This window comes from Pleurodeles waltl, chromosome 2_1, assembly GCF_031143425.1.
Source record: "Pleurodeles waltl isolate 20211129_DDA chromosome 2_1, aPleWal1.hap1.20221129, whole genome shotgun sequence".
In the NCBI taxonomy this organism is placed as follows: Eukaryota; Metazoa; Chordata; class Amphibia; order Caudata; family Salamandridae; genus Pleurodeles; species Pleurodeles waltl.
This window is the reverse complement of record NC_090438.1, coordinates 352,299,642-352,587,999: the sequence shown is the minus strand read 5'-3', so window position 1 is coordinate 352,587,999 and position 288,358 is coordinate 352,299,642. Positions and strand designations below refer to the sequence as shown.

Sequence of the window (288,358 nt, the reverse complement as noted above, 5' to 3'; positions counted from 1 at the left end):
TTGGCCCAGAATATTTCCTGCTATGCGTCTAACAGGTGCACCCCATCCTGTGCAAAATATTCCAGGTGCCTTGATCAGGCCATGCCTGGTGGCTTCCCAGCTGTTGGCGCTGCAAAATTTGCCAATGGCACATTGAGCATTTTTGGGGATCTTTCAAGGGCGATGGTGGACCAGGTCCCTCTCCACATCTGCTTGGGCACAATCTCGGAACCAGCACCTTTTTTGCCCAGTAGCCTAGCTGCACCAATTAGTCCCTCTCTGATCTTCCCCAGCAACTCTTTCCTACCCAGCTGTGCCCGGCACAATCTGGCCAAGGCGTCTTCCAACTGGCCCCAGCATATACCTAGTATTCCATCCCATCTTATTGTTGTGTTGACCAGCCCGGGCCTCTGCATGCACCCCCACCCCCACCCCCAAATCTCCACCAGCCTTCGGTTATTCACACAATTTAGTGTCCTACCATCCATACAGTCTTTCTCTGCCCTCCTGTCTAAACAAAATGATGATAGGTTGGTTGAAAGCTTGGTGGACCCCTCCCCTCATCTCAATAAATTCCTATAATCCATTGTTTTGAGTTTTTTTAATTTGGGGGGTTAAGTGTTGGCTTGCTGTGAGAGCTTTACATAATGCTTGTAGGCTCCTGAGTGCCATCTCCCTATCTGTTTGATGCCGTCCTCTGACAGCCCCCACCTGGCTGCTGTGGTCACAGCCCCAATATGAAAAGAATGAGTGCCAAACTCTGCTGCTGGCAGGTCTGTCTATGTGAGAACCATCCTCAGCACTGCCTTGAATTGATATATGCCCAGGCAGTCCTATTCATGTGTTTGTAGAGCGGACCTTCTCCTGGAGGTCTGATTGCCCAGTATTCCTTCATCCACTGCACCAGGCATACTCCCTTGTTCGACACGCCCAGCAGTTTTACCAAAGTACTTTTAACTTGCTGGTCAGTCTTGGACCTCCTCAGGATTACCTCCACGCTCTCAGGAACCAGCTGTACGTCTTGAGCATGTATACAGGATACTTCCGCTTTGAGCTTCACTGAGGCCACCAATTCGCTTACTGTGAAGGCTCCGAAGAATTTGCCAGTTCGAATGCCACCTTGAACAATGTGACCTCTGATATGTCCCTACATATTTCGGGCAGAACCTCAAATATACAAGTCAGTGTGTCACACACTATGGGTGTTCTCTTGACCACTTTCATTCTTCCCAGGCACCGCCAGACTTTCATTGCTGATTTCAAGTAATCCAATGCTGTTGGGTTCACCCTGGTGGCCAACTTTGTGCAATGGGCTATTGCTGCAAGGTGCGCTTGAATCCGAGATCTGGTCTTGTGTTGATCAAAAGCCCATTTGATGATGCGCTCTACCACTTGGGTGGTGTCCTAGCTGTTGTTGAAAGATTTCAACCCCATAACCTCCTGTACAGTCTTTTGGTAAGCTACATACCTCATGGCGCTCTTGGGTGCCAAAGCGTGATATACACTAGCTGGGACAGGTCACACTTGCCGGAGACCACAGCTCCATCGGAAACTGAGTCATGTTCCTTTCTGCTGTAAGAGCCAGCGCCCTTAACTTATCTATCTAAAAACAAGATAGTGCACCCACTTGAGCATTATTGATCCCCTGAACGTGCCTCGCCCCCAGTTCCAGGTTGCGCGCTAAGTGCAGCTGCACCAATCTCCTTATTAGTCTCAGCACCCTTGTGCACTTGGCTGCCCCTGTATTGATGGCATGCACCACTACCTGATTGTCTGACCATATGGCCAACTTCAGTTTACAGAGACTTGCACTCCAGATCGTCTGAGCCCGTATTATGGGAAAAAAGCTCCAGGAATGCTACATTCTTTGTTATTCCTGCCTCAGCCCAATCCTGAGGCTACTTCTTGGTGCACCATCTGTCTCCCAGGATTTCCCCAAAGTCCAGGCTGCCTGCAGCGTCCGTGTGCAGGAGATTTCTTTGTTGTATACCCATCCTTCCCTCTATACGAGTATTCCATTGCAGCTTGTTAGGAAAGTTAACCAGGTTTCGACATCTTGTTTTGCCAAATCTACTGCGTCATCCACTGATGCATAGTTAACTACGCAATCCTCAGGGTTAATAGAGCCATTGACAGATTCTCCTTCTGGGAAGGACAGGTGGTGAGGTGAATTAGTCTATACTGGCCCTGCTCGTTCTTGGGTACCACCCCCAGTGGTGAACACATTAATACTTCTGGTGTCCCCATTGCCAAAGGGCCTTCTATCCTGCCCAGCTGTTTATCTTTTAAGATTTCATGCCCACAATCTCTGGGTGCTGTAGGGCTGAGCGCAGGTTCTTGGTTCTCCTTGACCTGACTTACTTGGACACTGCTATCCTGAAACCTTTATCGAATCCATTGCATAGCAAACAAGCATCCGATTTATTATTATACTGGTTAGCTAGCAACCTTAACCTGTGTGTATTGCGCTAGCTGAGCGCTCTCCCATTCAACTCCTGTACTGAGACCCGCTGAGTTATTTCTTCCTTGCCCTATCTCTCTTTTCTTTGTCACTTATGCCTCTTTTGTAGTCGACTGCTGGCTGCCCCCTCACCCCTCCCCCCCCCCCAAAAGGAGGAGCACACATGCCTGGCCCCTTGTGCACTCGTCCTTCTCATACGTGTATCATACTGGAGGGGAACCCTTCCCTGGTGCTCCTCCTTTTCAACCCTGAAAGTGTTTCTGCTTATGAAAGGATTTCTGCTTCTCCTGGTATCCCCTGACCTGACCCATCCAAAAGGGATAATCCTGCTTCCCAGCCCCAAATCTGGCTTCCTTCAAAGCTGCAAATGGGATTTAGGGACGAACAGTGTACAAGAGAAGCAGTGCTTGAACCTATACTCGGTAACCATTAAGTACACCAAGTTAAAGGACAGTGTTATTCCTTTGCTATATATAAAGCTGTCATCTGCAGTTCATGTACTGGCCAGTACAAGCTGTGAGAACTTTCCTACTAATCTAGACGCTGTGACCATCTGATCAAGACATCGTCGCTGAGGTAAATGTAAATCATCTTTCAGGTGGCCTAAAAGAGTCAGGCAGTGGTATATACTGGCCCCATTTGCTTTTACGCTCTATAACCCAGCCACAAAAAGGCTTATTTGTACTGCCATATGATTTACCAAAACTATGGACAAACAGAAACTAAATGTTGCCTAGAGAAGTGGATTTTTTTTTTTATTTTTTTTACGGGGGGGGGGGGGGGGGGTGGGGGTGAAATTGACTAGGTACTAAATTATATTGATCTACCCAAATACATTTGACCAGCTTTATACCACTTAGAGTCAACACTGATATTTTTACCTTTGAAAATCATGGTATCCATACTTCAATTATGCTCTGTATTGATAACATCAAAAGAATGTGTTAAAGTTAAATTGTTCTCGGGGTTTTTAATTTTGTTCAGTAATTATGATGATTAATATTCTCTTTTATACATGAATACACATATAGACCGAGCTGGTATAATTGCAATTGAAACAAATTTGATGATCAGAAATGTGTTTATTAATATTTTAGTTATGCCACATTTTCATAGAAAACACATTTTAAACAAAATGGATGCCATGTTATGATTGCATTTCTTTCGATGAACGTTTCCCTGTTCTCTGTGACTTGGAGCATGTGTCAAGGTCTCTTCTGCTGCTTTCTGTTGGGATAACTATTAATTCGCTGAAAGTCTTATTGTTCAAATGTTTCATATTAGCTAGAACAACTCTGGAGGACATTAGCATACAGGTTGTTGAATACGCTTTTCAAACAATGGGATGATGTGCGAGTGTTAAAGTAATGATGTGTATTTTACTTGTGCTCTCATTTGCTAAAAAAATGATACTTTTGCTCACACCACACTGATCTCGACGTTTTTCTAATATGTTATGCAAAATGTGTGCATAAGAATCCCTTGATTTTGAGGGTGAAACAGACATGTTTTGGAGACTTTGAGAAAACTTTCCTATGCTGTTAAGGATGCCGCCTAACTTTTTTTTTTAACTTTGCTGCTCATTTGGTAATTAGAATAACTTACATACAGTTTCATCCCTGAGTACTCATGGTATTCACACAGTGTTATACATTTTGAAATAAAACTTTTCTACTTTACTTTGATCTATAACTCAATTTTTGAGTGGGCCCCATTACTTTAGAATTGTATTTCCTTTGCTAATCGATGTTTAGGTGGCGTTTTAAGGCGCCACTGAATCTGTGTGGGAACCAGAAGAGGTTTTAGGGGTGTCTATATTTTCAGTGTTCTCTCTTAAATGTCCTCAGTGACCTAAGTGACTGCCCTGTGGATTCATGCCAAGTTAAATCCTCTTCAAGTGACAGAGGATAGGTTTCCGATAAAAGTATTGAGGTTGCCAGGTTCTGTATCTTAGGTTCATCATCAAGAGCTAGGTTTGCCTGTTCCTGAGGACATGATCAAACAGGTTCCACTGGCATTGTGGACATCAGTTTGGGACAATCAAAATGCCAGTTTCACCGGATTAAATCTGCGTGATTTGCTGAACATTATTGCCTGATGCCACGGCATGATTACATTGTTTAGTGTGTAAGGTAGCTGGGCTATATGGATGTCACTCTGATGACGGCTAACTTAACACCAAGAGACAGGCAGGAGATATAAGTGTAGGAATTAAGGAAGCTATGTGTAAAGGCATAAATACCCTGACAACCTCACCTACCATAGGCCTATAGCTGAGTGGATTATTTAACTTTCAGGATTTTAATACTCTTTGTTGGTTCAAGATGAGCGTGACTTCAGAAAGGTTTCACTTCCCAAAAACCAGGACCACATACAAACACACAGCTTGGTGTGCACGTGATTTCCTATCTAACAGGATTTGCGTGTACAACTGTTTTTTGCTTTTCATTTGCAAAACCCAGAAAGATATCCCTTAGCCACATTGAGTGTACAACAGTTCATAGAAACTGTCGAGCAGATTTATCGGATCCTTTGACACTGATCTTAAGCGCAGTGTTCAGATCCAGTGAATTGTCTCTGGACATTACTAACTATATTTTTAAATCGGAATACAAGGCCTCCATTCCACTGCTGCATCTCTTGTCCAATCATATAGACAAGGGGCTGGCAGGAGGATGGGGCACAGTAAGTAGCACCACTTGTACAGAGGCATCAGAAGATCCAGGATCTATGGGAGCAGAAAACTGAAGTTGAGGTGGCTGTTCCACTAATGGAGGCAAAGAAGGAGGCCAAAGGACAACAACCATTGCCACATCCACCAGAACCCCTAAACAGTCATCAATTCAATGCTGTAGGAGCTGCATAAGTTCCCATACAGTTGTCATCAGACCTTTAAAAAAAATGATTTTAAAGCACCATCAATCTGCGAAAACACATTGGTCAACCTGAAAAAAAATAATCGAAAACCAATTTCTATCCACCCACTGTGACACTCTTACCACCCTGGCGCAAATTAATGCCAGACGAACCGGCCTGGAACAAGGACATTAAACTCTCAACTAATTAAAAAAATAACTATAGTTGGGACTAAGGAGGGTTAATTGGTTCATGTTGAGGCAGGGTTTCCTCAATTTTGATAAGAAGTGGTATATTGTGGATGAGGTATGAAGGGAGTGGGTGTGCTATGGGCGGGACAGTTGGTATCAGCGAGGCAGTGAGGTTGTTTGTGTGGATAGGATAGACTGTGTATTTATGGATAGTTGTATAGTAATTATAGATTAATAAATGTATTTTTTCTGTGTAAAAAGCCTGTTTTATTGCATTGTAATGTAGCATTTGTATAGCACTTTACTATTCCCCAAGAGGCACAAGTGCAGTTTCTGGAAGCATGAGTAAGTAGACTCTGAGTTTGTTATGCATTTGTTTTAGTTTGTCGGTATGTAGTGTAGACAATGTATGTTAGCTGTCATGCAAGTAGTTTGGAGGAGTGCTGCAATCATGTTGCTTCTGGGTGACATGTGAATATCCTTAAGCATAAGGTGAAGCAGAGAGTTCTGAGAGATAACTGCCTACATTACTATACTTACTGCCTTCTAATGGCTATGTAAGAGAGGTTTATCCCTATAATTTTGCTTTGTAAGTAATGTTTGGGTTTATGGTCTGGTAAGGTTTCAAGTGTTAGTGTGGATGTTCCAGCCCTGTAAGGGTAGCCTGGGAACGGCAGAAAGAAACCTAAAGTCAATCACTGCAACAGTAGTAGTAGAATGTCACCCAATGGTTACAAAGTTCTAGTGGATCACTTTGTATCAGTTAACCCACTGTGAACTCCTCAACCTCACTCCAGTGGTTACTAGCTCCTTGGCTTCACCCAAGTGCAACTGACCATCAAAGTGCAAGGTAGCTTCACCTGCATTCTTCCCGGAGCTGAATTGGCCAAATGAAATATTATGGAATCCAACTAGGAGTAGAAATGGTGTCACCCCCAATGTCAGAAGTTACTCGGCAAAAACAAGTGAATTGGTGTGACCTCATCTATGCAAAGAATTGCAGTTAGGTTTAGGAAAGAGAGTAGAGAGTGTCAGGGGGATGAATTTAGACAAGGATCTGACTATGAGTAGGGTACTTACCACAGGTGTCTTAGGCCAAAGGCCCTTCCTGGCCTTAAGGCACATACAGGAAGGCACCACAGAAAACTGTCCAATGGCCAGGAGAGTGACAGGCCTGTCAGCCAGGCATATTCAAAATTAAACAGAAGCACGAGGTGCAGTGCATAATCTGCGTAGGTAGTAGGTTAGGTTGGTTTTATTAGATAGAACCTATTCGCTTCACTAGGTTATTTGCCGAATCAGTGGAAGAGCATTTGCTGTAGAGTGGTTAACCTAAGACATGAGCCAAATACCAGCATAATCAGTGGTATCCCATTTAATAAATAATATAGAGACCTTGAACAAAAACCATGCTTAGGACATAGAACACTAGATTTTGTATCACTCCAAATATTCATGTGAAAAGAGTGCAGTGACAGAGAACATAATCTATGTGATATAAATTAGTAGTGGCATTTCAACCAAATAAATTAGGGTATAGTGAAAAGAGTATTTCCTGGTCAATAGAGGGGCAGGTGATGTGAAAGGGTTCATGTAGCTGTACCTTTGAGTCATAGAAGAAAGCTGAAATTTAGCAAGCATCAAGCACCAACAAACGGTGTTGAAGCTTAACGATAATCTTTACTGCTTTCATTTCTTTCATGCTGTTAGTTTTAGAGAAATCCCAAAGATTTTTAAATCAACATTTATTTTCTAGATATAGGGGGTTATTACAACTTTGGAGGAGGTGTTAATCCGTCCCAAATGTGAGGGATATACCACCAGCCGTATTACGAGTTCCATAGGATATAATGGACTCGTAATACGGCTGGTGGTATATCCGTCACTTTACCGTCACTTTTGGGACGGATTAACACCTCCTCCAAAGTTGTAATAACCCCCATAGTCTTTATCTGATTTGTAACACAGATCGTAAAAACTAGTGTCAGAAATTGGGTTATTAGCTTGGGTAGAAGGACCCCTTAACAAGTCAATAGGCATAACCTTAGACCAAAACACAGTCATTAGTGAATCTCTCCCCAACACCTGGTAGTTTTGAACAAGCAGAAGGCAATACCCACTCAATGCAGTGATGACAATTTTAAAGTCAAGGAAAGAACACAATAAAATTACAAGACGAATGCAAAATAGACGAGAAAGTAGAACAAGACACAAACATGATTATAAACTGATAAGGGGAACTGGAGATTTTTTTTGTTTCGAGGCAAACAGTGCATTGAAAAATTAAAGCACCCTGGACAAATATCACTTTGCAGTTCAGCAGGAACTAGACATCATTTCAGGTCAACCAAGCTAGAGAGAAGTTCAGATGCACCAAGCAGGTCATCATGCCAAATCTTTTACCTTCAGTCTTAGTACTTTTTAAGGATGTCAAAGTCATAAAGCAGGGCAACTTCAAAAGATGAAGCCAGTAAGGGTCCTCAGAGTCAGTTATGTAGTTGTGGAGTTGAACTGAAGATGCTGGTTTTGGCTTCAAAGCTCTGAGTGGGACAAAGTTGGATTTCATAGACACAAAGGTTACTATGCTGCTGCAGCCAGGCAGAGTTCCATGAATTCGGGCACTTTTCTTTTTCTTTTTGCAAAGTCACACTTAACCTATTTTCAGCACAGCAAAAAAAGCTCTGTGTGGGGTGACTCTGGTTGCCTTGCCAAATGTTGGTGTACCTCCCTGGTAAAACCTGGGCGCCTTGCAACTGTCCTCTAAAAGCAGACAAAATGTATCATTTTACTACAGCACTTGGATCATGGTTTTAGGCACCAAGTCTCTCTCAAGCTAGGGGTCCTGTAGGATCCACTTGTCAGTATTCAGCTGGGTCTTGATGATGCCAGGAGTCCTTTCTGCTTTTCGTTTCCCCGGAGAAGGCAAACAGGAGGTCAGCCACCTGACCAATGGTAAGGAGGTTCTGTTCCCTGGGAGCTGACAGGATTCAGGATTGCTTACATCTTTCTTCCAGCAGGGCATTAATCTTCAGGTGCAGTCCTACCAGGTAAAGGAATGATTGAAGGAGGTGGTAGTGAGGTGCCATGATTGAGTAATACTTATTGAGTAAAAAGACTGTCCAAGTTCCCACCCTCTTTCCACCTCCATTTACAGCAACTGCTCTTCACTTACCTTTCAAAATTACAAAAAGCCCTACATTCAATATGGCTGACCTTTTCTTCCACCAGGTGGGTTTCTCCCTCACTCTGTACCATTTCCCTATTTAGATGAGTTAACCTCCCATCTGTCAGGGTCCAAATTGGTTCTCCTCCTTGATGGGCTTGGTGTCTAAAGATCTGGGGAGACCCTGGGAGTAAATGGGAGCACATCAAGTAATCTCCACCATTAAGTAGTATTATTAAGGATACACTTTGTTCTGCTAACTGCTCCTTTTCCACTCCTAAAGTGAAAGCAGGGCTAATCCATACTCAGTGGCCAGTTGTTACCAGCACCCTTACCTTCCTTGATCCACAGGTCTAGCCACTGTCTTTCCGAGGGCAGAGTCGTTAACTCCAGCCAGGAATGAGGATGGAGCCTTTGAGGGTGAGACGAATGGAAAAACTGGTTCTAAGCCAAATTGTGCTCAAGCAGCACAAAGTACATTTTTATAATGCTACTTTTCAACTGAAATTATCAAAAATCTGATTTCATCTTTAAATTAGATTTTGAAAACTGAATGGAAAATAATTATTATTTTTGCTAGCATTTTAACAGGCAGAGATGTGATTTACGATTTTGAATTACAAGGTCTGTTCCTGGACAATGTAGCCTAAATCTACATAGTGAAAGCAGCATATACACATTCCACCACTTGAGGGCACACTATTTCAAATATGCAGCGAGCCCCTTTTTTATGGGCGAGCAAAAAGTGCTCCGTCCATTCTGTAATCTCTCTTTGGGCTTGAAACCACACCCATGCCACTTCAGTCACTTACATTGGTTCGTAGGCTTGCCTTTTAAAATCCGCTTGCTTTCATTTGTGAAAGGCATGCATACGTCATGCCTTTTCCGGTGTTTAGCCCACCTACACAGCACCGGTAAAGTACCAAAAACATACGAGGCTCGATGTTTTCAGCCTGGAGTCCAGACTACTTTATCTGTTTATTTTCCATGCACCGCGACCGCGCTGTGTTTTACATTGCGCGATGGCGCTGTGTTTTTGTTTTGCTTTACGACGCTAATAGCTCTAACTCGAACAAATGCGAGACCTGTTGCATTGAAAATGCTTGTTATACATATATATTAAGAACTGTGCCCTGCGTGCTTTCTAGAAGGTGTATGTGGGTGGTGGACATACATACTGCAGTTCAAGTATGACATTTAACATCCATGCTATTCGTGGATTTTCTGAACCACTTACTTCCCCTTATAGGAAAATTAAATAAATCAATTAGGGGAAAACAATTTCAACAGTACCACTTTAGTGTCCGAGCACACACTCTGTGGCACTGAATGGCAATGTCACAGTGCACATATTCATTTTACCAGCAAAAGTAGGGTCCAGAAAAAGTTTAAACAGCTAAGGTGACCGTGCAAAAAGTGGGCATGGATTCTCTAAACCAGTCAATTATATTCATTGGTAGAATACAAAATAATAAAAACAATTCAAGAATTATGCACAACTTTGCAAAGCAGTAATAATAACGTTCAGCACCACCTCATGAAACGCATTATAGTAAGACACTGTTTCAAATTAATTTAGTTAAAAAATATGGTCAAAGCTGCTTAGTCCATATCAATATCAGCAATCAGCATATTCACATATTTGTTCCCTAAGACCTCAAACTGAGAGCACCCTAAGAACAGATGAGCTGTGGTCTCCTGCTCTGCATAGCATAGCTGACAGAAACGCTTATCCTTGAAACACCGTTCCAAGTTCTAGTTAAGGCAATAAATGGCATCAGACTCAATTTTAGAGACATAAACTACCTCCTATCCTTTGTGTCAAGCCTATAGTATGGGTTCAAATTCCCTAGATTGGAACTGCAATCATATATAAGGTGCTTTCGAAGATCAACACCTTAAATGAGTTAATATGATTTAAATAAGGAAAAACAGAATGCTATTAACAATACTGAGCACTGCATATAACAATAACAAAGTAGACTAACACGCAATCGTAGTTGCACAGTCATAGGTCAGCTATGGGATTATCATTGAATTAAAAACTACAACTGAGCATCAGATGATCCAAAGACCATATCTGTGCTAGAAGCAAGATAGCACCCGTATTCTTGCCTATTGCAAAACTGGCTCCTCTGTCCACTAAGACGCCAAGCAAATGTAGCATCTAGAATGATGCCAACGTAATGATAGCCAAACATTCAGCAAGAAATTGATCTTAGCAAACACTATTTCTTGGTTTGGGAGAAGCTGACCCATATGTAGTTGTCTTTACAATAGCCAGGCGAAGTAGTACTAGCAATCTGGTACAAACAATTCACGTACAACGCAGTTTCTGCAAGTACAAAATTAACAACTGGTGGTGAAACCCTCTCCATTTTCTTTAGTACTCCAGGCAGTGACTTGTAACAGCTTCCGACAAAATTGTTAATTTTAATCATGATTAATCTTTCCACATTTTGTACACTGTTCCTTCTGTTATTATGAACTGACTCACCTGCACTGAATACACATTTTGAGAAAACACTTGCTGCAGGAGGTTATATTTTATTGCGGCCTGCTGAGCTTTAGTCATTTCTCCATGTCCCTATGTCAATGCAACAATGGCTTTTGATCCAGTGGAAATATTTATTTCACCAAGGTATGCTGGTATAGATTCCCGTTGTTGTTAATTTTACAAAAATACAGTCTGTTCACTTTCATACACTTCTGAGATTGTTGCTAGCTCCAGGACTTTTTACTCCATCTCAAAACTTAGGAAGGTGATACTCAGGAGAATGCTACCAGTAATTATGGGTGAGCAGAAGGTGGGTGTGTCACTGTCAGGGCTGCTGTTGGAATAGTTTCCAGTTCTCTGGCTTACAATACTTTCACTTTCATGTGCTTTCACTTTCTCTGACAAGGGAATAAGACAGCCAAGTGCTGTAGTACAGGTTCAGAAAAGTGCTATAGGTGTACTCACCAGAACCCGCTATCTCTGTGTACAGCTGTAATTTGTCTACAGTAAACTTCGCACATGGCCACTCCCACTCAAAATACACAACTTGCGCTTGAGATGTCTTGGAAGTTAACGGCCACAGTTTTATTCACATCTTTAACATCATTTGAAATCTTAATGCCCCAAAATCGGGGCAACCCGTACTGTGAACAGATCATAAATCATTTAAGCAAGTTAATTAGGCCATAAGCACTTCTACACCGGGTCATAAATCAAACCATACATCATTTAGGCAAGACAATTCAGCCATGAATGCTTGGACACCTGATCATAGTCAAACCACAAATCATTACGCCATAAATCAACTGAGCAGGCACATTTATGATGATTAACAGTCACTTTGAGCCTGTCTCAGTCTCGCGTTTATTGCTGATGATTGGGGTCCTTGAACTGGAGCTTCACTGTTTTGTGTCGGGGGAGGGGCATCCCACCATCTCTACTTTAGGCCCAACTCGCTGCCTTGGATCAACCGGTGTGTTCTTTCAACTAGCGGGCTGGGCTCTGAGTGCTGTGTTGTGCACGCCTTCCCCTCTTGGACCACCTTACCCTCCCATGAGACATCCCAAGGTACGTACCAGGTCATACGTACCAGGTCTGCCACCCCACAGTGGCCTTTCAACACTCCTTACACTCCATTAGCTGCCTTTTTATTGTCACGCTGCATGCAGGCTTATGTCCTCAGCAGCTCCCACAGTCTCGACAGTGTTTACTTCACTGACAACTGGCTAGGGCTCTGACCACCCAGAGGTTGGTCCAGAATACTTCCAGCCCTGCATCTGTCAGGTGCACCGCATACTGTGCAAAATATTCTAGGTGCCTTAAATTGATCAGACCATGCCTGGTGGCTTCCCAGCTGTTGGCCCTGCAAAATTTTGCCACTGGCGCATTGGGCTTTTTTGGGGATCTTTTGTGGACCAGGCCCCTCTCAACATCTACCTAGGCACAATCTCAGACCACAGCACCTTTGCTTTGCACAGTAGCCTAGCTGCACCAATTAATCCCTGTCTGATCTTCCTCAGCAACTCTTTCCTATCCAGCTGTGCCTGGCACAATTTGGCCAAGGCGTCCTCCATTTGGTCCCAGCGCATCCCTGGTATTCCAGCCCATTTTAATGCTGTGTCGACTGGCCAGGGCCTCCGCCGTCCTCTGACAGCCCCCACCTGGCTGCTGAGGTCACAGCCCCAGTACGAAAAGAATGAGTGCCAAACCCTGCTGCTCGCCGGCCTGCCTTGGCGAGAGCCATCCCCAGGACTTCCTTGAATTGGTATCTGCTCATGCAGTCTGCATTCATGTGTTTGTAGAGTGGGCCTTCTCCTGGGAGTCTGATTGCACAGTATTCCTTCATCCACTGCACTGGGCATACAGCATTGTTCGACACGCCCAGCAGTCTCACCAAAGTACCTTTCCCTTGTTGGTCGGTCTTGGACCTCCTCAGGATTACCGCCACACTCTCAGGACCCAGCTGCACGTCTTGAGCTTGTTTGCAGGATACTTACGCTTTGTGCTTCACTGAGCCTTGAACAAAGTGACCTCTGATGCGTGTCTACATATTTCGGGCAGAACCTCCAATATATAAGCCAGTGTGTCACACACTATGCATTTTCTCTTTTCCACTTTCATTCTTTCCAGGCAAAGCCAGACTTTCATTGCTGTTTTCAAGTAATACAATGCTGTTGGGTTAACCCCAGTGGCCAGCTTCGTGAAATGGGCCATCACTGCCAGGTGTGCTTTAGTCCAGTATCTGGTCTTGTGTTAATCAAATTCCCATTTGTTGAAGCGCTCTGCCACTTGGGTGGTGTCCTGACTGTTGTTGAAGGATTGCAATCCTTCCAGAGCCCACAGCTCCCCCGGAAACTATATCTTGTTCCTTTCTGCTGTGAGAGCCAGCTCCCTGAACTTATCCATCTGAAAACAAGATAGTGCACCCACTTGAGCATTCCTGATCCCCTGAACGTACCTCACCTTCAGTTCCAGGCTGCTCGCTAATTGGAGCTGGACCAATCTCCTCAGTAGTCACGGCACCCTTGTGCACTTGGCTGTCCCTGTATTGATGGCATGCACCACCGCCTGACTGTCTGACCGTATGGTCAAGTTCAGATTACATAGACTTGTACTCCGGATCATCAGTGCCACTATTATGGGAGAGTTCCAGGAATGCTATGTTCTTTGTTATTCCTGCCTCAGCCCACTCCTGAGACTACTTCTCAGTGCACCATCTTCTCCTAGGATTCCCCCAAAGTCCAGGCTGTCTGCAGCATCCCGGTGCAGGAGATTTCTTTGTTGGATACCCATCCTTCCCTCTATATGAGTACTCCATTGAAGCTTGTTAAGAAAGTTAACCAGATTTCTAAATCTTGTTTTGCCAAATCTACTCAGTCATCCACTGACGCATAGATGACTGCACAATCCTCTGGGTTGATGGAGTCATTAACAGATTCGCCTTCCAGGATGGACAGGTGGTGAATTAGTCTATACTGGCCCTGCTCCTACTTTGGGGCCACCCCCAGCGGTGAACACACTAATTCTTCTGGTGTCTCCATTGCTAAAGGGCCTTTCTATACTGCCCAACTGCTTTTCTTTTAAGATTTTCATGCCCACTTTCTCTGGGTGCTGTAGGGATGAGCGCAGGTTCTTGGTTCCCCTTGACCTGGCTTTCTTGGACACAGGAATCCTGACACCTTTTTCAAGTCTGTTGCATAACAAACATGAATCCACTCTGTTATCATACTAGTTAGCTAGCAACCTTGACCTGTGTGTATTGATGGGGGAGCGAGTTAGCTGAGAGCTCTCCCATGCAACTCCTGTCCTGAGACCCAGCTGGTTACTTCTTCCTTGCCCTATCTCTCTTTACTTTGTCTTTGTCACTTCTGCTTCTTTTGCAGTCAACTGCTGGCTGCCGCTCCCCTCCCCCCCACCAAATGAGAACACACATGCCTAAATTTGTATGCCTGGCCCCATTTGCACACTTCCTTCTCATACTTGTAGCATACTGCAGGGGACCCCTTCCCAGGTGCTCCCCCTTGCCAACCCTGAAAGTTTTTCTGTTTATTAAAGGATTTCTGCTTCCTATGGTACCCCTTGAACTGACCCTTCTGAAAGGGATAATCCTGCTTCCCAGCTCCAGATCTGGCTTCCTTAGCTACCATCATTTTATGCATGGAGTTGGATACGTCCTCTTCATCCCACTCCATGTCAGGGTGGGCTTGCATCTATATTTTAAAGCTCTTGCCATAGTCAAGCTATGCTTCATCTGATCTGTAAATTGCCTGTAGCCTTGTGAATCTTAGATTCGTAGAGCTACATGTCTTTCACGCAATGGCGGAATTTCTCAACAATGACACAGGCCATTATTCTAAAGGCATCCCGCCAGTTATCAAAGTTCCTCTCTTTCTTCACCCATGGCCTTTCTCTCCTATCCTCTTCTTTCTTGTTGCATGGGGCGAGATCTAACCCCTCTATCTGAATTTCTGGGAAGGAGAAGATATTATGAATTCTTTGCATTAGATGCACTATTTCACTGCCAGCAGGATTAGACTTGCTAGCCCTGTGGCCCTCGTTACCATGTACGGATAACCCAACATGCCCCTCTTGTACTCTTCTGATGCTAAGTCTTTCCCATCTTGACCTTGGGGGTTTCCCCCTGGTTTGCTGCCCCATGCTTCAGTGGGAACTGTCTGTGCCATGCTTATGGATGGAGACTCTTTGCTAGCACCCTTTGAGGCAGTTGCTCATGATGCTGCATTTGAATGGCTTGCACCTGCCTCATCACCCCCAGCGGATCTGCCCCACCCACTTGTGGCAAACAGCAATGGCACAAAAGATTTCAAACAAGCTTGCACAATCATGCTTATCTGCTCACCATCTGCTGGGCGCAGCTTCTTGCGTGGGCTGTGTGCTGACTCCTCTGGTGTCTTTGGGTTGTCGCCGCCTCCTTTCTTTTTTGCCAATCTTTTGCCCTCCCTGCTGGTGACACGGCAGCTCTTCTTGGGGCCATCCGCTTCATAGCTCACTTCTCGTTGGCCCTCACCGAGCTCATCGCTGTCACAGCTGTCATTGGGTTCTTCAGTGCTGCTTTGGCTGGTCCTTGCGCCTCTTATTTGGGCTAGCAACCACTCTTTGTTATGTGTGGTGGCCGCTTCTGTTGCTGCCCTTATTATTTTTTCAGTAATAGTGTTTCTCAAGGTTAAAGTCTGCAATGCAAAAGGTTAACATACTGCATATAAAAACAATGCATGAATTATGCTCTTGCATAAAGGCTGGGTTTTTGCATTTTTGTCGCCAGTAGAGTGCGCACTGTCCTGATGTTGACAGTACTCCCCCTCCCCCAAACGCGCTCTAGGGCCTGGTTTGCCTGGGACGATGAAAACGCCTCACTAGTCATGGAGCATGAACGTCAGATGTGGAAACCCATGAGTTACTTTCAGGACCGTAACCTTTCCAAGAGATCAGATACCACGGATTACGACCTCTAAATTTGGAATCCAACACCTGTTTAATTTCGTATTCCACTTCCTCCTGTACTAGAACTGGATCTGGTTCAGGAGGGAAGTATGGAACACCGGATGAATATGCAGTGACCGGGGCAACTGCAGTTTATATGTCACTGGATTAATTTGCTGGAGGACAGTGTAAGGACCTATGAAATTGGGATTACACATGTGCTTTTTCTTGAAGTCTATGGGGGTCATTCTGACCTTGGCGGTCCATGACGTCATGGTGGAGTGCGGCGGAAGCACCGCCGGAAAAGGGGAGCCGGCGGATTCCCGCCAGTTTCCCGCCGGTTTCCCGCTGGCCCAGGGAACCCGCCATGGCGGCGCTGCTTGCAGCACCGCCATGGGGATTCCGAGCGCCTTCCCGCCAGCCTGTTTCTGGCGGTGTCCACCGCCAGAACCAGGATGGCGGGAACGGGTGCCGTGGGGCCCCTGGGGGCCCCACAAAGATTTAAACTGTCTGCTGTGCAGACGGTGAAAATCGCGACGGGTGCCACTGCACCCGTTGCACCCCTTCAACTCCGCCGGCTCCATTCCGAGCCGGCTTCATTGTTGAAGGGGCTGTCCCGCTGGGCCGGCCGGCGGTCTTCTGGCGGTCGCCCGCCGGCCCAGCGGGAAAGCCGGAATGGCCGCTGCGGTCTTTCGGCGGGAACCGCTTGGCGGGCGCCGACCACCGCGGTCAGAATGACCGCCTATATGTCTTGTAGAAAGCCACACTTTATCACCTGGTTGATACTGAGGTCCTTCACAATGTTTCTTGTCATAGTGCTTTTTGTATTTTTGTTTAGCCTTTTCTAAATGCTGTTGAATAGGTTTCTGGGTTTGGTGGAGGTGTTGAATCGTTTCCGACACAGCTGGTGTAAGAGAACTTTCTTGAGGGATCGTGATGGGCAAGGTATCAGGATGATAGTCAAACAAGCCAAAAAAGGGTGTGACACCAGTGGAGGTGTGAAACGAGTTATTGTAGGCTAGTTCAGCTAGCCAGAGCATTGATGTCCAGGAATGAAGTGCTTTCTCAGCGTAAGCACGCAGATATTGCTTCAATGTCTGATTCAGTCTCTCAGTTTGGCCATCTGTTTGAGGATGATGGCTAGTAGATAGCGTGGATGTAACTTGGAGCGTTTTGCACCACGTTTTCCAGAAGTTGGAGGCAAATTGCGATCCTCGATCGGAGAGAATCATTTTCGGCAGCCCGTGATAACGGACAACTCTATTCGGTAGGATGGTTGCCAGTTCACTGGAGGTGGGCAATTTCTTACAGGCAATGTACCACCACAAGGATTACTGAATGTTGTTGAACCACTGGTAGTCCTGTAATGAAGTCTAAAGAGATGTGTTCCCAAGGTCGACGTGGAGGTGGGAGCGGATGCAACAAACCTTTCTGTTTTGAAGGACTTGTCTTGATGCGAGCACAGACTTCGCAGTTAGTGACCATTGTTTTGACGTCTTTTGTCAGAGTAGGCCACCAAAAGTAGCGTTGGATTAGTTCAAGAGTTTTAGGAGTGCCTGGGTGACCTGCCGTAGGTATAACATGCAACCAATGAAATGCTAACTTGCGAAGCTTGGTAGTGGGCACGAACAAACGAGCGTCATGGAAAGGTAGTCCTTGCTTGATTGATCTTTTGGGATCTGCTTGAGCCCATGCCTGCCATTTCTCAATGGTGAAGGAATTACGGATATCTTCAAAGAAGTCTTTGTTTTTTATGATGCAGAGGACTTTGTCTGGAGCAATGGTAGCTCTGGAAGGCTGGATTGTAGGCAACGTGGTAGACTCTTGGTGGGACAAGGCGTCTGCTTTGCGATTGTCTTTACCATGACGAAAAGTTACCACAAAATCGAACTCGGCAAAAAACAGCATCCAGCGTAATTGCCTAGGAGTCAAAAGTCTAGCTGAACTCATGAACTGGAGATTGCGATGATCAGTATATACTGTGATAGTGTACTTGGCACCCAACAAATGGTGTCTCAACTCTTTAAAAGCATCACAGATCGCCAGAAGCTCTTTTTCAGCAATGGCATAGTTCTGTTCGGCTTCGTTCAGCTTTCAAGACATGTAAGCTACAGGATGAAGTTGGCCAGTGTCTTTACTTTGCTGTGACAAAACTGCACCAATTGCCACATCTGAGGCATCTGCTTCAACTATGAATGGACGATCCACATAAGGGTGAGTCAAGACTGGGGTAGCGGAAAAAGCTTCTTTCAAAGTTGAAAAGGCTCGGTCAGCTTCTGGAGACCATACAAATTTTTCTTTCTTTCTCAATAACTTGGTGATTGGCGCCACTGTTTGAGAGAAATGGTTTATTAACCTGTGATAAAAGTTTGCAAAACCCAGGAAGAACTGTACATCTTGAACAGTCTTTGGAGTGGGCCAATCAGATAAAGCTTGTACTTTCTTTTCTGCCATGACCATACCTTGAGGGGTAAGGATAACCCCTAAAAACTCAACCGTGGTAACATGAAACTCACACTTGGTTAGTTTGCAATATAAATGATGCTTTTGAAGAGCTGTGAGAATCTTCTTGACATGTTGTACATGTTCGGTTTCATTGTCAGAGTAGATCAAAGTATCATCGATATAGACTATTGCAAATATGTCAAGATACTCTCTAAGGACGTCATTCAGGAAAAATTGAAATGCTGCTGGAGCATTGCACAGTCCAAAGGGCATGACGGTATATTCAAAGAGACCATATCTAGTCTTGAACGCAGTTTTCCATTCGTCACCTTCTCTCATTCCGACTAAATACTAAGCACCTTGTAGATCGAGCTTAGTGTAAATCTTTGCTTTTTTCACTTGATCCAACAAGACAGGAATCAGAGGCAAGGGGTATTTGTTCTTGATTGTGACCTTGTTCAAACCCCTATAGTCAATACAGGTTCGAAGGTCCCCATTTGCCTTAGGGACAAAAAACAAAGGAGAGGCTGCAGGAGACTTGGAAGGGCGGATGAAGCCATTCTCTAAGAATTGATCTAGGTACTTTCGTAAGTGTTGATTTTCATGTTCTGACAAGGCGTACACACGACAGCTAGGGAGTATTGCACCTGGAGTTAGATCAAATTGGCAGTCATAAGGTCTATGAGGAGGCAAGGTTTCTGCTTCTTTTTCATCTAATACATCTTCATAGGACAAATACTGCCTAGGCAGCTTTACTTCTTTCTCCGCTGCATTGGCTATGTGAGAGTTGCAATTTTTGGCGACTTGAGACGTCTGGAGACATTTCTTATTACATAGGGCGGAAGAGAACACAACTTACCGTTCTGCCCAGTTAATCTCAGGATTGTGATGAGTTAACCATGGTAAGCCAAGGATAATTCCATACTGAGGAGCATGGATCACGTCAAAGATGAGCTTCTCTTCATGTTTGGTTCTTTGATTTCCCCCATCACAGATCACCGATAAGGAGACAGTCTGAAGAGTTACTGGGCCTCCAGTCAAGAGTTTTCCATCTACTGCTTGTATTATCTCTGGATTCTTCTTCTTGGTGCATGGGATCCCCCATGCACGAACCAATAGGGCATCAACAAAGTTCCCGGTAGCCCCAGAATCTATGAGGGCCTTCTTGAAATAGTTATTTTTCGTTACTTTAACTTTTATGCCCAGCTCGAGATGTCTAGACTATGAAGGGTCCACGGTGACACCCAAGAGCAACCCTTCTTTACATCGTGGGTGATTTAGTTTTCCGGCTCGTCTTGTACACTGACTGCAAGTTTCTGGACAGGACCTCATTTGCTCTTTGGCTTGATTGGACAATCTTTGGCGAAATGACCCTTGGGCCCGCAATAAAGACATTGTCCCATTCTTTCTACGTAGGTCCTTTTCTTCTTTGGTCAAAGGTCTCCTGATAGTTCCGATTTCCATAGGTTCCGGAGTTCTCTCTTTCTGGGTTCTTGATTCTCTATGATCGTGAACACACCAGGAATATTTCTCAGTCTTTTTGCGTGTTCCCCTTCATTCTGCTAGACGATGATCCAGTCTCAATACAAGGTTTATTAGATCTTGACAATCTGTAGGCTGCAGGTCTATCTGGCAAGAATGTCCTTTAACTCGTCCTTGAGTCCTTTGTAAAACAAGGCCGCTTGCTTTTCTTCAGGCCAGGATGTCTCGGCTACCAGCCGATTAAAATTAGCTAAGTAAGAAACTAGATCCTGGTTACCTTGTCGCAAGTCTCATAGTTCACGATCTGCCGACAATGTCACTGTTCTTCGATCAATCACTCGTTCAAACTCACGAACACAATTTCTCAAATTGTAAAGCAGGGGACTGTCTGTACACCCAAGAGGGATTGCCCAGGTGGCTGTGTCCCCAGTCAGGTAAGATAACAAGAAGGCCACCCTGGATTGGGCATCAGGGAAAGTGTTTGGTCGGCAGGTAAAATGTAATTCCACTTGAACCAAGAAAGATTGCGCTTTCAAGGGATCGCCTGAAAAACCTAGTTCTGGAGGAGCTAGGGGAACAGCTGAGGGAACGTTGAGGGAAATGTTCGTAGGAGGATTACCTCCAGAAGGAGGACCAGGCCAAGACACACCGAAAGGACTTTGTTCCTTCTTTTCTACCCTTTCCTGCAACTGACTCACTCTCTCAGCTAAGCTGGCTGCTATATCCTTTGATGACACTACTTCTGCTTGGAGCTGCGTGATAACCTTGACTAGCTCGTCCAATGTGGCCATGTTGAGAACACACGCAAACCAGGAGGATAATAAATTTGTGGGCTAACTATTCTGTCAGGGAGACCAGATCCTCAGGGCCTGCGCACGTTCCCAACATGTCCACCACTAGACAGCTCCAAAACTCTGATAGAAATATTACATAGCCTGATAGAGTCCAAGTGGGGGAAAAGGGGATTAGGTAGGGAACAACTGGGAAGGAGACCTGTAGGAAGCAAAAGGTTAAACAACACAATATCAAGATATAACCACATTGACTTTCAATAGACTATGGTTCTAAGAGTTCTCATACTGTAATCATGGATAACCTTAGAAGTGACTATAACTAGACCTCAAGGAATCTAGATACCTGGAAAAAATCAAGAATGGGTTAGTACAATGTTTCACCTGAGCTTTTCATGAAATATCACATACTATCTAGAAATACAAGAACCTTCTGGAATAATGTTTCAGAACAAACATTGCATTTTTACATGAGGACAAAAGGATATCTGAAACATTCCCTGGAAAACAATAGGAATTGTATTAGGAACTTAATATGCACAAAGAATGTCAAATTTTTTAATTAAGCATCTTCACAGGAAATCCAAAAGCTCAGGATAAATGTGTGCACCTCAACAAACACAACACACCAAAGTTTTAATTGCCATGAAATGAATGTGCGCACTGTTGCAGATCTAAAAGTCAAGTTTTACATTCTGGAAATGAATCACGCACATTGCCGATTCGAACAAGATTATCCTAATGCCATGAAATGATCGCGCACACTGTTGCCGATCTTAACATCAAGTTTTAAATGAGGGAAATGAATCGCGCACAGTACCGATTCGAACAAGATTATGAAAATGCCATGAAATGATCGTGCAAGCTGTTGCTGATCCGAACATCAAGTTTTACATGCAAGAAATGAATCGCGCAGACTGCTGATTCAAACAAGAATATGCAAATGCCATGAAATGATCGTACAAGCTGTTGCCGATCCGAACATCAAGTTTTACATGCGAGAAATGAATCGCGCACTCTGAAAGTTTCACCAGTAGGCCCAAAACTCAAGAGTCTTTGAGAATCGGGTCAGGGTCCCAGCCCAACCTCTGCCTTACCACCATGCTCAAGGATCACCACTATATTGCAGGGCAGGCCTGGAACATCAAGGTAGGCCTCCGGAACAGGAGCTCAGGAAGTTGCTGCTGCTCTGTACCGGGACCTCTGAATAGTGAGCACATGGAGCTGGGCTGGCTCCCTTATATAGAGTCTGGCCCAGCCCACAAACCACACCCAGTCATGCTGCAGAGAAAGCTTCTAGAAGGTCCTAGAAAGGGACCACACCCTAACACACCCAGTAAGTCTGCAGCAATACCTTGCAAATGAACAGTTATTGCAAACATCATCAATAGTGTTTTTCAAGGTTAAAGTCTGCGATGCAAAAGGTTAACATACTGCATGAATTATGCTCTTGCATAAAGGCTGGGTTTTTGCATTTTTGTTGCCCGTAGAGCGAGCACTGTCCTGATGTTTACTCTTCGGTTGCAACATGCTGCCTGGTTCTGCCATTTATACAAACAGGTGGTGTAGGAAGATGGCTCTGTATATGCTTTATCAAAGTGAGATATAGGCCCTCATTATAACATTGGCGGTAAATCCCACTTACCGCCATGCCGACTGCTGCCAACATAACGCCGCTGCGACGGATAACCATCCAAGCATATTATGACACACACATACCAATCCGTCACTATACAGCCACACACACAAGTCCGCCAGCCCAAAGGTCAGTGATAAACTGGCGGTAGCAAAACCCACACCATTACGCCAACAGAACTACACCCACAACATTATGACCCACGAATCACCAAGGCGGACACTCAATGGCACTGAACCATTGGCGGTACAAACCACTGCGCTCAAAATACACAGACACATACAAAACTAAACCACATTGGACAATTCAAACTACAGACACCTGACACACATACACATACACATACCACACCCACACCACTATAAAACACACACCCACATTACCCACAACCATTTACAACTACAAACCATTTCCACAAGAGAGAGTTACAGCAAGAGCACCCACACAACCAGAGCCACATAACACCATCAACTATACACCATCCACGCACCTTACATCACACACCCCAACACATCACCCCGCACACCCTCACCCATACCACTCACAACAACACCCCAGGTTCTCAGAGGAGGAGCTAAGGGTCATGGTGTAGGAAATCATCCGGGTAGAGCCACAGCTATTTGGATCACAAGTGCAGCAGACATCCATTGCCAGGAAGATGGAGCTATGGCGGAGAAACAGGGTCAATGCCGTGGGACAGCACCCCAGAACAAGGGATGACATCAGGAAGAGGTGGAACGACCTACGGGGGAAGGTACGTTCCGTGGCAGCAAGACACCAACTAGCTGAACAGAGGACTGGCCGTGGACCCCCACCTCCTCCCCCACAACTAACAACATGGGAGGAGCAAGTCTTGGCAATCATGCATCCTGAGGGCCTGGCAGGAGTAGGAGGAGGACTGGACTCTGGTAAGTCAAATCTCTATTACTATCTTCCCCCCTACCTGCATGCCATCACAAAACCCCACCCTTACCCTCACTCCCATCACTTTACTACCTCCCACATACCCCACCATCACAACCCACTCATCCCAATACCAAGCCCTGCATGCAACACCAATGCATGGACACCCCTCACAGAACTGTATGGACACCTATCCCCACTGCATGCACACTGGAGAGAATCACCTAGCCCATCAAATAGCAACTCACACAAAGGCAAATCTGCCAGGGCAACAACAACCATAGAGGGAAACGCACCCAAGCACAATATGTCACACGCAGAAACAATAACACCACAATTATATCCCCACAGGTATCCCAGCCAATGTCACTGGAGAAGAGGTTCCAGCAACATCCAGTCCCCCCCCCCCCGAAGAGGCCCACAGTGATGACAGCAGCTCTGGTCGCCTGGATTTGGATGACCAACCTGGCCCACCAGGGATCTCCGGACAGTCAGTTACCCAGGCACAGTGACACACCACCACAGAGCCTCCCTCTTCAGGAAACACCAGCACCCAACCAGCGGGCCCATACCTCTGTCCCCAGGACACGTCAATCAGCAGTGTGTCCACCACTACAGGGACCCCAGGCCACCCCACAAACACAGGATGATCAGGGACCTGGGGTCAGTGGCCGTGGGCACACGGTTCAGGGGACAGAGGCACAGGACAACAGGGAAGCTGGGAGGACAGCTGTGCGACAGGGGGAGGACAGGCCAAGGGAACCGGCTCGCCAGGAGGCACTCACCACAATCCTGGGAGCATACCAGCATTCCCAGGATACGCTGGGCCAGATACTGGAGAAAATGCGGCTGCAGGAGAGACAGTACCCGGGGATCAGGGAGGACTTGAAGGACATCAACACCACCCTGGTCTCTATTGTAGGGGTGCTGGCAGACATGGCCAACACTATGAGGGAGGTTGTGGCACACCACCGGGCCCCTGACACTAGCCAAACCGATGAACAGTCCTCCACCTCCGCTGCCACTAGTGGACAGGAGGCCCCACCACATGACCAACAAGCCACCAGCACCCCTCCTCCTGCAGAAGGAGAACCACCCCGCAAACATTCCCTGCCATCCAGGCAGAAGCCAGAGACTATTGCCAAGACCCCCCCCCAGGAAATAAGACTCTCTTGATTGTCACCCTTGTGTCCCACTCTGTCACCCTGTCCACCTTGAACTGCCATTGCTCCCCTTCCTATTCCCCCTTGGACAATACACCTGTGATACAAATAGACTGGAGTCCATCCTGGACTTTCCTCCATCATCAATCCAGCCCATTCCACTACCCCCTCTACTTCTTAGCACTTAAATGAACACCCTTTGAAAAAATACAAGTATGGAGTATGTCAAATGATTTAAGTATGTATTTGTTTATCAAGGTTTAAACAGTGCAATTCAGCTGTACAGTAATGTATACATAGGAAAGACCTGTAGTTCGCTTCCGTCCACACACCAGGAGCAATAATGGGGCACAAATATCTGCAAATAGAGATGCCAAAGGGTACAGTGAGTGGCCATAGAAGTGTGAAAAACAGCCTGCCAGTGACAATGTCAAACACTAAACTGTCAATTGAATGTGATTTTACACTGTCTTACCTGTGTCTCATTGGAAGTATTGACGAATTATTGCGCTTCTGTTGTCCTCATCCTCAGCCTCCTCATCTTCACTGTCCACAGGGTCCACTGCTGCCACAAGGCCATCTCCAGCCTCCTCCTCCTGCAGAAAAGGCACCTGGTGATGAAAGGCAAGGTTGTGCAACATTCAGCATGCCACGATGATCTGGCAGACCTTCTTGGGTGAGTAGCACAGGAATCCACCTGTAAGAAGGAGGCAACGAAACCTGGAGGCCAATAGATCTCTCTAGAATTCTTCTTGTTCGCCCATGTGCCTCATTGTAACGTTCCTCTGCCCTTGTCCTGGGGTTCCTCACAGGGGTCAGTAGCCATGACAGGTTGGGGCAACCAGAGTCACCTGTAAATATCGAGGGACAACTGTTAGCTGCACACTAACCCTTAGAGCCCACACCATACCCATACACGAACATATACTGGGTGGGAACCAGGGCTCACCCATTAGCCACACCCTGTGCCTCTGGAGTTGAGCCATCACATTTGGGATGCTGCTATTCCTCAGGATAAAGGCATCATACACAGACCCAGGCTGTGCCTCTGGAGTTGAGCTATCACATTTGGGATGCTGCTATTCCTCAGGATAAAGGCACCATGCACAGACCCAGGATACTTTGCATTGACGTGGGAGATGTACTGGTCCGCAAGGCACACCATCTGCACATTCATGGAGTGAAAGCTCTTTCGATTTCTGAACACCTGTTCATTTCGCCGGGGTGGGACGAATGCAATAAGTGTTCCATCGGTAGCCCAAATAATGTTGGGGATATGTCCCATTGCATAGAAATCCGCTTTTACTGTGGCCAAATCCTCCACCTGGGGGAAAACGATGTAGTTGCACATGTATTTATTCAGGCAGACAACACTCTGGTCAGCACTATTGAGAACATTGGCTGAGACATTCCTGCTGCCAAGCCGACTGTCACTTGGAAGGAGCCAGTTGCCAGGAAACGGAGCACTTGCACAAGAAAGGGGATTGCGGTGGGGTGACGGATAGCAGAGATTAGGTCAGGCTCCAATTGGGAACACAGCTCCGTGATTGTGGCCCTGTCAAGTCTGTAGGTGAGGATAATGTGCCTGTCCCCAATTGTTGCCAAGTCCACCAGGGGTCTGTACATGGGGGGACATCTCCATCTCCTATTCATCCGCAGTGGTTGCAAACTATGGAGTAAAATAGTGAGCAGCTGGTCATTATCTCAACATTCCAACCACTACAGTTCTATGCATGTTGTGATTGTAACAGTATTTTGTTGGAGATGTCCAAATGATGCATTTGTGTACAGTGACACAGTTAGGATTCATGGCCGCTCCCCACCCCCACCCCCCCCCAAAATGGCGTCCGCCTGTCCTGTATGGAGGTAACGTCCTGACATTGTGCGCCGTTGCGGGAGGCGGTGGAAAATCACTGTGCAACTCCTCATTGGGCCCTATGGGGTACAGTAGCCAATGGTGATGTACGCCGGCGGTGACAGTATGCACCGTCGCAGACGTCACCGCCATTTTCTATCTGTTCACTCACTTGCTACCTGACCTTCAACAGGAGAGGACCTATACAGCATGTGCTGCTGTGACCAGTGTCTGGAACTGACCATGACTCGTGTGACTGGGGAAAGGGCCCCTGCCTTCTCCTCGGTGGCGTTGGAGTGACTGGTGGATGGGGTCCTACCCAGTACCGAATGCTGTATGGGCCTCCAGACCAACAGGTGAGTACACCGTGAGTACGATGCATGGAGCATGAATGCAAGGAGTGCTGTGTGTGAAGGTCTCATGTAGGGGGTGCGTGGTGGATGGGCCCTGGGCAGTGTGCAGCATCTATGGTGGGCCATGTCTGTGCTAATAGGGATGGGAAGGGGCATGGTGGGCCATGAGTGTAACAGGCAGGACGGTCGAACTAATACCTTTCTGTGTGTCCATTTCCCTGCAGGTCAGTGCCCATCTAAAGAAGGGTATATGGCGTGCCATCGCCAAGGACGTGCGGACCCTGGGGGTCTACGGCAGGTGGAGCACCCACTGTCGGAAACAGTGGGAGGACCATAGATGCTGGGCACGGAAGACCGCAAAGGCCCAGCTGTGGATGGCCTCCCAACGAGGAAGGGGTGCACGTCGAACCCTGACCCCCCTGATGGCCTGCATACTCTCCGGAGATGGATGGGCACTTGGGGGCATCACAGCAGCCACAAGGGGGTGAGTACACTGCCCCAATATATAGCTTGTGTCTGGTGGGGTGGGATCATGGTGGGTGCCCCTAGGCTAGGCCTGGTATTGCAGGATTGGTCCCATGTTGGGCAGGGTTCTGATGTGAAAGTACTCCAACCAAGCTAGTAGGCATCCACTACTGGGCAGGGGTCTGTGGGTCTCAGGTATGCTGCAATTGGCATTAGGTGTCCCTATCCATGGCCTGGTGACTAGCATTGTGACTGGTAGTGCATTGCCTAGTGCGTAGGGCTGTTCCCTGTGTGTGTGTCGTGTACGCCAATGGTGGTGCTGTTGGCGCCATTGACCAAGTGTATCCTTTGTGTCTCCCTCTCCCTTTCTGATTTGTCACCCTGTCCTTATGTGCATTAACATCATCTGGCGGAGGAGCAGAGGCACCGACGACGGAGGGAGCTGCATCCCACAGGACCCAGGATGCCAAGTCCACTGACGGTGAGGGCACCAGTGGGACGGAGGGCGAGGGGAGCACCACGGCAGAGACAGGAGGGGACAGTTTGGACACAGATACCTCCTCTGATGGGAGCTCCCTGGTGGTGGCGGACACTTCTGTGCCCACCCCAACTATAGGTACAGCTGCCACCCCTGTACCATCACCGCCCTCCCAGCAGCCCCTCAGCGAGTTTCCCGTGCCTGCTCAACCAGGAGGGTGGGCATCTCCTTCGTCCCAGGCACCTTGGGCCCTGCCCCTGTTAGCCCTGCTGCCCTTAGTGAGGAGGCTACTGACCTCCTGAGATCCATCTCTGTTGGGCAATCAACCTTTGTGAATGCCATCCAGGGGCTGGCAGCCCAAATGCAACAGACAGATGCATTCCTGGAGGGCATTCACACTGGCATGGCGGCCCAACATAGATCTATCCAGGCTCTGGCCTCCTCTCTAATAGCAGCCATTGTCCCTGTTTCCACCCTCCTCCTCCAACTTCCTCTACCCCACAACCCCAACCTATCCCAAGCACACAGTCAGACCAGCATGCACCCAGATAAACACACAAGAGTGGACATGGCAAACACAAGCACCACACTTCATCCCACAGGCACTCACACAAACACCATCCAGAATCAGACATACCACATCCACTGCCTCCACTGTGGCCCCCTCCTCCTCGTCGCCCACCTCCCTCCCAGTTTCGTCTCCACTCACACCTGCATGCACTACATCCTTATCCACTACCCCATCACCAGCACACCTAACAGCACAGGCCCCTCACTGGCAGTCACCACCCCCACTTCCATGCTCACGCCCCCTGTGTCCTTTCCCACTGGGTCTATGCCCCCTCCACCCAAAGTACACAAACGCAAGCACTCAGATACATAACCGCCATCCACCTCACAACAGCATCAAGCCCATGCACCTGCACCCAAACACAGCAGACAGACACCTCCTACCACCACTCTCTCTTCCTCCACTCCCAAACCATCTCCCTCTTCCCACTCCAATGTCCCTAAGAAGCTTTTCCTCTCCACCATTGACCTCTTCTCTATCCCCACCGTCCCTCACGTCAGGCCAGAGCGGTCAAAACCCAAGCAAGCACCTCAGCCACCCAGTCCACGGGCACTCCAGGTGGGGAAGGATCCCGCCCACACGCCAGGCAGATGGACAGGGTGCCAGCCCTAAGTGCGTCGAGGAAGGGCAAGGAGTCAGCCCCAGCTGCAGGATGGAAAGGCAAGGAGTCAGCCCCAGCTGCAGGACGGAAGGGCAAGGAGGCAGCCCCAGCTGCAGGAAGGAAGGGCAAGGAGGCAGCCCCAGCTTCAGGAAGGAAGGGCAAGGAGGCAGCCCCAGCTTCAGGAAGGAAGGGCAAGGAGGCAGCCTCAGCTGCAGGAAAGAGGGGCAAAGGGCCTGCAAAAGCAGGCAGTAGAGACAAGGGACCTGGTGCAGGGACTCAGTCAGAGCCCCCACCACCAACCATGGTGGTGCAGCAGTCTGAGGCTGCATGGGAAGGGTTGGAGCCTCATCCTACCACTGCCAGCACCGCCACCTGCACCGCCACCAGCACCACTGCCAGCAGCAGCAGCCCCAGTGAACAGCCGTCCAAGGCTGCAGGGAAAGGGCTGGAGCCTCCACCCACCACTGCCAGCACCACCAGCAGCACCACCACTACCACCACTGGGCAGCGGTCACCGCCGGCAGACAGTGTGTAGCCCTGCGTCCATGGGCTGTTGTGCAGCCTGGCCCCAGCAAATCCTGTGGGTCTGACACCCAGCTGAGAGACTGTGACCTTGCACTCCCTAAGATCTGCATCACTCGGCACAATGCCCCCTCCAGAACCAGTGGAAGAAGTCATCCACTCACCCCATCCTCTCCAGGATGAAGCTCACTGGCCACAATGCCCCCTCCAGAACCAGTGGAGACGCCATCCACTCACCCCATCCTCCCCAGGATGAAGGTCACTGGGTACATTGCCCCCTCCAGGACCAGTGGAAGAAGCCATCCACTCACCCTATCCTCCCCAGAATGAAGGTCACCGGGCACAATGCCCTCTCCAGAACCAATGGAAGAAGCCATCCACTCACCCCATCCTCCCCAGGATGAAGGTCACCGGGCACAATGCCCCCTCCAGAACCAGTGGAAGAAGCCATACACTCACCCCATCCTCCCGAGGATGAAGCTCACTGGGCAAAATGCCCCCTCCAGAACCAGTGGGCAAGTCACCCACTTGAGAGACTATGGCCTTGCACTCCCCAGGACCAAGTACAGGGCCTGTTGCCCCCTCCAGGGCTAGTGGGCAAGTCACCCACTTGAGAGACTGTGGCCTTGCACTCCCCAGGACCGAGGACAGGGCATGTTGCCCCCTCCAGAGCCAGTGGGCAAGTCACCAGCTTGAGAGACTGTGGCCTTGCACTCCCCAGGACAGAGTAATGGGCATGTTGCCCCCTCCAGGACCGTTGGCGTTGTGCCATCTTCCGGCTAAGGTGCCCCCCAGTTCCCCATCCCCCTGAGGTGCCAGGCTATTTTCGACCTGATGCCCCTGCAGTGTTCTCTCTGTATTGTTGCAGGAGTGAGGTGGGACCTTGGACTATGTGATGTGGCCCTGTGGCCCACGGACATTGAGGACTGGGCAGTGTCCCTACATTTGTAAATATATATATATGCTTGTTGATTTGGATGCACGTATTGCTACTATATTTTTCTTATTACACTCACTTTAATCAATTCATTTTGTCCTTGCATTATTCCCGAGGGGTGCGGGGTGAATATGTCATGTTTGTGCATCTGCTTGTGTGTATGGTGTTGGGGGTGTTGTGTGTGTGTGTCACTCTCTTTTTCCTCCCCACCTCCCCTGTGTGCTAGGCAGCAGTACTCACTGTGGTAGGCTTCGCCTGCGTTGGTGTTCGTAGTGGAGCAGAAGGTAGTAGAGAATGGGGAACACTTGCAACTCGGGCTCCATGGTGGCGTGGTTCTTCCTTGAGTGTCCGGAGGTGAATCGTTTCCCTTCTGTGCACTGTTTCTGCCAGGCTTTTGATGTCATTGGTACCGCCCCCCAAGAAGATGGCAGATTGGTATTTCATTATACATTGGGCGGAACATTGTCTTCCGCCTGGCTGTAGGCAGTTACCACTGTGGTGCCTGTTGATTTTGCCCTGCCGGTCGGCGCTTTAAAGTGGCTGTCTGTCTGAGCGGTTTCCGCTGTGGTCATAATTTCATATTTATTACCGCCGGCCTGTTGGCGGTATAACCGCCACTTCATCACCAACCGCCAGGGTTGTAATGAGGGCCATAGTGTGCACAGAGTCCAGGGGTTCCCCAAGGGCTTAACAGAGGGTTGTATGCAATTTTCAAACATTTCCTGAGGGGTGAAGAAATGTTAGGTTGTTTTACAGGTAAGTACAACACTTACAGTTTCAGTCTCCAGGTTTTAGGAAGTCCACCGGTTGGGGTTCAAGTTAACCCCAAACACCCACCACCTGAAACACGGGGCGGGCCGGGTGCAGAGGTCAAAGTTGAGCAAATTTAACATGGGTTTCTATGGAGACAGGGGGTACTCGGAATCAGGCCTGCCTGCAGGTAGCTGCGGCTCGGAGGGCAGACCAGGGGGATTAGAAGAGCACTGAAGGGGCCACAACTAGGCACCAAACATACACCCTCAGCAGCACAGAGGCGGCCAGGTGCAGGGTGCAAACAGGATGTCGGGTTTTCAATGCTGGTCTATGAAGAGACCCCGGGAGTCACTCAGAGGCTGCAGGCGAGGTCCAAGGGAGTGTCTCTGGCACACCACTGGTCGGATAGGGAGGAGAGCCTCCTGCTGAATGTTGAGACACTGGGGGTCGGTTTCTCCAAGGCCTGGGGGCTGCGGGTGTAGTGTGCCTTTAGGCGTTGGTTATCTTCGTCCAGAGCTTTGTGGTCAGGGGGGATCCTTCCCTCTGCAGGCATTGTCGAAGAGGGGTGGAGAGGTCAATCCAGAGTGGGCACTTGCTCCTAATTGCCTAGGGACCCTCTCTTGCTCGGTGGACCACCTGGATACGGGCCGTCACGCAGCTAGAGTGAGGTGGGAGTCCTTGGTCGTAGGTTTCTTCGGACAGAGCTGCTGTCCTCAGGAGTTCTTGGTCCTTTTGGGTGCGGCAGTCTTCTAGAGTTAGTAGAGGTCGCAGGGCTCACATGACACATCACTGGTCTTTTTGAAGGTTCTTTGAAGCAGGAGCCAGGCCGGTAGGGCTGGGGCCAAAGAAGTTGTCTTCCTTCTTCGTTGCTGGGGGTTTCAGCTAAGCAGTCCTTCTTCTTCTTGTAGGTCACCCGGAATCTGGTGAGCTGGGTTCAGGGAGGCCCTTAATCCTAGTTTTAGGGGCGTGTTAGGGGTCAGAGGGCAGTAGCCAATGGCTACTGTCCTTGAGGGTGGCTACAACCTCCTCGAGCCCACTCCCTTTGGAGAGTGGGGGCACATTCCTATCCCTATTGGTCCCTGTCCTCCAAAGCAAGATGGAGGATTATGCAGGGGGGGGGGGGTCACCCCAGATCTGGACACCTTAGGGGTGGTCTCTCCTTCCTGTTTTCCCTAATTTTCCCTACGGACTTGCCGCCAAAACTGGGGCTTTGTCCGGAGGGCACTGTAGCCTGAGGCTTGAGCCTTTGAGGCTCACCGCCAGGTGTTACAGTTCCTGCAGGGGGAGGTGTGAAGCATCTCCACCCAGGATAGGCTTTGTTTCTGACTACAGAGTGCCCAAAGGCACTCCCCCCATGTGGTCAGAAACGTGTCTGAAAGTGGCAGGCTGACACAGACCGGTCAGTCCTACACTAGCAGTTGGGCTAACATACAGGAGAATCTCTAAGATGCCCTCTGTGTGCATTTTTCAGGAAATCTCACACTGGCATCAGTGTGGATTTATTGTGCTGAGAAGTTTGATACCAAACTTCCCAGTATTCAGTGAAGCTATTATGGTGCTGTGGAGTTCGTAATGACAAACTCCCATACCATATATTCAATATGGCTACACTGCACTTACAATGTCTAAGCATAGACTCGGAGACTGTAGAGGCATATTGCTCATGCAGCTATGCCCTCACCTGTGGTATAGTGCACCCTGACTTAGGGCTGTATGGCCTGCTAGAGGGGTGACTTACCTATGCCACAGGCAGTGGTTTGTGGGCATGGCACCCTGAGAGGGGTGCCATGTTGACAGTCTTTTTCTCCCCACCAGCACACACAGGCTGCAAGGGAGTGTGTATGCCCTGAGTGAGGGGTCCCTAGGGAGGCATAATACATGCTGTAGCCCTTAGAGACCTTCTCCGGCCACAGGGCCCTTGGTACCATGGGTACCTTTTACAAGGGACTTAACTGTGTGCCAGTGCTGTGCCAATTGTGGAAACAAAGGTACAGTTTTAGGGAAAGAACACTGGTGCTGGGGCCTGTTTAGCAGGATCCCAGCACACTTTCAATCAAAGTGGGCTCAACACTAGGCAAAAGGTGGGTGGGGGGTAACCATGCCAACAGTGGCACTTTCCTACAGGTCGCATTGCCGACTGATGGCTGTCCCTGTTGCATACTGTAGCTTGATTTTTGCTAATGCGGCTGGGTCACTTCGCCCTAATCAGGGCTGTCCCCAGTCGATTCTGGCTTCTTTGATCCCACAGTGTGGTCTGGGTCACGTCACCCTCTTTTGGGGTGTACCCAGCCACCTACTGTATTGCGGAAGGGGCTCCTTGCTTGTCCTCTAAGTCAAGGTGATTGGCTACTCCCCATGCCCCCGCACAGTAGTCCTAACCCTGTTGACCATGTGTTCTTTAAACTTACGTGATTAAAGAAAGTCCTTAATGCCACAGGGGTGCTCCCCTTTTCTAACTGCTAGACTAACCAAGCGTCCTTAATGTCCAGGTGAGGCTTCACTGCCCAGGGGTAGTTCTCTTTTATGCGTGTGTTGACTTCAAAGTTATAAAATGCCTGGGGAGCTGATTCCTTCTAGTGAGCTTGGGATCGGACCAAGGTTATTGGAACTAGCCCAGGGCCGCTCCCCCATCATGCTAGTCAGCAAAACATGTTGACGCCAAGAGGCCGTTCCCTTGGGTGCGCATGGACCCGAGCAAAGATAATCACCTTAGCCAGGCACCGCGCTGCTGCGCGGTGTTTGTTTTTTGTGTGCTCCAACCACGGAACGTTGCTATAGCCACAGACTCGCACAATCAACAACACTTGCCACTTCCACCTTATCGCTGTTTACTTTGTCTGCAATGGCTGCGTGGAGCAGGGTCCTCTTGCCAGGTCTGCCCACGTATACTACTGCTAACCTCCCGCTCCGCGGTTCCTTCTTGAGTCCTTTATTTTGCAACTCCGAAGACTCCTCCTCAGCATCTAATGCCAGCCACTATCCCTCCAAGAATCCGACAACCGCACTCGACCTGATGCATTTCCCCTTTAAGGACGTCCTCAGGTGGTGCCTCGATCTCCACCGCCTTCCTTACAAACACCAGCCCTTGCCAAGCCGCAGTGCTACCGAATGTGTGGTCCTCAGTGGAAAGCACATTGGGAGACCTGCTGCTCCAGGCAGAGTTAGTTGCGTCACTACAAGTGTAGCGGTCCTCTGCTTGCGATCTCAACTTGCCACGGAGATGATCACTTTTGCTGAGCCGGGTTGCGACGTCCTGTCATCCAAACTTCACTGCCAGCCTGCCAGATGGTCCTCTTCTCAGGTATGCAGTCTTCGATGTCCATCAGTCATCCAAGCCAAAATAGAGGCTGGCCACCACGCTTGCCCTCACTATATATAGGCTTAGTGCCCTGTGGGCACAGTTCAAATAATGCTCGCCCCCCCCATTGGCCAGCAATTTGCACCACTTCCTGGCCTTTTGGTGCCCTAGTCACCCTCATCTTGCCAGAGAAAAGGTGCAGGGGTGCCATTTCCACCCCCCACCACCACCATTGTCCCTTCATTCCTCGGGACCAGATGGTGCCGGGCCTTATCGCTGTTTAACGCGTTGGCCCCTTAAGTCCTCTTTGGGTGCAGGCCTCTGCTGAAACAGCCAACATTTAAGTAACCCAGTAGCGTCAATATCCTGATTATGTTGTGTGCTGAAAATGTAAAATATGTACTTCCAGGGTGTCAGAACCTCCAGTAGCGAAGGAATTAATGTGGAGGCTATTCTGTTCACTGAAGCACCTTCAACTGTTTCAGGGTTTTAAGAGACTGGCTAAAATGAGTACAAATCATAGGGCAGATTAAAAATGTTTCATGGACTGCTGTTTACTTTTTGAGTGGGGTCATGTACAACACCTCAAGCAATGGGCAAAGCATCTGGCACACTATTGGCAATGTTACTGGCATTGTCAATGACAATAAAACCTAACTTACAAACGACTAGGTACTAAATGTTCTGCAACTTTGTTATTGGATTCCCTCAAGATATTGGCAGCTATGTATGCTTTCTCCATTCTGAGAACTGTAATTGAGGCATACTGACAAATATGTTCTGTGACAGTGCAAATGGAGGTTTATCTTGTGGTCAGGTGAGTTCAAAGAGACAACAGTGATGCATATGAAATCTGTACCCTGACCACTGATCCACATCTGTTGTCAGGTGGATGGTGGGAATTGATGTCTTCATCATTGCGTTTGCAAACAAAAGTAGCATTGAAAAGTGCAATTCAAGCATAGTAAAATTGGAGACAGCCCTCGAACGTTCTAGAAAGCACTTTCTTTCTGCCGAAAAAAAGCAGAATGTTTGAGTCAGCTTCCACTTACATAAAAGGGCCACTAGATGGTTCATTGATACTTCCTTTCTAAATACTGGCTGAACAGAGCCTTGACAGTGGTCTAGTCTTTGCTGATACTAAACAAAACCTTACTGAAATTGTAGTGACTAGGTGTACATTATATGGAGTGGCATGTTCCCGGCACCAGGTACATGTTGAAGATGAAAAATGCTAGGGACTGGAGAGCCTGGCGTCCTCCCGATATCTAGATGTGGAGCTGACCCTCTTCTTGCATCATGTTATTCGACTTCTTTTGGATTTCTGGATTGTAAATCTAAAGCAGTAGCTAACTTTTTGATGCTCATCCCATACATGTGCCAGTTGGTGGATCATTTGGTCCCCTATGCATAGATTTTGCCTAGCATCCCACGACACAGAGCAAGCGGTACACACTGAAATGTGCTTATGGTACGTGTGAACGTCAAATACATCTCAAACAAGAGATATCCCGCTATCTAACTGTGCTAAAAGTACATTTGTTGTCAGTGGGTTTGAGGTCATGAGTGCAGCTGGGTTCACAATACATGTAGCAATTGTTTGTGTTGTTGCTGATGATGTTTTCTTTTCTGCAGCAAAAATGGGCCCAATAGGTATAGCAATTACTGTTTTCGAAATAGACATTCTTTCAGTGCCCCTCTCATCCTTAATAACAACTCCATCTTTAGTACCATCAGTACTATTGTCACTGATAGAGGCTTTTCCAAAACCTCCTTCAGACATCTGCACCTGTCACCATCATCTGAAGAGTGCTTGAAAAAACTGAATGATTTGGGATTATTTTCTGGGAGAAAATGGTGAAGAGGGCAATCTTGTTGAAGAAACAACCCTAACTTCTACTGCTACAATACAGGTGTACTTTTTTCTCCCACAACTGTTTGTTGGGACTCTTCTCTGCCGCCCACGATTTGCTGTAATGCAGCAGTACCTGAAAGAAGTGGGTCATTTTATGACAAATTATGTTATATTCCATATTCTCCCATATTGATAGTGGTCATTTTGGAAGTGCCCGAAACACTGGGCACTTTCTAGCGTTACATCAAATTTATAAGTTAGAATTTTAAATGCAGTGTTCAACTCCACTAGAGTAAATTCGTTCATTGACAAATGAACTGGTTCTCTGTCACTTGCTACATGCAGGCAAAAAGAAGAAAGAAGGCATAGCGATGCAATACATAAAATAAAATACAAATGTATGCAGTACAGTACTAGTCATGGTGCCTTGTATATTATTACACATATATACATGTTTTTCCAAATACTGTATGATTACAAGAACATGTGCAAGGTTTTCTTCATAAAAATCAATGTAATCCTACATGCGCCGTTAGGAAAAAGTACTGACAAAAGCAGCACTAAAAACAGAACGATTAGGATTTATTATAACCAAATGAAAATACAAATTTTTTTCTGAAAATGACATTTTCATGCAGATTACTTTAAAGGTGTGTATACATGTACCATAAGATTGTTGTCTTGGTCTTGAAGGCTGGATAGATGGCCATGATCAACACTAAATTAGTCAATGTGTATGTGGTTACATAAAGATGTAGTCATCCTAAACTGATAATAGAAATAAACATCCATAAACTGTCGAGAAATGTGGCTCATATCTTTTCATTAAAATAAACAGCCAACACGTGTCCCGCAGACTTTCGTTTTGCTTTTTCATGATTGTCCCAAAAGATTTTTTTTTTTTTTTAACTTTCTTTATTGGTATTTTTATCACATCTGGCATCAGTCATGATTGAACGTTACAATAACACAAAACATAACAAGCATTGCATTTCGGTCACTTTCAGAGGCCGGAGCATGGGCAAGGGGAGTGCATGCCATGCTGGATCACGTAGCCACCAGAGCTGGGGCCCTTGCTTCGCAAAGCACATCAATACCCAGGTGACCCAACGACCACACATGGAGTCCACCCTGCAACACCGTTCGTCAGCAAATGTTACAATCATAGATAGAAATACCAAACAATGGTGTCCACACATCACTCCCCCTCACTTGAGCTGTCCAGAGAATTACACTCATCCCCCTCTGTAAAATCGTGTAGTAGGGACCCACAGAGTGCCACAGCCTCCGAGGCCCCCACATCCCCCCGGGTATTACGCATATGTACTTCCGCCACCATTCCCCATTCAAGGAGATCCATCTGCCATGATGCCTCCCGGGGCACCCAAGCACTCATCCAGCATATGGCCACTCGTCTCTTGGCTAACAGCAACGCTAGTTGGGCCATTTTGTGATGTATCTATCATCCCATGGGTCTAGGTACCACTCCCAGAAGGCAAGCCTTCGGGGTCAAGGGTATCGCTATGCCAGTCCCTTCTATTATCTTCGGAACCACCTGTTCCTAGTATCCCTGAACCCCTCCGCATGTCCAGGCTAGATCAGGATTTATTCGATTAAGGTGGTTAGGGTCACATATGCGTGGTGTAAAAAGTTAAAGTGGAGCAACTTAAATCTGTTATTACAGGACACTTTCTTCACCAACATACACGCTTGTATCCAGTCCGCATCTGCTATAGGCTCCTCCAACTCCCTTGACCACGCAGCACGTGCCACACTGGTATAGCACCTGATCACCTCTGACAGCTTTTTAGAACAATTAAATGAGGTGTCCCCCCTCTCCGCATAGGAGCAAGCCTCCCAGCACTTGGGATGGTTGTGGAGCAGCTGGGAAGCCAACCCAGACCTCTCAGGCCACACTTTCCAACTTGGCATACTGCAGAAACTGGCCTGGCCCTACCTCAAAAGTTTCCTGAGCCTCCGGGAATGCGATGAACACCTCCACGGGGTAAAGATCCCCACCAGTCTGGCAGCCATCTGCTCTCCAGCGATCCATAGACATATCTGCGTCGATCTCCCCAAATGGAGCAAGATACCAGATGTGCAGCTCCCTGTCGAACGCTGCTCTACCCCACACTTTACTCACAAACGCCTCCCAGACTGCCCCGATCCGCCTCACCAGATAAGGAGCTCCCTCCATTGACCTTCCTCCTCTCACCAGTAATTGCACCAAGGAGGCACTACCCAACATGCCAAGGAACAACCTCTTTTCCCAATTATCTTATACTGTCATCCATTGCGCCACATGTTGTAAATGGGCCGCATAATAGTAATGCTGCACATCAGGCAGGAGGGCGAGACCACCATCCTCCATGTATCGTTTAAGAACCAACAATGTCACCCAACTACGATGTCCCGCCCAGACCAGAGAGATAAACAAACTAACTTCCAGAAAACAGAGAAACGGATAGGGAACATGGCATTCTGAATCAGATAAAGGCAGCGCAAGAGAAAAAACCATCTTCGCCACAGCCGTCCTACCCATCACCGACAAGGGGAGTCTACTCCAAAATGCCACTAACCCCTCGAGATAGGTCATAATCTTATCCTCGTTGAGGCGTCTATGTTTCACCCATATGTGCCACCCACATACCCAAGTATCGAAAACCTTCCAATTCCCAGCGGAGGCCCAGCTCAGGCAATCGATCAGTGGTAACCCCCAGCAAGCTACCCATTGGAAACAGGAGTGACTTCCCAACATTTACTCAGAGACCCAAGACCGCGCCAAAGGCCTCAAGGAGCTCCAGCAAGACCGGTTCTACCCGGGAAGGGGTATGGACATATAGCAACAGGTCATCCATGTATAGAAAGAGAACATGACCAGAATCACCAAGCTTAATAACCCATCTTTCCATCTTCCCACGCAGCAAAATGGCTAATGGCTCAATAGAAAGGTATACAAAAGGCGCACCCAAATACAAAAGACAGGACCAAAACCCATTACCTGCAGCACAGCCATAAGGTATGGCCACTCTACTGTATAAAAACACCTTTTCCAAGTCGAGTGATACTAATGTCAAGTCAGAGGCCCAGTCCATTGTTTCGTGTAATACATGAGTGAGTCTACGAATGTTAAGTGTGGTACTACGGGCAGGCATAAAGCCACATTGATATTCATGGACCAGTGTGTGAACCACCGTCAACAGTCAGATTTCCAACACTTTGCACAATATTTTTACATCCGTATTGAGCATAGTATGGGGCCTGTACGAAGACAGGTCGGCCGCATCCCTTCCAGACTCGAGTAACAAACATATAACCCCCTCCCTCATCGTACGCAGTAGTATCCCAAGCCTCATTAAAAAAATCAAACAATTTCCCTGTCAGTGTGGCAGAATAAGCTTGATAAAACTCTGCAGGAAATCCATCCCTGCCCGGGGCTCTGGATCTGCTAAGGGCCTGAATAGCCAGTCTCAGTTCCTCCACATCTAGCACCCTGTCCAGTTCCTGCACAAGCTCAGGGGCCAACTTGGGCAGCCCAACTCCATACGTAACCCCCCCAATCCACTCAGGTGGACCTGCCACCCAGGGCTATACACTCCATGAAGGTGGTCCACAAATACCTCCAGAACATCCTGCTGATTAGTTACAAAACCCCCATTCAGTGTGCAGACCTGCAGGATAGGGAGGACGTCCTGTTCCAGTCTCAATATCCATGCAAGGAGCTTCCCTGACTTGTCCCCCTCTCTATGAAGTCACTGACGATATGCCCTAGGCGTGCACCTGTCTAATGAGTCCCATGCCAACTGCACTTCGTGCTGAACTTGTAGCTTCTCCTGTCGCACTTCCTGTGATGTCTCCCCAGAGCCCTGCACAACTGTAAGCCAGCGTTCCTGCACCCCAAGGTCACCTCCAGTCAGCACCACACTCCGCATGTCACACCCACATTGGCCCCTCACATGACAGCCTTAAGTGCCTCCCCACCCAGTGTCTTGGTGGTCGCAGACTGCCAATTAAACTCCAGATAATCCGTCAGCGCACTTGCATAGCCTCTCCATATGCTGGATCTGATAAAATATCCGGAGGCATGCGCCAGCTGCAGACATGCCACCCAGGTGGACCTCACTGCAACGCCAACAACGCCGGCGCGTGATCAGATAGGAACTGACTCAAATGTGTCGCCTCCAGCAAGGACTGCAAATCCATGCCACTCACTAATATACGATCCAGGCGACTATAAGTGTTATGCGTCAATGAATGACATGTCAATTCCTGACCCTCTAGATGAAAATCCCACCAGCTATCCCTGAACACCAAATCACACATAACTGCTGCGAACAAGGTCAACATCAGCGGTTTAGTGCCCTGTTGGGGAGGGTGTCTATCCGTCTGGCCATCCATAGCACATTTGAAGTCCCCTGACCATATGATCGGTGTCCCTAATAGCCCTCCAATATCTCTTTTAAATGCATGAAGAATAATTCATCATCTATATTGGGTGCGTAAGTGTTAAGCAGTATAACCTATCTACCATCTAGCATCCCATGGACTAACACATAGTGACCCTCCACGTCTGCTTCCCTATATGTGTGTCTAAGGGGCACCCCAGGTGCAATCCAAATGGCAACCCCTCTTGCATATGAAGAGTACGTTTTAGAGTAAAGCTGCCCCCTCCATTTCTTCCCCAACCGCTGAACCTCCTCCACTACTAAATGGGTCTCCTGTAGGTAAGCTATTTGTATTTTATGACGGCAGAGGAATGAATGTACCCTATAACGTTTAGAGTAGCCCTTCAAACCCCGGACATTGGAGGTCAAGATGTTTGTGCATTTCGCCATAATGATCAGCGATCCTTTCCCAGCCCGAGTGAGCTGTCCCACCGCCCTGAATCATCATCCTCCCATGCCTCTCCAGATATCAGAGATGTGTATGAATTCACGCATGCACTGTATGAACACACACCCTTCTTAAACCTAGGAGCAGTATGAGCCAAGTCAAAACACTCAATACCCCCGCCCCCATCCCCGGACAGGCAGCAAAACAAAAAATGAAACAATAACCACTGCTCATCCATAAAGTACCATGCTGTAAGGACCCACAGCCTAATCCCATCCCACTGAAACATGGCCTACCACTAATAGTGGAGGGAGGCTGCCACGCCGCCAAACCATATAACGTCCCATTTGTGCTCCCCTCCTAGAGCTCCATATCAGACAAAAGAGAACAGATAGAAGAAAAAAGGAAAGGAGGGAGAACAAGTCAGAAACATGGCGTGCATATTACATCCAGCAGTTGTACAGTCAAGTGCCAGTGTCTACAACCATCGCCCAGTCTGCATCAGCTGACTCCATGGACCCAATTGTCACATCCTACTGTGTCAGAGCCATCTTCCTGGATTTCGACCCTGGTCCGATTCGCCCCCTCTCTGGGTGACAAATCCAACTGTCCGGAGGCCTACAAAGACCTCCATATCGACCTACGGGCCACTTGTGTAGTGCCATCGTCCTTCCTCCGGGGTCTCACTCCCCCACGAGGTACCTTGTCCCATATCTACAGCCATTTCCACACATCTTCTGGCATACCAAATAAATGGGACTTGCCACCATAAAGGACCTTTAGCCAGGCAGGATACAGCAGCATATAGCGTACGTTCAGGGCTCGCAGCTTGGCCCTGACCTCCAAGAATCCCTTCCTGGATCCCTGTATTTTGTTGGTGTAATCCTGATATATTGAAATCTTGTGACTGTTAAAGTGAACTGACTCCATTGCCACAACTGGCCCGAAGGATGCAGTCCCTGTCTTTATAGTTGATTATACAGGCTATGATGGCCCGCGGGGGTGCCCCGGGCTGAGGGAGATCAACCAATGCACGGTGCGCCCTTTCGATTGCAAATATTGGAGACAGTCCAACTTGTTTGAGCACCTCCGCACCCAACACTCCACAAAGGCCTCCGTGGACCACCCCTCAGCCCGCTTCGGGAACCCATTAAGTCAGATGTTATTGCGGCGGGACCTACCCTCCGCGTCGTCCTCTCTGTCCTTGAGGGTCCCAGCTTTGGACGTAACCTCCGCCATCTGTCTCTGCGGTGTATCCACCTCCGTCCGCAGCTCTGAAATAGAGCCCTTCGTGATGCGCACCCTGTTGGATACCTTCCAGAGGTCTCCCCGGAGGAGATTGACCTCGACTACCACTGATTCAATCTTCCCTTCCAGGGCGTCTCTAGACCCCTGAATCGTCACAAACAATTCAGCTCTTGTGGGCTCTATGACAGGGGTTACCAACCCCACATCAGTCCTGCGCCCAGTCAGGCACGTCTCCTGTTGCCCAGACAGAGCTTGGGTAGTGTATAACTCCATGGCATTGCCCTGCAATGGTCGCTTGCTCTTACCTATCAGTGGGGGCCAAAATGGGCGCAACAGTCAAGATTTGACAGCAGGAAAAGCCACAGGGGGCAGGAGGCAACCCCCACAAGTTCAAAACATCCTGGCGACCACCTGTAGTCCGCAGTTACATAGTGTCACCCCTTTACCCTTTGAAGGGGTCTATTGGGGACTGGGGTCCGGGCACACCCAGAGGGCCCAGTGTCTCCTCCCTGCCGCCGGTAATGTTGGCCACTTAGGGACCCCCCAGGCCAAAGCCAGGCACCATCAGGGGCCGCTTCCGGCAGTGTTTCAGACCTCAGGCCCAGAGTGCCAGCCCAGCCCAGCACAGGTTCTTCATTGTTCTTCAGGCCCCCCAGTGGGGCCCTCATCCAGCACGCTCACCTCAGGGGCCCCAGCGCAAGCCCAGGCCGCAACAGGTCTGGGCCGCAGCACCCAGTCGGGCCTCCACTCCAGGTCCCAGCTGCTGACACCAGTTAGGGCCCTCTGCACTCCAGCATCACGCAGGCGCACCCGCACTCCGGGCCCAGATGAACCAGGCTGCGCACTGTGCAGCAGTGGGAGACTACTTCTCCCACCCCTGCCGCACTCTCCTCTGGCACTCCCTCCTCCATGCTGCTGCACTCACTGCCTTCACTCCACATCCCTGCTGCTGACACCAGTTAGGGCATGCCCCCAGCAATCTGGGAGCCCCGCAAAATCACCTGGGGGGGGGGGGGTAGGAGCAAATAACGATCCATCACATTGTGTGCAGTTGGGCAGGTTTAATGAAAGGATTTTGTTGAGAACGTGGGAGCCTTTCAAAGGCAAGTCCTGTCGGCCATCTTGCATGGCCACCTTCCCAAAAGATCATTTTACATCACAAAAAATATAAAAGATAAACATAACAAAAACAATTCACAAGTTATAGTTACTTGAGAAAACTAACTATAAATGGTGAATTTCTACACTTTGGTACATTTAAAATGTGAGCCTAACTATAACGTCCCTGCAACCTTTGTTTTGTTAAGTGAATTTATATGGGTTTTTTTAAATTCTATTTCCCAACTATAATGGCCCTGTAACCTTTGTCTTTTTCAGTGAATTTATATGTTTTTTTTTTTTTTATGTAGAGTAATTTTCATTAATATGTGTTAATCCAACCACCGGCGTGCACTGCCTTTGGCCGGGAGAGGCTGGAGTTGGCCGGGAGAGGCTGGAGTTGGCCAGCCAACACCTATAACAACCTAATCCCGCTCTACCCATGGCCTTCTGCTATGAGCAGCGGGGGTTGTCTGCAGGGCCTGGCCTGAGGCCTGTCCCTGCGGCCAACCCCTATACCAACCAAACCCTGCAAGGCCCTCCTTCCCCAGGCCGATCTTGACCCCGGGGACCACATCCCCCTGGACTCAGCCCAAACAATTCATTTTGGGGGGGGTGGAGGCTGATCTATGTCCTGGCGATGCCATACCTTGCGGCCCAGCCTAATTATTATCATTTTATTTTATAGGGGAAGGGGTCGTGGTGGATCCTACACACGTTTGGAGAGGCCTAAATATTAGGCAGAAATGTAAGAAGTTTTTCCCCCTGGAGAAGGAGGTGGATGGGTGTTACAAGGCAAAGCAGGGTTCATGGAGGAAACTTAGTCCAGCCCAGGGTATCAAAATGCATTTCGACAAGGCCTGCAAGAAATGGGCACAGGAAGGGACTTGGCACAAAACCGATATTACCCACCAGAGGTCTGTAAGGGTAAAGGTCCCACACTAAACAATTTGAAACAAAGGGAGTCAGTTTGGCTGCACGGAGCACACTGCAGAAAGGGAGATGCACCACTACACTAAAGGCAAGACTGGAGAGCAGGGTATGGCATAGAAACAAGGAATACTGGATCTGCAAGGGTCAGTTCCAGTGATCATTGGCAGAGAAAAGCAGATACATTACAACTGGGGTAGGTAGTGAACACCATCCCCCACACCTATCTTTGCAATATCATCATGAGAAACAGCGTGAACAGACAAAACCTACAGCGGCCAAAATCACCAGCTATGGCAGCCAACAGAGTGACATTGGCCCTAACAGTGAAAAATATGTTACAGAAGCCCACAATGCAGAAATGGACTACACAAGAAAAAAACAGCCTGGGACGGAAAAGCACTAAGACCTGTGGTTCCCTTGGAGCAATGATATTCATCAGCTAGAGCCAAATTGAGTAAATCCTGTAACACATCAAAATAAAAAGACACAATAGATTTTAAGATTCAAGACAAAGCATACACTGAATTCTGAAAACAAATGTATATCATCCAAAACACATACAAAAACAAAACGTTTTGTTCAAAGGTAGGTGTTCCTTGTATTGGTACAAGTGATTAAGGGTTCAAAAATATCTGCATGACATTGACCAATCTCCAAATAGGAAAAGTGAAGTATCTATTCCAGCATATTTAAAGGGATCCTTCTAGGGAACTGATTAAACATGTCCAGGCTCCAAATGTATGCAGTTATTGTCCAACAGAAAAAGTAGTAACATTGACATTTCAAAACCTAAAATCAGGTACGTCTTCACAGACAAATGGCAGCATCCTCTATTTCAGGTAAGTTGATTTGTAAAAAATTAAATGTGACTCAAAGGAGCATGCAACGGGAATCAGGAGTAGTAGAATTAATTTCAATTTCATAAGATAGTTAAGTGTTGATGGAACAGTATCAACCAGAAATGCCAATATCTGTGTAAAGATCTGGTTCACTTGATAAGTAATTGATAAGTTTAAAAAATCTCAGTATTTAGAATAATCAACGGCAAGTTACCCAAGGACAGGTTAACTCATTTTATCGAAGGACTCAGTTTTGTGCCATGTATAGCTCAAAACACGCTATAAGGCCAGGTGGCACCAGAGGCACACCCCTAACTGACACAGGTTGCAGGAAACTACCATATTTTGCATGGTGTACCCCTAAACTTTTGCCCTGTCCGTTTTTGCTGGCTGCAAACCTCTGTGTACTTTACCCATGCTAAGCAGTAGTAAAGTGCCTGTATTCCATCTTTTAATGTGGTTGAATTGACAAAACCCTAATTGGCATTTCATACTTACCTATAAGTCCCTAGTATATGGCACAAAGTGTTTCTAGGACCTGTACTCCTTGTCTGAAGCCTCTGGAGGCTAATTTGCATTAGCCTCTAGCTTCAGCCTTCTGACTGCTCAGGTCCTGATCGAGGTGTGAAACCTGCTATCAGAGCAGAAATAAATGCCTGGGTGTGGGGAGGTGTTTCGGTTCCTCTGCCAGGATGATCATTTAGAGAGTGCCCAGGAATTTAATGTACCTCAATGGGGCCTCCCATGTAACAGGCAGATGCCATTATGGCACTTAGAAGGATGCCTTCCTTTGCTCCCCCAGTCAGCCAGGCTCAAATCTCTGTCAGGTGGGAGCTGCCCTAAATCTGGTTTGAAGTGATCACAGAGGAGAGGTTACTCATTTTCCACACCTTAACTCTGGGGAAATGACACACGCTCTGCACATGGGGAGAAGGATTTCACCATCTTGGATTTAGGCAGCAAAGGGCACTGTGAGCTCGTTTGTGGTAAGGCACACAGTAAATGCTGCAAAAGTGGGCAGAGTAACTCCTGGGATATTTTACCCCATTGGTTAAAGAGGAGCCAGGAGTCACCCCACCTACAAGCTGATGAAAGGCATAAATGTGGTATCCCCAGCCTAGTACCTTCTTCAGAACACTACAGGATCAGAAGAAGATCAGAAGTGGACTGAACCTGCTGTCTGTGATCTGGGAAGAGCCTTGAAGGAGTCAAAAGTATCTGACTGGCAAGTGGCTTTCCTTGAAAATTTGAATTCCTTCTGCTTTGATGTTTTCCAGCGGCTTTACTGGGGCCTTGTAAATTGACAGAAGTGATCAAACTCTTCCTACCGTAAAACGACACAGAGGAGGTGAATGCAGGGGTGCTTTGGGATACCATAAAGACATCGGCACATGACATTTGAAAGCAACATCCACAGCACTGAACACAGCTAGAAAAGAGTAACTCCCCCACTAAGATGCCCAGGAAAAGGATACCAAACTTTTTTCTGAGAAGCTTGCTGCAGGCGTTGTTGAATACTGACATAGTATAATGCCAGGGTGTCTAGTTTTGATTCCACCTCATGCTTTTCTTCACTCACTCTACACTTCCTGTCCCCATCTTATTCTTGCATGTTCCCTTTTACCTTTAGGTTTCTGTTTACAACTGTTTTTCTATCCTTCACTTACATCACCTTTCTCCCTTTTTCATTTTTTTCAATCGTCTTCTGGGTCAAAGGCAAATGATGAAACATTTTAACTCCGGGTCTCCAAAAAGGAGTATTGAAACTGTCCATAGGCAGCCACTTTTACATATTATGCACAGCGTCTGTGATGATATCAGAGGCAAACCAGCACAGGGAAGTGATCACCATTCGCACCAACTTATAGTTTGTGAAACGGGGTGAGATTTAGTGGAATTTCAGTCTTTTTGTTTTTAATGAATTACTACAACATTGCCCAAACAGCACAAAGTCAAGTGAAATAAACTGAAAAACAATCAAAGTTGGTGATACCAGCAGAACCTTTATAAGCTTCGACCACCAGCCATACTCCTTACTAATTATATTTACTCCAAATTAGAGATCTAGCAATTGAACAGCAATCATAACACTGGCAATCAGACGAAAAGAAGGTGTGCAAAAGGTGGAGTCTATTAAAATTGACTAATCCAGTCACTAAGAGCTTCTACTAAATTCAAGGAGTACATCTGGGGCATCGACGCCCAGATGTTTCAGCTTATCAGCCCTGAGCACTGATTTACAATTTCATTGACAATACCGGCCACTACTGGTACAGATTAAAGTTGCATATTTTAATTTCCCACTGGTTGCAATTTGGGAGACATCCCACTACATCCTGTGAATACACGGTTATAGAAGTAAAATCTTGCAAGTAGAAAAATGAAGTGTAGGCGTTCACCAGGACTTTCAACCAAAGGTTTATTGGAATGATAAATTCATTGTTAAATATGCAAGCAAAATATACTTTGCAAGTTACGAGAATATAGTTTTATTTGCGATGTAGGAGAGGCTGAAGTGAAAGGGAACCCAGTCACCCAGAACCTTCATGAACATCCACACCTAAGCTGGCAATGGACCTTCAGTGATGTAAGCATTAGAAAAATACAGTTTGAAAATATTACCTATATAATTTTAATACCCGAAGATAATGCTCTTCACATGTCTTGTACTTAGATATACTATGTGTTACATGGATAGGTAAACAAATACAGAATCACGTGTTTTAAAAATAAACCAGGAACACAATAAGTTTGCTTTCTTACATTATTTCCTATTACAATTTGGCCGATGAATAGTAAATAAAAAGTTGGTCACAGTGGCACATAATCCTCACTACCACCTGAAAAGCAGATAAACCAATCCAATGGCAGTGAGTCTATCAACTATAACTTTCTTGGTCTAAAAACTACAGAAACTTGTTAAGGGTTTACGTATTAACCATATAACAAAATACTGACACATAAGGGCACTATATTTTAGTGGCGTTTAGCTCTTTCAGAGGCAGGTGGTATGACACCGCCTTCAGTCCCATCAGCCCTCCTCTGGTACTCGGAGTGAGGCAGAGGATGGGTCTCCGGATAGTAAAGCCGCCTCTAGCTTAGCTGTCAAGAAATCAGTTGGGTGGACCCGATGGCGACACAGAGCACTGGAAGGGTTGTCTAAGTTAGGGCAATCCCTTTGGGGACATTTCCACTGGGTTGTTTTAATGTACAATTTCACTGTTCAAACCCTGGTGTTCCAGTCAAAGGGGACATGCGGAGAGAAAGCTCTCCCATCATGCTGAGGACATTCATTTAGCCTTTTTCGAGGACAGAATCCCAATTTGGTGGTCGAATTTCAGATAAAAAATGATAAAGGCAGCCCTGCCGTCAATTTTCTTTTTCATTGAAGTGGCCCCTGCCATGGCGGTAGAACAAGGGAGTAGCCGCTCTTAGGTGCCGACACGATGAGAGTAGGTGGACAGCCATATTTTAAATAAGGCCCATCCCAAAGGGAATAAATACGGGCCACACTAAAGGAAAACGTAGGATAAAGGTGCTGTCAAGGTCTTTCCTTACATGAGTTGTCTTGCAGTCAACAGTTGCTTTTTGATTCTTACTTTCCAAACTTTTGCATATTAAAGGGGTGTAACTACACGCACTTGACCCAATCTTGATTTCTGCACTAGGAATCCACTGCCGCTGACGCACTGGGAATGAATAGCAATGGAATGTTTGTAAGAAAGTCTACAAGCACTGCATAGACCACGGTAAGTTGGGAATGTAGCTGTGGCACTCGGAATGATGGAGTAATGAAGCTTATTACACAATACTATCTTAGAATATGCATAACAAGGCAAGGACGTTTTGTTATATTTGGGTAGTGCAGATGTGTGATGCCCCTCAAGGCAACTTTGCGTTCAGGCCACATGGCACTCGAAAAGGCACATTTGTGCCAAATGTTATGCACTTGAATTTCCTCTGAACCTGGCAGCACTGAAACACATTGCTAAAGTGCTGTACATATCTACTTTAGTTAGAAATATCTAATAATACTTTCCTTTCAAAGATGTTTAATTATTTGGCCTAAATGCAATTAAAAGTGGAAACATGCTTATCCAGTTACTCGCCAGATGAGCATGAGTTGAAAGAGATATTCGCAATGCAAAGAAATGACGCAAAATGAATTCCTTTTGCTGTATGTCAGGAAAGCAAGTGGACGCTGCTAGAAGTCTGTCCAGGCACCTGCAAGCTGACACAGGATGTGTACAGATGTGAGCAGACTGATAAACTCAGTAAGCACATGCTTGCTTCCTATTTGCAATGCCCTTATAGAACGTTTACTTCATAGTACTTTGTGGCATTAAATTTTCACTTAAACAAGACAATGAAACTTAGCTGCTATTACATACTGGTTGTATCTCTCATCCCAGAAAAGTGGCATTTACCAGAAGTGATCACAGAGCCCATTCCCAGTTCCTATGGAAGACACTGTTCTAGAGCTGCCCCGTACTAGCTAAGTCCTACACTGTTCTCTCTCAGGTCAATTCAATTTACAGACTGATTCTGTCGATGTATGTTTTCCTTAGGTAAAATAAATTGTTGCCGCTTTGCCTGAAACGCCCGTATAGGTGTGAGGCACAGGTGGGAAGCCTTCATATAAACTCATCCTCTTCGTCGCTGGGCTGATATTCCCCATGGTTGCGTCTTGGCGCTCGCAGCTGCATGGATCAAAAACATGTATCGGATTCTTCTGGGATTGGCTATGGTCGATGGTGACAGAAGTGTGTCATAAAAATTCAAAATAGAGTCTTGAAGCAGAGACATATGTGCTAATTTGTAAAAGCTGCGAAGATTCCCTTTGTGTTATAGCCAGGGGACTTGAAGATTACGCTTTCAGCTTCTCCAGCGCGATGGCTTCCTGAAATAAAGAAGAAATCGTGAGACATATGGAAAAAACAGATACACCCTGATTATTCCTTTTATTCGTAAATTCTAATTCCCTGGGAGTTCATGTCCGGGTTCACATAAAATATTATTAGTTTTCTAAAGAAGTTTATGTCACATGCAAAACCCACCCACAAACAAGATGCACAGTTCGATGTGCTCCAATTCACATTATAGTAGAACATTCTGGAGCAATGGAAATAATGACGTTCTCAATGAAGGAAATCCGCGACGAGGAGCGGGTTTTGCAATGCAAAGAAGCAGAACTCGGTTAAAAGTCTAGCATCCTCTTTTCAATGGCTCGTGTATGTTCAAAAAAGGAAGTGGAGACAGGGCGTGGGATTCTGGACAGCAGCATGTAGTAACGCTAATACCATACATGGCTTAAGTATATGGAAACTACCTCAGCATGGACAGTGTGAAATACAAATATGTGAAAAAAGACCTGCGTATAGTTTTCCATATGACATCAACACAAAACTTTATGAAGCCATGCTGCATTCTTAAAAAATATGTTTCAAACTGTTTTAAATTAAAAAACTGTACCCTGCGCATCCGGCCGAGCATATCGTATGGGATAGGAAAGGGAAACAATGCGAACGAGTCTAGTGCTAATCAGCGGGGCAATGTGTGATATGGCTGCAGATTTAGGGATCAGGGTAAGCTGCCACAAGCAAAACCTACTAAACCTTGCCTCTCAAGGCCCCTGTTCCCTCCTTGAAACTGAGCCACTACTTGCCTGTCTTGGCTCCACAGTGACTTGCAAGCCTCCCAGTACCAACCATCAGGGGCGGTTTCTCTATTGTGGCACTAGGGCCTTGACACACCTATATGTGTTGCCCCATTGGACCCGGTATTACTTAACCTAAACGAATATTAAGTAAGTAAAAAGTTCCTACCCCCACAGTGCTTTTATTTCAATCGCTGGGTCTGGTACACAGGTCACACTGCGTGTGAGTGCCCTTATTCGATTATGAGTGGTGGGGTGGGGGGGGGGTGGGGGGTACTGGGGTTCATTATTGGCAGCAGGCTGGCTGGATCTATGCTTAATTGAAGAGTGCAGGTCAGGTTGGACGAGTGTCTTTCCAGGACCAACCCGACATACCCACTTTTTTCCTGTTTGTGATAAAGTCAATAAAATACGTTAAAAAATTGTGCATCAGCAGCATACGTTCACGTGATTGAATTTAGATATAATATTATATCATAGTATGTACGGGGAGCAAGGCTACAATGACATCTGCAGAATCTGGTATACCACAAACCTGACATGCGCACTTGGGCCTTCCTTACCTGCGCAACTCTAGTGACCTGAGGATCACAGCTCCCCAGTCTCCAAAGGAGTGCCGGCTGTGCCTGCACCTGCCAATCCTGGCATTGCTCTCATGCTGTTTAAGCAAGGGAGCAGCGTCTAGATTGGCTCTATATCCCTAGAATGTCTAGCTTAGCACTGAGACAGCATAGGCCAATTACTATATGGCTTTAGAATTAAGCCATACAGTGACTGGATATTTTCTGTCCCTTACTAGTCTCCTTTCAGGCCCAGCGCGTAGCACATGAGGCGAGAGAGTGGAAAAGAATGTTTCAAGAGCGAGGCCTGTCTGAGAGTTTGCTTATTAGTATTTCTCCCCTCCACATATATGCGGCGCTAGTAAGTACGTCATATCATTTGGTGCTGTTACTGTTTTTTTGTAACAACATTATCTGCTCTGGACTTACGAAGAACACTGAATTTGTGCACGAGTGATAGCATTTAGGAAGTAAAGTAAAATGGAAGAAAAACTTTACTTTGCACCAGGAAAAAACTCATGGGGTATATAGAACTCCCCATCCCACCTTTACATATATCGCTTGCTCTCTACTGGGAAATTTAACTGCAGTACGAAGGGGCACGTAAAAAATTTGGGGAGGAAAATATTGGATTTGGCTACGTTCTGTATCTATATTCTCTCTACTGCGCCAACCAAGATCGTTTCACATGCCTGGTGTTGCTCATGTATTGTATTGCAACTGTTAATGTTTTCTAAACGGACATAAAATGTACTGTAATCTGGCTACAGGCGCTTGCTCTAGTATTCTGGGGATTGTACGCCATGAACCTCTCCTGTGTTATTTACCACCACAGATATAGCTGTGCCTACCCTGCCAGGGAATCATTGGGTGGCTGGCTCGGTTGGATCAAAGCTTTAATTTAGTCTACGAGCTCACCTCTCGGTCTGAGTACATGAAGCAGCTGAGAGGTCCTGATTATTCTAATATTGAATCCATCCTGGTGACTAGGGAGCCCTGAAAATGTTTGCTATGTAAATCGGACTGCAAACATCGCATAAAATATTATAAAGTCTCTTTAAAAGTAAAAAAAAGTGTATTTCTTTAACATGTGGAAGCTTTGACATTAATATGTCACATTATTGCACTGTACTGATAAACATTGTAAAAGTGATAGTTTTCAAATATAAACATATTGATACACTATGAGTAAATTAAGAGGCAAGACAGTGGTGAACCACCTATATGCCCTACCACTTTCAAATGTCACCAGCCGCTACTGCCAACCATAATTTCTCTTTGCACATCTTACTGGCCCATGCAATTCTGTGCCCTCTTACCAGTCCCTCTTGTACCGGTCTCATATGCCTTCCTACTCACCACCCCTTAATTCCCTGCTCTTCCCGCTCCTCTCATGACACTCCTGTACCTCTTCCGCACCTCCCACACCTCTCTGACCGCACCGCCTCCTGTGGGTCCCTGCTTATGCATGTCTCAGGAATTCATCCTTACCCCTGTCCTCGGCAGCCTGCTTGTGGCCCTCCCGATCCCTCTCCTTGCATCAGTATCACTTCTAATCGCACGGTAATGGTCTTTGGTATATCATTTTCAGTCATTTCAAAATGACTCAAAATCCTTTAGTTAAGGTTTTGGTACAGCTGAGTGAGTTTGTAGGAGCTGTATACTGCTACAAGGCAAAAACATGAGTTCTCAAGACAGTTCATGGCCTCACATACCACATAGCTACCACCTTTGACATCTTTATTTTACTGAATCAGGTTAGTGCGCTTGAGCCCACAGCCTTTTAGATGTAGATCATGATCTTCAGATTGCCCAGAAAGTTCTTTGCTCAACAACTTGACCCACAGGAGCCCACTGGAAACAGCCTTTACAAATATTGGTGGGATTTGGTGCGCAGCACTACCTCCCTTAGGTCCCACTCTGCTGAACGTTGCCTGTCCTCAGTACGCTCTAGGAGCAGGAGCTGGCCTTTGGGCAGACCCTGCCTCAGCAACTCTTCTCCCAAAGCCCGTTGTATAAATATTTCTTCCATGCCAAGCAGATTCTGGCAGGAAGATCTGGCCTTATTGCGGACCATGTTCTCAGAACCACTTGCACGCTTGGGCTTCAGTATTCATATTCTCGTGGGAGCAGACTCATCTTATGTGAAGTCCTGAGCAGTGGGTAGTGCGGGTAGCAGTTAAGGTTGCATAGCTACCCTACCTTGAAAATTGCACAAGCATTTACATCCCGTGGCATAGAAAAAACGCTGCGACAACCCACGTTTTTGCGTAGTAATGTTGGGCAATTACTACCGAATCAACATTAAGTTTATTTTTCGGTAATAGCTTCAACTTCTGCCCATCTTACACATCTAGTGCGTAAGGGAGAAACCATAATGTTGTCAGGCTGTAGACTGGGTGAGGTACTGTGCATGATTCAGGTATCAGAATAGCTACATCTGTAACAGGATATACAGAGTGGTGTGATCTGCGAACTACCAGACATGAAGACAATTAAAGGGGTGAGAAGACCAGCATTTGTTTCTTGGCCCAAAAGGATATCTTTCTCTTACACCGTTCCAACCAATATAAAAGGGAGCATTGGATCAGGCAATGTTTTAAGCCTACCCTATGAAAGGGTTGAATGTATGTGTGATTAACTTAGCTTTTTAAGTGGGTATTCTGCATGGATCCGAACATTCTATGAGGCCTATTATATTTGATTTGCTCTGATAAATGCTCCATAGTTTTTTGAAGATTGATCACTTGTGATGTTAGTAGGTATCCCCTATCTACCATTCTCAGCCTTGCCAAGTACCACGCACCAGGGGTCATACTGAAGCATTTTAGTGCTGGTGTCTGCATCCCTGTACTAAAATACTTAACCACCCATTTTAAAGCATGATGAGACGCTGCAGGCAGCTGACTCCAATTTACAAAAGCAGACAGCACTTTTGCTGTGTGCTGCTGCCATATTCAACAATGAGCCAGGCTCATGCCCTGCCGAAGAGTGCTGTCTTGTTGTTAAGTGAGGCCTTGGGCCAGCCTATCATTGTTTTGTTAATAGTTTCACTTAATATTTAAACTGCAGCATAAACTTGGCACTCAATGCCATTTGTATCTGGTGACTCGAATTAAAATACAAATCAAATTGGGCTGGACCCAGCCTTAAGTGGATCTGAATGGTTTTGGGTGACCCTCTTCTGGGACCACGCGGTCAATGGGCTGCAATAACATTGAGTCTCAATTTGTTTTTTTCGGTCTGCCTGGCTCGGCCCTGCAACAGTCAGGTGCTCGCTCCTCTATGATCTCTAACCGTGCAATGGACAGTGACGCGGTGAAGGATGGCTTTCAACCTTAGGGCCAGGGAGATCATTATCAGTGGCTTTCTCCATAGCCCGTCCAGCTCCTCAGGCACCTTGGAACAATTTTATTTTTTCTCGGGATGTTGGCATTAATAATCGGCACCAACCACCTCCTCTGTTCATATTACACACCTAATAAGTCCCTGGGCACCTGGAATAGGTGCGTCCAACCAGGGGAGTTGCATGCTTCCGAGGCCCTAATCCTTCACTGTGCACAATTACGGTCAAGGCCAATTAATATTTGTGAGATATGGAAGACTCAGGGTGTTAATCTGCGTTATGTAGGTTGGCCTCACATTTTACATTACACCACAGAGTCCAACCCTGCAGCTCCTGACTTTAGGGGTCATAGGTACGAACACTTTTTCCCATAGACACAGAATGGGTAAAAACCTTTGCTACATCTAGCCCTATAACCTTTACTTATGAACTGTCTTGAGGGTAATGATGATATTGGGGCACAGGCTGGCACGAGGTGAGGGTGGACCCTGGGAGTGGTGAAGAATCCCTGTATCCATACCAACAATTCACAAGAAGAAAGATTTTTTTTTTAAAATAATAATCGGGAGACTATGTTTCTCTCTATTGAATATTACGTGATTTCAGATGGGAGACAGCCAAAATAAAGCCATTTTTGGCTTGAAAAACCAGGAGTCTCCCGTCTGAGTCTGCGCTATTGGTATGTATGTCTCTCTACCAACCCTAAAGAGAACAACAGCTATGTGCGGCACAGTAAGGGTGATTGGAGGACTGATGAACACTCAGCACTTGAAGGAGATGGGTCTACATTGCTGGAGGTGGAGGGGACTTAGAAGTGAGCCCAGACTGGCAACCTGCACCAGATTAATCTCAGGACCACCTGTCTGGAGACTAGTGGGGGTGGCTGAGCCCTGGTAGCACAGAATCTTGGCAAAATGAGATCAAGTGGTTCATTAGTGACAGCTATATGGAGCTAATTAATCTCTTTATTTACATTTCCAGATTTCAATACTCAGTAATCTTTAAAGTGCAGATCCTGGGAGAAAGAGAGTCAGGTCTGATTCTTACACTTTCAATAACAGCCACAGACTAAGGCTCAGCACTTGCTCTTATTAATTTTGTGGTCTCCCCATCATTTGAACCTATCGTGCGCAGCCTGCGCCCCTCTCCATTCCCTCAGAAATACCCTAGGGTACAGGCAGTGTACTGTTACAATGGTATTACTGTACTGTATTGTTTGCATGTCTGAAGGTCTCAAGGTTGGTCTGATGTCATATGACAACTGTCATCTTGAGAAAAACATAAGCTTATTCATGTGTGGGAGGAAAAGTAGCCACATATTTCGGCAACCAGTTAATGACCTTACATTTCAGAGGTTGTTCAGCAGTTTAAATATCTTTTAAAGCTTCTCATTGCTCAAGGGGGTACTTTCTGATATTTATTTATATTTACTTCATTGCTTGATTTTACTTGCAGTAAAGTGTCACTCTAAGTGTCACACATTTGGCAGCGGAACGTCAATCATAAGTACCCTAAAACCATGGAAATGTCACACATAAGCAATCTGTGAATTTGGCAGCTACGCATTATGGTTGCATAGCTTAACTCTGAAAATCCGAGTGGTGTACCCGCCCGTCGTCCTCAGTTATGGCTATGAAGTGGTCTTTGGAAGCTGAAGTTCTGGGTTATAATCCAGGCTTTAATAATTCAGAAAACAAAAATGACTTCATCTGCTTGTGCCTAAAATACAAGGCATGTACCACGGTTTGATAGGATGTAAGCATGAATAACGTATGTGCAACATAGAAACCCAACTCTACTACGCGTTGCACAGTGCTGGACCTATTATTTAATCCTCCTCTATTCACATCACATTTTTGATTCTGCAATTCCACCTCGAGCAGACCAGGCACTAGACATACTAATTACCGAACCTCGTGCTAAAGATGCGCCTGCTAAAATACAAATCTCGCCTCCAATATTCATTGGGGCTAGGTATCGCCTATGTCTAAAATCAATCTAGTAAACGTTGAAGGAGGAAGAGGTTTCTCAACTGAAGTCACGAGGTCGCACAGGTAAGCTGAAGATCTCTTGTTTTGGTCCCCATCCCAGGGCTCAAATAGCCATCACTCATGGAATCCGCAGTACAATACACATCATAGAAGTTTGAGAACAGGAACTAACCACTACACATAAATATGGAGGGGGCCACACAGAGCCTTTGCATGAAAAATTGTTTTTGGAGAAAGCAAAAAAAAAATCCTTAGTGAAAAACATCTGAATAACATCCGAACAGGGTGTTGCCTCTGTAGGGTGTTAAATGCCTTCTTATCTTTGCCTCTCACCTGCCTCCCATGCAAATCTTCAAGCAAACATTGATATGAATACCCAGGCGTGAAAACAAACAAAGGTACCTATTGTAATGGGATTTTTTTTTTTAAAAAAGCACCTACGTACCTTTGAGCCAGGCGGAGCGGTCAATCCTAAAAACGCATAGACTTCATTGTTTTCTCGGGCTTCGAAGAACGCGCCATAATCCTGAGTGGATATTAAAAAAACAGAGGGATTAGTGCAAAACAGAGTTAGAAACAATGCAGGATTAAACAGATGGGCATTGCTTCTTGTATAAAATGACATCTAGTCCCTTGCAGGCCCTCTGAGGGGCAGTACGGTTTCTCTCACGCTTGAGAAGTCCTAGGGAATGATTACTATATTCAGGCTATTCTCAATTGTGAAGCAATTCTACTGTAACTGGGCAGAGAAAGGGCTGAACACCTCAGCCCCGAGTTTAGTTATCTCATTCACAGAGAGGAGGAGATCTGCAACTAAACAGCTAATTATGGGTTAAACATGAAGGTAGTTCCAATTGGGGTTGGGGGGCGAAGGGGGACAATCAGCCCCTCCGTTTTTTGCAGTTTTCAGCCAACTATTTGATAGAGCGCTGGGTCAACTACTACCGGTTTGGAAGGACTCCTGCGCCAACAAAGCTGCTGTGGTCTTGAGCTCTGGGGATTCATTCACCCTTTCATCCACATTTAACGAGAAGACTGCAGCGGTCCCGCTCATGTTCCTCAGTGCGCTATACACGCACTGTGCACTAGTACATACACTACAGGAGTGCTACTATACACACATACAGATACCTTCGTGAACGCTCTGAAATGTCCGGCCCCCTAATATTAAAATGCAGACAGACACAGACCTTTCTGTTCGTACGTATTGTATATAAATATTCATGAATATTAGCATTTCAATGTTTTTGTGCCAATTCACAAAGGCATGCAGGAGTACATACAAGAGTAACACAGGGCACGTAACTCCTTTGTGAAATGGCCCCATACTCCTTAAGTAAAGATATTTAGCTAGGAAGTGAGCACCTCGCACAAGCTGCGAGATGAAACACATTTATGGCACTGTGAAACAAGATAACCGGAGGTGGGGCCTCTCTCTGGTCGCACATACCACGCTACGTCAACCTGAGCCACATCTAATCACTGTAGTGTTGTTTTGGTATAGGCCTGGTTTCCTGAGACGCAGAACACAGTGACACAAGGTTACCTTACCACGATGTATCCAGGGCCCCCCTCCGCTCTCCTAAGCACGTTTAACAGGTGGTTAGTCAGAAACAGTCATAAGACACCGAATAAGAGATTTACAGTCAGCGCACAGAGGCACTGTCCACACCAGTTACACAGGTGTAAAGTTTTTTTATAATGTATTTGGCTGTGCAAAAAAAATGAAGAAGTTTAAAAGCAGTGATTCTGCGACTTTCACTTCATCCTTCCAAAAAGACCACTTGCACTTTCACTTTACAGAAATCGATTTTTTAATAAATTCCCCCTGGTGAAAATATTTTACATCTCGGGCTTTTGTTTCATCCATTCCCTTGGTTACAGAAATCCTACAGCATATATCAACTGTTGTTTAATTTTCATTTGCATAAATATGCCCTTTTCCGTAAAGAGATACTCCCAGAGACCACACAGTGCCACTAAATAACTCCTTTTGAGGTACACAGTATTATAGTAATCCATAGGGCACACGCTCCCCTAACTCTCTCTTTTATGTCAATCAGTCCTACATGTAGCTGACTTATCATCCTAGGAGTTACTCCTGCCTCCAGAGCCATTAAACTGGCATCCTGGTGCTTCACCTTCAAGCTGTGACCTCCCATCCTCAGCGCCACAATGAACAAAGGGAATGACATAGCTGAATCAGGTTAAAAAAATGTGAGCACCAGATTCCTTTCATAATAAGTATGTAAGAAATTATAGGTGTGTTATAACAAAATCTGCCATGGCATCTTATGCAGGAAAACTATCCAGGCCTGAAGGAACATGGCTACCCTGCAACTTCACTCAGAGTCCACTTACCTCGGACTACCACACACAAACACCTTTCCAAATGCAAATAACAAAACAATCAAGAACCAGTGTTGTAAACAATGACACTAGTGTTTTTCAGGTTTACCACTGGCGAGCACCTGTGTATGAAGCTGGGTGTCGGGTTGGAAAGGATGACACCCTACTCAAGCAGGAACCCCATTCCTTGTCAGGGTGAAATCACAAGAAATCCCTAAATTAACCTGTGCTCAACCCCAGGCAGCTAGCTTGGCACAGAGCAGTCAGGCTTAACTCAGAGGCAATGTGTAAAGTAAGTGTGCAACCCTTCAAACAGTAAAACAGTGAAAACACCAGACAAAAAGATCGCACACCGGGTTACAAAAACAGAGTAAATGTTAATAAATAAAACAAGACTAAACAACATGACTCCAATCAGTAAAACCAGAGATATGCAGGTTTAAAAATGTCAGTGGAAATAGAGCCAAAAAAAAAAACAAAGCACCAACTGTAGTTATCTGGTCACGCCGAACTGGAACAAAGTCACAAGTTTTGCCAATCGCCATGGAGAACGAGCCGGCTACAGGGTCCCTACGTAGGTCCACTGAACACAGTACCTTAAATCCTGGTACACAGACTTTGTGACATTGCTTTGCAAGAATGCACATACTTCAGCATTTATTTTGATGAAGCTGTGGGATGAGTGGGGCTTTGCGTCGGTTCCAGTGAGCTGTGCTGTTATAGCTTGGTGGTGAATTGCGTCGGTTTCGATGAAGCTGGCAGCTGTGTGGTGAGCCTTTGCAGGGCTTCATGTCACTTTGGTTCCAATGAGGCTTGCAGCTGTGAGGCGAGGATTTGCATTGGATCAGATGAGGACCACGGCTAGGCCTGGCAGAGCACCTTCAGGCCCTCTTCCAAAGGCCTAGGACTAGAGCGGCACACCATTTGGGAGGGCAGGACTCACAGATGGCAGAGTCCAGGTGCTGGGTTTGAGGTTGTTGGAGACGTCTGTTCCTAAGGCCCTAGTCAGGAGGCCAGCCAACCAGCCCCGGGAATCACTGTGGTGGTCCTGGGTCCAACATATCCGGGTCCAGTCCTTCTCACCCATGAAGGAGGACAGCAGCCCAGACCTCACGGGCATTTCAGGAAACATAGCAACAATAATCAAACAGAATGCTTACTTTTTAAATGGACGGACAATGAATATACATCCTAAAGATTTTTGCACTGAAATGTATTCTATGAAACATGCTTTATGGAATTTCTACAAAGGAATGTTCTTTTCACTTCAAACATCTCTATGTTTGGTATAACGTTCATTCTCGTTTTAAAACCTACACAGAGACAATGTGGGAAGGACCCTGCACATACCCAGAAGATCGAAGGGATCTAAAATAATAGGCATGTTGGGAGCCGCTGTTTTAGAGATGCTATGAGGCAACGTCTGCGTGCAAACCCAAGAAGCATGAAGGCCTGATTAGACCCAACTATGAAAAGGATATCCAAAGGACTGATCTGCGGAGACGGAAAGGTCCCTTAAGGTACAAAGGGGGAGTGAGGGTACTCCGATCCTACAGGTACCCACAGAGAATGAGTCACTGCCTAGTGAACACGATGAGAAAAAAAAAATGCAATTGCCAAAGAAGAAACGCCTGGTATATGCAAACAAGTTTTATGGTTAATACAAAAAAATTAAGTGTACATCCAATTTCAGAGTGTGGACCGTGTTCTGTGCACGGAAGCAATTCAGGGTAGTAATAGGAAATTACTTTTCCCGTTCACAAACAATCTGGGGGTGAAGTGAGAGCACTAAATAGATTAATCCAGGACGGTCACCAGATATAGACCTCAATATTAAGGCTCCGTAATCATACACACTAACACAAAAGAGCTTTTGGCGCAAAATAATTTAGGCCGCTGATCCCCCAATGTACATTATACAAGGCTATATCTGTAGTGAGAGCCTAAATGTTAATAGGTAATTAGAGTTTTGCTGTGTCAGAAGCGAGTGACTACTTACATGTGGCTGGGTTAGGAGGTGGGAGCCTGAATGCATGGGTGGCTTTTGTATGTAGGTGCCCATGAGTTGGTTGACTTACCGGCGGGTGAATTTTTGTAAAGATGGGGGGGGGGGGGGAGGTTGTGTGTGTGTGTGTGTGTGTGTGTGTGAGAGAGAGAGAATCGCTTGAGGGATTCATCTGTTTGTGAATGGGTTCAAGCGGGAAAAGATGGATGTATGCCTTTTTCAGTAAGTGGTTGGAGGGATGGCTGAATGTAGTTGCGTCGATGGGTTCATGGTAGGAAGGAAGATAACTTGGATTTGCTAATTATGTTTGTGGGATGAAGAATGAGAAAGTGTTGAGGTGTTGGTGAAAGCGAGAATGGAAGAATTTAGTTGTGTGTTGATGGGTTTTTATCATGAAGGGGATTTGGTTGTGTTGATGAGCACGCCTCTTTGAAATGACGGACACAGATGGGTGTGCGAATGGATCAATGGGTGTGGCTGTTTGGACAGAATGTGTAAGGATGGACAGAGTTGTGTATGCACGGTCACGTGGACAGGTAAGTGGGTTAACAGATGGAGAAGTACGTCTGGTTCTGTGTGTGGGTGTTTGAGGGGAGTTACTGGGTGAACTCGTGGCAGCAGGGCACAGGTCTTGAATACAAGTAGCAGACAGAAATAGGGTATCGTGTTCGTATTACACATGCAGAGTAGCAGTGCAAAATGTCCTCACTCACTGAATATGAACTGTATAGGCAAAAACAACACAACATTCCTTTGCATGTAAACATTTGCAGCATTAGCAGCACAAGTCACGCTCAAAGACAACAAATTTAGCATGACCATCACCACAACCCCACCACATCTATCAAAGTGAACAAGCACTGAACAGGCAGTGGCATCCAGGAGGAGGATAACATTCATGGTAGTGCTACAGGCCCTAGTTGCACCCAGTACCTTGCCACAGATGTACCAGATATCTACTAATTTGCATTAGATTATTTGGTATGAAACACTGTATCAAGAACGGTATTCGTTTGCAATGAAAGATACGTCAACGTAACATACAACGTACAGACATTTATGCTTTCCTGGCAATGGTCTTTACATAAATAAAAGCGTCGGGTAATAAGCTAGGATTCAGGTTTGCCACAGTGTCCCCAACCTTTACCACGTGCTCGACATCCTCTACTGTGCCGCTTGGGAGCAGCTTCTTGGCGTTTTATCTGAATCCTACCCTAATGAAACAGCGGCGACCTTTCGCTGAAATAACACAAAAACAACTGGCTTTGCCAGTGCTGCCTAAGCCAGGCAACACGGATAGCCGAACTGGCTAGCTCATTTTTGCGGATTTCTCCACACCAGAGTAAGATGGAGCCCCGGCAGTTCAACGTTTTGCTACTCATGCGTGTAAAGTTGTATAATATGCTTAGGACTTTTCGGGGAGAACTGCAGGGGACAACTATATGCAAGTCACAACTCATAAGTGCATCCAAATTAATGTTAAAATCGCACTACTTCAGCCAAGTTGATTTATTCATTCAGGGGTTTGCACTGTGGTTTTCGTATAAGGACACACAAACTTTACTGCTACGCCCAGCATACCACAGAAAGTGCTTAACCTCTTAATGTTCAGTAAACATCACACGCTGATAGTGTAAGTACCACCCTTGTGACGATTCGATGGTTTTATTTACTTTGGTATGAGATTCGAGCTATGTGGGTTACAAGATTAAGGCATTTGAGTTTTTAAGAGCACAAGCCACATAAAGAGCGGGGGATATTGGGTGGGAAAAGCGAGTCAGGTCTGAATATGGCTCAGTTCTTGTGATGATATTCAGAACATTAGAGATTTAAATCTTAACTATCGAATAAATGCGTGTTTCATCTCTTTCCATTTTTTAAACAAACGCACATGGAAGCTTGTGCTGAACAGTCCTCACACTATTCTCCAAACGCTTTCCTTTCCTTGACATGCTGTGCTAGTGGAATCTGTAGCCCCTCACTACTATCTGTGAATTGCGCTTATGTAGAGTTTTTAGGCCAGAGTTGACAGCTATCTGCCTATGGCTTGAAATATATATAAAGTGGACCTTGGGGTCAGCCTCTTGGAACCATTAACTTATTTGGATCAACCAGTTTCTTCCTCTGGCTTGAGACATTGCGACTCCCAACACAGATCCGTCATTCATTCTCAGTTCAATCCACTGGCTCTCTGGTGTATAGTGCCACTTGCAATGTAGTGCCTGAGGGACTATTGTATGCCTAAAAAAGTATACTTAACAAAGACCTCTTATGTCACATATACATCTTTATCTCATACATCAACTGCACACAGAAATCAAACTATTTTACTGCAACAGGGACTACCAATATCAAAAAATTTGCCATAACAAACTCACCATTAATATTGCCACCATAAGTACCGCATCCAGCACTACTACCACCAATACTCCATCATCAACACCACTAACCACTGGTAGAGGCAATAGTTTAAGCTTTAATGTACTATCACATGGAGAGATAATTTGTGTATGTACATGCATTGTCACATTAAACTAACACAATGCACACCACTACCAATCTCACTAACACAACAATCATCAATACCCTCCACCCTAATACCACCCCGCCAATGACATCACCACCACCATTAATACCATCACCAGTACCACACCATCACTACTAATACCTATTCCACCAACACCACCACTGTGAGAAAGTTGATTATTAGTTGCCGGTGGATGGAGTCCACTACAAGTGATAATGTCACTTTTCTTGCTAGGTCCAGCAAAGTTTTCAGTAACTGAAACATAAGTGTAACACCGGCACAGAGCAAACAGATTTAACTTGGGAAAATGTATAAAGCATTTAGAAGTACCAAAACAGTTAAAAGTCAACAAAAAACAATAAAAATCCAACTCTGATTTATAAAATAGATAACAATTTAATGAACAAAATGCCACCAAAACGACAAAAATCCAATAAGGGGCCTGGAGGTATAATATATTTTTTTTCTTTTTTTTTTTAAGCAAACTGGACCAAAAAGGCCTTAAGCTCCAGTGCTGGCCAACTAGTCATGGAAGACTAAGTCCTAGGTGCATTTTGAGGCTGACCACAAGGGAGCGAGGATAAGAAACATCAACTATGTTTGACCCAGTCAGAGATTTTACCTGCCGACTTAGTCTTAAAAATAGAAGTCAAATTCCTTAATCTGAGATGTGATCTATGACGTTGGATAGGTGATGGATGAGGTCCTGGAGAAGCACTTGGTATATGTGGGAAAAGCTCAGAGCAGAAAAATAAAAAATTCACACCCAGGTAAGCCCTCTCCCTAGCTGGATTCTTCTGGCACCATTATATGTTCAAGTTTTCTATGATTAGACTTAGTCCCTTTTTTTGAACTCGGATTCCTCCAGACAAGCAAGGCTGCAGGCTGCAACCGAAGTGGGCTCCATAAAGCCAGGTAACTTATCTGCGAGATTCCCTCGGGCACAGATTTGCTGCTGCAGTAAAAGCTCCGAGCAGGAGAAACCTGAATTTGACATGTTTATCCAGGTCCTCCTGAGGTCTTTGGAGCCATTTAAGTCCCAGGTTTTTTCAGGATGTTAGAAGGAGTACTATTTGACACAGCCAAGGGTCCCAGTAAGTGTTCTCTCTAATCATTTTTAAAGTGTGCAGCAACAGACTGTGTGTATACACACTTTCTCAGCTGAGTGCAGAAGACTAGCAAACAAGTGAGTTGTAGGCAAAGGTGAGGGGTCATCAAACATTTTTTTTAAAGTATCAAAAACAAGTAACTATATCGCCACGCGCTTATAAACCTGAACTAATTATACCAGTCAAATGCTTATTTTAGATTAAATGACCACTTGTGAAAGAATTTGCAAATGATGATTACCAGCACTCTACCTACACACCTACATTTTAAGCTGATTAAATTGAAGGGTGTATTATATGGTGTTGTTGTGCAACCTCACCTTGTGATACACTTACCAACCTCCTTTGTACCAGTAGGTTTCATCTATCTAACCCTTAGCTCAATCTGGGGTAGCGGTGGCACTGAGCAACAAGGCCTACACATAGGCACTAGTCTAAAGCATTTAAACAGCACCTAAACAATTGCAAAATAAATCCACACAACACTCAAGAAATCAGACATCAATTTATAATAATAGACTGTATTTGTATAAGTTTAAACACCACAATGAAAAGATCCACAAGATGTTTCCTGAGATATTGATTTTACAAGTAATAATAAATCATAAAATGTTTACTCAACCTTGAACAAGCCATGGCAAATTCAAAGTGTCAATGAGGACAGGTAGAAGTACTTGGGGCAACCAACTCCAGCAGGAAGCTAGAGGTACCAGCAAGGTCCTCGGAAACAGGTGCCTCCACAGAAGAAGCAGTCTAGACACTTTATCCGTGTTGCAATGGATTTCTATGGAGTGGTCCTGATGAAGGGGATGAAGGATGCTGAAGATGCTCCAAGGATGGTTTGGATGTGAGGCGGTTGATGAGGGTCTTCCTGCGGGGATTCTTCGATCTACGAAGATGGTGAAGGGGTCCTAGGTGCGAGACCCACATCCCAGGAAGTCCTCTCTGTGCTATCCAAAGACCAGTTGTCACTGGACTACCATAATGTCACAGTCACAAACCAATCCTCACTGGGTTGATAACTTGCCTTCTGAGAGTCCCAGAAGCTTTCTGACAGCACTCATGGGATTAACAAACTTGGGTGCAACTCTGTGCATCGGGTCCTGCTCCCTGGTGCTGCACAGCAGCAGTGGTAGCGATTTGAAGACTTTGGGCTACAAACTTGCCCCAGCATGCTTCTTCAGCTGTTGTCCCCTGTGCTGCAAACAGGAGGCTTGTTACCTTGGGAGACCCTTGGCTTTGTTGGGATCTGTAGGCAGATTCTCCTTTGAGCAGGGCATGGCAGGTAAAGTCCCTTTCCTTTGATAGCCACCAGGTGTGACAGATGCAGTCCTCTTTGGTGCAGCCTTTCTTTGCTGGTCCCATTGTGCAGCAGGACAGTCTTCTTTCAGTCCTTTTTCCAGTCGGTAGAGATCTCAGGTCTGGGTTCCAGGATTCCCTCTTTATGCTCAGAAAACACCCTCAGGGTAGAATGCAGTTGGTAGCCAATGAGATACCAGGTTCCCTCCCACCTGGTGATCACTTGCTGTGTAGTACAGTATCTTGCTTTCCCAGAATGCACAATTATACCTACTCCTAAAATGACGAGGTCCCTCTCTCGATGTTCAGACTTCAGTAGCCCACTCCTGGGCTGTGGCCACCTCAGGTCTACACCCCCCTTGAGAAACCAATTTGACAACTGGGTTCCCCGCTACGATCCCTGTGCCAGGCTGTCTGCCTAACAATTGGGCAGCCCTCCTCCCTATTGTGACACATCTGCCCTTCAAAGGAGGCTTTGCCTTTGGAGCCTGCCTTTTGGGGCTAACAGCCAAGTGTCTTCCTGCAGGAGGGAGGTAAAACCTCCCTGGCCAGCCTGCAATCTCTCATTGTTCTCCTTCCTTACTGTCACTGACTCGTCTCTCTAGGACGGTAGAAATCTGTCTTGCAGAGAAAGCTGCATGTGTGCCAGGGAAGGCACCGGAGTATTAAAGGCAACAAGGTAGCAACTTTAAAAAACTTCAACTTGCGACAAGTAACATTAATTTCGACTTGAGATACTAGTTGGGCTTAAAGTAATGAGTTGTTAGATACCTGGGAGTGCACACTTTGGTCACACAATTGAAGAGTTACCAAAGCTGGGGGGTCAGGGTGTAATCCTGTACTCACCAACTAGGCGACCAATACTTTCCATAGTAAAAAGGTAATTTTGGGCGTTTACTGTCAGGACATGTAAAATGCATTCCCTGCCTATGTCATATGTTTCACTGTGACTTAGGGCTTGGTAGGCCCGCCAGAGGGGTGACCTACACAGATGTATATGGGAAGTAGTGGCTTTGCCACTGCTTTCAATGGCAAAGTCAGGCTAGCAGTGCATGATTGCTCTACCAGTGTGTTGTGTTGTGTTTGGTGGGTGGGGGTGGTCGTTTTACCTGGGGTACCTCCAGAGTGGCACACCCAGTGCTGCAAGCCTTGGTGAAACCCTCTAACTTACAGGCCCTAGTACCAGGGTGCCATAGATTTGGAATTTACAGTTAAATTAGCTGTTTCCAATTGTGTACACCTAATTCAACATACACTTTATGATCGGGGGACTAGCAATGAGGTCTGATGATTAGCAGGCCTCAGTGCTCTCCCAGAGTTGAAAAGCTACCAGCAGCATCAGTTGAAAAATTTGGAGGCGGCCACACAAAAAGAGGCATTTCCTTACAAAGGCCTTTAATACAGGTCCTGCTCCCATAGGTTTCCACTTTGGCCCAGCTGTATCTAACTGTTAACATAACTCTACTCAACAGAGGTAACTGTATCGGTGTTGGAAGGATAAAGAAGCATGCCTGCACTACTCAATGCAAACTTGTAGGTTACACTCCACAGAGAACGCTTAGCTTGCTGAACTAACTCAACAGCTACAGAATGGGTTCTTCCTGGTCAGGGTGGGGTCTGTTCAATCCAGTACCAGTTAATTACATATATAGCAAACCCCAGAACAATACAGTATAACATGTACATGGCTGAGGTCCAGATTTGGGGACAATCTCAAAACATTCAGAACTTCATTTTTGTCACTGTTCAGTTTCATGGAACTCTGCTTGTAATATGGCAGAATATGTTAGATGGTGATTAAACAATTTAGGAAAGTGATAAAATAGCTTTATAGGGGTTCATATAATATTTCATTATTCTGGAGCGGGAGCAATTGTTATGTATGTAGCTCAAAAAAGCCCATTTTGTGTTTAGCTCAATTTGGCAGAAAACCTAAAGGCCATTTAAGGTGCAACTAGCATTTACGATCAATTAAAGGAGACGGTGTCCAAAATGGTGCATCACACCACTTTTTTCACATTTTTCACTAGGCTGCGAGGAATCAAAGTGAGCAGAGGCAGAGGTACCTTAATTTGTCACATGAGGTTACTTTTCTTTATTACTAACAAATAGCATCTCAGGAATCTGAAAAGGTCTCCAGAGTTGGACTTTAATTTGAAGGACTTTTGAGGAGATCAATATGTGTCTTAAGTGTTCTGAATAAAACAGCGGTATTCATTGGGTGAGATCAGTCAACACAAAATATGTGATTTTTAGCCTGTAGAGACCTGCCCTTAGAGGCATGTACTCTCTGAGCTCAGCACAAACCCCATTGCTAGTTCCTAACTTCAATCGTAGCTGAAAACGCCCAAAATGCTAAGTATTGACATTGCAATGTCACTTTTTCTTCAGCTTAGGAGGAAACTGAAATACTGTATAAGAGTTCCTGAATTAGATCATGATGAGAAACAGATAGTGGATGAGTAAGTGGAGCCTTGCAGGACATCCACAATTACTCAAACTATAGATGCATCTGTGTAGAGACAGCCAAGCTCCACACAAGCCATTACAGGTTCAGATTAAATACCTCATATCAAAGATAAGGAACATCCCTTTTTAGGTCGCAGCCTACCAGACAGCAGAGCTATTTGGTTTGCTAATAACATCATAGGGTCATTCAGAGAGTTGACCCAGGAATGCATTCCACCCGTTGCTTGCCATTGGCTTTGTAACTCACATTTTCTTGCTTTCTATTTACTGGTTTTATTTCTTTTAGTCTGGTCAGCTTGAGTTTGGTCATTCCTTTGCCAAAACCTTATCACAGAATCCATCCGAGTGGTCCCTTTCTGCAAACAGGGCTGTAAAACGTGTTCTTATCTTGTCACATTTGCTGTGCATTCAAAGACCTAAGTCAAATGCCAGGCGCTGTCTTCTAGGGGCCCTTGTTTACTTTTCTATTCCCCGACTTCAAAGTAAAAGGATTTGTGTGACAATATTGCCGACAGTGGGGGTACGAGAGAGTTCTCTTCTAGCATACAACAACATTCAAATGAAGTGTGCAAATATTTCAGAATATATCAGAATTTCGAACACACAAACGACACACATTTTTTGTTATTTCTGGGGCGTGTTGGAAACACTTATGATCAAACAAGTCAAACTAGGTGATGCAGTTTCCACACATTTTCGTCTGTGCACTACATTGTTTTATTAGTAAACCTGTAATTCTGAGCAAATGTAATGGTCATTTCAATTAAAATGTGATGCAATTGCTACCACACCATGAATACTCCACTCTACTCTACACAACTCCACATCATTGCACTCTACTGGGCACCACTCCATACCACTGCACTTTGCACCACTCCCACTTTATGCCACTGCACTGTACCCCACTTCACGCTATGCCTCTCTACTCTACCACTTTACTCTATGCCAATGCACTCTTCTCTGATCTACACCACTGCACTTTTCGCCACTGCACAATACCAGCCCTCAAGTCTAAGCCACACCAATCTCTGCATAACTCCATTCTATGCTGCTCTACTCTACAACACTTTGCAAGACTGCACTCTATTCCAATATACTCTACGCCAATGCAATTTTCTCTGTAACACTTAACTCCATGCCCCTGCACTCTATGCCGATCTACTGTACACCTCTCTAATCTGCACCACCGCACTCTATGCCACTACACTCTACACCACTTTACCCTACGCATTACACTCTATGGCACTCTACGCAACTGAACTCTACCCTGCACCACTCACATCTACATCACTTCACTCTAATCTGACACAATCTACTCTATGCTACTGCACTCTACGTCACCCTACTCCACTCTGTACCATTCAACTCAATGCCCCTGCACACTATGCCACCCTATTCTTAACCACTGTACGCTATGTCACTGCTCTCTACACTACTGCACTCTGTCACTGCACTAAATACCCCATCACTGTACTCTATGCCACTGCTCTGTATGCCACTGTACTCCACTTCACTCTGACACTCTACCCTGAAACACTGCACTTTCCAACACTGAACTCTATGCCACTCAATTCCCCACTACTCCACTCTACGCCACTGCACTCGGTCACTGCACTGCATGGCACTATACTCTGCACCACTCTATGCTACTCTACAACACTCTATGCCACTCGACTCTACTCTGTGCCACTGCCCTCTGCATCACTCTATTCTGGACCACTGCAATGTGCACAGCTGAATTCAATGCCACTGCACTCTACACTACTATGCTCCACAACACTACGCCAAAACACTCTACACCAGTTCACTCTACTCTATGCCATGCCAGTGTATGCCACTCAATGTTACTCCATACAATGGCACTCCAATGCACAACACTCTGCTACTCCACTCTACAACACTTCACGCCACTCTTCTCCATGCCACCAGCTTTTAGCCATACCAAACAGCAACCACACAGGGGTACAACATCGCTGAAACGCATTGGCAAAGCCAATAGCTTTTGCATAGGTGAGACCTATTGGCTTTGCCAATGCTTGTTTAACTTGTATACAAAGCTACAGTAAGCTGAATTAAAATAAAGAAAATGCAAATACGTTGGCAACAGCATTATTTAGCAATGGCCTGGAATAACCCAATATTGTTATTAGTTGTGACAATTATCACCATCTCTAAGCTTTAGGAGCTGGAGGGAGAAAAGTTTTTTTCAATATTACAAATATCCTCAGTTTACTTAGCTGAGCTCCAATCCTCAGAGATTGGAGAGAGTTACTAATGCATTGTACAGTATTCCCTCTCCTATTAGCAGGGAAGATTTGAAAGAGGTCGTAAGGAATGCACTAGATGTGTATCATCTGTTTACACTGAATGAGCTTAGGCCCCATGGTCATACCTTCTGGGGTTCAATGGCAGAAGTATAGTTCCAAGATAGACTAGAAGCACACCAGTGCCTCACATCACTATTGTTATAAGGTTTTCTTCATGGGATGGGAAAGATGAAGATTTCAGATTTCCTTACATTTAAATTAGGACCATGAATGTTGGATGTTTTTTTCACAGATGTCATATTATCAGTATGAAGTTACACGGATGATAACCAGTGCATTTGTTTCACACCATTAAAGCACACATACCACACTGGTTTGTCCTTTTTGCCCTGTTACTGCAAAATGATTTCTGAAACTGAGTTTTATCAAAGAATTGAAAAATTTGTGCTATGAAGTAAATGTATATGCCAAGCTTCCGCAGGCACTTGTCAAAGCCACCATGGCCGAATTTATATAGCTGTGCAACTGCTGCTTCACTCGCCAGCCTATCATTTTCTGAAGAAAAACAAAACACAGGGAGAGGCACTCGCAAAATGCAGAAACCCAGGACTGATGCAGATGAAAAGAAAGAAAGTGTTTTTTTAATATGGCGCAGCATAGAAGCTATCACTTTGAAAGTATGCGCTTAGAGCCTTCAAGTGCGCAGCATGGATAGAGAAGTTGGGTGCCCGTGCATGTGCATAGCTTAGAACAGTGGTCTTCAAACGTCTTAATGCTACACCTCCCCCAGTGTAAAGAATATATATTTTTTTTTAAATCATCACCACGCACCTCAATTTTTCACAGTTATTCTGTTAAATAGGCAATGCTTACATATGTCTAAACATCTTTAAACATTGCAAATAAGTTCTGTTACCCCTTTTGCACATAATTTCAGTCAGGATATATATAACAAATGATGCTATTGATGGCCCATTATAAAGAGGCCTACTTCAACTCATTGTTTTAATTACTTAAAACAAAGCATGAGGCTTCTCTTGACCAGAGCCTGGCACCCCTGCTGGGATAACTTAAGGCCACCCCCTAGTTTAAAGACCTCTGGTTTAGTGGGACCTAGGGTCCAGGACCTCAGGCGTAGTGCTTAGGGGTCAACACTCACTCCAGCAAAAACCATCAGCAGGGTCTAGAGTCCAGTTGGAGCTTATCAAATGGGTTCCTCAGCAAAAGGAACTTTGCAGGTTCTCGTAGCCCTTTTGCTAAACAGGTCGGCCAAATAACTCTTGCAGTCTGATTCCTTTTCCTGGATATAAACTGGAGCAGTTTCAGTACTTCAGGTCTCCTCACAGTTCTAAAATAGCAGGGGCAGTCCTTCACAGGTCCAGAGTGAAGAAGCTACTCAGGGGTACCACATTTAGGCCTGGCTCTGGTTTGTGGTTGGGGGTGACTTCTGCCCTCCGCGCTAAACAACAGGGAAAATAATCCCAGGGGTAGCTCTACCCACTTTCACAGCAGTTCCCGAGTACCCTACTGCAAACAATTCAACAGTGCCCCTCTCTGCCTAGATCCAAGAAGAGGAAACCCTTCTTCCCTTTTGCAGAGCCTCTGTGCCCACTCCAGAGGTATGGCCAGGGAAATGACCAACACCTCACTTTTAAACATTTATGGAGGCAACTCCCTCCCCCCTTGAATCAGAGCCTGCGTGACTGGGGAATAAAGAAATGGGCAATTCCAGATGTCATCAGACATTTGGCCGTGAGAGGGGAGGCCCATTTTGAGTTAATTAAATTAATGTGAACTTCCAAAGTGGTCAGCCTGCCAGAGGAACAGAAATGCCTCCTCAAGCCCATGTTTTGAGACTGCTCTGGGAGACGTTTTCACACCTCCATTCAGGGCTTGAGTACTCAGAGGGCTGCAGTTTGAGGCTACTGCACATTAGACTCTTGAGACTTTAGACAGGCAAAAGGTAACTTTCTAGAAATCACACAACACTGAATGCACAGTTCCATAAAAAATTTAATGAAAAATAATCCCAGTATGGGAGTGGAAAGCAGGTCCCAGTGAAGATCCTAAATCAGGAACTAGAGCCCTCTCTCACCTAATGGTGACATGCTTCATCATCGGGATTTGCTCCTTATCAGGCTGGTGCTGTCATCGCTAAACATATTTAGGAATTTGGAAAATGTTTTCTAAATCACTATATGTGTTTGGTATAAAAGGAAAACGTTTTTAGCGTTTGCACACACTCTGATTACAGATTTAGAGGGTAATATTTCATACATCTAGCCCTAACTGCCAACAATCCCTCGAACAGCAGCACCAAAGACATATGAAGACACACATGATGGAGGGAAATGGTTTGTCACAATTTTCAAACAAGATAAACAAAACCGTTGTTCTAAATATTATAAGAAGGCTGTGCAGCACATAGTATCTTCTCTAGTCTATTCCACAGCTTGGTGTAGAAGATATACCTCTTCAGTTCTAATTAACCGTGCCCTGAAAATCAGATGAAGTATTTTTCCAATAGATGGTACATGATGAAAAAACACAGCTTAAATGACGTCCAATAGGTTACACCTGACTAATAATTAATTTGCAGCGAAGAACAGTGTTATCTAGAGAGATCGCCTGTGCATACTGAACCCTTTCTTTAGAAAAAGCAGTTCTGGACTAGGACCAAGTTGATTTTTGTGTTCCTCAATTGTGTACATTATTTATCCTTGTGTAACTATTTCTTAAGCACTCCCTATTGTACCAGAACAGAGTAAAATATTAAAACCACCAACTATAAATCACTCAAACCATGGCCAACATATCCGAAATATGCAAAAATAAAATAATCAATAAACAATGCAAAGCAAACCAACTAAAGTGAAGTATGCAACTACCATTTTAAAAATATTACTTCTAAGAAAGGAACTTAATGAAATCATGAAATACAATTATCGCAATAACAAATAAATAATACCAGCACATGGAAGGCTCACAGAGGAAGTGGAATGAAACATACTAGTTAATAGGTTGTGTCTCTTAGGAAAGCTTTGGCAACATTTAAAAATGTTTTTTAATCTTGGTAGGGAATCCTACGTAAACGGCTACAACATTAATACAGACATATCAGTGCTCTATAATCAGGGAGGGTGCATCTGACTTCACTTAACACTAATCAAATAAGACAGCTTTACAGCATCTGTGTCTTTCAATCTATTCCTTGATTTGATTCAGAAAAACAAAAACCTTTATGACTCATGAGTTTAAGACTACAACGTTTCCAAAATTATTTAAGAATTCAGAAAAAATAAGTGGTAAATCTAACTCTGAACTCACAGAAAATTCACAGGTTTTGGTTTAGGATTAAAATGCATCATACATATTTTTCCTTTTATTTCTCTATATGATTTTTTTTTTTACTTGCGTTGGTAATTTTGTGAGCATTGTGAACATATATGAAACCCCGCCCTCCAGACTGTATGCAGGACACCTAAACTCTTCGCACATAAGCCACTCTTTTGATCCACATTCTACAGACGACGCAGAAGAAACTAAGCAACAACCTCTTACTCAACTGTCCCAATGCACTTTGGATGGTGAGGGTAGGGGACCATTTCTGCAGTACCAGTCACACTGTAAATCTAAAGTTTAAGGAAAAGAGTGAAAAGCAATGCACATAGCTCTGCCTCAGTCGACCTAGCTATTGGGCTCCTCATGCTTAAAAGATTATTTAAGTCTCAAAAATTGGAGGTGGATTTACCTATACTTGGACCGGAAATACAATCTGGCTTTTCAGTGTTTCTTCAAGGCCTCAGCTAGGTTTCTTCAAAACAAAACAGTTTCCTCCCTTCTACAGACACAATCTCACATTACCTACCACTATCTTTTTCTGGCATATGTAAAGTGCAAACTGTCACCCCTACCTGAGATAACTTCGCTCTAAACAGGATACAAAAAAGTCATATAAATATATTTGAAGAAATAACTACATTTTCAAGGTTCTGTTTAAACTTAGCATCTTTCCAAAGTTGTTCTGGTAATTTGTTCCATCTTCTGGCCGTAGCAAGGGAAAAGGTTCATCCGGCCACGAAGCGATGAGCGAACGAATTGAGGAACATTAATGAAGTGTGGATACCATATCTCTGGGATTGAGAGGGATTATACCATTAAAGGTGCAGTGACAAATTAGAGTCTTTTGCAGGATAAAGTGCTTTGTGAACCAGCTTTAATGATGAAAATATAATAGATTCCTTAACAGGAGACCAGTAGTTGGAAAACAAAACAAGTGAAATGCGGTCTCTGGCTCTTCAGGTGAGCAAAAATTTTGCACCAGAATTTTGGACTGACTGAAACCTGTGTATCAGGCAACTCAAGATAAATGGCATTCCAGTGGCCATATTGGGCTAATATAAAGGCATGAGAGATTGGCACTTTATGCAAAAGAAGAGAACAAATAAAGAAGTCTTTCCAGGATTCAAATCTGGAAAAAGGCATAAAGAATTGAAGCTTTAACCAAATTAACTGCTAGACTTCTCACAAAGGCAACCGAAATAGGTTTCAGTAAGGCAGGTCAAAAGGGGGGATTCAAAATGGGGTGGCTCTAAAAGAGCCAAGAATCTATGCATTGCTGCCATTGACCTTTAGATAATGGTTACACAAGTATGTTCAAACTGCAAAATGTAGAAAAAAGATTTGTATCCGTGCCACTTTTGAGACGTCTTCTAGAAGCCCCCAAACCTACCTCAGAACCCACTCACAAGAACAGGGGAAGATCAAAAAATTTACCATGCTAATTCATGTTCAGCCTCCAAGATTACACTCAAACGAATAGTAGATGAAAGCTCTCTCAACTTTCAAAAATCTATTGGAGACAGCACACTTAAGACAATGATCAGATGGGCAGGAAGAAAGCGGATGAGGGAGAAAACATATACTCTTCATATATACGTGCAGAGAAAAGTAACAATATACTGACAGGCAGAAGTTATATAAAACTTCCTACCAGGGACGCAAAATGCTCTGATCCAAGTGGTAAGGACAAGATCAGGTTTGGGGGAAAGAGCAAGGTCGGAGTCACCATCACAGCAAACTCTTTTAGGATAAACCTACTAGACTGAGAACGCTGTGCATTTTATTTAAGCTGGGAATCCTGCCCACAGCATCTAAGACACTGAGGTACACAGGTAGTTTTTGAGCCCTCACCACGTTGTAAAAGTGATTGACTTTCATTTGAAGCGATCGTGCCTTTTTCATTCTGTCCTTTTTACACATACATAGGATAAAGTCTATCTTGCTCAATAAGAATTTGGGTCTAGGAGGAGTGCTTGCATCACTATATAATATATTTTGAATAATTGTGAACAATTTGTTTTTGCTCAATATTTAGGATGATCTTGGGATCAATGGGAAAATCTTTTAATTCTTTGGCTTTTTCACATAAAAAACTGGCTTATTTTCCTTTTGTTAGTGAGTGGCTATTCAAGATACGGCAATGTTTACTTTTTATACATGTTTATCTTGTCTTTGAATGAATGCATGCATGCATAATTTAAGATAATATCTGGATGTAATGATGTGCTTTTTTGGGACAAAATTGCACAAATTTGCTAACTAGTTGCTTACTCAATGGTAATCTAATGGCAATCACCTAATAGCATTCACTGGCCGAAGAAACAACGACCCTTCCCTTATATAAATGTGTAATAGCATAATACAATGTTGTTAGAAACTGGGTTTCTGGTTGGCAGCGGTATGCACCCTTTCTAAGCAGGAACCACAACCCTAGTCTGGGTAAGTTACAAACACACCCTAGGTTAACCTGTGCTCACCCCCTTGCAGCTTACTATAGAGCAGCCAGACTTAACTTGGGAGGCAATGTGTAAAGCATTTGATTTGTGCAACACTTCAAATATTAAAGCAATGGAAACACCATATAAAAAGATTCCACACCTGGTCAGAAAAATCGAACTTAATTGAATGAATAAAAAGACCAAAACGTCAAAAATCCAATAATTAGAGTCGAGATATGATTTTTAAACATTAAATGTAAAATAGCGTTTGAAGCACAAGCTCTGGTCGTGCTGGACCGGGGCAAAGTCAAAAGTTCATGACGACTGATGGAGCGCAGACCGGATTCAGGGACCCATTTGGGCACACTGACCCAAAGTACCTTTATCATGGATGCAGCGTCGCCGATGAAGATGTGAGGTGCAGCAGAAACAATGCATTGGGTACAGGCCACACAGTGGACGAGATGTGTCAATATTCTCCACACAACTGTGGCGATACATTGATTCCAAGTGCAACGGGTTGGTTCCCAATGCGAGGCTGTTGCTGCCTCAGTGGGTGATGCTTCAATTCTGAAGACTATGCACTTTTTCCGAAGGCAATGCGCCCATGTTCGCTGCATGCAACGACGAGGATGCGCTGGTTTCAACTTACACTAAGGCGAAGATACGCCGGTTCCAATGAGGATGAATGGATTCTGGTTAAAGCAGCACTTTATATCCACTTCCAAGGCCCAGGACTGGGTTGGCACCACCTGGCAGAGCAGGACTTGCAGCATGCAAAGTCCAAGTGCTGAAGCGGAATGCTTTGAAGTCTTTAATGTCACCAAGACTTCAGAAATCAGAAGACCAGTCAGCTGGCCCTTGCAGTCTCTTTGGGTTCTGGAGGGTAGAGATGCAGGTCCAGTCCTTCTCTCTCTCAGGAAAAAGGGGCTGCAGGTCAGCACAGCAAAGCAGGTGTCCAGCAGAGTAGCAGCTAAACAGAGTGGCAGTCGCTCTAGCAGCACAACAGACCTTCTTCTTGGCAAAGTATCCACAGGTCCAGAAGTGTAGTCAGTTGGAGGTGTCAGAGGTCCAGTACTTATACACTGTTGTGCCTTTGAAGTGGGGAAGACATCAAAGAATGGTTTTCGAAGTGCACAAAGGTCCTCCATTCCTGCCCTGGCCCAGACTCACTACAGGGAGAGTATGAAGACCTTTGTTTGGGGACAGGGCACTTCATATTTAGGTTTAAGTGTCAGCCCCTTGCTCCCATCCCGCCAAGGAAGGCCCATCAGGCTGTGGATGGCCCATTAGTCACACTTAAGCCCCCTTTGTGTGTGGTTGTCTAGAGGGAATGGACAAGTCCAGCTGTCACCCCACCCTAGACGTATATTGGAGACAGGCAGAAGGCACCAAATAGCTAAAGTAAGAAAATGCTAACTTTCTAAAAGTGCATTTTCAGGACTGCAATTTGAAATCCACCTTCACCATAAGTTGTGATTTTAAATTGTGAGTCCAGAGACACCAAACTCGACCAGACTGTGAATTACACCTATAAAATGCACTAAGGTAATCCCAATGTTTTTGTATGAGACATATAGGCCTTGATGTAGTAAAAAATGACTTTGCGAGTGTTTCACTACAAGGACATGTAAAACATATAAGTACATGTTCTGCCTTTCAAGTACATTGCACCCTTCCCTCTGGGTTTCCAGGGCCTACCTTATGGCTGATTTATGTGTATAAAAACATATGGTTTGGACCAGAAAAAGGGTTATTTTGTGATAATGGCATGGCAGTGCAAAACTACCTACAAAGGCTGTGCAACAGCAGGCCTGAGACATGGTTAGAGGGCTACTTAAGTGGGTGGCACAATCACTGCTGCAGACCCAGAAGTAGCATTTAATTTACAGGTGTTGGACACATGTAGTGCACTTCACTAGGGACTTACATAAGTAAATTAACTATGCCAATTGGAGTTAACCCAATGTTACTATGATTTAGGGGAGCGACACAAGCACTTTAGCACTGGTTAGCAGTGGTAAAGAGCACAAAGCCCTAAAGCCAGCAAAAATGAAATCAGAAAAGTAGATGAATTAGGCAAAATGTTGGGGTGCGGGGGGAGACAACCCTAAGGCTGACAGGTCTAACAAACGTGAGTAAACAATAGCTCTTTCTCAAACTTCTCATTTGGTAGAAAGCAATATTGTCACTCGGACACAAATGATAACCCTCTTGCTTGAAGGAATGCTGGAAATAATTTACTCAAACCAAGCTACGAACTTAGTGAAATGTAATTTATGAATAGACACCAAAACTATCGAAAACATAAATGGGGAACCAGAGAAATAAATTTTTGAAGTTGTAAGGAGAAAAGCTCCTAAAAAAGTAAAGCGCCACTGAAAAATATCCGTTCATAGTGGACTGCGATGCAGGCGTGACTTTAAGCGATTCAAGATGGAGAAGAATTGGAAACACCAGCCATTAGGTTAAGATAGGGGTTGGTTTTCTTATCATAATTGCTATTGACTATTTATAATTGGGTATATTTATAAGAGTTCATTAATTATCTTTCTAAAATCAGTACAAGAATTTAGTTTAGTGTACAGATTGATGACTAGTTAATTTTGTATCCCCATGTTAAAGGTCCACTTTATATTTACTTTCAAACGTCAATTTTATATAAACACTATTTTTAATAAAAAAAAATGAATTCACCGATTGTTGAAAGCAAACACTCCTGCTCTCTGAGGCATAAAAGGTACTGGTGATGATTGCGGCAAAAAACATGAAGATCCTGATCATATGTGGTGCAGGGACAGACTGTGAAAGAGGCTGCTGAGGCCAAAAATGATGAAAGTAGTTGCAAAGTAAGTTTACATAACTGAGAACTATTGATGTGCGTCATTCCAGGACATTTCATTAAAGTGAAAAGGGCCTAAAATACAGCAAATTGCTTTAAACTTAAAGTCATTTCCGTCATTACATTCACACAGAAAAGAAAGGTGTGGGTTTTCTGTACGTTCTAAAAAGCGAAAGCACTTTGGAGTTTCAATGGGTGCATTTGTTCTGCAAGATAACATGTGAGAAGGAGACCACAGGTAGAGTTACACATTGGAAAAATACCACCGGAATTTGATAAAGGTACAATGAGCAGCCTTTTCATGCCTATAGGTACAGATGTCTACCACAGAGATGGTTACTTAATAGCACAACAGCAAAGTTTATGAGGCATCCTGATTAAGTTGATATTTCATTAAATCCACTGTTTACATTTCTTGTTATATTTGTGGTGGAAGGGAAAACATTTCATAGTGTTGAAATTGACCTTTTTAGACTAAAAAGGTTCAGTGCCTCTAGGTAGCAGACTTTCCTTTGTAGAATGTTTTATCGATCAGTGCAAACATGTGAGCAGTACTGGTGTGATAAAATAGGCACCAAAGGCCCGCTATCGAACCTACCAGGCAACCAACTGTGACAAGTAAGTCTAAAACTATGGCCGTTTGAAGGTCTTTTGTGCCCGAGATATAGTTTTTGGCTTTTCTGCTCACACATGAAAATTTTAACTTTCGAGGAACATTATACCACAGCTATCTATTTAACATTAATAAAGTGGTTATGCATAAAATGCACTTCAAAGAAAACAAAGTCCTTTACCTAGGCAACGCCACTGTGCCTAGACTAACTCAGTGGAGAACAAAATTCAAACATTTCCCACTATGCATAAAAAAAGATTTATGGGACCTGTAAAAAAATACTTTGCCTACACTGTCAAATTTGACTGGGTTTTATTAAAATGAACATTTCTTGATACACAGTGGAAAAGACTGCGCAATAGGAGAAACACTATGCCCTTGTGAAAGTAAATATAAACCGAGAATCTATGCACCATCAGCAAATAGGAAAGGGACTACCAGATCTGGAGCTGTATAATCTTCGAAGTGTTTCCACAAATTAAGTAGTTTCTCGTCACTTGGATGCTTCACAACATCGTACAAATCACGCAAGCACCAAAGGGTTTTTATTTATTATCAGCAAATTGAAAGGTTGAGCCGTTGGCACTTGCATGAACAAGTAGTTGCATACAACAAAGTGTCGTCATCATAAGGAGGCAATAACAAACACATTTTTCTCTCAAATGGCTGTTTACAGGGATTTTGTCTTACCCCACAATAGCAGCTGTCGTTGAAGATCTGGGGTGGTAATGGATTGCCACTTGTTGGTCGGCAGTTCTCTGGAACATTTTCTCTCATCCATTTCCGATTCTCTTCGTTTGCTGCAATATCTTTCTCTTCATACGGGATCTTCACAGCATCGAAGAAGCCCATAACATCTTGTTGTTGTTTCTTAATCTGAGAAAAATAACAAAAATAAGGTCTTTCAGATGTAGCCGACAGCAATATTTTAACAATTGTAATGAATGAGCATTGAAAGTGCTACTTATTGCATGCCTAGCTTCAATTATACCTGTAGATATGAGGGGAAGAGCATGATGCAATCATGCATAGCGCTTGTGTAGTTCAAAATCTTGTAAAATTAAAAAGGCCCTTTTGGGGACATGTCTTAACCACAACCCCAGTGGCTTCCCAGCCAGAGAAGCCCCAGAGTGGTGCCACCTATGAAAGTGGGGTTTGCTTCATATTCTTTGATTTGCTGGGATGTATGTGGGGGTAGTTTCCCTCCACAAAAATAATTTAAAGGGTAAAATGTTCCCAAGACCCAATTTTCTGTTTATACACTTGATTGGAATGAGGACCAAACAACCATTTGCTATTAATGAGTACTTGGAAGGCGCAATAATACATCAGAATATCCGTCATTCCAATGCCTCTGTCAAACGTTGACTTGCATCATTTAGGCAAAAAGATCCAAGGTACAGGGATGAAAGACATGATACTAAGGCTAGGTACTACTTCCTGCCCTATACTATCTGAGGAAACAACGGTCAACTAATTCTGCCCAACTAGGTTCGCCCTGTACCAGACATGGTTCTAGTTTTGAACAACCCAGAACTCTCAGAAACAACAAATAATCAACCCCAAACATGGAGAATATCACAGTGAAAGTGGAAGCCTGTAAAATTTATTGTGGTTTAATAACAATCGTTATTGTAAAGAAAACATTAGATATTTCACGGGAGTGATACTCGCAACTTATGCCACTGTAGATGTCCCAGGAATGGCAGCAGCCTACATCTGGTGTGACACCTATGATCGAGATAAGCACTCTACCTGGAACGTCCATATAAACTGGAAAACAAAAATTAAGGGGACGAGGTGGGTCAGAGGAAGGTGGGCAGGAGTGGTCTTCTGAGTAAGGATTTACCAGAGAAGCGGATCAGACAGAGTGGGCCATTGTGTCCGGTCTGACGTCTCCATACATGCTAACATTTTAGAAGAAGGACGTGGGAGATTTTTTTTAAAAATAGTCGGGAGAATGTATTTTTCTCCATTGACTTCTATTGACGCCAGAATTGGGTTTATTGACATGTATGGGACTTGCTAGCGTGCTGCTGCAGGATCGGATGACTGAAATGCGTTTTTTTACTTCCTACCTGTCAGGAGCACAGAGAAAGAGCTATGGCAGGCAGGAAGCGCGTGGCAGTGCATACTCCGAATCACACAAGACCAGTTCCTGTTGGCTGAGGCCTGCCAAGGAATTGGGATTTTGCCCACAGGAATCGGGAGACTAGCCTTGAAATCAGTAGCCTCCCGCCTGAATCAGGAGGACTGACATATGCATGTCCTGCTTCCCTGGCATCTAACCTTGGAGCGCAGATGAGACTGGCCAAAGGTGGTCCTTTTCTATCAGGTCTCTTTCCTGGGTTCTTTCTTTTCTGCAACACAGTCTCAGGTGGTTTCAAAGGAGTCGAAAAAGAAGGGCTTATTGATGTGAAACAAACAACTTCAATCTCAAAGACTACATCAAAAGCGAGCTTGGTGAATCAGTAACATACATCTGCCCTCTGCATAAACGTAGTTAAAGATAGGGTGTATTCAGCATACATTTGAAGAAAATAGTCACACTTTTGCTCATCTTTGGCTTCGGCAATGCAGAAAAAGTCACACAAGGCAACTCTTCTGGAGTAAGTCTTCAGTAACAGGAGAAATTGAAGACTCTCAGAGAGCTTATCCTGCATGTTCGCCTCAGTCCTTGGATCAGAGGATCAGAATGCTGAAGGACACGGGGGATAAATAGCTGGACGGCAGCCACAAATACTGGTGCCACATGTTGGGGATTACAAGACAAAATGCAGACCCATGCCTCTACCTCCTTCTCAGCCTTTCAGTTGTTGCAGGGAACCATGGGTGGAAACGAATATAAAGGTGTCAGGTAGCCACTTATTCAAAGCATCTTGTTCAGGTCAGCCGTGGATCACACTCTACGTCTCAGTGCATTCTAGAAGGAGGGATGGCACCATGTGAAGACTGAGAAACCACAAGCTATCAGCACCTACCACACCTAGATGCCTAAAGAGCTTCTGTCCTTGCAGAGCTCTGAACAAGCTCACCAAGCTACTCCACATGAGTGAGGCAATCCCTCTGCCACCGCAGGTGCCTGCATGTTGCTACATTGTCTGACTTCAGGGGTCTGTTCCTTGGTGCTCCCAACCCAATGCTGCCTACGATTGCCAGGCACAGTTAAGTGTCTGCTGTCACATGGACACTGGGTTGTCCAGGATCAGTTCCCTATCCACCTCCAGCTGGTCATGTCTGCTTTGTGCTGCTGCGGATACCATGAAGACGTGGCATCTTTTTCTTCCTCCTGATTGCACTGCACTTGTGTTGATATCCCACCACAGAGCAGCTCTCCGAGAACTGAAGGGCTAATGATGAGGCGGCCATATGTTTCCCTTCAAGATGGCAGTCCCTCAATCAGAACTGGCCCCAACCAGAATCCATGCCCCTCTGACCTCCTGTCAGCCTCCAAAGTTTACCTTAAGGTGAGTGCCCACTGTGTTACATGCAAGGCTTTGACATTGTGGTGGCAGAAGCATTTATGACGACCACAGGATTTTGTGGGACCATTCAACGCCAGGCAAGCTCTAATAAAGAGCACCCGTCATCTTCCATGCATAAACAACACCCTGGCATCTTTACCTTGAACAAAATGTTAGAGCGTTCAAGCTGGCTGCATTGAGTAATCTGAAATGAATGACCTTGGCTATTGGGATGCATGACTACGTTTGACATACAATGATCATGTTTTAGAGTAAATCCATGCCCAGAAAATTGCTTCAATGATACTTCAATAGAACATCAATCTATGCCTCCATCTCCTTACTAAACGTATTGTGCTGGTTTTAATTGTATTTGGGTATTCCAGAGCAGAAAGCAAATTATAAGAGGATCTATCTTATTTAAACCTAATCTAGTGTTAGGTCAAGTAAGATTCATCACTGAAGTCAAAAGGCATGCAGCTTGCCAAAACGAGTAATTTTATATGAAAATGATAAGTTATTTAACACATATCAGCCAAAGAATATAACAGTGTGGCCAAACAAACAATAATAGGTTATTGTGTTAAATATGGTACAATTCATAGCAGTCGCATTAACTGTTCACGGTGTGCATAGAAACATCATAATTACTGATATCATTATAAAGAAGAAGTTAAGATAATGTCAGTAATGATTAGATATATATTAAAAAAGGATGAATGAATGTCAGTTACTCTTGATTTCATTAGGCTCTCTCATCTTTAGAAAAGTAAAGGTACTGGAAGGTGAGATTGTTAGGCATTGCATACATGTGCCTTTCTAATGTTAATCAATATATAGTTGGTAACAACAGGGCCCCTGACTCTACAAAATACCTAAAGGAAGTCAGGAAGCACGATGTATCAACAGCCATAAAAGGGCCACCATGATCATTCTGAAGCTTGAGCTTTACAGAAAATGTTCAACCCTTTTCTTTTAAGAGGAGAAAGTCAACCGAGCAGAAACAGCATACAATAAACGAGTGGCTTTGAAGCTTCTTCCCGGCATCTAATTACGCTTACATGACATTTTGAAAGCCGATTGAAAGTTGATTGTGAAGAGGCCAAAGACAACACTGTCCCAGAGCTATAATAATACATCTACCACACAAGGCTTTAACACCTACTGAAAGGGGAAAGCCATTTGTCTCCTCTAGTGAGTCACCTAGTTGATCTCTACTTCTTTAAACAAGATCCCAAGAAATAAAGCTCATCTCCTCAACTTGTCTGCCTTCCTATTATTTATCCATTGAAAATACTGCCATTGTGTTGCCAAGACTAAAATTCCTGCCATGCAGGAAAGCAAGGTACAGTTAACAGCCAGATAGATGACCTTTTACTAGGCCTGGTGCCCCAACAGGATAACACAGGAAGGCTTTCCTAGGCTACTCCCAGCATGGGGGCACCAGAGTACTCCTAGAAGCTTTAAATATGGAAGTAGTCCATGTGATGGTTCCCAAAATGTACAGTGCCTAGGGTGAAAGAAATCCAAGCAATTAACTTGTTGTCTTCCTGTCCACATCTAATAGAAGCCCTTTTTGGAAGAGATGATAAAGACAATTGTGAGACATTTGGGTTAGATGGTCCCAGGGCAGCCAGAAGCACTGGTTACCAATTCGAACAACTGGGGCCGTTGACATCCAGTGTGCTAGGGCCCTAGTATTGTAGAAACCCAAACTGGGATTCAGGTACCCCTTTTAGCATTTAACTCTCAGGCTAGCGAGGCTTTTTAAAGTCTTTTTTATCGCCCACAAAACTACATATCACACAAATTAACAATAATGTACACATTGGAGGTAGAAAGGCCTATGAGAACAATCTCTATGAGGGTGTCACAAGCTACAGGAGGTCATGCTGGGATCAAGCAGAAAGGCAGGCTTGAAACACCAGTGCAGTCCTCTGGTAGCAGCAAGGCAATCCACTGAGGTACAAAGCAGGCCTTAAGCAGTGGGGCAGTCCTATGAAGAACAAGGCAGTCCTCCACAGATCCAGGAGTGAACTAATGAGTGGCTCAGGAGGTCCAATATTTATACATGGTGCCACCTTTTAAAGTTGAAAATCTTCTAGGCCAAGCCTCATATCTGGTTCTGGAAAGTTATTTCTTTCCTTCCTCTTCTCCTCAGACTCCAAGAGGTCTAGGAGGACATGAGGCTGTTGTCGAATCCCTTTGTGAATGGGCTAGAGGCAACCCTTTGAAATTCGGATAGGGCATGGAACAGCTCTTCCACTCATCTTGGTAGGATTGCCCTCTCCCAGCTACATCCAGGTCTTAGTGTTCACTGTCTGGGCGCAATATGCATTCCTGATGGGGAAGAAATTAACACGCCCAGGCAGTTAGAAACTCCTATAAGGCCTCCGAAGGTTTTGGGCAGGACAATTTCATGTTTCTAAAACTGCACTACAGGCTGCAACTGCAGGCTTAAACCATGTTTTAAAAGACTACTATTAACGGGTGGCACACTGAGTGCTGCTACCCACTAGTAGCATGTGATTTACAGCTCCTGGGTACCTGTGGTACCGTATACACGTGATGTGCAAGTAAATGAAATGTGCCAATCAGGTGTAAGCCAACTGTACAATAAGGGGGAGCTCAAGCACTTTAGCACTGGGTAGAAAAAAGGAGGGGTAAAGGCAAAATATCTGGTAGTGATCTTGCACAGACACCCAAGTACAACAGAATGTGAGGATGACTTGAGGGTTTGGAGATGGTAAACATAAGGTGAGGGTTCCTTGAGGTTTAGTGGGTGGCTAGAGGTAAAGGGACAAGAGGGTGACTTTAGGATTATGGGATGGGTAGAGGTCAAGCGACGTGAGGGTGAATTTAGGAGTTAGTGAGTAGAGGTAAAGATGAAACATAAATCTTTTGAAAGCACGGTGTTTAATGGGTAAAACATGTTCTAAACTATAAAATAGATAACCAACAATTAATTCAGAACACCACATACTGTATGGCAGCATTCTTAAACTAAGGGAGTATGCTGACAGCCTCATAGTCAATAAAAGCTACAGGCAGCCAAAATGTATCTTTCAGAAACTGGTCACATGCCACAAAGTTTCGTTATTGCTAGTTGTTTGTATTCAGCAATACAAGGATGCACAAGCTTCATCCCTGATGGCTTCAAGTTATCTGCAAAACCACCACAATCCAAGCATAAGATGCGCAGAAGAACACTAATCAAGAAATCAATCAGTATTTGGTCCATGCTCCTGGGAAGAAAACAAATACACACTGACAAATTTAAGCTTACAGGTGCTGGCATCTGCTCACCTATAAAAAGGAAGACAATAAGATTGACAGTGAAGCACATCTTCAACACAGTTATCATCCCAAGCTCAGACATGCTGGAAGAGATATGGATATTACTGAATGCAAGCATTGAGGCTGTAGATTCATGTGTGACCTACCTATGGATGACTTGTTCATCACATTTAAGAAAGCACAAATAGTGTACACCACGAGGAAGGACAACTTTTGCAATAATACAGGCTGCATGGAGCAGCATTACATAAATGGGGACAACCATGTATGCTCCCCATTTTTCTCTGACACTGGCATACTCAAGAATGCTGGACAGGGGAAGAAGCAACAACTGGCTATCAGAAACAGTATGACAATGGGGGAGATGATGGTTAAAGAGACAATGGAAACCAATAGTGAGATTCAGCACTGAAATTATGAAAGGTGTGTAGCAACACTAGATTTAGACTGCTCCACTTCAACACACTTCATAGAACTTATATTACTCCAACTAAGATGAACATTTTTGTCCCCTGAAGACACTGAAATTGTTCAGCATTTGGAACCGATTGTGCAACATTTCATCAATTGGTGTGATATTCTACTAAGACAGCATACTGGGAAAAAATGGTGATAAGATATTAGGTGTGAGTTAATATAACCCTGCAATCAACACCATGTGCACGTATCCGGAGAATTACACTAGTCTGAATAGGTAAAAAAAATGTAAAGCAGCATAGTTCACCGTGCTGGTGGCTAAATAAAGATTGCCTACAATAAAATACTGGACCAAGATGCAGTCCAATGGACTATGAGGATTTTTAGACCCGATGCTAAGTTAATAATTAATGATTTAACAGACTGGAGTGAACTCGCTGTGAGGGTTTGATATGTCCAATGGATGGTCGTCGTCCATTGGTCAAACCTGCCCCCCATCCATGAGGGTTCTACAAGCATGTATAAGATGTTAGATTGATACACTGGACCATATTTGTAAAGTTATTACTGCAAATGTCATTATAATGCTTCGTTCTTTGCTTAAATGTACCACTAATACTGTTGAAGATTGGAAAATTTAAAAAAAAAAAAATTACAGAATGCTGCTGGCGAGCCGTATGAATAGTACAGATGGATTGCAATATCGTTTGTGCTGCAAAATAAGCCAAATCAAGACATTCTGTAAAATGTTTGCCAATTATTCCTTCACAAGGAAACCGTACAGACTAAAAGAATATAAGTGTTGATGAAAACAACACAGAGAAGTTAGAGGCGGTTCAAGATACTTCAAAGAAAATTAACATCTCAGTTTAGCAGCACATTGTGGAACAATGTGGGCACTAACTGAAGTGAGCACATTGATGAGCAAAACTGCTCTCCAGCACATCACACCATCGTAATGTGTCTCCCAGCAACAGCATCATTCACGTTACCCACCATGTTTGCCTACTGCAGCCAATGAGTGTAAACCCTTCGGTTTTCACCACAGTAGGACAAGAAGTAGTCAAATCAGCAACTCCAGGACATACTAGAGTAGTGGAGCGCTACAGCCTGCAACATAGCAGCAACGGTTATGTTGCTCACCTACCACAGCAATTAATCCAGTACAGGCCTTCAATTCCCACCACAGCAAGACTTTAAGAAGGCTTCTCAGAGATCAGCCAGGCATTAGAGAACCCAAGCCTACCCCTCAGTAGCAGCACTCATTTCATCGACTGCCTGCCACATGCAACAGCCAATCCAGACCTGCCATTTTTATCACCAAAGTAGTACTTTCCTAAAACTTTTTCTGCCTCACTCCTAGGGCAATCTCTTGCTAGGTATCTATTGCAACGAGCAGACACCTACATGAGGGGCATCTGTTTGGACCTATTCAAGCCACAAAGGGCATACATCTAGAACATCTTTCTATCAAGTATGCCTCACATACCATGCACCACTTCTAACACCACCACTTAAACACAGAACACACACATACTCAATACATGCACTAATAATAGAGCAAAGAACATATAACTTCGAGGTGGGTCCTGAGATTATGGGATTATTTGCATTTATGCACATGTGATTACAGAATACTGCATATTGATGATGCTCATAAAGCATATGTGAAAACATTGCATGAGCAGATCTGTATTGTTGGTTAATTGTTAAAATCTTGAAAGAGATACTTAAAAATATGTATACTAATAATAACCTCATCTTTGTACCATTAACTACCACACATAGATCACAACACAAACTCCTCAGCTCATGTCCATTAACACAAGCTTCAGACATAGCGGACATTATCACTTAGCACACCTCCATTGTTCATTACAGAAACATGGCTCACATCCACCTCTAAACTACCTTAATGCACATCTTAGATGTTCTCAACCCTGCAGGCTAAGGTATCCAATGACTGGAGACTGCACAAACAAAACAGAAGGAGGGTCACCATCACCCACAAGTTCTCCTGGTCCACCTTTCTAAATTACCCAGCTATGCCCAAGTCTTTCTAAATTCTTGCCTGTCATTTCTCTTTCTCAGTATCCCAGATAGACTCATTTAATCTACTTTACAGACCTCCCTCACCCATCAAAATCCAACAACAACTTCACAGAGATCGTGCCCCTCAATCCTGCATTCCTTCAGCATCCGAACCCACATTCTTTGGAGGCGTCAGCCTCTCTGGTGATTGCAGCATGAAGAAAATAAAGAATACCTCTATAGACTTCTCAAAACCTTTGACACGAAGCAGCACATCTACAAACCACCCCACTCAGTAGGCAACACCTTTAACCTCATATTTTCTGTCCCTCCCTGAAATCTCAGCAAGGTTCCACTACCAATGAACGCAAGGGACCACATTGCCAATGTCTTCACAGCGCTCTACTCAATCCTGTCACATCAAAGCCAACCGAAATGAGAAAAAAAGTCATCCCGTTCCTTCAATTACTTTGCAATGGGCTATCTAAAAAAAAAACAACTTGCATCATTTGTGACATATTCCACACTGCGTAAAATACAAACCGTCAGAACTTCATGAGTCCCTGGAAGATCAATTGTAAAAAGGTGGGAGAGGCTAGTAAGTGACTCTCCCTGACAGAGGCAGCTACAATGCCTCGTCCTGCCACCATAAGTATGTCAGCGCCACCACTGTTAGTCTTCTAAAGCCCAGTGGGCTGATGGATGTCGCACCTGAGATGTTTGTTGCACATGTTGTGCCCCTCCAAACCACACAGCCCTGCCATGGGTCTCAAATTTTGTCATGAAGACAATGGCTCAAACCTTACACATTTATGGTGGTCATCGTGTTCCATACTGTCAACTGCAAGAAGCACTTTTCTACATTTTTGTGCATTTCTTATTAGGTACTGCCTGAGCCAGGTCATGTACCATTGCTTGTGATATATTTTGTTAGCATTAATGGGTATTAGTGCCAGCCCACTGCTTGCCATTGGTTGGCTTCATCATCACTCGTAATTGCTGGCTCCTGTTTTGCCAACGTGTGCTTGTGTCTCCCCCTAGAGCATGGCCAAAATACTGCGTCCTTGCCCAGTGAGTGTAGTTCCACTGGGGATCCCTCCCTCTCATCCTTCTATCCCTCACCTCTCAGTGTTGTTGCCTGCCTCTACCACCCTCCCGTCCCTCTGTGTTGTTGCTGGCACCCTTCTTGTTGTTGCTTGCCCCCTTCCATCTTTCATTGTCCCATCCTCCCTCATTTTTGCCTGCCACTCCCACCCTCCTGCCTTGTTGCTTGTGCCCTCTCCCCACCGAAAAAAAACACAAGCATCGCCCGCCCGTAGAAACCATTGATCTTAAACAATCCACAAAGTCAATTTCAATAATGCACAAAATATTATAAAATCTCTGAGAACTTGCACAGCAGCAATCTCTTGATACCCTTCGGTTGTGTTCTGTGCAGAGATACTTGACGTACGTGGAAGGCAGACCGGGCGGAACAAGCTCTGACTCATTCAGAGTCCGGTAAGCAGTCGCCAAGGCAACGCTAGACTCAGGTATGCGCAATGACAGCGATCTGTGTCATGCCTACCTCAGAGGGTCTGTCTAGGCTGTCATGTGTGTGCTATATTTGTCTGCGTGCACCTGTGAATGAGCGGCAGAGGGGAAAGCAGGGCCTTGGCGTCATGTCTGCACTCATGTGCTCTTCTTCCCCAGTCTCTCCCAGGTGTTAGCTTCTGGTGTCTGTCCTCAGTGCTCACATGTCTCTGGGAGTAGGTGCACGTTCGCGCGGGTACTCACTGGGCCAGCAATCACTGCATGGATGGAATATGTCTTTGCTGATGCTCACATGGTGTTTGGAGTCTTCCAAAACAAGTATGCATGTCGATTGCTAGGTACTTTGGTTTTAGCATGTATGTTATGTCATCACGTGTATCTGAGTGGGTGCTGTTGTTCGCGGACGACACTGCCTCAGCAGGATATTTGACAGTCTAACTTGCCCTTTGTGCTTGGAACTGTCTCTTCGTGAGATTGCGTGTGTACTTTACTTACTCTGTATTTCGAAGAGAAATGCTAAAAGAGATTACATCAGACGCGATAGGCTCTTTTCACTTTCTGATAACAAAAGCATTGACAAAGTCAAAAGGTCATGCCTACGCAAGTGCTATTGGTTTTGTTATTTTTTTTTCACCATGTTGTAGAGCAGCATGGCTGAGAGTTAAGGGAAAAAAGCGATATGGTGCGGCCAGCGCTGGATATTTCATAGCGCTTATTTTTCCTTTCAGCAACATGGCCAAACAAAATATGGACAAAGACTATAGTTTTCACAATAGGTTACCTATGGCTCTTTCGCATCCTTCGTCCACATCCACTCTCAGACTATTTCCAAGGGATCCCCGTGGGCTTATGTGCATTGATTGATGTTTGAAGGAGAGAAAAACAAATGGACTTCGGATTGATCAAATCATTCCCGGAGATGTATTTCTGCGCCAGAAATCTATAGTGTGTTAAGTGTTGGACAGCAAGCCCACATGTGACTGACAGCAGACTATCCGCGCAGAATTCTTCTTTGTAAACACCTTTGTCTAATTCAATGAGAAAAAAAGCCTGACCACTTACGAATACATTCTCATGATTTTTTTTACTGAAAGGGCTTTTGAAAAAAGAAAAAAGTAACTTTCCATACACGTAGGGAGTTTCTGCCAAAACAGCACATGACCCAGCTGTACAATATTCATAACGTTTCGTATCTCGTGCCGCCAGACAAAATCCACCTTCGGCAAGAGCTCTGCCCGACTGCTATATGAGGAAGTAAATGTAAGATAAACACAGACCTTGGCTATGGCAGTTCAAAGTGCGAGGGAGGGGCGTTGAGAGTACCAGGCTACAGCGCCAGGATTACTTTCAAGTGAATCAGGCAGCGTTAAAAGTACAGTACGCTCAAACCGCTCAGAATGCTTTCGAATTTGCACTCTCAGTTTAAGCTGCACCGTGCAGCCACTCAAGCAGGCGCTTTACTCCGCTGATTGTGCAAAAGGCAGCACTTCACTGCAGCAGTTATTTCTAATTCAGGTCAGAAAGCACAGTAACCAAGTCATCGCCATATATGGCAAGTGAAACTACCCAATTCCTCTCCTCGAAGCAGTAGATACGATGTTAGAAGCGAGGCACGAGAGCACCAAATATGGAAGTTGAAGCCTCCGTTTCCAACAGACATTTAAAAAGAAAGTAGCATCCGTACAGACGGTCCAGTCAAGTCTAGTAATTTAAAAACAGCATAGCAGGATGGCGTTTGTCGGTAGGCTAAATACCAAGTAATTAACTCCAGTTAAAGGGGACACGCAGTTTGCGCTTCTATAAATGAAACAAGAATTCACAATGGCTTTTCTACAGCAAAACGTCTTTCTCAGACTTCAGGAAGACACAGAGAATAGAACCCACAGCGGCATAATCACTGCCAACTTCCCTATCTAATGCACACAAATAGGAACCACATAGGTATCAGAAGTTCAAGCTTTTTAAACAAAAGCAACAAAGACGTACATGCATCAGTGGTGCAAGCTTCCCTAGCGCGCACAGAAAACAACACACACAGACACACACACACACACACACACACACACACACACACACACATGCATCTGTAGCACAAGATTCTCTAACCCAAACACACAAAAAAATAGAACTGCATATGCATCCGTAGTACAGGTTCCCCTAACACTTACACACAAACATAAGACATGAACCACGCGGGCATCAGCAATGCCATCTTCAGGAGCCCACAGGCACAAACTAAGAAATGTAAGGGCATCAGCAATGCAAGCTTCCCTTGCACACAAAGAGGAACCACGTGGGTATTGTTGTAAATCGGCCCTTTTTGTCAGAGTCACCCCCAGACTTTTTACCTTCTTCCTCCTTGCTTTTTGACCTTGTTTTTGCTGGGTCTGCAACTCCGCACTTTTTCACTGCTGACCAGTACCAAAGTGCATGTTCTCTGTTTCTAAAACATTGTAACACTGGCTGCTCCATGACTGGCATATTGAGTAACTAGTAAGTCCCTAGTAAAGTATACTATATCTGCCCAGGGTTTGATGAGCCGGCAGCACTGGTTGTGACAGTAGCCTTTCAAACATGTCTCAGGCCTACCATTGCAACTGTGTGTACAGTTTAATCTGCCATTTCAAACTGGCAAGTGTACCCATTTACCAGGCCCAAACCTTAATTCTTATTCCATGTAAGTCACCCCTAAGGTAGGCCCTGGATAGCCACAAGGGCAGGGTGCAGTGTATTCAAAAGGTTGGACATGTACTTATGAGTTTAACATGTCCAGATAGTTAAAACCTCTTAAATTCATTTTTTCACCATTGCAAGGACTATCTCTCCCATAAGCTAACACTGGGGTTACTTTGTAATATTTCTAAAGCGGAATTTCCAATCTGGAACATACAGTGTTGGACCTGGCCCTTTTTGCAGGGTTATCGCCAAACATTGTCTTCTTCCTCCTATTTTTTTTGACCTGTTTTGTTGGCTTTTAGACTCTGGGCACCCTACCACTGCTAACCAGTGCTAAATTGCATATGCTCCCCATCTAAAATACATTGGTGATTGGTTTATCCAAGATTGGCGTACATGATTTACTAGTAAATCCCTACTATAGTGCATCAGGTGTGCCCACTGCCTGTAAATCAAATGCTACTAACGGGTTTGCAGCACTGTGCCACCCACTAGTAGCCCTGTAAACACCTCAGACCTGCCATGGCAGGGTCTGTGTATGCAGTTTTAAACTGCCATTTCGACCTAGCAAGTGCATCCACTAGTCAGACCCAAACATTCCCTTTTACTACATGTAAGACAACCCTAAGGTAGGCCCAGGCAGCCCCATGGACAGGGTGCAGTGTATTTAAAAGGTAAGACATGTGCTAGAGTGTTATACATGTCCTGAAAGTGAAATACTGCTAAATTCGGCTTTCACTATTGCAAGGCCTATCTCTCCCATACGGTAACATGGGGATGGCCTTAAAATATCTTTTCAGTGTAATTTCCCATTGGGAGCAGGTGGAGATATGGAGTTTGAGGTCTCTGAACTCACAATTTAAAAAACATCTTTTGGCAAAGTTGGTTTTTGAATTGTAAGTTTGAAAATGCCACTTTTAGAAACTGGGCATTTTCTTGCTTAAACCATTATGTGCCTCTGCCCGTCTGCTGAATACATGCCTGGGTCAGAATGACAGTTGGGCTGTTTGTGCATTCACCTTAGACACAAAGGAAGCGGAGATGTGCCCTGCATATCCTGATGGGTCTTCCTGAGATAGAGTGGTGGGAAGAGCCAACACTTGCACCTGAATAGGGCTGTGCCTGCCCTTAAACAAAGCAGTCTCCAACCCCCTGGAGTGTGTCTGGGGCCAGGGCAGGGAAAGGCAGTGTCTTGTGCACTACAAAGACTTCTCTTTGAAGTTTGCCTACTTCAAAGACAGAAATTGGTATAAGTACAGGACCTCTGACACCACAAAGTTAGAATCGTTCTGGACTAAGGAAATTCGGCCAGGAGGAAGAGATGGATGCTGTAGGAGGGACTTCCACTCTGCCTGTTGCTTCCTGGCCTGCTGCTTCTGTCCTGGGAGTGAAATCACTGGACTTGACTTTCTGCATCCTGCTTCCAAAGGTTCTCCAAGGGCTTGGACTGAGATTGCCTCCTGTTAAGAAGTATCAGGGACATCAAAGACTTTACCTGCCAGCAGCTGGGGTCTCTTGCTGAGACTCCTGACTTACCAAGTGGTGCTAAATCCAGTTCCTGGGTCCTTGGGAGTGAGTTTTGAATGAAGAAACTAGTGCATTGACTTACAGAACGACTTTGGATCCAGCATCGATCTCTGTCCCCATGCCGCTGCCTGCACCAGAGCCGTGGTCCACGCTCAGTGCAACAACCGCGACCTGCAACACAGGTCTGATGCTGCTGCAGCACTTCTGAAGTCTTGCCACCGGTTTAGTCCAGAGTGCTGTGTTCTGTGGCACCCGAATCAAACTCCAACGCAGTATCTGTGGCCCCATGGTGTGATTGTAACACCGCGATGTCAACGTCTCGCATCTTGACCTGCTGGATTCATCAAACCTACCCTGTTGTAAGGAATGAACTCCTCACCGCCATCACCTCCTCTGCATCATTAAGGAACAGACGCCTCACCACCCATGCCTAGCTGTAAGGAAAGAATGCCTCAGCTCCCTGATGGCAGTGAGGAACTGACGCCACACTGGCTCCAGTGACGCCTCACCTCCCCGACTCCATGCAAGATCTTTGTTTCATCGTTTTCCAAGGTACTGTAACCACGGTCTACACGACTATGTGGCCAGCCACGCTACCTCGCAGGTGGCGTCGGACTGTTGGAACCAACTCCGTCAAGCCATTTTGATAGCTCTAGTTGGAGCTATTGTGTCTCTAAGTGCTATACTACATTTAATGTTTGAAAATTCATATCTTTCCTTGTGTATGTTGGATTATTTTTTTGTTTTGGTCTTATTTTACGCAGATAAATATTGGCTATTTTCCTAAACTGACGTGGAGTACTTTTGAGGTGCCTTCATTATGTTACTGTGTGTATGTGCAAATACTTTACACATTGCCTCTGAGGTAAGCCTAACTGCTTAAGCCAAGCTACCAAGGGAGTGAGCATGGATTATGTAAGCTGTGTGACTCCCTTCCCCTGACTAGAGTAAGGGTCCCTACTTGGACAGGGTGCAAACCACTGCCAACTAGAGACCCCATTTCTAAGAGAGCAATATGGAGTTTGGTGTCTCTGAACCCACAATTTAAAAATACATCTTTTGGTAAAGTTTGTTCTTAAATTGCAGGTTTGAAAATGCCACTTTTAGAAAGATGACATTTTTTAATTTTAACCATTCTGTGCATTAGACCGTCTCTGAATACACATCTGGGGTTAGGTGACAGCTACATTTATGCAGTCTCTCCAGACAGCCACAAACATAACTGGCTGGGTGTGACAGGAGATACATCTGCATTCATCTGTATACGGATAGTCGTTCTGGGCAGGGAGAAGGAAGGAGAGGTAGTGCACGCATACATCTGAATAGGTTGTGTCCGGCCCTCAAAGGGCGTATTACCTCCTACTGGTAGTCTGGAGCCAGGTCTGGGTTTAAAGGGATCCTTGTGCTACTCAGAGAATTATTTTGACATTACCCCTACATCAAAGGCCTTTCTGGGTATACATATTGGGTCTCTGACACCATATAGTCAGAACAGTTCTGAACGGAGGACGTTCTACCAGGAAGGACTGCTGTGCTGTCAAGAGGGACTACCTCTTTGCTGGTTGTTTTCCTGTGTTGACCTGCTGCTTCTTGCCTGGGAGTGAGAGGAATGGATCAAACTCTCTACATCCTGCAATCTAAAGTTTCTCCAAGGGCCTGACTGAGATTGCCTCCTGTTTCTGAAGTCTAAGGTATATCAAGAACTTCATCTGTATCTTGCTACTAGCAGCTACTGTGAGTCCTGCTCTGCCAAGTGGTGCCAAATCCAGCCCTGGGCCCTTGGAGGTGAGTGTGATACTGCAACACAAGAACTGACACATCAACACTGGTGCACCACTTGGAAATTACACATCCTGCTGCAGAAATGCCGCTGTGCCACTGCCTGCACCGAAGCTGCCAATACCACTCGCCGACTGTGCGACACAACGATCCAGAATTTCAACAAAGCTCCGACTTGCCCGACACAGCACCAATACATTGAAACTGGTACTCATCACTTCTGGACATCGGCGCACTAACGATGTTGCCTGATCAGGAAACCACGCACCTCCTGTAAGCGAGACACATCCCCTCTCTGCATCATCACCGATCATCAATGCAACAAAGGTACTTAGTGGGTCTGCGTGACTCCTGTACATGGCCCGGGCTCCACTTTGGTCTGACTGAACTTTTGGGTTTGCCCTGGTCCAGCGAGACCGGATAGCCCTGGTTGGGGCTACACTGATTTTTGAATTCATGTTTGAAAATTCATAGCTTGACCTCTGTTTGTTGGATTTTTGTTGTTCTGGTCTTGTTTGATTCTGATAAATATTGGATATTTTTCTAAACTGGTGTGAAATCCTTTGTGGTGGTGGGTGTTTTCACTGAGGGAGTATACAAATATTTACACATGGCCTCTTTAGTTTAGCTTGACTACCCTTTGCCAAGCTACCAGAGGATAAACGCAGGTAAACCTTTAGTGTGCATCTTACTTGTCCTGAATAAGATTGTGGTCCCTACTTGGACAGAGTGCAAACCTCTGCCAACTAGAGATGCAATTTCTAACCGGTATCAACAGTGCAACCTTCCTTAGCACGTGGGCAGACACACACACACACACACACACACACACACACACACACACACACACACACACACACACACTCGCTGTACAAGCGTCCCTAGCAACAGTGCACAAACAAAGAAATGAGCATTGGAAAAGTCAATAAGTCTTGCTTATGTGAGATCTATTGGCTTTGTTAAACTGGAGTGGCATTGTGTGGCATGTAGTGACAGTGAGTGGATTGGCTTTCTGTGGCATAGAGTGACATTGGGTAGTGAGACCGAGTGGAATGACATTGTGTAGCGTGGAGTGGAATGAAGTGGCATTTTGCAGCGTGGCATGACTGTGTGGAGTGGAGTGGCATTGGGTGGTGTGGAGTGGCATTGTGTGACATGGTGTGGAGTGGCATTGTGTGGTACTTAAAGTTGCCAGTGAATTGTGCTATAGCGCTTCAACACAGTGTGCTACCTAAATGTAATTATAATATAATATGTTACTAATTATCTTGACCTACAATCTATGTAAACATCAAATGCCTCTGATATAATGCAGGAGCATGTTAGTATGTACAACTCTTCTGTGAGAACTGGTTTGTTTAAAAATTAATGAGTTTTAGACTGGGAGGGGCAGGTGGGCGAGGAAGCAATATACTGTACCAGTTGGGGATAAAGGATATGTAGCTAGGTGGCAGCAGTGTTGTGGAGCTACAAACGTTAAAAGCTATTTCCAAACAGGAGTAGCAGACGTGCTCAGTCATGTTGGAGAATGATAGTAACAATCACTCTGTTGTGAAAAGAGAACCAGTATAGACTGTCAGAGACTTAAACCAAAGATATTCCAGAGCTGAAAATCAGGGAGCTCCATGATTACTCCTTCAGACATTTGGGTGGAGGGTGGAAGAGGAAGAACCAACACAGAGGAGGATGGAGGGGAAAAAAAATAGTACCTTAATCACAGTGCAAGTAGCCAACATAAACTAATTAGGATGACTCAATCTGTGCTTGGTCCATGCCCCACAGACAAAAGAGGAAGTGACTCCTGGTGGGCATAGGCCAATTAGGAGGCAGCAAAGAAGGGTGACAAGGATGTCAATGAATGATAAGTAATAGGTTGGCTCAAAGCCATTTACAGAGAAGGTGCCCAGTCCCAGCTCTCCATCTAGCTCTGTTAACCCTTGGCTAGCTCTCCAGGATCCGAGTTCCTCTGCTGCATTCTTCTTTCTCTCACTGTTCTGCGGCACTCTCTTCTCGAGCCTCTTCCTGCTCTCTTTCAAGCCCTTTTTGCTGATCCTGCTTTCTTTCCTGCCCTTTTCGTTGCATCTCTCACCCATTTCTTGCCCGTTTTTCTTACTCTCCACTTCAGTCTTTTACCTATTGCTTTGCTCTCTCCTTATGCCTTCATTCATAATATATTTTTCCTTTTTTCTGCCTTCTTTGGGTCCTTTTATTAGTCTTTTGCTTATTTTATTTTTTTAATCTTATCCTTCTCCTTTCCCCCGCCTCATCCTGGCTTGTCTCTCATTCCCACTTTTTTGCCAGCCTCGCCCACTGCCTTCTAGTGCCCCTTCCACCTCCAGGACCTTATTAATGGCTGCCACTCCACAGGCAAGCCTGTCTGCACCTGTCGACGCCTGGGCCACAAGCCAGCACCAGGAAACCTGCTCCACCCACCACCCACAGCTTCACTTATACTGCCCTCCATCACCTCGATCCTGGACAATGCCACAAACACTGCTGCTGCACCACAGGCCACGGTAGGACCTTTCACCTGCACCCTCTGCCAATTTACCAGCCACAACACATACGCCCGAACCCCTCTCATTAACACCTAGCCCCCTTGAAGCACAACACTAGCTCCTCACCATCAGCTCGTGTGCACCCTTCCTCAACACTTGCTCACTCAGCAAATGCCCCGCTGAGGTCTGGGACCTTATTGAGCTTGCACGCCTGACATCATCTTCCTAACTGAGAACTGGCTCAACCCCGCGCTAGCCCCCGACATCACCTCCACCATACCAGCAGGATACAGAATTACTCATTGCAACTGCATCAACAAGCCGGATGGAGGAATCGCCGTCATCCACAGAGACTCTATTAAATGTACCACACCCACAGACAACACCATACCAGCAATGGAACACCTCAACTTCACTATCCAAACGGGCAAAAAAACCACCATTGGCGGAACCCTTGCATACCATCCACGGAGACCTCAAACCACCCAACCTTGTCACTGATTTAATTGCCCCTCCTTACCACTGTCTCTAAGGACTATATGTTCCTGGATGACCTCAACTTCCACCTCTATGACATAAGCCACCCTAACTCAGTCAATAGCCCGAACAACATCACTCCCCTCCCCCCCAGCTCCTACATGACCCCACGCACATCCACGGACCCACACTGAACCGCCTAGTCACATCCAGCGACTACATAAAATATATCCACACCACTGAACTCACCTGGACCGACCAGTCAATCATCCACTTCAGCATCATGACCCCCCTTACACCTGCACACGCAACCCAACGCTGCCTGTTGCAGCTGCAACAAAGCCTCAGAGACTGAAAGGACGAACACCCTTGCCCTAAACATGCCCAAACACCACAACGATGTGAACTACAACATCAGAAGCTTCAACACCTGGATCACTGACTGCGATGACCTCATTACCCCATCAAGAGCAAGAAACAAAGAAGATCCACTAAGCAAGCCAGCTGGTACACCGAGAACCTCAGGACAGCCAAACACTACTGCAAGCACCTGGAGAGACAGTGGTGCACCTCTGAATACCCAGCCAACAGAACCGCCTACAAATCAACACTCAACCTATACCACCAACTACTTGAGACAAGAAAAGAGCCCTGGCATTACGCATCAAAGCTAATCCCAACGAAAGTAAGCAGCTCTTCTGCATAGTCAAGTAAATTGACTCTCTTTGCTGGCCAAAGTCATTAAAAAAAACATCAAGCAACAACTCACCATTTATCTGATGCATAATCACCTCCTGGACGATTTCCAAACCGGATTTCGCAACAACTAAAGTACAGACACAGTCCTGATCACGGCCACAGATGACATCCGGATGCTGCTCGAAAAAAGAGAAACAGCGGTCCTTATCCTCCCCGATCTATCAGCAGCCTTCAACACCATTTCCCACCACACACTCATCACCAGACTTCATGAAATAGGCATCCAAGGAGCTGCCATCAGATGGATCACCTACACCCTCACCTGCAGAGCACAAGTCCAACACCAACCCTTCATCTCCGAACCCAAACCAATCATCTGCGGAGTCCCTCAAGGCTCATCACTCAGCCTCACCCTCGTTAACATCAGCATGCACCCCCCCCTTGCCAACATACTCGGATCCCAGAGACTCAACATTACAGCCTACACCAACAAGAACACGCAACTCAGGAAATAAGATTATCAGTAGTGCAAACTTACCTCACACACTGGACCAGAACAGTATGGCCATTAGTAGGACCAGTTTAATTTTATGTCAAGACCTGAGGCTTCTATTATGCGTTTCTTTTCTTACTTTAATTAAACAGCAGCAGTCAAGAAACGTACTACAATTCCCAAGAAGCTAAGAAAAAAGAGCCAATGGGAATAAAAACGTAGTCAGAACATGTACACCAATCAGCATGCATATAGAGTATTATGACATCACTTAACAGCGAATAGCCCTCTTTTCTTGCTGCTCGCAGTCAAGTTAAGTACCTTCAATTTTCTGTATTCAAATGTATTCTGTGTTTCATCTGTATTTGCATTATATTTTATTAATGGTGCTTTTTAATATAATCCTTTCACGCTCTGCCGTGTTTCTGTAAAGTTTCCCGTCCAGTCGGCAAGTTGCCGCACGGTCTTACTGAGCGAAGTGCCTCGCGCGCTTCATTTCCCAACAGGCTTAACGTTTCCTCAGACGGCGGTCGCCATATTGCCGCGTCTGAGGAAACGCTTATGTCGAGTTTTTCCTGCTGCGCTCCAAAAAATCTAGTTTTAGAGTTTATCCACACTCCAGAGCATCGTTGCTTCTATTTGCCAGCGGTCTGAATGCGACCGCATCTCTATAAATAACGGAGTTTTTATTCTACTCCAGAATAATATTTCAACATCCTCTTACCTGCGCTCGCCTCCTCGTTCAGCCCCGAGTGACAGCCACAGCTTCCTGCTTCTCCTCTGGTTTCGCCCATAGGCTGAGCTTCGTTCCTTCTCTTCACTGCCCTTTTTTGCCAATTTTTCAACCTTTTCCTTTACAGTTTAGTTTATTCTATATTATGGAGACGGATAGCTCTTCTTTAGGGCATGATGCCCTTGTGGATATTAATTCCATCAGGCAGGAACTTTAATGCTTTTATTAAATCCTCTGTTCAGCAAGCTGTTTCATGTTCCATTCAGAAATTTTCTACAAATCTGGAATCATCTTTTTCTAACATAATTTCATGGACTATTTCGGAACCAGGCTGCAGGGGAATGCAGTCAGCACCTTTTATCCTATTAAACATCCCAATTTTTTTTTAAAAATGGCGCCAAAGACGAGTGAGGTTTCCTCACACATGGCAGAGGACGCAGTTCCGCACAAGGCTCCCTCCAAGGAGTATAAAAATTCGGACAATGGGAAATCGTCTTTAAAACATAAAACTAACTAAAAAAATATTATACCCCCCATAATCATTACTTCTATCCCTGATACGGATGACGACATGCATGATTTGGATTCAGATATCAATTTATCTGACAAGGACGACACTAGTTCTTTATCATCCCCTCCTTCAAAAAAAAAAGACCCAAAAGATTATCCAAACCCATATCTCTCTTAGACCCGGAAGGTTTTCCAATGTTTGACCCTTGCCACATTCTTCATCCTAACTCTACTGAGTGGGTCCCTGCGGACCGCATAGCTCAATATGTCTCTGCCAAACGTAACTGCCCTTTAGACAAACAAACCAGGGCCAAGCTAAAGTCTGAATGCCCTCGTCCGTCCCTCTCCCACAATTACACGCAAAGGAGTGGACAAGGCATTGTCATCTTGCCAAGACAAACTGTTAGATGTCCTCTGACCTCTCACTCGCATATTTGATCTTGCCGAGGCAGCCAGAATTGATGGTACCTTTATTGATTCAGAAGAGCTCACCTTATGGGTTCAGCGCACTTTCTGTCTTCTTGGGAATGCCAACTCTGCGTTGACACATGAAAGGAGAAAAGGTCTTTTGATAAAACTTGATCCTAAGCTGGTCAACTTGGCAACTGTTCAGCCTCATATAAAAACCAAAGGTTTACTTTTTGGAGTATCTTTCATCAAAGAACTAAGTAAATATTTTGCAACGTTCACATCTTTGGATAAGGCCCAACAATCCTTAAAAAAGATGTTTCCACAACGTGTTTTTGGCAGGGCTGGCAGAGGAAGGAACCACTTTGCCAGCCGTTCATATTACAACCAAGGTTCCAGAGGCTACCACAATGCGTTCTACCAGGAATATAGGCCGTAATTCTACCCGCAGAGAGGCAGAGGTTTCCGCTCCAGAGGCTACAGAAATTCCAGATCTTCCAATCAATCAAGTAAGTCTACCTTTTGTTTCTATTCCCGTAGGAAGTCGCCGCCATTATTTCCTTCAAAAATGGTCAGAAATCACTTCAGACCCCTGGGTTCTGAACACTGTCAAAGGTTATATTATCGAACTTTATTCAATCCCTGTTCAAACACAGCTACCTCCACTTCCACGTTTTTCCACAGACATGTCAGACCTTATTTCTTCAGAAGTAAAATCCCTCATGCAAAAACAGGCCATTGCCCTTACCCAACCCGATCCGTCTGGTTTTACCAGCACCATCTTCTTGGTTCAGAAGAAAAACAAAAATATGCGTCCTGTAATAAATCTCAAGTTCTTTAATCACTTCGTGGTCTACCAACACTTCAAAATGGAAACCATCCTTCATCTCAGAGATACACTCCTCCAACACGATTAGATGGTTAGTTTGGATCTTCAAGATGCATATTTAGTTGTTCCAATTCACCCAGATTTCAGGAAGTTTCTACAATTTCAGTGGCTAAACCAGCACTTTCATTTTACCTCTCTACCCTTCAGTCTATCATCGGCCCCATGGTGTTTCACCAAGCTCATGAGACCAGTGGTAGCATTTCTCAGGGCTCAAGGTGTAAGACTCATCATTTATCTCAACGACATTCTCATAATGAGCCAGTCTCCTCAGTCTCTCTTGTCTCATCTATCTCTCACATGTTCCCTTCTGTCAAACCTAGGATTTGTCATCAACAGAGAAAAGTCCTTTCTCACCCCGGCACAAATTATAGACTTTTTAGGCTTCCAAATAAATTCAGTTTCAGCCACTCTCCTTCTTCCTTCCGCAAAAATCAAATACATAAAATTAGAGATTCTGCAGATCTTACGCAGCTCTCTAATTTCTCTAAGATCGTTGGCTCGAATAGTGGGTCTTCTTTCCTCCTCTATTCAAGTGATATTTCCAGGTCCCCTTCATTATCGGGCTCTTCAGAGATTGAAAATTTGTCACTTAAGGAAAGGCCTTTCATATTCAGACACTATCCCACTAGATCTCGATTCACGCACAGAACTTCAATGGTGGATAGACCATTTAGACGCCTGGAACGGAAGAACTATCTTTGCATCAGCCCCAGATCTAGTATTAGAATCAGATGCAAGCCGTTCAGGCTGGGGGCCCGATGTGGGCCAATCTCGACTGGAGGTACATGGTCTTTAGAGGAGTCCAAATTGCATATCAACTGTTTAGAGATGCTTGCCGGCTCCTTTGCAATCAGAAGCCTCGCAAAAAACAAAGTTCGTTGTGCTAGCCTTCTCAGGATGGACAACATTTCGGCAGACCGTCATATAAATCACCTTGGGCATGAAGTCCAAACCCTAGGCGGAACTAGCCAAAGGCTTTTGAGAAGTTTGCCTTTCAAACCATATTTCGGTTCATGCAGAGTACCTTCCAGGAACTCTCAATTCAGTCGCAGATTGGCATTCACGCCATCTTCGGGACTCAAGTGATTGGAAACTCCATGCCTCAATTTTTCAAAAGATACAGAACAAATGGGGCCCTTTAGTTATCGACCTGTTTGCATTCCGCCTCAACACTCAGCTTCCTCAATTCTACAGTTGACGTCCAGATCCGTTGGCCTTAGCATCCAATGCCTTTTTACAGGATTGGTCAATATCCCTGAATTACGCTTTCCCTCTTTTTTTCATGATCAGCAGGGTGCTCGCTCAGCTCAGACGACAAGCTTCTTTAGTGCTCATAGTTCCCTTTTGGCAATCCCAAATCTGGTTCCCAACTCTCTTGGAACTCTCAATAGATTTTCCTTTACTTCTTCCTTCTTTCCCGAATCTGTTGTTAGATCCACTTTGTCGTCCCCACCCTCTCATTTTGAACAATCTTCTAACCCTGTCTTCATGGAAAATCTCGGGCATTCCCAAGCCCTCCCTTCCATTTCGTCGGAAGTTTCACAATATATTTCACAATCCTGGGCTCCAGGGACAAAGAAAGCTTACAAATCAGCCTGGTCTTTATGGCACAGCTGGTGTTTGGGAAAACACATTGATTCCTTTTCAGCAGATGTGAGTTTTATCACTAATTTGTAAAGTGTTAACCATGCTTTTATGTCTTGTTTCTATCAAACGTCTTCCTGATGTTAAAGCTTTAGATATTTCTAATCGACAATTCACTCCATCTGGAGTTCTGTTTACTGTGGTTCGTCAAACCAAAACAAATTTATCTTCAGTTTTGTATCCTTATTTTCCAGATCACCCTAAGCTATGTGTTGGACAATGCTTAAAAACATATGAACAACAGACTGCAGATTTAAGAACGTCCTCTGTATCCTAATTTCATTTAGAAAATCCTATAATCCTGTTTCGGCCTCTACTTTGGCTCGTTGGGTCAAATGGGTTATGTCTTTGGCGGGTATTGACACTTCCATGTTTGGAGCTCACTCTTCCAGAGGAGCTATGGCTTCCAAAGCCTTTTGGGCAGGTTCCCGTTTAGAGGATATTCTTAAATATGCAGACTGGTCTAATGACAATGTAGTTAAAGCTTTTTATTGTAAACCGGGTTATAACGTTTCATTGAATATAATTAATATGCTTTGAACTTGCATAATAGAAGCCTCCGGTCTTGACATAAAATGTAGATTTTCCTAGTCTTTTGACGGAAAGTGTTAATTTTATTAAAGACACGGAGGCGAGTATTATCCCTCCACACTGTTTAACTTTTGTTTCTCCCCCCCCCCCCCTTTTTTGGCATCAACGTCCACCATTCAACCTTCCTCTTAAGGCATCATCTTCTTCCTGGATTTCCAGTCTTCAAACTTCATTGTTATCTTCCAGAGTTGGACTACCAGCTGAAGCTTTTTGCCGGGATCATTCTCGGTTCCCTGGAATTTTGAACTTTTGTTCTGACTTATTTTCTTTTCTCATGGCTATTCTTATTCTCTTTGCCATTTTTCCTTTATTTAATACTCACTGACTTATTTTGCAAGAAAAGAGGGCTGTTCGCAGTCAAGTTATGTCATAATACCATATATGCATGCTGATTGGTGTACATGTCCTGACTACGTTTTTATTCCCATTGGCTCTTTTTTCTTAGCCTCTTGGGAACTGTAGTACGTTTCTTGACTGCTGCTGTTTAATTAAAGTAAGAAAAGAAACGCATAATACTCGCCTCCGTGTCTTTAATAAAATTAAGACTTTCCATCAAAAGACTAGGAAAATCTACATTCCCTTGCATGCACAAAGCAGGTATGGAGTGGTCACTTCAAGAAGCATGTTGCCCTTCAAGCCCGACATCCACTAGAACAGCTCCTAATCTCTTCAACTGAACAAGCACATGCATTACAGCCTTCACAGCATGGGCAGCAACACATATAGAGTACGATTCATTAAAAATGTATAGCATGTTGGGACGGTAAAGCATGACCAGAGGTCTCATTAGCAAAGGGATCTCATCAAAAAATAAACCACCACAACATTACAAGCCTCGGAGTCAAGAAGTTAATCACCATGAGACAGTGAGCTGCCTACACCACACACGAGTGAAACCAGGACAATATTAAATTGTAACATCATATAACTAAAATAATTTTACATAAAGAACTGCGGTCTATCAGTTCACCACTTGCTCCGTTTCATTTTTGATCTATGGCCTGTTCCTCTGTGGGGTCTTAAATATTATGTAGACATTCCCAGCTTTTGGGACCCTGTAAAACTCACAATCAACCCTTCCACGTTCATTTCAAAGCTGCACTGTAAACCACTTAATATGTGTGTTTTTCTTTTCTGGCTTTGGCTCTTTGAACATTTTCCTTCTTTCTTTAACATCTTTTTTCAGATTTTCAGATTAGTGTTTTGTGCTTTGTCTCACGTGTCACTTTTTACCCAACAACTCTTTCCCAAGATATCTTAGGAATTTCACAATAAACTATCTTGGTCGCAGAACTCGTGTTCTTTTAGTGAACTTGTTCTATGTGCCCTTCAAGTTAAGTACTTTGTTCTGGGGGAAGCTGACAAACTTGTTTTTTTTTTTTTTTTGCAGAAAGTCGGTAGAATTATTTGTCCATGCCCTCTGGAAAACCAGAATTACGCGGGTTACTCCTAGAAAAAGATATCCTGACTGGACAACTACTACTACTTTAGTCTTTACTTTGTTTCAATAGCTGCCAGCAGCAGCTTCTCAATAGATCGAGTTAGTGTCTTTTTATGGAACAATATAAGCACGTGTTTTTACAATGTATACATTTTCAGAAAGGGAGGATCAGGCAGGTGAGCATTTACAGGGGGCCTTGTGCACCACACACACAGCCTCTGTCAGAACACTGCCAGGTCCTACATTCTCTTCAACATAAAATATTGAGAATAAAAGGCATATTACCTAGATTTTGAAACATTTATAAGGATATTTATATTGAATATCCTGGCAATTCTTCAATTTGTATATTCATATTGTGACTTTTTTTGCAAAGTTCACGATGATATAATAAGTATGATTGCAAAATGGCAGCTCCCCTGTGTGACTGATAGAAACCTACAGTGCTCTCCCTCCCCACCTTCCATCTCGACCTCAGCCTAAAACGTTTCTATGGCCATTACTTGTTTGTCATTCAGAACAATCACACCCTTTTCTGTAAAATGCAAAGAGCGAGTTTCAAGTACCCTTCCCAGCAGATAAAACTGCTATATGATCCAGCTGCAAGCAAGAACTGTCTTAGACTATTGGACTTGCATTCATCCCTACTCCAGAAGTATACTCTTGTTCCCAAAATGAAAGGGCACAAGGCGAACCGTGAGGCACTTAAACCGGTAAAATGTATTTAATGTGGACGTTTAGTCTGCGTTTTTCCTCGCCCTGTGTTATACTATTGTGTAGTCTACAGAAATGATTTGTGAACAATAGCTGAATAAACATTTTGTTGAACAAAAGGAAATCGGAATTATTGCTACAAAGGGGCAGATGCAGATTGTCCCCACAAAATCAAGAACTCAAGTGCACCATATACTTCGGTATTATGTTGTTGACCGAAAAATATGAATGAGAGTGTGACATTTAAACCATTGTAATACTGGGTATAGGCACAGAAAACCCTAAACATATATTGCTACTGGTGTAAAAGCTTTCCAAAGATCGCGTTAAAAACAAGAGTTCATTGTGCTGGTTATTGCAAAGCCATAGAAATGAAGAGGCACAAAAAATAGGCCTGAACGAAATAACGCTGGAATTCCCCGATGGACCTGTGGTGTACACACGTGTGCGTGACTGTTCTACTTGCTCTCAATTGTTTCTAACACTTTCCCTCATTGACAGTGGAAAAGCCAAGAACACGGGGGCCTGTGTGGCTGGCCAGATGGTATCTGGCGAACATTTGTCCGAGTGCTAGAAAGCTTGCATCTCTCTGGCTGACTGCTGTTTGGTTACCAAGTAGTAAGTGGCGTGAACCCTACCTGTCTGAGACGATTTGCTTCCTAGTTGACTGGTTGGCTGGATTACTGCTTATTGATGGCTGACTGGTTGAGGCTTCCCAGATGCTGCTATCCTCTTCCCTGCTTGTTGCTTCCTGTTCGCCTTGCGAATGGTGGAGGGAAGGCTGGTTGCGGGCTGCCAGGCATCGGTCCTGATCTATATGTTGATGGTAGTTCACTGCCTGAATCCCTCGGTGCAGGATCATTACTTCAGTCACAGTTATGTTCCTCATCAGCACTGCAACTCCAAGTATGTCACACGTGTAATGAGTGCTTGCACAAAGAGATAGACAAAAGTGTGTTGGGGTATGTATAATGTTGCATCGATGAGACTGTGATAGTAAGACGGACTTGCTTAGGTTGTTAGAGTATCTTATTCAACCACAGAGGCTATATTAATGACCACTTGTATCTTCTCATTCCACAGCTGTGATTCACATTGCGGAAGGAGGGGGTTAGCGGGATTCAAGCATGGTGTTTTAGAATCTGTCCACTCACATTGGAGAACCATCTAATTGTTATCCTGTGGCGCAGGAATGATTTCTGTACAAGGTGACTGAAAACACACTTTTTACAAAACTTTATATTCTATAGCACTGAGGTCCACCGTAATTGATAAAGTAGAAAAGTCAGTTATGAATTGCTCATGTAGTCTATGGTCATTGTCACTTTCCACTATCACAGTTTCAACCTGAGCAATTTACTGTTACAGGTCCTTCTACTCATTTTCACATTTACTGCTCATGCATTTGTAGCCTTAAGCCAGCCCTACACAGAGGCAGCAACTGGAGTCCCAATCCTCTGTGCTGTCTAACTCGTCGCAAATAGGCAAAATGACACCCTCACTCTTGGCTAGAATAGTTCTCTGTAGATGGTCATTCAAACCAAGCCCTTTTGTTTCATCCTCTCAGTAAGCCATCATTGGGCAAAACACTCTTAGGAGCCCTCCGGTATTCTCTTAAGGTGGAAATCTAAGTAGGCGAGGGCCCAAATCCTCTAGATTGAGGAGGAGGAAAGGCTTTATATTTCAGCCCGAAGCAGACAGAAGATTGTGCCACATAGATGGGGCAACTGTTTCCATTCCTCTGTCTAATTATTTTCTGGCATTCAGTTCACTTTTGTTTTTAAAGGGAGTCTACAATGTTGACAGAATAGAGGAGACAATGTTACATCCAAGGCCAGGGACAGCCTGGTATCCTCCAGAAATATGTTTTCCCAGCAGATCTAGCAAAACTCGGAAACCCTTCTGCCACTTTGTACAGAGACAGGGCTAATGTGCCTCACCACTGGACTTGTGGAAACTTTGTTTTCTCAAAGGGTGATCAGTGGGGCACTGCTGATCGTGTTGCCCATCCCATGTCCCTCCTTATCTCGCTCTTTGGTTAGACAGCTATGGAGTAGGAGAAAAAAGCGACTGCACTGCAGGAAGCGAACTGTGCCTTCTTCAGTCTGATTCTGCCCTGTAGGGCGTAGCAGTGGATGGAGCTGCACACAGTCAAGGGACAGTTACATTTGCAAAGAAAAAGGACATTTCACTCACTACAATGTATATTGTGCCTTTCTAGCATGACAATGAAAAAAAAGACACAATAATACGGTTTTTAGAAAAAGAGCTACCGTGATGCAAGTATCAAAATGCATGAGAACAAGAGGGCATGCCCTGGACCCATTTCTGGCAGACAGGGTCCAGCAGCTTAAACAGGGTTCGTTTACAACTCCGAAAAAACAGCTGATTAGAGGGTTTCCTAGAAACGAGGACTCTCTTCTTTCTTTTTTAATGTTGTGGCCTCCCTGGCTTGCATCACTATAGTGAGTGTGTGATGGGGCAACGTAGGAGGAGGAGGATGCCTGCTAGACACTAAAGCCTGAACGTCCTATAACTGACTTTGATCAAAACCTCAGTCTTGTTACTATTTAATCAGAGGTTAAAACTTTCTAGAATCATTTCCTCTGCGCTGGCCAGGTTCCGTGTGTTCGCTTCGTGTTCCTGCTTTATTTGAAAAGCATTGTATTTAAAAAAGCCTCAATGTATATGACTAATTGCATTCATTTAAGCACTACTCATGCTTTCCAATGTTAATCCTAACATTGTGTTGTTATTTCAAAATAGAACCTGGTAAGGTCTGCTGGCTGTTCCATCGGGATCGCAGAGGCTAAGCTAAGGAATATACTAATGGTTCATATTTGAACAACGATGAACTGCAGCTTTTTTCGGATAAAAATTAATATAAGGGTGAACCACCAGCTGAATTCTATTTAAAGATCAGACCATGAGGAATGATCGCCCTGACCGCTATTTGAGCTTTCCCCGCCTTTCTGTAATCACCTTTAATTAGGGATTTGTTAATTTCAGATGTATACAACCATCGGATGTTTTATACGCCTTCAGTACATGTTTATATTTTGTAGACGGTGTAAAAATACGGAACACAAAATGCGCAAATACAAGTGCGCCTAGAAGAGTTCTGGAAGAAAGTGCAACAAACTAAAAATAGTTATTTAAGACGACAATGGCAAAGTAGTCTGTGAGGGATTGCGCCCAAAATCATGCCATTTAGGGAGATGAATATCTTCTGTGATGCTCGTGCGTCATGGGAGAAAACTAGCACACACAGACTAGACCATCACCTCACAGAGAGAAGCCAGACAGTCATCAAAACGACAGCGGCAGGCAAGGGGTGCCCCGCACCGAGGTGTGAACGCAACGGGAACAGAAGCAGCCGAGAGCAGAAGTCCGAATTACAAAATGCCCGAGTACTCTGAGGAACAGAATGTACGCTAGAGTAGCGCAAGAGCGGGTTGCAAGCGTTTAAAATGCGTGAGCTGGTGTAGCAAAGAGTTGCGACTTTAGCACCGACAAGAATAAGGGTGTCCAAGCGTCGTTTACGCTTCAAATGAGACAATTACACAGCGTCAGCTGCGATCCCTGCCAGTTCCCCCTGAAGAGCAGTCAATCAAGCATACAAAATACGTACGGTAAAATAAACAACCAGCGTAGTTCTCTGCGGCGGCGGCCACCAAACGAAACATAGTAACCATTTAGACAGCAAAGCCAGGGCGTTCATGATAAAGAAACAGAAAACAGTGCTGGCTATGGAGTACTGTCGGAGATGGAACGTTTACTGCAGACCGGACAGCTGTACAATATCAAAATGCTGCATTTTTTTGTTGAACTGGTCACGATCTACCAGAGAGATTCAGAGCTGAGAGGCGAAACATGCTTCATCATAGACAGAAGCTTCATTGTCACTATGTCCGGTTTATCCTACACTAATCAGTGACGATCTCAGTCCTAATGAGGTGCTAGACTGTTGATGATCTGTATGTATTATAGAAGAAACATAGAGCAGAATCGACGCCATGTTGATGTAACATAGGCTGTGGATTCCAGGGCTTTCTTTAAGCAGCAGAAAGTAGGGAAGAAGGAAACAATAGTTTTAAAATGAACCGAATTTCATAAAGCATATTTGAAAGCCGTTAAAAAAAATGGCGTGGAAGGAGTGCTTAATTGGAGCTGGTAGTTTCCGGTACTCGGCACAGGCAAGTTATTTTCAACATCGGCTCTTATGAAAGTCTGCCACATGGTGGCACGGTTCGCCTAATTTTGTGATGAGCACAACAGTTGTTCAATAATTCAAGATACATAAAAATGAACAAAATCTGCCCTCCAAAGCTATAAGAATATCTTGTTATAAAGTTATTAGTCATTTTTTAAATATATATGTATGAAGTCTGAATTGTCACACTTGGAGGGTGTGACTGTTAGTAGTTGTGCTGGTTCTGTCATCGGCAATGCTGGCAGGGGCAACGGGTGTAGCACAACACTGTGGCCTTAAAATAAACATATAATATATATATATATATATATATATATATATATATATATATACATACATACACACACACACACATTGATTTTTTGTTTTTTGTTTGTATTTTTACAAATTAAGCACTACTTCGAAGTATATTTCATAGGCAGCTACGGCTTTATATTTTATTAAAAGGCAAAAACATTAAAGAGATTCACCCACATAAGTATTCCTGTATTCTCAGACTAAGCATCTTACACAGACCTTGGCAGTCATGGTACTCCGTCAAAACACAATGGATATCTCGCATGTCATATTACAAGTGTCACAAATTATAAAAGGATGATAAGAGAGCCAGGAAGCAACCTGCAAAAACATCCCATTTCTTCATGCTTTTGCCCAATGGTCCAACAGCACCCACAAAAGAAGCATTCTAAGGAGGAATTAACTATTTTCTCTTCTGATAACTTATAGTATCTCGGAGTTCCTTTATTCCCCCACCCCTCCAATAAATGAAATTATGCTGGCTGTAAATCCTATTTATTGTGAGTAAAAAAACTGAGAAATCATATGTAGGCCAGAGAGGCTCCATGGCAGGTGTCTATGAAATTCAACAATTTCTCGCTGGCTGAGGGAGGATTAAATACCATACAACACACGTCACAGAATCATTCTTGACCAAAACATCTGATCGTTTTAAGGAGTTCCAGTATAAGCCAGTAAGAATCTTAGAGGCAAATTATGTTCTGGGTTTTATAACTTTGCAAATCCAATGGCCAATGGTCACCCTGTGTTCAGTACATTATCTTCTTTATAAGCCTTTCTTTAAGGGCTGCGTGGTCACTTTCACTCTTCGAAAAATGGAGAACCATTCCATTGGTGTCAGTGTTCACCCTAACTCAACTTCTCATCTCCTCTGTCTAGGTGTTTTTCTCACCCTGCAGTGGGCAACTCACAGCCTTTTTAATCGAGCTCAAAGTCACCCAGTGTTTAAATCTAAATAGCCGTCTTTTTCATTCCGATGTGCTATAGTCGGCTCTAAGCTGCTGTAAAGATGTAAACCTATTGTGGTCGTAAAAATCTCCAATCCATTTGCAACCCAACTCTTGTCAAGTGGAAATCCTGGGGCCTTCTGCATCAATACAGAAACCGGATTACCCATGAAAGGGGTGATAGGTGAGGGAAGTGTAGGAAGGTCGTCCTTTATTACTGAAGTGATCTATGCTGGTAAAGTCACCCTTGTCTTAGGAAAGAAATGTAAACCCCAGGCCCTCGGCTTTCTGAACAGCCATAGTCCCGGCCTTCTGAAAAAGTGTTCCTTCTATGGTTCATTAGATGTAGCACCAGTGCTTCTCACCCTCATTCTTCCACAATGTACCCAAGTTGCGATGCATGCCTATAGAGCCCTCCCTCTTTGATGGGCTTGTACATATGGTTTTTAGCAATGTGTGGTTCCTTTCCCACCCACACAGATTTGTTGACATCTTCTGAATATCTGCCAGGGCTCCTCTAGTAGGCCTAAGTGGCAGAGTCTGAACCACATAGATTAATCTAGGAAGTGTGGTTATTTTGGTGGCTGCCAATATTCCCAGCAATGAGAATTTATCACCCCCCCCCCTTCCAAGCCTGGGCAGAAAATCCTTCTGCAGCGCCTTCGTCAGGATAGTATAATTTTCTCGTACTGTCTTGGTCAGTGTCAGCAATAATAAAATACTAAGTATTAAATACAACTGTCTGGCTATTGGATCAGATACTGTTGCTTCAGGAGGTTGCACTAACTGAGAGACTTAAAATCAGTGATTTTTTAAAATTCATTTTGAAAACTGAGGCCTATCCAAATTGCTGAAGGACAGTGACCACTGCGGTAACCAAGCACACAGGGTCTGTCAACATCATTATCACATCATCTGCATATAGGCTAATCTCGTGTTTCCAAATTTTACCTCTCATACAGTATTGTTATATCTGACCATGATGACCAGATTTTCCATGTATGGGGCCTATAGCAAGGGTGATAATGGGCAATGCTGGAAATTTCCCTTGCTCATCACACAGAGCGAGGTTGAAGATCCGCTAACTGTTTTCTGGCTTGTTAGTACTTGGAATTGCTGAAAGTTCAGGTCTGAAATTTGGGGCCAATGTCCATGCATTGCATCATGGATGCCAGGAAAAGCCAATGCACAAGATCAAACATGTTTTTCAGTGTTGATTGCCTTTCCTAGACCTTTCAAAATGGCGAAGAGTATGTAGATGTTTTGTGTTGTCAGAACAGTTGTTCCCTCAGATGAATAGGCATCTCCAAAGTCTGGACCTGACCCTCTGTCGATTTAGGAAGGGGACTTTATCTAGGAAGTCTGTCATGTTTCCTCATAGATATCCTCTGCTGTGTATAGTTTTTTGTAACGTTCTCTGAATGATTGTTTGCTCACTTCCATGGTGGACAGTTCTCCTGTGCTATTCTTAATATGGTTGGTTCCTAGCCCTGAGTCTACAGGCTAGGAGTTTCCCCGCTGCGTTCCCCCATAATACTACTTCTGTTTAATTCTGACTAGTGCATATTCTGCTTGATTCTTTAAGTTATGATCCTCATGCCATGAGTTTACACTAAGTATTATGAGTCCCTATCTGCTTATGCTGCTTTTCAAGCGCCATCAACTGGTCCTCAACCTATTGTCTTCTTTCACATATCTTTATTTTTCACTGCCAATTAAGTTAGTGTGCCACAAACGATTAGCTTTAATGCACCCGAAAGTGTGTGTATATTCATTCCCTCCTTACCATTTACCTGCTTTTACGTGGTAATGAACTTCCTGATTTCCTCGCTATTGTCCCTAAGGTGTCCACTATTGTGTTGTGTCATCACTCTAGGAGTCCGGATAATGATCTGCATATGCTCAGGAACTGAAAAGGACTGCATACTTATATCACTGGTTCATCATGTGTGTTGAGCACAGGAAGTGATCCTGTCAGTCATAAATTTTATGTGCATCTGAGCAGTGTAGTGTGGTGTGTGGATGGATGTGGCACCAAAAAATAATCAGGCACATCCATTACCTCCCTCCCAGGGAAAGAGTCCCTACAGGTCGCACTCTGCGCCGATCTATCCTTTTCGTTACACATCACTAAATTCACATCTCCGCCCATAACAATGTCTGTCTGAGGAGTGTAAGATAAGGGGGACATTTGATTTAAGAAATCTCTCCTAGCTTGTATTAGGTGCATATAGCATTGCAACTCTGAAGGTGTATTCCCCCGGGGAACTCTAATGGCTAGCATCCTGCTCAGGACCCAACTAGTTTTTTGTTTTTACTACCCCTCTGAAGGAGGTTGCTACCCAGGTTGCTACCCCAGCTAGGTGAGAGAGGGATCTTCCTCTGGCGGTGGTGTGGCGGATGCGGGGGATGGAGGCAAGAGCGAAGCTGGCGGAGCGAAGATTGCAGGTGGGGGTGTGGAAGGTGAGTCTGTCGTTGAGGTAGGCTGGGCCTGTGTCGTGGAGGGCTTTGTGTGTGTGGATGAGGAGTTTGAAGGTGATCCTCTTTGATACTGGTAGCCAGTGAAGGTCTCTGAGGTGGGGGAAAATGTGGTCGCAGCGTGGGATGTCCAGAATGAGGTGGGCGGATGCATTCTGGATTCTTGGCAGCTTTGTTAGAAGTTTGGTCCAATCGGCTGCTGACCAGGGCGTGGATGACAGTTTTCCTGGTTTCAACGGGAATCCACTTGAAGATTTTGCGGAGCATGCGGAGAGTGTTGTAACAGGAAGAGGAGATGCATTGACCTGCTGAGTCATGCTGAGTGTGGAGTCCAAGATGAAGCCTAGGTTGCGGGCGTGGGTGGTGGGTGAGGGCTCGGTTCCTAGTGAGGTGGGCCACCAGGAGTCATTCCAAGTTGAGGGGTTGGTGCCAAACATGAGGATTTCTGTTTTGTCTGTGTTTAACTTGAGGTGGCTTGATTCCATCCAGCTGGCGATGGCGTGAAGTCCGTTGTGGAGGTTGTTCTTTGCAGTTGTAGGGTCTTTCGTGAGGGAGAGGATGAGCTGAGTGTCGTCTGCGTAGGAAACTATGTTGATGTGGTGGGTTCGTGCGATACGAACGTGTAAACGTTGAAGAGTGTGGGGCTGAGCGAAGATCCTTGGGGAACGCCACAGATATTTCTGGAGGCTTCTGACAGGAACGATGGGAGGCGGACTCTCTGGGTTCTGCCTGAGAGAAATGACGAGATCCAGTCGAGTTCCTTCTCGCGGATTCCAGCGTTGTAGAGGCGTGTGCGGAGAGTGTGATGACATACTGTGTCGAAAGTCCAAGCCTTTATACGATCAGTCTCCTGTAGGAGGAATATCTACCACCACCTTTCTCTTAGCAGAGACAGCATAGCTCCTATTTTAACCAGAGCGTTGAGACCACTGACACTTGCTTCTCAATAGCAACTCAAAGATGTACTCAAAATTCCTTCCTACCAATGCTGTTAGAATGATTACAACTTCGACCTCCCAAAGCAACATAGTTTAATTCCAAGTTAGGGCACCACCACTCACACGTACCTTCCCATGAGCCGCATCGATCATGTATAAAAACAAAAATTCACCTTTGGCTTTCATACTCCTTAATGCAGAAAAGGTCTTTGATCAGGTTTCTTGGTGTTCTTTAAAAAAATAAATATTTTATGGATGATGATTAGATGTTTACACATCAATGATAAGGCAATATATGATCAACATAAGGCTTAGTCAACAATATCCTTTCCAAATTAATCTGCAGTCATCACAGAATAAAGGAAGGAAGCTTGCTTTCACCTTCTCTTATATTTTATTAACAAAGAGCCACTGCTAGGGAAAATAGTCACTATAAAATTATCCAGATTTTGCTATGTATTTAGCCATGCAGGTAGATTATGTCGCTAACCCTAAGGACCATGGCAGCTATTAAAAGGATTACAAATGATTTTGGGCAATTTTTAGGGTATGTGCTACATGTAACTAAAATCCATACTGTAGCTGCTGGTGAGATGCAGAGCCTGGGCCATTGGTCTGTGCCGCCAGTAAATATTTGAGAGCAATTCTGTATGGTTATGCTTCCTTGGGCATTAACTATGAAGCTTGCAGTCATTCTTTTATAAACCAAACAGGTAGGTGTAGACACCTGCCTACGTCTCTGGTGGAATGGGTCAATATCATGAAAATCATCACTCTGCTAAAAATATTGTTCCAACTTCAGGCACTAACATTGTAAGTCGATAGTCTGTCTTTTTAAACAACCCTGACTCCATCGTATCACCTGCGGCTATAAAAAGCCTAAAAGAGTTTACTGATTTGAACAACTAATTTGAATTAAAGAAGAATCGGATCAACGTAAGTGGTGACTGTACCACTCAGCCTCTACTGGTAAATGCTTATTCCTCCAAACTGTAAATGACCAGCATCAGAGGTACTTTTTTGATGTCTTACGAGATTGAACACTGCGGTTTACCATTCAAATATGGAAACCTTTGCTTCTTTAAGGAGGTAAAATGCAAGACACTCACCAATTTTTTTTTTATGGGCTGAGATAAAAAGATATTTAGGAGTCTCCAACATTTACCGGTCATCATGGACTATTCATGTCGGATGATAATTGAGGTCAGTAATTGCAGGCCTACTCCTTGCAATGGCAGAAGAATCTTCTTTTAGGGTCTCACTTAAAAAGCTACAACCAGATTAAAAAACAATGCAACCTTTCAAAGAGCAGTTTTTAGATAAGGAGCTAACCCAAACAACAGTCTTCCCAGATTTTGTTACGTTTGGGGAAACTTCACAATTTGAATCATTTGACATTTGTTTTTCATTCCCAGCCAGCCCCCCTAGACTCTTTAATATATGAATGTATTTTGGTTTTCTATATTAAAGATCTGTATAACGGATCGATGTGAATGTGTTTGAGTTTCAAAACATAAGAAAGGAGGACCGATTCAGAACTTAGGATTCTGTAAATATATCTGCATGATTTCTCAGGTTCCGAGAGTTATTGGGAATGGTGTAGCTATCCAGAGTGAGTATTTTTTTTTCTGGATAGGAAAGCACTATTAGTTTACAGGGTCTACACCTTCTGAAGGAGATTAAAAAAAAAAAAACGTTGCATCTTAGTGATAAGAGTGGAGGATGAGGAGAACTAGGTTTCTGAGGATGCAAAAGCATAAAGCTTGCGGTCTGAGGGCTGTGGAAGTTTCATTATAGACCGCACTGCGACAGATCAGGACAACAGTTTTGATGTGATGTGTAGGAGATGGGTCACTGGATTAAAAGGAGGCGATTTTTTCAAGTTTTTTCAAGTTGCTTGTGCGGTTTGACCTTTATTTTTGTTTAGGACATATATCTGCAGATTGTAGTAATGGAATGGACTTGTGAGATCTGTGATCCTAGAGTATTGGGTGTGTAGGTGCCTGGAGGAAGGCTGTGAAGAACTGGAGTTGATATCCATGTCTGCATCTTTAGGAGTAGGAGCATTAAGTGAGGAAGAGCATTTGGAGGACCAGGTGTGTACTTGGGAGAAGTGCACAAGGCCTAGAGAGAGAGAGAGATGAGAAGCATGTTGCTTCCAGACCTTATATCATCTCATGCAGGTTAAGTAGCTTTAATTTGATACTAAGCAGTTTAGTTCGGGGCATAGATAAAGCACTTGTAGTTTGGTCAGTAGTAAGTGATTGTAATGAAGTATGAGCAGCATATTCATACCCCCCAAGTAAATCATGCTCATGAGTAATCAAGTCCTTATATCAAACGTCAGTTTATGTACTGATGTTTTTGTGCAGGTGGGCTCAACCAGGCGGTTGGTGAGATGGAGACTGTATGGGCAATAGCAGATACTCAGAGGGGTTGGTTGTTGACAGTTATATCACCCATAATGGTATAGAAATAGGTTTTCCCAAGTTACTTTCTCGTATAATTCTGTACTGTGCATAATATTCCCCATGCTGGGCCTGACAACTGACAGCCAGTAAGTCGATGGAAATACTGACTGGATTCAGCGACTGTGGTCCTGGTACCACCTCCCCATTTACCGGCCAGTGAGTAATGGGCCCCACTGTGATGCAGACATGGAAGATAATATCCAAAGATTAGATGATTACCTACATTTTCAAAGGCTGGTGTGTAGCTCACATTTGTGATATGGTAATCTGAGATAGGAACATTTGTGTTCTCTAACGCCAAGAAGAACACGCATAGCTTGTTTATCCAAAAGGGTCTGTTCTTAGTTAAAATAAAGAGTAGGTCAGTTTTAAAGAACGCAGTCTAAGATTTGTCACTGGTTAAGGTTTGTGGGTTGGGATTCGCGACCCAGTGTTTGTGGTACACGAATAGGATCACAGAGGTCCTCATCAGGCATCCTGGAGTTCGATGAGATCTGATACAAAGCTCTCCTTAGTTCAGATTTAGTGGCCATAATAAAATCATGTGAAGCATGTCTAAGCTACTGATGCTGAGAAGCAGATTCAGCATAGGAAAATTACAATATGTAAGCAAGGGTATTTCCAAACACAGGAGAAAATGTCATAGTAACAGATAACATTACGGGTAAGAGATTCGTGTCAGTATGAACTCACATGATTGCCAGCAGACCGAGGTGTAAAATCAGCTTGTGTGTGTAAAACATTCAGCAGCACAAACCACATTCAGGTGCAAACACTCTAAGGAACATAAAAGCCATTCCTCTGCAGGTCACGGAAACTTTGCTTCACTGCCTGTGCACTGCAATTAGAGGCTCTTTAGGCAGGTATACTAACTTATCTTTGAGCCAATATCAAAACAGTAACAGTGATAATGAAATGCTCCTCAGGGCTAATCCAAAATGTGAAGCGGCTTGACCTACAGGCCCTCCCTGTTTGTGTTTGCTGGTGTTGGTGACGTGAGTTCTGGCAAACAACAAAAGGTGCTACACATACATACGGGTCATCAATATTATTGCTAAATTACAAATAATTCCGTCAAATGTCACTGTCCCATTGACTCTTTTGTTTAGTATTAGTAAGAGAAAGTTTCACTTGGGTTAGAAAACACACATTTTAAAACAATGCAGAATGCATTTGCTGTGTTCTGCTTCCCAGAACGCCACCGAGGTGCTACAAAGTAAAAAGGCCTACCTTTTTAGGACGCAAATCTCCTGCAAAACTGCCAAGGCAAATTATTTTTCCACGGGAACCGAGCCAGTATGAACTCTTGGCTCCATCTTTGTTTTGCTGCTGCCCTACATTCCAGAGAACAGTGTGACTTTTGTAAACACCCGAGTCACCAAATCAAGTTTCAAGAGCTGCCGCTGAGCCCAAATGCCCACACTAATTCTTAAAATGAACAAGGACAACACGGTCGGCCTAGAAATTAAAATCAAAGTTGCAATCGAATGCAAACCTCAGGCAATTTGATGACACGACTTGCTTAACAGTTACAGTCGGCCTTTGATGTCTCATTTTGAATATGCAACAGTAAGAAGTGCGTTTATTTAAAGGCCATAGAAATGTAAGCTTCCCCTTACATAGAGAATAGTGGAACACATGCAGCAGCTGCAAACTTACCTTACTCAGCCCGCAGTGGTGCAGAATGGACCCTTCCCTACACAATACATCATGGACTTCAGCACAACCAGCTTCTCTCTCACACAAATTTGCAAGCAGGGTCAATCCTAGAGAAGGCTGTGCAAACCTTCCTTCCTACATGAAGACCACTGGTAGGGCACATGAAGCAGTGCAAGTATCCCTCAAAGATTGCTCATTGAGTTATAGCACAAGCCACATCTACACACACCAGACACGCGTACAGGACTGGCCAGGATCCTTCACACACCAGACACACGTACAGGACTGTCCAGGATCCTTCACACACCAGACACGCGTAGAGGACTGGCCAGGGTCCTTCATCAGATGACACGCTGCAAACACTCCCAATCCTACATGGGCCTGATGCCATCTTGCTGCAGGTCGTCCACGGTTAAGATGCTGTTGCTGACCTTTGTACTGTCCCTATTCTGCCATCGAGAGTCGCTGTGACTGCGCAGCAAGAAACCAGATTTAAAGGTGTTCACACAGCAGCGTGCTTAGCTTGCGGCTGCACCGACTGCTGTCTGGAGCTGTTGAGGCTAGTAATCGGATTTGTACACAGATTGGGGTTAAAACCAAGGTGGAAAGTCAGGACCTCAACAGAAGGGCTCACCCGTGCTACACTCTAACATAAGAAGATTCCAAGGGGAATTAGAAGAGGGCACTGATGGAAGACAATCTGTGGCAAGAACAGACGATCTGGCTAGCCCGTAGCTACAGTGATGGTGGGGATGGACAGAGAGAGGTAATAACCAGTAGACATTTTTATCACTATTTGCATCACAAAAGAAGAGGAGTATCTTACTGCCGCTAAAGTTTCTATTTTTTATGCATTATAACTAAAGGAGACTATGCAACATTAGCCAAAAATAAACACTAGAAGCTGTTTTACTCTAATTCTCACTGAGGTGTGTCCTGTATACTACGTCACTTGGAACCTTATTGCAAAAAGTTCAATTTGCCAGATGTCTATGTTTTATGCTGAGTAGGTCACTTAAATTTCAGATTGCATGTATCGGTATGCCTTAACGTATATGCTGAAACATGGTTGGCAGTCTTGGATGGGTTTTCTATTAGAGTGCAAACAATGGACTGAGTGTCCCAGAAGCACTTTGCACCTCCAAGACATTGTAAAAAATAAAAAGGAAATGAAAAAAAAGAGGAGTTCATGGGGAGCAGGGCAGATGACATTAGGGCAGGGCTGGAGGGAATGAAAGGAGCACAGATGGAGAGAAGGAAAACCTAGGGCAGAGAGCAAGGAAACATATGCACTCTAATTAAGAACTTCATAGGAAATTTAAAACAGATAGTTGCCTCAAAAATGCAGCGGAAAGATACAACTGATCCTAGCGGAACTTTGTAAGGACACTGAAGACGAAAATGCTCCTGGGTGGGACCAACACAACAGACATCCGAGATATACAGCAAGGCCAATCATGAGTAAAGAGGCTAACCCAATGTGTACTCTTTATGTTACACTATAAAAAGTATTACATATCAATCAACATAAATTACCATAAACAGCATCTACAATTCAACAAATAGGTTATAATTTATTATAATTATTTATATTTAATTTATTTATTATGTTTCAACCACCAATGGGAAATTTAGCACAGTACAGTATATTGTTCACATCCAGGATGAGTAACAATTTAAAGGCAAATACGAGAATTTTTGGGCACCAATGCCTTATCATCCAGCTCAACCCAGCTGCAGAGCAAATCATCAACCTCAGCCACTTAATTCAGTAAAGCTCTAAATTGGATCCCTCTGCCTCACCTTCGAATATCTGCCTTTGAACGTCAAATATTATCCGTGCTTCATTTCAGTTTATAGTGCTCCATGATGTGAGTAGTAAAGCATCTGCCAGGGTCACCCAGTCTTTCTGTAAAACTGCAGAGGCTTTTCTATCCCTCATATTAACCAGAGATGTTAATTATGAAGCAGACTTTATCCATTCTTACAGCCATCTTCAGTATCATGGCATGGTGTGGTGTTCCAAGCCATCACTATGGCCCACTATCCAAAGCCACTGCGAGGTCTCTAACCACCCCTGGCTGTTCGGTTTCTTTCTTTCGCCCATTGGAACTTGCCAAACAAGCTTGTCAGCCCCACTCATGTTTCGTCATGCCTATCAACCCTGAAATGTGAACTTTACCAGGTTATTTGTTTCAAGAAAGCCCGCACTGTGGCACAGTGCAACCACCATATCTGTAGTGCACTGTATTCCTAGTGCCTCTTGACAACACCACCATGTTTCCAAATTCTTTGGGTGGAACAGAACGCTACAGAGGCCCGTTCCCAGTGGTACAGACTGATTCATGCATTCTGAAGTTCACCTGTTTTACTGACTTTGTAGCAGTGACACTGTGCTCCTTCCTACCTCGTCCTAGTTGGACACCGAAGACCTCACCGCGAGTACAACAGAATTCACAAGTTGGCTGAAACAGTAGTTTTCAGTGAAATCTGGTTTACAAGTACAGCAGAAAAACCAATATCCTCAGTTTGAATCCTATCAGAAAACCCAGCAAAATGTGTGTGGATAGAAAAATGCTAATAAGGACAAAAGCAATGGAATGCATTCAATACGCAAACATCGAATCCCTAGGTTATTCCCCAATGCCAGGCTCTAGGCTAGTGCGCTGAAGTAGCTAACCTTCCAGTTTCAATCGCTCCAGATGTGACATTACTGATGGCCTTTTCTCACACCACTTCTACACAGGGTCTAAACCAGATTGGATTCTGAAAATGTATTAGCCATGGTCAAAATCCATTTGCTACGAAATCTGTGACAAGTGCCAAATCGAGTCATGCTGTTCTCTTGCCTGTGCCAAAAGCAGTTGCGGCTCGCAGGTCTCCGAGGGAGTGACATAACATGAAAAAAATATATATATTAAAAAAAATAATCTTACCACCGTTCCCGCGCCGCGCAGCACTGTTCCTCTCCTCTTCTATCTCGCTCCTGCACAGGCTCCCAGCCTGCCCTGTGGCCAATCCTGACGCTGCTCAGAACAGCGTCAGGATTGCCCGGGAGCACCCAGCCAGGGCGCACCCAGGCAGACTGGGAGCCTGTGCAGGCTCTCTGGGCTGGAGAGACCCTTCTGCGCATGTGTGTTTAGCTGGCCTGAGCACTCCCCCCTCGTTACGCGTCACCCTCGTGGCCCTGCCCCTTTTCACCAAAAACTACAATAAACATACTTTTGCAGCTGCCGCTGCTGGTGGGGGCAAGACGTTCCACCACCCTCATGGAGGAGGCACCCCTGGCCAAAAGCTTTATAACAGAAGGCATGCATGAATATCTGGGAGGCGTTTGTTTTCAGTGAGGTTCATTTATTTACATTCTTTGCTTAGCAAAACCATGCCCATAGTTCATAATTTGAGGATAAATTAGAAGTGAATGTGAGTAAAAAATGAATGGAGGAAAAAGAATAACTTTACAGGTGACACTATCATCACTGATAGAGAGCAACATTAAGGACACACTGTACTTATGAGTGCCATGATTTTGGTAAATTTTCTCATGGGTTTCACGTTAGGCGTTTCCAACAGTTTTATGTGAATATGACATTACATTTCTCAATTCACACGGCATAAAGGACAGAATTTTTATAAAACACTATATTCTCCACAGGCCTATTTTTAAGGCTAATTCATTTAAGACAAAAGTGCAGGATAATGCATGCCATTCAACAACACAACTAAGAAAACTCACTAAATTGTGAGTAGAGTACCCCCTCCACACACACACTTATCAAAGTAAACGAAAATGTAATAGCATATCCGAATATAGAATTTCTCTACCAACCACAGTTCCAATAAACGTTAGGAATTAATTAAAAAAGTAACCTGCAGCCTCAAATAAAGTGTCACATCTCTACAAATGTACTACATTTTTAAGATCAGGATCCTGCCTCAAATATTGGCACTGCTTAAGATCCAATACAACCACTGCCCAATGAATGTAGGGAAACAGCCCTGGGGAAAGTCTGTGATAAGGTGAGGGCCATGACTGATGTAGGTAGTTCATGTATGCTTTTTCTGTGGTTGGTTGAGACCTTGTCGACTGTGGATTATTGGGTTATTCCATTTCATACTTTTTGAGGTACACTGAGTACTTCCTATCCAATAGGGACTCCAACTAATTGCTGGTTTAAATGAAAGCACTACGCGGATGGAAGTCAACCATACCCAATGTAATCTCTTAAACAGAGGTAGCAATTGTTACTTAAGACAAGGGAGAATTACACTTTTACTCACTTCATCGAGAAAAGAACATTCTTTCAACGTTTGGGACACTGCGATGGGATGATGCCACTCAAAAGTTTGGTTGGATTGTAAAGCTAGAGTTCATAAATGCGCCACTAAGATGGGCATGCGGTCTTTAAAACAAGAGATCAGTTCTCCAAAATCAAAAGAGCTTTTCAATGGTTCCCCTCCCCTCTGGTATGAATTTAAAATTCCATACTTATCACATATGGTTGTGACTGGCTTAACCCCCAAATATGTTCCAGATAAAGATTAAAGGCATGCTCCAAATTCAGTACAAAAGATGACCCAAATGAATAGGTTACCTAATCTCAGGGATGTCCTTTCTGGTGTTTCTTGTTTGTTTTTCATGGAAAACAACAAGATTTCTATCTTTGTTTGGCTGAGCCTCAGGCAGTGACTGAACATCTTAGTGTGGATAGTTTGCAGGCAGCTTTTTATGTAGTAGAAAGTCTGGAGCAGAAGCGACATTCAAGTTGAGTTGTGTATCATCAACATATAGAAGTATGGAACACAAAATCCCTCCTTATGTGATCATGATCTTTTGGGTCCTGGAGGTGCCTATGTGAACAAATTGGCGGTGGTTGCAATGGTAGGAGGAGAATCAGTTAAGCACATTGCCAGTGAATCCCATTCAAGACTCCATGGTGTCTATGAAGGTGGGATGTTTGACTTTATTGAAGGAAGCTGAGAGGGGAAAGCAATATCAGGAGGCATCTTCATCTGTGTTCAGGGAGGGCATTGGCAACAATGTGTAAAGTATTGGTTTCCTTGTTGCAGTGCGTTCTGAAGCCAGACTGGTAGTCATACAGGAGATGGGTCGCACTGCTGCGTCCTTGCACTGCTTTTTCAATTACGTTGTCCATGAATGGTGGGCATGTGTTGGGCTTGCACTTGATGAGATCATTATGGTCTACCATTGGATTCCTTCGGACTGAGAGAATCTAGCATACCTTGAGAGCTTCTGGGAAGATGCCGTGAGTGAGGAAGCCATTGTCAATGTTGAGTAGGGGTGAGAGAGCATCCCCAGAGAGAGGTTTGATGAAGGAAGAGGGTAAGACATCTTTATAACAGGTGGAGTTTTGGGAGATGAGTATGTTGATGAGATTTCCAAGAGATAGGGCTTTGAATTCCAACCATTGTAGGATTCTAGAGGAAGGGGTGGGCATGAGATGACACAGCCTTGGTGTTGTAAACATGCTGGCAGACCTTCCATTTTTTTTTAACTGAATAAGAGGTAGATGGCATTGCACTTTTCTGATGAATAAGGAATAGGGTGTTTTGGCAGGGAACTGATGCAGTGCTTGATCATCTTAAAAAGCGTTCTACTTCTGTTCGTGGCTACGTTTGTGTTGGTATAGTACTCTGCTTTGGCTGATGTTATGAGATGTCTGTGTGTTGCACGGAGGGACTTCAGTATCACACGGTTACCACAATTCTGTTCAAACAGGCAATAGCCTTGTCTGAGTTTTTTCTTTGCTGGAAATACCCTGAAGAGTTGATTGGAGTAGGCAGAAGGCAGGAAGTGATGTCACTTCCTCAGCAGAGAGATGATGAGAACTCCAGTGATGTCTCTCCCTGTGCAGATGGATGATGGGATATTAAGTCCTCTTGCTTGGCTTCTTCATTTAAAGATGGTTTTGGTAGGAAACTTCCTGTGCAGATGGAGGATGGGGAAAAACTGAGGGATTCAAATAGCAGTGAGCAACAATAATTAGAGCTGGAGAAAATAAAGCAAACCTTTTAGAAACACTGAATAGGGTAAGCTGGTCAGGAAGACACACAAAGGCATGTATGGCCACTAAACTGACCTTAACTACAGGAACCATGAAAACCTGATGAGCAGATGGGAAGATTTAAAGGGGGTAATGCCTTCTGACTCACAATGCTCAACGAACTTGTTCCAGCAATCTCCACAGATGGATTTGATAGAGGGCTTCCTGGTTGACAAGTGGCATCTCCAAGCTCATTGGGAAGGCAAAATGACTAACCAATGCCAATTTCCACATGTGTAGCGTTTGGGGTTGAAAGCCTGACTATCCTGCTGCGAGGGCAGTTCTGCTTTCAAAGGGCGAGGACAAAAAGGACAAATGCTGAAAGCCAACAGATCGGTTGATCACATCCTCTGAGCCCAAACTGGGGTAATCTGAATCATTTGGACTCAATCTTCTCACACCTCAACAGATGCTGAATCAGATGAAACATTCAGCAGGTCCCTAGACCAGATGAACCTGAAGGCATCCCCAGGGACCTATCAGAGGCATGTGTATGACACAGAACTGAGAAGACTTCTTGTTCTCTTCAAGAATGGAAAATCCAATCTAAAAAAGATCAGTTACATCACTTCAGGGTGCAGCTATGACTTCCTGGTCCTCCACTGACAGATGACTAACTGTACCTACCCTCACTTTGAGTCAGCCTATGAGATAAGCTGCTACTTGAGAGATTCACAGTTGCTACTCCCACTGTTTGTGTTGGAAGGTGATTCACATCTGAGTTGTCAAGCCCATACCATACCATCCTATCCTATCTGCTGATATAATGTATGGCAGTGGGTGTTGTCCAACAGAATTTGAAGTGCACTTCCAGAGATGGAAGGGGGAAATGTCTTAATTTCAAGAAGAGCGAACTGCCCACTATAGCCTGAACCTGGGAACGACTGAAAGCACAAGCCACCAAAAGGCTGGAGGGGGTCTATCCACCAGTGGTTAGGTGAATCACTGTATTTCGCCATCTACCCACTTACACCCATTTTTTTATCATATCAGGGGTACCCATGAATAAAAAGGAACACTTTTCGGTTTACCCCTCGGTATTTTTATGCACATTTCACCTGGACCGCTGGGATTGTCTTGAAAGAGAATATCTTAAGAACTTTGGTTGAATCCAATCCAATCCAATCCAATAGCACTGTCTTGTAGGGAAGCCATTAAGGAAGAAGCGTGCGCTGAGAAGTTGTGGGTGAGGCAAATATCGTGTCAATTATTTGTAAAAACAAAAAAAATATATATATATATATATATATATATATATATCTCTATCGCGGAGCAGGCTATATACATTAGAACTCCAATATTCAATTTCTGGGTCTAGAGTTGTCCAAGACCTTTTGATTTTTACTACAATTTTACATAATATACTTACTTGTAGGTGCTTTCATCCATCCCTCTTCATCTATTGGTCTGTTGTGGTGTCACGCGCAATTTTCTTCTGCCCACTACAGCATACAGGACGGGGCAGTGAATCACCTCAAGTTAGCCATTGGCTGACTTCACTGTGGGTATTCCCTTATGGTCTTTCACAAAGAGTACATCAATATTTAGTTGATTGGCGGAGAGTGAAGGGTAGGATGGGTAGCAAACATCCTCCCTTTAAGCTAATGCATATGCTTCCAAAGGGCAGAGGAAAAATGTGCCGAGCCTTTGCCTTCTCACTGCCAACTCCTCATCAGCGGGGCGCATTGGGGAAACCCAGGCCAAGATAAGGCCATTGGTGGCTTCTCTTTTTTAAGGCTGGAGATAGATTTAACAGATAGAAGAAAATATATTTATTTAAAAGAAGGTATTTTGTAATTTCAAATCATCTTAGTTGAGTTACATGTTAATTCACGCACTTGAGTTAATTATTTTTAGATTCTTCATTCATAGGTCACTCTTAGTCTGGGAAATTGTTAATACAGGACATTTCAGCTGCCTTTGTTCCTATGTAGTACCTATTATGTCCTCGCTTTTTGGCAGGAAAAAACACTTATGCTTTCACTTTTGATAAGGCTCTTCACAACCATCACAAAAACACATTTGGGGCAGTTCCAAACCATTCCTTAAGTCATTAAGTCAAGGGCACCTCGACCAAGGCAAAAATGCAGGCCACACGTCCACCTACAAAAGAAAGAGATCCGATACCTCTCTACCGTTTAAAGATGTGCATAGCAGATATACAATGAGTAACCAAGGGATAGACCTGGTCTTCTGTGGGCAATCTCTATTCCTTTACACTAGGCATTGAGAAAGCTCGTAAAAGCTCACGATGGGCTAGCATTCATAACAACAAATAATACAAACAACAGAGTTTAAACCGTATATCATGAAAGAGTGGAATGAAACTCAAAACAAAACAAATCTAGGTATCAACTTTCAGCAATGCTTCCAATGTTAGTGTCTAAGTACTGATTAAGTAAAATGTTGTGCGCAATGTGGTGTATTACTTACCGCACAGAGAACAGAACAATACCGCAGGGTGGGTGCATGCACCATGGTACCTACAAAACCCAGAATATAAAAATACCATGGGGGTGGGAGTACCTTCTGGGGAAAAGGTCTCATAATTCGACTACTGGCTCTGAAAATTAGGCATTACATTTAAGTGAGACCTTTTCCCCAGAAGGTACTCCCAGCCTAAAGGGCATTTTCGTTGAAAAAGTGACGCCGAATTTTCCGCAGTGAATTCTGTCTGAGGTAAAACTCAGTGGGTTTGGTAATTATGGAGTACTTAGTGCATAAATCATAGTTTGATCCTTCTGGAGTTTGCAAAAGGTTTAGAGTTTATCACAAAACTCACAACAGGGGCCGAACAAACAGCCTAAAGGCCAAAAACAAAAGACTACAATATTTCAACTGAATGTTAACGTTACTCATCAAAAACACAGTCCACTGACTAGACTGAAATATCACCCAATTCATATGCCTGTGAGAAGAGTCTGCAGACATACTGCTAAGTAATTGCCATTTCATATCCACAGTCAAAAAGGTCATTAAGCAGACTGAATTTTAGAAGCAGAGTGCAATTAGGCATTCTATAGCAGTGATGTACTTTCAATCAAGAACATGAAAAGGTTTATGGACAGAGCGAGAGAAAAGCCATGCTTTCAGACGCTTGACAAAACTGTTTACCAAAATATAGTCTACGATTTGAAAGTAACAATACAATGTAAATTCCTTTAGAGATGTGAGTCTAAAAGCTGGTTAGAGAAGAATTTAATCAATATGTTTATTCGATTAACTAGTTTTATTAAGTGCCACATAAACCCTTCAAGGCTTTTTTAGCAATGTACAAAAGTTTGGAAAAAAAGTGAATCATGGTAACTGTCAAGCACTAGTTTTTCCTTAGAGGAACAACTATTGGATAATGGGAAATAAACAGAAAACTGAACCTGGCTTTGAAAATAAAATACTGAAAGTAAAATCACCCCAGATAATCCAAAAAGCTCTATTTTTAAAGTAAACTTGTTAGATTATCCATACTTCCAACGATTGGCAGAGAATTCCACACCATCATGGCAAAAACAATCTAATATTAATAGACAATTTAAATATTTGGCACTCTAGCCTCAGAATATCATCGCCCTGCGTGCTCCCAATTTCCCCTGCAACTGCAGTTTTTTTTATTAAGTATCACTGGCCTCATCGCACGTGTGTACAGAAAACACAAGAGGGAATATTTTATTAATGCCACATTCCATGCTATCTGCCCTACAAAGTGTGTTTCAGGAAGCTGTCTAGTTTGAATTTAGTCGCTAACTGCCATGCAAAGTAAACACTCCCTTCCCAGGGCCATTTGTTTGGGATTTTGAGTTCCTAAGAAGGAATAACTTACCACTACACTAATGTTCTTTAGGCCTCGCCTACCTATTGTCGTAGATCTCTTGTTTACAATAGAGTGGGCTTTGGGTCACCCCCTTGCTCATCACTGAATATCTTGCCTGCCTCGGTTCCCTCTATTTGATTGGATGACTTTCCTCCCCTATCCTTGGGATTTCTGCTTTACACTGCTTGTAGCTGGATTAGTTTCATTCTTCCACTGCTTACATCTACCAGTGCTTCCCTGTGCATCTCTCCTTTTTGTTAATATATTTATTTATAATGGATGCATTATAAGCACCAAAGTCCCCTCATTGTTCTGGATCAGCCACCCTCCGCTCCACCTGTTCTATGGTACCTAATGCTCCATTGTCTCGCTACCTATTTATTTATTTTTTTTGTTATGTAATTTTTAATTTTCTTTCCTGGGGTCCTCTAGATACAAAGTGCAACTGGGCCACTCACTTTTTTTTTTTTGACCTCTTGCACACTTTTTTTTTTTTTTTTTTTTAAACTTACTGTTCTAAAAAGGCCTTCGCCCAAGTCAGAATGGTAAACGGAAATGCCAAAACAGCCTCTTGTGCATCATAATGCCATATACACAGAGAGGGTGTGGCTTCAGCAGCCAACATGGCAGACACTCTTTGATAGAGCTCAGCATCAAATTCTGTCATCTGGCTGCAATTCTGAAGTGCTGACAGCCATTGGCCCCACAGGCTAGCAGAGATGGCTGCCTTGGCAGTCGTCATACAGCTGTGGCGGTGCAAGCAAAATGGACGCGGGGGGTTGCTGTGTGGCCCGATGCCTTGCCTGTCGCCAGTCGTGGTGTGCGGGGACCTGGAGTCCTCCCCGCTAGACACACAGGGAGGGGGGGGTGCAGCCCTCTTGTGGCAGCAGCAACAGCACACCGGTGCTCCACTGAAAGAGAAGACCATTCGTAAAGACCGATACGGTGGCCCCATGCAACTTTATCGTGCAGGGTGAGGACAGGTGAGAAAACCTGTAAGGAGGCAGCACTGAACTTCCGGGGTCTCTTGACTGTGCCACACTTTACTGGGGGCCTAAGGCCTTAACGGGCACCATGCGGGAAACCACTGGCCTCGGCCCCCTGTGGCTCTGTGTCTTCACAAGAGTGATTCGGGCAGCGGCAAGGATTCATGGAACTGAGGGAGCACGTGGTGGATTTGAGGTCACCCAATCAATGAGCCTGGTGAGGACAGGTGCTCTGAGCTTTGCGGCTGGAGATCCCCAGGGTGCCAGGCACAGTAGTGCAGGTCCAGTGAAATAACACACATATACCGAGGGCTGCATACAAGAGTTAGGGAAAACCCATGTCAAGAACTATCCCATAACTAGATCCCTGCTCCTGGACCTGACTGTGGATGTATGCTGGTGGTATAGATGGTAACTGCGCTGCAAGGCCTCGCCAGGGCATGGCTGAGGCTTCTGGCATGGTCTGTAATGTCATGTTCTGCCAGGAAACCGCGCACTGAGCTGGACACACCGACATTGGTCTGTGTGCCACACTATGCATCAGGCCGCTCGTGCTTCTTGGCACTACCCTGACTCAGAGTGCTTAGAGGCAGGCCTGAGGCTTCTGACGTGGCCTCCTTTACTCCTATCTGGGGTCACAACTCCAGATGCCCCCGACACTCCTTGGAACTCCCAGGCTAATCTGCAACTTTTCCGCTGGGCATCGCAGGGCCACATATCACTTCGCCTCCGAGGCTGCTCTTGCTGCGAGACACTGCATTGGATTTTGGACTCGCAAGCAGGCCCTCACCGACTGAGGTGCAACATCTTCATTTAGATGGCAGTTGAGGCCCCTGACAGAGATGGGGAGCCTTTGCTCTGGGACTTATCCTGTACCCCCGAACTCATTGGTGCAGCCCACACTGACCTCACAAGTTGATGACTCCTCGAGCCAACCCGGGCGGGTCTTGCCTCCATAGTTGACAAGTTGAACATTGTCTTGGAAGTCATAGAAAATTCACAGGTCTCACTGGAGAATAAAAATCAATGCAGTAGCGACTGAACTCACCCTGCTGCGCAACAATCACTGAAAACTCACTAAGAGAGTCTATACAGAGGAACTGTCCAAGGCCACCCTTCTGTTGCAGTCACTGGATACACAAAACCAACTGAACACACTACGTGATCATGTTCGTGTGCTGAATGAGAGTGCATAAGATGCTGAGGGCTTCTCTCATAGGAACAATGCTTCTGTGGTGGGCCTGCCTGAGAACACAGAGGGTGAGGATGCAGTGGGCTACTTGGAGTCATGGTTCCGTAGCACTGTTCCCTCCTCTGCACCGACATCCTTTTTTCCACCGAACGGGCACACCGAGTGCTGGCGGTGAGGCCTCCTACCCCTCAGTGCCAAGCCCCGACCACTTGTGGTTTGCCTTCTTCACCACAAAGACCGCAAACTCATCTTGAAAGAGGTCCGTAAACTGGACAAACTGACTGTGGACAATGGCAAAGTAATGATCTTTCCATATTACCCTCTGGCGGTGCAACATCAACGGAGCTAGTCGTCATTGTTGCGCATAGACTTAACAAGTCAAACACTGTGCTCACTTCTGTTTCCGGCCCCGCTCCAAGTCCTGGTGGAGGGTGAGACCCACTTCTTCACTGATCCAAAGGAGGCTTGGGACTGGTCTGACCATTGTGGACTCTGCAGAATCACGTAGACTAGCGGCTGACTCTGGGGAGGCGGGTAGGAGCCGGCATTGTCGGCAGAGCCATCGGGCAGGATGGGCTCCACATATGCCACATTTATCAGACTTGGAGAAGGTTGTACAAGAGCAGGGAATGGCACTGCAGGCGGCTGCAGCATTTTGGGATCCAGCTGAACCTTTGGATTCAGAAGGTGACGGCTCCAGGTCCATCAGTGTCAACGGCTCCTCAACACCTTGCCGTCTCCGGCTTGGTTTCGCCATGCCTCCTAGTGTGATTCCCCCAGATGGTGGATGTTATCCTTTTAATTTAATCAGTCACAGGCTTGTAATTACGATATTCTTGGCCTCCTATTGTCATTATATACGACGTTTCCTTTTCAGCCCATTTTATACTGCTTCTTATGACTTATGTTGCTCCTAACACTCCTAATTATAGTAGAACACCTGCCACATCAAGAACACGTTTGGGAAGGCACTACTCATAGGTGGTGCACATAGTTTACAGGCGGCCCCCCTTGGTGTGTGTGCGGCTGCTGGGGGGCATGCACCCTCTCGGGTCTGCGTTGTCACAATTGTACTTTTCTCCCTTAGCGCGACTGGCGCCTAGCACTCTTTATCGCCATGGTGCTGGCTGCCTGGGCGGAACGTCCTGGCTTCTCTTTATTTCTTTTTTTTTTTCACTCTCTCTCTCATTCTCTCTCTCTCTCATCCCTTGTAGGCGGACCTGACTGTCGATGGGCACCTCCCGATTGTTGTGTGGTGGTGACCGTGACCATGACTCTTCACCCTGCTGCCCCAGGGGTGGTGATGGGGGTCCCCAGCTATCTTCGGGGGCACTCTGGCACATGTATCCTGTCCCTGGTTCACCACAGGTCTCAGCCAGGGCCTAGCCTGTGGCTCCTCACTTGCAGCTTAAACATAGTCTGTCTGGCGTAACTTATAGGTGATCCTTCTACTCTCTACGGAATTTTAAGTGTAACTGCATTGATTTTTGCTGGTTCACTGTTGTTGCTTCCACCTATCTCTATCTCATAATAATGGGTGACTCCACAACCCTTCCCTCAGCCGTGCTGGATACTCTAATGATGGTTACCACTAACATACTTGTCTGAAATATTCAGGGCATAAACACGGATTCCTGCTGATATGCAGTATGCTCTTATCTGTGCCGCCATAGAATGCACATAGATTTTCTGAAGGAATTCCATCATACTTAGGAGGAGGTGGGCAATTCCTCTCCACCAATTACTTTAAAGATGCCAGCAGAGTATTTTTGTGGATTAGAGGTGGGGCCCCCTTCACTGCAGATACCAGAATAGTACTTATTTATCGAAGGCCACCTAGATGACCAGAGCTATACATGTCCCAACTCTGACCAAACAATGTTTCTGGACTCTCACTCAGGAATTCTGTTGCGATGGACTGTGCTCCCCTGGCTGCTGGGAGAGGACGTCAGCAGCATCCTAAAGGTGGTCCTGGACCACTCCTTCCCTACTCTTCCCCACACTGAGGCCACGCTTTCCAGCTGGCTGCCTCACTGGCAACTACTCAACATCTGGTGCCAGTGAACAGCCATCATGAAGATGTACTTTTTTTTTTTTACTCCCACACCCATGACTTTCATGTCCGCATAGATCACCTTCTCAGCCCCCCGGCAAGGGCACCCATGTCTTTCACAGTGACTATCTAGGTAGAACTCGCTCTAAACACAATCCCCAATACTGGTGCCTCAGCTGGAATCATGGCCCCTCTTACATACTCACATGACAACTGCAGCCTGTAGCACTGGAGGGTCCTCCCCCTTCTGTATTTCCTCTAACGGCAGCATCACAGAATATTTTGACCTGAACACATACACAGCTACCTCCCGCTCAATGGATTGGCATGCCTTTAAAGTGGCAACCAGGGGGCACTGCCTGACCAATACCTGGAGTACACACCAAAAACCAGACCACAAAATAACTGAGATAGAAAGCACTCTGTTGGGCTACAAGATACAGGCACAATCAGAGGGAGTGAAATGATTAGCTCAAGCCCAACACAAACAAACTGTGCTGTTGGAAAGACTGCACTGCCTTAATTATGCAGCCGACTCCGCTAAGATGCACCCGGGGGGGCAGACAGATTGGGGGTCGCTGCTTGCTTGGCCCATCCCCCAAGAGCAGCTTCAACACCCAATATTAGCCCTACGTGCTGCACCTGAAACCCTTCTGTACACACAAAAAGATGTTCATATTGAGCTCACAAGATACTACACTTCCTTATACACATCAGCCACTAACGCAATGCTGGAACACACTGTGTCTTTCTTGGCATCCATGTCACTCACCCAAGTGTCTGCTGACCAGAGAGAAGAGCTCCCGGGCCTGGATGGACTCCTGCTGGAATTCTACAATACATTTGCTCTCTTTTTTGCCCTGCGCCTGAAGACATTATACAAGAGACACTAGCTTCAGGCTGCCTCCCACCTTCACTTCGGGAGGCCATGCTCATATCGCTACTGAAACCTGTCAGGAACCATTCGGCCACTAGAGCTCTTCAACGCTAACTATAAAATACTTGCCAAGAAATAAATTGATGCTTTTGCAACTTCTTGTCAGCTCCTACCAAGCAAAAGCGAACAGCTAACTGTGGTGGTCCCAGGATGCCTAAACAACCAATGGAGGGAGGTTTCACACGGCCCCTTCCACTATTTTCATAAAGCTCCAGGGAGGTGGTGGTCCCTGGGGCTCCAAGGATCCCTAGGTAGGGAGGGCCCTTGTACCAAGGGCCATGCGTGATGCGGGGTTGGGTGCTTATAAGCGCTAGGATGCAGGGCCTGGCCACAGGCCAGTCCCTGTGGCCAACCCCCTGCCCTGCACAGGTGAAGGCCGTGCAATGCACAGGGTTGGGTCCTTACAGGGGGTAGGCTGCACGGCAAAGGACATGCACGGCAGTGGTTGGATTAACATAAAGTAATTACAATTATGTAACATTAAAAAAACATAGAAATTCACTGAAAAAAACAAAGGTTACAGGTGCGTTATAGTTATGAAATAGAACTCAAGAAACATAGAAATTCACATAAAAAGCAAAAGGTTACAGGAACATTATCGTTACGTTCTCATTTTACTCGCACAAAACCATAGAAATTCAGCAATTACAGTAATGGATATCTCAAATAACTGTAACTCGTGCCTTCAGGTAACTATAACTCGAACCCTCGCCATGCACTGCTAATTACTCCAGATATTACATCACCCATGACATCTTTTATAACATCATTGATAATGTCAATTTAACATCTGCAGTGAAATTATTGATGTGATAACTGTGCATGGAGAGCACGCGAGTTAGTCCTATACCCAGCTGGTAGGTCAGAAGCTCAATACTAATAGAGCATCTTCGCACCAGTACTATGACTTGAACCAATAATAGCAGCGGTTAGAAACTACTAAAACTGCTTTGAATACGCTGGGTCCCCTATCTTTTCAAAGTGATGATGCCATTTGAGCAATATGTGATCTGATTTCCGGTTGGATAAAGGGACATGCCGGAGACTCTCAGAATGTGCCACAAAGGAACACATGAATGGCCAACGAAGGACAGGTGCATTGTCTTGATCTGGAAGATAACTACCTCAATCTTGCTGTAGTTCGATCTTGTGTAGTTTGTATAAAGTCAAATATTTAATTACAAGCACACACAAGGGTTTCCAATCAAAACATCTGAATCACAGCTGTGTAGTATTTTTTGCCACAGTGTACAGTTTTGTATCGTAAATAACTTGAGATTGTTGTAATAGGCAACACCAACACCATTACCTAAACTCAATATCATCGCTTATGCAGTTACTTCCAAGACACTGGTATAAATATTTCTGAAAGGACGTCTTCAAATCCGAATGAACTTAAAAAAGAATAAAAACAGAGAGCAGGCTAATATGAACTAAAAGCAGAGTTCTTTGACTACACGAAAGGTGTATGCATGTTCAACAAAGAAGCAACTCCATCTTCCACTAGGGCATTTCCTCTAAATACTAAGCCCATGTGCCCAAGGATGAGATTTCCTAGTACAAGAGTGAGAAAGGGTAATTTTTAACCGAATGAGTGAGCCCTTGTTCTGTAATCTGTGGTTTAACAGTTCTGCCGTCTCATGAATTTCTGACACTGTTCAAGGACACACTAGAAAGACATTTTTAAAATGATCACTATTGTGTACAAATCGAACAATGGCATCTGAGGTGGACATCACAAATTTTTCATCCCACAATAGTGTCAAGATTAATCAAACAACTGGCATCACATAACGTGTTGTGTTTTGTTTTTATGACAGACATGACAACTGGGAGTCAATTCAAAGCAGTCTCAAAACCCACTTGCTAAGCTCTTTATAGCGTAGCCATATTGTTCTAGTGTGTTAGTGCGTTTGCAGATCTAGCCAGCTGGAGAGAGAGTAGAGTTCATATGTGATGCTGCTGATGTGGGTGGAGTCTGGCAATGAGAGCTCTAGAGTTTCTTTGGAGGACTAATCACCTGGAGATGACTAGTTTAGGGGGTGGCAGCTTGGTCATCTAATGCCAGCATGTCCCCTAGATCTGGTGGTGTCTGGCAGGCCTAGTTTCAGCCTGGTACCAGTCAGGATGTTTGCAGTCTCCAGAGCACCATGATGGGGTGAAAGGAAGGAGCTATACGCCTCCTAACACCTAGAGAAAAGGGCTCCTGAAGTCCAAAGAAAATATGCGAGGCATTAAAGAGGCCATGGCCTTGACCACCAGCCCTTGCTGTCCAGACGAGGGCTATCAGAAGGCCAGCTCGGGTGCATAGGAGTAGGAGAATCAAGTACATCTGTTATCAGATCGATGTGGGGAGAAAGAGCTGTAATGTGTCCTAAGGGAAGAGACTCATTAGCCCAAAAGACCCTTGGGGGTACTCTAAAGAAGGGCGAAAGAAGCTTGGTCAGCTTGACAGAGAAATATGGGAAAGTCCTAAAAGAAGGGCCTTATGGCACAACTGTAAAGGTATTAACATTTGGTATCAGGAAAACCTGTGACTGTGAATATGACTTTATACATAATTAATTCTGTGAGATAACCAGTATTATTTACTACTGACAATTAATAGAACTTGTGTGTTTAATCTGGTCTATCAGCCAGCTTTAGAAGTCTCAATAGACTATTTTCCCCTCACAAATTCACACATGATATACATAGACAGAAGGATGTTTGGTCACCATTGATCTGTTAAAATTGTCATTCACATCTTGCTTCCGCCTACTGTGTCATGCAACAATGGGCAATGGGTAAGCCTGCTGAACCAATTGGCTCCAAAGCTGGCTCACAGTGTCCTTTTTTATTTGAAATATGTTAGCATTAAATACTAGTTGCTCATTTTATCGATTTGGGAGTCCAGTTAACGGTGTGTTTGTTCCATCACCGTTTTAAACTTGTTGTCATAATTTGTTTGCAACATTGCAGCGCTTTGAGGGCTCAGTGGGGTGTGGCTTCCTTCTCGTCTCCTTCACAAATACTTTGGCACAACAAAAAGGCTTGTTATTAAAAAGTAATCGCTCGTAAAAAAGGCCACGCCTCTGACTGTTTTTAAAATTTAAATATTTTATTGCAAGCATCTAGCAGACATCGTTAGGGGAGTTACCTGTTTTCTTGTTCTGCAGTATGCTTGTAATAATTGAAAAACAACACTGCACCAGCTTGCCAAAAGCCAGCTCGATTGGCTTTGTGAATGCGTGTTGGTTATGCATTTTGTACTGGATTTCATTTCAAGAGCGAGGCCTGAAATGTGCACTTTTCACTAATGCCCTGAAGCTAGAGAGTAGTTGCAGCCGCGTTCTCTGGTAAACATAATGAAGCCAAAGAAACATGTCCACTAGATACCTCGGGATGGGGAGGTGGAGAGCATGACTGCACATTTTCAGTAGCCAATATGCACATCAGATTCTAAACTGCGGCTTTATCAGCCTACCCCTGGTCCGAACTGCTTTCGCTTGAAGAGAACAGCAATATGAAATCCATGTACAATACCTCCCTGCAGGGGTTCGATTTGAACATAGTGTGCACCATAAACACAAATGCTCTCATTACTGAGGCACACCCTCTAGCAGTTTTTCCTATATTCACACACACAGGTTAGACCATATTAAAAATTCTAGTTATAATTACAATAACGTCAATAGCAATAACGACAAAGACTATCCCAATCATGTAATTACAATACTATTGATAACATCTTACTAGAAAACTGAGATTGTACTATGCTTCATTGAAATTCTACCAGGTAAACAGGTCTGCATTGCCACCTGCAAAAATAGTGGCAGCATGCTGGTTACATAACACTATGGCAATTAGAACCAGCCCCGAAGTGCGTACCTGTGCAAAATATAAACTAATATTTGTAGCGTGTTTTTAACCTACTTGGACATTGTGCAGTTTTTTTTCACTGAACATACCCAAGCAGGGATTTTGGGAGAAACCAATCACTTAGTGCTAGGTGCCTTCTGACACAACGAGGAGCAGACATGCAAAGCCAATCTGTGGTTGCAGGCCCTGTGATTTGCAAAATGACACGGTTTATAACTAGTACTTTGTTCTGTGCCCATTTTGAGATTGGGTTAATGGTTATAGAATCACAAAATAGGTTTAGAAATGCATAACGAACCGCAGTTTAGAAGGGGAATGTTTATGGTGTTCCTTCTGAATTATGATTCACAAAGCAAACCATTAAAAAGTTATCTACTCCTTAAAGGACATGGTAACCAATTAACAAAGAGGAAGGAATCCTTCTGTCCTTTCCCATTTAAGCAGGCAGTGGTTCAAACTCCCAACTCAGCAGCTTAGTTTTTTTTTTAAAGTACTCCTTTTTCTTTTTTAAAGACAGCCCCGTTCTCTTTAAAAGAGGCTGCATTAGAAATTAAAGTTCACTTCATTTAAATGCAATACCAGACATGGTGATCTGCTGTCCCCAGAAGGCCACCATCTCTGTAATGGCACCCAATTTGAACAACTCCCAATTTCTGACCTACATCACTAATATTCATGAGGTAGGAGGAATTAGGACCTATTCCAAATCGTGAGAACTGTCCTGATAGTACACAGGTTGGTTCACAAAATCTGAGTGGTTGTGCAACAATTATGATGCTCCGTTTTCGACCACTTTCTGCTTATCCAATGTTCGTATGTGGCTCAAGGTTTGCAAACTGATCACAGAAAACAAAGAGGAGGACATGCCCACCACTAGCTCAACGAAGCTGTTAATGGACTACACTTTTAAAGCGTCAAGAATTTCAGGATAACACCAACATGTACAGGTAGCTGCCAGACCTTTCTGGGGGAGAAGAGAGTTAACGCGTGGGCAGAACAGTCAGCACAATTAGAAAATGAAAGAAACTTCCCTTTTCAGTACGTCCCCGGCTGGGCCGAATTCACTTTATTTCTGCACTTTAATTCTATCTTCCAAAAACCGTCCACACCCATGTCCTTTCGAGCCAGATGGCAAAAACCGGTGTCAGCTTTCCAGTTAAAATAAAATGAGAGAGAACGATGGTGTTTGAATCTGACTATTTTAGGAGACAATCACAGTTAAACCTCGCTAAACACAGAGATAAACACAGTGAAGCAAGAAAAAATAAAGGAAAAAATATATGAATTATTGTATCAGAGAAATGCAACGAAACATCTTGGAATAGAAAGAGTTATCCTCCCTGATGGTCGACAGAAATAGGCCTGAACGAGCTTGGCATTGGCGAAAGGCTCTTACGGATTCCAAGCAGGAACGAGCAGTCTTAGCTTGGTCAGAGTGAACAGAAAGCGGATATCCTGTCGCCTGTGTTTCCCACAGAGAAAACTCAATCCCAAACAAATATGAAGGCCGACAGGCTGAGGTACGTTACGGTATCTTGAGTCTGCATATTGTGTACTGAAGCTTTCTATGTAAAATGAATAGAAGGTAATTTAACAAGGATTCATTATGCACAAAGGCAGGCGAGGTTCAGAGAAAAATCAAGGTTGAAACCGGAAACAATGAGCCACAGACAGTAGTTGTGATCCTTCTCAGTGTTTACTTACGGAGCAAAAATGCATATTTGTACACAACAAAGTATCATGTTGTTCCTATTCAATAAAACTGCTCGCAGAACATAAAACAACAATAAAGGGAAACTGGATCCCGAAGAGGCAATCCAAAAATCACTATTAGCACATGCTTTATCCTCCAAAGTAAACTCTGCACATCTGGATTCTCCATGTCACACCAGGCTACAGCCAGTAGAGCGCGAGGACGCGCTTCCTGTTTCGCTACAGGATGCTCTGCATGTACAAGTACGGTAAAGGCAACAGCAATGGCTCTGACAAAGTGCAGCACCCTAAATGGGCCGGGGTTGAGGAACAAGATATGCAAGTCCTGCCCTACCACGCGGCATGGACAGCATTTTTTTCTAAAACAAAACAAAAAATAGCCAATGATCTGGAATTTTATTAACCACCATGTCAGCGAAGTCACTGCTAGAGATTTCAATAAATGACATTTAGCACAGAATCAAATTAGAAGACCTGGACTTGCAATTATGATACTCCTCTATCTCTCAGTTCTTCCAAAGCCTCCCAACTCACTAATGCTCCCAGAGATTATTTAGCCACCACACTCCTAATGCATATAAAGTGGTTCATACACTGTTCAATGTAGCTCTTGAATGAATCCTGTTAGGTCTGGGTCTGAAGGTGAAAGGGAATGTGCAACTCTCCTTTATTCAGTGTTGAATGTCCAATAACCCCATGTACCAGCTTCAGCATCTGTCAAGATATTTAAATGTCTCTGCTATTTTTTCGCACAGACAAACTTTTCCAGGGACTAGCAAAGGTTTATCTCTGGTTAGTAAGTCTGATACTCTGTTGAACACTACATGTGATCTAGCGAGTTACTGCTTCTCTAGTGCAGGCTGCAATGGTTGTTCCTTGAACTTGGTCGTGAAATGTGGCAATCTCTTGTCATAGCCAGAGTTATAGCCAGCGGAGACACACAGAGATGGAGACTGTCCACTTAAAGAATTCACCAAATTAGAGGAAAAAGCATAAGACATTAAAAAAACTCGAAAGTGGCAGGTGACAACTGTATGGTAGCTGAAGAACCAGCCAATGTATCCAAAAGAATAATATTAAATTCCCAAGGTGGAGGCAATTTGACTCCATGCAGACCAAGGGAGAAATGAGGCTGGAACAACTAAGGCAGCAACCATGTAAATTAAATGGAGAAGGACAAGGAACAAAATGGCACATGGGGCGAAGCAACCACTCTAGACAAAAATACTACCAGGAAGCATTGCAAAGCAACCAGCGAGGATCATCGTGGTTTATATATATACTAACAGAAGATGGCAGCCTACACATCCTAGAACAAAAAGGAAACCCTGTTAAGCTGAGAGACATATGGTTAAGTCTATCAGAATGTAGCCACAATGGATTGGGTCCGAAGACCCTGAGGACCTGCCACAAGATGGCACCTCTCCGTCCCAGGCAAGCACTGATGCCAGGCAGGGAGCAATGTTCCATCCTCCATCCACTTAAACAGCAAAGGCACCCCCTTCCTCACCACCTTCCCAACTCTCCGCAAGCCTCATTTTAGGGGTTACAGGGAACTAATCTGTATACGAAATCTTAAAATGGGCACTCTCATCTCCGTGCACCCTCAGACTATCAGCTACAAATAAGCCTTAAGCAACGCGCCATGACCTCTACAGTACTTGCGAGGACGGAACCTCTCCTCTATCCGAGCTGGGCAATAAGCCTAGGTCAGCAGCAAAATACCTGCTGAAAAGACATTTAGTTGAGAATGGCCTGCATAAACATGTTTTCGTTGTACAAAGAAATAAAACAAACTTTCAATAAAAGCAAACATGCTAGGGTTTCGGGAACCTTTTGTCATCTAATGTATGTGCCCAGTCCTTTAATACAAAATTAAATTAATGGAAGCTTTTGTAATCTGCAAATGAATATTTTATGTTGTACCGACTGTTTTCTGGATGTTTTAGAAATGCTCTTCTATTGTAGAATTGGCAGGAGAGTGGTAGATGCATTTTTCTTTAAGTGCTTTGTGAGAAGTCATGGTAGGTGCAGGATAGGGTTGTGGTGTGCCTTATGAGCGAACTGTAAAACAGGAACTATGAAAGCAATTGAACAGATCTGCAGAGTTGATACACATCTAGAGGTTTAAAGAGACTCACATGACACAGAATTGACCTTTTCACTGGCATGGTGTACGGGCTACCTAAGTGACCTAAATCATCGAACACCTGGCGCAGTTAACAAGCGCCGAACTGTGACTTTATAATGCGGAGTACTGTTCAGAGTAAAGTAATTTAATTTCCAAAGCGATTGCACCCCATCACGAAGGACCTGGGGGGTTCCTTCTCTAGAAGATACTATCAGATTGAGGAGCCTTTGCAGGCAGCTTTATATTACTTGAAAGCACTGTGATTACGGCCTACTTACACAACTATCTTTCTAGTTGAAGTGATGAGTTGAATAGTATCTGGGAAGATTTGATTTAATGAAGTTTGCCTTGCTCTCAAGAGTACTGAATCCGCTACACCTTGAGAAGGTACAACATTTTTCAAGCATATGGTGCAAAGAACTGCTCCTCTCATCTCACACTGCAAATCACAATCATATTTTGTTTAAAAAAAATCAATTTTTTCCCTCACTTTTTAGCTTTACAGATTTCAGTCATTGATATGGAAATTTCAACCATGCTAAAAACACCCTCGGAAAAGTGCTAACAAGCCCATATGGTATCTAGGGACAGGGACCATATCCAGGAGGACTTTAGGTTGAGGCGCCAATTCTTTACACGTCTTAAGGAAAGGTATGTGTATTCTGTCAGAGCAGCTTGCCTGGCTGGGTAGTTGATGGTTCCTCTATCTATCCATCCATCCATCCCAACAAGCTGCTTTTTAATTCTCAACCTACTGGGAGTTTTTTTTCCATATCCAATATGGCCTGTGGCGAATCACACCAGTATCCAGTTGTATGTGGAGTCCCCAAGGCCTTTGCCCAACCCTGTTTACCGTCTACATGGTCCACTCACCAACATCATCAGGTCTCAACGCACCACAATCATATCCTACGCAGACGTCAACCAACTAATCCTCTCCCTCAGAGACAAGGCACCTACCACCAGTACCAATTTCACTAACTACATGACTGTGGTAGCAGTATGAATAAGAACCAACTACTTGAAACTGGGTTCTAACAAGAATGAAGTACTGGTTTTTGGAAACAAGAACTCCCCATGGGACGCCATCTGGCGACTGACAGAACTGGGACCTACCCACAACATCCACAGATGTCAGAAATTTGTTGTTCATCCTGGACAACAAGCTGAAGATGATGGCATAAGTCAGGGCAATGAGGTTCACAGGCTTTCACTTCCTATAAATGCTACGAAAAAAACGAGTGGCTCCCACAGAACACCAGATGAACTGCTACACACGCACTTATCAGAAAGCTGATTCGACTATGGCAACGCATTGTACACTGGAATTTCTAAGCAATTCCTGAACAGACTTCAGACCATCTGGAACGCAGCTGCAAGACTCATACTCAATTTTCCTTGCAGCACCCACATCTCATCTCACCTCAAAAAGTTCCACTAGAACTCCAATTCAAACGCCTCACACACACAACACACAACCGGCATACCTCAACAGCGGCATAAACTTTAACAACCCATTAAGACACCTAAGCTCAGCCTCACACTCACTCGCACACACCCCACATATTCCCAAAAACAGAGCAGAAAGCTGCTAGTTCTCCTACATCCCACCCAAAACATGTAACAACTCCCACAACACATCAGAGCCTCATCCTCACTACTTGAATTTCACAAGAAGCTGAAGACCTGGCTCTTCGAATAAGTTGGCAGGGACCACAAGCCTACACACCTGCTCAAGTGCCTGGATACCCTCATGTGTGATTAGTGCGCTCTACAAATCAAAACAGACTACTAATGGCATACTTCCTGCAACAGAGATGCCCACTCTTTTAAACTACAATCCCAGTTAAAATAAATCCTGGTCATTTAACTTAAAATAATTAAATAACTTAGGTTACAACTCCGCCCCAAAGAACAGGGCTACATGAAAAGCATTATGAGCTTGTTATTCCTCAAGATCAAAATAACCAGCAACATCTATAATACAATAATCTTAATATATACTTTAAGTCATATGGGTTGTATTTTTCTAACGCTGCATTCCTGCAATCCCAAAACGTTAAATCCTTGAACTGCCTGCTACATATTCTTCTTCATGCTCACTTTAATGGCAGTGTGACGCAAGCCATTGATGCACTTCAGAACCATAGCATAAAGGTGTTGAGAATCACTTCTATGCACAAACTAGCCATGTTCTGAAAAAACGTTATGTGCATTATGCATAGGTCAACATGAAATAAGAAAAGGCATAGTGCATGTGCACAATATCCTATACTCTTCAAGGAGAAGAGGATTGATGATGTGTACACACCGCTGACAGGCAAGCTTGTGTCAGCAAATAAGATAAGAGACTCTGGGCCCGATTTACAACTTGGTGGATTGGTTACCAGTGTCTGTCGGACTAAGACAGAAAATAGGACCAGACACTAAAATAAAAGTGTGCCCATTAGTGACTTAGAAGGCTAAAAAAGTGTCTGATGTTTTGAAATTGTTGCAGTTTTGAACTTGTAAAGACAAGCTGTGTAAGTGTTTGCAAGGTATGAAAGACTGCATGGATTTGACTCCGTGGAGACAATGTTTGTTCTAACATCAGGGACATCAAAATTAACAAGCATTTACAGTGCAACTGGAATTGCATTACGTACAGTTAGAGCTATTCGCATTGTAATCTCCTAACCGAACTTTTCTTGCCACATTAAATGGGGAAAAAAAAACGAGCGCGATCGTGCTGTGTAAAACACAGCATGATCGCGCTGCGAAATAAAGAGAAAAAGTATTCCAGAAACCATACGGAAAGCATGGAGCCTTGTATGTTTTCAGAAGTTTACCGGTGCTCTCGAGGAGGGTTAAACACTGGAAAAGGCATGATGTATGCATGACTTTCACAAATGAAAACAAGCTGATTTTAAAAAGCAAGCCCACAAACCAATGAAAGCAACAGACAGAACAAGGGCATGGTTAAAATCCCCCTAAAAAGAGATAAGAAGAGGGATGGAGTGCTTTGCGCTCGCCCCTAAAAACTAGCCCAGCAGACTATATGAGGCCCTCAAACAGCCCATACACTGACCTCTCAGCCCAGCCCATCAGTCCCTGCCTAACAGACTTATAGACAGCCATTTTACAATTACATTTAGACTTGTAATAATACGACACGATATGCGTCATGTTGTCCCGGTGTAAACGTCCACCAAACTCTGCTTCTTGATTCCAAGTGACTGATGTAAAGTGGGCTTAGAAGCGGCATTACACAAGGCTTTGTATTTGGTCCAGGGCGGACATACCGCGGCCCGCTACCTACGCGGTTGCCATGTTCTCCCATAACTCCCAAGAAGGCAGCAGAAATAGCTTGCTCGCGGCCACAAAATAAAATAAAACAAAAATAAATAACCTCACGCTTCGTGCTGCACTAGGAGGCAAACAGTAGTGTGGTGCTAGAGCCTCGTTGGTCGAAGCGAGCCGCGCCAAGTCTCTGGGCGCGAGAAGCAGCAGAAATTTAACACGGCAGGGAGGCGGCTTCCAGGATTCCTTCCCGAGGCGGCAGGAAGAGCAGCAGTGGCAGCGGCAGCACAGGCATTCCAGGTGGCATAGGGCCTTAGGGAGAGGGATTGGAGGTGCAAAGGGAAGGTAACTTTGTTTCCCCCTTTTTTTTTTACGGCCAGGCAACATGTGACTTTTTCTGGTGGGAAGAGCTGTGTTATGTATGGCCAAAGGGGACTGAGCGGATATAATAAAAGAAGGTGAGGTGAGTGTAACGAAGAGATCTGGACTCACCTACTCCCTGAGGAGCAGCAGGAGGACCACTGGGACCAAGGGAAACCTGGGTCCTGGTGAACCAGAGTACCTTAGTGATCATTCTAAAGTACAAAAAGATCAAGCCAGAGCTAGTAGCAGAGGAGGTAGGGGCAAGGAGAAGTCCTCTGCAAAAACTGGGAGTGTACGAGATAGGAGCCTTAAGATTACCCCCTCATTACAAACTTATTTCAGGATCCTGACCTCAGGTATGGAGAAATTAGACTCCGCGAAACAAATAGCGCATATGGAAAAAGGAGCCTCGGGAACTGTCACGAGTAAGGGGGACAGACAAGTCTTGCAGACCGAGTGCAGCCCTAATAGGTTTCAACTACTGGAGGATATGGAGAGTATGGTAGTAAATGAAAAACAAATGGGGGGCAGCAGAACTCCTCGGCGGGCCTCGCTAGATGGTTTCTTAAGAGAGGGGTTGGGTAGGAAAAGCTCAAATTTTGGAAACGGAGAAGGTGGGTAAGGGTCCAAGGCTGAAGGGTGATACAGAAGATGTGAGACGGTAGATCCAAGGATCTCGGACCAGGAGGCCATCACCCCAGATTCCTGTTAGGGCACCTTCAAGAGAAGAGGATGGGCAGCAGTGGGATTCCGTAAGAGAAGAACTTCCCAATCACCCCATTGCTGGAATGTTAAGAGCCCTATCCCTGGAGGTTAAGGGAGGTTTTGAGACCTTGATTAATAATCAGAAAGTGATAAGGGGCCTTTGTGAGACCCTTAAAGAGAAGATTGATGATCTCACAGGGAGGGCTGCTGCCCTGGAGGAACAGGTGGGAGAGTTTAAGTCTGCGATGGAAGTAAATAAGCTTGACATCCAGAAGTTGAAATCTAATGAAGAGAGTGTTTTATCCAAACTTGAGTCTCTGGAGAATAACCAAAGAAGGTGTAATTTGAGGCTCCTAAGGAGCTCCAGAGGGCATGGAAGGGAGTGATTTGAAAGGGCTGGTAATTCGGTTAATTAAACAGGGTGTGCAGATTGCAGAAACGGCAGAAGACATTGCAAGAGATATTCAAAAAGTACACAGGGCCCCCTTTAGGAAAACTCCAAATAGAGATAAGCTTAAGAAAATACTGGTTAGTTTTCACACGTATGCACTTAAAGAGCGTATTTTGGTAGAAGCTCTAAAACAGAAGCCGCTAGCAGTGGAAGGAGTCAGATTTGAAATCAGGTCAGACCTGTCGGGTGTAACTTTGAATAGACAATGGGAGCTGGGAAGAAGGCTGGAGACTTTGAAAGGTTTGGGGGCTCTGGCCAAACTAAAGTTCCCAGCTTCCCTGAGAGTTACGGCCAACAATGTATAATTTTATGGACTGGAGGGAGGTGGATGACCTGATTAAGACGCTAGGTAAAGCAGGCTAGTATGACCGGAGGCTAGGGCGAGTATCTGTTGCATTTTGTGTTTTTGCAAAATAATGGCCCAGTGGCGGACTTCCCGGGGCGAGATTATCACCCAGTTAAAGAGATAGGATGGATTTTCACAGGAATTTATGGGTAGGGGTGGAGGTTGAGGAAGGGGTGGGATATGAAGGTGGAGGGTGTAAACACCGAGTGGGGAGCAGAGGGGGAAAAAGGAAAAAAAAAGAAAAAAAAGGAATGTCCTCATTCATTAGAGTATTGGCAGAACATGGGGTGCTCTACCAGCTGCACTTAAAAGCAGAATATAGATAGCAGGGGTAATTGAGTTAAAACTCCTATCCTGGAATGTCAATGGTTTAAGAGTAAGGAATAGCAGAGAAGATTGATGCAGTATCTAAGAGACACCCAGGCGAATGTTTTAATCTTGCAAGAGACGCACTTGTCCAATGAGGAATGTACTGAATTATTTAGATGATATAGATGGGCTCCAGCAGTTTTCAAGCACTACGCAGGCTGGGGGAGTAAGGGAGTGGCTATTTTAGTTAGAGATCATCCTAATATCTCCCTTCAGTATGAGCCAGTGGATAAGGCAGGCAGATGGGTAATTGGAAGGTTGAGCATGCATTTACCATGGTAGGCTATTATGGACCTAATAGAGATGACCCTTCACCTCTGTCAGACCTCTTGCATCATGTGTTGCAGTACCCCAACCCTATAATATGGATGGGAGGTTTCAATATGGTATTGAATTATAATTTAGATAGGTCTTCAGGTAGTAGGACAAGAATTAACAAAAAAATGCGATCCAAAGTATTAACTATGATGTCTTAGTTAGGTTTGCATGATATCTGGAGGGAGAGGATGGGACAAAAACATGGATACACATACAATAATAAGAAATATAGACACCAATCCAGAATAGACTATATCTTAGTGGATGGAAGATTGAGGGATCAGGTTGAAGAGGTAGTACATGTTGCAGCTCACATGTCAGACCACTCAGCAGTGGGCATGAATATTCAATTGCAGACAAGGGATATTCAGAGTAGGTGGACACTGGATAGGAGCCTATTATTAGATGAGGAGTTACCAGCAGATTTAAGAATAGACGTAGAAGAGTTTTTTTAGCACTAACTCCGGATCATCATCACCAGCTATAGTTTGGAATATGTTTAAGGCTTTCCTGAATGGTAGATTGATAAGAGCATCCTCTATTAAAAGGAAGACCTATAAAAGGAGAGATTATGCGTCTAGAACACCGGCTATATCAGGTAGAGCAAGAGCTGATAGCCCTGGATTATAAAGGAGAGAAGGTTGAAAAACTAAATAGGCTTTGTCAAGAAGGCAGGAATTGGATAAAAGAGGATAAAAGCAAGATTTGAAGCTAACAGGATTGCACATTTTGAATGTTCAGAAAATTGCGGGAAACTATTAGCTTGGAAAATAAGGACGAATCAGGTCAGGAATAAGGTGGCAAAAATTTATGGTAAGAAACTAGGGGAGATCTGTAGTAGTACTGGGGATATTTGGGAAGTTATCCGGGATTATTATAAGGAGCTTTATTCAGGGAAATCAGGGGTGTCTTCGGAAATAGTGAAGGGTTGGTTTAAGGACCTTGACCAGCCGGTCCCGGAGGAAGAAGATAATAAAGTTTTAAATGAACAGATAGGCCAGGCTGAAAAAGAGCGAGCCATACAGTCGGCTAAGTTAGGGATGGCACCAGGCCCAGATGGCCTACCGTTCGAAATATATAAAGCATCAGGGGGAAGTATAGTTAAGTATTTGGTGGGCCTACGTAATAATATTCTAGAGGAAGGTGGTCCATTACCATTAATTCTAAAACCGGGGAAAGATCCCAGCAGTTGTGACTCATACAGGCCGATCTCTCTGTTAAATTGAGATTATAAAATCTTTATGAAAGTTCTGGCAGATAGGCGGAGGGGGGGTGTCCTAGGTAGCCGTATTCAGGGATATCAAAAGGGCTTTAAAAAAAAATAGGTATATGCATGAACTGACTCATAGTTTAATAGCCTCAGTAGATTTAGCTCACGTGTGCAAGTAACCATTAGCTTTAGTAACAATTGATGCTACTAAGGCATTTCATAGGGTCAATTGGGTGTATCTGGGTACTCTCTGTGAAGTTTTTAATCTGGGAGGGAAGTTTATAAGGGTACTGCAGAAGATATATCACGACCCGGCTGCCAGAGTTTTGGTTAATGGCTCATTAATGCGCCCTTTTAAAATCGAAAGAGGAACCAGACAGGGGTGCCCATTGTCTCCGTTGTTATTTAACTTCTATATAGAGCCCCTAGCTTGTAAAATTAGAAAAGAACAGAGGATACCCTCGTTCATATGTGGGGGATGGCGTAGGAAGGTAGCCTTGTACGCAGATGATTTAATGATTTATACCACAAATCTACAACAAGCTTTACCAATCTTAGAGGAACAGACAAATAAGTTTGGGGAGATTGCGGGGTATGCAGTTAATAAGGAAAAAACAGAAATCATCGCATGGAAGATGCAGAAGGAGGGTATCCCAATTAAGAGTGAGATAAAATATCTAAGGATCACGATAAGTCAGGATACAGCAAGAATAGAGGAAGTTAATTTTCAGAGAATTATGAGAGACTCATGTAAACTAATGAAGAGCTGGGCAAATTTACCCCTCACAATCATAGGGAGGGCCAACCTGGTTAAAATGACTATACTACCCAAACTTATTTTTAATGCAGTACCTTTAAAGTACAACAAAGAGTGGCTGAATAAATTGCAGGGTAAAATCATTAGCTTCATCTGGGCTTCCAAGGGTGTACTCATCTCATGGAAGAAACTGAGAAGGAAGAAGGAGAAATGGGGGGGAGAGAGATCACCGATCTTCATCTCTATGCCTGGGCGCTCTTTATGAATAATATGGGTGGGGTAACGATGGTACGGGGACTACAGAGTTGTCACAAATGCTCAAAGAAATGATGGAGATCGACCATGGAACGCAAGGAAATTTTCTTTACAAATTCGGGGATCCCAAATACTTTAAGGAAGTTAGATTTAAAGTTATGCAGGATGCTGCAAAGCAGTGGTTTGTAATAAGGAACGCCACCAACTGGCCATACTATAGTAAATACGCACCTCTTTGGGATTCCCCGGGCTCACCAGAATGGACTAAGGACATTCTAGTAAAACCATTGAAAGAGGCAGGATTTGGGTGCTGGGGGCAACTATTTAATGACGGGAAGCTGATATTGTATGAAGATCTGGATGTAGTGACAGAGGCCAACTGAGTTAGATTTAAGTACCTCCAAATAGCAAGTTGGGGGAAGAGTGTAAAGGAGGAAATAGGTGACTCATATGGGATAGAAGAGCTACTTTATCAGGGTAAATCCCGGAAGAAAGATCTGGTGAGATGGTACTGGACACTGATGGAAGTCATAGATGGAGAATTCAATATGTCAGAGGAGATTTGGAGGGAGCGTCTCCCAGGATCACAGATTTAAGAACTATGGCAAATATCTACAGCTCTGTTGTACTTCACAGTTAAACCTGCCCATTTAAGAAGGAATCACTTGTTTTCAATTCACAGAGCCTTCTGGACCCCGGAGAAGCTATCTAAATGTACACAAGACAACTCGATCAGCTGTAAGAAGTGTGGTCTGGGCTTGGCAGACGACCAGCATATGTTTTGGGAGTGCCCTCAGCTCTACCGGTTGGAAAGTGGTTGGGGAAGCAATTAATAACATTCTAGCGATTTCTTGCCAGGTAAGCCTTCCACTGGTTATCTTTGGATGCCTCCCTGACACAGCAAGGCTGAGTAGGAATTACACTAAATTGCTTTTCTACATGATGCTGCTGGCCAGGAGGGAGATATGCAGGAAATGGATCAGTACCTCCCCTCCTACTTACACTGAGTGGATAGATGCCTTGGTGTATAATCTATGATGTCCCATGATTACACTAATGGCTGGTCTCAGAAGGGCTCTGGGGGAGAGCCACTAAAGGTAAAAGCTAGAGACCTGGATATCTCCAGATGGGAGCCTAAAATGGTAGACTGTTCTGAGGTCAACTGACCTTTATGAAGAGGCCCCTAGGAGATATATGGTATGCCAGATGGGTGGATGAGGACAACAAAAAAAAAAAGAAGCAAAGTGGGCGGAGATAGAACTTGTCCTCGGAAATTAACCCCATTCAGAATACAATAGGGAACAAAAGTGTGACAGAGCTGAGGAGGGCACTTTTAAAGAAAAGTCAGTCCTTCCGCTGAAGGAAAAAAAATAGTAAAACCTGAGAGTATTGTATGCATAGTCAAGAGCTAGCTAGATTATAGACCTCGCTATCGAGAGGTATTGCATACTAATGAAAGACATGCCGGGCTTTGGAAGGTCTGCATATCTGTACACTGGCAGAATTTCAGGGTGGACAGTCAGGTCTTTGAGGAGTATCAATGAATGTAAATCTCTGAAAGACGTCAAGACTGGAGAAATATTGTAAAGCTTTTGTCTTACATTTTGGCTATGGAATGCATTAGTCCTGGACTTTGGTCTGGAAGGCCGCCGTTCATTTCCATTGGGATATTGCTTCACAGCAGCTGTGTTTTCCTTTCATTCTGCCAAAGGACATCATAACTCATTATTTGGTAGCTTTTCTAAGCTCCATAAATATCTCCCCTCGAGAAGCACATATTTTGTTTAAGTTTCGTAAACTTATTTTCGGAGACATTTCAAATTGCGTTTTTTTCTACTGACTTAACTGAGGCCAATGGATTTTGCGTTGGTGCAGCGTATGAAAGCCAGCTCTGTTTCTGAAATTCAGAGAGGCAATATTTACAGCAATGCTGTGCAAGGAAATAACGACTGCACTGGGACGAAAACATATCCCTTACTCATAGGGCTCAGAAAAAAGACTTTGTAAAAACACCACTCAATCACATCCACCCTGAGAACAATAAAATACATCCTAAAATTTGTGATGGCTAAGCGGTGGGAGGGGTGGGGTGTCCATTTTCACTTTTATTTTTATATTTTATTGTTGTTGGTAATTAGTACTTGTATGTCCCACAGTTGATTCGTATGACATCATCGCGTCTTTCAGTACTCCGGAGTAAAAGTTTCCAAACGTTTCAATCACAGACCAACTGATTAGATTCTACATAAGTATGCGGTCGGTAGGTTCAGCATTAATAGTTTCAAGGCGCTGTGACCTTTTTTGGATGGCTGAACTAGAAAAGTACCAAACCCCTAATGTATTACCCGAGGAGGGACATGCACTCACTAGCTCGCAAAACAATGTGTGTGGTAGGTAGCTAATGACACGAAGTGACGCTGAATGCTTTAATGACCGGTTATATGCATAGCCAAGGGGTGTTTGGTGTAGACTCAGGAGTTCTATGCAACTTATGTTTACGTAAGGTTTTGCATGCAACGCTTAGTTTGAGCCAGTGGCTGCAGGTGGGACCAATCAGCACTTATTTTTGGACACCAGCACTTATTTTTCCTGAACGGACTTTGATCCAGAGCACGAGAGAGAAAAATACAAAAGGGGGAAAGCAGGAGGAAGAGAAAGACAGAAATAAACCATGTCAAAGAGACGTAAAAGGGCCAGCAAGAATGATATAAAGATACAGGGCTTATCTGCTGGTAGATTAAAGTCTTGATTCCATGAGGTGGAGTCAACACTATGTGGCCCTGGTATTCGGCACCCCCAACATTCAATAGTACCGGCTGCAGACTTTTGAGCAAAACACTAGCACCTGGCCCTTATTCTGTTATAGACTAAGCACTGAGTGCATGGTATGTATGGGTGGGCACTGCTGTTGATAGCACATCACCATCCACTGCATCACTTCTGTCTAGTGTGTTCTGCTGAAGGCAGAGTTATAGTAGAGTGCTGCTGGGGAAAAATGATGGCCATTTAAGTCACTATGGGTGTTCTTGGGGAGAAGCTTCTCAAGCTGGAAAGAAGGAACTGATTGGGCTGCAATTGAAAGTCCAGAAAACCCCACAAGCAGGATGGGCCCCAGTTCTGTTGCGCCCTCACTATTCTCCTTAACAGCCTTCGAATTTTTCACCTCTGGCCCACAGAATCCTAGCTTAATAAGGTGCAGGCTGCAGATCAGGGTATCAACAAGTCACTCTGTAGTTTGCCAGAGAAACTGTGAAAGGAGGAAAATGAGCTAAAAGCAATCCCCAGATATCTCTTTCAGCTTCTTTCTTTCTCATTCCGGTTGTAAATCACAGCCCTAAACACCCTGGACCTTATGAAATCTCCTCTGCTTGCTTTTTCAGCTGCTCCTTCTAGGCCAATAATTTTCCCACCAGCCAGACTTGCATATGGCTCTAGCGTGGTTTACCATTCCTTTGATTAGGGCAGAACCCATCTGAAGCTGAAGGCTCTATTCTGCCGCTCTAAAATCCTAAGCTGTCCCGAACTCTTCTCCTACAAAATAGCTCTTAACATTGTGGAGTCTTCCATCACAGTATGGCACAAGGACAAATAACTACTCACCAGCATACAAATGCACCTTTTGATTTATGAACTATCTAATGCTCTTTCCCATCTCATTATTCTCTCAAGTTTAAATAACCACATAAACATTGACCTATCACAGTGCTAACAAAGAGTGGCGGCCCAATTTCTGACCTTATAAGAAGAGATCCTCCAGTTCTGTAACCATCCCCACACTTTCAAAATGTTATGTTCTCCTGAAATTCATTTGCACTGCTGGAGAAAGCAGTGCTAGGAAATGAAATCTTGAAAATCAGGAGGTAAGCTATCGGAAAAGGAGATCATAGAATGTTGGCAAGTATTCACACCTCACTAAGTCCTCACCTCTACTTAGTGTGCAGCCACTGTAATCAATAAAGAAAGCCAGGAGGGCACCTGGAACAAGAAGTAATTAGGCCTTTTAGAGATGGTCACCATAGATCAGCCGGGCACACCCTTTGAAGTCGGATCTTCTCTGCTTCCTGCCATTAGGCAGGGGACATGAAATACCATGCCACACACACACTCACCATGCAAACAAGTAAGAGTGAGCTAATGCATCTTTGAGGACTACACTGTCAATTGGGGTTCCAGAGATTGGGACTGTGCTGAAGTCCAGGTTAGACTGCCAGCTTTCTTTCTCTGAGCAGAAGAGCCCCTATAGCCTCATAGATCCTGCCCAAACAGTGCCCATGCTCCATGCCAAAATGACTGTAATGGGGAGAATGGTGTGGCATATTGAAGAATACCCCCCATAAGAACATTCAATCAGGGAACATATGTGGAACTGCAACCTGGTTGTGCACTAGCATTTAGGTGCCAATTTAAGCAATAAAATCCGCATAGGAAAAAATACCCCCAACAATGATTTACCTCATGAACTGCACATTCTCTGGGTGAAGGGTAGCAAAAAAACACACCAAACCTGCTTCAGATCTAAGACGTCATTGTGAATAGGAGCCACAGGAAATAAGGGAAAGGCTTCAGAGCAAAAATGCACATCTCGTAGATGGGCAATGGAACTCACCATTCACATAAGCACAGGTCAAGTCAAGGTGAATTTAAACAAAAAGACACACCACCAGCACCAGTCGGTAAAGTGAAGAAAATGGCAGTTCTTCAGAAGACATCATAGTATACACATGGCTGGTCAAACTAATAGTGTGGTCTGAGCAAGATTACTTACGTTTTTTATACTGCTGGACCCAACCTTGCAACCTCCCAGTCTTATTTCATGCCAACTATATTAGAAAGACTAGCACACTTGAAATAACTAAGGCAAAAGAAAATACCAGGACCAGATCACAGAATGGTGATGATCCTAATCTCAGAGGCAGCTAAAGATGTGATGATCCATTGTAACAGACTCCTCTAAGCCTGGATGAAGTCCTTCTTCACTACCTCCAGGCATAAACCATGATGCATCCCCCCCTACTCTCCCTTACTTACAGAATACCCTGCTGCATGCGGGTCAACACCTCTCACCCCACCCCCAAGCAGGCAGTGAAGGAAACTTGAAATCCACCACTTCACATTGTAGCAGCAGCCTGAGGTTAAAAGCCTAGCATCAGGTACTTACTTATTTAATGGTCCCCTCAGAAAGCCTTTGAACCCTATTAGCAGGGTCGTGTGATACTCTTCCTTTCTCAGAGTGATTGTCAGCTGTTCCAAACTGCTCTCTTAGTTGGAAGGAAAGCTCCACCGAATTGGCAGCATAGTTATGTCAGAGAGAGCCCATCGGGTAAGACACACATAACAGGGGTGAAGTGGCCACTCACACCCCTGGCCCCTGTGCAACAGCACCTGCTGTCCTACTGATAATGATTGCCTTAAAAAAACAAAACAGCAACATATCGCCCCTATTACCCTGGGGCATATTTCCAAGGAAGAGTCCAATCACTGATCCCCCACATTGTCCTTTCTCAAGGACACTATCCATTGATCCGGCTGGAATGTGAAGACTGACCTTGAGATGCCTCTTCTGTAGAAGTGAAGGGGGGAACTTCTGTGTCCTGAAGCCGAGGTAGGGGACAGAAAACTAAAGAAGAAACAAGCCTTCTTATCAGGGTGCCTGCAACCTGAAAAATGTAAATGTGCGCTATGGTTAATCACCAAATACAAAGGGTGCTGAGAGCTGGTCATGACTTTAATATTCACAGTGTTTTCTGCAATGGGTGGGACCGCACTGTAAATATACAAGTCACTATTCCCACTGTACTAAACAGGATTTAATTTTGTGATTCTCTTGTAACACACCAACATCTGCACTGATTGCATTAGGCAACTGAGGTTTCATTAAAAAAAACACGGTTTGCCCTGATTAGTTTTCGTTTAAGATGTCTGCAGGTTATTTTACACGCAGATACAAAGCACGTGAAAAAAATAACACAATAGTTAAAAAATAGTTTTTTTATTTTTTAACCACATTTCTGACCCTGCCACGCCGCTCACTGACCCTGATCCAGTGCATGTACGCCCCACAGTGCTTAAATCACTCCATCCTCGGAGTGTAAATGAAGATAGCCAGGAAACAGGCCGAATAAATAAGGTTAAACTTCTAAGCCATCTTCATTTACAAAGACTTGCATACACATTTGCGCCCCCTGGGAATGCAGCCAGGAACCCACAGGACAGCATGCCCTCAGACTGAAGACCTCTGCTATAAGGTGACCTTTTTTGTGAGTGACCTTGTGAAGTTCTGAAAAAGCCATTTAATCGACAGAATGCACTGGCTTTCTAAATGTGCAGGGGCCTCAGTGAAGCTTTATCCTTTGGATGGGTTTATTTAAATACGTTCGCACTGTCTGGAAAGTCTACCTTATACTTTTAAAGTGGGGTTCCAGTGGCTCCAAAGGAGGACAACCTCCTCAAAAGTACAACCATGACAAAGCGCAGCATTTTTCTGCTTCAGAGAACATAAGCAGAAAACGAACCTAGTATTTACGATTTAAATGCTTGAAGTCAATGCGCCTCAAAACATTTTTTATTTTTTCCTTAAAACCAAAATGCAGGCTTCACAAATGTTATTTGTATCACTCGAGTAGGCAAGGCACATTAAAAGCACTTGCCTTTATTGGTTAGTAGCAAAACTAAAATTCAAATAGAACAATCAACGGCTAAGGCAACCGGTCTCTTTACTAATGCTCTCCGCTCGCTGCTATTGGCTCTGTTAATGCTTTTAAAATTACACCAGGTTTGGAGAAGTCAATAGGGCTGGCTGGCCGTCTTGGTATATTACATTTATACTTCAAGGATGTCTGAAACACATCGGTTAGACGTAATGTCTTTGCAATACAGACAACGTTCAGCCACCACCAGAAGTTATCTTCTATGCTTTCAAGCTGGTCACTATGTTCCATTTACAAGCCTTCTTAGGAGTATAAAAAAATACATTTCCAATATGGCCGCTGCTGAGGACTTTGCTGCTGACTGGTGCAATTTTAAAAGCATCTGCCATTGGCAAAGCTAACAGAAGCAGTTGGGAGGGATATGAGAAGAGGGATGGGGCAGCGAGGTTGAGAGAAGCAAGGGAATGGAGAGAGAGGTAGTGGAGGGGTCAGAGTACAATACTTTGCTACATCAGTGTTCAGTCGGAGGGAGAGAAATAAACAAGACTGAATTGTGAGATAAGAGGTGGGAGAGTGATGGAAAGAGCATGAACACACTTGACAGAGAGATCAAGAGAGGAAGGAGCAGGACATGAACTCCAAAAGAGGGCTAGACTGCATACGTGGGGGGTGGGGGTGACTAGTTTGCTAACGTCAGCAGTGGAAGAACAAAATTCAGCCAATCAAAAGTCAGGATGAAACAGAAAGGCCACGACAAACACGAGGAAAGGGAAGCACTGAACCAAGGGCAAGAGCTGAAAGGATGAGCAAGAGATCCTTCCAATCCTGAGTAAGGAAGTGACACAAAGCCCACTCTAAGTTGCCTGCAATGCTGCCCGTAGGTAAACCATAAAAAGGCAACAAAAGGAACCTGGCAGACAACAGAAAAGTAATATATTAATCTATGAGTTAAAAAAAGAATGTAGCAAGGGAACTAAAACAAGACTTTAAACTGTGAGAATAAACAATGCTATAAGACTGAACTTCTAAGGAAAGAATACGTTTAAAATAGGAGCGAGAGTGCCGAGTCTCACTACTCCAGATTCAGGAAGAGCTCAAATTTTGGTCCCCAATGAACTCCCTGAAGTGGCTATACAAAGATTTACTACAAACTGAAGTTTTAGAGAATATGCAAATAATGCCGTAGACACACATTTTAACGTGTGAATCTATGGAAGAGCCTTAACTTGAAAAATAGCAGGTCATGTAATAAAAGTGATTAGCACCAATATACAACCTGTAAAATTACTTTTTATTGCTGCTTGATATTTTTTTTCATTTTCACTGTGAACTTAAGTTTTCACTGTGTCTGTAGCATGCGGTATAAAAATAAAATCCACTGCCTATTTCAAATGTTTTAAAGAAGAAGAAAAAACACGTTTTGTTAAAAAATCATTCTTACTCAAAAATTGTTTAATATTATGGTGGGTGACTGTATGACCAGATGTCTTCAGCATACTTTATTTGTATAATAAAATGTACAATCTAAATGTTTAACGTAGCATTTATCGTAACAAAAGCGTAGCAAAGTTTTTGCCTGGCCTACCCAGCACTTTGTGTGTGCTCCTGGAGACAAGGAAAGGAACCGGCCATAACATATTGCGGGGTGTTGTAATATGTCCACACCAACACCTTTCAGAAATCAAAATAAACATGTGTGTGCCTGTATGTCTGGGCTACTTCTCCAGCTTCCTCACCCAGCCCCTCAACAATGCCATCAGGATACCATATGCACAGACTCCCACTATCCTCGACACGAGGTCCAGCAGGATCCTTAGGCGGTCCAGAGCAATGTGTAACAATGCCTCCTTGTTAAAAGGCTCTGTTAAAGAACTTGCCTTCACTTCCACTGTTGCGTGAATAAGCTCTGTAAGTTTAACTTAAACAGGGGCAAAACACATAGACGCTTGGGCACCCACTACGCTTATGACAAGAGGACGGAATAATGGGGGGTTCTAGAGCTCAGTGATTTGGCTGTGGCATTGTCTGAGCAATCGTAGCTTTCTTTGAACCCTCCTCTGCCCGGTATCTCTTCTGAACACCTCCAGAAGTCTGAATTCAGACACAATTGCTGAAATATATGCCTCCATTCACCAAAGTCACCCACAAAGCCTGGGATAATTTGTTTCTGGATAATCACATTTCACTCACTCTACTGAAAGCGGCAACAATAAACCTTTTAGGTCTTGTCAGCCTCTTGTAATTAAAATCGTTAACAAAAATACATTTATATATTTACCTACACATAGATGGAGAGACTTTTTGTTAGACTTCTTTATCGATTGGTCTGTTTTAGATCTTGTCATCTTTATGTATTAAAAAAATCACAAGTAAGTAATAAAGGGTTTGGGGTCAGCCCTCTTTCATTGATCTGTCCATCCGTCATTCACATTTTATTCCTGTAGTTCACAGCATACATCTTGGAGCAGTGGATCGCCCACTTTACTCACTGGAAGTCTTGCCCAGAATGACAGCTTTTTCAGGTGCGCACATCAGCCCAAAATCAAGTTCACTAAAGTGCCAGGGCTGGTGGGTCAATACTTTCCATTTGTTATTGTTTTTAATCTTTCTCAACGTTAAAGCCTCTTTCGCCTGTCCTCGGTGCTTGAAATGGAAAGACATTTCTAATGGGAGAGTCATGGTTGAAATCACGGCCTCCAAGACCGAGCAGCGGAGAAATGGTGATTCCCCAGTTAAGAGAACCTAAACCCTAGTACTAATACTAAAGAATTTACTTACCTGGAAGGCAACAAATCTAGGGTTCCAAAAGATGCCTTTCCCCTATAACAGTTGTCTCTCCATAGTTCTCTGCCATATTAGTGGTGTAAATAATGCACCATCAGGAATGTGTGAATGGGCCCAGTCAGTGCTTAATTTGTGAAAAAATATGTGTCCGGGTCCTCACCAAGTGTCCACTGCAGCTTGTACCACCAACTGCTACTGCTGGCGCAGCCAACGACAGTGCCTACACAATTGCTAACCATCACACTACCACAAGTGTGACAATTCAATTTGTTTTATGCCCCAAAACTGTAAGAATGGTTTGAAAGACAGGTTTTAGTTGTTTTTAATGTATATTGAATTAATAAACAACTGTTCTCATTTCTAAATTACACAGAGAACACCACCATGTGGCAGCTGTCATAAGTGCTGGTGCTGTCAATTAAGTTCCAGTGCTAAGTACCAGAAACCACCAACTCAAATTAAGCACTGGGCCCGGTGTGCTCCTCTCATGTCTTGTATGGGAGAAAATAACAGGAGGTGTCTCCAAGACAGCAGCACGACCCTGAAGCACTCCATGTCTCAGGGCAGAGTTACACAAGGACAAACAGCATTGTCAGAAGGAGGAAAGCAGAACCCAGTTAAGTAACTAGAGGAGTGTATTTGGCACCAAACTGAATGACATGATGTAATGAGGTTCTATTTCACAACCCCATCCTTAATGTGCTTCAAGATATTCGTTTTCACATAAGCAACATTTCTTTTTCTACAGACCAAGAGAATCACCTAAACAGCACACATTGCTTAACTTGCCATGTTACCCCATCACGGTGTCATAAGAAGGGCCTGTGATTGAGCAAGGGATTGGAAACAAAGATTGATCCAGAAGTTACAGTGGATAATGTAATAGAGTAGTATGAGCTTTTAGTTGAATTTAGCATCTCCACTAGAAATGTTTCTGCTCAACCCCTATTAAGAGCCTACAGATCTAAGGTGGTTCAGTATCTCATTTTCATAGCTATAATGAGGGTACAAGGAAATATCAATGCATGGATAAAACTGAAGGCTATTTGGGTAAGGAAGTATTTTGTTTAATAAGCTATCCATTTACAACTTGACACGTTTCTATTAATGCAAGACTAATCCAATCAATGATTGGTCTGTATACTATATTGTACTACGGTGTAGCATTTATACAGCACTTATATCCCAGACAGAATTAAACGAAAAATTCTAGGGCTAATCTAGTCTCCCCATTTGGTAGTGACCAGCCAATATTCCTAGCCTCTTAGAGGTGTCGGGATGAGCTAAATCACTTCAGTTGTACCACTGCCTCACTATCCTCCATACCTCTCCACGGGATTTGGGAGGTTAGTGTGCATTCTGCTAAATCACTAGAGTTTATTGAATAGGTTTGAGAGCACACATCTGGAAATAACATCTGCATTTATCCCCATCAGTAAAAGACAACCATTTTAGTGTTGATGTCAGGATATTGGATTTTCAAATTTTCGTAGACTGTAAAGTCAAAATGACCTAATGGATTTTGCACTTTTCCAGTACTTTTAATCATCTGAGACATGTGTATGAACAAAACGTTTTACAATTTTTAAACTAAAATAAATGATTTTTTAAATCAATCAATGTAGAGGAAGTCAATCTTAATTTCGAGGTTTATCACATCTGATCACTTGGCATTTGCGATAAATGAAACGGGGTTATTACAAACATAGAAAATTATAATACGTCACAATAACAACCTTAATGTCAATAATAAGTGAGCATGTCACACAACCCGTTTCTCAGTTCGTTTTTATCGGGAATAAACGTTAAAGGGATATTATTCCTGAGGCATAAGAGCAGTGAAACATGAACTACAGAAGCGATAGCTGATCCTTCAGGTCCAAGGGGTTTTATTCAGCCTTGGTTTCTAGGGATATTTATTTTATGTGGGAAAGGTTCAGTTGAAACTTGGACGGTAAGGAATGTTCTAGTCAGAGGAAAGAAAAAGTGAATAGAAAACTGATTACTCGGATTAAATTGGAGCAATAATCCTAGAAATAAAAAGATTACAAGATGATTTTTACCAGCCCTCTGAGTCCACTCCCAAGGGAAGGATGTGCAGTCATGGTATCTCAGGTCAGAATAGGAACAGGTGGCATCTCAGGGACAATCAGAATGGCACGCCCAGAATCTGCTTACAAGATGCAGTTCGCACAAGTTCAGAAATGGTTCAGGAGCAATAGACGTCTTATACTGGTGGGAAGAGCTACACAGTGAAACAATACATAAGAGGGGTAAACATGTCCAACAGGAACGACTCAGACTGGCTATTTAATAAAGAATTACCCCACAGAAATGACAGATTCTAGTAATTAAAAAAAACTTCCGGAGTCAGCATGAGCACTGGATGGCAATGGACGGTCTAAAGATCCTCCCTTTCCTACCAACCAGACACAGTCTGTTAATCCCGAGAGTTTGAGTGTAATTTAGGGGTTTCAGGCTCTTTTGGTCAGTTGTGAATAAGACAAAGGGTTGATGTAAAGCTTGGAAGCTAAAGTTCCGTTATAACTTAAAAAACAATATCTGTAGGTGCTTTTCAAAGCTATTAATGTACATCCACTGTTCTCCTTCAGGAGACTGTGCAGTGCAGGGCTGGATTCTCTGTGTATGAAGCTAAAACCAGTCTTTCAAGAGACTGCAGCAAATTACAGCAAAGTGGGACTTGGAAAAAAAGAAAGGGAGAAGAAACCTCCAAACAGGGGCACTGCTGATCCTACACATTATTTTTGTCAACGATCCCTCCTATCCATAAATTAGTACCTCAAGGTAACTGCATGGTCCTGATCCTTCCAATTTACTCATTTCAGGGTCACATCCTTGATCAATTAAACTGCTTGGAGGTTTTCACACGGGTGTTCTTCCTTCAATGCAGTGATTCAGAGCAGGAATGGCACAAATATGGGGACAATATCGCTGAAGACAATGCTTCACCTACTCTCAAGCTCCTAGGACATAACCTCTGCAATGAGCTGCAACATGAAATGGGAGAAAGGTGCCTTGGTAAGGGTGCATGCTGAAAAAAACAGAAAGAATTAGGGAGCATCAAAACTTACAACTCTGGTAAGACGGCAAATTCCCCTCAGATCTGTGACAACATGACGGGCAATCGTTGCTTGCTTTGTTGGGTGTCAGATAGAGGATTCATGCTAACAACTGAACCTATACCAACATTGCTGCTGGAATTGGGCTGACCCATAGGACTCCGCAGAGCTCCCACTCTCACCTTGGTACCCAGCACATAAAAAGACTATGAAACTGTTAGCCTCTGGGTGGTTCACAACCTCTTCTATGAGAGACATTGGTGAGCCACCATTGATTTCACCTCCTCGGAAGCTGCATCACTCCAGAAAAAAAAAACCTAGAAGCTCTGCTACTACACACTGCACTACAGTCAATGTGCCATAGATGTGATAAACATATGAGGGATGATTTCCACCACCATTGAAAGGTAAGGAACTCACAATCCATTGGTGTAAAGCGTGGGATATTTTTTGTAAGAAATACAGACATTTTAATGTGGAATAGTATGTGCTTCCTTTCTGATTAAACTTCTCTTTTCCAAAAATTTGATGTCTGGGATTTAGTACTGGCTCCCACTGAGAAATAACTCTGCATGGAAGCAGACGTGCACTCCTGCCCTGAATGCCCAACCAAACTGATGTCTGGATCCCTAATGCTGATTTTTTTTGCCACAAAAATAGGTCTGTCTCATGAAGAGGAGTCATTTTGGACCGAGGGGCACCCAAATCGATACTTTTATAGTAGTGGAAGGCTACTGCCTTCATCAGGAGTTAAGCAGCACAAGTGCAGCGGTGGCAGCATACTGTGTAGTTATCAGCAGGGATGGAAAGGTCCTTTTTAACCTGTTACAATGGAGCAAGGTCTGCAGGCTCACTCATTTTAAAATTTCCACTGCTGTGTGCTTAACTCACCCTTAAGGTCTATATTTATTTGTTGTGAAGTGTTCAGCGGCGCAGGAGTGGTGTATTTGTGCCTGGGAAGGGTACAATACAGGGATAATGCAGTACTGATCAGTGTGTGCATGGCGACTGCATCTGCTGGCTGTATATGTGCCCATGAGTAGTACAATAGATAGAGGATGCTGTGCTGTGCTAAGCATACATTGTAAACGCATGTCCTGGGTGTATATGTGCCTATGAGTTGTATATTACCTGAAGGCTACAGTGCTGTACAATGTGTTTACATTGTATAAACGCACTGGGTGTATGTGTGCCTGTGGATGGTACAATACATGGAGGGCCCTGGATCCTTTAGTGGGAAAACCAGACTTGCAGGGTGAAACATTAAGAGGAGGAAGAGAAATCCCCCAGACAGATGAATTTATTGTGCATTCCTATAAACTGGATGGCGAACACACACAGTGGAGACAGGAGAGCCAGGCTTTTGCCTTGTACACTTCAAGGGGTGCCGTTTGGTTCAGTAAGAGGTCACACGGAAGAGGCCTGGGCACATATCAGGAACGAGATGGGGCTGTGAAGAGAATCATTAAGAGTAGTTCTGGGGCCCTGGGCTAACCTTTTGGCACACATATCACTGTGGCTGACATCCAGGTGTGAGCTCAAGCCACTCTCATGGCCTGTATTGTGGGGGTATCCGCTTTGGAGTTGCTCCTGTAGTGACAGATTTTTTAACCAACTGGGTCGTAGCCCATTTGCAGAAGAATTCAGAGACCCTGTGTGCCAGGTGGGGCTGCTGTGAATATTACTGCTGTGCAAATTGGGGAGTAGCCTGTGTGCAGGGCGAAGCTGGTGACCCCCTATGCCAGATGGAGCTGGAGTGAAGATTTCCGCTATAATGATCCATCTGGAAACAGGGAACACAGGGAGGACGATGGCCCCATACGCCAGTGGAGGGTGATTGTGAATTGAACCATATGTTCAGCTAGGTCGACCACCTGAAGCCATGCGTAGTGCTGAGACAGTGACCCCATATGCTAGGAGAGCTGCTGTGAAAAAGACCACAGAGTAGTGAAAGATGAGGCTTTGTGCTGCAATGGGAAATGACCCTGTATTTCGGGAGAGTCCACCGCCAAGGAATTTACTGTGCTGATTGGGCAGGGGCCTATGTCTTGTGTGGATACGGTGACACCATATGCCAGTGAGGGTCACCGGAAGCATCAAGAAGTGCAACCTGATATGTAACCCCCACCAGATAAGTGAGGATAGCGTGGAAGGACCTGCGCACCATTCCCAAGATCGGATATTTACCCCGCAGGAGGAACAACAAAGAGCCTGCGGTCACCTCAGGAGAGGAACACCGTGTGAGGACCTCTGCCTCCACTAAGTGGAGCACGGCTAGATTGGTGAACTCACATGTACTCAGCTGTTGCCGCTCCAAGTACCCATGCTTAGGGCACGCTGAGGAACTCCAGATGCTTCACACCTGCTGGTGAGGGTAAGACTGATTTCAGGCCTGTCACCCCCAGAGGAACTTGCTGCTAGTTAGCGCTGCAGAACTGGAACACTGTTGACTTTAAATTACAAAGTGGACTCTTGAGACTTGGACTACTAGTGAGACATACCCTGTTTTTTACCAATAGTGAATGGGGAGTGACCACTATTGCTTGAGTGAGAAGGGAGCAGGACAGGAAACACTAAAGCCCCAACCTCACATCGGATCGTGTGATTATTTGTGAATGCTGTATATATCATGCATCCACCTCTCCCCACAGAGGGAGTTTTGGACTGCTCAACCTTGTTACTACTGAGAGTCCTGTGCAGAAGGAGTTGATGGCCCTGCTGCTCAGAATTGATAGGAGTAAAAGGCTTCAACCCTCACAGTTGGGCCCAGTAGCCCCGCCTGCCCTGTGGCCCTCTGAAAGGGGTTCTGACATCTTTTAAAAGAGAACAGTGATGTTTTCTCCAAAGCTGCCACTACTGAAAGATTAGCTAAGCCTCTTCTCTCCGAGGCTTGCAGGGATGATTTAGGATATGTTAAGCAGTAAACGGAGATACTTTCAGAGTGTGTGCCTGTGTGTTAGAGGTACACCTTTAAAAAAGCATAGGCAATACTTTGTAAAAATAGCCCTCCCAAACAAATTGTGACTTGCTTCTACATCAAGTTCTACATCCCGACAAAAGTGTGGGTTCAGATGGGCTCTACCATTGCTGAGGGAGCTCTTTGGATTTTTTTCTTGCTTTTTATGGAATTTGGTGATGGGTTATTTTGTTGAAGAGTAAAAAACAGTAAAAATGGCTTGAAAATAAATTGTGATAGAGGGATAAATATTTCAATAACAAGCCAAAGTTTTGATTTACATTTTGCCTCGGAAAAATTAAACCCAACCTTACAGTTTTTCCCAAGGCATTTTAACTATTCAAAAACATAACCCATTGTCAGATACAATAGAAAAAGAAAGGACAAAAAACACAGCGCTTCCACTATAGCGTCAGAACACATTCGAACACATACTTTGTCAGCATGTCGAGGCCGATGGTGGAACTTGCCACAAACTTGTGGGTGAGGGCAATTTTTGCCAAGTAACATCCTTTTTCCAGTGAGTATCACAAAACACTCATACTCTGAAAGTGAATCGTAGATTTTTTTTTATATAGTTTTTGTGAGATGCATTATTTCTTTGGGAGGGGATAGTAGGCTTTAAACCCTTCCTCTTCCATTTACTGTCAGTAAGCAAACTGAGATACTCATAAGTTGCTTCCCAATGTGATAAAGGAAAAGAGTGAAATAATAAGCCCAGCCAACACATTCCTCCACGTGCTCCTGAGACCCCCCCCCATAAAAAAACACTGTCATTGTTGATTAAGGATGTCCTGCATGTCTGCGACTCCAAAGCACAGAAATACTCTTCAAAAACATAAGTTCCAATGAAATATAAGTGCAGGAAACGTAACATATAGCAAGCCAAAGAGGTTGTAGAGATCCAGTTTGCATGTCGTTTTTGCACAAATTGTTCCAGTGAGGTTTTTAAGAACCATTGCCAAATACAGAAATACGGAAACTACTATTGAGCTTCATTCACCCTCACAATCATTTTGTCACATGGTGATCTTTTATATTCTACAACGCATATTGTTAAAAAATGGGTCTAAAAATCACAATTCAACTAAGACCTTCCTGTAGAGACGTTTAATTCCTTCAACAGGAATAGACATTTCAGATAGATTCGAGTCCTGCCAGCTATGCAATCTGCACCAGTGGTACAAACGCTGAGGCCCCTCACAGGATTTTCTACCACAGTATATTTGGGCAGGTCAGCCAGTTTCACTGGAGGCAGCAGCGATATAATCTCCACCATTGCTCCAAGAGGCATTCTTACTGAGACATAACCGGTTTACAGAAGGATGTGTAAGACACACAAGGCTCAGTGTCCGCTTTCTCTTATTGGACTCACTATGCTAATTGTATGTTAAAGTCTCAACATCTGAAACATGTTTTGTGAATTGAGTAGCTTACACAAATGGCAATCCAGATGTTGGCGATGTCAATTTCTCTATGGCTCTGTTTTTGATCGATTTATCTATTGCAGTTACTAGTTCCTAGCATTCCACTTGTAGGCTTCGTATTGTTGAGGGAGACATTGTTTAACTCCTAAATACACACTAGGAGTACACTAAGTTTATTCTTTAAAGAACTGTTCTTGGTGTGAACCAAGTGACCACCCCTTTTCAACTCATGAGTTAAATCAGTCCTAAAAAATAGTTATTTCTCACTCAGACCTGCCCACTCACACAGTGCCACTGTGGGTGACACAATGTCTGCTAATTTCATGCAGTCATCCAGTGAGGAGCTGATGTCACACAGGGGCTGACAATGTGAGAAACCCCTGTAGAGAGTGTTTCCATCTCTCACTGTATGGAGACGGAGCACAGCTGATGTCCACTGTGGCTTTGGCACCTCCCCAGGACATCTGGAATCAGGAATCTATTTGTTAGGTCAAGCGTGCAAGTGCTTCCGCCCTGTTGTGATCTTTCGGTTAGGCTTTAACCACACCCATGTCGCGCCCAGCACTTTAATTCGTTTGTGGGCTTGCTTTTTAAAATTCCCTTGATGTCATTTGTCAAAGGCATGACACGTCACGCCTTTTCTGGTGTTTAGCCCTCCTCAAGAGCACCGGGCAACTACTGTTATATTCCGTGTCCATATTTTATGCATGATTTCTGGACCACTTATTTTTAGATCAAGATTCTCTTTTGTTTAGTACTTGCAACGCTGCCTGTTTTTTTTTCAACTGTTTTGTGCGGTCTGCAGACTGGTGATTCTTTAATGCTCTGACTTTAACTTCAGATTCATGAACGAGGTCGTTAATTAAAGTGCTTATATTCCTGACCCCCAAAATCTTGCACAACGGGTTTACTGCTCTGTGGTGTTGCTTTTGTGAGATACGGGTTTGTTTCCATGTAAAAACTATGCTGAACATACTCTTAGACCCCCGAACGTCTTTCAAAGGGTAATTATTTTCATCTTCGTCCTACCCACGTTGGAAAGCGCTCTGCAGTTGAAGCTTTATTTTTGTTGCGATTCTTACGACTAGTTAAATGTCTGACTCAGAACATTTCATCTTGTATTTGGTGACCGAAGTGTATTTGTTTTCTGATCGGAAGAGCTACGAGGTGTCTCTCTCTCTCTGGCAATTTTAACATAAGACTTTTTTGGTCTTCAGGTTCATAAGAATTTCTTCAGTTGTGAATCGAGTTAGAGTTTGTCAAATAACAGGTTTCTCTTTGTGGTCAAATGGCTATCAACTTGTAATTTGAGACTATCATAAAGCCACGTGTGAATATATCACCTGTGCCATTCATCACCTAATTCAGCTAGTCCTGATTAACCAATGACATTCAGCACGCTGTTTTTTGTACTTCGCTTCCTCCATTGTAAAGAAGCCGCATATCAAAAAAATGTAAGTCCTTTTGGCTAAAACCCCCAAAATGACTGTATTTTTTGTATTTGTCAGCTATGTAGCATGGTGGGACCACTTGTTGAAACAATGGCCTCATACATGGCTTTACGCGTCTTAGCAGCATCTGGTTTTGAAAACATATTCATAAACTATTATTATTATTAGTGGCTGTGATCCTAGGTCACTGTACCATGGAATAGAGTTGTACCATAATTTCAGGACATCACCATAGGGTATATTTGCGCAGAGTGAATCTAAAGTGAAGATAAGTAAGTAGTCTGTGGTTATCCTTAAAATCCTGCTGGCACTTATGGATTAACATTATGCACCCTTAGAAATTTCACTTTGAAATATGTATGACTTTCAAATATTACTTTTGATTGAGGTTTTCTCAAGGCATCTGTGTGCACCTGGAGAAAACAACGCACACCTGCCCGTTTTCCATGCATCTCCTCCTCTGTGGTCCCGTGCGGATAATTTAGAAGCAAACCAGGTACTTTGTGCTTGCGAGAGACACTTATTGCTCTTTAAGAACTAAAGACTATAATCACAAAAGTGGTGTTTTAACTTGTATTTATCAAATCTTGATCATTGTGACCTTAATCTACTCAGATAAATATTCTATATTTTTCTAAACCTGTGCGGTGAATGTTTGTGGTGTTTGCACTGAGTTATTGCATGATTTGTTGCACAAATACTTTATACATTGATTGCCTTCTAAGTTAAGCCTGACTGCTCAGTGCCAAGTTACCAGACGGTGGGCACAGGATAATTTGGATTTTGTGTGACTTACCCTGACTATAGTGAGGGTCCTTACTTGGACAAGGGGTAATCTGACTGCCAACCAAAGACCCCATTTCTAACAGGGGCGTTCAAGTCTTACACAGCGCGAACTCAATCGGCGGTATTGGATCGATTTGCATGACTACCAGTTACTTAACACTGTTTCGTCTCTCCTTCGCTCCATGGCGCTTTCAAGTTTTACATAGCGCAAGCTCAATCGCACTCGATGTCCCAAACGGATGGCAGTTTCTCCATGCCAGGGACATGTGCTATAAGGTTCCTTTTGCCACGGCACCAACATATGCAAGAGTTGAGCTGCTCCCATCCACCTTAACATTGTGCGAATATCAAGTTCATATTTTGAGATTAAGTTTAAATGTGGCTATTTTAACAGGTGTACACAGCGAATCATGGACTTTCAGAAAGGTTATTTTACCGCCATCACGGAAGTTGGATAAATTGCTCTGCTGCCAACCTGCATTCTACATAAAACAAAATGTGAATTGTATAATGGTTATATCCCTGCCCCTTTTACCACTGTAAAGTGAATGAATGTGAAAGCATCAGAACTGTTCTGCCTTTGTAAGTGTTAATAGCCTTCTTTCCTTTAGGGCGGGGTGCGGGGACAAAATAATAATATAAATAAATATAAGAAAAAATGGCAACATTTTCATTTTTGCTGCAGATGGGGGAAGAAGGTAAATGGAAGTGATTTAGGGCCAGATGTAGCAAGCAGTTTGCATGTCGCAAACTGCGAAAAACGCAGTTTGCGCCATGCAAACGGCCTCCCGCGATGCTCATTCCCAAATTGTGAGTCGGTACCGACTCGCAATTTGGGAATACGACTCGCAAATAGGAAGGGGTGTTCCCTTCCTATTTGTGACTCGCATCGCAATTCAGACTTGCTTTGTGACCGCGAATGCGGTCGCAAAGCAACTCGCAGTTACCACCAGTGTCACACCGGTGGTAACTCATTCGCAAAAGGGAAGGGGTCCCAATGGGACCCCTTTCCCTTTGTGAATGTCGACAAAAATAGTTTTTTCAGAGCAGGCAGTGGTCCTATGGACCACTGCCTACTCTGAAAAAACTAAACCGAATGGTTTCGGTATTTTTTTCATTTTGCAACTCGTTTTCCTTTAAGGAAAACGGGCTGCAAAATGAAAAAAAAAAAAAAAATGCTTTATTTAAAAAGCAGTCACAGACATGGAGGTCTGCTGACTTCAGCAGGCCACCATCTCTGTGAGTGCAGGGACTCGCTATGGGGTCGCAAAAAGCGACCCACCTCATTATTATAGCGAGTTGCAGAAGGTGTCTGAGACACCATTCTGCATATGCTTTTGCGAGTCTGAAATTGCGACTCGCACCGACTCGCAATTTCCGACTCGCAAAAGCATATCTTGCTACATCTGGCCCTTAGTTATATACAGGACCACTGAAATTATGTGGCAGAGAGGACCAAATCAGGAAGCAGGGTTCACCAATTTATGTGCGCAGGAAAAGTCCAATGCTTGTTTGTTAGGGCAGCCAGAGTGACTCATAGGCAGGTAAATGGCACAAGGCCACACCCAACACCTACGGTTCCCTTCTCTCAAACGGAGAGGTTTTTTTGGAGGCTGGCAGGTCTGCTTACTATTTCTGATTGTGGTACGAAGGTCAAAAGAAAGGTAATGCAGAATAATGTTTCCGCAAAGGAAACAGGGCAATGAATGCTCTCAGTTCAGTAGCATGAAATAATGTCTCTCTGGGCTACAGAGCTTCCGGAAATTGAAACATGATCCGCCAGACTTAGGAGCACCTAATGTCCTTCTGTACAACATTCTTTGTAAAATGCCCGCCCTTTCACAATACAACATGCTTTATGTAAGGCATTACAGCAGAAAAATGATTAAATTACCTTTACAATGCTACACTGTGATGAATGAAACCCACAGCAAAGGCAAGTAAATGATTGTCTTGCCTGGAACACAGAAAGATGATTGCTTTTAACGCCAGTTTGAAAATAACAACGTGCCATCACTTGTAAACAAGCCTTAAGAAAAGTGGGGCAAACATACTATATAAAAAAACATGCTGAAGCGCTGCACCTAGTGCGAAACAAAGCATTTCTATCAAGATGAACCTCAATAACCACTCGACGCACTGTTTAGAAACATTACTTAACTGCAACTGAAAAACAAAAAAAATCTTTAAAAATCCATGTTTTATGCAAATATATTTGATTACCACATACTTTTACTTCAAAGGTCATAACTTCGGTAAGAGTATGAGGTTACTCCTAAAGTTTTTTTCATAAAAAATGACGGCACTTTCAAGTTTCCCAGGTCCATGTAGACGTCGTTCTATTACAGGTCTACTCTTTGCATTTCATGTTTATTCTCTGCGTTCTGGGGTATATATCAGAGCAAAAACCCCGAATCTGGATCTAATGTTGAAGAGGGGACCCGGGAAACCTCTGGGGCTCAGAAAATAAAATTTGCGTAAACACATGGGCAGCGGTAGTAGAAAGCAGAACCAAAGTTTAACAAGCATTTGGAATGCACTAGGGTCTCGCATTTGTCGGAGTTACAGCTGTTGTAAACTCACAACCGGATTTTTCCTGCATTTAAAGAAAAAAACAGTTCACACAAAGTGCGTTTATTAACGTAACCGGCAAAAGTGCGATTAACGAAGCGCTCGACTTCTGCCCAGCGAGATCGAGCTCCGAAAACAGAGAAAAAGTAGTCCACAACCACAACGAGCCACGCATGTTTTCCAAACTTGGTCGCTGCGCTCGAGGAGGGCTAACCACGAAAAAGGCATGACGTATGCGTGCCTTCCACTAATCAAAAGAAGCAGATTCTAACAGGCAAGCCAACTTGCCAATGAAAGACACTGACGTGACGTCGACGGGGCTCCGAGCCCTTTTCTAATACCTAAAGCATTTCGCTAGCGATACGCATGCGACGCAGACTCGACCCTAAAAAAGGAATGCATTTTCACCCTGATAAAAATATTAAATTAGATTAAGGCATTTAATTAGCTGGAAACCATAGGTAACACGAATTTCACCTTGCGATATCCCTGAGATGAAAGATTGCCGGTTTACTAATATTTATCATCCCTTACAATAATATCGATGCGTAAATAAAATTACGTTTGTAAACATGTTCACAATAATCTGGAAGATTCACACAAAATTAGTTCCTCAGCCCAATTGTGGAATCCAGTTTGAAGCTCTGTAACAGAGATGGAAAGAGGGTTTGCCCAAGATGGCATGTCACTTTTTCTTGTGACATCCTGGGTACTAATACTAAGGAAGCAACAACAAGGGGTGGGTGCGAATGTGCTGAAAAGAAGACGTTACATTTCACTGCACAGCCCACACATAATCCTATCTCCACACCGAACCTGGGTAATGTTATTTCTTTTATTGTCACTTTCTTTTGAGACAACCGTATTTGAAAAAAAAAGTAGAATATTAAAGTAGATCGGCCGGCTACCCAACCTTGGAAGTGCTTACCGGTGCTCCTCAACACTCATTAACACTCTGCTTGTTCGCACATGCTAACATTTGGTAACAGCCAAGTGTATGATTTAAAGCAAAAAAGTTAGCAAGCCGCCATGTGCTCTAGTAACTTGTGTTAGAGCAGAGGCTGTTTTATGAGTTAGAAACACCCGATCACGTCTTTGCTAGATAACTCGTGAATTTCTAGCCTGCGTGTTTTGGGTTGGCATGTGCTCTGTGCCGTGGTACACTTTCTATTATGCAACAACCTCTATTCACAGAAGATTATGAACTATGTGAACTAAACAAATAAAAGGCAAACTTACTTTCCTGAATAATGACGCCAGGATACACTGCTTGTGACCACTACTGAGCAATAAAAAATATATTAAAATTACAGTGTGTGCTCTTGTAATATCATTTCTGCCCGGACTTGAAACTAGAAAAAGGCGAAAGGGAGAAGGCTTCCAGGGATTGCTCTTCTTTTCTCCATGATACATGTTGTCAAACAGCAGCCTGATTAAAAAAAATGGCATAGCCTATAGGTCTCGCCTTGTGGCCCTTATAATTGTTTAGAAACGCAGCATATTATGCAGAGCATAGCAGTATTTGTTTTTTTGCTTAGGTGTGTTGGCAGTGTGTTTTACTGTAGGTAATGAATGGTTAATGTATAAGTTACACTGCTACTGAAACTTTGAAGTAGAAAACACCTATAGTGTGATAGATGCTGGTAAACAAATTGAGAAAGGAAGCATTGAGAAAGCAAACTTAGGTAATGACATGCCAAACTTAATTTTAATGTGTTTTCTTTATAAGGCTGTGTTAGACCTGACACAGCCTTCGGGTGGTCACCCCTAACTTTTTGCCTGCCTCCCTCCACTTTTTGGAAGCTGCTTTTGCTGGTTGCAAGACTCTGCACACTTTACCACTGCTAACCAGGGCTAAAGTGCATATGCTCTCTCCCTTTAAACATGGGAACATTGGACCATACCCAATTGGACTATTTAATTTACTTATAACTCCCTAGTAGAGTGCACTCACTGTGTGTGCCCAGGGCCTGTAGATTAAACGCTACTAGTGGGCCTGCAGCACTGATTGTGCCATCCACTTGAGTAGCCCCTTAACCTTGTCTCAGGCCTGCCATTGCAAGGCCTGTGTGTGCAGTTTCACTGCCAATTCGACTTGAGATTTAAAAGTACTTGCCAAGCATAAAACTCCCTTTTTTCTACGAATAAGACATCCCTAAGGTATGCCCTAGGTAACCCAGAGGACAGGGTGCTGTGCAGACAAAGGGCAGGACATGTACCTATGTAGTTTACATGTCCTGGTAGTGTAAAACTCCTAAATTCGTTTTTACACTGCTGTGAGGCCTGCTCCCTTCATAGGCTAACATTGGGGCTGCCCTCATAAATTGTTTGAGTGGTAGCTGGTGATCTGAAAGGAGTAGGAAGGTCTTATTTAGTATGGCCAGAATGGTGATACAAAATCCTGCTGACTGGTGAAGTTGGATTTAATATTACTATTTTAGAAATGCCACTTTTAGAAAGTGAGCATTTCTCTGCACTTAAATCTTTCTGTGCCTTACAATCCACGTCTGGCTGGGTTTAGTTGACAGCTCCTTGTGCATTCACTCACAACAAACACAGGATACTCATCCTCACTTGCATACATCTGCATTTTGAATGGGTCTTCCTAGGCAGGGAGGGTGGAGGGCCTGCTCTCACACAACGGACTGCCACACCCCCTACTGGGACTCTGGCAGACAGGACTGAACTGAAAGGAGACCTGGTGCACTTCTAAGCCACTCTTTAAAGTCTTCCCCCACTTCAAAGCCACATTTGGGTATATAAACAGGGCCTCTGCCCCTTCCAATTCAGACACTTCCTGGAGAAGAAACTTGTAACCAAAACCTGCATCCTGCCCAGAAGAACTGCCTGGCTGCGCAAAGGACTCACCAGACTGCTTTCTGTGAAGGACTGCTGCCTTGCTGTTGCCCTGCTGCCTTGCTGCTCTCTGGCTGAGGTGAAGAAGTGCTCCCCAAGGGCTTGGATAGAGCTTGCCTCCTGTTCCCTGCAGTCCCAGGACCAAAAAGACTTAGGGCCTCATTCCGACCCTGGCGGTCATGGACCGCCAGGGCCGGGGACGGAGGAAGCACCGCCAACAGGCTGGCGGTGCTTCTGGGGCAATTCTGACCGCGGTGTCAGAAAAGGGGAACCGGCGGTTTCCCGCCGGTTTTCCCCTGCCCCAGGGAATCCTCCACGGCGGCGCTGCAAGCAGCGCCGCCATGGGGATTCCGACCCCCTTCCCGCCAGCCTGTTCCTGGCGGTTTACACCGCCAGGAAGAGGCTGGCGGGAACGGGAGTCGTGGGGCCCCTGGGGGCCCCTGCAGTGCCCCATTCAGATTTTCGTGACGGGTGCCACTGCACCCGTCGCACACCAGCAACTCCGCCGGCTCCATTCGGAGCCGGCTTCATCGTTGCTGGGGCTTTCCCGCTGGGCGTGCGGGCGGGCGGCCTTTTGGCGGTCGCCCGCCCGCCCAGCGGGAAAGTCAGAATGACCGCCGCGGTCATTTGACCGCAGTGCGGTCTTCTGGCGGTCTCCGCCCGGCGGGCGGCGCCCGCCGGGTTTGGAATGACCCCCTTAATCTCTTCAAGAAGAACTCTTTGTGCGGCAAAATCTTATGCACAGCCTGCCAGGAACGACGCACAGCCTGCACTGCGCTGAAAATGTCACCACACGCCGAACCGGAACGACGCAGCCTGACTTTGCAGCAAGAAGATCGACGCAGCGCCAGCACAGCGACCGGAAATTCGACACATGGCCCACTGGATCGACGCATAGCCGAGCTGGAACGATGTAGCCCGACTTCCAGAGAGGAATCGGCACAGCGCCTGCCGTGCAGCAGGAAATTCAACGCAACGCCCACCAGATCGACGCAGCTCCTGTGACTTCGCATCGTCCCTGGGGTGTCTGAAAACCCCACAAACCGAAGAGGATCCACGACCGAGCGCCGGAAATCGAAGCACAGCCGTCCCTGCATGGTAACTAAACGACGCATCGTCGTGTGCAGCCTGAGAAGTCAACGCACACCCCTTTGTTTCCACGATTCTCCTCCTCTGCTGCCCTTTGCGGAGATTTTTCACGGAAACCAGGTACTTTGTGCTTGAAAGAGTCTTTGTTTGCTCCTAAAAGACTTAAGACACTTTCTATCACTTTTCAGTGATATTTCTACATTTAATCATTGCATCTTTGATCGTTTTGACCTGCATTTATCCAGATAAATATTATATATTTTTCTAAACACTACGTGGTGTATTTTTCTGTTTCTATATGGTGTTATTGTATAACTTATTGCACAAATACTTTACACATTGCCTTCTAAGTTAAGCCTGACTGCTCAGTGCCAAGCTACCAGAGGGTGGGCACAGGATAATTTGGATTGTGTGTGATGTACCCTGACTAGAGTGAGGGTCCTTGCTTGGACAGGGGGTAACCTGACTGCCAACCAAAGACCCCATTTCCAACAGGCTGGTAAGGCTGAGTTTCAATCAGTTTACTCATAAAATCATTTCAAACTTCTAAAGGACCAGTTACTGTGAAGCGGCTACTCCTATACGGTATGCATTAGATAAAAAACCTTAAACACAACCTAACTGGTAGTTTATAAACTACACGTATTCTAGAAGTAACCGACTCAATCCCAGCCCTTCCACCACATTCTAAACAAAGCATGTTAGTAAACTCTCTTTATTTGAGTGTGTTTTCTTTAGAAGGCTAGTAGGCTGTGCTTAATTTGTAAATAAAGACGTGCCGGTGCCCAAACCTCTCCTTTGAAACACTTGCGTGATGCAATTTAATGCATGAGAACAGAATACTGACGCTGCCTAATCCCAAAATCATCTGGGGCCTCTTTAATCCATTTACAGCCCTGCCCCTCCACCTCACTCTTCCAGAGTGTGTTTTCTTTCGAATGCAGGTAGGATTGGGGCTCAGTCAGTTACTCATAAAATAATTTCAAACATACATATGACCAGTTACGGTGAAGTAGCTACTCATATAGGGCGTGCATTAAATAAAATAGTTTATAAATAACTGACACAGTCACAATCCTACCAGCCTTTTCTATACCAAAGCACAATCAAAGACCAGGAGTTTTATTTTAAAATCAGTAAACTAAGGTAATTACATACCGTATATATATATATATATATATATCACATGCACAAAATCCGTCAGGTTTTAAACAGTGGCCATTTGAAAATAATTTAAAAATGTTTTGTTGCAGAGGAAAAAACATCACGACCGCATTTCCATCTAAAATAACAACAATCTTCAAAGCAAACGAGGAAAGCTTAAAGAATGAAATGCCATCCTAAAAGCTCCTTTAAATCTGAAAGCAATCCTTTAACACGCCCTAACTGGTAGTTTATAAACTACACGTATTTTAGAAGTGACTGACTCAATCACAAGACCAATTGCATTGCAAATACAGTGCAATGGACAACCAAAAAAAAACATTAAGGCTACAATGCCCAGACAGGAGGAAGGAGGGTAGGGGTCATCACATGCTGTAACAGGAGGAAACATGAACGTAGTCTGATGGCCAAATAAAATGTTCTCTTTGTGAAATTGTCTGGGAGGGAACTAAGCACAAAAGGGAGGAAAATTTTGAAAAATGCACCAATAAAAAAGGAAAAAGTTTAAGACAAGCACAAGCAAAGAACGAATGGCAAGAGTGGGTGTGGTTAAAAGCCCATAGACTGAATACAACATGTCTCGCAGACAGCGCTGCCTAGGCTCGACCTAAAAAGACTGCAGGGGACTGTGGTTTGACATGGAAAAGGCCAGTAAAACCTTTTCTCAAAACAGGGAATTTTCAATGGTTCCTCATCATAGGGTATCAACCCATTTAGGGAGCAGGACAGAAATAATGTATGAAATCGTCTAGCTGAATCTCATTCGAGGGTGGGAGTGTATGTTATAAATCAAGAGAATTTAGGAATTAACCCCCTGGTCAGAACTGCCCTGCGGGTGCAGGTAGTTTGTTTAAATAAAAAGAGCAAGAGCAGGAAATGTGGGAGCATGGAGAGCAAAGAGAGACTGTGGGAGAGAAAAGAGTTCCTCATTAACTGCAATGCAAGTACCTAACGCAATGAAACCATACATCTCACTCGAATAAGCCATCAGGTCATGAGCAGGGAGCAAGAGAGTCACTGAATCATGAGAAAGAGATCGACCCAAATCACTCTCTGAGTATATATATTAGATACATGTGGTCTGTTGCCAATAGTAGGGGAAATAGAAGAGGCAGAAATGCAAGCTCAAGGTATGTTGCCCGCAGATTAGTGAAAAAGTGAACTATTAGGAGGTAGATCACTATGAAATGCTTCAAGACCTACTGCATCATGTAGTTCATTTTTTTAAAAAGGTGACTGGCAGCAGAACAGAAGAGCAGGAGAAACAGCAGCAAAGACTTACACTGGAAAGCAAAATAGCTTCAATGTGTGCATCATTCAGCAGTTGCCTATACTCAACATACACTGTGCCACAATGCACACAAATGGAAGCACTCGCTGAGGCTTTGTGAAAAGTAGTAGCCTAATCTTTCACTCTTAGAGTGCCAGTCCAACAGTGTCACTCCAAAGGAGCTAAAGTCCACTAGCTTAAACAGGAGAAAGCGCGAGTCTTCATTCAAATTCAAAATGAAACTATTTCTCACCCAAGGAGATGAGGACTGGGTAAAACAACGTAATAGATCACTCATCTACCACCTAACCCTTCCTTCGTAGGTTTTCAGCTGACAAGAGAGCATGATGCATATTATGCCTGAAGATAGTAGGCACACACATGGAGAATTGGGCTAGCAGAAGTACCATGTTCGTTCTGTTCAGTATACACCTAAGTGTTCCACTTCTTTTAGGAGAACTTTAAGTTTTGTGCCAACTACCTGAAGCAACGGTCATAAATAAGCCTACTTTACAAGCGCCCTCTGTGTGTGTTACTGACTGGAACGGTGATGTGTATGGAAAAACACCCTTAACACTAGGAGGAACATGGCCCTTGCATTCGCTAAGACTGTATCTTCATTGTGGGAGGACTAGAAACCACTTGACTGTCTTACGAGCGGCCCCCACACTAGAAGCATCATTTGCTGCTGCACCGAATGCTATGGAGCCAGGATGCAGTGTACTCTTAACTCTCCTTCAGTCCTCGGGTCAACAGCGTGGTTACGGGAATCAACTTACAGCTACTCCATGAAATCCTTCCTCCCAACTGTCCATCGGGTGGAGTAGATAAGAACCTTTGTGATGAACTGCGAAGAACACAAAGGTTCATCAACAGGCTTCTACTGGTCCAAAATCAAGCAGCCAGTATGTGCCTGGACCTGTGGCGGTGCAACCACAACAACAATATAATTGGAAACACTCCACTGTTTCCCATTACCATTCTAAGTACTATACACAAGGCTTAATGGTGCAGAGGACAGGATACCTATGGGAACTAGTCATCAGTTATATTTCCAACAGAAGCCTTCCCTTTCAATGACCATGAAACACAGCAAACTTGATGGGAGATTCTTGGGAGTCTGGGACTCAGACTATGGGGCTCACAGAACCCAAATCTCAGGAGGTCATCAAACTAAACCCCTGTCAAGAAAGGCCTGAAAACTGAACATTCCCAGCTTGCTTTGAAATAAACTCCACACTCATTGTTTAGCCCCTTAGGAATATCAAGTTCTGCACAAAGCGCTCTGATCTAACTGAAAAGACTCTGATCTAACTGAATAGACTATGTAAAAAAAACTAATAATAAATCATTTTGCAACTGTTTCTTTGTATTTTCTTTCCTATCAAAGTCCATCCACCTCTAACAGTTTTTCCCTCACATTGTGATTGTTGTGTGAATTGACTCTCTTATACAAAACATATCAACCCAGCAGGACGCCTTCACCGAAGTGAAAATTTGCATCCAAGTCTGGCCCATTCATAAGTGTCAAGTCAGAAATGTGTACTTTAACTTTTCACCGCTTACAGAAAACAGTTAAAAAATGGGTTGTATTATTTGTAACACCAAATAAAATACTCTGCTAATGAAACATCGGTGAGATAAAAAGTGATGTGTTTAGCTGCATCTCTGGGCTGGCTTCTGCATAGATTATTTATGGGCAATAAAGATATTTTACTTGCTCCATTTCCTGGTTTCGAGCATTTGTTTAGAGGATGACCCTTCGGCAAAGAATTAAATAATCACTAATGGCCATATGTACGAAAGCTAAATCCTTTCGTACATCTGGCCCTAAATTCCAGCTTCAACGTCAAATTCAAGGTAAACTTACTTTGATGTGGTCAACGCCTGTGGGGTATTTAGATCTAATTAGGCTCAGCATAGCAGCGTGCAAGCGCTGCTTTTCCAAGGTGTTGGTATCTATGTGGGCTTTTAGCCACACCCATCACTTTCACTCGTTCGTGGGCTTGCCTTTCAAAAATCCTTTGATGACATTGGTAAATGCTTTACGTTTGTCCCGCCTTTGGGCGGTTTTGTTACCACTTTTACATAGATAATTGCATGTTTGCCGATATGTTTGACTGCGAGTGAACTTTGTTTTTTTCCTTTAGTCTCTCGCCTTAGCGCTCACGCTCATGGCAGCTGTGGAGCTTAGAATTGACTTGCTTATGTCAACTGTTTCTTTTCATTTTCAATTTATGTGGCAAGAAAAGTCCAATTAGGAATTTACAATGCTAATAGCTCTAACTCGAGCAAACGCAGGACCCATTGCAAATACTTGTTTTTCATGGAGTGGCGGAAAGGCAGCTCGGCGGGTTATTACATCCACTAGGGAGATTAAGACCAATCGATCCCATTTGGCTGGTACCATAAAGCGCCCCTACCTCCGAGGCTGATAACAAGTGTCAGTAACACTGTTAATAAAAATAGACATTAAAGCGTCTAAGGGTTAATACATTATAAAAGGCATCAGCACTGGTTACTTTGAGGATTAGGGCGACAAAAAACATCAAATAGCTAGATCTGAGATTTGTTTTAATCTCGGGGTGGACAGTTAGAACAGCCTAACAAGTGCGTTTCAGCACTTCATTCGGGTGGTGCATTTTATATTTCACTGCATTTTACAAACCCCCCTAACATACAAATTGCACCCGCACTTTTCATGCCACGTGACCAGGGGTGACCTGTCGTTATCTTGAGCCAGGGCTTCAGTCTGAGAACGTTTTGGATTACAGCTGGTGCTGGTTTAAAGGTAGGCTGTGTCGCGCTCGCTCTCTGAAGCGCCTCATGGGGCAGAAGAAAGTTAATTTGCGATTGCTAGCAACAATTTAAAGGAGAGACAAACAACTGCTGTCAGCGATTCTCTGCATGCGCTTCACATGGGACACACAGGAATACATCCAAGTTATTTAATTATGTTATTTCACTGTGTCCAAAGACAGAAAGCACAGTCTCAGGCCAAGAGACATCGAGGACACCATACACTAACCCATTATCACACAGTACAGTAGACATGTTGTCCAGCTGTGGTAAGGAAAGCCTAAGGGTAAGGCACGCCCGACTGCCATTTCCAGTGATTTTAATAGTTTTATTGATAATTATTTGCCAGTCATTTTACTGACTTGGTCCACTCTTGCGTACTTTAAAGAGGAGCAAACTCACTTTATAGTTCCTAAACAGTAAAATAAGGGTCAACTCAGATAGCTTCACTGTCTGCTGCGGTGCACGGAAAAAATGAAGGAAGCCCTTATGCAGGAGTCCTCGGCTAGCTTCCATACCTAATTAAATGGGTTCATTCCTTAATATTTAAAAACTAAATTTGAGTGGCATGGGCTTGCTATATTTTTGCACTGGTGCAAAGCTTTACATAATATGGCCACAGGTTTAGGAGGATGAGATCCTGATAATGGATTTGCCATATTGAAGGGTCCCTTCCTGATGAATCATTAAACTGAATACTCCAAATAGAAAAATCTGTTCAATTAGATTGTCAAATGATTGCTCCTTTTAGATGAATCTTTTTTCTAATGTGTTGTAGTGAATTGGACGCACATTTGCCACCAGTTCTCTATTCCCTGTCTTTGTGAGGGAGTATCACAACACCTCCTTTTCTGACTGGCATAACTACAGGGATAGCGGTCTGCCAGAGCACAGGTAATGAATACTTAGAGAGCTGGGCGCCTCTATAACATTTTTGATCAAACTATGGGACTGTAAATCCATGTCTGGTGTGTCAGTAATCAGGAGTAATGGTGTTTTCCTCTTTAATTTGATTCTCTTCCAGAAGGGGTGAGCACCAACATGCCACAAAGGGCGACTTGGGAGACAGTTTGCAACAGAACTATCGTAAGAACGTAGACCCCTGCATTATCCCTTCCTCCGTGCGCCTCATCCCAGTCCTGAATACATGACGTGGCCTCGCCCCAAAGACAGCCCCTTTCACATGACACTGAAAATTAACACAAGTCCTTTTTCGCTTTAAAAACACCATAAAATCCTTCCTTCATCCCATGGACTTCCTGCTGGTTTTGCTGTTGCAAAAAACCTTTTGCACTAGAGCACCATAAGTAAGCATGATCTTTTAATTTTTAGAAAATTTGAATGCAGTAGTGTGTTTTTGTTAATCATGTTGCAGGGCATTAACCAGCAGCAGTCAGGTGTGGCGTTTAACAATACGCGTGTGTTGAGCTGCAGGGGGAACGGCTTTAAACACTGTTAGATCGTTTGCCATATGCATGCGGGTCTTGGAGCAAGCAGTCCCAGTTTCAGTCAGAGCACAGGTATGCCTGAGTGAAATTTGACAGGCACCAGGATTTTAAGCTACTTCCTCATCTCGCAAGATGTGAATAGAGTTCTTTAAAACCTGTAAAAGACCTCCACTGCTTTAGCACAAACTAGTTTGAACAATGGAGCATAGTAAAAGTTCCAGGAACAGCAATAATAACAAATCCAGTTGGGATGTGAAGGAAGTAATTTCCAAGTCCAAAGCAGAATTGGAGAAGCTAATAAAAGATGCAGTAAAAGAACCATTAAAACAGCCTCCTGAGAAAAGGCAGAGGTTGAACCCTGACATTTATGTGGACTTGGAGGAAGGTCCTAAGGGAAAATAGGTCCAAGGCCAACATCTGCAAAGTCTATTAAAACAAATACTAGAAGAGCTGAATTTTCAAAGTCAAGTTCAACAAGAATGACATTTTTACTTCCGCTGTGGATAATTTACCTCTTTATTGGGTAATCAAGAATATAGTGTTCAAAGAGAGGAAATACATACACATATCTTCTTCTCTAAGATTTCTGTCGGAGATGTTAGAAACAAATCAAAGACTCCCAGGAGAAACTTGTTATTGACAAGCATGGCATCTACTTCTTCTTTGGCATCTGGGGGAGAATCTTCAAAGAGTGATGTAGATAGGAAAGTAGAGTCAGCAATTAAAAAAGGCACATGCAGCCTCAACCATTTCATTTGGAGCTTCTGCATCACAAGTACATCAGAAAAAAATCAATATCTTTATGACTGCCTTCAGTAAAACACTGATCCCACACAAATCCTGTCAAACATGGAGTTACTACCACAATTCCTCTTGGACAACACCTTTGATTCCTTGTGGTTGTCTGCAACACGAGATGTATGTTCACCTAAGATATGTTGTCTTTACCCCAGGAATTAGTCAGAATGTAGTTAAGGCTACAAGGCTTAATGGTGTCAACTACAGCAGTTGTTCCATGGTCCTGCCACCAGCTGACGCTTCTAATGAACCATATGCTCAGTTTTTGGTCAACAGGGTTGCAGGAATACAAGAGTCGGAGTCCAGTGACCAAAGAAGTGTCAGGAGTTGCAGGGACAGCTGGAAATTACACCCAGTGGTATTCTTTCACTATCCATACATCTTAATAATGAATACCCATCTATCATAATTCATAAGGTATCCTACATAACATTATCAGTTTCTCGAAAGCTTTATTTTCAATTTATTTTTTTATACTCAAAACAATCTCTTCCATTTATTCAAAACTTTTCACATTTTAGAATGTCATGGTTTACAGAAACATCACATTAAATGAAGTATAACCAGACAGACTCTTCATTCACATTCTAAAAGTAAAATCCAGGGCAAGAGAAAGGAAATCGAGGAGTCACATTTCTATACTCCAGTCTAGACCACATCAACATTCAGCTTTTATACTCTTCTCTTACAGCCATTATTTCATCTTCATCACATTGATTATGAATCCATAGTTTTGACCCAGGGACTTTTAGCCTTCATCAAGATGTAACAATCCTTTGGGCTATGCCTCATCTCACTTGACACCTTCTGAAGTATCTTTTGTTAGTACTCACTTTTTATTTGATCTCATATTGTCACTTCTGATTTTAAAAATATCATCACTTTTCATTGTCCTCCAGGACATTAATTAGAGCTTGTAGTTTTCCCATTCCTGACTATTATCTTCCCGGGTCCTGTGATGATTTTAGCAAGTTGACTATTGGGAAGCGCTCAGGTGTCCCTAAATTACTTCTTCTCCTCACATGAGTATTGTACTTATTTCTTTCTGTCAACTAAAATGATCAACCATCAATGTAAAAAAGATACTCAAGTGTCCTAAACAATTACTCATTCCTTCATGGCGTCTTCTATGTTTCGTCATTCGGAAAAAGCCAAAAGTTAATATCTAAACCAGTTGTTGTGGTAGTAGTAACTATAGACACAAGCAATTGGGGTGGTGGGAGCAGACAACATCACAAGATTTGGAGGCAAAAAGTAGCTGGTCACAGTCTGAAGGACATCATTCCTCCAACTGAAAAGGAGTTTACTGCAGTTTAGTATGCTTTTCAATATTTTGCCCAGCATCTGAAGGCCCAATCTGTCTAGATCAGGACCAATATAAGTGGCCAAAAGCTACATCAACAGGCAGGGAGGAATGAAGCAGAAGTGATCCTTTTGACACAGAAAGTGATGTATTTTCCGGGGAGGGGCAATATCCAAGCAAATAGGCATAGTCACAATCTACCCACATCAATCAATTTCCATTGGAGCCAAGCCGTATTTGAGGACACAGCATTGAGGTACACAATGTCCTGGTTAGAGCTTTTCGCATCCCTGAACTCATACACTTCTTCTGAGGTTTTACTCAGAGATGAGTTGTCATCAGACCTACGCGGTAGGTACATTAAAGATTCACTGGCCATGAGGAATTCTCTATATTTTCCCTCATCCCAAAGGTGTGTCAGAAGATTCGGAAGAAGGAAGTGGTGATGATTAAAGTAACACCTTTTTGGCCACAACTTCTGTGGTTTCCATTGTTGAAACAACTCCCACTCCCAAGACTGCAACTGGCAGCATGGAAGTTGAGAGGTTTGTCCTCCAGAAACAAGGTTTTAATTAGCAACGGCTTCAGGCATTCAGAAAGCTGGCAACACTATGATTATATTTGTAATTTTAAGAAGTGTTGTGGTGGGAAAAACATCTGATAGCAAGGGACTGTGATCCTTTTTAGATCCTGGAATTTTAGAGTGATTACATCAGAAAAGGTTTAGCTCCATCCACACTGGCCTCATAAAGGACAGTGATCAGATGGTTTGCATCTCTCACATTCCATTAGCCTAAAGACAGAGCTTTATATTAAATAAATCAGTTTCTTCCAACTCTGCTCCAACATGGAAATCATTTTCCATAGTCTTGAACAGTTTTCAGAAGCATCATTCAGAGTTTCTTGATCAGGCAAGTATTTCTTGGCTTTCAGTAAAGGTTGCTTTCTTGTTGGCAATGTCACCTAGGAGGTTGGGAAAGCTGGGGGAGCTCATTAGTTCACATCCTTACCTTAGATTTCTTCCTGATCAGGATACATTAAAAACAGAAAAGAGGTTTGACCAGAAGTACAAAACCAGTTAATTTAGTCCAGGAAATCGTATTAGCACTCTCTGTTGAGGATTCAACAGAAAGAATTCCTGATGATTTAGATATTAAAAAGGGCTTAATCGATTGATATAGAAAGGATAATAATTTTTTTTTATTCATTCATCCACTGTCCTATATGTTTCATATGGGGTGAACAAAGGTAAATGTTTCTCCAGCTACTCTAGTAGGTGAATTTGCCAAGGTATTTTGCAGGGTTATTGTGGTATCCGGTAATGAAAAAGAGGGCAGCAGGGCAGGAGGAATTCTTGGAAAAAGAAGTTTATTCTATTCACATCAACACCGACGTCCTCAGCAGCTATCCAAAGGCAAATCCCAGTCTCAACTGTCACCAACAGAATGCCGCTGAGGTCGCCAGAATTCCCAACAGGCAACCTTCCAAAAAGGTGCACTGCCACTTCAACAATACAATAAAAGTAAAACATAACAGTTATCTTTCAGCAAGACAGGTGCTGCCAAAAACAGTTCAAAGGCGCTAGACTACAGTGGTTTCAACCTCATGGGCAGAGGCAAAAGGGGTAGCTACACAAAAAATCTGCAGGGAAGTCACATGGGCTAAACCAAATACTTTTATCTTTTATTATAGATTGGCTCTAGGCAAAGTAGAGTCTATACATTCTGCATATTAAGTACTGAATGTTACAATGAAGTTTTCACAAGAAATGCACATACTTACATATAAATGATTGTGCATGACAAAGTTGGTATTGTCGGTGTCCATACTAAGCTTTGTGTAATAGGTGGAATTGAAGAAATGTAGAATGTGAGCAGTAGATTGGTCGGAGACTCGTAGTATTCTGGCAGCGATCGGTTTGCGATTTGCGGCCTGGACGTTTGGAGAGGAGGACTCTGTGAAACTGTGGGCATGTATTTTGAATAAATAGAAATTGGAAATACCACTGTTTACGTGAAGACTCATACTTCACTTTGGTATATATTCCTGTAGCCGGTACTGAGACGGGGAGCATGGACGAGGGGATAACAGCTTTATTACTCACCAGTAATCTTCATTACCCTGAGTAGTGGTGCTCCTCGTTCCAGTCCTCAACCCACCCACCCTCCAGGATTCAGAGGGCACCTTCATTACCCTTCAGCATGTTGCACAGACTTGCACAAACTCTGCACTCGAACAAAATGTAGTGCTACCACAGCAGAAAGAACCTGCAGAATCTCAGTGAGTGCCTGCCCCTAGCCACATCCACCCTGTCGGTGTAGCCAGGGACAGGTACTCATTGGATTTCTGTCCGCGCATCTGCCCTGGCTATATTCATGACTGCAGCTGCATATTTATGCTAGGATGCCAATGTCACTCGTGTTCTGCCGCATGCTTGGGAGTCACCCCGCCTTTAATTTCTCAGTACAGTCCAGATTGTACTCATTGTAGGCAGAAACCCTTGGAGACTACTCTATAAGTAGTAGTGAGACACCTACCATCATTGTAAAGTGGCAGCAGTGTATCAAGGGCATGCATGAGACTCCAGCCCGCTCAACCACACCTGTGAAGCACTCGTTTTATCATAATTCATAGGACACAGAGGCAGACCACAATCACTAGAAAAAAGCTGCACAAAGGACCCAAGTAGTGGACAGAGTCAACACACTAAAGCATGGCAAAACGGTATAGCTTACACTTTTCTTTAGCCCAGCTAAGCTACTAATCTACAGTTTGCAGCAAGGCCTAAGTCTGTCCATGTAGGTTCTGACTACTAGAACCTGTTCTGCAACTTGGAGGGATGCACCAAGCATGTCCTCTATCTCGGCATGAGATTACTGTCCATATCTTGGGATGCTGACATAAAACAATGAAGGAAGCATACTGGATTGCAGTACTGAAAATACCTTTTTTCTAGTTCAGAGAGGGTGCAGTGCCTACTGGTCCCACTCAAGTGAAGTTCCACTTATATCCAACATCTAGACCCTTGCTCCAACATTCTTTGTGACCCTGTATGAGGTATGGACAGACACCTCTATATGATGCAGGACTCCATGTGATGCGACAGTATGGTTGCTGGGATTAGCTAAATCCATTTTAGATTGCCTGTGGTTTGAAATGTTACAAGATGAAAGATGGTATACAGCTACACCAGGCAGTGGATGTGCATTGCCTGCTTTCCTTGAGCTGAAGGGAGGAGCTCCAGACATAGAAGTGTGAAAGGATAAAGACAGGTCTACCCTTAGAAATTAAATGAAGAACCTTTAACAGAGGATTGCTTATTAGTTTGTTCTGAGCAGTACCATTTGGTTCATGGTAGTGGGTGGGAGTGAGCCAGCAGATTCTTTGGGCAGATGAAGGAAGTTACAAGGCAAGGCAAGCCCCTTTTGAGTTTCCCCAGGGGCTACTGAAAGAAACCTAATGGCAGCTGGGTGCAGAGTGTTCACACCATGGTTTGGTTTGGAGGCAGCATTTTCACTATCTGCAATGAAAGCCATCACCTTGCGTAAAGTCTGTGTCTGCACTATAGCTAAAAAATTAAATTTAGAAAAGAACCACCCACATCCATTCCTGGACTTCAGCCAGTCGATCAACACCCTGTGTCCAAAACAAAAAGCATAATGGTGGTGCCCAAACCATCCCACTTCGTTCCAGTTTCAAGCCCTTCTTAACCATGGAAAGGAGAGCTCTGCAGAGCACTTAAAAGGCAAATGTAATCCAGGGCTGGTGCATGGCCGACAGTCTTCAGTCTCCAAGAGGGGAGGAAATACCCTTGAAGTCGGTGCAACTTGCTAAAGAGCTGTAGGTACACCTAGTTCATGTGGCAAACTGCATGACGTATTGTCAACCCTCAAGTGACAGCATGCCATGAAGTGATCAGAGGGCACTATTCTTCGGCTGCTCTAAAGTGCTGTGAGTCCCAATGACATTGTTATAGTGGAGGACCTCCACTGGCCTGATGGCCACATCTGCTAAAGACAAGCAACTGCTGCAGAGGCATGCTTTACTGCTCTTCACCCACTGGCAAGGTCCAAGAGGTGAGGCCACTGTCAGAGATCTCACACTTACTGACTAAGGTGCTGCCAGTGCAAACAGCAAAGGGTGCACCACTAACCCCCGCACCAACTGCAGCTAAGTGAACAGATACCACGAGGCCTGAAATAAGAGACTGAAAGACTATCATGGGCACAGAAGGATAATTGTGCACATTAGTGTGATTAACAAATACCAGAGTGTGCTCTTTTTCCTCAATATAACAGACGGTGAGATTAAAGTTATTTCCTGTTTTCTAAGACAAATACTTGGCTGCACAATGAGTTATTGCTTCTTCGGTTTGTCCCTTTCTTGCGTTTTGAGTCTTTACACCCCACACTACCTCCCTGAGAGGACTTTGGCTTGGCTACCCTGACTGTGAAATTTGAAAAGTGTGTACTCAGCTCAGTTTGCACAGCCATAGTAGGATATGCCTCAGGACACTAGAGTCAAAGAACGCCAATCACTACTCTGTGACACAGTAGCCCTTCCGTGCCCTGTCACCCGCGCATGGGATCTTACATTGACTTTGGGCATGAATGAATGGTTGAATGACTGAATGCGCAGATTAATTCATAAGTGAGTAAATTAATGGGTGGGTGTGTAATTAAATACACAGGAAAATGAATGAATGGGCAAGTGAGTGCACATTTGGAAGAAAGTGTGACTAATGAGTGAGTGCATAGATAGGTGAATGTCTAAGATTTTAAGTGGGTGAATTGTTGGCTGAGGCCAAATTTGTGGAGGTTTCTGTAGTTTCAGGGGTGGCATGAAGCAGTTTCTGCCTCCTGCCACTGGTGCTCACTCACCCACTCATTAGTAAGTCCATGTGCCTTGTCATTCACCCATCCATGTGCCCAGGCACTCATCGATTTCTCCTTGCATGCATGCGCCTCATATCAATTCATTCATTTAGCCATGTGCCCACTCATCCATTCATTTATTCCTTGATTCATTCTCACGTGTGTATAAATATATATCACTAATGCACTGTTCGTGGCAGCATTTATGAAAACGAGGATTGTTGGACTTTGAAAGCTCATGTTACTTTATTGAATTGCATGTGACCACTTTAATTGAGATATTTTGCACCTGAACAAAATATGACCAGTAATTTAAAATTGCGGTGAAGAGATGCCATTCAAGCAATATAAGGTGAGTGTGCCACAATTTGATGATATGAAGGGTGCATTCTGGGATTTGAAGTATTCATTTACCTAGTCACCTGACATGTACAGATTTGAGGCATCTGTGACTGTGTGCAACTGCTCTCCTGTGAACAAGGCATTTTGCTGAAACACATCAGGAAGGAATGAATTGTTGCCACCTTATTATGAAATAAACGTGTCAGATTGGAAATGAAAGGCTTTACACTTTGCTTTTTTGTGTGTGTATATATATATATATATATATATATATATATATATATATATATATAATCTCACGGAAAGAAAACAAAGGTAAAAGGGACGTTATAGTTTGGTTGACATTTTACCCATACAAAACCATAGAAATTCAGCTATTGTTTGTTCGATTCCTACATTCATCTGTCCATATATGTGTATATGAGAAAAAAGGGTAAACCTTTGTTATTTTGTTATAGTTAGGAAAACTTTACTCATTCTTTTTATACAAACCAAACTTCAAATACAGAAACATTACAAAATATAAAGTTATAGCTATATCTTAAATGACGCACCAGCTTTCCATTAACAAAGCTTTATTTATTCTTTAACTACAAACCAAACTACACAAGCATTTAACATATGTAAATTTATATCTATAACTTTAATTTATAATTTATATAACATCTTCAAATTATTGTACCTCGTGCACATCCATACACAATGCATTCAACTCAGTAGCCACACTACATTAGCTATGTCTCAAACCTTCAGCATGCACTACCTATACAATGTTAATATTGTATCACTCGCACCATGCAAAATAATAGTACTTACAATAAGAGTTGTGACATCGCACATCACATCATTTGTGAGAACAAAAGAGCATGATAGTGGCGAGTTATAGTTAATGTATTGTGGCTAACAAGTTGAATACATTGTGTACGCAGGTGCACGAGGTATGATAATTTAAAGGTGTTGCATAAATTATAACATATTACATCACTCATCACGTTTTAGACATTCTTTACTTTATGACATCACTCATGACGTCTCCAATGACATAATTGATGACATCATCCAATAAATGTGTTAGTTTGATTTATAGTTTAACATAGTGGCGTGTAGCTACCATAGTACTTGTTTACCTAATTTTGTACAGCCCGTGTCCAGCTAATGGGTGTAAGTGTTTACAAAATGCATGTGCACCTAATACATCATAGCTGTTTATAGGTATTGAACATTATAAATGTTTGCAGGTGACAACTTGTGTTCAGCATGTTCCACACAAGTCTTTGGGCTTTGTAGAAAATGTTTGCAATAGAGCAAAGATTCCACATACAAGTGTTGTAAGAAGCCTTGAGTTATTAGGAAGAATCTTCTCAGCATGACAATTTCTATGTAACATAGAAAACTGTGTGCACTAGGTGTTATACTAAGTACATGTGCTTGTTGTTCATTGTGAAGATGATTTATCTGTAAAGCTTTTAACACAGTATGAAGACTGCAGGGAGTATAACCTTTAGCACCTTCAGACAGTGCTTATTTTAAGTGAATAGTGACTTTCTTGCCAAGTGCTGGATACAATGTACACTGTTCTAAGTAGATACTTTTTAATACTCTGTAATATATTTCTCATGAGAGTTTTACTCTCTCCATACAGTGAATACTGTTTACAGTACCCATTTCTCTACTCATACCAACTTCATATCTCATTGTAGGTTTGGTGACTGTCAGGGATTCGATACAGATCAAAGCTGTCTGTTGTAGGGCATTTGTTTTGGAACAGATATTCAGTATTTTTAGGATAGTGGCTTTCTCTGAACAGCGGTACACAGATTGAACAGCGTATGCACTGAGGGTTTTCCATATATCTGTGGTTGATTGTTAATGTGAACTACGCTACCCGTGAAGTCTATGGTATAGGGTCGATGTTGTACATAACACATGCTTGCTGCACCTAAGGGTGTTGTACATGTGATGACATTATGATCCTTCATATTATTCTGAGCTATTTTGTACTTATTTTCAGGCCTCTAATGCCATATTAGTTTAAAGGGCAATGTGTACAAATGAAGCTTGGATGATGTCATCAGTGATGTCATTTGAGACTTCATCAGTGATGTCAGAACATGTCGTAAGTGATGTAATGTGTGCGGTTATAATCAGGTGAATTTCTGTGTTTTTTTTTTAGTTTGAAAAGTTAATGTTGTCATTGACGTATTCACTTAACTATAACAATACTTTAGTCAGTAATAAAAAAATTATATACTTGTTTCCAAAATTCACTGGTAACGTTATGCATGGTAAGTTTCAGGGTGATCCACACACATCACATGTACAATGGTCCATGTAAAAGCTGCATCATATGGTTACACCACCTATGAGGTAATGAGCCGCTGGTCATGCCCTGGATTTGAGACCCACCCATCCTACACCACTGCAGCATGATTATCACATTCATGGGCCCAGCCATGATGGTTGAACATAGGCCGACAGTGGCACTCAGTACATATGTCTAGCATGACACACTTATTATAAGTTTACAAACCATCATATGTGCCTAAATTTGCAGCTGCCTGTCCTGCGTGCACTGGACAGATAGAAGTGACCTAATTCCACTGGCATATGTCGTTGTGGTGGTAGTTTTGAATAGGTGTCTCACACAAGTATCCGCATGGATGAATACCAACTCCCTTAAATTACATGGGGATAAGAATGAGGTGTTAGTAGTGGCAACTATCCCCATCTTTGGAGGCCTCTTCTATGGCTGAAGGTGATGGGTACTGTTCCGAACCTTGTTCCAGTGGTCAAGGACCTGGACGTCTGGCTGGATAATGAGTTATCCATGAGCCACCACATTACAAAGGGTGCTGCCACTTGTTTTAGCATTCTAAAATGGCTAAAAAAAAATAGGTATTCCCAGGTTAGATTATGGAAACATTGTCTATCTAGGTGTCAAGAAAAGCTTAATTAGGCGCCTGCAAATTGTTCAAAATGCGGCAGCCAGATTGCTACTTCAACCTCCAAAGTTCTACCCCACTGTCTGTATGCTATGTAAACACCATTGGCTCCCAATCGAGCGCCGCATACAGTTCAAAGCACTATGCAATGTCTACTAATGCTTATCCAATTCTGGCCCCAGCTACCTCAGATCGTTAATATCCCCATATATACCTAATCAGCCTTTACACTCAAATAATATTGTCCTTGTCCTAGTCCCCAGAAACAAGAAGCCCGACTGGGAGGGAGATCATTCTCCTTTCTAGGCCCAAAGCTTTGGAATTCCCTAACCAATTCCACCCCCCAACCCTGATTTGAGGGCTTGCCATTCCCTTCTGACATTCCAGAAGAGGTTAAAAAAGTGGTTGTTTTGAACCTCCTTGAAAAATAATGTATTAGTTATACCACAAATCACGTCAGGTAGCATAGCGCTCAGAAACCCTGCATGGGTAGCCATGTGCTCTACAAAGGACAATAAAAAAAGAAAAGAAAAAAAAAAACTCATTGGAGGATATGTGTTATATCAGCTTAATGAGTTGGATGTTCACTAATCAGAAATAACTAATGTAGAAATAAAATATAAGGACTCAACAAAGGTGTCCAGGAACTATCTTTTGCAAAATGATTTCCTACAAATTATTCAAACTAAACACACTGAATCACATAGAGTGGTACCCAATGAGAATGTGCAATCTGCCTTGTTGCTTCTATTGGCAGCTTTGGTTTAGCCCATTTCTCACTCTGAGATACAGATCAGTTACATATACCTAGATGGATTCTGATTAATTTGCTGATTGGGTAACACTAGAGTCTAGATCCAGTCAAAGATGTTCAATTACAACTTAAGTTTACAGTATGGAGTAGCAGGAGTCAAGCAGAATGAGGGTGCAGTGCATGTCTGACCTGGATTACATGGCTTTGTCAATGAAGCGAAATTGACCCTTGATAAAGGAGCAATCTTAAAAGATAAAAGGTCTAGCCCTGCAAGTATGTGACAACTGAATGAATAAGGCAAGTTTGCTGCATGCTCAGATTCCTTTTCGCAATTGATGCTGTTTTTGCAGGTTTTCTGAATTGCATAACAGTACAACAAGTTGGACCAAACTAGACTATTAGAGGCAAACTGCACAAACCTGGAAAGAAGTCCCAGTAATTCTGGGTAAGCAGGATTTTTTTTTCTTCAAAACTTGGAAATTCTACGGACAGAACAGGGAATTTCTCAAACCTAGAAAAGTCATATTTTTCTCACACTGCTGATACTGGTCCCCTTTGGGCTTTGGTGGCTTGCTCACAAAAGATAACATTTTCACTGGTACAGGGGTGTGAAATTTATTAAAATATCTACTTGGCCAGCTGACAGGTTGCTTCTTAAATCTGCTTGCCCTGTAAAAAGACCTACTTGTCCCTTTGGTGCCATGTAGTGCGGCGACAAATTATGGCAGCAATCTCATTATGTAAGAGCTCTGATAATTGCCTCCCTGATTATGCCAGGGCTACTACCATAAGAGGGCTTGAATACATGCAGTTTCAATCCCTACTGTAACAATTTCCTTATTTTGCCACCTTTCCGCAGATCTACATACTGCGGCTGGAGGAAGCAGTAAGCAGTAGTTCCAGGGCTGGAATGCCTTGGAGTCTGCAAACCTAGTAACTTGCATGTTTTAAGGATTTTCACCAGCTTTCTCTAATCTTTTCCCATAATAAGAAAGGTTGGAAATTTACTCCTGAAAATGGAAGAATTAGAACTTCTTCCTGGATTGGGGATAAAAAGAGGTTGGAGGGAAAATGAACTTGCAAACGCTCAATAGATTTTCACATGAGAGAATCTACAAATGCATATTTGCCCATGCTAAAACACAGTTCACAAATATTTTATAGGGGTACGATTTCCTGGTATACTTCTCATGAAAGCAACTGATTCAAAGACATATACCCTGCACTTTTGTGACTTTCTTTAAGAATTTGGTTCCTAATTAGGTCTGGCGTTAACAAAGACATCTTGTTTTTATTAAACTTATATTTCTCTCTCTATCGGCTGGCTTTGGAGAGTGATCGCAGTCTGCTCTTCCACAAGGAGCATATTGGCACACAAAGTAGTTTTGTTCAGTGCCAGGAACTACAGAGGCAATCCGTGGCATAACGAAACTGGAGGGTGCCCTTTTGCAAAGAACATGGAGGAGCCCCCTCTCCAGACTCACTCAGGGCAGGTGCTGTGCTGAAGGCCCCCCCCTGGAGGGCGGCGGTGTGGCCTTTGTTATGCCACTGCTGGCAATGTGTGCTTTTAGAGTTCAAAAACATTTGGAGGGGGGGGTAGGGGGTTGCCAGTGTTTGTTACAATGGTGAGGCCCTGGCAGCTCCCACAACTATAAAGTGTTATAAAAGCCATGTCAAAACAAGACACGCATTGATGAAACTAAAAGACTCACACAAAAATGTCTGATCAGTTGGTTTTGTCAGTGTTTGTTTATTTTCATGCTTCCCATAATCTTGTTGAGAATGGTTACACTGATTTTCCATTAGGAATATTTTTGGGAAATACTAGCATGCATCAACACATTTTACTAAATGGCGCTTCAAAGAAATAGCACCTAAAATTTCATGGTAGCGAAACTGTTTTCCCTACTTGCATTTTTTCTGAACATTTTATTTTAAAAGAAAAGACTCTTCTCTCTTGCTTACAAGCTTCTGCAAACATTTGCATCTAATCAGAGAGCATTCTGGGAACATTATACTTAGCCTCATATTGTTAAACGTTTCAAACCTGTGTACACTTTTTTGTGTGTACTGGAACCACTGTCAGTAGTGCAGTGTGACCTTAAAACATTTATTTACAGCGCTCATCCTAATGATGAAGGCTTTCAATTAATGAACCATAAATACAAGTTCGAACAGCATTAACTTTTGGACACACATTACCTCAACTGCAGACAGTTTCACTCTCTATAAAGTGGCAGCCAAAGGGTTTGTGCTGCAGAGGGTTGGGCCTACTTGTCCCAAGGACAAAAGAAAACATAAAAACTTGTTGCCCTTGACCCCAAACAAAATGTGTCGGATGATAGGAATTCCGCATCCCTGCACTGGTAGTAAAAATATTGATTTACTTTGCTTGAGTAACTTGATAACTCTCTGGAAATCTTCATGATTGGTCTACCAAATTCAATCCATGTGTGCAAGCACAGCTTCTGAATGACTTCCACACATAGGGCAACAGTTCTAAAAAGTCCTCCCTAACCTGCAGGAAGGTAAGGACTGTTGCCAGGTTCAGGGTCTTCTGTCCTTTTTCAAGGATCACACAGTTAACGACCAAATATGTCCATGCTTTAATAAATGAGGTTCCATACAGTCAGATGCAGACCACTACAGCTAGCTGTGGACTCCTGTAAGCATGGGTGCTCAGCCAGCAAGCTAACATCTCTAGATGTGATACACGGTCTTAGTCTAGAAGGAAGGCAGTAATTCTTATTGTCTTCAGCAGGTGAGTAATAAGCTGCTTCTTCTTGGCAGTGTGTCAAAAGTGAGTGCATTGGTTCTCCTTTTTTTCGGAAAGCTGTCATTCTGCTCCAATTAACTCCTCAGAACCACACTTAGTCACCTGATGCATGCCCCCTAGGCTCCGTAGTCACAGCCACTAAGCTCAGGTTTTAGATAGCACCCTAATCAACCATGTAGACATCTCACTCTATGATATAGACCTGTGGTTCCCAAACTTTTTTGACCCCAGACTCCCTTCACCTATTGGCTGTTGGCCGCGGCTCCCCATTATGCTACATTTTATTTGGTGGGTGGGGTGATGTAAGCCAGGCCTTGGGAGTACTTCCGTTTTTCTCCCTGAAAATAATTGGGAAGAAGCTATCATAATCATATATGTAACAAAATTAAATTTAAAAGTTGTTTAATAAAACTCTTTATTTGGTTAAGTCAGAAACAATATTCTCTGGGTTCTGCAGATGGAATTTTTTTAAACTATTTTTTGTTTATAAAAATTGTCTCTAGCTAATACAACCTTCTTCTAAATTAGCATGAAAAAAATAAATGCTGCCCTAAATTTTTGCTTTCTACTACTCACATTTTATTTCTTGAGAAGTACACCAGAAAAAAAGAAAAGTTAATTTTCATTTTCCTTGCTTAAGCTGCTGTTATTATGCACTGTGACCTGCCTTTCATCTTGGCAGCACGCATTGTGATTTAAATAAATCAACTGTAAAAATACATTATATGTTGAGCAGTTCACAGGTTACCAGAGAGATAAAGATTTATTGTGATTAGTGTGAATAAAGAGCTGACTGCATCTATTCATTAATTTAAAAACATACTGAAATTGTAGAAGTGGGCGAAATTGTTCCTAAAAAATAGATACTTTTGTTTATTGGAAGGCCTGAGCCACCTTAACGAAGTAGCCCACTAGATTTGCTTTCTGAGTTGTGACAGAGCACATATGGTTAATTTATTGCAGTACACCCATAGTTGAACAAAATGTATGTTTTTTTCCAGGCTGGCCTGTTACAAGACACGGGTTTGTTCCAGGACACTGAGAACGGATGCAACGTGGAAAAGGCTCAGTTCAGAGCTGGCTCCTGCCGGTATGTTAAGGCCAGCAGGGGTGTAACACAGCGCCAGGGGAACCCCATGCTTTAAGGGGGCCCAAACTGTGTGCTTGGTGCTTTTTGCTGTTCGTGGCGCCCCTGGCTAGTTTTCATGGCGCACTGGGGTGCTGCGGCGACAGATTGGGAACCACTGATAGAGACTATAATTCAAATATTGTTAGTCAACATCCAGCACCTCCGATCCTCCATAGAAACCATTCAAACCTAGGTTTCAACCAGTAACTTGTAGCTAAACCCAACCAAATTGAGTTCTTGCTCATCAATGAGGGCAACATGCTTTACGACCAGATCTAAGTATCAGTGTTCAACATGAGTAAAGATGGCTTGCGTCTATAGTTCTCTCCTTGTACTATGTCACCTAGCTTCCACATACACCAACAACTTTTAAATAGTCTTGGAGGCCGTCCTACTAACCCACATCAACAAGGGCAATGCCCATGTCTCTGGCCTTGCAGACACCACCCTTGTTCCGTGAAGAGCTATCTTGCAAGCAGACATCAGCATTATCACCAAAGGAAATTGGATGGACAAAAACAAAGAAACAAAGAAACGTCCTTTAGATATATATGCCGTGGAACTCACAAACAAACGTACCTCAATAGAAACAATTAGAGGCTCTGCCAATACCACAGAATTCTCTCCTGCCCGACCGCAAAAACATTGGTGCACAACACCCTGCAACATTGGGGGAGGAACGACTTCAGTACCATGTATGGCCAAGGGACGTTTGTGTCCACAAAACAAATGAAATCGACCTATAATCCCAGTAGATCAGTTCATTTACCCTCAGTTATGACACATAGCCTGCAAGCACCTTCCTGGTTTTCCTTAGGAACCAGCAGACTTTTCCCCTCTGACAGCCCATTTGTATGGTTCACTGACACAACCTGATAGGTCACCAGACTATACAAGACTATGCAGATGTAATTCACCTGGTGTGGTTGTGCCACGCCTTACAGGCCTTTTGGACTGCCATAGCAACTATATTATTGAACATACTAGACTATCAGAGGTGTGCCAACTCACAGCCCTGCAACTTCTGCTAGTCTGCAGGAGGATCGTCATGCGCTAAGATAGCATTCACTCACCCTGTGTGCAAGACTGGCCCTTTGCGTTACGAGGTGTGTAGTATACACTGAACTACAGCCCCCTACTTCCTGCCTAGGGAGACATGGGGCACCTCTGCACTTACTTAGCAAAGACTCCAATGGACACCTCGAAATGAGGGGGGGGGGGGAATTCGGCCCCTCTGATGTTGGATACTCCGCTGGACTTAACCGACCAGTCACTGTAGTGTCCTGAGGCACTATCTGGGGGAACCACTACACACCACGTTGCCCCTTGCATATTGCCTGGACGACTTCTGCGCATAGTTAGTATTTCAATTATTGCAAATGATGTTATTGCACTACCAAAGTTCCACTATGTGATATGATATGCTCTTGTTGAGATGTGCCTCCTGTCCTGCTGATTATGTGCTCTGTTCTTCTGCTATCTAACATACATGTGAACCTTGTACGACAACCTTGGTTGTAATCAGAGAATGGTCAGTAGTATGTTATGTACTGTTTGTTGAAAAACTTTTTTTTTTTTTTTCAGAGTAACTATTTAGGGAAGAACTCAAAACCTCCAATTTCACTATTTTTAAGTCCACCACTGCTTGACTCTGTTTCTGTTTGTAATCACCAACCTAACATTATCAAGACTACTATTACTGCATGAACCCCAAACTGCCTCTTCAAAAATGTATTTGTGCACCATCTCAGCCCTTGCAAAGTTGAATCAGTGTTGAAACCTGGTTAATGTATTAATATCTGATATCATGTAGGTCAATGTTGTGCAACAAATTAACTTCAATAAACCCAGTCTTAGTGAGGGAGACCCTTGCTACCTTTAGGAGCAAGCTTTTCCCTGGCCGGAATATGTGGTCATCCCTCACAAGATAAATCAGTCAAGAACGCACTGGACCTTCTCCTTGGAATAAGAAAGGCCCACATGGTTTAACAGTTGGCCCTCTGAGGGGTGTTCCTATAGCAAGTACAGCATCACCTTCCTGGCCTCAACTTGCTGAGCAATAAAGCAATCTTCAAAACGTTTGCTCAAGCAGTGCCAGGAGGAGCCCCAATGAAAGCCTTGCATGTCATTCACATTGAGCCACTCCATTTAAATCATCTGCTCTGTACAAGGTAGCGCGTGGCACTCGCTCACAAAATGTGCATCCCACAGTGGTCGTAAACGCTGAACTCAAGCATCTAAACAGCAGAAACACAGCTAGTACAAAAAAAAAAAAATCTTGGCAGTTCGTAATATTTGCTTCTAAGAAACAGCACCAATGTCCTTGTGGTTAAAAAGGTTAAACACACCAGTTGCTTGAATATTCATTAAAAAAAAAAACCCTAGGTCGGTCGCGGACAGAAAGTGAGGCCGCATGCATACTGTGAATGTCTCTAATGGCAGTGATTTTGAATTTGTTTACACTCACTGGTTCGTGGTTTATATTATGTTTGATATGTTACAGACTGCTTACGCTTTAAAGTAAACAAGGCCAAGAATGAAGTACTATAAACTAAAACCACCTTAATAACAAACACATTGAGGGTTTTGCACCTTTTATCAGTAACAACAACGAGGTAAATGAAGGCCCAGATTTTACCAATTACTCTGGGTAGTGTAACTAAACATGAAAAGTGAGGTAGTGGTAACGTTTAACATTTTAAAACATTTAGCGTGCTCTTTCTACATTTCGTGAATTATAACCCATTAATGACTCGTAAGGCACACGGTACAGGGATACAGCGGCGAGGCGCCAATCTTCAGCATCTTTTATATGATGCTGAATGCTTTTCATTTTACGTCATAACATTTGCGCTGTGGTAGCATGGTAGCTGTGGGAGTCCAGCACGGACTGCTCGATGACCAATGCTCTAGGGGATCTCAGGAAACATGATGGTTCGCTGCCCGTATTTCAGGGGCTTCTCTGGTGCCCAAGATACGATGGTAGCCCCTAAACATAAGTAGGTATCTGACAACCCGAACCGCGTTCTTTCATTGTATAAACAACCCTAACAATGCAGAGCGCTCACCAATTCCTATGGAGTAATATAAAAAGGATCCGCCACAAATGTCTTCATCAACTTATCTGGACAGTTTAACTATCACCACAACAGCATATATTAGCTAACGCAAACAACGCAACCTAAACCTTCTCGAAAGTACACGTACACGGCTAACAACATACTTCGACATTTCAAGAACATCACTCCATATACCACGTAATACCTTTTATATTCAGCAACAGGCACTGACAAGGGGGCAATATTGAACAAGGATTGCCACAGAAAGAACGCAGAGTGCACAAACTTGATTCTACAACGCAGAAAAATAACAATTTTCAATCTAAAGGGAGAACTACAGTTGCTCTGCGCGTGCAGACAAATAAACGAGGGTTCCTTACGGATGTGGAGCCGGATGAGGTGGCAATGTAAACTTTGATCACCATTCTGCAGAACTGTAGCCTTCCGCGCGTATACCAGGGTGCAGTCGCTGCTTCGTGAATGAGATGCACAGGCTGCGGTCTCTGCTAGTTGAGGAAGCCTGAGACAGCGGGAGCACATTGCCTCCGCCCCCTAGTCCCGCCCCTGGTCACCGCCCACCCTGTCTCTGCGGTCACAGGCAGAGCTGCTCGGAAATGCGAGCGCTGCAAAACTCGGAGCCGCTAGTGCTGTGTTCGTTTTGGAAAGCGCCCCTATACACAAACCACTCGATTCGAGCCGTGCATGATCAACAGGATGGAGAGCCGAACAGACAAGCCTGCGTAATATTATTTCTAGAACCCGAACGCCGTTCGCGCAGGAATGCAGCATGTAGTAAATCTCCACAGAGCTCCAGGTCAAAAGGGGATGCAATCCACGCCTGGACTTCTTGTTGGGCGGGCCACGTTACAGTTCTTTCACTGCCAGCAACACACCGACTTTTAAAATGGTAAAGATAGAGAAGGCCACAGATTTCTTGGCAGTCATTTTTTCAGTTGAGCAATTTACAAACATATATTTGGTTGTGATGAAGCAGAAAAAGAAAGACTAACAAACATTCATATATCATGTAACAAAATCGTATAAGAGAATGTGATTATAGCAAAGAAAAATAATAATGTATGTAGGAAATTGTGCCCACAAAGTAGTTCGCCATTATTATAAACGAGCTTAATTAATCATGAAAACCGACCAATGTATCAATGTGTTATAATTGCAACTATATTCTATGATTTTCTCGTTAAAACTGTTATATGCTTAGCTTAAATTTAGCAGAGGCTTTGGCCTAGTTGCCTGGTCTCAATTTTAACTGCGTAGTTTTCACTTGTATAACAAAGATGTGTTTTAAACCTTTAAAAGCTGTATTTTTCCAGTAGAATGACTAATACACTTATCTCAAAAGTTGCGTGCTAGGCAAGTTTTATCCCCTTTGAAGCAAGGTCAGCTTCTGCAGGTGCAGACAATAAAGACACTGATGCAGAATTAATTGCCAACTTTGTTGCTACTTGTGTTCCAAAACTCCAAGGACACCTTATGAGTAGGTGAACATTAAGAGAAGGACACTATTCATTGGTTAAAGAGAAACCACCCCATGGGCCCTCCAATGGAAGACCCTGAAGAATTTGGAACGTTTCTTACTTAAACCCACCGGACAAAGGGAAGCCAGCCATTTTCTTTGATGCCATTTTGAAGCCAGATTCAAGAAGCCATTTTGATGACACTTTGATACTTTTTCTTTATCCCAGAGAGAGAGACTTTAAAGAATTCTCACCCTAGAGACTTTAACTTTAACTTTATTTTGCCTTGCCCATTCCATAACTCTTTTTCCCCCCTTTTCCTTGCTTCTGCAAGGAAAACTTGCCTTAAAACTTTGCCCCTTGAATTCTGCCCCATGCTGATCGAACCAGTACCTGAAGGACGAAGACTTTCCTTGAATGCTGATTGTATTTGGTAATTATAAAAGGATAAATGTACTATTCATTGTATTTTCCTTCTTAGGTACCAACTGCTTATTTTGACAGAGCCTAAGCTAGAAGTTTTTCTAAATTTATGTTGATTAAATTCATTTTCGCATGAAGCCCCACATGCCAATGCTAATCAGAGGTTAGTTGAGGTATTCACTTGATGCACCGTGCTGAATTGAAATCTTGTTATGCTGACCGATGTATGCAATTAGTCAAATTCAGTTACTCTTATTAGTAATTTGCATTGCTATAACTGAGTGCATTATAATCCAAATTTTGCGTAGATTGCGTTTCTTCCGTCGTTATGGACAGCTAGTAATGTGCGTCTATGTGTATCATTTGATTTTGAGACTTACTTATATTGTGTTAGCTTTGTTAATATAGGGAAATAAACTCATTAACTTTTAATAAACAGGTGTGGTTATTCATGACTGAAAGGTCATGGTGTGTCAAATTACTGATCACTATTGATTCCTAATTTGTTGTTCGATTACTAATTGAGTATTGGGTATTGATTATAAATGATTATTGATTTGAGAGATCCGACAATAGTTTGGATGAGGAGAACTCAACCCGGTCAAAAGGTTCACCGACCTCCGGCGTGTCCAAGTATAAGCAATTTATAAGGACTGGATGCGCTATCAGTAGATGGTAGCAGAGTTTGATGGTTTGGCCCTTTGGGACCCCATCCGAACAATAGACGGATTCGAGTTAGAATTTTCTTAATAAAACAAGTTGGAGAGATGATGATGCCCTAAATCCCCAATGACTTTCCCGGAATCTCGGAGCTTGCGAATGGAGGAAATGGAGGTGTGAGAATATTTTCGGCGTTTCTAGTGACAGTATGAGAGAAGTTAGGGTTTTGCGCTTGCATAGCTTATGCCGCAGATGAATTGTGAAGTTTGTGAGGATTTTAGGGGGTTACGAACTCCAATCAAAATTTTAGAGGAGTGATACTCCAAAGCGTGAGAGTAGGGAAGTTGTCGAACTTCATATGAGTGTAGCGCTTTGTGCAGGAAAAATTGTCCACGTGGTTGTTGATGTTGAGACGGGCCCTGTGAGGTCAAGAGACTCTGGAGTATGTTGAAAAGTGTATGAGACACATGATTGATGTTGTAATTTGTTCGGTTTGATAGGTTGATCGGGCGTGGTCATCAAGTCAGTACGAATGTTGAGGAATAAAAGAACATTTTCGACTTTGAGATTTTACGAATTCTAAGGTGCACTAGAATAGTTCATTGATCAGTTGAGAGTAAAGTTTGCAGGTCAAATTTTGCTTGCGAAAGTGGGAAACCGAGAAAGATGGCATAACTGCAGAGGCTAGTGAAAAATCCCTAAGGTTTCTGAAGCGATTGTATTACCTTTCCTGTAGTAAACCGACAGATTTGTTTTCTTCTTTTTGATTAGTGCTCGCTACATAGTGCAGAAATTAGTTTTGAGTGAAGCTGAATGAAGGAGGACAAGCCGCAAGACTTTGTCAGCCGCAGTGTGTGAGTGTGACGTCACTAGGAGCCGCGCTGGGATAGGTTGGTTGGTGAGAAGGGTCGCGCACGGATTGGACGCAGTCCGTGAAGCGCAATTGGTGGGGAAAGGCAAGCGAAGAGTATTCTGGGAATTAAAGTCACTTATAGATTACATTTTAAGAAAATAAAGGACGGAAAGATGAAATTTTTCAAAGCACTTAAGAGTGCCTTGAGGGGAGATGTATATATTAAAGCAAATGTAGGAGAAGAAACACCGCCTGAGGGTACACCAGCTTACATCGTAATTGAAGAAAAGGGTGTCGCACCATGTCTTTGGTTAAAACAATGGTGTAAATTAACAGAAAAGCATGGAAGTGTAGCGTTTCCGATCCATGGGACGTTTAATTTAAGAATCTTAGAGAATTTAAGATTTGCGCTATACGACATGAAAATACCTCCAAGACCAGCACAGTATGAAGCATTAGCAATTTGGGAACAAATGGCTAGAAGGCAACTACAAAAGAAATTTGAGACAAGAGTGAGAAAAGTAGAAAAGACACTAGCGGATGCTAGATGGGATAGCACTCAAAAGGTTTGGAGATCAGACATATTGCAGGGAATTAAATTGTTTCCAGCAATTACTGACGAAGCAGAGATGGAAGAAAAGAAAGCTACCCATAAAACAAACAGGAGTCAGTCCAGAGATAGAGAAAACAAGAGAAACTCAAAAAGGTCAGACGAATCAAACGATGAGGAGTTCATTCTGCAATTGCTAAATGACCGTCCACCACAATATGTGGAAAACGAAAATGGTCCAAGCACTAGTACTGCCCCTACAGAACCAATTCAGGGTACTGTAGCTCTGAATTTGAGAATATCGCAGAGGCAAAGTAGTCCCGATATGCCTTTTACACCAGAAATACCACAAGTTCAGAGAATATATCCTGACATGACTAAACTGAAACCTTTTAATGATTATCAGCCACAGGTCCAAAGACGCTATTATGATGAGCATAATTTGGAAATGACTTCTAATTGATGGTGCAGGGAGGACAGAATTACCTAAGACCGACATTGATTCAAACCGAATCAACACAAATTTTGATGCCTCAAAAGCAGATGCAAGAAGTGCCAAAGTACATTCAAACAACAGAAACACAGTTAGACATGCCAGCAATGATGAACCATAATGTGGGAATTAACATGCCACAGAATTTGGGTAACAGGCAGAATCCAGATGCGATATCTTTGCCTATCACTGTAGGTCCGCCAGTACCATTATATATACAAGCAAACCCAAATGTATGCGATCAAGGTGTAATGACGCAGTATGAGACAGGAAGAAGATACATAGAAAATACCCAAGAAACGACTCCCGTGGGAACACTCAAATAGATCTGGGTCTTTGTTGGAATTTAGTCCAATTCCAATTTGTGTTCCGTCAACTGTGGTAAGGTCAAGTCCACCACTGATAGTACCGCTAACTTCAAAAACAGAAATATTACAGAAACCATCAGTAGCAGTAGACATAGTTGCCACATTAATAGGACTAAACGCACAACAGTTAACACAATGGTTGAACAGTCTGAATTCCCCACAGAGTACACCCAAGGGGAAAGGAGAAGAATATTTGAATCAAATAAGATTGGGCATGGAAGCAGGTGAACTCGTAGATGGAACGATGGGTTTGAACAGGTTAGAATCATACACAGAAGAAGAGCTGAGATACATTTGCCCTAGAATTACAAGAGAAGTAAGCAGCATACATAAGAGGTTACAAGAAATTGCAGAAAGACACAAAAAAAACCAAGCATTTGAGCAGAAGTTACAGGTTAGACTTTGAGACAAAAGATTTTGAACACATGAGGTCTGCAGGAATGAAAACACACCTTAAAGAAATATTGCAAAGCGCGCAGGTTTGGAGATGTTTAGACAAGTGGGAGAGTAGGTGGGTTAAGAAAAAGGATAAGAAGAAAGAAAGTACCCCAGATCAGAATGATAAAGTACAACAGAATGATGATCTTATAACCATGTTACCAATGAGAGAAACAGCAGGGGGAAAACTTATCCATGTACCATGGCACAGGTGTGACATTCAATCTTTTACGATGATTACCCTAAGTTAAGAGAGAAACCGATCGAATGGTATCAACAAACAGATAGATTTGTAAAACTCGCAAAATGTCTTTGGGAAGACCTAAATACTTTATTCGAAATTGTAGTTCCGGCAGATTTGTGGGAAGATTGTAAAAGGGCTGTAGATTGGCCAACAAGTGAACCAGAAAGAGATAAGGACACAGGTGCGCCATCACCTAGGGTAATGAGCATATACCATAAAGTGATTGAGTATTTGAAAACAAAAGTTGCGTCGAAAAATGTAGATTGGCAGAAAATTGACAGAACAGCACAGGAAGTTAAGGAGTCGATACATCATACTATGAGAGATTGTTGAAAGCATTTAAAAATTACAGTGGCACGGAAACGATTGAGGCAAAGGACATGCTCCATTTTGTATTCAGATTTGTGGAAGGATTGAGGCCCGAAATTAGCCAGATGATTAAAATGCATTTGATTTGTTGGCAGTCAAAATCGATCAATGAAGTGTTGAATTATGCAAAATACTGCAGTGATGATATTGAGACAAAGCAGAAAAGGTTGAAAGAAAAAGTGATGGTGATGCAGATTAGAGCAGCTCAGACAGGTTTGCAAGGTTTCCGACAACAGTTGCCGCAGCAGCAACAGCAGGGAAATGCTATGTTTCAGCCACAGATGAGAGGCAGAGGCCGAGGAGGTTTTGTGAATACTGGTCCTCATTTAAATACTGTCGTGATTCTTAATGTTATACAGGCAATGAAGAAAGTGATGCCATGTCACACGTGCGGAATCGTCGGACATTGGAAACGGGAGTGCCCAATGTTGGTGCAGGAAGACGTAGGTCAGCAAAACAATGATGTCAATACATTTCAGAATATGAGAGGACCAAAATTGAGAGGTCCAAATCCAAATTTCCAAAATAATGTAAGTCAGATGCAGGGTCTGTAACCTATACAACAACAGCAGGTGCAAATGCCCCGTGTACAAATGGCACAATCACAGCCAATGCAACAGCAGTTTCCTATGGTACCTAATCAGCAAATGCAAGTACCCTTAGCACCAATGAATCAGCAACAAGTAATGCTTCCTCAACAGGTTACAGGTCAAGGAATGAATCAAAGTAACACAGTACACCAATTCCCGTTACACAGTGAGAATGGAATAAACAATGAATGGGAGAGTGAAAGTTCAGATGAGGAGAGAAATTGTATGCTTGCAGCATCTTTGGAAGTTGATCAAAAGGGACCATATGTGGAAGGAAGAGTTATGGGTCACAGCGTTTCATTTTTGGTTGACACAGGAGCTACACGCTCTACAGTTAGAAGCATCGAAGTACCAAATTTGCCACTTTCAGGGAGAACAGTTCAAGTAGTGGGAGTAGCAAATAGGTATCTGATAAACCCAATTACAGATCCAGTGCAAGTCAAAATTGGTAACTTTCAAGGGTTACATAAATTTGGGGGGTGTGACTCAAGTCCGATATCCCTATTAGGAAGAGATTTATTATGCAAACTAGGATGCTTGATTATGTGTTCAAATAATGGAATTAAAATGCAGACAAACAGTGATGAGGAAGACGAGGACAGTTTAGAAGAAGAAGAAATAGAAACTGTTGATGAAGAGTATCACCTGATTACTCTTTATCCTATGCTCACTGAAGCAGATATTCCAGCTGATTTACAAGAAACAGTTGAAAAGGAAGTGTGGGATATGACAGGGAAAGAAGTAGGATTGGTCAAAGGAGCAGAACCAGTGAAAGTGACTGTAAAACCTAATGTAAATTTTCCTCAGACTCCACAATACCATATGTCACAAGACACTCTCATGAAAGTCGCCCAACTCATTGACGAATTTGTGAAACAGGGAGTACTGAAAGAAGTACTAAGTAGTCCATGTAAATCACCAATCATGGGACTAATAAAACCAAGTGGAAAGGTCCGAATTGTTCAAGATTTGAGAAAAATAAATGACATAATAGTCAAATGTTGTCCCATAGTACCAAATCCAGCTGTGATAATGTTTCAAATTCCCTGTGATGCAGAGTGGTTCTCAGTCATCGATTTATCACAAGCACTCTTTTCTGTGCCTCTTCATGAGGACAGTCAATTTCTCTTTTGTTTCAAATTCTTGGACAGAGTCTACAGTTGGTGTCGAATTCCTCAAGGGTTTTCGTAGTCACCAACAATTTCCAATCAGATTCCAAAGAAAAATTTGGAATCATTGGAATTACCTTTTGAATCAACCTTAGTACAGTATATTGACGATTTACTAATTGCATCCAAAACAGAAAATTACTGTACAGTTGACACTATTGCCCTACTAAACCATTTGGGAAGGAATGGACACAAAGTGTCTCCTTCGAAATTGCAATTCTGCCAAAAGAAAGTGAAATATTTGGGTCACCAAATAGAAAAAGGGTCAAGAAAAATAATGAAAGAAAGAATAACGAGTGTACTTCAAATGAGTCCACCCAAAACGAGAAAAGAGGTGAGAAAGTTTTTGGGAATGGTGGACTACTGTCGCCAATGGATTCCCAATTTCTCAACTCTAGCCAAACCTTTACTGAAACTGACCCAGAAAGATGCGCAGGATGAAATAATGTTGAAAAGAGATGAAATGGATGCCTTTATTGAATTAAAGGAATGCATGTGCAGAGCTCCAGCTTTAGGTATGCCTGATTGCACAAAGCCTTTCACATTGTTTTGTCATGAACGTGATGCATGTTCCTTGTCTGTCTTGACTCAAGCCCATGGTGGTGTAAACAGACCAGTAGCATATTTTTCAGCTACTTTGGATCAAGTCACAGCAGCCTTACCAGGATGCTTGCGTGCTGTAGCAGCAGTTGGTATGAGCCTGAATCAAAGTGAAGGAATAGTGATGGGACATCCTTTAACAGTTATGGTCCCTCACTCAGTCGAAATACTTTTGACACGTTCCCGAACACAGCACATGACTGGTGCTAGGCTTACAAGGTACGAGACAATAATTTTGGGATCACCTAGTGTGCAATTAAAAAGGTGCACCACATTGAATCCAGCAACGTTGTTTCCCAGTGAAAATGTTGAAATTGAAAACACTGACGATATCGAGCACGATTGTCTTCAAGTCACTGAATTTTGTACAAAGCCAGACCTGATATCAAAGATACTCGATTGGAAGAAAATGATCAGATTATTTTTGTTGATGGTTCATGTTTAAGAGATGCACTAGGAATACTGAAAGCAGGATATGCTGTATGTACAATAAGTGGTGGGCCCGTCTTTCTCCCGTCAGCGCCCGGAAGAGGCTGGGCTGGGCCACCCCCCTGAGAACTCCCTTGGGATTTCAGGATCAGGCTCATTGCCATTGTTGCGTCATTTGCCAACAAATGAATGCAGGGAAGGGAACAGTAGTAAATTTGAGCCACATTGGAAGAGCAGGTGGGCCATTCAGCAGGATGCAAATGGATTTCATTGAGATGCCTATGCATGCAGGCGTGAAATATGTGTTGGTGATTGTGTGTATTTTTAGTCACTGGATTGAAGCATACCCTACACGCAGAAATGACAGTCTCACAGTTGCAAAACTACTCTTGAGAGAACTAATACCACGTTTCGGATTCCCTATCTCTTTAGAATCAGACAGGGGAAGTCACTTCAATAACGAAGTAATCAAATTACTATGTGCAGCACTGAACATTGAACAAAAATTGCATTGTAGCTACCACCCTGAAGCATCAGGACTCGTGGAGCAAATGAATGGCATGCTGAAATCAAGAATGGCAAAAATATGCGCATCCACAAAATTGAAATGGCCTGACGAATTGCCTTTGGTGTTAATGTCAATGAGAAATACACCTGATAGAAAAACTGGTCTATCACCGCATGAAATACTCATGGGCAGAGGCATGAGACTTCCAGCAGTTCCTGTGAATGCTCTTGTAAATATTACAGATGATATGGTATTGGACTACTGCAAAGGTCTGGCTGATGTGGTCCGCTCTTTCTCTCACCAGGTGGAGGCAACCACGTTGCCACAGATCCAAGGTCCAGTACACACCCTGAAAGCAGGAGACTGGGTTGTGATAAAGAAGCACGTGAGGAAGTCGTGTTTGGAACCCCGTTGGAAAGGACACTTTCAAGTGATTCTGACAACTACCACCGCTGTGAAGTGTGCAGGAGTTCCCAACTGGATTTACGCCAGTCACACGAAGAGGGTGACGTGTCCCACAGAAGAGGAAATTGAAGCACTGAAATTACCAACAACTAACAGGAAAGTACCAGACACTGAGACAGAACGAAGAGAGCCTGAAAGCGAACAAGAAGAAATTGAGACAGAAGAAATATTCTCTGAGGAAGACGAACTCGATCCTTTTGAGGACAACAGAGAAGAAGTCTCAGGAGGTGACAAAGATCCTATCTCAGGTGAAGAAGCAGGAGAACCTAATAAGAGGAGGGCTTTCCCAGAAGCAGACGATACAGGAAAAGAAGGAGAAGACCTGACTGACCTCCCAGGTGAAGGAGACAAGACAGAGCAAAGTGAAATTGTTCCAATTCTTCCAGAACCGGTTGCAGGTCCATCAGGTGAAAGCAACGCGAAACGGAGACAAAGCATATCAAAGACCAAAGAAACATTAAACTAAAACAAATGGCCAAAATTGAAGGAGAAAAGAAAGGAAGTGTCTAATATAACCACATCGAATGAAGAAAAAGACACAGCCAAAGATCAAGACATAAGCGAATGGGAATCGAAAGGAGATGCAAAATCGAAAAGGAAAAGAATAGCGAGCAGAAGATATTCTGGCCCAGAGTGGGCATACACAGCCACTAACGATAGGTCAGACGAATTTCTATCTCTTAGTCTTGAAAACGAAGAAGCAGAACGTCACTTTGGTACTTGAAAAGTGAAATTTCATGAACATTACTGAATAAGACATTGAAAACCTGATTGACTTTTGAACCGAATAAGACATTGATAACCGTTTGCAAAATGCTTAGTGCATGTCACTGTTGTTCTAATATACCAGACAACGGTAGACAAATTAGAAATATGCTTGCAAATTTAACTAACGATAGTACAGATTTGAAAGAATTGAAAGAACCAGGAGTATGGGAAAAGGTTGGAAAAGGATTTGCTTCCGTGGGAAATTGGCTCAGCAACATTTGGAACGGAAAACTACTGAAAATAGTAAAAGGAATATTAATAATAATGATTTGCTTAATAGGTATTTGGGGAATATGGAAGGCTATTAAAATATTGAAATCAAGAAACAAGAGAAGAATAGAAAAGAAAGAACAAAGGAAAATGGTAAACGTATACAGGGAAAAAAAGGGAGTGAAGAGAAAAAGGGAAATGACTGAAATGCCAAATTACTAGAATTTAATGAAATAAAATTTGTGCTGGAAGATTTAATGTGATGACATAATTAGTCATCAGAGGAGGGATTGATGAAGCAGAAAAAGAAAGACTAACAAACATTCATATATCATGTAACAAAAGGAATAAAAAAGGCATATAGATCAGCCTGGTCGCTCTGGCATAGCTGGTTTGTGGGAAAACACGTTGATCCCTTTACAACAAATATAATTTTGATCATCAATTTGTTGGCGGTGGAAGCCAGCAAAGGTAAGTCCTTTCGTACTATCAGTTTGTACAGATCATCAATTTCATCTACTCACTCTTACATCAATGGAAAACCGGTTGGAGAACATCCATTGGTCTGTCGTTTGTTAAAGGGAGTAAAGTTTTCTAATCCTCCTAAACCCAAATACAGTTCTTTATGGGATGTAAATGCTGTACTAAACCTTTTTATTTCCTGGCCTGATAATTCAATGCTTTCCTTAAAACAATTGTCCACCAAACTTACCATGTTATTAAGTCTTGTTTCTTTTAAATGTTTATCCAATGTTAGAGCATTAGATATTGCAGCTCATCTTTTTATTCCAACAGGTGTTCTTTTTAATGTTCATAGACGTACCAAAACTAACCTTTCATCAGTTTTTTATCCTTTGTTCCCTGATCACCCCAAGTTATGTGTAGGCCAGTGCTTGAAAGCTTACGAACACCAGACAGCCGATTTGAGGAATTCCTCTTCTTCCCAACTCCTCATATCCTTTAGAAAACCGTTCAATCCCATTTCCTCTCCCACGTTGGTCCGTTGGGTCCATTGGGTTATGTCCCTTGCTGGTATTGATACCTCTATTTTTGGTGCCCATTCAGCTAAAAGAGCTATGGCTTCTAAAGCCTTTTCGGCCCGTTCTCGCATTAAGGAGATTCTCAGATTGGCTGATTGGTCTAATGATAATGTCTTTAGAGTATTTTATTGCAAACCAATTCATCATGCTTCATTAAATGTTGACTATTCACTTTAAAACAGCATAGTAGGAGCCTCCAGTCTTGCCATAAAATGTAGATTTTCCTAGTAAGTTATGAAGGAAAGTCTTAATTTCATTAAAGACACGGAGGCGAGTATTATCCTACCTCTACAATTCTCACGCTTTTGTTTATTCCCTCCCTTACAGCTTCCTCAACGACTCAACAGACTTCTGACTAAAGATCACTTCTTCATTTCTCCACCTGCTGGGATTCCGTCTGCTCCTTCCTTCTGGAACTCTCAATTCCCACAACCACAGACTCTTCCGGACTTTGTTGCTGGACCTTTGTTGCTTCTTCAGGAGATGTTATCTGTTCTAATGGCTATATATATTTGCTGTACCATTTTTCCTTTATTTGTTACTTATTAAGCTTGCGCAAGAAAAGAGGGCTGTTCGCAGTCAAGATAGGTATTATTGGGTCAGCTCGATGGCCATTGGTGTGTTTTGGTGAACTACTATTTGTTTCCCTTTGGCTATTGTCGTTTGCCTTATGGGTTTTGTAGTTTTTTGACTGCAGCTGCTGTTTGAAAAATAAAGAAAAGACTAATCATAATACTCGCCTCTGTGTCTTTAATAAAATTAAGACTTTGCTTCATAACTTACTAGGAAAATCTACATTTATTTCCCTATATTAACAACGCTAGTGTCACGAAAATAACTCTCAATCACAAATGATAAGCATATACGATCAATAGCGTTTGATTAAAACGATGTATGTATTTTCATCTAATTAATACAATTAAACAAATTATCTCCAGAAGAATCACACTTATTAATAATGCAGAAACTGGTAATAATGGCAAATAATGCATTAGTTCAGCATCAAATGATCTCAGGACAAGTCATGAGCATATCAAGATTAATTCCCTAACTAACCACAAATTAGCATTATACATTAGTCTTCATGTGAAAATAATTTAGTAACATTAATTTAGAAACCTCTTAACTTGATTATGATATATATAAAACAACTATTAATTTGCAGCAATAAAATCATTAGTTGTAGCTGGTACCTGGAAAGCAAGAGAGACACAATTCACATTTAATAACATACATTACCACAATAGTAGTAACAGCAAATGATCAGCTTCAGCTTGAGGCAACCATCAGATATCTCATCAAAAGATTTGGGCCTAACAACAGCTAGTCTCGAACCTCGTCTGCTTTAGAAGAATAGCATTGGATGACGAAAGACGAACTCTGCCTCTAATCATTCTACACAGGTTGTTATACTAAAATCTTATCAACTCCTGATTGGTCAGTCTACGGGGTGGTTTCATTTCAGCCAATCAACATCTAAATTGATGACCTGAACTTAACAAATCTACGCTAACTATAACATTTTCTCCCGATGTATTTTTACTTCTTCCGTCTCGTCTGTAACTCCATTGTCTCATCGCCTGTAGGATATCTTGTTCTCATGAAGAAACTTTTACTGTATCCATGTACTTCCATCCTTGAGGATAGACCAGATATTAGTAACATATCCAAACAATAAGACATTTCTACTTATACAGTGCTCAGTTAATACACAACCTTGTATGACATAATACTGCAATCCACTAGGGGTAGCTGTGGTTACGCCTACACAGGCTTTGAAAACACCTATCATGAAAGCTTTGAATCATGGAAAATAACCACAACGTTTGAATATAATTTCGCTTAGCCAAGAACAGAAAAACAAATATTTCAGAACTTTCTCGTTTTACACGTTAGTTCATTACATATTTTAATATGAAAATCATTAATAAACATTAGAAAATTCACACTCTCACAATCCCTCCTCTGATGACTATTCATGTCATCGCAGTACTCTTTAATACATTTATTTATTTTCATCGAATTCAAAACTTTGTCTCATTTATTTCGGAATTATTTATTTTTCTCTTTTTATTTTATTTTTGTTTATTCCTTTAGAATTTTCTCTTCTTAACATGTTTTTATCACTTTATAGGTTCCCCAAATCCCAATTAAACAAACCGATTATTGACACCCATTTTGCTATTGTCAGAAAAACATTTCTTCCCACATTGCTAAACCAATTTCCCACAGCTTCAACTCCTTTTCCAGCTTTTTCCCAAATTGTAGTTTCTGTTAGTTCTTTCAAATCTTTATTATTAGTGTTAGTCACATTAGTGATTAATTCTTTAACCTTTCCCAAATTATCAGGGATAAAAGGTCAACAATGATTTGAACCAATGAATTTACAAACTCCGCCCTCTTTTGCCAAAAGAATATCTAACACAAGGCGATTCTGAAGTGCCATAGCTCTTGTAGCAGCCAATTCTGTATCGAGAAGAACAATAGCGCCGGAAATATCTTGTCAATATGTTATCCACTATTGTGGACAACTTCTGAATCTTAATCGAATTTAAGACTACTCCCACTGAAGGAATTATAGCCCCAAATATGTCTCCCACAATGCTAGAAATTGATTCTCGCTTGAGTCTTGTTTGAAATTTCATTGAATCAGGAATCTTACTCAGGCAATCCAACTGATAGATTTTTGGAAAGACTATTCCCAGATAACATGTTCCGTGCCACCCTCTAGGAAGACGGTAATATGTATTTCTTCTACAAATATAGTAAATGCCAGGTATCGGAGAATCTTGTCCATTCATCATAAAATCCCACTTACTCCTAAACATAAAAACATGCCTATATTCACTCTTTCCAACAAACACTCTATCATTCTTACTCCAAGGCCTTTGTATACAAAGGTTTCCAACATGCTCAGCATCTATTGTTAGTTTACCCTGTTTAGTAATGTCAGTATACGCATAATCTATTCCAGGCTTTCTACTTATAATTCCCTTATCCATTTTTGCCTTTATCTCTGTCCTTCTGTCTTCTGTATTACCTAAAACTTTCTTCTCTACTGGCGTTAGTAAACAAGTCAAGTTATTACCATGAGCAAAGGCAGTTCTAAAGTTAAAGTGGGCTCAAAGAAATCTCTCATAGTTACTATGTTATTTTCTTTGGCTATTTTATTCAAATATCCTATGACAGGTACAAAAGATAATACCATATCATAGTTTGAATAAAAACATTGAATATATTCTTTATTATAGAAACGTGTTAGCAAAAGACTGCAGCTTATAGCATAAGTCACAGGTAAGCTGTGATATGTAGTTCCTCCTTCTACTGAAGTTGGAATCTGTGTACATACATAACAATCATTCGCATCCATCACTTCAACATACTCACGCAATAAGCGATAGAAAACATTAGAAGAAAGCTATTTTTCTCCATGTACGTATTTTACATCTATCCTAAATTTATCTTTGGTTAATGATTTATCAGTCAAGTCTAGAGAACTCATTTTCACAGTTTGATTTGCTCCATCAATCTCATAAACAGACACTCCCACAAATAACAATAAACATATCAGCACACTCGTTACCACTAAACCAATACCAAACACTTTGCAACAACTAATTCTACAGTTTTGGTTATGTGAATCACTCATTTTCTATGTTAGGAAAAAATCCCCAAAATTCCAAAAATAATTTGTTTTTAAAAAAAAAGTCAAAAATCCCTCCTCATTTTTTTTTCTTTGTTTATAATGAATTCATTCACTCTTGGACAGTTCCTCCTTTGTCAAGTTCGGTATAGCAGCTTGTCTAAGTTCAGTTGTTCATTTGTCTTCTCCAGTAATTTTAAATTTCTATCTTTACAGCATAAATTTTAATACTCAATTTTCATTCACTTTAACCCAATGTCTTTTTCTTGTGAATATTCACGTCGCGAAATCAGAATTTTCTAAGTCTCTGTCAAAACAATAACTCAAAAATTCTTCCTGCCAGTCACTTGTATTTAAATATGTCGATTCAGGTCCCCTACTCGCAACTCTTCTCCTCTTTGGTCGTCTTCCACTTTCACTATCTTCTCCACTAGTGTGTTCTTCTCCAGGCAACTCTCTCTCTCTTCTGTTATTGATGGTAGCACATCAACCTTTCCTTTTTCCACAGTTTTCCCTGGCCAATTGTCTCCTTTCAATGTTCCTTTTGTCAATAGTCTTCTCAATATTGAGTCTTCACTTGCCTTTGGACCTTTCCCTTCAGACATTCCCGCAATTGGTTCCGGAAGAGTATAATCCACTGGGGTGGGACTATTCTCAATTCCTTTCCCAACGAGGTCTGTCTCGTCTTCGGTTTGGTTTGTCAAACCACCTGCTACTGAGATCACCCTCCTCTGAGCAGATCTTTCTTCTGTTGTTCCCTGTTTTCCGTTACCATTCGAGGACACCCTCCTCAGATCAAAATCAGTCTCACTTCTTTCTTCTTGAACTGATTCTTCTACTCCTTTTACAACTTGCCCAACCTTTTCCCTGTTTTGTTCTCTTTCATCTGTTATAGGAGTAGGTACATCTTTGTCATTCTCGATATTTTGTTCACTCTCTTCTCCTCCATTTCCAGTATTCTCAACTGTTGGTAATCTCAACAGTTCCTCTTCTCTTTCTGTTGGGTCATGCACTTTCCTCGTATGGCTCGCATGCACCCAATTCGGCAAACCAGCACACTTCACAGCAGTTGTTGTAGTGAACACAATTTGATATGGTCCTTTCCAACATGATTCAAAGCAAGACTTTGCACGTGCTTCTGTATAATTACCCAGTCTCCTGCTCTCAGACTATGTCCTTGACCTTGTGTTTGCTGGGCTGTTGCAACTTCCACCTGATGAGAAAAAGACCTAACCACATCAGCCAGGCTTTTGCAGTAATCTAGCACCATATCATCTGTAATATTCACAAGTGCGATTGCAGGTATTGCTGGTAATCTCATTGCTCTCCTCATCAATATTTCATGTTGAGATAACCCAGTCTTTTTGTCAGATGTACTTCTCATTGACATTAGTACAAGAGGTAGAGTATCTGGCCATTTCAAATTTGTTGATGCACACACTTTTGCCAATCGTGATTTCAGTGTTCCATTCATTTGTTCTACAAGACCTGAAGCTTCTGGGTGAGAACTGCAATGCAATCTTTGCTGAATGTTTAATGCCGAAAAAAACAATGTTATCGCCTCATTATTGAAATGTGTACCCCTATCTGATTCAATTGAGACTGGAAAACCAAAACGTGGAATTAGTTCTTGCAGAAGCAATTTAGCCACAGTTAAACTGTCATTTCTCCTTGTCGGGTGAGACTCAATCCAATGACTGAAAATGCACACAATCACCAACACATATTTCAAACTGGCACATGCAGGCATCTCAATGAAATCCATTTGCATTCTGCTGAATGGACCTCCTGCCATACCTATGTGACCCATGTTGACAATTGTTCCTTGCCAACATTCATCTGCTGGCATATTATACACCTGTGGCACACCAGCTCCGCCACTTGCCTGAAATTTGGATTGTACCAGTATTGTTTAAAACTCCTGATCATTGCATCCCTTCCAATATGTGTTTGGCCTTGGTAGTAACTCGCCATCTGCGTCAGTAGACTGTTTGGCAGGACTAACTATCCTTCTATTGTCACCCAAATCTCGTCCTCCCTTTTTATACATCAATGTTTAATCCAATCTCTCATTTCCTCTTCTAGCACATTGTTCTGTATTGCTGTCAATTCATCTAGTGTCTCCACTATTTGTACAGTCAAATTGGCATAAATCTCTTCATTTTCAGACACCAAATCCCAATTTCCCTCGAATAAAATTCAATTTAGAGCACAAACGTTTGCAACCTGGTCTACATAAGCATTTACCAAAGTTACATAATCCTGTCCTCTCTGGTGTGCACTGCATTTGACCACAGCAATTTTCTCAGGTTTCTGCACTGCTTGTAGCAAATCATGTATTATTTCCCCATTTCTTACAGGTGACCCTGAAGACGTTAGGAACCCTCTCTGTGACCACATTTGCCCAAAATCATGCACAATTCCAAATCCATATTGACTATCAGTATAGATTGTGACCTTCATTTGATCTGCCAATTGACATGCTCTAGTAAGAGCCACCAGCTCTGAAACTTGTGCAGATATTACTCCTTTATGGATCAAATCTAACATAGACAGACCAAATACAGAGCTCTGTGCCTACATCCGAATCGGCCGGCAATCAAGTTTCGCAGGAAATCCTGCCACACATGCTAACAGACGGGCCTGTAACGAAAGCCAACAGACATAATGAAGCACGTTCCCTTATCTCCAGAGCCCGTCTCTTGGAGGTCATCGCCCATAGCCCAGATGTCCAGAGAGCGAGTCTATGAGGAGATTAGAAACTCAAAAACAAACCACAACACACAATACAAAACTGTGCTTCCCCCTGCAGACCCCAGCAGGTCCTCTCTTTCTGCCCCCCCCCACTTGTCTCCCGTTCCCCAGGAGCCGCCCGGGTCCCATCTCCCCTTCTCTGCACCAGTTTGCCTCCTCCCATCAGGCCTCCCCCAGCAGCCCCAACACCCTTAGGTATGCAGGGCAAGTTAATTTGTTGAATTCCGCTGAGAGAATCTGGATGAACGGCCTCCAAATGTTGCATACCTCTCCCACCCTCTGCCTAGACGCCAATGTTAGTTTCCCCATTGCCAAGATGAACCAGAGCTTATATAGCCAGGAGGTGTAAGTCGGGACCCTCTCCGAACCCCAAAGAGCTAGTATCACCTGTAAAGCTGCGTTAAGAGCCAGAGCCATCTGCCGTCCCTTCTGCGAGCGAAGAGGAAAGGTGAGAGGGTTGGGTAGGCCCAGAATAACATATGACGGGAATCTAGGAATCTCTGTCTGGAATACTCTGTCTATATCATCAAGAATACCGTTCCAGTATCTGTATAACTTGGGACAGTACCATAGTAGGTGTATAAGTGTGCCAGTGCTGCCACATCCCCTCCAGCAAAGGTCAGACTTAGCGGAGTCCCATGCATTCACCCTAGCTGGGGTATAGTACCAATAAGTGGCAAGCTTGTAGGCAGTCTCTGTTTCTGACATGTTGTAGGCTGTGTGATGCGCTCTATAGTGAACACTATCCCACTCTTCCTCTGTTAGCTCCCTCCCCAACTCTTCCTCCCATCTCCTTTGCTCATTGGTTTTGGCGGGCTGCATCTCCGCCTGTAAGAGTTTGTACAATTCCGAAATCATCCGTTTGTCATCTTTCTTTCCCATAAGCCATTTCTCAAACGGAGTAAGCGGTCTAGCTACCAACGGCCTGATCACCGGCTGGAGGTCCCAGTGCCGAACTTGGTAGTACGTCAGCCTGTCTGCTTCCGTGAGCCCATAAGTCTACCTCATCTGATCAAAGGCAATTACTCCACCCGCATCAAATATGCTGCCAACCCTTTTGCAGCTCACTTCATACCAGCGCTGAAAGCGCTCCGCCTGTAGACCCGGGGCGAAGTCGGGGTTCTCGCAAATCGAGGACATCGGGGAGGGGAAGGTCGTCAAACCCCGCTTCATCACCACAGCATCCCACACCCGGAATGTCGTACCCGTAACCGGAGAGGAATAAAGCCCCGACGCTCTATACCTACGCCGGAGCCAGGGCTCCTTCCAGATATGAGACCCAGCCACCGCTTGGTCCATAAAACACCGGTGGTTTTCGATGAGCAGTCAACTCCACTCCAGCAAGTAGTGCAGCTGGGCGGCTTGAAAATATCTCAGCAGAGAAGGAACAGCTGGCCCCCCTCCTCCTTAGGACGGTACAGGACACAGCGCGGCATCCGAGCGGGCCTTCCCCCAATACGAATTTCAAGATCACTGACTGGAGTGTCGCTATGGTGCGCAGCGGCGCGGTCAAAGGGAGTGTCTGAAACACATAGAGTATGCGCCGCAAGACTGTCATCTTGATCGCGGAGTCCCTGCCGAACCAGGAGAGTCCGTGTTTCCCCCACTTGTCCAGGTCCCTCAGTATCTCCCGGGATAGAGAAGTATAGTTCATGCTAGATGTTCTTGTCGCCGATGTTGCCAGGGCAATGCCAAGGTAAGGCACATGGGACGTTGACCATATAAAGTGGTATCGAGCCCGTAAGGCCTCTTCATGTGCTGGTAGAATTGACAAACTTAAAACTCGGGATTTCCGTGTATTCACTTTAAACCCAGATACCCGGCTAAACGCGATAAGGGCCTCCATGAGCGCAGGCAGTGAGACTATGGATCCGCCAGCGTGAGAATCACATCATCAGCATAGAGGCTAGTGAGGTGGTGGTCTGCCCAAAACTTGACGCCGGAGATATGAGTATCATCACAGAGACGCTGAGCGAAGGGCTCCATGTAAAGCGCAAAGAGTAGTGGGGAGAGCGGACACCCCTGCCTCGTCCCACGCCCTAACGGAAATGGAAGCAACAAAGCCTCATTCACGCGGACTGCAGCCGTAGGCGCACTATAAATACACTGAATCCAGGTCCGAAATGCCGGTCCAACCCCAAAGCGCTCCAGCACCCGGAGAAGACAGGGCCAATGCACCAGATCAAATGCTTTCTCCCCGTCTATGGAGAGGAGGAGCGCCTCCCTATGGGATCTATTAGTTTTATCTATTAAGTGTAGGAGCCGCTTCGTGTTGTCACCGCACTGTCGATGGGGAATGAAACCCACCTGATCCGGATCAATGAGTCCCGACATATAGGGATTAATGCGCTGCGCTAGAATACCCGTGAATAACTTGGCATCAATATTTAGGAGCGAGATAGGCCGGTACAAACCACAGTCCTCCGGGTTCTTCCCAGGCTTATGTATAACCGTAATGGTAGCCTGTAACATGCTAGGCGTGAGGGATCCTGTTAGTAAGAAGGAGTTAAAGAGCTGCACCAAAAGCGGGGCCAACTCAGAGCAAAAAGTCTTATAGAAAAGCACGGTAAAGCTGTCAGGGCCAGGCGACTTCCCAACCGTAAGGCGAGAAATCGCTGCGATCATCTCCTCTATTCGTATAGGCTGGTTAAGGGAGGCCGCGTCTTGCTCACAGAGTGGAGCAATCTTACAATCCGTGAGATAAGGGTCAGGATCCACACCGCTCCCGACATCCGCTGCATACAACTCTCTATAAAAATCAGCAAACACCTTAGCTATTTGCTGATCTGTCCGTGCCTCCCCCGAGAGGGGGAACGCACCATCTTTATAGCATTGGCCGATCACTGGGCTCTCCATTTATGGGCAAGGACATTCCCACAGCGATTACCCCCTACGTAAAATTTATGTTTAAGCCGGGCAACCGCATACTCCGCCCGATCCCAATCGTGCCGTTTCAGCTGATTGTGCGCCCTCTTCAACTCCCTCCACACCCTGGGGGCACCTGTATGCTTGTGAGAACGCTCTAAGTCCGACACTTTCTGTTCTAGCACCTCTCTCAGCCCTCTCCTAGCTTTATTATCCTTGGCCAAGAGTGATATCACCTCCCCCCGGATAACAGCCTTCAGCGCCTCCCAAAGTGTCTCTGAGCTAGTCCTCCCATCGTCATTGTGACTAAGATAGTCAAGAATCGCTTGTCGCAGCGCCTCCTCCACCGGCCGAGACTGTAGCATAGTGTCCCTGAAACGCCAACTCGGTACCCGAGCTCGCCCACCATCAAGGCGGACCAGCAAGGTAATAGGGGCGTGATCTGTGAAGGCCCGAGGTTCAGTCGCACTCTCCCTGACTCGAGAACTAAGCTCTGAGGAGGCCAGAATAAAATCTATGCGCATATAAGTCTTGGAGGACGCCGAATAGAATGAATAGTCCCGGAGAGTCAGGTGCGCCCTCCTCCAGACGTCCTCCAAGTCACAACAAAAATTCAAGACAAAAGCACATAGGAAGCAAGTCATAGGATATGGGCGCTCACAGTGAGTCCATAAAATCACATTAACAGTCCAAATGTGGCACGGTGCTCCTGGCAAGAGGATCTTCCTTAATCCTCCAATGTTTCAAGGGAAACTAACAATGAACTGGACAGTTGTCAGGGCACTCATGATCGTATAATTGAAGGTTAGTAATTATTAGAATCTTCAGTGTGGAGTAACACCATAGAGAGTTCATATATTATTTATTTCTTGACATACAAAGTCCACCTTGATACAAGAAAAGCGTCCTTGAATTTCAATATTGTATACAGCAAACAAAGCCAACACGTGTTTCGTCTTATGAGAATGTATTCTCATAGACTTCATCAGGGCTTAAATCAAGTATGTCTTATATGAAAACTACTCATTTCCAAGCATTATCTAGTAGAATCTTAATTAAGTGTATATAGTCCTACATTAAGTCCTCTAATTAAGGAATCTTCTTGTATTCCCTATCAACCAGAAAGTCTAAAAATCCAAAGGAGAACTCCGTGGTGCGAATGTATCCACGGCGTTCCCAGTATCTGAAAGTCTAATCGTTCGAGTTATTAGAGGACTTAATGTAGGACTATATACACTTAATTAAGATTCTACTAGATAATGCTTGGAAATGAGTAGTTTTCATATAAGACATACTTGATTTAAGCCCTGATGAAGTCTGTGAGAATACATTCTCATAAGACGAAACACGTGTTGGCTTTGTTTGCTGTATACATTATTGAAATTCAAGGACGCTTTTCTTGTATCAAGGTGGACTTTGTATGTCAAGAAATAAATAATATATGAACTCTCTATGGTGTTACTCCACACTGAAGATTCTAATAATTACTAACCTTCAATTATACGATCATGAGTGCCCTGACAACTGTCCAGTCCTCCAAGTCACAGTCAGCCAGCCACTGTCGCCCTGCCGGCTTCAGCGCCCCAGTCTGCCCAAAACGTTGTCCAGAGCGGTCCAAATCATTGTCCATAACCAAATTGAAGTCTCCCCTACAAGTATAGCCCTGTCCGGTGTAGCGAGCATGGGGGATATAGCTTGTCTCATGAATGATTCTTGCCGTTCATTGGGGGCATATAGTGTAGCAATTGTGAAGTAGAATGACTCGATGCGCACTCTAATGGCCAGGAACCTACCCCTAACCTCATGTATCTTAGCAATTACCTCCCCAGGAAAGGCCCTCGAGATCAAGATCGCCACCCCAGCATGCTTCGTAGGCGCAGAAGACCAAAATTGTTGGGGAAACCACCTGGAGCGCATACGATAAGTGTCTGTGGACAGCAAGTGCGTTTCCTGCAGCAAACATATGGCTCTCGGATCGCTCAAGGGCAGAGAGGATTGCCAACCTCTTGGTTGGACTATTCAGCCCCCGAACATTACGGCTCAAACACTTAAAGGGCATGAGTAATTGAGGGGATGAAACTCGTCAACCGGAGGCTTCCACCCAGGGGCCGCCTCCGCTTCCCAACCGGAGGAGGGCCCACCCACTAAAGAGCAGTGGTCATGTCTTGGGCACCCGCAATTTCCAGAGGAAGCACAACAGCATAAAACAAAGGTACACAACAGGTGTACATCTAACTCACACGAGTCCTCTATCGAACGTCCAAAAAGAGGCGAGTTCCAGACAGGGTTCGTCCACTCCTCACAAGGTTGTCACTCGTCGCCCAGAGACCCCACCGCCAAGACCCAACTCCAGCAGCTTCACCAACACTCTCAAATGACCCCAGACCACTGCAACGACCCTCAAGGACTGTCTGCGTCTAGGCACTTATCCCCGCCACGAGGCTGTTCAATACAGACTGTCTCTCCAGCGCTTGTTCTGAAGTAGACGGCCTCGGTTGCCTCCGTTTCTTCTCTTTCCGCCGCCATCATGGGCGGTCCTCGGAAGCAGCTTCTTCAAGCGGCCCGGCACTCCGCTCCGTCTCCTCCAGGCTTAGGATCCGACGAACTTCCTGCAGCGATTTCACCTTGCGCAGCTGGTCTTCCCAGCGGAACACAAGGCGAAAGGGGTGACCCCAGGTGTAGGGCGTTGAGTGCGCCTGAAGGTGCACTGTGATGGGCCTAAGTTCTCGTCGCCTCTGCAATGTCCGCACCGAGAGGTCCTGGAACAGCTGTAGCGTGCACCCTCTAAACTGGACCTGAGGAAGATTGCGCGTTCTCTGCAGAATACTTTCTTTAGTCATAAAATAGTGCAGACAAGCTAAGATATCCGGAGGGCGCTCACTGGCTCCCCCATCCGACCTGCTCTGTGGACCCGGTCCAATGTGATCTCTTGTGAATCATCGGGACCCAGGATGGAGCGGAACAGCGCCGTGACGAACTCTCTAATGTCTCCCCCTTCCGCCCCGGCCGGAGCTCCCGAACCCGAATGTTGTGCCTTCTAGAGCGATTTTCTAAATCCTCCGTCACAATCTGCAGAAGCTTCTGCTGCTCACAAAGACACAAGACCTCCTGTTGCAATTGTTCGACCTTTTACCCCCGGGAGATCTCGTTGTCTTCCATACTCGACACCCTTTCCCCGAGCGACGTAATGTCCACTCGCATATCCCGCATCTCCTGAGAAATGTCTCTACGAAGCTCCTGCAGATCCATCCTGAGAGAGTCAAATAAAGAGGTGAGAACACCATTTGTGACCGGAGCCCCTCCATCGCCCTCCGCTTCGCCCCGGTCTTCTGGCCCTCTCGCTAAGGTAGCCCCCTCAGCCGGCTTGAACTGTGGCGGGTGAGACCTTGTCAGCATCTCCCTCACCGACTGGTCTCTCTTCGGCTTAGAGGATGCCATCAGAGTCTTGCTCAACAGCCGTCGTTGAGAGGAAACCAGCACCTGTCGCAGTCCTCCACGCTGCTCAGCTATCTGGCTCCCCTGCCGGGTTGCTACCACTCACCGGGGCCGCCCGCTCCGGCCCCGGGCTCTCGACCCAGCCAAGGCGAAGCGACCGTCCTCACCTCCTCTGCCCCATCAGGGCCGGCTCCCCGAGGCCTGTCCCTGTTGTGGGGCCCACCAGGGGACAGCCCACGACGACCAAGGCCCAGAGGACCGTCACCAGCCCAGTTATGTCGCGGCGTGCGCTGAAATATCCCACCGAGCCGCAGTTCCACCTCCTCCCTTGAGCATGACGGGGCCCACTGCCCCTCAAAGTCCTAGGGGGCCACGGGAGCTCCAACTCCCTTTTGCCGCAGTCCCAAGCGGGCCCCCTCAGGGCCAGATGATCACACGATGCCAGAAGGCCGATGCCACATGCTGCGCCTCCCAAGTGTAGCCCCCCCCGGCTCCGTACCTCTGCAGCCCGACTGCTGCCGCCGACTCCTCAAGGGCCAATGCTCTGCTCGAGTCCAGAATGGGCCCCCGGCCCGTCGCCTCCTGCTCAGCCGCCCCTCACTGCCGGAGCTCCCGGCCGCTGCGCCTGCGGCACTCAAACACGGCCTAGGCCTGCACCGCCTCTCGGCCCAGGCCGATCCCTCGGTTCCACCCATGGGGCCTCTCAGCATCCTCCGAACGCCGGGGCGGCCACTCCAAATGGAGCCCGGGGCCGTGCTGTAGCTGGAAAGGCTTGGTTGGCGGAGCTCAGAAACACACGTCCGCTCACGCCGCCATCATGGCCACGCCCACACAACATCTGTATTACTCCTTTAAGCCATGAAGCTTCTAGTATGCCTGTGATTGTACACACTGCATACCCCGCTCTCAATGCTCCCCTATTGTCCCGTAAGCAAGAACCATCAATAAAAAGAATTTGATCATTGTCTTCTAAACAAGTATCTATAATGTGTTCTCTTGGTGTAGTCCTAAGTTCTGTCACCTCCAAACAATCATGTTCAACATCATCATATATGTTGGACAGATCTCCCCCCTCATTTGGTAGTAATGTTGCCGGGTTAAGCACTGTGCACCTTTTTATTGTTACATTTGGTGCCCCTAGAATAACTGTTTCATAACAAGTCAATATTGCATTTGTCAAATATTGTGTCTTTGACCTTGTCAGTAGTATCTCAATTGAATGAGGGGCCATTACTGTCAGAAGATAACCCATCACAATATTTTCACTTTGAGTTATACTCTGTTCAACAGCTGCAACAGCTCGCAGGCATCCGAGTAGGGCTGCTGCAACATTATCTAAGGTAGCAGAAATATATGCTACCGGGTGATTGACACCACCATGTTTTTGTTTTAAGACAGACAAAGAACATCCATCTCTCTCATGACAAAACAATAGGACAAGTTTTGTTTAGTCAGGCATACTTAAAGCTGGTGTTTGACACAAACTCTCTCTCAGCTCAGTGAAAGCTTTCACACACTCCTCATCTATCATTATAGGATCTGAAACATCCTTATCAAACTTTGTAATGGCTTTGAAACCGCTGAAAAATTAGGGATCCACTGTCGACAATAACCCACTATTCCCAAAAACATTCTCAACTCCTTTTGGGAACTTGGCATTTTCATTTTCATTATTGCCACCACTCTCTCTCTTCTCTTCGACCCTTTCTCAGTCAGATGTCCCAAATGCCTCACCTCTTGCTGACAGTACTGCAACTTAGCTGGTGAAACTTTATGACCATTATCTCCCAGGAAATTCAACAATGCAATCGTATCCTCCCTACAGCCTTACTTTGTCTTCGATGCAATTAGTAAGTCATCAATGTACTGCACTAAGGTCGACTTATAGGGCATCAACAATGACTCCAAGTTATTTTTCAAAATCTGATTGAAAATCAATGGTGATTCTGAAAACCCTTGAGGAATCCTGCACCAACAATAGACTCCAGTTAGGAATTTGAAACAAAAGAGATATCTGCTGTCCTCATGAAGAGGTACTGAAAAAAATACTTGGCACAAATCAATGACCGTAAACCCCTCTGCATCATATGGAATCTGAAACATTATTACTGCTGGATTGGGTACCACTGGACAACACTTCACTACAATGTCATTTATTTTCCTTAAATCCTGAACCAAGCGTATTTTCCCATTCGGCTTCTTCAAACCCATGATTGGTGAATTACATGGACTGCTCATCACTTCTTTCAAAACTCCTTGTTCCAAAAACTGTTCTATCGTGGTCTTATTCCTTCTATGATTTCATTTGTCATTGGGTATTGAGCTGTTTGTGGGAACACCACATTCTCTTTCACTGCCACCTTGACTCCCTCAACTCCTTTAATTAAACCAATGTATTTTCCTGAAAGGTCCCAAACCTTTGGTTTAACCCTTACCTGCAGATCACTCGGCAAGTCTTTCTCTTCAAACACTGGAAAGAAACGAATTAAATCCTTCAAAATGTGTTCTTCGTGTGTCTCATCCTCATCAACTAACTGGTCCTCCTCCACATTCAACAAAGCTAGTTCACAGGCTCTCATCCTTTTTCCCTCATCGGCTGACAAATCTTCCTCATCAACACTAATGGTCTCCATTGTAATTCCTTTTCTGGAACACATAATTGAACAATTTATTTTGCACAGCAAATCTCTTCCCAACAATGATACTGGACCGGAGCCACAAACTACAAAACTATGATAGTCTCTGAAATTTCCAATTTTCACAAGGACTGGTTCTGTAAGAGCATTAACCAACTATTTATTTGCAACGCCTACTATCTCCACTTTCCTCTCAGAAACAGGTATGTCTGGTACTTCCACTGTCCTTATCGGTGAGCGCTTTGCTCCTGTGTCAACCAAAAAATTTACCTCATGGCCATATACTTCACCCTGCACATAAGGACCTCTCTGATCCACATCTAATGGTGCACCCATCATAAACTCCTCCTCATCTGAACTACTTAACTGCCATTCAGCGTTTATTTCACTCTCACTTTGTAAGGGAAATTGCTCAACTGTGTTTACACATTTGTTTTTTCTCTGATTCGTGACCACCTGTGAAAGCATAATCTGTTGCTGTTCCATTGGGCTCTGTCTTAATTGAACCTGTCTCGGTATTTGCATTTGCTGTACAGGCACCATCTGCCCCTGTGGTTCATTTGTTGCATTTGTGGCATTTGTACTTGTTGTACCTGGGGTTGCACATTCTGCATCTGTTGCACCGGCTGTAAAGGCTTAAAACCTTGCATGTTATTCACATTATTCTGAAAATTACGATTTTGACCTCCCATTCTAGGTCCTCTCATGCCGTGAAATGAATTGACACCATTTGTTTGCTGAACCATTCCTCCTCCCTGATTCAACATCGGACACTGTCTTTTCCAATGTCCCAGTAATCCGCAAATGTGGCAAGGTAATGCTTTTCGCCGCTGCTGTTCATCCTGCATCACCACGGAACTCAAGTCCACATTTCTATTACCTACTGGAATCATCATTCCTCGTCCTCTACCACAACCTTGATTCGGAAACAAACCATTTCGCTGTGGCAGCTGTTGTAAATTTCCCTGCATTCCTGTCTGCGCTGCCTTAATCTGCATCACCAGCGCCTTTTTTTTCAGCTTCTTTTCTTTCAACTCAATTTCATCACTACAGTATTTAGCATACTGCAGAACCTCATCAATCGGCTTTGCCTGGCAATATATCAAATGATTCTTAATCATTTGACTCACTTCTGGTTTTAACCAATCGACAAATCTGAACACCAAATGATTCATGTTTTACTTTTCAATAGTTTCTGCACCACTAAATTGTTTGAATGCCTTCAACAGTCTCTCATAATATGCATGAACTGACTTCGTCCCTTCTTTTGTTGTAATATCAATGCGCTGCCAATCAATGCTTTTCGGCGAAACTCTCGTTTTCAGAAATTCAATGACTTTATAGTAATATTTCATTACTTCAGGAGACTGCGCACCTGTTTTCAAATCTCTTTGTGGTTCACTCGTTGGCCAATCAACACTCCTTTTACATTCAACCCACAAATCTGCTGGTACCACAATGTCAAAAAGTGTATTCTAATCTTCCCAAAGACACTTTGAAAGTTTCACAAACCTATCTATCTTTTGATACTACTTCATAGGCTTCTCTCCCAGTCTTGGATAATCATTTGTAAAATTTATGATGTCACTTCTATTCCAAGGTACATGAATAAAATTCCCTCCTGGTGTTTCCCTCATTGGTAATATTTTAGTGCATCTCCTGCCTGTATCCCATTATCTTTTTTAGGTCTCTCTCTTTTCCTGTCCCTTTTACTCTCCCATTTATCCAATGCTCTCCAAAACTGCCTTTCTCAAGTAACTCTTTGAGATGTGTTCTTATCCCTGCAGATCTCATGTGAACAAAGTCTTCTTCATCCAAACCCAGCCTATAACTCCTTCTCAATGTTTTAATCTTTGCCAAATCAATGTCATAATCATCTGCTACATCTTGTAACTGTTGGTAAACTCTGTTAGCTCCTTTTGTAATTACTTTACACAAGTATCTCAATTGCCCTTTGGTATACGAGTCAAGTCTGTTCACTTCCATTGTTCCCTCTAAAAGCTCACTTCCTTTCATGTTTAATCTTACTCTGTTTATCATTTCTTCCTCTTTTCCAGTTTTCTCCTGTTGTTTTGAACTATTTAAGTCCTCCAGCCATTCTGTTATTTCTTGTGCAGACAAGCCTTTCAGTGATACTCCACTAGCTTGTTCACCTGCTCCTCGCCCTTACACTGAACTCATACTCTGTTGTTGAGCCATTGTTCCTGATGTCTCGACAGGAGACAAATCCATTAGAGAATTCGTCTCACTTAAACTTGGTCCCTGTCTATTCTGCACATTTAGCAATTAATTCTCTCCACTATTGTCTACTCCAACATATAATGGAGTCACTGGACCCATCATAATAGGTACAGTAATTGCATCTGGATTCATCAGTGTCCCAGCTCCTGGTGTTTGTCCTGCTCTCATGCTCTGCATTTGTGGAATCTGTATATGTACAGGTTCTCTTATCTTTGTCCCTTGATGACCCTGTGACAGTACTATGTTTGCCATTGTTCTCACTGTCTGGATCTCTGGCTGTACCTCCGGAATGTTCATTTCAAACTGTTGTCTATTGCTCAACGAGTCATTAAAACTACTCTGCATCTGAACTCTCTCATGATTCAGGTCACCCCTTGCTGATTCTGAAGTAAATGGTGCAGTAGGAATTATGTTACTCATAACACTCCCATTTAATCCATTTACATTCTGCTGTCTCACATCTGGTGGAAGATATGTTTCTACAACATGGTTAACCACTTTGTCTTCCTCCTTGTCATCATAGTTAAACATGACCCTTTTCGTCTCTTTTGCGTTCTGTTCTAATGAACCCTTCTTTTTCTTTCCATCTTTTGTCTTAACCTCGTCTTTATTTGTTCTTGCTGGAAATACCCTAACCCTGTGTAATGTATCTTCTCTCCATCTTTTCTGTTCCTCATCCCACATCGTTTCAGACAGTGTTATCTCTACCCTTCTCATTTTCTTTTCATATTTTAAAGCCTGCTGTTCCTTCGCTACCAGCTTCCATACAGCTAATGCCTCATACTGCACTGGCCTCTGTGAAGGTTTACGACTGTACATCTTCGTTCTCAGGTTATTCAGAACTCTTAAATTGAATGTACCATGTTCTGGAAAAGCTAAGCAACCTTCTTTCTTTGTGATTTTGACCCAATGCTTCAGCCAAAGAAATGCCGCTGCACCTCTCTCCTGAAACACAATGGGGGTCATTCTGACCCCGGCGGTCTCGACAGACCGGCGGTGCCCCGCAGGGCATTCTGACCGCGGCGGTTCGGCCGCGGTCAGATGCGGGAAACCGGCGGTCTCCCGCCGGTTTCCCGCTGCCCTTGAGAATCCTCCATGGCGGCGGAGCGCGCTCCGCCGCCATGGGGATTCTGACACCCCCTACCGCCATCCTGTTCCTGGCGGCATGGGCACTGCAGGGGCCCCCGTAAGAGGGCCCCACAAAGTATTTCAGTGTCTGCTATGCAGACACTGAAATACGCGAAGGGTGCCACTGCACCCGTCGCACCTTCCCACTACGCCGGCTCAATTCTGAGCCGGCGTCCTCGTGGGAAGGTTGATTTGCCCTGGGCTGGCGGGCGGCCTTTTGGCGGCCGCCCGCCAGCCCAGGGCAAATCCCAAAATACCCTCAGCGGTCTTTCGACCGCGGAGCGGTATTTTGGTGGGGGAACTTCGGCGGGCGGCCTCCGCCGCCTGCCGAAGTTAGAATCACCCCCAATATGTGCTGGAGTATTTTCAGGTGGACAAATCTCTCCTTCCAATACTTGAATGTATTCATCACCCCTCAACGCACATTTCAAAGCTTTGAAAAACGTAATTTTGACTCAATTTATTCAAACTTGGTATTCCACCCCAAAAAAAATAATTCAAACTCAACTTGAACAAAAACAACTCAAGTAAGAAACAAAGTTAAAAAAAGAATAACCTATCATGTAAAGTGACTGCTATCCCACAATTCACTTTGACCCCCTGCCTTCCAATCGCATACTTTATTATCGGACTGATTGACAAATCCATGCATGAGTCCTTTCTGTCGATCAACCAATCCCAGCGTGGCACTACTACGTCACAGTCAACACATTCACTCCCCTCAGCACCTTCGCTGAGATGTTGACAAAGTCTATCGTACTAACCTTTCACAACTCACACGCAAAACAACGCAATATTAATTTGTGAGCTATCTTAAAAATAAGAAAACAAATTCACTCTTTTACTACAGGTAGGGTAACACAAACGCTTCAGAACCTTCCAAAGAAACCTTCAGTTTTCGCCTACTCCTTTTTCACAGTTCCCACAATCATGAGTAAACTTCGACCAGCGAACTTTACTACTCCACTGCTCCTTGGATTATTGTCTAGTGCACTTAGTACTCTCCAAGTCTTCAGTATATTTTCATTCACACCAATTTCTCACAAACTCGATCTACCAATCTCGACAGATCGGTCTAATAAATGAATGAATTACAACATATACCAAGTGCCTCTCTACACTCGTCCTTATACTCCGGAGTCCCAGACCTCTCTCTCTCTAGGCCTGTTATCAACAACCACGTGGATAATTTTTCCTGCATCAAGCGCCACACTCAAATGAAGAACACTGCTTCCCTACTCTCATACCTATAGGAGTACGCCCACTCCATCTAATCACTAACTTCAGTATCTCTACTCCTCTAAACTCATATTCAACACAATCATTTGCAAATTAGCTAAAGCTGCGCAAGCGCCAACACTTTGGGGGTCATTCTGACCTCGGCGGTAAAAGGCGCTTACCGCCGGTCAGAAGACCGCCATAAAACCGCCGCGGTCGCGGTAACCCGCCACGGTCATTCTGACCCGCAACTGGCAAACCGCCAAAAACCCAACATCAACAAAAATTCGCCCCAGCAACGGCCAGCGAAAAACTGGCGATGACCAAACCTCCACCGTCACGCCAACAGAAATACGCCCATGCCATTCCGACCCACAAATCCCCGCAGCGGTCTTTCAACCGCGGTATTCCATTGGCGGTACACACCGCCGCGGTCAAAATACACACACCTTTACAAAATACTACCACATTGGACATTTCAAAATACACACACCTGAGACACATACACACACCACTCCCACACACCCAATACAATATAAAACACACACCCACATCACCCACAAACCCTTACGACCACAATTGCGACTAAAGGACAGAGAAAGACAGCACAGAATAGAGTAGACCATCACACAGAGGCAAATCACAACATCACCCACACAATATCCACGCACAAAACACCATACACCACCACACTCACCACACTCTACAACACATACACCACCCCTCACCTCATCCACACCACCCCATGGCACCCCAAAGACACCCCAGGTTCTCTGACGCAGAACTCAGGGTCATGGTGGAGGAAATAGTTCGGGTAGAGCCCCAGCTCTTCGGGACACAGGTGCAGCACACCACCATTGCCAGGAAGATGGAGCTATGGCAAAGAATAGTGGACAGGGTCAACGCTGTGGGACAGCATCCACGAAATCGGGACGACATCAGGAAGCGGTGGAACAACCTACGGGGGAAGGTGCGTTCCATGGTATCAAGGCACAACATCGCGGTGCAGAAGACTGACGGCGGACCCCCACCTACTCCCCCAGAATTCACAGCATGGGAGGAGGAAGTCTTGCACATCCTGCATCCTGAGGGCCTCGCAGGAGTAGGCGGAGGAATGGACTCTGGTAAGTCAAATCTTCACTACTTCATTCCTCCCACCCCACCTGCATGCCAAATCATACCCCCACCCTCACCCCCACCCCCATCACACCAACTCCTTGCAAATGGCTCACCATCACAACCCACCCATCCCAAAACCTAGCCCTGCATGCGTCCCCAAAGCATGGACACCCATCACCAAAGCATGCCCACTGCACATACCCATCTCCCCCACAAGGCACCGTCACAAAAGCCCCCACAAGGGAATGCCAGCACTGGGGTACACGGCCACCCACCCATTACACGAAATGGCACACACAGAAGCAATAACCATACTCTTATACCCCTGCAGGACCCGAACGCCACCACACCGCCCAGGAGGGTCCAGAGATGTCCATCCCACCCCCAGAAGAGGCCCCCAGTGATGACAGCAGCTCTGTCTCCCTGGACCCAGATGACCAGCCCGGCCCATCAGGGACCTCGGGACAGTCGGTTCCCCACAGACAGCCACAGGCTACAGCAGACCTAACCCCCTTTGGGAACACCAGCACAGCTCCCACCCAGCGGGCCCATGCCTCTGTCTCCAGGACACGTCAATCAGCGGTGTGTCCACCACTACAGGGCACCCAGGTTGACCCACCACCCCAACAACAACAGGGACCTGGGGGCAGTGGTAGTGGGCACACGGTCCAGGAGACAGAGGCCCAGGGAAAAAGGGGAACTGGGAGGGCTGCTGTGCGACAGGGGGGGGACAGGCCCAGGGAACCGACTCTCCAAGAGGCCCTCTCCTCCATCATGGGAGCATACCACCGCTCCCAGGAGACGATGGCTACGGTACTGGCCAGGTTCCAGGAGATCCAGGTACTGCAGGAGGAACAGTACATGGAGTTCAGAGAGGAACTGAGAAACATTAGTTCCGCAATGGGGACCATCGTCGTGGCTCTTAACCAGATAGTCACCACATTGCGGGACCATGTGGCACCACAAAGGGCCCCTGTCACTAGCATGGACCCAGACCAGGCTACCACCTCCACCGGCGCTAGTGGACAGGAGGCCCCCACACAACAACAGGCCACCAGAACCCCACCTCCTGCAGAAGAAGAACCACCCCACAAGCGGTACCTGAGATCTCAGAAGAAGACAGAGTAGGATGCCAAGACTCCCGCCAGCAAAGGATACCCCCTGATGTCATCCCACTGTCCCACATTGTCACCCTGTCCAAACTTAAATTGCCCCTGCCCCATCCTTCCACAGGCATATGGACAATGCACCTGTGAGACTGAAAACTGGACTCTGCCATGAACATTACTCCACCATCACCCATCACCGTTTTTCAATCATGTCCCTAAATTTAGCACTTTAATAAAATCACTTATTGCACTTAAAAAATCTGGAGTCTGCTTGTATTTTGAACAAATGTATTAGACATAACGGTGCCAAAATGTTCAGTTACATTGTGATGACAACATACCACTGTCACACAGCTGTAGTCCATGGGAAAACAAAGCAGAGGTCACGCAGTGGGGCCCACAGCTCTGAAAACGGAAGGGAAAGTCACAACTCAGTTAACAGGAACTGGGGGGAAACACAGACAGTAGAGAGGCAGGAGACTTTAAGTAAATGTAAAATGGCGGGGTTGATTCGTACCTGTGTGCTACTGAAAATACTGTTTTATCACTGTGTCCCTGTTGTCTGTGTCGTCCCCGTCGTCTTCCTCCTCTTCACTCTCCACAGGCTCCACAGCTGCTACAACACCACCATCTGGACCATCCTCCTGCAGGAAATGCACCTGGCGTAGCAAAGCCAGGTTGTGAAGCATACAGCAGGCCACGATGATATGGCACACCTTCTTTGGTGAGTTCATTAGGGATCCACCTGTCATATGCAGGCACCTAAACCTGGCCTTCAGGAGGCCGAAGGTCCGCTCGATCACCCTCCTAGTCCGCCCATGGGCCTCATTGTACCGTTCCTCTGCCCTGGTCCAGGGATTCCTCACTGGGGTCAGTAGCCACGACAGGTTGGAGTAACCAGAGTCACCAATTAGCCACACACGGTGTCTCTGTAGCTGTTCCATCACATAAGGGATGCTGCTATTTCGCATGATGTACGCGTCATGCACTGACCCAGGGAACTTGGCATTTACATGGGAGATGTACTGGTCAGCCAAACAGACCACCTGGACATTCATCGAATGATAACTTTTTCTGTTCCTGTACACCTGCTCACTTTCACTGGGGGGAACCAAAGCCACATGGGTCCCATCAATGGCACCAATGATGTTGGGGATATGTCCAAGGGCATAGAAATCACCCTTCACCGTAGCCAAATCGCCCACCTCAGGGAAAACAATGTAGCTCCGCATGTATTTCATCAGGGCAGACAAAACTCTGGACAAAACCTTAGAAAACATAGGCTGAGACATCCCTGATGATATGGCCACTGTTGTTTGGAATGATCCACTTGCCAAAAAATGGAGTACTGACAGCACCTGCACCAGAGGGGGAATCCCTGTGGGTTGGCGAATGGGGAACATCAGGTCTGGCTCCAGCTGGGCACACAGTTCCTGTATAGTGGTTCGGTCAAGTCTGTATGTCAGTATGACATGTCTTTCTTCCATTGTCGACAGGTCCACCAGCGGTCTGTACACGGGAACATTCCTCCATCTCCTCGCAAGTCCCAGCGGACGGTGCCTAGGAAGGACAACATGGAGCACAGAGTCAAGCATCCCACAGGTACGTAACCACAGCTTGCACAGAACACGATTCGCTATGCATTGAATGGCTTGTATGAGTGGCAATGCAACGCCTAGGCCTGTGTGACGCAGTAGAAATTAAGCCATGTGGGCCCTTGAAATGGCAGCTGCCTGACCTGTGAAGTGTGACAATGGGATGTGAGGTCAATGCGCTGGCGTAGCACACCGTGGCGGTAGGCGGTCGAAGACCGCGGCGCAAAGCAGCATTGGTTAACATTGAAACCTATGGGTCTCAGGAGCCAATGACGATGTGCGCCGGCGGTCGCGGTATGCACCGCCGCCGGCGTGACCGCCATTTTCTATCTGCTTAATCACTCGAGACCTGATCATCCACAGGAGAGGACCTATACTGCAAGTGCTGCTGCGACCTCGGTCTGGAAGCGACAATGGCTGCTGCGACTGGGGAAAGGGCCCCTGCCTTCACATCTGAGGAATTGGAGAAACTTGTTGATGGGGTCCTCCCCCAGTATGCGCTACTCTACGGTCCTCCAGACCAACAGGTAAGTACACTGGGACCATGCTTTGTGGGCAATGCCTGGGTTGAGTGGGGTGAATGAACGATGGTGCGGAAGGGAGCGTATGAGGCATGCGTCAAACGACAGATGAGAGCATGTGCCACATGGCAAGTGTGGGGATGGGGGGACACTCACATCGAGCATGCAGAAAATTCTGATATTGTATTTTCTCTCCCTGTACGTGTCACATAGGTCAGCGCCCATCAGAAAGTCGACATTTGGCGTGCCATCGCCAAAGATGTCCGGACCCTGGAGGTCCACAACAGACGGGGCACCCACTGCCGCAAGAGGTGGGAGGACATCCGCCGCGGGAGCAGAAAGACCGCGGAGGCTCTGCTGGGGATGGCCTCCCAACGTAGGAGGGGTGCCACGCGTCAATTGACCCCCCTGATGTCTCGGATCCTGGCGGTGGCCTACCCAGATTTGGATGGGCGCGTGAGGACATCACAGCAGACACAAGGGGGTGAGTACACTCTCATTCTGCTGACTATGCGCGCAGTGGAGGTGTCTGGGTGGGGGAGGAGGGCTGTGGGTATCCCTAGGCCAGGGCGATTTCTGTAGGCTAGGCCCCTCTGTAAGGCATGGCCCTGTGCCCCCGCCCCCCACCTCTGTAGGGTGCCAAGTACAGCTATCCATGGCCCTGTGTCACCTATGTGTGCAGTTGTCGTCCATAGGCTTGTAGGCCATGTCCCACTGATTGAGTAGTGTACCCCAAGTGCGCGGCATAGTGCAGGGGGCTTCTGTGTCTGTCCTCTCCGCCAACTGTTTTGCCAATGCATGCACTCAACATGTCTTTATTCTTCCCCCCCCCTTTTTTTGTCTGCTCTTCCTGTTCATGTGTGCATTAGCATCATCTGGCGGAGGAGAAGTGGCATTGGAGCACGAGGGAGCTGCATCTCACATGGCCCCGGAGGACCATGCAACGGACTCTGATTTGACCAGTGAGACGGAGGGCGAGGGGGGCTCCACAACGGGGACACGTGGAGACATCAGCGACACCGACACGTCCTCGGAAGGGAGCTCCCTTGTGGTGGCGGCAACATCCGTGCCCACCGCAACAACAGGTACAGCCGCCACCCAGCGCACCAGCTCCGCCCTCCCAGCAGCCCCTCAGCGTTCGCCCCGTGCCCGCTCGCACACCAAGGCGGGTATCTCCTTCGCCCCAGGCACCTCAGGCCCTGCCCCAGTTACCCCTGCTGCCCTCAGTGAGGAGGTCATCGACCTCCTCCGGACGCTCATTGTTGGGCAGTCTACCCTTTTGAATGCCATCCAGGGGGTGGAAAGGGAGGTGCATCGAAGCAATGCATACCTGGAGGGCATTCATTCGGGTCAGGCTGCCCATCAGCGATCGTTCAACGCTCTGGCCTTAGCACTGATGGCAGCCATTGTCCCTGTCTCCTGCCTCCCTCCTCCAACTCCCTCCACCCAGTCCCACTCCCCTGTTCCTCTGCCTATCCCAGACACACCTACAGACCAGCCTGCACACACCTCAACACCCAAGGTCAGCTCATCCAAACATAAGCACCACACATCACAGAAGCATTCACACAAGCAACATCCACATGCAGACATGCCAACAGCCACTGCCTCCTCTGTGTCCCCCTCCTCCTCGTCTCCCTCCTCCCTCCCTGTGACGTCCCAACTCACACTTGCATGCACCACTTCATCAGCCACTACGACCATCACCAGCACACCCACCAGAACACTCCGCACACGTGCAGTCACCACCCCCACTGCCATTTACACGTCCCCTGTGTCCTCTCCCAGTGTGTCTATCACCTCCTCTTCCAAACCACACAAACGCAGGCAGCCACCCACCCAACAGCCATCCACCTCACGACAGCCTCCGTCACAAGCACCTGCACCCATAGACAGCACACTTGACTCTCCTACAACCACATCCTCTTCCTCCACTCCCATACCCACTGCACCTACCCTTCCCATTGCTCCCAAAAAGTTTTTCCTCTCCAAAATTAACCTCTTTCCATCACCTGACCCACCCCCTCCATCTCGTAAAAGTCCAATCTGCACCTCAGCCACCACAACCCCTGGACCTACAAGGACCATATTCCAGGGATATTGGAGTCCTCCACCTTCGAGGGCAGCCACATCGGCCAGCAGCAAAGGGACAGCCAGCCCACCCCCTGGGAAAAAAACAAAAAAAGCCAAGGTCCGGCGCGAGAAAACAGAGATGGCAGCCTCCACAGACACCACCCTGGCACCGTCAGGGAGTGGGGTGCCACCTGGCACATCTCCAAAGGGAGGCAAGGGCCACAGAGGATCAGGCAAGGATGGCAAGGGCAGCACGGCCGACAAGTCCGGCAGCAGGCGAGCTGCCCAGGAGGGCCCCACCAGCCCCATTCCGGGGGTGAAGGAGGACACCCACGGGCACGGGCCATCAGCACAGGAGGGCCCAGCAAGCGAGAAGTCGGATGGCGAGTGAACACCATCTATTGGCCGTATCTGGTGCCCTGGAGACACATGTGAAGCACCGCTGAACAGGGCCCTTCAAGACAAGCACCGCTGAACAGGGCACTGCCGTGTCAAGAACCACTGAACAGGGCCCTTCAAGACAAGCACCGCTGAACAGGGCACCGCCGTGTCAAGAACCGCTGAACAGGGCCCTTCAAGACAAGCACCGCTGAACAGGGCCCTTCAAGACAAGCACCGCTGAACAGGGCCCTTCAAGACAAGCACCGCTGACCAGGGCCCTTCAAGACAAGCACCGCTGAACAGGGCACCGCCGTGTCAAGAACCGCTGAACAGGGCCCTTCAAGACAAGCACCGCTGAACAGGGCACCGCCGTGTCAAGAACCGCTGAACAGGGCCCTTCAAGACAAGCACCGCTGAACAGGGCACCGCCGTGTCAAGAACCGCTGAACAGGGCCCTTCAAGACAAGCACCGCTGAACAGGGCCCTTCAAGACAAGCACCGCTGAACAGGGCCCTTCAAGACAAGCACCGCTGAACAGGGCCCTTCAAGACAGGCACCGCTGAACAGGGCCCTTCAAGACAAACACCGCTGAACAGGGCACCGCCGTGTCAAGAACCGCTGAACAGGGCCCTTCAAGACAGGCACCGCTGAACAGGGCACCGCCGTCTCAAGAACCGCTGAACAGGGCCCTTCAAGACAGGCACCGCTGAACAGGGCCCTTCAAGACAAGCACCGCTGAACAGGGCACCGCCGTGTCAAGCACCGCTGAACAGGGCCCTTCAAGACAGGCACCGCTGAACAGGGCACCGCCGTCTCAAGAACCGCTGAACAGGGCCCTTCAAGACAGGCACCGCTGAACAGGGCCCTTCAAGACAAGCACCACTGAACAGGGCACCGCCGTGTCAAGCACCGCTGAACAGGGCCCTTCAAGGCAGGCACCGCTGAACAGGGCACCGCCGTCTCTGCACCGCTCCGCTTGGCCCTTCATCTCAAGCACCGCTCTGGTGGGCCCTTCATCTCAAGCACCGCTCTGCTGGGCCCTTCATCTCAAGCACCGCTCCGCTGGGGCCTTCATCTCAAGCACCGCTCCGCTGGGCCCTTCATCTCAAGCACCGCTCCGCTGGGCACCGCCGTCTCTGCACCGCACCGCTGGGCACCGCCGTCTCTGCACCGCTCCGCTGGGCCCTTTATCTCAAGCACCGCTCCGCTGGGCCCTTCATCTCAAGCACTGCTCTGCTGGGGCCTTCATCTCAAGCACCGCTCCGCTGGGCCCTTCATCTCAAGCACCGCTCCGCTGGGCACCGCCGTCTCTGCACCGCTCCGCTGGGCACCGCCGTCTCTGCACCGCTCCGCTGGGGCCTTCATCTCAAGCACCGCTCCGCTGGGGCCTTCATCTCAAGCACCGCTGCCACATTGGCAGAAGGGGCAGGCCCGGATCAGTGTCGGACAGGGCTGCACGATACACTCTGGGCACCAAGAGTCCTCCAGTACCGCTGGAGTCTGTCATCCACTTGTGAGACTGTGGCTTTGCACTCCCCCAGGATGGCACAGTGGGCAACCCACCCACTGTAGAGACTTGAGAGACTGTGGCTTTGCACTCCCCAGGATGGCACAGTGGGCAACCCACCCACTGTTATCCACTTGAGAGACTGTGGCTTTGCACTCCCCAGGATGGCACAGTGGGCAACCCACCCACTGTAGAGACTTGAGAGACTGTGGCTTTGCACTCCCCAGGATGGCACAGTGGGCAACCCACCCACTGTAGAGACTTGAGAGACTGTGGCTTTGCACTCCCCAGGATGGCACAGTGGGCAACCCACCCACTGTAGAGACTTGAGAGACTGTGCCTTTGCACTCCCCAGGATTGAACATTGGCCGTGGAGGCCCCTCGTGGATCTGGCGTCGTGGACTCATGTGGCTGAGGTGGCCCCCCTTCCCTTCCCCCTGAGGTGCCTGTAGTTTTCCTATCTGATGCCCCTGCAGTGTTCTCTCCAATGGATTCGGGTCTCATGTGTGGGCTTTGCCCATGTGTTGAGGACCATTGGCCCACGTACAATGACAGAAAGCCAATTCTGACGGGACAATATACATATGTGTATATAGTTATGGGATGTTCGTCTTACTTATTTACTTTGCCTTACAATATATTTGTATTACAATTACTTATTATTTTGTCTTTGCATTCTTCCGGGGGGTTTGGGGGGTGTCACTCTGAGTTGTTGCTCTGCATTGGTGTGTAGGTAGTTGGGGGGGGGGGGGTCGCGTATGTGTGTGCCCGTAATCTTTTCTCCTCCCCCCTCCCGTGTGTCGTAGGTGCAGTACTCACCGTTGTCTTCTGCGCCGGCATTCGTGCTCCTGGTAGAGGAGCAGGTAGACAATAGCTGGTAGGATGTGTAGTTCTGGTTCCATGCTGTCCAGATTCCTCGTGGAGTGTGTAGAGGTGAGCTTTTTCCCGTTCGTAGTCTGTTTCCGCCGTGTTTTTATCGGCGGGGCTCCCGCCCCAGAAAAGGTGGCGGATTGGTGAGTTGTGATAGGGTGGGCGGTACATTGTCTGCAGCCTGTCTGTTGGCGGTGACCGCCGCGCTGCTTGTCTGTACCGACGTGGCGGTCGGAGTGTTAAAGTGGCGGGCTGTGTTGGCGGTTCCCGCCAGGGTCGGAATTCAATTTTTTTGGCCGCCTGCCTGTTTGCGGGTTGGCCGCCGCTTTAACACCGACCGCCAGGGTTGGAATGACCCCCTTTATCCTCAATCAAATACTATCAAACACCGCCAAGAACATTCCCATCAACCTAGAGGGCCTCCAAGAACCGGGGAAAGTCACTTAAGGCAACTAGCCACTCATCATGTTAAATCCTTTTAACAATTTTGAAAAAAGAAAGAACAACCAAACCACTTTTGACACACCTGAACCTCACAGACCCATAATGACATCATCAAAACAATGACGTAACTGTAATCTGCTATCAAAAACTGCTACCGTGCCATAGAATCCTAGCTATTATCAATACTGATTAGTTGATTCAGCGGCGGTAGAGGAGAATGGAAGTGACATAGGTTTGAGGGGATGCCACCAATGGGAGATGTGAGGACCATCAATAACAACAACAATCAATATTTTAAAGTTTCAGTCAATAACTACACCAGTTTAGTAATTAAAAATCATAGATTTATTTCCCTATATTAACAACACTAGTGTCACAAAAATAACTCTCAAACACAAATGATAAGCATATAAGATCAATAGCGGCTAATTAAAACAACGTATATATCTTAATCTAATTAATGCAATTAAACAAATTATCTCCAAAAGAATAACACCTATTAATAATATGGAAACTGGTAATAATGGCAAAGAATACATTAGTTCAGCATCAAATGATTTCAGGACAAGTCATGAGCGTATCAAGATTAATTCCCTAACTAACTACAAATTAGCATTACATGCTGGCCTTCATGTGAAAAGAATTTAGTAACATTAATTTAGAAAACTCTTAACTTGATTATGATATATAAGAAAACTATTATTGTGCAGCAATAAAAGCATTAGTTGCAGTTGGCACCTGGAAAGCAAGAGAGGCACAATTCACATTTAATAACATACATTACCACAATAGTAGTAACTGCAAATGATCAGCTTCAGTTTGAGGACACCATCAGCTATCTCATCAGAAGATTTGGGCCTAACGACAGCTAGTCTCGAACCTCGTCTGCCCTAGAATAGCATTGGATGACGAAAGACGAACTCTGCCTCTAATCATTCTACACAGGTTGTTATACTAAAATCTAATCAACTCCTGATTGGTCAGTCTATGGGTGGTTTCATTTCAGCCAATCGACAACTAAATTGAAGGCCTAAACTTAACAAATCTACACTAACTATAACATTTTCTCCCGATGTATCTTTACTCTTTCCGGCTCGTCTGTAACTCCATTGTCTCATCGCCTCTCGACTACCTTGTTCTCAGGAAGAAACTTTTAATGTATCCATCTACTTCCATCCACGAGGAAAGACCAGATATTAGGAACATATCCAAACAATAGGACATTTCAACTTATGCAATGCTCAGTTAATTCACAACCTTGTAGGACATAACACTGCAACCCACTAGGGGTAGCTGTGGATACGTCTACACAAGCTTTGAAAACACCTATGATGAAGCTTTGAATCATGGAAAATAACCACAGCGTTTGAATATAATTTCGCTAAGCCAAGAACAGAAAAACAAATATTTCAGAAATTTCTCGTTTTACACGTTAGTTCATTACACATTTTAATATGAAAATCATTAATAGACTTATTAGAAAATTCACACTCTCACAAAGCTGAGAAGATGTTTGGATTTTTTAGGCTTAAACTTCAAATATTAGTAGCCCAAAGCCCACAATGCAGCTTCTTGTTGGCTCCAAAGGTGTTGTGTTGGATTTTGTGTGGTATACAGTTATGCGTGCATTTACTCGTCTGCTTAAGGCCTTATTACAAGTGTCCTGTTTGTTATATTGCAATCCCTATGCAAAAATCCTGTTTGTGCTTGTTTAAAGTATACTAATAGGATGCTTATTGCAGCCAGTATTCACAGGGTCTGATAAAGATAGGTCCTCCTAGCACTGGAACACAAGCAACTTAGACCTGTTTCGCCCTGATTTGTGCTCATCAGCCAGGTATAGCTTGGATCCAGTGGAACATTCGTGCCTTGTTTTTGAAATTGAAAGACAAGAGTAACAATGAGATATTCTGAATATATGAGGGTTAATTCCAGACTGATGAGAAGGATGGAACCTAGCTCTGGTATTCGTAAATAATTCCTGAGGGACTTAAGTGTTATGGATTTACCTGAATGTCTGTATGAAAGTCTGTTTGAAAAGATCTTTTTTCAAGAGTTTCCTACAATGAAGTTACCCTGCTTATGTTCACACGAGGGCAAAAGCTGTTCTACAATTTCTGCACCAACACTCCCATGAATTATCTTCCCTTTCTAGTTTTTTTTTTAAACAGATGTTATAAGATCAGGAGGGTAAACTGTGAATACCTAGTGTCTGACCGGATTGTAGTCTTATTCCAGATTTTAAAGGTAGCCAGAATATTTACCCCAACATACTTTTACATAATGCATAGCATTCAGAAGTTGATAGTGTGTTTAACTGGGAACAACAGCTTATAGAACTGGCTTAATGTGTTCAGACCTTCAGAAGTCACTGGCTGCTTGATTTTGCACTCTTTGCAAGCTACCAGTTTGTTCTTTAGAGAGTCCCATGTAGATTGTTACAGTATTTAAATCAAGCCATGATCGGAGCACGTTCATTCAGTTTTGTGGTTCGATTAGCGGAATGGGAGGATTTCCCAGAAGAGGACATAGTGGAAGTTAGTTCTTTCAGTCACTGCATTGATTTTGGTGACAAAGGTGAGCTCTTAAATGAAAATCATCCCAGGATTTCTAATCTGTTGGTAAGCATTAGTAGGTGTTTTCATGTTTGAAGTCTAGTTGAAAGGAGGTGCCTCTGTGCCTTCTACTCCTTTTAGTACTCCAGTCTTTGATCTGTTGAAACAAAAACAACTACTCTTCAGCCAAAGGTGGACCTATGTAAGTCATTCTGCAGTTCTGATATGCTTCTTTGCACTCTCTACGCAGATATATATATATATACCATTCACACACATCTTGAATTTTACTTGAAGATGGTATAGCTTTTGAGCAAGATGAGAGATGTAGATACGGAAAGTAACATGGCGATGGAAAGCAGCAGGACTCTACAACAATGTCCCTGTACGTAGGTGCATAGGGAGCCAAAACCAGACATAGGTGCAACTTAGATTATTTACAGGTGACTGAGATGAATTCAAGCATTTTATTTGATTCTTTCTCTAAGTAACATAGCTCTTGTGCAAGATGCATAAGCCTAGAAGGTCCGTGTAGCCTTATGGATAGTTTTTTCTATGTAAATTATTAGCCTGTAAGATCTATGGTACCCGAGGAATAGATTTTCAGTCCACAGCCTGAGAGCTCTGATAACTGTGGGTTAGCAATGCTCTCTGAGATCTGAGCCTGTAAAGTCTCTATTTTGAGTGTCAAGCAAGTGGTCCAGGGCCTAGGGACCTCAGGGACAAGTAGCACTACTTTTAACGAGCATTAATGCTTATCTCTGGAATCAGATACTACTGCAGGTTCGCTGAAGTCAAATAACTTCTTTGACTTTTAGGAGTAACAAGGCTGCATTTTGAACAATGATGTAGGTTTAGGAAGTCAGATCTGGTCAACACAATAATAGTACTCAACAACTGTATTGTTCTCTCAGTCTTAAATCCTTTTATAAAAGACAAATGACTTTGCTATTGCATTAGCTCAAGGTTTCTGATTCCTATTCAATAACAATGAAAAGCACCTTCAACACTTGCAGGTCTGTCGGAGCGGATTAATGACTGCCTTTTGATGGGTGCGTCAAGTGACCAAACGGATTCTTGTCTCGAAATGAAAAGCCACAGCTAATAACTAGGTTCACATGTCATCTTGCAAGGGCTGGCCAGAAAGTATAATATATACTTCCCACTCAAAGATCTGCTGATGCAGCCTTTACTGTTGAGCCTCTAGTGGATAGCTGGAAAGCACTGAAAGGCCTACAACACATAAGACTTTTGGAGACAAATGGAGAAGTACTCATGGAAAGGAAAAACGATTTTAGCAACCAGCAGGATATCTCTAGTTCACCATGAAGGTTTTCGAGCTTTTACCCTGCACCGGGTAAGTTGATTTTTTAACACCCATACCTTAAATACAATTAAAAAGTAGCATTGTTCTTTGAGATCGAGGTTTTGTTCAGCTGAATGACATTAAGCGCCAGTAAAATGTACAATAAAACAGTCTCAGCACAGGTAATTATACTCATACAGCAATGGAAATGTGCTCAACGGGTCAGTTCTCATTCACAACAAACAGATGTAGGTTCACTATACATGTAACAACTCCTTCTTGGGATATTGATAACATTTGATAAAAGTGTATTTTACCCACTGCAGATGCATCCTTAAGAAACGCGTGCAAATGCCAGAACGAGAACATACTTTCTCTCTCACCGGTCTTCCCTTGCCATCCGGTGCTGAGGTCTGCAAAATACCCTTCATTATTAGTCGTTGAAGTTCAAGCAGGTATTAGTGCTGTTGCAATACAGTCATGTGACAGAAGCAGGATGGAGTTTAGTTTGTGCAATTGCGCCCCATGTGCTCACAGATTTATACATGCAAGCGCGCCTGGTCCTTAGTAAGTAAACTTACAAGGGGACGCGTATAGGTCGATGAACCTTTTGAATCGCATGGAGTATCCCAGTCATGCAGTGACCACTGAATCAATAATTAACATCAATAATCAAGACACATTCTATGGTAAACAGCTAAAAAATCATCTCCCCCTGAATAACCACAACTCGGAAAAGAGGTAACAATTTTTATTTCCCCATTGATTACAATTCTAAATCATCCGTTAGTTCAATCTTTATTCAATCCACTAAATTATTAATTTGTTAATAAAAAACATCATAACTTGAAAAAAAACATGCATGAATGCAATATCATAAGCGTAGAATATCAACATTAATAGCAGAGTTCAGCAAATAGCTCGTCAGTCAATTGTCACTGTCAACGTCACCATTAACAGCCTACCTAACCAAGATTAGCATCAGCATGTGGGCCTTCATGCGAAAACATTTTGAGAAAAACATCAATTTGGAAAAATCTATTTAAGTGTGAATTCTATAATCAGCGCAGTTGGTACCTAGAAGAAAAGGCACACATGCATCAGTAACATTTTATAGCTACCTATCCAGGATGGATCAGCAACAAGTCAGTCTTCGTCTTCAGGTCATCAATTAGTCAGCCACTGATCAGGCTCACAGAGTATGAGCCCAACGACAGCACCTCAGACAGCGTCTCCTGACGTCATCAATTCTCCCCTCGCATCTGAAATTTCAGCCCCTTGCCATGACTTTTTATTAGGGTCTCCTAGTCCATCCCCCTAATTCCTAATTGGTCAGTCAGTCAGCAGATATACCTTTAACCTATAGTATTGTTTCAATATCAGTTTGTTCACACGATGTTGATTGGCCCGCTATACGGTGTCCTCATCATCCGGCCCTTCAGGTATCGAAATTGTTGCATGTTCCTCTTCAGTCAGTGCCTTCATTGTTCAAGTCCTGGGAAAGTACATTTAGCCTATTCTACACATAATTGTATCAAATTGTCTTCATCATCTCCTGTCCGCCGGTACATTGCAGAAAATTCGAGCTAAGCAACTTTAACATCGGGTGGGTCAAGGCCAGGCTGTAGCAGCTTCTCGCAACCGCGGATATTGTTTCTGCTCTCAGTGTGCGAGGCCAAGGGAGACTAGGCCTTTAAGTTCGGCTAAGTTAACACTATAAATTGAAGTAAAACACAGGTTATACATTTAAATATGACATATTACTACATTTTTCTCATATATTTTCATTATTTCATATAGTTTCAGTTATATTAGTACACATGGCGATCATACCCCGTGGGCACATTTTCAAACGTGCACATTATTTTCTCTACAATTAATTTCTCTATGCATTTCTCATCAGTAAACACTTATACATCATTAATAATTTTCTTAATTAGCATATCTGCTTCAACATACACAATGAGGGTCTTTCTCTCAAAGTGAAATATGGAGGGGGGGTAATCTTCCCGAAGACGTGCTTCTTCTTTAGCCAGGCCTGACAGCAGTACTACTAATATTGTCAGCATGCATATCCACAGGCATTGGCACTTGGTAGCTGGTTAGCTGTAGCAGTCCTTCAGATGTGTTCAGGAACGTTCCTAACCCTCAGTGCCACTTCGCTCCTTTTGTCACAGCAGAATGTCTTGTTCTGTCCTGATGGCTTCCTGGCTCCAACATGCTCTTTTGGTGGCCTTACAGTACACACTTTATTTTTACACAGTGGAATGCCCGTCCCTTGAAACATGGCAGAAAATAAGGTTATAGTATGAGGAATTGTGGTCAGACAGTGATTCCATGACTGCATTCAGCTAATTAACAGTCCATAGGCATTAAATGTACCATACAGTTTACGAGCACTGTCAGTATAGTAGTTTGCAATATTTTGTCTGTAATCTCTCTTGGAGATAATGGTTCCCTAATGAAACTCTGGATGCTCTGTTTTCTCTGCCTACTACATGTGTGCATCTATGGAACACAAAGGTGATTCCACAGGTCTCAGAAATATCCTCTATTAGTAAATAGATTCTTACATGGAGATTCAAAGACACTTGCTCTTCTTTCTAAGAATGTCTTGCAAAGACAACTGTGAAACAAAGAGCTAGGCTACCTAGAATTCCCTTTTCTTCTTTTTATCAAAACGGTTGTGGCCATTTCGTCCTCATGTTAGTCAAAACAACTCCTGGAGGAATATGATTCTGTTTGTCTCTTCTGCAATTGATGGAAACTGGTGCTGTCTAATTCCAACAGACAGCAAATATAAATGAAACAGACAACATCCCTAGAGAAAAAAGGAAAAGGCCCTTAATTTAACTGTCAGAATCATAAAGAAATCAACAGCATCTCTGATAAAAAGGGAAAGTGTCTCTCTAAATGGACAGAGTTGAGGGAGGAAAACAAAAATCTGTCTCTCTCACCCACAAACTAGGATGTTGTATGCACAGTTTAAGCATAAGTAAGAAGTAAAACTGCAAATTCAGCATGGTTTGACTAGCGATAGCAAATATTGGACAAATCAGAATTAAGATCGCTGTTAAAATTGTTATAGAACTAACCATTTTTAAGGGAGAGGAAACCTTCCATTTGCTTCCACAACAACCACAGTGAAGAGATATAAAACACAATGAGAAACATTCTCAATTAAAGAGTCATACTCGTATGTGCTAGCAAGACTGCATCATAACATCCAATGGAAGTGTCCTTGAGAATGATACATTAGGGACACACTGGAAAGTGTGTCACAGTACATGCTCTCTCAGGAAAATAGCCAATTGAGCTACAGTGTGCTGTGCACAAAAACAATGGGGAGAGAAGACTCATTGGGGGCATTGATTGGGAGGGGTGATGAGCATGAGTAGAATGAATAACACACTAGAAACTGCATCCATCCATGGGGTCTCTATGCAATTGTCGCACAACTAAACTACATTAATAACCACACTTCTTAACATCATAATTAAATCATTTTACGTGCAACATCATTAATTCCTCGGTTACAACTTGTGGTGAATCCATTTTAGTTTCCCCATGGGACACAGGAGCCAGCCTAGCCTTTGGCTTGCAGGCCTGTGCTCCCGTCACCTAGTGACCTTTTACTTACTTAACTTGCTCTGGTTTATATCATTTATTTTATTATTACTTTTAGCTTGAGCCATGTGCTTACATTTTGTAAGAAATTTTGTGATTTTCATTATCAGTGCCATTCTGAGAAGGCGTCATTATCGGTGTCACGATCAGTGATACACCTAGGTATTGTCATCATGTCCCTATCCTACTTACGCATGATAGGAACATCATGCACACTTGTTAGGGATTGTTTATGCAATTGCCCACAACAAGTCTACCACATCATCAGTTTTTAGAAACATACCTGTGTCTAGGATCCTACATGAACTGTATAAATACACCTCACACAGAGGTCATTAGAGGGGTTCCTTTCAAATGCAATCTGTGCTGCACGTCACCCTGCTGCAGAGCTCAGCCATTGTGTCACCACAGGGTCTGACCTAGAGACCTCTTTCCAAGATAACAAGGGTTGGGGGGAGGGGTGCTTCTCATGGACATAGTACTGCCAGATTAGGTTTATCATACCTAGCTCTCACTAGGGTAGAGAATTAGGCTTTCTTGGCTAGGAATTGTATAAATCATGTTTATTGTAAGATGGTGAGGGGGTTTATATTCACAATTCTGCTTCTTTTACTGTTCATTATCCTAATCATTGCAGCACATGCATGTTATTGTAGATTACAGTCCTTTCAATAAATCTATTGAAACCTCTCCTGCATCTCCTTCACTGCCTTTGTGTGTATAAGACTTGCTGCTATTGAGGGAAAAGGGCAACTTCTGTTCCACCACAACTTCCCTGATAGGTCTTACCTAGGGTTTATGCGTAAGACTGCCAGAAATCACCTTTGCCTTCTTAGTTTTGGTGAGGTACTGCTTGTGAGGCGGGAGGGTTGGGCATACAGTTGCGACTTGTTGTAGTAGTGACTTAGTTGCCTACACACAGGTGTTGTCATCCTTAAACCAGCAGTCTCGCTCAGTAGTGAGAGCCCAAATGCGACATGGCGCCACAAACAATGGTGTTTTGGAACTAATTTACGGATCGCTCTGAGTATCTCTGTCTCACACACAGTAGGTACCCTAAGTACCATTATACAAAGACGCCAGTGGTCTTTGGGATGATCCTCCTCAGCTGAATATAGAGCACCTAACTAGGCTGTAGGTTGTTCAAGGTTGAACCCTTAAGAGGCCTTCTCCCCCATTTTGTCTTCATTCTCTGCATCCATTATTCAACATGGCTAATGCCATAGACATTTCAGAAAATGTCAGACACACATTAAAACAACATTTAGTAACTAATGGCTTAACAGGTGAGGGTGGGGATGTCACATTTATAGCGGAAGCTCATGACTTTTACCAAACAGAAACATTCTATTCCTGGTTCACCTTTCCTGAAGATGACACAACACATATATTTCACACATATAAAATAGCGAACGTACCGCAACAGTACCAAGCTTACCAGTATTTAGAGATAGCGCTTTCCTATCAAGAACATAAAAATTGGTTCAGTGGCACCCTACCACACGTAATACATCCTGTGAGATTAGGTCCCTTAAACAATAAAGGACCAACGTGGCCTATGTTTGCCACATACGCACCACATCCTGCCGTACAGGCAATGCAAATAGCTGACGTATGTGCACGTAATAATGAGCTAGTACAACTTTACAGACAATTGGTACAATTCACTGTGTAGACCTTAAATACCGCCCCAGCACTGGCTGCATCAGCGGGTCACCAATTGGCCACTACTAGGAATAACCCCAAAACAATATATTCTATAATGAGCAAGGGGACACGGAACGTGAGAAGATTCTGTTCTGGACAGCACAAATGACTAACCAGCTAGAAGCAGTGTTTCCCCATATGGTAGCCCAAGATAAATGTAGAATTCTCACAATAAGCTTGGCATTTGGAATGGTTCCTTCAGTCGACAACTGCACCACATGGGGTACAATTTTTGCTGCGATTTATGCTACCATACATGGTACCTTGACAATTTACCAGAGGTGTTAAAATAAATTCAAAATGAGGACAGGGCTGCTCCAGCCTTAAATTTGGGGATGAAACTGATGCATAACTTCGACACAGGCTCCTCAGTAATGCTAAGTAACATTAAAGGGGAAGCAGTTGGCTATATACCAGTGGCTCTGGGAGATTCCACAGTTGGAACAGGAGCATCAACTACCAAAAATTATTTCTGAATCCTATACTAGAATGAGACATGATAGTTTGGGAGTCAAGACAAAGAAACTTGAAATTTGAGTACTACCCCTAAGGAAACTATTAAACAAGCACAAGAGGGTTCTAAAAACGCTGGGATAAACAAAAACAAAATAAAGAAAGAAGTCAGAAAGCAGACTCTCTACATCTGGAAAGCTCTGAAAGGAGATATAATCTCAGGAACAGAGAAACTTGACAGATATATTGGTACCCGTTCCTCTCGTTCCTTTCATGACACAGCAGATAGACTGAGTGAGAGAGTGAGTCGGTCAGAGCAATGCCCTGATTACATGAAACAGTAGAAAGACTCACAGTAGTCTTCATACAAGAAAGAAGACAAATCCCCACAACAGAAGCCACAATTTAAAAAGAAAAAGGCAGCAATTTCAATAAAACATGCCAGCAAACATGAGAACATTGCTGAGGAACAAGACGTGGGCAGTGACCCTGCTGGACAGCACAGCATGAGTCACGATATGTTGCCAGCGTCTGAAGATCATCTGAATGTGACAGCAATTAACAACTTTCTCGTAGTTGAGACTGCGGACGGATGCCCACCCAACAGAGTTTAAGATTTAAATTTTCAAATTGAGTAAGATATAGAGCACATTATTAGTGTAATTTTTTTAGAAAGAACTTAATTGTGTTATCCTATTGACAGAAAGAGACTGGCCACCAGAAAAGGTCTGCACGCTCCCACATGGGGAAGATGTCATTTTGCTTTCTTTCTCAGATCTTGTTCTGGATGCGGTAAAAGAACCCTGCGCTGTTGACTGGGCTTTGGCGCAGGCACCGGGCACTGTACCACAACCCTGTAGGGTGGGATAAGGATTCCCTCTACCATGCAAAACTGATTAGGTCTACACCTAAGCCCCATTATCCTGTTAACCACGAGGCAAAAGCTTAAGTGAGAGAGATCCTCACTCAGCTCGATTACCAGGGAGTAATAGAACCCTGCGTCTCTGCAATGAAAAACCTGTTATTCCCCGTTGCCAAACCAGACCATTCATATAGAATAGTTTTAGATTACAGACATCTAAATAATTATACACGCACATACGCAATACAAAATGCGCACAGCACCACACTAATTAACAAAATAGTGCATAAAAAATACGAAACAACCTTGGATATTTCCAAAGTTTTTTTCTGCCAAAACTTAGCTCATGAAAGTTGGGACTTGAGTGCATTCTCGTTTGGCTCACAAAAACGTTTTTGCAGTTTTCCCCAGGGCTATAAGTACAGCCCATGGTTGTTCTCAGCCTGTGTAACATCAATACTGCATGATATTGATCCAGAGGCGTTGTCCTATGTGGATGAGATCTACCTATAGATGACGACCCCATCATTCATCTTGCCAGCTTGCCAGGGGCGATCTGATCATTTTAGGGTTCACACCCCTTGGCTAGAAATTCAATTTTAGGAAAACTAAAATAGCCTTTCTAAATGTATTGTTCCTGGGATGCAAGCTATCAGATGAGGGCAAGAGCCTGTCCCAGCACTTTTTAGAAAAATGTGCTCAACTTCACCCACCAAAAACCATTAAGAAACTACAGTCATTACTTGTTTTCCTTAATTTTGGCAGAACTTACATTCCAGATGATGCACAACGCATCAAACCATTCTATGGTTTAATTGGCCCAAATTTCTCAAGCAGACACTAGACAGTTGAACACATGTGCATCCTTAGAGGATTGCAGCAAGACATGCTACAAGCAAAACACTTACACACATGTGACAACAAAACAAATTTGATCATCAGAATAATTGCTGATGCCATCGGGTTCAACTATCTCACCTTTAATGAAGGTGGCACGGTGTCCATAGCACACAAATCACATTTGTACTCAAACGAAGAACAACAATTTGCACCCACAGAAAAAATACTGACTGCTGTATAGATGGCTATCATAAAGGAGAGGCCACTTGTTCAAGGAAATCGCATCATTGTCATTACCCTCGTGCTGGCCTGTCGCCAAAGGAAACGTTCTTAACGCTAAAGTATTACATCCACGTTGTATTCAATGGATAACCTCCTTGACTGCCACTGATGTTGACTACATCTTTGATTCAAAACTTCAAACACAAGAATTTCTCCAATAAGAACAGGAGTACCCCGCACCTACAAACATCTTGCTACTTGACAGATATCAAACTGTTATTTACACTGATGGTTAAGCACAACCAGCTTTAGGTACAAAACATCAATACTCAGCCACTTGCGCAGCTGTGAGCAGAGTGATGAGGGAAGTCCACCGTTTACATACCCACACGCAGACCGGGGTGACTGAACAGCTCAGTTGGCTGAGCTTAAAACTCTTATCTTGGCACTGGAACATACGGATCCGGAACAGCTCACATTTTACTGTGTGATTCGTACTATTGTGTCCAGTCTTATAATGATTATCTCAATCATTAGTGGTTGAATGGGTTCAGAGAGTCAAAAGGGGAACACCTAAATCAAAGACCTCTGTGGGGAGGGTGGCTAAAGGATAAGCTACGAGATTCTCATGTAGTACATACACTGGTCCATCAACATGTAGGAGTGCACGTTGTAGGAAACACATTGGCTGATGAAGCTGCCAAATCCGCTGTAGCTACGACTTCTGTTGCTGCAGTGACTCGTTCTTGCACAAGATTGGATAATGAGATTCAGGCTGCCGTGAAAGTTTCGGCTGAGGGCAAGCCTCTTCCAAAAGCATACCCTACAAAATATTCCTACCATATTGGTGCACAGAATGTTGCCTTTGCGACAATTCCTGGGGTGGGAGATTCAGTAATCCCCCAACCAAGATCAGAGATTAGATCTCATCAAAGCAGCGCATGAGGATGTCGCTTCTGTTCATGCTGGTGTCGCGGCCACAATATCACTCCTACAGAAAGGCTTCTGGTAGCTGGGTTTTTAAAAGCAGGCCAAGCAATATGTTCTTTGCTGTAACATTTGCCAACATATAAAAGGCTCCAACTTCAAACGCCTACAGCAGACATCCCGCTTAGTGTCCAGTAGGCCACTGCAATATATATACCTGAACCATTGTGGTCCCTTACAACCTGAAAACCTGATGGTGCATACAAATACATCTTGTTCTAGATCCCTCTGGGTATGGCCGCATCGGTTGGCTTACGTTTGAACTTTTATAAAAGACTTGCTGGTCTGCTGTCTGAACTGCAGGATTATACTGTATTTGAAAGTGAAGATGTATATATGAATGCAGCGAATTATGGGGAAATGTTCGGTTATCATCATTGGGGACATTACTTTCTACATCAAGCAACTTGACATAGAACAGTATTTAATTACACACAATGGGAACATTGTTCAACTCCAATTGTGGGGAGCCCCAATTCATGTAGACAAATTTGCATATTTTTCTAGGCATTACACTACAAATGCAGAGTCATGTTATTTCAAATTACATATGCGGTTGCAGCATTCCACTTGGACCAAGGCCCCTGCTTTTGCCTCTAGGGCATTCAGGGACACCATGAGGACGATGGTTGTTGAACTCCAATGCTCTTTCCCATATCATCCTGAGGGTAATTCTGTTTTGGGGAGAGGAGAAATTGTGACCTAAAGCAGTCCTCAACTGCTAGAGTATTAGGCTCAGGTCGCAGTTAGATTTATAACCTATATCAGGTCCAAAGAGCACTGAATAATCTGCCAAGACGGTCCTTGGGGGAGACACACTCCTTATGAGGTCCTTTTTGGGATACCTATGTATGTCCCAGATCAAGATGGCCCTGTTATGGTGGCGGCAGACACACCTTTTGACATAAATGAACATCTCACTATCGTACATGAGCTTTAACAGTTTTGTGATAATTCATTCGCCAGTGCTGCCACCTTAAGTATAAGGGATTTAACAACAACTTCTACAGGCTGGATTCCTAACATTGGGGATCTGGTTCATGAGAAGATTGATGTGAATAAGGGATTCGGCCCATCTTACAGAGCACCGGTTCCAGTCCTGGGAATTCAAGCACCAGAACTGTCATTCTACCACCAGTGCCAGGTTCGAAAGTGATCAGATTTGTCTCCATTGACAATATCAAATTGCAACATGTGGCAGATCCTGCACAGTAGACCTGAGGTTCCTTGGGTAGGTCCCAGTCCCCTCTCACTTCCGTATAGGATATACCTCTTCAAAGAAGAAACAACAACACTTCTGAATAAACCTGCATGTATAACATTCTACACATGCCTCCTTGAGCATGGAGAGGGTGGAGAATGAGCTTCTGCTGATTCCTGTTACCACTTCACCGACAAGAACTGTCCAAGATGTGGCTGTTTATTACTCAAATGCAACACAAACTGACAACATTGTCTATAATGAACATCCATGTGAAGTGGATCCATCCACCAGCTTAGCACCGGGTTCTGTGTTTTCACAGACTGCTTCTGGTTACTTTATCTACCAAGATGACTTTTCTACAACTTCATCTACATCTGCAACTGAAACTGTTTCAATGACACGTACGCTGTACAAATGTCTTAAAAATAACAGTTTGTTTTATCCAGGGCATTATCTGTGGATACTTCTGGCATTGCTTGCCTTTCTGTTAGGGATTTGTTTTGTGACTGTTTTCTTTCTCTTGATAAATGGTGATTATCTTCGTAAATGCTCTTCTGTCAAGCCAGTGGATGAAGTACTAACACCATCTCTCTCCTCACATAAGGTCTGAAAAAACTGGTCCCTTGTAAACATTTCAGCAGTACCAATTAAAGATGGGGTTGTTTGGGATGAAGTTCCATTTGATATATATGGGCCTACTGAGGATATCCAAATTCCATATGTATTTAAACTTTCAATGACTGATGTAATTACACCTTTTATTGGTTCTGATGACTGGGATATTAACACAGTTTATTCTATACTGTCTGAACTGTAGGATTATACTGTATTTGAAAGTGAAGATGTGTATATGAACACAGCGAATTATGGGGAAATGTTCTGTTATCATCATTGGGGACATTACTTTCTGCACCAAGCAATTTGACATAGAGCAGTATTTAATTACACAATGGGAACACTGTTCAACTCCACCTGTGGAGAGCCCCAAAGCATATGTAGACAAATTAGCATATTTATTTGGGCATTACACTACAAATGCAGTCATATTATTTCAAATTACCAGAATCTAAAATGAGGAAAAGTTTGCTAACCAACACCAAATTAATCTACTAGATTTCTTTGTTTACCGGCTTGCTTTTGAAGGTTGTGAATACTGGAAGAGCACTATTGATGTAGAAAGTGTATGGGGAACAAAAGATTGGCAAATTCAGGGAAGGGAAGCTTTGTTTAGAGCATGCCTTCTTCCTGTACAAATGATATTTTTAAATGGCACAGTACAACAAACATCCTTCTTAGGGTTAGCAAAAATAAAAGAAATGAACGCGCCTAGTATCCCCACACCAGACAAATTCATTAATTGATAAACATTCCTAAATGACATGAGGAAAAAATAAATTCTTGGATTCAGAATGGTACCTGTAATTACACGCTTTCAAGTCCAGGCGGCTGATTACTGTGGCCTTTGGACACAAATGGGTGTCAGGCACATTCTGTAAATTCCTCAGGGGGTTCCAAGACTAGGCGACCAGACCCTCGCTATGTCTCGTGACAACACTCAGGTGTAGTTACTACAAACAGTAAACTATGCCAACAATGGTCACGCACTAACACCTTAGCAGCAGTTAAAGAACATCTTAGTCTCATGTCAGAGGAAGTAGACTTGCAGGAGTTCTTGCTATGTCCAATAAAACCCCGAGCTAAACGATTCCTGTATGCCATATAAAGTGAGATCTGGAAGCTTTCTCAAATGAAAGCAGCTTCACGTTTGAGGCAGACAGATAACAAAAATATGGAAAAGTCTTTAGCTGTTGTCAATAATAGCATACATACTCTGTCCAACAGAATATACACAATAATATCATGTTTTCTGCAATTGATAACATTCAAAATGACCTGTCCCTTTAACAACATGTGCAAAGTCAGCTGCGATCCATCATGCAGTTGGGTTGGACATTGCATATTCTAAAAAAAGGCTGCATTCTTTGGAAACACATAAACAGTAGTGACTTGTTTGCTGCTTTTAATTTATCCAGGGAGCAATAGATAATGCCTAAAAGGAAGCAAGTTACACCATGTTTAACACAGAAAAGTTAGAAAAGCTGCCTTTCGTCATAGCAGAGAGACCATCAACAGTAAGGCTTGTATATGAGGTCATAATTCTGCCAATTTCGACCTTTCGTTTCACAAAATGTTTCAAACATTTTGCTGTAGGCAGATTCAAGCGGCTACGAGATAGCTATAGTAAGGAAGAGTGGGAGTTTCTTTTGAGTTCAAATATCTGAATGACGAAACAGAGGTCTTTTTGAGCGGAAGTGAATGTGAGACTACTGATAGTCATCAAATGATTTGCAAGTAGGGGTCACTTCACGGTTTCTGCAATACTGATTGGCGGAATACTGCTATTCCTAATACGTAGTGGTTGTGCTTTCTCAGATAAGCAGAGTGATGGAGCTACCACCAACCCAGCTGTGTCGTGAACGCATGATGCAGTTCTTTGGCGCTCCGTTACTGGAAGAATTGGAGCATGATTGGTCATTGTCAGTCCGACCAGTCATGTGGTGCGTGCAACCTGTCTTTCATTGCACCTAGTGCATCTTTGAGTGTCTGCCGTCAGTGTATCTTGCTATACAGCCAGTGCTTCCTGTGGACAAGGAACTACTGATTTTCCTGATGAGGGTTCATTCACGGTTGTGCCCCATGAGACTAAGGTTGATTTGCGAGGCCAATTATGAGCCACCGCTTGTGAACTACATGGCTCCGATGACATCTGGCACTATTGATGGTGCTGCCTACGCGGGTGATTCTGCCTCTGGGGCATCTGCGCAGTTCTGCTCCGTGGGTCCATCTCCCAATCCTGTGATCATCTGACAACTGCTGATGTGGAGTCCTTCCTGGAAACACTCACATTTGTTGACTTTGGAGGCCTTCACAATCATACCTATTGTTGAATGAATTCGACCTTTGGCTTTTGCAAAAGTATAAAATGTAATACCAAATTGCCTTTTAGAAATTTGGCTTGTGTTTGGTCTGCCTTGCCTGTCATGGTTGACATTCTCTTGGTAGGACTTTAGCTTAGTTTTAAATAGATTTTAGATTTTAGCTCAGAGCATTTTAGTTTTGGACTTATGTACCCTCGCTAGTGAGTTAGCACCCCTGTTTCGACAATGGGGAGGGTGTGCTGAATCCATTTTAGTTTTCCTTTGGGACACAGGAGTCAGCTTAGCCTTGGGCTTGCAGGCCTGTGCCCCCATCACCTAATGACCATTCACCTACTTAGCTTGCTCTGTTTTATTTCATTTATTTCTTTTAGCTTTCACCATGTGCTTACATTTTATAAGAAATGTTTTGATTTTCAGTATCAGTGCCATTCTGAGAAGACGCCATTATATGCATCACTATCAGTGATACACGTAGGTATTGTGATCATGTCCCTTTCCCACTTACCTGTCAGAGGAATATCATGGGCACTTGTTAGGAATTTTTATGCAATTTCCGACAACAAGTCTGCCATATTATCAACTGTTTAGGAACATACTTGCATCAGGGATCCTACATGATCTGTACAAATACACCTTACACGGACAAGGTCATTGGAGGGGTTCCTTCTAGATGCCATATATGCTGCATGTCACCTTGCTGCAGAACTCAGCCTTTGTGTCACCAAGGAGTCTGACCTAAAGACTTCATTCCAAGGTAACAAGGGTTGTGGGGTGCTTCTCATGAACATGGTAATGGCAGATTAAGTTTATCATACCTAGCTCTCACTAGGATAGAGAACTAGGCTTTTTTTGGTTAGGAATTCTATATCTCATGTTTATTTTTGGATGGTGTGGGGGGGGTTATATTCACAACTCTCATCTTTACAATTCTGCTTCTTTTACTGTTCATTATCCTAATCATTGCAGCACATGCATTTTATGAATTGCAGTCTTTTCAATAAATCTATTGAAAACTCTCCTGCATCTCCTTCATTGCCTTTGTGTGTATGAGACTTGATGCTAATGAGAGAAAAGGGCAACTTCCGTTCCACCACAACTTCCCTGTGAGGTCTAATCTAGAGTCCATGTGTAAAGCTGACAGAAATCGCCTTTGCTTTCTGAGTGTTGGTGAGTTACTGCTTGTGAATCGGAAGGGTTGAGCTGACAGTTGTGACTTGTTGGAGTGACTCAGTTGCCTACAAACAAAAGTACTGTCATCCATAGACCAGCAATCTCGCTTAGGAGCGAGTGTCCAACTACAACAAACTATATTCATAATAAAATCATTAATGTGCACAAATAATTTGTCACTTGAAATTGCACATTATAAAAAAACATTAACACATGCAGCCATTTAGTTGCTGAAACTTGAAGGTCAACAATAGTCGGAAATAAGGCTTCCATAATAAGGACTTTCCGCTGCCAAAGCACAACTATATTTACATGGAAACTCATTAGGGAACAGGAGGAATAAGGCAGATTGGTACTTAATTTAGAATGGTAGCCTGTCAGTAAACAAGCATGTACTGAATCAGCGTTATGGGGAGGAGCAGCAGGATGTCGCCACTGAATAGAGGCCATAGGTGTCTTGTGGTAGCTATGCCACTACTTTCGAGGACTAGGAAGCAGCTTTTCAATGGAAACTGGGTAAAGGCATCAAAAAGGGCTAGGCCATAGCTGCTTCCTCTCTAACTGAGATACACGGTAATGTACAGTATTACACCAAGCCAGCAAAAGTTGAATAGTAGCTTTATTACAAATAAATAAGCAGCCCACGTCTAGCAGGTCCAGCTCCGGTGAGTTCCAACTCCCACTGCATTTAGCTGTCTCCTTTAGAGTGATGCTAGAACATGTAATAGAAGAAACAACATGAACAATAGCAGGTAAGGATGATTACAGTAAACCTCAAGATAGGACACGCTTTAACTTATAAACAAGTACTGTACTTTATGAACAAGTACTCTATATCATCTTCCTCTTTTCCAAAAATTGTAAGTAAAATGGTAAATTTGTGAAATTAATGAACATTAGGTAGTTGAGTTGTATTTTAAAACAAAGATTTACATTGCAAAAAGGCCAACTGTTTAGTTGATCTGAATCCACATTTGTTTGAGTAACATGAACCTGTTCCTGTCTCATGCCATTCACATCAGAGCCATCCCAGGATGAGCCTGATGGTGAATATGTCATGTTTTCTTATAAGTCAGAATTAATTTCAACAGAACTTTCATAGTTCATGAGGTCAGTTCTTTGAGAATCATTCAATCCTGACATTTCAGTGTTAACATCATATTCTGTGAACCAAAAATAGGCTTGAGACGAATCCTCAAAACCTCCCTTGCAACATCTGTTTTTTTCTAAAGCCTTTTCCATGGTAACTTTAACTAGACATCTTTTGCTCCAACACCCATTCTTTTAAAGCAAAATGGAACCCTTTGCAACTTTGAGTGTCTGAACTGGTGCTATGTACCTCGATTCTCATTTTTTAACCTTAGTGGGCCTTTTAATTATGACCCAACTTTACACTTGAAAATCAGTTTTTTTACTGAGTGTTTGGTATCACAATATATTTTTGAGCAGTCTGCTGAGCTGTCACTTCTTTATGATCATTCAAATAACAGTGGTCACTCTTGACCCAATCTGGACATACCCTCAATCTGGGATCTTGTTTCCTGAGTTGTCTAAACTGTGAAATGCCTGTTGTACTATGAGGTGCATCAAATATATCCATAGTTTCTTCTTTAAAAATTCCTCTACTGGTAAACCAGCAACTAAGACTGATTGAATACCTTCCTTTTAAAACTTGTTCATTCTCTCAACCAAGCCATGGAGGTCAGGGAATAAAGAGCTACCTTCAAGTGCTTGACATGAAAGAAATCTATAAAATCTCTCATCTGTGATTATGTGAAATTTGTGCCATTATCGGTCACCAATTCCTTGAGAGGGCCTTCAGTATCAAAGTCCATACCAAGGAATTTAGTAACAGTAGCTGTAGATGGTCCCTCTGTAAACAAAAAGTAAACCCACTTGAAAAGTAGTCAATCAAGACTAGAAGATATCATTTGTCATTAGCAAGTCCATCAAATGGACCAGCAAAGTCCAAGGCAACTTTCCACTAAATATCTTCTGCTCGAAGGACTAAATGAAATAACGTTTGAGATTTCTTCCTGTGCATGTCGTACAAAAGGCATGTGTTACACTTGTCAATCCAGTTAGAGACCTGTGCATCCATAGTGCAGCCTTGATCAAGGTCTCCCAAAGTGAGACTAGTGGTTCAAAACACCTTTCAGAACAGATTAACTCATTAGCTATTTGAGCAAAGGGTTTGAGTGCAGATACCAAGGACCTTTATTTAACCACCCTTTTTTGACAAAATCTATGGCAGACAACAATACTTTAGCTTCTCTGCTGCATTCTAGCTAATCTTTTAGAGTAATAGAACCGGAGGAGTCTAAAACATCTTCAGCTAGTGCTAATACACATTCCACATCATTCAAATCCTTGTCTTGAGGTGGCATGTTAAGAGGCATTCTTGAAAGGCAGTCAGCCGTCACATTCCGCCTCCAGATATATATTTAATTGTAAAATTGTATTCCTGTAGGAAAGACAACAGTCTAACTAGCCTAACTGATGCCTTGCCAGTGCCATTGCTATTTAACCTATGTATGAGAGGTTTGTGACCCCCACAGAAATGTCTTCAACTTTTCGCCTGCCCTTGAACAAACTAATACTTCTTGTTCTATGGCATTATAATGTAGTTCTGCCTGCTTTAGACAACAGGAAGCAAAAGCTGTGTTTTTTTCTTTGTAGTCTAACCACTGTTAAACTGTACATCTACATGTCTGACTGGCATTTACAGAGAGCAGACCTTTGCATCCTGGTGTAAGTGGTGATAATGCAGGTGCTGATACAATTAATTGTTTACCTTTTTCAAAGGTTTCATTGATGGATGTGTTCCACTCACATTTTACACCCTTTTTGGCAAATCATGTAATGGTTGTACTACCAATGCTTGACATTGAATTAATCTGGAGTAATACTCACTCATTCCCAAAAATGGTTGCAAGATGTCTTTGTCTTTTGGTGGGGTTACATCTGTGATCGCCTGAGTCAGAGAAAATGTAAGTGACCCAAGTTTTCAAGTTCTTCGGTTAACAAATGGCATCAACACTTTCTCCTAAATCATGCTGTGTTCATGTTTTGTTTCTGCAGAGATTAACACAGCACACTGGTATGGTTGCAGGCACACCTCTGACATCTGCTAAAATTGTGTCCATTAATTTTTTTAATACACTTGCTGTAGATGCTAAATCAAATGGTAGTCGTAAGAATTTGTACCCTCTGTAAGGTGTAATAAATGTGGTTAACTCTTGTAATTCTGCAGCAAGTGGTATTTGGTGGTACGCAGACTTCAAGTCTAATAAGAAAAATATATTTTTTTAAACCAGTGTTAGTAAGCTGGTATTGGATATTGGATCTTGGGTAAGGGGTGGCACTCCGCAATTATATTCTTGTTAAGTGTACACAAGTCTGCAGATAAACAAAGTTCCCCATATTTTTTTCCCGAACAATTACTACAGGACTGACCCACTCTGATGAATCAGTTCTGGTAATAACACCTTCCCCAGTCAATTTATCCAACAGTTTCTGTAAATATGTCTTCACACTTAACAATACTGGTCTCACTTTATGAATCACTGGGATAGCATCATTTGTGTCACTGAAAGCGTCTGGAAACTTCGAAACTATGCTGTCATTTTCATGCATATCAAGTGAGGCAATAAGTATATTATTATTATTTGACACAGGTGTATCTGAGCCTGGCACCAACATTACTCCTACTTTAACCAGATCCTGCCCTCCTAAAATATTCTTCCCTCTGATGGCAACATAAATCTTAGTTATTGCCTCTCTTCAAATTATCCATCAAAAAACCCAAGCATATCAATATCTTGGTCTCCATAAGCTTTCAGTTGAATGTCTTTAGGAGAAAGAGGTTTATTGTGAACACTATGCTCATTATATAAAACATCCAATATGATTGTAATTGGAGCACCTGAGCCTGCCATCATATGTTTTTTAGGTTCACTTCACCAATCCTGAACTTACATAATGGACTTTTTACCAGGTTAGAATTGGGTGTAGAATTAGCAATGTCAAATGTGAGCACTAACTTCAATACATCATGCACTCATTCATCAGTATCAATATCCACCTTGCTTACATATATGTTATTTTTATAACTTTTACACACAATCTAAAAATGTCCTAATTTGTGACATTTGTTGCAGCGTTTCGCTTGTGCCGGACAAGATTGGTTATTATTCAGAAAAATCTAGACACCAGGTATATATATATATTTTTATTTACTTTATGTTTTTATGTATGGGGACCGACCCCTTAGGCAAGGGTTGCTCCCCTGGGGGGCAAATTGTATTAGGCCATTTCTCTGCCTATTTTTGTTAGGCCAATCTGCCTCCAAGGGGGGTAGAAACCCTAGACACCAGGGATTGGTGTGGGTGTATGTGTGTGTTTTGTTTGGGGGGGAAGCCCCTTGGGCAAGGGTCGCACCCCATGGGGGCACATTACTGTTGGCCATATCTGCCCCCCTTGGGGGCAGATCGACCTATTTTTGGAAGGCCCATCTTCTCCCAAGGGGGGCAGAAAGCCCACCAGACACCAGGGAAGATTTGTTTTCCAAAGTAAGAGGGTGGGGGTATGGCCATACCCCCATCCCAAATAAATGGGGCCTCAGTTGTTCAGTCCAGCAGTGGGCAGATGGGGCAATTACCCACGATCCACACCTGGAGACGGGGCAGAAAGTCTACTAGATGCCAGGGAATTAAAAAAAAATAGTGGGGTGGTGGCTACCAACCAGTATGGGCCTAGTTATGCCTCCACCCCAAATGAAGGGGGTAACAGTCTTTCAGCTCTTCCTCCTGTACACTGAAACATCTTATCCCACGGCAAGCAGGAAGACATTTGATTATTTTGGGTTTTGATTTTAGATTTGGGCCATGAGAGCTTGGTAACTCTCAAAATCGTCCCACTTGGAATGGTGCTGGCTGCACTTTTTTGACTTTGGGACGCTGCCATGTAGAAAAATCCACAATACCTAGACACATCTGAAAACTAAATATCTGGTTGATTCCAGGGTGGTGTGCTTCACATGCACCCTGCACCATTTTCTTACCCACAATGCCCTTCAAACCTCCAACTTAGCTGGAAATCACATATTTTTCCCACATTTTTGTGATGGAACCTTCCAGAATCTGCAGGAATCCACAAAATTCCTACCACCCAACATTGTCTCATCTATCCTGCTAAAAAGTCTGCTGCACTTGTCAGCCTAAAAATGTTTTTTTTTCAAACTGCCCTTTTGGACCAGCTTTGGTTCCCCCTCAATTTCGACATGTTTGTGGCTCTTCCCTGTCACAGGCACTTGGCCCACCTACACAAATGAGGTATCATTTTTACCAGGAGACTGAGGGGAACGTTGGGTGGTAGGAAATTTGTACCAGTGCCGTGATCCAACATAGAAATGTGGGAAAGTTTTGATTTTTTAGCTAAATTTGAGGTTTGCTGAGGATTCTAGGTAAGAAAACATTGGGGGATCCACGCAAGTCACACCTCCCTGGACTCCTTTGGGTGTCTAGTTTTTAGAAATGTCTGGGTTTGGTAGGTTTCCCTAGATGGCTGGTGAGCCCAGGACCAAAAATGCAGGTGCCTCCTCTGCAAAAACAGGTAGTTTTGTATTTGATAATTTTGATGTGTCCAAATAGTGTTTTGAGGCTTTTCCTGTCGCGAGCACTAGGCCTACTCACGCAAGTGAGGTACCATTTTTATCGGGAGACTTGGGTAGAAGGAAATTTGTTGCTCCTCTCAGATTCCAGAACTTTCTGTCACCGAAATGAGACGAAAAAGTGGTTTATGGCCACATTTTTGGGTTTGCAAAGGATTCTAGGTAACAGAACCTGGTGAGAGCCCCACACGTTGCCCCATCTTGGATTCCCCTAGGTGTCTATTTTTCAAAAGTGCGCAGGTTTGGTAGGTTTCCCTAGGTGCCAACTGAGCTAGATGCCAAAATCCACAGCTAGGCACTTTGCAAAAAACAGCTCTGTTTTCTTTGGGAAAATGTGATGTGTTCATGTTGTGTTTTGGGGCATTTTCTGTTGCGGGCGCTAGGCCTACCTACACAAGTGAGGTACCATTTTTATCGGGAGACTTGGGGGAACACTGGGTGGAAGGAAATCTGTGGTTCCTCTCAGATTCTAGAGCTTCCTGTCACCGAAATGTGAGGAAAAAGTGTTTTTTTGGCCAAATTTTGAGGTTTGCAAATGATTCTGGGTAACAGAACCTGTGAGAGCCCCACAAGTCACCCGATCTTGGATTCCCCTAGGTGTCTAGTTTTCAAAAATGTGCAGGTTTGGTAGGTTTCCCTAGGTGTCGGCTGAGCTAGAGGCTAAAATCTACAACTAGGCACTTTCCAAAAAACATCTCAGATTTCAATGTAAAAATGTGATATGTCCTTGTTGCATTTCCTGTTGCGAGCATTAGGCTTACCCACGCAAGTGAGGTACAATTTTTATTGGGAGACTCTGGGGAACACAGAATAGCAAAACAAGTGTTATTGCCCCTTGTTTTTCTCTACATTTTTCCCTTCCAAATATAAGACAGTGTGTAAAAAAGACGTCTATTTGAGAAATGTCCTGTAATTCACATGCTAGTATGGGCACCCCAGAATTCAGAGATGTGCAAATAACCACTGCTCCTCAACGCCTTATCTTGTGGCCCTTTTGGAAATACAAAGGTTTTCTTGATACCTATTTTTAACTCTTTATATTTCAGCAAATGAATTGCTGTATACTCAGTATAGAATGAAAACCCATTGCACGGTGCAGCTCATTTATTGGCTCTGGGTACCTAGGGTTCTTGATGTACCTACAAGCCCTATGCATCCCTGCAACCAGAAGAGTCCAGCAGACGTAATGGTATATTGCTTTAAAAAATCTGAAATCGCCGGAAAAAGTTACAGAGTAAAACGTGGAGAAAAATGGCTGGTTTTTTTCACCTCAATTTCAATATTTCTTTATTTCAGCTGTTATTTTCTGTAGGAACCCCTTGTAGGATCTACACAAATTACCCCTTGCTGAAATAAGAATGTTGTCTACTTTTCAGAATAGTTTAGCTTTGGTTTCACCCATTTCTGTCACTAACTGGAAGGAGGCTGAAAGCACAAAAAATAGTAAAAATAGGATTTGTCCCAGTAAAATGCCAGAATTGTGTTGAAAAATTGAGTTTTCTGATTCAAGTCTGCCTGTTCCTGACAGCTGGGAAGATGGTGATTTTAGCACCACAAACCCTTTGTTGATGCCATTTTCAGGGAAAAAACGACAAACCTTCTTCTGCAACCCTTTTTTCCCATTTTGTTTAAAAAAAATGATATCTTCGCTGTATTTTGGCTACTTTCTTGGTCTCCTTCAGGGGAACGCACAAAGTCTGGGTACCTCTAAAATCCCCAGGATGTTGGCAAAAAAGGACACAAATGTGGCGTGGGTAGCTTATGTGGACAAAAAGTTAAGAGTGCCTAAGCATGAACTGCCCCAAACAGCCAAAAAAAGGCTTGGCACCTGAGGGAGAAAAGGCCTGGCAGCGAAGGGGTTAATGCAGATCAATATTATGTTCTCTAATTCAAGATGCCTGCCTCATTTTACGTGATCATGTCACTTTGTCACGTGATATTCTGCATGATATACAGGCTTCAAACAGTGTGTGAAATTGCTTGGGTGTGCACAAGCGGTATATATTAAAAGTAAATGGAGATTTTCTTATCTTTAGTGAAAAAAAGTCCTGATTTTATTAAAGACACAGAGGTGAGCATTATGCTTTCTTTTCTTGCTTTAATTTAAACAGCAGGCAAGAAAAACTACAACTCCCAGCATTCCTAGCTGGGAAACTACAGAAAATATGTCATAAAGTACCACCCAATCAGGACATCAGGTAAGTATAAACGTCTTGACAGAGAGCAACAAGTCCTCTTTTCTTGCAGAGCAGTTAGTAAACTCTGAATAAAGGAAACATAAGAATCAAAATAAAACAAGCTAACACAATGGTGGAAAAAGCTTCTAGACCAAAGATGACATTGAAAATCTTTTCATCGAGGTGCGGAGTCAACATCATATCCTGGAACCCTTGAAAGAAGGACAGCTTGTGGACCTTTCCTGTCTGACCAGCCAAAGCGTTGAACTGGAGAGGAAGATGCCTTTTAAGACATCTGGTTAGGACTGGCAGTTGAACCTGATAAAATAAAGGGAGGGCTAAAGCAAGTGGAGGGATAATACTCGCCTCCGTGTATTTAGTAAAGTCAAGACTTTCTTTCACTAAAGCTAAGAAAATCTGCATTTTATTACAAAACACGGAGGCTCCTATTATGCTAGTTCAAAGCATACAAATTAACAAACTGGCCACATGAGAGACCGGTTTACAGTAAAAAGTTCTGAAAGTTGAAACATTTGACCAATCGGCCAATTTGAGAATGTCAACTAAACTCAATCCTGCCCAGAAGGCCTTGGATGCCATAGCTACTCTGGAGGAATGAGCTCCAAAAACAGAGATGTCAATACCTGCCAAATTCATGATCCATTTTACCCAACGGGCCAGAGTAGTGGAAGAAACAGGGTTATGCGGGTACCTAAAAGAGACGAGCAGTTGAGGGTTAGATGACTTTCTCAAATCATTGGCTCGTGAAATGTACTCTCTCTAACAACTTCCCACGCATAAATTTGGATGATCCGGAAAATATGGATAAAATACCGACATCAAATTCGTTTTTGTTCCTCTTCGTACCTGAAGGAAAACACCTGCAGCAGTATACTGGACAGAGGTCATATCTAAAGCTCTAACATCAGAAATACATTTCAAAGAAACTAAACAAAGAAGGATAGTAAGTTTAGCAGAAAGGGATTTGAGGGATAAAAGGCAATTAGGTTGTTGTCAAAGTAAAAATTGTAAAATAACATTAACATCCCACATCGCATTATACTTAGGTGAATGAGGCTTAGAAAAACGTACTCTCTTTAAAGGTCGACATATTAATGGATGTTCGTCGACCGGTCTATTGTTAACTCGAACATGTTCAGTAGATATTGCAGACCGATACATGTTAACAGTTCTATATGCTCTACCCTGAGCTGCCAGAGAGGTTAAAAAATTGACAATTAGAACTACATCAGCTGAAAAGGGACCGGCACACCTGTCCAAACACCAACTATGCCATGCTGACCAGGCTGACTTGTAGGCCCTGGTTGCTCCGGGAGCCCAGGCCTGACGTATGAAGCTTGCAGCCTCCTGCGAAATTCCAGGGGCTCTCCAGGAAGACCCGAAACCATCCATGCCAGTAGACGAAGAGAATGATTGATTATTAGATTGTGAGGCAGTCCCTGCAGATTCAGTAGGAGGGAGGGAAAATGAGGAAGGAGGATTAGAAAGTCTATTAACAGCTCTAGAGCTGAGGGGAACCACTGTTGACCCTGCTAAAATGGAGTGATTAAAAAAATCTTTGTGGATTGGCGTCGGATGTGCGCCAAGACTCTGGAAATCATAATGAAAGGAGGAGATGTGTAATTCGTTTGATTGGACCAATCCTGTTGAAAAGCACTGGTAACTAACGCTTGAGGGTCCGGTCTCCAGCTGTAAAACCAAGGGAGCTGAGAATTCAATCAAGAGGCAAAAAGGTCGACAGAGAAAGGACCTAATCTGGAAGAAAGGTTTCTGAAAACAGGGTGAAGATGCCAATTGCTGGAGTCCCGAAGATATCTGAAACACCAGCCTCTGATCATATTCATGTTTCCTGGAAGATATTCTGCTTGAAGGGAAATCTGATTCTGGAGACAAAACTCCCATAGGCTCTTTGCTAACTCGGCCATAGGTTTTGACCTTGTGCCTCCTAGATGATTTATATATCGGACCGCAGAGAGATTGTCCATCCGGAAGAGAATAGAACAACTTACCTTGTCTTTGGCAAACATTTGGATCGCAAAGGAACCTGCAAGAATCTCCAAACAGTTTATATGCAACGACAACTCCTCTTTTGACCATAGACCTCCAGTCGAGAACTGACCACCTCTTGCGCCCCAACCAGTCCAACTTGCATTGGATTCTAAGACAAGATCTGTTGCTGTAGAGAAAATTGCTCAGCCATTCCAGGCGTCTAGATGAACGAGCCACCATTGGAGTTCGACACAAGAATTGTGATCCAGACAGACCAAGTCCTCGTGCCCGTAACCTTTGCGAAGATGTCGAATTTTTAACCTTTGGAGAGCATGGTAATGAAGGGGACCTGGAAATATAGCTTGAATAGACGAAGCTAGAAGACCGATTATGTGAGCAAGACATTTGAATGTAAGCTTTGCTTTGTTCAAAACCAACAGGATTTCCTTTTTTATATGAGAAATCTTCTGGGTCGAAAGATGAAGGGTGGCTTTGATTGAGCCTATAAGAAAACCTAGAAACTCCATCTGACGGGAAGAAATGAGATTCGACTTCTCTTTGTTTATGAGAAAGCCCAGGCTTTAGAGGAGAGATACAAAATTCTCTAATTGGTCAGTGAGAATAGACCTGTTCTGATGTAAGATGAGAAAATCGTCTAAATAAACCATAAGCCTCACACCTTGAGCGCTCACGTGTGTCACCACTGGCTTCAACACCTTGGTAAAACACCATGGAGCTGAAGAAAAAACGAAGGGGAGGCATTTGAATTGGAAGAATTGATCCTTCCATTGAAATTGAAGAACCTTCCTGAAAGACTGGTGAATTGGAATAAAAAGATATGCATCTTGGAGATCTAGACGAACCATCCAATCGTTTTCCAATAACGAGGCCCGAAGATGGAGAATAGTTTCCATCTTGAAGTGATGGTATACTACAAACTTGTTGAGCAGCTTCAAACTTATCACTGGACGATATTTTTTGTTCTTTTTTTGGATTAGAAATAAGGTATGTCAAAACCTAAAGGATGAGGGGAGCAAAATTCTATAGCTTGTTTGAGAGTAAGGGAGTGAATCTCTTGAGAAAAGTTCTTCTTGTTCTTTGGAAAAAACCAATAGTTTTGCAAGGCAATGTTGGAACAGAGTGGAATAAAGCTCTATGCAATAACCTGACACAGTTTGCAACACCCACGGATCTGCCGTTCACTTCTGCCAATTTGTTAGAAACAAAGCTGTCCGTCCTCCCACCAACAATGGACCAAAAGACTGATCTCTTACCTGAATTTTGGAAGCCTCTAGATCTGTAACCACATCTGAATTAACTATTCCTTTGGGGATAAAACTGTGGTTTAAACTCTTGTTGGTATCCAGCGGAGCCTCTGTTTTGATTGACCGCACCTCTGTGGGCAACTCGGCCGGCAAAGCAACTCCTGCCTTTGCAGGCCATGCCAAAAAAAACAAGAATGGAATTTTTTTTGCATGGACGATTGCGCCTTGTCTATGGACGTTATGGTGGCCACATATTTACTCAGCTCCTTAATGAAGGAGTCACTAAAAAGCAAACCATTAGCGTCCTGTCCCATTTCTTTGGCAGCGAGATTACTCAATTTTGGGTCAATTTTTAACAGAAACTCTTCCGTCTCTCCTGCGCCATGGCAGCGTTAGTGTTATCTAAAAGACAAATTACCATTTTGTCCCAATTTGATAAGATGACAGGGTCGACTTTGGTACCCTCCATCTGGCTTCTTCTGCCAAGTCCAAGATTCTTGTTAGTGGACCAGAAAGATCAGCCAATCTGTCCTGACAATTATTCCAAGTCTTGTCTACACCTTTTTTAGGATCCTTCCCAAATTTAGTGAAGAACATTAACATGTTAGGATCAATCACTGGAGTGGCTGCAATAGTATTGGAAAGGTAAGGTCTAGGACAGTGGTTCCCAACCTGTGGTCCGGGGACCCCTGGGGGTCCGCGAAGCCTTCTCAGGGGGTCCGCGAGAGGCTAGAAAATTAACAAATATTAAAAAATATAGACAAATTAGGTCCCCAGCTTCCAGTAATGACTCAGGCGGGGGTCCCCAGATTCCCATAATGATTCAGTGGGGGTCCCTGGGTTCCATTAATGTTAAAGTGGGGGTCCACAGAAATCAAAAGGTTGGGAACCACTGGTCTAGGACATTCAGATTTTAACCTATTACGTGCCAATTTGTCTAATGGTTGGCATAATTTATTGGAGACATATGAAGCAACATGCTCGCAGGGTGTCCACTCAGTGGAATTTGGGTGACGGATAAGTGCAGGATCAAACATCGGTAGACCTGAGAAATCTAAAATAGATTTGTTAGAATTAACAGTTTTAGAGGACTCTCCCAGTTCGTTAAGAGAAGTTTTACGCCTCTTCTCCACATGCCCTGACCAGATCATTATGTCTGGATCATCCTTATCCATGTCTGAGTCACCCATATCATCATCTGTGTCTCCCAATTGAGAAATGTGAATAGGTAAGGTTAGTAGACGTAATTGGTTCAGAAAAGGACGTTTTTGAAGGAGAGTCTATATTAGAGGCCAAATTGTCTGCCCTTCGTTTTTTGGGATTTTTGGAACCTGAAGAAGAAGTATCGAAGGTCAATATTTTTTTGACCGAGGCCTCAAAGGACTTAGAAAAATCAGAAATAGAACTTGAGACAGCTTTTTGGATTGAGTCCTTAATAAAGAAATATAAATTGTCTTTACATTTTGAGCCTCTTCATCTTCAGAATAATTTTCCATCATATATTCCTTAAAAAAAAAAAATATCCAGGAAGAAATATTTTAAGGTTAAAATGAATTATTTAAGGTTAAAAAATAAGCAACTCCAGTGACAAAACAGAGAAATACACTAAACTAGACAAGAAAGGGCTAAATTCTTTAGTGGCAGAAACAGGAAGTATTGCCTCATCGAGCAATAGCTATTCAGAGGAAAGGGAGGCGTGGCCTGTGACTCTAGAACAAACAGAGACTTGCTGGCTTCAAGTGCAGAAAAACTGGTAATTCCCCCAGGGAAGGAGGCGGAAATAAGTGGAGGAAATGAAGCGCTAGCAGGCGTCAGATGAAGCACACCGCTGGTAAGAGCGCTACGGTCTTAGAGATGCCCGTTATGCCACGCATGCTGAAGACGCTCGAAATAGAATGTTGGGGAGCGAGTGACAAGCATTATATTAAACACGGGAGCAAGTAAACATATTTGATATAAAACAAAATATATACAACTAAGAAAATGACAAGCTCAATAAATATGTAAATAGAATATAATGAAACTAGTACTTATCTTGACTGCGAGCAGCAAGAAAAGAGGACTTGTTGCTCTCAGTCAAGACGTTTACACTTACCTGATGTCCTGATTGGTTGGTACTTTATGACATATTTTCTGTAGTTTCCCAGCTAGGAATGCTGGGAGTTGTAGTTTTTCTTGGCTGCTGTTTAAATTAAAGCACGAGAAGAAATCATAATAGAAGCCTCAGTGTTTTGTAATAAAATTGCTCACTGTGTGAGGGCTGGACAGATGTATAAACACAGAGGATGGTTAGGCTTCTGAATGTTGATGTTTATTTGGGTTATAACAATAAAATGAAAGTGTTTTGAAAAACGGCTTCCCGGGGACAGCAGGATTAGTGTTATTGGTCCGTGGGCAATACTGATTGGTTGCTGTCTCCTTTTCTCTTCGGGGGGTCTTCCTTCAGGATGACACTGCCCAAAGTCCACTATGCCGCAGCTCTCCTGATTGTGGGGGCTCTTCTGCATCCTCTGATGGCATCCAGCACTCCTCGCTCCAGGTCTCAGGTTCTGTCTAGACGGGGTGCGTCTTCCGCTTTGCTAGATGGTTTCTCCCTCAATCGTTCCGGGCCTCCTCCTTCTTCCCGTTTCTCTCTTGCTTTCCTTCTGTCCTTTAGCACTGTCCTTTTCTTCTCCTCAACCCTGTTCACTTACTTTCGTACTAGTAAGAACTTGTTCTTGGTGAAGAGAGAGCAGCATTCCTTTTTGGAACCAAATCCCTGTCCTTTGTTTTATTATCCCCTTTCCCCTTGGGGCTAATCGCTCACTCTGGTGTGTTCAGGTGTGGAGGACTGGCCTTCAGGTGAAGGGGCGGACTGTCACAGTTTCTAGGCACCCTAGTTTTACAGGTGAGTGGGACCGCAACAATTTCTAATTGCTGCTGGCAATCATTCCTGAGGGATTCTAGCAATTACAGGGAGTGCATTGGGGACGGGTGCCAAATACATATTGGAGGCGAAATCAGCAGGTATGAAATAGTCAGTTCCAGGCTCACCAGTGTATCTCCCTGGTTACAAAAGAGTAAATAATTTAATAGAATTGTTTGTTGTTAGTCCCAGTAGTGTTGGAGATTGTATCATTGAGTTCTGCAGTGAGTGGAAAAGTTTTTCCTGGAGTAAACGTGGATAGTTCTGAGTAACGTACAAGATGTTTGGGAGGCAGTCATTTTAAAAAGGGTTTCTTGTCCTATGACTGTGAGTAGTAACTTAGCCCAGTTCTCAAGATCGTGTTGGGTTCTGTTTTCTAAGGTGCTTCTTAATGAACAAACCTTCATTGAGCCCATGTCACGGTGAGTCTGATTTCTCAGCAGATGAGGTTGGCTCATAAAGGCATGAAATACATAGGCCTGTTGTTGAGGAGAGGCAAGCAATAGTCCATGCAGGTCATCATTAGCCATTCTATTGCCTCTTTGTTCAGTTAGGTAACAAATCATCTTCCTCCATGTCCTACAGCAGAAATATATAGTACAGTGACAGGTATCTACATGTGCTGGCTGCAAAGACTTATTAAAAAAAAGAGGGTTTGAGACACATAATACTCAAAAAGAGTTGCAGTCCAAACTTTCACATCGCTGAATAAAGCTAAGCAGAATCGCTCGAAAATGTTTGCTCCTTTTGTTTTTGGGCTAGGTGCACACATCACTTCACAAGGAAGCAATAGATGGGGTTCCATCACCTCATATTTCTACTCATAAATTTGAAGCTGTTGAATGCCTTTGTCCTTTACAGACATTTCAAAAAGTATAGAGTTCATTGCCTGAGAGATTACCTTCAGAGGTGTGGTTAGCAAAGGTATACCTAAAAGAAGCAACCCTTTCACTTCCAATCCATCAATTGAAATGGTAATTTCAACAGTTTTGCAGGGAAGCAAAGACATTCCAAATCATGTCTCCTCGGTTCAACTAAAGCCCCTTGCTGTATCACCAAGTTAATGAAAACGGTAGTAGCACTGCTGAGGTCCCACACCATCAGGATGGGCATCTATTTGGATGACATGTTACTGATGGCCACTCCAAAGAACAGGAAAACAGATATTATGGCCGGTCCCCCTAGATCCCTCATTTTCATGGGTCTCCCTGTCATTGACCCCGCCAAGCTGAGGGGCAATTGCTAAAATGCTGGCACTACCAAGATTTTGTAAAACTTTTGCTAGCACCACAGCTCTGGTGCTACATCTCCCCCAACGGTTCTTTCAGACACTTAATGAGCTCCTATCGGACTTGATATAGGGAAGAGGATGAAATGGGTTGTACTACATGAAACCCAAAGCCTGTTGCTGGATCAGGGCCTGGGTGCCCCTGACTACGAACTGTATTATGCAGCAGCACTGCTAGAATTGGCTGATGCACTGGTAGGGAAACACTTCAAATGCAGAACGTTACGACAACCGAAGAATACTTAACGGGGAACAAATTGTAACTTGGCTACTGTGTGCTTCTTTAATGCTTCCCACAGAGACACACCAGACGAGGGTGCCACTCAGATGTTGGCACAAATATGTGCACAAAAGAGGGACAATCCCACAGTAGGCCACTTCACTCCTACTTTGGTCCCTGCCAGAAACACAGGGCGTCTTAATAAACCATGAAGCATTGAAGGAGGTGATGATGCCACTGATCAGTAACCTGTACACAGAGGGTGCCCTGCAGACCTTCCAGGAGCTGAGAGACGCATATGGCCTGGTGCTAGGCCAGTTTTTAACCTATAAAGTGCGACAACATGCCATTGACACAGTGTGGTCTGAGGGGAGCACTGAATCACCTACTTTGCTACTCCAACAGATGATACTCTCACACAGAAGCTTGCGCAAGGCTATCACTGACCTATATGCTGCTGTCCACACACATCTCTATATGGCAGACCTACAAGCCAGGGAACAATGAACTACAGACATACAAACAGAATGCACGAACAAACAATGGGTATGCAGCACTTGGCAGGTAAGAGAGGTTTCCAGGAAACCCCGGTTAAGATACACACAATTCAGTTAATTACACAAGGTCTACTTAACTCCGATGACAGGGATCATTTCCAACATAGTGGGCTGCACTGTACCCCCACACTAAAAGCATGTTTGCTGAGTAAGGCTAAATAAAAAAGGGACAAATACATACATAGGTTCTTTGACCTGGCATTTGAACTGTTTAAAAAACAGCAATGTCTTGGAAGGCGTGCACAGCACCAAACATGAAGAAGCACTGGCTAAGGAACTTAATGTACTGGGCCAAAGCCGAACCACATGTTATTAGTAAGACCCAATTGCAGGGAGTAGGGGCCCGAGCCCCAAATATTTGGGATGTATATGTTGGAAACCTGGAAGCTAAAAATGACCAATGCCAGATAATACCCGCGATACCACAGACTCGACTGTATAAGGAGGGAACTGAGGGGATGTGCATAAGTACTTCCCCCAATATGGTTTAAGCAGCAGAAAGCTCATGCGGTCCCACCCCACAAGAAAGAGCTCCCAAGTCAAATGTGTTATTCATACTAAGTTTGTTTATTTTCCCACATGCGGTGCCTTGTGAGGCAGTGGCCCGGCTACCATTGTTGTATGTCTCCACCACCACTGTTTGTGTATGGCTAATGGTCTGTCTTGTTTATTGTCATTTAGCTGAAACTCAATAAAGATATGTTAAAAAATGTGTTGTCCCCCTTCAAGGGTTGAGCATTGTAATAAATCAAAAGAAGTCAATATTAATCCCATCACAGACTATTCCATTTATATAATTCACAGTAGACTCAGTGAAAGCTTCCCTTTTTTCCTGCATACAAAAATACATCTGATCAATAAGTAAGAACATTCGGTCAGTCCTCAGACTACAGAGATTTTTCCCTCAGGAGATTAGCCTATATTGTAGGATTTCTATCTGTATCCCTTTAGGCAATCTTTCCAGCATTTTTACACTATTGTGCCTTATAATGTCTGAAGACATTACATCTCTGCTGAGGCCTCCCTTACTCTGCATTCATTTGCCTTTCTCTGGAGGAAAGAGAAGATTTATTTTTGTAGCTCTCCCAGTTGGAATCCTGAAATGGAAGCTTAATTTTTGGCCAGACCCCCAGATAACACGTTGGAGACTCACACAAGGTAAATAGGATGGGGTACCAGATGTGGGTACATAGTAAGTAGTCTCTCGAAGAAATTCAGGGGCATATTTATACTCCGTCTGCGGCGATTGTGCCTCAAAAATGTTGACGCACATTCAGCACAAACGTTTCCCCGTATTTAAACTTTGACGCCCGCGGATGACAAAAATCCGCCGTGTGTGTAATTTTTTGGATGCAGCAACCCACCTTGCGTTAATTATATGCAAGGTAGGCGTTCCCGTCCAAAAAATGGCTTAAAGGGCCGTGCATCGTATTTATGCTTTTGGGCAAAAATGATGCACGACCGGGAGGCGGAGCCAGAAAATTACGCACAGCCCGATATGCTTCAAAAATTAACGCCTGGGTCAGGGCAGGCGTTAAAATGGGGCAAACACACCTGTATTTAATCAGAACACACAGAACAAACAGCAGAGCAGCAGAGCAGCAACAGGGAGCCATGGAGGTGATACAAATCCAGCGTGCACGCAGACGCAGAGCCCAGCAGCAACAACAGCAGTTACAACAACACCAGCAGGGACCCCAAAGGCAGCGCAGAAGGCAGGAGAGGATATTCTGCCCAAGAACCACCCTTCAGGGCCTCAGGGAACACGACATCATATAGAGGTACCGGTTGAACTGGCAGGCCATTCAGCAGCTGCTGCTCAACATTGAACAGCAGTTGGCCCACACTTTGGTGACACTCCGCACCATCCCAACAGAAACAAAGCTGCTTGCCGTACTTCATATGCTGGCAAGTGGCTCTTTCCAAACAACTGGTGCCCTGGTTGGCGGAATATCACAACCATCATTCTCCGCCTTTTTGCCCAAAGTACTGGATGCCATCATTCGACTGATACCCCGCCACATCTGCTTCCCTAACACACTGCAGAAGCAGCAGGAAACAAAACAGGGGTTCTACCTCATCAGTGGCTTCCCACACGTCCTTGGTGCAATCGACTGCACACATGTACGCCTTGTGCCACCTGCTGCAACTGAACACCTCTACCGCAACAGGAAGCACACACATTCCATCAACGTGCAGGCCATAGTCGATCACCAGGGATTGATCACCAACATCGTGGCCAAATATCCTGGGAGTGTCCATGACTCATACATCTTCCTTCACTGCACCATCAATAAACACTTCCAGGATGGACGGTATGGCAATGGACTACTTGTTGGTAAGTACAAAAACCTGCTTATCTACACACTGCATAGCAACCCTCTAGGACACACAACACATACACCACAACAGCAACATGTGAACAGGAACACACTGAGGTCGTGACATCGCTAGCCATGTTTCTTAAGTCACCATTGAACCTGTCACACATCGGAAATTACTGTACAGCCTAATGTTAAAACGTCAATGAGTGTGGTTGCCTAAATGTCACCTTGCAAATTGTAAGTGTCCCAATGACCTTTACATTAATCCATTGCATAAGTTGCAAGGTATGGGATGTCCAGGGTACTTTGATATGAACGTGTTCACAACACTTTCAATTTTAAATGTGCACGGAACTATCATCTCACCCCCAGTGAAGACACACGGACACCTGTATCACAAGTCACAATGCTAGGGATGGCACACTGTACTGCAAATCCCAAAACATACTGCTGACAAACGGTTAGCAGACAAACACTTGTTCAGCCAAGGAAACAACACAATGCAGATGGTACCGCCTACAAGCATAGGATGCTAAATTAGTACACAAAAGAGTAACAGACAACACAAGACAACTACTGGCATGAAAGGTCTTTTCAATAGTGCCAGCTACATCAACATGATCCCATTCGTTTTCTCTTGCAGCTGATCAGGGGTATGGCATCCAGCCATGGATTATGACACCATTTGGCAACCCAATTACCGCTGCAGAGCGTGCATACAACGACGCCCATAGGAGAACACGCAGCATTGTCGAGCGGACCTTCGGCATCCTCAAGTCAAGGTTCCGCTGCCCGACATCAACTGGTGGTAGCCTCTTATATTCCCCCGAGTGGTCTGTAGGATCATCCTCACATGTGCAATATTGCACAACATTTGTATCAAAAGAAACATTCCCCTCCTGGAACCAGAGCCACACATGCCTGAAGAGGAGGAAGAGGAGGATGCTGGCCTGCAACAGGAGGGGGAACTACAGAACATAGCCGCTGGTATACGCAGGCGGCAACAGATTGTAAATAATTTCTTCTGAATATGATCACCTTCACCACTTTAGTTAACGAATTGAAATAAACACCTATTCTAATCACCATATCATGGTCTGGCTATTCCTTTTTGCACACCTTCATCTCTACTTATCAGAATAAGAGTGTTGCCTCATGGAGCATTGCTGAGATACTGAGTAGGACACAGAACATCCCAGAGCTAATGTGATGCCTAACATACAATGGTCACATACACACACACTCTTAATGACATATATCATGTACATATCTCCTTTGAAGGCCAATAGCAGAGGACCACAACGATTTCACACATACATGTTGAAAGCAAGGTCCAACGCAGCATATGGCACACAACTAAGACACCATCACTCAATAAGGGGAAAACAAGCCTCATACATGAGGCAGTCAATGTGCTTTGGCATCAGTAACAGGAATGCCTGACCAGACCCTTGACAGCAGTAAGTCCAACTGCATCCAATATTTGCAAGGACTATCTGTGACTAGGGTTCCCTAGAAGCAGAACATAGACAGCACAAGTGCCACACATGACATGCATTGCGCACATGACATGCCATGTACATGTCAGCCCATTTCCTAACTCATGACACACCCATGCACCTGGTCACAACCCACCTGTCGGAAGAGGTCCCTGGAATACTAAGATGTGTACCCTGATAATACCTCCTCTACACACACAGACCAACATTAGCAAACCAGTGTGCTACACCCTTTCCTATGGTATGCCATTGTCATAGAACATCTGAGTGCAAGGACGTCAGGTCAATTTATACAGTGTCTTCTAGTTTCAAAGCCCTGTTAGCACATGTAGATTGCTTCCCCTTGTGAAAATGTCTGTTGGCCCTTAGAATGCAAGTCTCACCTATAGGACTGGTGAGAAACAGATGCAGCCCACACCTGTGATCACCTCCATGCACACCACCCATTTAAAAAAGCACTGCCCCTGATGATGCCTGGAACAACATAGGAGTTGCCATTATGTCAAATACACCGTCAAGCATTGATACTAATTAAGCAGTGTTCAGCCCTTGGGTTCATTTGTCACCTTCAAAAACACAGGACATACATAGTTTGACATGTCAACTGTCTAGTTTGTCCTCAAAACAGTCTCAGTCAGACCACTGATTACGTAACTTGTCAAGTAACTGGATCCTGAATCACCTTGCATTCTGTCAGCCTGACTGGCAACTGTCTGTGTGTCACCCTAAAGTATCCCTGTGTCTACATATGTACCACACTTGCGTTAGCAAACCTCTCATACATCGGGGGCATTGGGCATGGGCTTCTTCCATGCATACCCAAATACATTGTATAGCATCATCTGCCTTTTAACTGTACCATTTGAGTTACATCCTCTTGGAAAAGCAAAATTCATGGCCCATCCCTTGTCTGGGTTGCATTTATGCATGAATGACAAAGTGTGACAGTGTCCCAGGGCCGTAGGCAGGGATTGGGTACGGGGCTTTCAGCACAACCAGCAACCTCTGATAATGTCCATGAATAATACACAAATGTCAGGACCCTGACAGTTCCCACACAGCATCACAGTGCGCACAACATAGTGATGGGCCGTGTGTGGTGAATAGCTGCGAGAATAATCAGCACAGAGGCTATGATGTTCCCAGATGCAGTGGGAAGTGCAGAGGCCAACCTGTGTACAAATGTTGTAATGACACCTGCCGGAACATGACAACTGTGACAAATTACACCCCAAACAATCTACAGGATCATCATTGGACCACACACATGAACAAGACACCTATGTGCAATTGATCACTGGAAATAAGTGGACACGTGCTGTCTTGTATGCTGGTCCACCACAGCCACTTGATAGTTGGGGCTCACTTCTATGGCCTCAACTGTGGTGTCATCATACATATGAGATTCACCCTTGTCTGTCTGTGCAAACAACATGGTACCCACTTCCTCAATGCATGTGTATTACTCACTGTGGGATTCTCCAAGTAGTGCCTAGGAAGCTCTTACCAATACTCTAGGACATAGGATGTAGAAATTGTGGACCATTGACATGAACAAGTGTCTGCCATCCATCTGGTGCATGCTATGTCACATGTGGTGTCTATGTGACCCTAAAACTTGGAAGTACACTTTACGGGTGTTTTTACATGTATGACTAACACATGCCCTCGCTCATTTTCAATTTGACTTGCGTCTAAGGATTGGACACATGGACGTCACATTCATACAACCATATGTACAATTATGCTTCATGTGATACACACACACTTGATCAACCAACACATTAGTTGTCAAAGCACACACTTTGAGCCAAAGGCATTTAGGTATTGTACATATGTGCGTCACATTGCTATCCTCTCCTTATGCCAAACATGCAAAATTTGTGCAACACATATATGTAGGCCACACTTATGACCATCTATTGCATCAGCCAACTGTAAAAATACTGTGAAGGGTGTAGTGGATCATGTTCCGCTGCAGTATGATGTCACACATGTGAATATACACCATCAACACCATACTGTCTTCAATTAGCCAATCTCTGATATGTTCCAAATGTAAAATAACCAAAAAACAAGTAAAAATGCCCCAAACCAGTTAATGCACTGTAATTTTGACGTCCCTAGCGTTGTGCGTCATTTTTTGACAACCAAAACTGTATTTGCGTCATTTTTTGGGATGCACAGGAGTGAAATTTAGCCCGCATCCACATATTTGTACAGTCCATGTATCATTATGTGGATGCGGGCTAATATTCACGTCTGTGCGTCAAAAAAAATGACGCAAATACAGTTTTGGTAAACAAAAAATGATGCATAACGCGAAAAAGGCAGGACTTTTCATACAGGAAGTGATGTAATAGGATATCCTGTTTACAGATCATGTACAGTGGGTGTACTTTCACTTTCACTTTGCAGTCTATGATCCTTCTAGACTGTGTGGCTGTGTAGAGAGTGCTGTCCTGAGATTTTGTGCTGTTTTTGTCCTGTGTGCTATCTGTAAAGTCCATTTGTGAAATAAATATTGTGTGTGTATACTGTAGTACTGTGTTTTGTCTACAATTGTCCATTTATCTTGTGTTTTTCTTGTTTGTGGGAGTCTGTTGTGGGTAGTGTTAGTTTGGGGATAGTTGGGCTCTTTTAGTGTTTAGGTTTACTTTTATTCTCTTTGTACCCCTACTTTCCCCCTTTTCCCCTTTCTGTTTCTTTTACCCCTATTCCATATCATCATTTATAAGTATGTCTGGTAGGCCACGTCTTGGCAGGATGGGGGAAGAGGAGTTGGGGGGCTTCATCTGGCTGGTGACGCATTTCTTGCCGCTCATGATCCAGGCAGGGGTCAGGGTGATACAGGGGTATCCGACAGAGGCACGCAGAATCCGGTGGGGAAAGGTGCTGCATCACCTGCAGCGTGTGTATGCCAGCCAGAGGAGTGACCACCAGCTGAAGCACCGGTGGGCTGACCTCATCACCAGGTAGCAGGATCTCTTGGACCACCTGGGAATCATGATTGGTGGTACTGTTGGTGAGTACGAATTATGTTAATGTGCACGATTAAATGCTCTGTAGTGACATCAGGGGATTAGTGCAATGTCTGCCAGCTAACTTGCTGACTGTGTGTAATGCTGGGGAAATACAAGGGGATCATTGATGCACTATGGCAAGGATCACAATTGCTAGCTGTCAGGTAGCACATGCTCAGCAAACTTACAGGTTACTTTTCCATGAAGGAAATTGGTGCGGCCTTTTTGTCAGAACAGCTAACAAAATATGAGCCAATCATGTCTATATAGGGTACTATTGACAGAGAAGTACAGATGTGCCAACATTTAGGCCAACTATGTTGACGCAATTGCTAGACTGACTTTAGAATCACTACATGATGCTGAAAATGAGTGCTGCCTTCACGTAAATTGATAATAGCAAAGTGGCTCAGACATATGTCTCATGTGAGTCTGGTGAGTGTGGAAGGTAAGCGTTCACAGAAGTACTATGAATGTGTGGGATTATTGTGTTCCTTGATCTTTTTGGATACATGTCAGTTCTTGATTTGAAAACATTGTGAAAAGGTGTAAGGTGCCCTCAGCTAACATCTTAAGATGTTTGTTGGAATTAGTTTGAGCCACAATCCAAATATGGATGGCAGTCCAAGTGTATGCACATGGCCTCACATCTCCATGGTTGGTGCAAATCACCATAGCTGGACCACATCAATTGACTATACTGTAACAACAGGATGGCTTACAAAAGTCCCTGCCCCTCCCTCTGTACATTGGGCCTATGTGCAATAAATGTGTCATGGCCACAAGGCATGTTTGACTGGTAATGCAGTCCTCAAGTAACCAGGCTTTGGATGTCTCTCTTGGATGCACATGATGAGACGATTACACTCCATATTTTTTAGTGCTCACCAATTATGGGGCATGTTTGCAACCACATGATAGTTAGGGCCAATGTATGTGTGCAGATATGTGTGTAACTGTCACAGGAGACCCATACTATGTACAAGTTGGCCGTGATATATCAGATTCAGTACCATCATGTCTGAATGGCTGCCATTTCATTATTAAGCCTACACATTGTAAATGTTTATGAAATTGTTGCACTGTGCACAGATTTTGAGCACATTTCTTCCTTCCATACCTTACAGGTGGACCGGCACCCTACACTGTGGGGGAGGTGGCGACATTTGAGGACCCCGACCACTCCAGTAAGTGTTGATATGTCTGTTATATGTTGTGTTTGCTGGTTATGGACTTGTGTGAGTTGGACGCATAGCAAGGTGTGATGCGTTGGGCAAGCTTTTCTCTTGTTCCATGAGTGGGAATGCAGTTCTCACATGTTTTGAGTTTGCCAATGCGTATCCAATGGTATCATGTAGGGATTGTAGGACATCCCTGTAGGCCCCACTGTGAGTACAGGGGATAGTCATGTGTATGACACTTGTATCACCAAGAGTCGCAATGGAAGTCAGCCCCAATTTAGTCAGCCTGTCAGACCCACATTCTCTAAGATTGGTAGAGCTAATAGCTTTCCAATAGACATCTGCTTCCCTATTTACCTACATTATTTTGAAACAGTAGGTAGAACCTCCTAGCAGCATGTACTTCCACATGTACTGCAACAAGTCTGTGGAACCTGAGTGCAATGGCCTAGGTGTGCATGCAATTCATGATCATGGGTGTTCTAGCAACTCTGTGTCTGATGTAAGTCAGGCCTCACTGGAAGTATATGTTGTGTACTAAGTTCTGCATTTCCTGACATGTCTGACCCTATGAGTGCTCTAGGGTTTGCTGACTCCTAATTGTAGATAGACCTTACCTGTGGTGTGTCTGTAGATACAAACATGTGTGGAGTTTCCTATACACTCCTCGGTGTACATGTTGTTGGAAAATTATAGTTGTGTATCCACCGCCCCCCCCTCAAACACGGCCATGGGTTTGTGAATGGGGTACCTAGTACTGATGCTACCAGTATGTTACACATACATGTGAATAAGTGACGGTTTGGTTGCATACTAGTATACACACTCAGGTTTGGCACTTGGTACTATACTGGCAAGTCCAGTTACAACTTGCAGACCATGTGGCTTTAGTTTTGCTTTCCGTACACTGACATTTGTAGCCCAGCTCTTGGCGGAGGATATACAGCATGATTCTTAGATGATAACTGTCAGAACTCAGATTGCAAGTCAAAGCCAGTTATTACCCATCTTGTAGGTTATGGATGTGCTTTGTGTGATGTGACCTTTGTAGTCTGGCCTGCCATATGCTTCCTCAGGGACATCCAATGCTCTGTATTGTGATATGAGCTGTTACAAGTACAGTAGATGTAATGTCTGATTAACTTGCTGTGCCATTTCACACAATGCAGTTACTAATGTAGAATATCTGCATTTGCCTTCACAGCTGCTAACATGACTCCAGACCAGGTCCGTGAATTTCAGCGCCGGGCCATGCGATATCAGCACATCCTGCTGGTGGAGTCGGGGTTCCGGAGGATGGCCCAGCGATATTGCCATGAACGGGCCTCCGGGGCATGGCGAGCCTTCCCACAGGGTGGGCTTACTTTGCCCACCACAGCCACCACCAGCACAACCACCAATCAGAGCCAGGTGGCCCCACCCAACAGCTGCCACTGTTGGTCCAACATCTGCTGGACTTCCTGGCCCCAGCATTGCCACCGGTGCAGGACAGCCCACAAGGCCTGGCACCACACCCACACAGACCTCCTCCACCGGTACCCAGACTGCCACTGCTCCATCTGTTGACCCTGCAGCCTTCAATAGAATGGAACATAAGATGGACAAAGTGCTGCGCAAGTTGAGCCACCTGAGCCGGGACGTGCGGCACATTAACCGGCGGGTCAAGGACATTAAGAGGACCCTCCGGAGGGCCAACCTCTAGACACTTTTTTTGATGGACATGATTCCCTCCCCTCCCTACTCTTTCCTTGTTCTTATAGTTAGTGGGCTTAGGGGGCTTAGTGTTAGGTTAGTATAGGCTGTTAGTTTAGTTAGTGTTGGTGTGTGGGGGCTGGGGGTCCTCATTCTTTATATTTTTACTTATTAAGTTTGTGGGTGGGTGGGTGGGTGGGGGGCTATGTTGGGGTTCTTGTTTGTAAAAAAAAAAAAAAAAAAAAAAATACCAAATAAATATATATTTGTTTAGGATAGTATAGTATGTGTTTAGGTTAGTATGTGTTGTCCTTCATGTGTCCCGTCTCATAAGGGGGTTGGGGGGTAGATGTTTAGAACGTTTCGTTACATGTGATAAGTAAGTGTAGCTTAGGTTAGTTAGGGACATTTGTGGGTAATGAGTAGTCAGGGTAGATTAGGGTAGGTAAGATTTTTCCCTCAGTTTCCTCATCTGTGGTTAGCGTTTAATAAATATTTGGTTACCCCTTAATAGTATGTGTTGAATTGTACTTGATCGTGGTTTTGGATTCAATGTACATCAATTTGGTACTATAACCAGTGCTTGAAATGGAAAAATTAAAGTGCAGGTACTCTGTGCCAGAGTACCTGCTTGTTTCCGAGAAGTGCCGGTACTCTCCAATTAAAAGTATTATGTTTTTCCTGAGATGTGCCGGTACTCTCCCTCTCAAAATAAAAAAGTGCCGGTACTCAGTACCGGACAGTACCGGCCCATTTAAAGCACTGACTATAACATCTGTGTCCTATGCTACAAACAAATCCCAACTGAGCTGTACGATTGCCAGCTAGCCCAGAGCTACCTTGCAAAGTGTCGACCCTTTGTTGCAACCACCAATCACAGTTAATACGGATCCCAATGTGTTTCTGTTGATAAGTGTGTTTTCAAAGTCACTAACAGTGCTTCCAGACTTGATATTGGGGAAACAGTTTTAGGTCTGACTGCAGTGTGATGATCATGCACACCCTTATAAGATGAGTTCTCATTGGCAATCTTGTATTCTTGTCTTCATGACCCTCATACATCATTTGTGACACAGTTCAGCATGATTACCTATTTGTATGTTAACTCAGACACCTTCATTTGTGCAGTTTTTGTAGTGTTTACTTAGATTAGTGTGATGTTTATTGTGTTATTTTTGCATGTTTACAACATTTTGCGACCACTATTTGATGACTTAGTTATCCCCTGAGGAAGCATTCTTCTGTCCAGCACAGCATGGTGGTATATGGTTTCTCACTTCATCCGATTTGTCCCTCAGGAAGGGCAGAGTATGATGCAATCATGGGCACTGTGCAGAATTCTCTGACTACATATTATCAGGACAGTTGTATTGACAAGCTACGTAATTTGACAGTAGGCACATTTCAGTTATCTACTTCACAGTTGATATGTCACATTACCCAGAGACAGATTTGTTGTGTAAGTGCTATTTATTGAAAAGTGCTGTAGTGCTATCTGTACATTGTCCATGATTGTGAGTCCATTATAGTGACATTTTAAATTGGGATCCAACACAAGGGGTTACGGAAATGCTTTTGACATGCTGGGGTTGATG

At 44.0% G+C, this 288,358-nt stretch overlaps 1 protein-coding gene across 1 annotated transcript; it reads right to left on the bottom strand.

Moving 5' to 3' along the window:
• Positions 1 to 47,549: 47,549 nt before the first annotated feature.
• Positions 47,550 to 202,459, bottom strand: SH3BGRL (SH3 domain binding glutamate rich protein like). The gene is made up of 4 exons (XM_069212583.1): positions 202,269 to 202,459; positions 80,651 to 80,836; positions 57,146 to 57,226; positions 47,550 to 50,047 (listed from the first exon to the last, which is right to left on the bottom strand). Exons 1-4 carry the CDS (start codon positions 202,311 to 202,313, stop codon positions 50,015 to 50,017), a joined length of 345 nt encoding a protein of 114 aa, XP_069068684.1. The 5' UTR covers positions 202,314 to 202,459; the 3' UTR covers positions 47,550 to 50,014.
• Positions 202,460 to 288,358: the final 85,899 nt, after the last annotated feature.

What these genes read in the sequence shown, in the direction of transcription:
- SH3BGRL (XM_069212583.1), bottom strand. Translation starts at nt 202,313, where the DNA reads ATGGTGATCAAAGTTTACATTGCCACCTCATCCGGCTCCACATCC. An exon ending in CCTCATCCGGCTCCACATCC is followed by an intron (nt 80,837 to 202,268) that starts GTAAGGAACCCT and finishes TATTTTTCTCAG; the next exon opens with ATTAAGAAACAACAACAAGA. An exon ending in CCGCTCCGCCTGGCTCAAAG is followed by an intron (nt 50,048 to 57,145) that starts GTACGTAGGTGC and finishes TCTTTATTTCAG; the next exon opens with GAAGCCATCGCGCTGGAGAA.